Genomic DNA, 210,667 nt, shown 5'->3' on the forward strand with positions numbered 1-210,667 from the left:
AGGCAGCAGCGGACAACATGAGGGCCCTTAAGGGCATACAGTCTAACAAGAATCGTTTTTTCGGTTACGGTGGCTCCAAAAGAAGGACAAAGTCCACGCCCCAGAGCCACCGACCCAACTGGGGCGTCTCTCGGACACCAAACAAATCTGTTTTCAACAGACTCGGGAAAGCACACTATCCGAAGTCCCAAGGACACAAGCAATTCAACCCAGCATTCCCCAAGAATCTCTCAAAACAAACATAGGAGAGCAGCCATGGAAACAAGCAGTTATGCGCCCCCAACAGTACCATCACTCCAACACCCTGAAACTATTGGAGAGTTTGGGGCTGCATCCTCCCATCCCATTGTCCTTCCTTGCCAGGAGGACTCAAGAGCATGTGAGGAACTGGGAAGCAATAACGACAGATCCATGGGTCTTGGAGTCCGTTTCAGGATACCAGTTGGAGTTCACAGGGAAACCAACACAGCCCTTCATTCCACTTTCAAAAACAAATACTACAGAGACAGACCAGATCAATTTGGAAGTGCAGGGGTTACTGGCAAAAGGAGCCATTCAACTGGTGGAAGACAAGGGGAGCCCCGGCTTCTATTCGAGACTGTTCCTCGTACCCAAGAAAGGTGGACAATACAGACCTGTAATAAATCTCAAGCCACTGAACAGGTGGATTCGATACAACCATTTCAAGATGGAAGGGATCCACGTGGTAAGAGACCTCCTAGCCAAGGAGGATTACATGACTCGGATAGACCTGAAGGATGCTTATCTGGTGATCCCAATACATCAACAATACCACCGATTCCTGCGCTTCCGTTGGGAAGACCAGGATTACGAGTTTGTTTGCCTCCCCTTTGGACTGGCTTCAGCTCCTCGGGTGTTTACAAAGGTCATGAGAGTGGTAGTTACCTTCTTGCGCAACAGAGGTATCCGATGTGTAATTTACCTGGACGACCTCCTCTTAATGAACAAGAGCCCGTCAACCCTAAAGGAGCATACCACGATTACGCTAGACCTTCTGGAAGCACTAGGTTTTCTGGTGAACTACCCCAAGTCTCACCTGACACCCTCACAGGAGATGGAGTATCTGGGATTCCTAATAGACTCAACTCAAAAGGAATTGCGACTTCCAAAAGCGAAGTTAGACCAGATAAGGACAGAAGCCTCCCAGATTTTGACAAGCAAGGAAACTTCAGCAAGGCACTTAGCCCAACTAATTGGCAAGATGTCAGCAGCAATCCTAGCCATTTATCCAGCCCCCTTGCATTACAGAAGCCTGCAAGCCCTCAAACACAAGGCTCTGGCCAGATGTGGCTACGATGGGCACATCACACTCTCAGAAGAAGCGAAGGTGGACTTGAGATGGTGGACCAACAACTTAACTCAATGGAATGGACAAACTATGTCACAACTTCCACCACAGTGCACCATAGAAACAGATGCATCCTCAGTTGGTTGGGGAGCCTTCTGCCAGGGAGAAGCAACAGGGGGTTGCTGGAGTGTGGAAGAGAAGGGGCTCCATATCAACGAGCTAGAGCTCCTTGCGGTATCACTAGCCCTCAAGTCGTTCCTGAAGAGGGAGGGGGTGAGGTCAGTCATGATCAAGTCAGACAGTATGACAGTAGTAGCCCATATAAACAAGCTAGGTGGAACAAGATCTCCTCGACTAGTAGCCCTGACCAAGGAAATCTTTACGTGGTGCATGGAGAGGAACATGAGACTTGCAGCTCAACACCTCCCAGGGAAGGTGAACATCATAGCAGATTACCTGTCAAGACACCTCAGAGACAGGACAGACTGGATTCTGAATCCGAATATATTCCAAGGGATCAACAAGACCTGGGGGCCACTGGAGGTGGATCTCTTCGCCACACGTTTTTCAACCCAACTGCAAGCATTCTTCAGTTGGAGAGCAGATCCGGAGGCCACAGCGACAGACGCCTTTGCCCAGGAGTGGAAAACACTAGCAGCATTTGCACACCCTCCATGGTGCCTCATCTCAAGAGTGTTAATGAAGATCCAGATGGAGGAGGCTACAATCGTACTAATCACTCCTCACTGGCAATCTCAGCCATGGTTCCCGGTATTGCTGAACATGATAGTGGATGTCCCAATTCTCCTCCCAGAGACTCCAGACCTGCTTTGCCCATCACCGAATTGCGACTGCCCAGTGCGAGAGTGCCAACCACGCCTGGTCGCCTGGAAAGTATCAGGGAAAATCTCAGAGCAAGAAGGATTCCAGAAAACGCTTCCAGACTTATCATTTCCTCCTGGAGGGACAAGACCAACACTAACTATAATTCTGCCTGGCGAAAGTGGGACGCATGGTGTGCAAAGAGAGGTTTATCTTCCTTTACGGCAGATGTATCAGCTATTTTGAGCTTCCTAGCAGATGAGTTCGAAGCAGGTAGACAGTACCGTTCTCTAAATTGCTATCGTTCTGCACTATCATCAACACTACTGCCGGTTGAGGGAATCCCAGTGGGACAACACCCACTTGTCATACGGCTCCTCAAAGGAGTCTTTAACTTACGGCCACCAATGCCTAGATACACCCATACCTGGGACGTATCCAAGGTCCTAACGCTCTTGAAAGAGATGGGCCCAAATGAGAACCTCAACCTGAAGAGGCTGACCCAGAAGCTGGTCATGCTACTAGCACTAGTGTTAGGACAGAGATGTTCCGACTTGGCCAGACTCTCCTTATCAGGCCACTCATACACAAGTGATAGTGTGGTCCTGCCATGTCTGGGATTGGCTAAGCAGGCGAAGCCTAATAATGAGCAATGCCTACAACCAGTGGTGATCAAGTCCTTTAAAGACAAACTTCTGTGTCCAGTAGCTTGCATAAGAGCTTATGAATCCAGTACAAGCAAGCTAAGAACCGATGGAGTGTGGAAGCTATTTCTTGCAGTTATTCCCCCACACCAGCCACTCACATCGTCGTCGATTGCCCGTTGGATTAAGAAATCCCTAAAAGAGGCAGGCATTGATGAGTGTTTCACAGCTCACTCTACAAGGGCTGCTTCAGCCACAGCAGCAGCTATGTCAGGCGTCTCCACAAAGGAGATCATGAGTAGAGCAGGATGGTCAAGTGAACACACTTTCACCAAGTTTTACTACAGACCTAAGGCAGTGGCTGACTATGGTGGGACAATACTACAAACATGCAAAGAAACATGTTGACTGAACCGGAACCCCCGAAGTACAATCAATAAATGGCTAAGGCCGCCTTGGCGGCTGAAAGCTATTTGAGATTGTACGAGGGGGTGAAGGAGAAGTCAACATGTTTATCCCACCAACGCCCACCCATGAACAAACTATTGTACCTTGTCATATGTGTGATTTATCAAGTTCTGCATTATGTCATGTTAGTGTAACAATTCAAGTGAAATGATTTAACGTAATATCATCTCTGTCCATATGCATACTTCATACTTGTATAGTTACTCAGCATATTGGTGAGTACTGTAGTCAATCAACATATACATAGCTGTCTCAAGGACTGGCGGAGTGTTCGATTGTGGGTTTATGTGCATGCGCAAAAATTCAACAGCTGGTGGAGAGCATTGAAAGGGCAATGCAAAGAAACATGTTGACTTCTCCTTCACCCCCTCGTACAATCTCAAATAGCTTTCAGCCGCCAAGGCGGCCTTAGCCATTTATTGATTGAAGATAAAAGGAAAGACAAGGCGCACAGGGCGTACACTTGTTGGAACCCCAAAAGGCACATCCCACTGGTGAGTTTGTTGTTGTGGCGTAAAATAGTGACCGGGCGCTGCTTCGTTTGGGCTCTAGACTTGTGACTGTGGTCAGTGAGTGGGTGAGTGTGAAATTTCAAGTTTTGGAAAAAATTTTTAATCCAGTCACCGGTAAGTGTTTTCTTGTTTTAATGCTATATTTCATGTTAGATGGACTAATATTATTCTGTAAAGGTGATTTTTGTGGCGTAAGATATCTCTATGATGATTTTTAAAGGTGGCATTTTAGGCAGTGCATGTAATTTTCGGGGGGATCCTACTTAAACAGTACTACCGTTCTGCTTGATACAATGCAATATACTCTAGACATCCCCACACATGCACTTTGTATTGTCATTTATATCCAGGGATGGTAGAGCAGGCCAACGAGTGAGGGGGCCAACTTTGACAGTGAAATTTACACAACGGAATTTGAAGCAAGCAGCAGATATATGGTGTTAATCTTAGGGGTCTCGGTGGTTTGCCCCCAGAAAATTTTCATAGTTTAGAAGCCCAGAGAGCCTATTTTACTAAGTTGTTAACTATAATAATTATGTAGCTAGCTACCAACAATTATTAAAGGAAATATAAAAGTGATTGTTCTATTAGAGTGGCTTAGAGTAGCAAGTACTCTCAATCTTTTCTTGTAAGTGTTGTCCAGCTCACTGGCCCCCCATTTCCACTGCCTATGTTTATGTCCATAGCTAAGTTTTGTGCATGTATATCATGTAACTGTTAAAGTGTTTATGCAGATTATACTTCTGCATGCACTGTTGCATAGTTTTGGTGCAAAGATCCTATGGTTTCTACTCAAAATATTTGTCAACAAATTGTCAATGAAGATAAAGGAAGATTATGGCACATTATTAATACCCCAAGAAACCAGAATCAAATCAAGAAAGAAGTAGATCGTCAATTCAGAATATCTCACGATGCCTTTTCCAACACATGTCAACTGTGCTTCCAGCTGCAGTTTAAGGATAGGAAAGGAGAATCACAAGATTTTTAAAACATTTTCAAATTTATCCAACTGTATGCATTTATCTGATACCACACCCTCTATGGAGAACCTGGAAATGTTGCTAAAAGTGTCATCGAATCCAGTAATCTTGCATTATGATACCATGTTTAATATGGGAGATTTTTACCTCTCAACTCTAGTTTGCCAAAATTCCATATTCCAAGAAGATCCTATCACACCAGTGGCTTTTTTCATTCATTCAAAGAGACTCAAAGAAGATCACTTACTATTTGTGAAAAGTCTAAGGTGTTCATTACCACTCTGGGCTTCAAAGAGACTGCTGATAGTTACTGATAGGGAATTCGACTTTTCCATTGTGCTTGCATGAATACATTTTGCTGGAAACATTTATTTGAAGCTGACAATGAAGCTGTTAACACGATTTCCTTTCTTTGAAAGAAACCATTGATAAGATATTTGTTTTTCTACCACATCAGAGGATCTTTATCAGTCTGAGATGGATGAAGTTAAACCTTCATTGTTTTTGCTTGACTCCTTGGATTGATGGCTGGCGATCTACAACAAGCAGCAAAGGAGTATACGGCATACCAGTACTGCATCTTTTCTGACTGGTACCACAAAGCTTGTCTTGTAAAGCTTAATGTATCATTGCCTAAATGTCAAGAAGAATTTGTTTGTAGCCAATATACCATACCTACTATGTTAAAGTGGAGCCACAGTGATTTTACGAATGCTTGTACTTCAGACAACTTCTTGACCATCTTAATGCTGCACTGCCAACAACATCCATAATTTCTGTCACACTTAATTGGGAAATAGTGAGATAGAAAATTCTATAAAAGCTTCATAACATGGCCTGGGATGCCTATCCCATGCAGGCCATGTCATGGGTTATTGTGGAACTGAATTCCCCAGCAAGCCACCTCGAAAGGCACAATATACCATCACTGATTGAATTGATGCTACTGCACAGTGTAAGGGATCAGTTTTATGCATGCAAAGGCAAATTGAAAGTTGTGTCATGCCTTTTTACCAAATAAAGTCCATGGGTAATTCCGATCAGCATAGAATCAACCAGCCTCAAAGAAATCAATAACTTGCCATTGTCACTTATCATTTATGATCAGCGACATTGGCTTGGTGGTTGCACCATCAATACTGGAGGACATTTTGTCTCTATCATAATGTGGCATGGACGTCCCTACTATTATGATGGTCTGAAGTCAACAAAACAACAGCGATTTGTCAAATATTCCTCTAACATGGCTACAAAGTTGAAAACTTCAACTGGCTCATATGCTTATTACTTTTTGCAGAGGATAACTCTATGTTTTGCATGCCACACATATAACTACATGTATGATTTCTCTTAGCATTTGTTTTATTATACCATAGCTACTGAGCTGCATTTGTACAGTATTTTCAGTGTTTATCATGTCATCATTGTCTTATCAGTATAGTTAGCAGCAATCTTATATGTATATGTAATAGGATGGTTGGGTGTGGTATTTGGGATTAATAGTGCGAGCATTGTAAACAGGAAGGAGTAAAATAGTGCGAGGCGAAGCCGAGCACTATTTCCTTCCTTTTTACAATGCGAGAACTATTAATCCCAAATACCACACCCAGCCATTCTATTACAAATTAATCCAACAGTTTATTCATGTAATTACTGATAATAATGTTATATTATTATATACATTATGGATTAGATACATGTTATATTGATTGGTACATTCATTGAGCAACTAGTCTGAGTCAGATTCAATAATACATCTGCTCTTCTTTCTACTTGACTGGAAACCATCCTGATTAACCTGGGTACATGTAGTATTACTGCCAAAGTATACTGTGCATTGTGTGAAGTTGTAATGTGGTTCTGTAGGTCTAGAAGAGCAGCATGAAGACATTGCACTAAAAAGGGGAGTCTTTGACTGGGAGTTTGTGACACTTTGAAATGGATTAGAATTGCACTATACTGCACCTATAGCCTTGTGGTCCTCAAGATCTACAGTGGAATAATCCCTCAAGCTTTGTTCATTGCGATGTCCTGTTATTGCTACTATTTTGTCATTTGAAATACCAGCTTGTTGTAATTTGTGAACTGTGGTTTTTCGCATGCTATGATTTGTAAATTTCTTATTTGTACAATTTAATCCTGCTAGACTTGTAATTTTTTTCATGTATGTGTCAATTGTACGAACTCCAACTGGCTGCAAAGAATACCAAGTATCCTGTCGGGGTGAATCAAGCGGTCTTAAGTATAAGGGACCACAATCTTTCAAAATATCTGGTCTTTTAGATATCATTAGCTGAAGTAACATGGCAGGACACCGTTCCCCTCCTTGACTGAATAGCCTTTGTGGAAGCCTACAATCAGTTTTGGTGAGTCCTCCTGGCCGTGTTTTAGTGGGGCCTTTCACCCATTCTACTGACACTAGTTTTCCAGATATGTCACGCACAAATTTCAAGTCCTCCACCTTTAATGCTCCTGACATCCCCTTGTTCCAAAATGCTGAGTGAGTTGAAAAAAAATTGTTCAAACTTATAGGATCATGGCTTCCTAAACGCCCTTCTGCCAAAGCTGCTCTTCCTCTTCTGACGTTAATGCATCAGACTTGTTTTTCTTTTTTCCGTATCCACGTTCCCTCAATTCTATGGCTTTACCGTTCAGTACTCGCCTACTTGTTTCAAAGTTTTTGTCTTTCAAGATACTGTAGGTTTTGCCCTTATCACGGCGAAGAAAGCAGTCTAGTGATGACAACATCGTTCTTAAGCTGTCTGGTTCGTACTCTTTACCATCTTTTTTTCGTAGTTCTGCAAAGAATTGCTGTAATACAGTGTCTAGTTCCTGCTCAGGTATATCTTCCAACTTGTATGGAATTTTTCTTACAATTCACCACTTATCAAACCTGTTCAACCACGTAACTGTGGTTTTCATTGTGTTCTTGTTGCAATTCTTTTCCTGTAGTCGCTTTAATTCGCTAGTGCTTGAGTAACTGCAAAATTCGAATCAGTGGAAAGTACCTCCACTACTTCCGTTCCAGTCAGAAGCGGGGCATCATTCACATCTTCTACAGCCAACAAGTCCGGCAAGTTTGCAAGCCAGATATCAAATTCCTGTTCAGATATAGCGTCAACAACTTCTGCATCTCTTGACCGAGTAAATTCAAGCAAAGACGGCGATAAAAACTGAGACAGGCTTTGCTCCTCCATTCTAAGCCAAACCCAAACGGTAACTACGCTAAATTTCGGAACACAATAATTAGCCAATGAAATTCGTATTTCACTTTTTTGTTAAGGTCCCTCGACAAAAAAGTGAAATACTAATTTGATTGGCTATTTGCTCGCAGTATTTCAGAATAATACGTCGAGGTACTATTGAGAGTAACAAACTCAACTGTTGGATTATACTATATATGTGACTGGATCTACGAAAACCGTTCTTATCGCCCAAGACAGGAAGTTTGATTTTTTCACACAAACACAAAGCTTAATGAATGCACTATCAAGTTTCACTGCCACAGTCGACCAGAGTAAAGTGGTCTGCTTTTGCTGGCTACTTTTCTAGAGCACAGTGGCGAGCCGTACGAGTGGTCTGGGGTCTTGATGGAGCCCTGGCCGACCAGGAGATGGCTGTGTGTGGCTGTACAGCTCTGTGGTGTTGGACAATGACCTGTGCTGTAAATTTCCTTTCATTTTAGCCAGTTCTGAGCCCTGAATGGCCTATAACTTGGCCTAATTCATCCTAGCACGTCTCTTTTCAATTTTTGAACACCATCTTGCCCGCCTTCCAGGGCCCCACCTCCCACCCCTTCTGGAGCTCGCCTGATACAGACAACCTCGGTTTAAAAACTATCTAAAATGGCGGGAAACTTAGCTGTTGACTACTTCTTCAGTGGATGATTAGGAAGGTAAGAAATTGTTGTGAAACGTGTGAAAATTTGGTATGCGTAGCTACCACCATCGGCCAGCTACAACACACAGAATATTTAAAACCGACGTTTCTCGATACTTTTAAATGGGCGATAAGACCGGTTTTCCCAGAGACAGTCACATATAGTTCCTGCATGCTGGAAGTATATCAGCCACACTTGCCACTGAGCCATATTTAATTTAATCACCATCATGATTATGATGAACAAATGAAATACATATAATGTGACCAAATTTGACAAAACCAGGCTTCCACACACATCCAATTCTTTGACTTTGACCAACTGCAACATGACCTTCCAGCATGCATGCTACTGACCTGAAATTTTGACAAAATGCTTCCATAACATTACAAAAGTTCAGTTCAAATCTGAAGCTGATAGCATTCTCCTACAGGGGCAGATCCAGACTTGTGGAAAGGGGGGGTGGGGGGGTCAAAATGAACTGAGGCACTACATTGTCTCTGGTTTGGTAAGGTGAGACCAAAAAAGAAAAGTCACAGCCAGCTGACAATAGCTGCTCACCTCACCAGCTATGCATTTATAGCTGATACAGTACATACAAATCCTTAAATAGCTCACTACACACTGCTCTAACACTGTGACTGCTTTATTGAAGTGACTGCTCTATTAGTGGGCATTCCAGTATCCAGGATTTGTAAATAAAAAAATTCTCTGCATATAAAACTTCATAAAACGTACTGTCAGGTGGAAGGTACTTACTTTAAAGGGCATAGTTTCTTCACTCGGGTTGGCAATTTTCAGTTCCACAGCAATTTTCTGGTGGCTGTGTCATTAACTCAAAAGTATAAACCACTTCAAAGTCAGCGTAACGCCATAACTGAAACCACAGGTATTTTTACATCATTGTGACACCTCCACTTCAGTTGTTTACCTTTATAAGTTGTTAACTTGACATTTTTACTTACTTGACATGGTCTCTTGCCTATGAGTATACACCATTGTATTGAGAAGTGTGCAGTAGGTGAAGCACATTTGCTCACCACAAAGCATACAAAGATCACTGAGATCTGATAAGACCTCAAGTTACTCTCATTATATATTCAAACTTGCAGCTAGAAGCAACTGCAGTTTCAAGACAGTCCAGGTTGCTAGATGGCTTCTTAATTCAGTTGTGTCATTTTTCCCTTTAGAAATGTATGGAGAGCCCCGGAGAAAAAATGTACCTTTTTCAGTTTTTAAGCACTGTGCATGCCAAAGTAGCTAATTCCAACCCAACAAACTATATATTTCTGAGATCGGAAATCAATATCTATTGAGCATATAAAAAGTCCATTTTTCCAAAATTTAAAAATTGGGCTGGAATGCCTACTATTAGAGTATCTCGATCTTGATATACTAAAATATTTAGAGAGGGTCAAGAGCCTCCTTTGACACCCCCTCCCCCCACACCTTTCTATCCACCCCTGGATTCTCTTACACTGAGTTATTATTATTATTATTATTGTTATTTATCAATTTTAGTCAAATGACAAGGGTTACACAAAAGGCTGAGCCTGCAAACGTGCTCCCCAAAAGGACAAAACAGTACAAGATACAAGGACAATACACAAATACAAAAACAACAAATAAAACAGTACAATAGCAGATAAATACAAAGCAACATTTAGTTTAAAAAGAAAGCGCCGGAGGGCAACACGGAATAGTTTGGGGTCAGTTATCTGTATGATATTGAAAGGCACGTCGTTCCAAAGGAAAGGTGAGTTGATGAAAAAGGAAAACCAATAAGAATTGATGGTTCCAGATATAGAGGTGTCTATGGATGATGGATTTGAAGAGTTATCATCTCTCAGAATTGTAAAACTGGATGTGTACATGTGCGGAAGCCTGTATGGAAGGCATATTTATTATAATTGCAGAGCCTTACACTACATGACTGTGACAGCGAGATGTACACAAAATCAATAAGCAAACTGAAATCATACCTCGAATCATACACATAGCTAGATAATTGAAAATTCATGTACTCGATATCAACATTCGACTACATGCATATCTGGCCAACTTGGGTCAGCTGTGGCCCGCATGGGCATGGCAAGGAAAGCAAACACGCTAATTATAAAACTAAAAATTACAGCTAACATATATAGCTACTACCTTCATTGTCTTCAAATCTGATCATGATACGCTTATCTACGGTGGGGACTATTCTACGGAACGGAACGGAACGGAATGGAATGATGGACTAAACCACGGAACGGAACGCTTTCTCAAACTGAAGCTTGCAACTTACCATTGCTGAAACTTCCCTTATAAGTTAGCAGTGGCATCTCCAGTGGGTGGTTAAACATAAGATAAAAAGAATAACGGATCGATTGTGGGTTTTTGTTGGTTGTCATTAGTAACGAAGTATTATTGTGGGATGAGCTGTATCAGTGATGTTCATCCATACGGAAGGGAACTTTATGTGAGCTGTTTTTCTTATTTAGACTTTACAAAACAGTCTGGGCCGTCAAGTCATAAGTCAGTGTATAAATAAAGTAAGCAGGAAGATACTGGTAACAGGAAAGAGCCAGCTGAATTAAAACTTGAAGAACTGATTTTGTGCAGTGTGTGAGGAGTAAATATCTTGGCAGACCGCAAGGAGGGTATATTCTGCAAACATCACTGAAGTGTATGGATGGAGTTATTTATATATTAACAGCTGGTGCAGTGGACTAATGCCGTATTCAATAGTGAGCTGATTTTATCTGTTGCACAATTCAAGGATGTGTCTGACTGCTAGCCTTGAATCAGGCTAAATGTCAAAACTCAGCCAAATCTCTATTATAAGCCGCATGTGAAACCATGCCCGTAGTCACCAGGCAAACGTGATTTGGACCGGGATGTGTGTGTAATTTCAATGTATCTAGTCGACCTGAAATGGAACACTTACATTAATTACATACCACCTAAGAATCCTAGGATTTCTTAAGTGTAACATTTCATATGCTTCACTTCAAACAAAACAGGTTAAATTTGTTCGTCTATTTTCAAGTGATTCCCAGTCCAGCTGGTCCATGAAATTACAATGGGATCACATGTATTTGTTACAGTGCGGGCTGTCCTGTGTTGGATCTACTCTAGAGTTGAGATTTCAAGGTAGACTCACTGCCAATTTACTGACACTAGTACTGTTGTAGCATGTTTAAGTGGAGGACAAATGAAATAGTAATGCTAGATTATTTATGTATACAAATTTTTCATAATGAAATTGATATCCCATTTTGATTTGTACTTCCACTTTGCAACGTATTCAAGAGCAAGAAGCTACCACACTTAATCTCCAACCACTGTCATTAATTAACCAAGATCTCACTAGTCTGTAATTCACCTTACTGTAGTGATTTTATTGATTCATCTGTATGTTTTCTTCATTTTCCTTTGAAGTTGTACCAAGAGTTCATAATAAGGTGGGGAGTGTCTAACTTGAATGCATTCACCAAACACCCTGCTTAAAGTAACACCTCAGCCTTATTTCAGAACAAAGGCTTTACCTTCTTCAGCAACTCTAATCAACAGTTTTCTATCCCCCAGTAAAGGTGTTGATTTGATGAAAGGTGAACTTTACACAGGGTGTTTGTACAGGCCATACTGAGAGTTAGACACTCTCCCCATACAAATCAGTATTACGAACTCTTGGTTGTACAGTATAGGTAAACAAAGATAAGTTTCTCTCCCATCTTATTCTAGGATTTCTATTGACAAGGAAAATTCAATTATTTGTATACAGGCTCAAAATTGAGAAAATATAAAGAAAGTGAATTAATATTATACAGTCAGTTTGCTTTTGGATATTTAATGTCTCCAACCACAACAAAAATTCGATGAATCCATGCATCTCATCACTGGTCGTCTGAACATTCTGAAAGTGATACCTCACTCAATCAACCATATATTCTGTTTATTAGACTGAATAAAGTCATGATTACCTAAACAATCACTTAATTAATGTTTTATAATTATCCTATTCCATTTTCCTGGAGGTTCCACTGATAAAATGCAATTTCAGCAACGATAGCAGCTAGCCAAGCTGCAAGTTGATTCAGAAAGCACTCCATTCTGTAAAATAGACCCCATCCAGAATTCAACTCAGTACTCAGGCTGAGATATCTGACAATAGTCCACTACTCTGTTAATGAATCATTGATGTTCACACAATATAGCCTCCTTGAGGTATCTGAATGTTTGCTCCTCACACACTGCACAAAATTCCTTTAGATTCTGCTTAGACTGAGTTGATTCAGCTTGTCACCATACTTGTTTCCTTTGTAGTGTAGCTATACACATACTGATCTATGCCGATTAGAAAGGCTGGGCCTCAGACTGTACATTCTAAAGTCAAGTAAGTAAAAATAACTCACATACTAGTAAAAACAAGTCATGCATTAAGTTCCCTACTTGATATATCCGAAGATGAACACACTGAGTCAGCTATTCCCACAATTAGTACTTCGTTACTAATGACAACCAACAAGAACCCACAATCTATCCTTAAATTCGTTTTATCTTTCTTGGGGTACGTTTGATTACCTGCTGGAAGTGCCACTGATAACTTGTACAGCAATGGTAAGCTGCAAGCTTCAATCTGAGAAAGCATTCCGTTCCGCAGTTTAGTCCATCATTCCGTTCCGTTCCGTTCCGTTCCGTTCCGTTCCGTTCCGTAGAATAGTCCCCACCCTTATCTACAGCGGAATGCTGTGCCGACCTTGAAGACAGAAGCTGCCATTTCGACTCTTCTTTCTGATTAAACATCGCCAGTTCGTGTTTCTCTATCTATAAATAATGATGGGTAACTATAACTTGCCGTCCCCTCTATTTCTCCGTCCCCGTTACGGTTTTACCCCTATTGTGTCCCCGTCCCCGTCCCGGTTTTACCCCACCCCTCGACCGTCAGCTCTTTGTTCTTTTCGGGTTTTTTTGTCACGTGAATACCGGCAAATATAGCTAATTAACCTACTTAGTCACAATTAACACTTCGCCTAGGACTCCTGTCACCTGTGTCATCATAGCTCTGTGATCAAATCTAGTAGCTACAGTGCTTGTTATTTGCCTCACTTTATTCTGGTGGCTGATTTGGTGGACTCGACAGCTGATAATGTTTGGACGCTATCAGAAGAACCTTTCTGAAGTTTTGTCGCTAGGATTTCGTCCCCTGAGAGCGTATAATGCGACTAAGCAACTGCAGAGACTACACAGAAGTGCTGCACCGATTATGAGGCTATACAGCTCAGGTAAATTACAGTGGTGTGATGAAGTTTGTAAACCAAACTCGGTGACCAAGTATCTAACGTATCTGTTGTATGACATGAACCGACTGAGTTGCCAGTGGTTCATGTCGTACAACATTACTGCAAGGTTCCAGTCTGCGTTGCATGCATGTTGACAGGCCAAATTTTCGGGCAAATTTTTTAGTTTACTGAAAATAATGTACCTAGCTATATTAAGCCCCACTATAGTTTCATGTGGCCAGACCGCTTTTTTCTCTTTGTCATTGGGTAGGGAGAAAAAAGGGTCTGGAACACAGTTTGAATCCCACAATCATCTTTACACATATCAAAACTTGTGTAAGATATTCCGGATTTCCGAATGGGTTATGCCTGTTTCGTATAAAATAACACTGTTTTCTAAACAAGGCACCATAACTTCCGCGTACTTTGGTTGACAGACACGAAGTTTGGTTTATCAGATTCCTTGATGAAATGCAATTCAATTCATGTGTAAGTTCTTTGTGTAATAATGAAGGGGAAGCTAAAAAGGAGCCTTGTACCGCAAACTTTTTGTGTTCAGAATGCCCATAAAAACACATTTTAAACATATTTCTGTAAACTAACCTGTTTAACAATTTGTACGGTTGGAGTCTTATTAAGCATCCTTCATTGCGTAGAATGATACCAAATTTAGCGAATTTGGTTGAGGATACCAAATTTAGCGAATTTGGTTGAGGATACCAACTTGTAAATTGGGATTTTCCTGCTGAGATGATTAAATTTCCAATAGGCTATAGTACGTTCGCGTTGAGCTGAACCCTCAAAAACGATTAATAACTTACGATTGCTACATCGCATGGGGCTCCTGTATAGCTCGATACGTAGCGCTTCTCGATCCGCTAAAAATATATTAAAAGCGCATCATTCGAATGTAAGACACTCCCGTTATGGCACTGTAAAGTTTCGCCATACATTTTCAATGGGGAAGCCTCTAAAGCGCGGCCCTTTGATGGTCATGTTGACACATGTTTGTGGCGAAGCCAGACGTCACATACCCGCCCTCAACACGCATGATTTCACCATCCCTTATGTAAGAGGCTGTAATACACTTTTACAAGAAAAATAAAACAGATGTTGTGTGTGTAAAACAGAGTTGCATAAGTAGAAGAGCTGGGGCCACTGTTGCACTGTATTTAGAAGATAAGTGGCCTGCTTATATTCAGGTAAAAACTTCTTCAGCCTCAAAAGAGAAAAAAACCATATAACAGCTCAAAATCCGTTATGTAGCATTGGTGTTCCTACAAGTGAGCCAAACAACATGTATTTTACTTCACATTCACCACAGCTGACTATCGTCTTCTGTTCCCATTTAGTCAATTTGTCATTTTAATACTTTTCTCATCACTTCGCCACACATGTACACAGTTTTTCCAGCCAGCATTTTGTTTTTGAAGTTACATTCCCAAAAAACTCTAAAAGTTTCAACAAATGAAATAATACTGTTTGTATGAATTTGGGCTGATAGTACCTGTAGTGACTTCCAAACACTCCTGCACTGATTTAATATACAAGGGATGGTATGTTCAACTTCGGATAGCACAATAAAGCAATGATATTTTTTATTAAAGTGCACACACTTACACGTACTTCATCTGTATTTTTATGTACTTCACAGAGTTTAATCCCAGCTACCTGATGACTCCTGGGGAACAAAATCAAGTTATAACACCAACGCTGCAAATATCAAACAATCTTACATCAGATGAAGTAAGCCCAAAAGAAGACTTGGACCCGCTGCTGCTAGTGGACAATTCATTAATACCACCATCACCATCTTCACTATGACTGCTGATTTGGATGAGGAATTGCTCTAGAAGTTCTTCATTACCCAAGTCTCATCCAAATACACAACTGGTCTTCCTTCAGTTCTGTTGCACCTCATTCGTCTTTAATATTATGATACTGATGGACTATGCAGGGCTGCTCATAGCATACCCTGCATATAAGTGTAGTGAAATTAAAGCACAAACAGTTGCAATGCTAACCTCTTGTCATTAATCATCTTGTACTTAAATCCCATATCACTCAACACTCTTTAAAGCAATGTTCTACCCCCAGAGAAAACACCATCATTCTTAAGTTGGCCTAAGACGGAGTAAGTGACAAAGTTCCAGGTTTCAAAATTTAACTTACCAAAATCTTTGAGAGCGATAGATTTCCTCCCTTCCGTACAATGAATGGATCTTGTCTGATAGTATCTGGGTTAAAACTGTCTGTATCAACAAGGACTCGTGGACATTTGTACCTGACGATAAAGAATTGAGCGGGCTTGTGCAAAGTGCATTTTGTACCTTTTCTTGGCGTAAATAAATCGCCTTTCTTGCGGTGCTCCATTCTAATGGATGTCCTTGAAATCCCTGCGTGGCGTAATGTATGCCAAAACCCAGCAAAGAAGGCATGATACAATGCCGGTGGCCTTCGAGATTCTCTCCGTGATGTTGATAGAAATTTTACATTTCTTCGCTTCTTGCTTAAAGTACTCCCATAGTTTCATAAGTAGATACTTCGTTTGGCTGTTTAACGTCTTCCCAAAAGGGTTTCGCTCCGCACTCGCTGACGGTACACTGGACGACATATTCTCAACAATTAAGTGCGCGCCCGTAACATGGGCTTACGAATAAATGCGTCATAAACATTATGTTTAAAGCCTTTGATCTTGTATGGCTTCTTAATCAACAACTCAGGATTCAGCTCAACGCGAACGTACTATAATGTATGAAGCAGGTGTTATGTCATCATCAGCAGTAAATAACTGTCGCTATGGCAACATTTTCCCATTTGTATGGTCGGAATTGGATAGAAGGGCTTTCTTTTATTGTATGGTGTGATGTGTAGAGATTTTGTGAGTTAAGGTTGTAAATTAGTGTTTTTGTGTGTAGTGTAAAATACATGTATTTTGTATTTGACAAGGAATGATGAGATTTTATGATCAGCCTGTTTTACCAACTCAAGTCGAGGTTTCAAAAAGATATTAAACAGATATTAGATTTATTTAATGTATACTGAATTCTTAATTTTTAAAGATTTAACCCAGTGTTTTGAAAACTTTTAATGTTGACCACCTGAAAATGCTTGATTTGACAAATTCCATACATATGTTTTGATATGACATCACGAGGCTACGCAACCCATGAGCTTAAACTCCATTGTAACAAGAATGCCACAGCACAACAATAAACAAAGACTTAACTTACCTAAACAACTAACAATCGATTCAATCTATTATCACCTCAAAGGCAGCTTTAGATGCTAATAGGATTATAAATACATGCTTGTAATTGATTGACGCAAGCGGCTACTATTTGAAAATGTATCACATTTCTTTGGTTAACTAACACCCCCCAATTATCCGGGGAGTGCCTAGATGAGTGTGGGGTTCGAACTGTTCCAGATTCTTTTTTCTCCCTACCCAATGACAAAGAGAAAAAAAGCGGTCTGGCCACGCAAGACTAGCCCCACTACACTCCTAGACCGTATTTTCTTTTTGTGTGGGGGCAAAGAAAAAAGGTCTGGTGGATCTCCAATAGAATTTTTGTGCAGCCAGATCATTGATTAGTGGTGATGAATAGCAAACTCCTATTAACGAAATGACCATGGGAAATATGCACAACATTGCCCTTGGATGCAGAGCTTGCCAAGCAAATGTGCACGTTTTCACATTGTTGCTTTGTTAACAGGCCTTTGCTATTCATCACCACTAATCAACGATGTATATACTGTACTGTATAGTAGGGACCACAAAGGTGTGGGCCTGGCCCATGAAAAAAAAACCACCCTTACTTTTCCCTGACGACAATGAAGCAGTATTGGTTATTAATGGTTAAGTAAAACTAGCCCAAACAAGCCTTCAGATCAACCCGAAACACTTTCAACAAGTTGCTATGAAATTTCAAAGTAAAATTAATAAACAGAATTTTCTAACAACTGACTGAGTAACTGACTGATGCCTTCAGACAAGCATAACTTGATAACAGCTAAGACTACGGGCTTGATTTTTTCACTGTTTGACGTTGCTTCAGCTCAAGAGGTGCCTTTTGGCATACCTCAGTACGTACAACACATTCTTCATGGACTTACCAGTGTTCTCCTTTGTGTCCCACTCATCTTTGCTGACAGCGAAAGGTATTGATTTGGCAGTAGCATGTGATGGCTTCCCTTCACAACAGAAATCATCTGTATGTTTCAAAGTGGCTACTTTGATTGTAGAGGTGCTTTTCTAAAAGTTCTTGATTCGTAACGGCTTGAATATAGCTGACAACAAAGCGTAATGGATACTTCACTTTTCAGACAATACTTTTCTTTTGATGCGGTATGCGTGGGTTCACCAATCATAATAATTTTATTTTACAAACCGAACAAGTACACAAAAAAAATGGAAATTTTCAACTAGAGCAGGAACCATAGCACATTGATAAAAAGTACTGAAACAAGCTGGAGTAGTGCACAACATTAAATCACTGTAAAACAATAAGAAGTGTTAATCCCTACTGTGCTCAAGATCCCATAATGGTAGGGATATAACACTTCTTATTGTTTTACTGTGATGCAATATTGTACGCTACTCCAGCTTCTTTCAGTACCTTTTATGGTAGTGTCTAGTCACTGGACTGGAATACTGGAATGGACTACTGGACTGACATTATTTTGGTTTTAAGTTACTGTACATTTGGGTGACTTGTGACAACATTTCAGCACTGAGTGGTGAATATGATACAAAATGTAGCCAAATGGGTTCAGTTAAATGTACTGCTTGACAGTATCTACTCTAATATATGGCAGATATACTGGTATACCCAAAAGTGTTTCTCTCACTGTTAGGCACATGTGAGTATTATGATGCAACTTTTTATAACATAGTTACATAGATGGTGTGTGTGTGAATACACAAACTAGATCCCATTGCATGATTGGTCATATTTCATTACTGGAATGAAATGTCTGCATTCTGTTAATTGTATTAAGATGCCATTTAACTGTTAATAGGAGCAGAAGATTGCATGGTCATAGCACAACAGCATACAGTACATAAAAGTTTTAGTAGGTAAATTTATGTGCCCCCATTACACCATAGATAATACACGTAATAAAGGATTGGCAACGTGCATAGCAACTATTAGACAATCCTCGTTACAGTCGCGTGACTTATTATGTAACTTATGCACGTCCGTTGTCATAGATACGGCTACCCAACAGAATGAATGCTCCATCTTATCGTTCACAGTGCTGTTATTTTGCTATCCAGGAACTGCTCATGTAACCAGTATCGATCATAGTGAGCTATCAACCAGCGGATTTTGGGCGCAGCAGCATCTTGGTGAGTCGTGGAGTCTTACCGTTTCACATGAGAATCCTATCAAGGATTCGATGTGCTCCTGGTAGCCAACTACAGTAGGTCATAAAGTGGTCTGCATTTATCAAAACTGTAGGGGATCAGTGACAGCCAGTTATTAGCCAACATACTGTCATATAGAATGGCATATTTGACCCGCTGAGCGAAAACCCAACCTGTTTGCATTTTCCTTGAATTGTTTTGTTGTCTAGAGGGTAAAACCAATGGACTGTTAAAGTTTTGACCTTATCTGGTTAGTGCTTTCAGAATTATAGCAATAGACAACAAGAAGAGCAAAACAATCGATGTGTACAGTGCCTATTATGGAAAAAATATTGCAGGCACTCATTTAATTGATCATAAGTCTCGAGTGCAAGATGAGACTTGCTTCAGTCTATTCACCATGAATTGGGATATTTATCAGGGCATAGTTTTAGGACTAAATACACCCATGCTATCAAGCAAGAAGGCTATTCAAGCTTAGACCACAGCACAATGAAATACTTGAATTTCATTGGCTACTTACAGGTATCTAAATCCTGTAGATCCTTTATGTCTCAATAGATCCCTGTCTCTGGAGTGATACAAACAGAGCACCTGTAACATAGGCAATGCATGGGTGTTTAACTGCACTGGCCTGGTAATTGAGGTTCCAGGTTTGGTTCCTGGTTATGCAAATTTAGTGTTTCCTTGAGCAAGAAACTTTGTACACATTGCTCTAGCTGTATACAGTTGGTGACCTGGTGAGCTGTCACGGCAACATCAATGGGTACCTGGTGTTTACCGGGTAAGCAAATTCCCAATATACATACAATATCCATCTCGAGCTCTCCATTAAAAAAAAAAACATTGCCACTGGATACATAAGGTATTTGCTGCTGAAGCCCTAAACGAACCACTTGGCTATGCTGCCTCACTGTCCTTGCCTCAATTTAGTGGAACTTTGGGTTCTGGGACCAGTGGTGCACAGGCATCCCAGTGTTGGTGGCAATAGGTACTTGGCTGTGTGTATGTGTGTGTGGTGGAGGACAAGAGTTCAACACTCCACTATGTTTTTGTCGTGTTGTTCACATGTGTGTCGTATTGCATGGGTGAGACTAGGGTCACCAATGCCAGGGGTCAGTCACTCAGAAAATTCTCGAAATTCAGCTATCTGAGTGCTGTTGACAACTATTACTATGTGCTATGATCATGTAAAATGAACAACTAAATAGTGCAGTAAGTAAATTTCAATGGTGAGATTTCCTTTTATATCTGGGGCTAATTGTTTGTAGGAAACCATACCAAGGGGGCCATATTTACATGAAAGATCTCATGATGGCTGTTGTTTTAGGTATGTGGAAAGTATCTGAAAAAAGTAATTGTTTGACAAATTTCTGAACTTTGATCAAAACAATTTCACTGAGTGACAGACCTCTCAACCAATATCTCTAAATTGTGTAATGTTTAGGGATTTCAAGTGTTTGGTTAGAATTTCAATGATATAAATCTTTATTTAGGTTTTACTAGGATTTCACTTCTATAATTGCACAAAATGGAGTAGACGACAGCCTCAATTGAGATGAGATCAATTGATAGAACATCCATCAGTCAATTATATAGCTAGCTCCAAGCCATCCTGGAAGCCTCACTGATTTTGTTCAAAATATTTAATGTTGTACAGGTGTACAGTGGAATCTCAGTTAACCAAACCTGTATGCCAAAATTGAATGCTCCATAAGAGTAGCGAGTGTTCTATTAGAGAACAAAGTGAACTACCAGAGTCTAGTCCACATTAGTTTCCAGCACTTGAAGGGACTGTCTAATTTTGTGACAAAACACAAGGATATCACTTGATATCCAGTGGATGGTATTTGCTGTTAGCTGCTACATTTACAGATATGCTCATTATTCCCTGTCTAAGCTTGAAGTCATGGTACACTACTCTTTACCACCAACAGCTCCTTCATGTTGATAATATGCTCTGTTCCACTACACCTTTTATATCCTATTTTCACATACTTTGATGGCTAATACTACATCTGAATTTGAGCTCATGTATATTTGCATAACACCACCATAACATTCAGCTCTCTTGTGCTGAATAGTAACTTGATGCTTCTCTTCATGGTACCACGCCAAAACTCCAAAACCCAGCACAATGACACAGCTTTAAACCATAGTTTGGGTAAGTGGTACGCCTACACAAACAAAGCATGACACTCTAATAATGGTTACGATTAATTCTTTATACATTGTTCGGAAAAAAGCACTTTAGTGTCCTTGTTAAATGTGAAAAGCCATGAAGCAGTGGGCCTTATCTTGCGCTGGGTTAAAACTGACAGTGCGTTTCACTATTTTATCACATCAGATACTTACCTTAGTAGTTGTACGTTCCTTTGAAGCAAGCTCTACGTCTTTACTCAGTAGTACTCTGCTACGGTACAAGGAATGAAGCAGCCTAGTGCGTTTAGCAATGGGTGAGAGGGCGCGTTAACTGGATGACGAACCGTAACGAGGATTGTATGTGATATCACTACAGGTTTAATAGGCACGTTGCCAATCCTTTATTACATGTATTATCTATGATTACACACAGTTACATACATGTATCATGGACTTCAGTGACTAGTCGGGGCACATTCCCCTATACCCTCCTCTTGGATCCATCACTGACATGGTGGTCTTTTTGAAGTCCACCTGGACTATTTTTGGATTGCTAGACAGGGTAGCTGCATTGGAGCTATATGACATTAAAGAAATATGGACAGCCAAGAAAACCAGTGCACCACACTGTGAGTATATTAGGAAAAACAAAACATGATTTTCATGCATACATAGCTCCGTGCTCCCTTTTCGAATTGGAATCATTTTTACACTAAAAACGCCCTCCACCTTCAGCATCCCACAACATACCAAATTTGAGCAAGATTGCCTAACGCAATCGTGAAATATAAGCCTTCAAAACCTGGCTTAATTTTTTCGATTTTGTTTGTTTAGGGGACTCAGGAGGCTTAGATTCTTCTTTTCGCACACTTTACAAAAACCATTATATAATGCAAATGCATAGTTCAATTGTCTTCAGCTTTGGTTCACTTTAAGATCATAATATAGCGCAATCACATACCAAGTTTAGTGCAAATCTGATTAATAGTCATAGAGCTATGGATGATTATTTGCATTAAAAATGGTCGACTTGCTGTCACGCCTACAGCGTAAACCGCATATGGAAATAACTTAAAAATCAGTATGCGTATAGGTTAGCTATCATAGCTCGAAACTTTTGTGGTTTAAATGAAATTGCATTGACTGCTATAGAGGCAAAAACCAAACAACTGTAAATGACAGGGTCAAAATACTTTAATATTCTGTTCGACATCGCTTCATCCAAGATGTGCCTTTTGACATACCGCAGTACATACAATGCACGCATCATGGACTTACCTTTGTCCTCCTTTGTGTCCCATTTCTTTTGCTGACAGCCTAAGGTGTCGATTTGTGGTAGTATGATGCATGGCTTCCCATACAGTATGTTTATAAACGGAATCATCCATATTTTTTGTGGTGACTAGATTGATTGCAGAGGCACTTCTAATACCGTCCTTCATTTGTAACACTGTGTAACGGGCTGAACATAGCTGAAAGTGAAGCGCAATGGCCACTGCGCTTTTGAGGCAATAATTGATAGCTGGGTCTCCCATTCAGACAAAAACATTAACTCAGGTGCCATCCTTTCTTTTGATGCATTATGTGTGGGTTCACCAGCCATAACAGTGTTGCAAAAAATAAATAAGGAAAAATCAGGAATTTTAAGTTTGATTAGGGATCATAGAAAATAAATCTAGACTGGATTAGGGATTAAATGTTCACACAAGTATATCTGCCAGTGTAGGTGGCCTCCCTTATTTCCCAACTTTTTTTCTATGATCCCTAATCAAACTTAAATTCCTAATTTTTCCTTATACTTGCAATAAAAAGTAATGATGGTATTACAACATAGTTTGGTGGGAAATTCCCTACTTCGGCATTGAACAAAATGATTGTTATAACATGCCAATGTAGGGACTTTCCCACTGAGCTATGCTGTAATACCATCATTCATCTTTTGTTTCACTACTTTTTATTGCTTGGATCCCTACTTCATTTTTAAATTTTAATATTCTAGTAAAAACTGGGTTGTCCATGATTTTGTACTCGTATCCTGTACCTGGTACAACAATTAGTCTAGAGGTGCCTAGTCATGAGCTCAGGGCAGGGTTTTGTGGATTTTAAAGCTTCAGTTGTGTTCTTAAATCTTGGTATGTAAAATTAATAGAGTACAATGCAGCCATGGTTAAACTCTGTGCTAATGTAGAAGTGTAACAGTTCAATACTCTCTAATAAAACAGCCAGCTACACATATTGTGAAGTATTCTAATTAGACCATTTATCAGTATGCTGTTTGGCCTACATTTAAATATGAAATTTTATAATGACTTGCTTTAAGGTAAATCTTATAATTGGCCTACTTAGAGTATTTGTATACAGCTATTCCCCACAACCACAAAAGTTAGTTCTTTTGCAAGGACACTATTAAACTGATCGTGACCCACCCCTCTGAGACAGACAGCATTGGGTAATGTATTTTCGTCCTTTGTAAAGAGGTGTCCCTAATTAAGGGATGTATAAACTACTAGTATTGGACCTAGACAGATGTCCTTTACAAAATATTTGTCCACAATTAAGAGGTGTCCTTTAATAAGGGTTCACTTTACCATGAAACAGACAGACTACAATTTCTAGCAAGCTGGGCCAGCTATAGTATTCAGCATTAGTTTACTGCATGTCTTTCAGCATTAACAATATCACACAATTTAGTGATGCATCGATAAGAGATTTTGTCGATTATCCAATTAGCCAATATTGAAAATCATATAGTGGCTGATATCGATAACTGATCCGATGTTTATGTTTACCAAAATTTCACACATATTTTGTAAAATTGCCACTTTTAAACTTCATTTTTGTCTTATTTTTATGAAAATATACCATCAGGGTCAATAAAATTAATCAGCTAAATAATCTACTAATAATTACCGATACCGATATTGCTGAAATGTGGCTGATAAACCAATTTCCGATTATTTACTGATTAATCAGTGCATCACGAACATAATTATAGGGTGTTTTTTTGCAAAAATACAAAAGGTTCTGATCAAGTTACTCTAATAGAGCAGTCAGTCATCCTAATAGAACAGTCACATTTTTTAATCTTAAAACCTGGTAAGTAACTACCATTTATTTGCCTTAGAAAAGAATTTAAAGGTAAAATAAAAAGAGTTTAAAATTCTCTCTCATAGTATGGAATTTTTTCTAGGAACATGCCCTCATACACCCAGTAAAACATCCATGCCTGTAATATGCTCCAAACTTTCACATTGCCTCCTGCAGCATTTTTCTCCTTTGCCAGTTCCATTGCCCCTGATACTGTGCCAGCAGAAGCATGCCTTGCTAAATGAATGCCAGTAAGTTCTTAGCAAAGGTACTTAGAAAATGTCAGATTATTTCAGAGTATGTACTTTATTATTTCCTGGGGGAGCATGCCTCTAGATCCTCAAGATCTTAGCATGCTTTGCATACAATAGGAAGTTTGGAAACCAGTCATCATAACTTCTGGAGCTGCCCTTGGATATTACCAATACAGGCATTTATTGTGCAATGAACGAAGACAATTTTATCTACAAGGCTATATATATTACTATTTTATTATAGGGTTTTGGTTGTGCAACAATACATAATTAATTTATTGTAATTCTTATATTTCGTAATTCACTAAATTTTTGTAATTCTTTAATTATGTTGCTATGCATTGCTAAGGAAGTGCTTGTTAAACAAACCACTTTTAACAACACATTACGCACAGAAGTATCTTCTAAACTGTTTTATAGTTTGACTATTGTGTTTTTTCCACAAATTCTCTAGACAAAGCCTCAAAGCTGCTCTTCATTTTTGTTCATGTATGTAGGGGATTCGTCCCATTTCCAACTCGAAGGGATAGGCTATTCCTGGTGGTCTACGAGGCCTGCACAGTTGTTTTTCGGTTGTTAAACACCTGTAAAACCCAAAGGGAAGGTAATTCACAATGTCTGAGGAGAGTCACCACACCCGTATTTCAGACCGCTGTAAAGAAACCACCTCAGAGAAAAGTTTACCTGTGCGTAAGTTTAATACAGACTTCATTTAATTTTTACTTCTTACGTGAAAGCTGCTTTTCCATTTAACGATTTTGCTCACATGGGTGCGTATGGACAAAGATAGTAATAATATAGGTACTAGTGTTCTGTGATACAGTGCATTTTGTGTATCGCGTATCACCATCAATAAACTGTTCGATATGATACTGTATCACGATACTATAATGAAGTGGTCATGACTTGGCATATTAGCTAATAGTTGTAACAATATCCAATTTATCTGTATAAAGAACCAACACTGATTCTACATTCATTGTGTATACAATTTCTTTATTCAGTGAATCCTGCTAAACTACAGTAATAATAATTATACTGATCATGATGTGACAATTAGCTAGTGTGTTCCTGGTACGTATGATTTTTAGTATGGAGAACAGAGTTGCTGTTAAAAGTACATCTCTACCTGGATACCTGCCTCTATTACACCACCCAGACAATTAGCTACCACAATCATTTTATTTTAATAAATGCTCCCACAAAGGCTTGTCCGGATTTCTCCGCATTTTGGTGAGTTGTCAAGATGGCTAGTATATACAGCAGATGTTTACTGCTAGTTCCTTATACTTAAAGTGTAACAGCTACTGTTTTTAGAAGACTTGGGTAAGAATATTTTAGCCATAACACAATAACAGCAGCACTTATAAATGCGTGTTTGTATGGCTTCTCGTAACGTTGCATTTTATAGCACGGGTAGGCTTTCTGTTCGAGTATTTAGATCACTGTTGCAGTAATAGAACACTTACTACCTGTTCTACTAGAAAACTTCGATATATCGATACTTCCTAAGTACAGTATCGTATCGTGATACTTATTTGCTGTATCGATATATTGCCGTATCGATATGTATTGTAGATCCCTAATAGGTACACACACGCAAACACACACACACACACACACACACACACACACACACACACACACACACACACACACACACACACACACACACACACACACACATACACACACTTTTACGAAAACAATTTCAGTAAACCAGGCGTGTGCCCACAGCTGGCCCAGCTGTGGGCACATGCCTGGTTTAATAATTTCAGTTGGTAAACATAAACATACTTCAATACAACAGCCAGCACACCAAATACACTCTAATAGAACAGTCAGTAAAATCAAATCAATACTTTACTAGAGCAGTCAGCAGACACTAAAATGACAAAAGTTTGTATGAACATTCATGTATCACAATTTGAAACACAACTGCAGCACTGTTCAAGTCCATTTTTAAAGAAATTTTTAGTACTATGCCTCTGAATGTATGTACTATGTCTACTAGTACAGTCTTTGAGTGTACTATTGTCTACACTGCATCACGGCGACCATTTTTGGGGGTACCACGTTATGCAATATTATTACCCTCCCTTTGTGATAATTAAGTAATATAATGAGTAGTTAGGCCTGAGACAAATATACTCAAAATTTTGATGCTTTCAGGAATTTCCCAAATTTTTGCCTATTATGCTCTTCAGTGTTCCCATTATATTTGGATTATGCTCCTAGGTTAGCAACATTTCTAGCAATTATCTTGTAACATTTTAATCAGTGTATGCTCTATTAGAGTATTTCACTACAATGTGACTGTTCTATTAGAGAGTATCGATATAAGGAGCTATGTACAATGGATTTGATATGCTAGCAATATGCTGGTATCATAGCACTCCAGCCTATATCATGTTTTTTATTTGCTGGCATATTATTTGATGGCATATTTGACACAAACCTACTAGTAATATAACTCAAGTTACTTTACTTACAAATTTAATGTGTTCCCCTAAGTGACAAATTTATGGAATAGAATACTAAGTAATTTTATTACTACAAGTAACAAAGTTACTAATCCACGTAGCCACAACAAACTAATAAAGCAGTAGCAAAGCTCACTTTGAACTAATGAATGAAGTTTACTAACCAGAAAATACTTTTACTTTCTCTTGAATACAACTATATCCAAGATTTACACATTGTCCAACAACACGATCATGTCACGTGATAAGATGGTAGTCAGTTATGCATGTGACAGTTTAATGCTGTGCACACAAAGTAATATAATAACATAATAAAATTATTAGAGTTACTTTATTTTATGAGTAATATGTATCTGTAACCAAAACAGTTTTTGATAGTAATGTGTTACTTTTAAAAATCAACACTAATGGTGATATATCACATACAACAAAATGGTGTAATATGTGACCGTCTCAGCTAAAACCCGACTTGTTTGCACAAGCATGTGTATTGAGAAAATCAAAAAAAATTTTAAATTATAAAATTACACATGCTACAAGAAAAAACACAAGTTTTTATCAGGCCATTACTTGAAGAAGGAAGACTAAAATCGATTAAAATAATACACCATCGATCTTATTCGCCTGCTCATGAAGAGTTCGAAAATCTTTGTTTCATTTCTGTAGCCCCAACGCTATGCATGTTGCATGCATTTGTTTACAATGCTGTAAATGTGAGATCGTCGTCATTTCTTCAGCTAAACTGCCTTCATACCCATATGCATAAGTGACAACAGGGCTGACACTATGCCTTGAATGATTTACTAATCCATGGTGAATGTTTTAAGCCAAATTGCTACATTGTAAATGGAAGTTATGGCTGCAAATGTAAGCACCTGTAGTTTATTTTCAGTATAGTTGCAGTACTAATCAATTATCTTGTTCTGTCTAGCACTATAATTCCAAAACTACCTACCACGGAAGGCTGAAACTTTGGTGGTCCATTCTTTGGATACTGTAGATAATGCTGAGAAATTTTTTTTAAAATTCAGTAGTTGTGCGAACAAGTCGGGTTTTTGCTGAAATGGTCACATATATCATTTGACTTCATATCAATACAATATCGTGGCCTCAATGTATCATCTCTATGTGATATTATATCAATATATATTATATATCTATGCTGTTGTTTATACTTAGCTACCTGTATTATGTACCAATGCTATTTATTATTTAGGGATGGATACAGGGTATGTATCATTTGATGCAAGGAAATATCTGATGGAGCGATGTCCAGGAAATGAATTTGAAGGATCCGATAAACGTATCCATACTCACTGGAGTTTGGGTAAGGTGCACAATTTCTATGAAGAGTTTCACAATAAATGGGACAATTCTACTGCTACTGTACTGGAATTTGGTTCAGGTCCCTACATCCATACTTTGATCAGTGCAGCACCTTATGTCGGTCACATATACCACACTGATTACTTGGAGGAATGTCGCAGAGAGGCTCTGATGTGGAAGAACAAAGATCATGATGCTTATAACTGGACTCCCTATTTTAAGTATATTGTGAACACATTGGAGGGCATAAATGGTAACAATGTTGTGGCAGAAAGGGAAGAATTACTACGCAACAAGCTGAAAGATTCCTTATTTGTTGACATGAGGTCTAGTAATATGCTTCCAGGGTACTTGGGAAAATTTGACATAATCTATAGTGGGTTTTGTATTGAAAGTATTGCTCCTTCACTTCAAGAGTACAGAGCTATCATGGAAAGAGTTTATAACTTGCTCAACCCAAATGGCTTTTTGCTAATGCTAGCAAGTCAAGGATGCACATGGTATACAGTCAATGGAGTGGTCTACCCAACATATCCCATCCATATTAATGATGTTCTGTCTACTCTAAATGAATTAGGGTTTACACTGTGTTATTTGGAAAATGTCAAAAAAATTTATGAAGATGGTGTCACATATTATAATGACAAGAAGTACTATGGTTGCTTTGTTGCTCAAAAGGCTTAAAAGTATTACAAAAGAACTGTGATATATATATTTTTAATTGTGTGATTTTTTTTTGTGTGTGTGTGATATTTTCTTAGTTTATTGTGTGTGCAAAATCATATGAAATGACTGTTAGCTAGGTAAGGATTAAGTCTGCAACTTGTGTAATAGCTATACATGTAGGGTGTAAGGCATTTAATACAGGTCTCTATAAATATGTACTATTAAAAGCAAGACGGCAGTAAGTACAATTAATTTACTGTAATTGCATGGCTTCAGGTGTAACTATGTGCAAGAATAAATTGAATGTTTGAAGCACCAGCAGGACTGAATTTAAAACAAGACAAATGCTCTCAGAACTTCAAGAAGGACTATTCATAATTTTAAAACAACTTGACCAATGTTTTTGATAATTTTCACACATTAAGTTGAAGTATATAATTTGTACTGCATAGACAAAACAGAGTCCAGTGTTGCCCCATGCAGCGTCGCAATGAATCTCAGTAGCATCACTCAATTTAGTTGTCTTTTACACTGTCTGCCATTTATACCAAGTGACTGGAGTAGAGCTGAAATGGATAACAATTTTTACTATCCGGATATCCTGAACTAAATTCTGCTTGCTATACTCATAACTTAGATCAGAAGCAAGTATAGTATTTGTACACTGGTTGGGATTCTGGTATAATGAATCAGTGTAAAGGCTTTGTATCAAAGAAAATCATCATGAAATTGCTTTAAATTATTAGGGAAATATCCTGATAGCTTCAAATTACTATCCGGATATCTGTTTCAACCCTAGCCTACTTTGGAGTATACCACAGCAGTGAGCTCAAGCGAGGAGTTTGGTGACAATAATTCCCTAGGGATACCATATAATATTATGTCAAGTAAACCACAATCAACCTAGCCATATGATTATTCACAATGGAACTGCACTGTATGGATAATGTTCTGTTGGCTGTTGTTTTATGCTCTGTATGGTCAAATCATATATATATAATGATATTAATGGTAGTCATCATGATGTTATACTCCCCACAATGAATCTATTTATCCACAAATACACCCCGCTATTTTCCAAGTAAGTTAGGAACCACACCCTCAGTTATTCATAAGTTTAGAAACTTTGCTTTGCTCAATTTCTAAAACCATGAAGTACTTAATTTGGTTTAAGGTCCTAACCTATATTGCATGTGTGACAGACATTTCATTGTATACATGCTTATCAATAGATGCCATATATATGAGATAACAGCTAATAATGCAATGGGGATTAAGATACTACCAGTATAGCTCCAGGAATTTTGGTGACATGGAAGTTTCCAAAGCCTACATGCCTACTCGAGGAGTCAAATGCTCCCTCAGAAAATAGTTATGTATTCTGAGAAATTTTCACTAGCAAAATCTTTAAAGCTGACATTTTGAATGTATGTTAGGAATATAGGCTGCTTGTGTTTGCTTCTTCTGGCATAGTATCAGGAGCATAAAGAGTCAAGAGATGGAGCTATTACAGTTGCATACGTGTAATGAACCTCATTATCAAATTTATAATTACAACATATTGTATTATAGTCATGCATATGTCACATGCATGAGTATAATATGCTGTAATTTAGATGAAACACTTAAAATGTCAAGCAATTGTGCTGAGCTGTGTGAAGTTTGAAGCATATACAAACATTTTTTAAGACTATTTTTACTGCACTGTTGCAGTAACTTCCTAAAAATTACAAAAATATTACTGTTCTATTAGGTATAATATTGACTGCTCTATTAGAGTATGTCAAATGAACCTTTGCAAATCAATAATTTTAATTGTCTGAATATACTCAACCAGTTCCTGGAAACCTCCCGTTTAATATCATCTCACTTTTATACCTTTGCAATAATGATATAACTTGAAGAAGTATTAAAATACTACTAGTTTGTGGGTGGAATTATACTAGCAATCACTGTTTGTCCATTACCTATAACTACTCCACAAGGATCACCTGAGATCTACAGTACGCAAAAAATTTGGAATTCTCAACTAGAGTAGGGATCATAGCACATCAACAAAAAGTACTGAAACAAGCTGGAGTAGTGCGCAATATTAAAATCACAGTAAAACAGTACTGTGCTCAAGATACCATAATGGAAATGCACAGTAGGAATGTAACACTTCTTATTGTTTTATTGTGATATAATATTGTACACTACTCCAGCTTGTTTTATCGATGTGCTATTATGGTCCCTACTCCAATTTTTTTGTGTACTTGTTTGTTAACTTTTTTTGTAAAAAAATAAAATTGTGATGACTGGTGAACCCACGTATACCAGAAAGAAATGGTGCCAGCATGCCCCACTGAGCTCATCAGAAAAGTGAAGTATCCAATATGCTTTGTTGTCAGCTATGTTCAACCCATTACACAGCATTATGAATCAAGAACTGTTCAAAAAGCACCTCTGCAATCAAAAGTAGCCACTATGAAAAATATGGACAATATCCATTACGAAGGGAAGCCATCATGCACTACCACCAAATTGACACCTTTCGCTGTCAGCAAAGATGAATGGGACACAAAGGAGGACACTGGTAAGTCCATGAAGAATGTGTTCTACATACTGCAGTATGCCAAAAGGTACTTCTCAGGCCAAAGCAATGTCAAACTGAAAAAATCATGCCCATGGCCTTAGCCATTGTCAAGTTACACTTGTCTGAAGGCATCAGTCAGCCATTAACTATTATAGAAAATTCCCAACTGATTTATTTTAAATTTCATAGCAACTTGTTGAAAGCGTTTCGGGTCGATCTGAAGGCTTAACATTGTTTGGGCTTAGTTTTACCTGACTTCATTGTTGTAGGGAAAAGTGAGAAGGCTGGTTTTTGAGTGATGTTTTTTCATGGGCCATGCCCAAACCTTTGTGGTCCCTACTATGATTAAAACAATCCATGATCTTCATTATCATTCAATATTGTTAAATCAACAGGGTGATTAGAGGCCCAATGTACCAGGTTCTGTGCCATGATGTCCAAAGCTGTAGTCATCTTGAGATACTCAGAAACCATCCTTGAGCTGGCCTTGTCCATCCATAGTCACTCTACAGTAGGGAGTCCTCAGTCCTGACTGTAGCCATGCTTTTCCCCTGTCCCTAGTATCTGTTTTCACCATTTTTGTCCTGGTTTTATCCCTCTTGATCCCCTTCCCGGTTTTGCCCCACCCCTGAAGAAAGTCTTTCTCTTCCATTATAGTTGCTCCACCAATAGCATGTGAATACTGATAGTCCTTAATAGAAGTGATTTATGTCACAAACAAAAAGCTCATTATGAATGGGCCTATAGCCAGTAGATATTAAAAGTGGCCTGCGGATCAAAGTCATGGATTTTTTCAAACCCTTCTAGGTGTTTGTCTCACTTTAGTCAACGGTAGGTTTCTTTGGCTCATGGTAAGCACCTTGTACAGGCTCTGCCTCCAGTGTTCACCCTCCAGTGCCAAACTGGTAAAGCAGATAAAAACAAAACAATATAGCTCAATCTCGAGCTCAACCTCTATCCGGCTGTTTTGAAATCAGTGTAATCACGCCTTCCCTTTGCCACCCTGAGCCATCAGCTACTAATCATCCTGAGCTCGAAGCATCCCTTGACTGATGGTAAGGGGCAAGGATGACTAGGGGTGCGGGGTGATGGACTGAAAGTCATGGTTTATAAGTTAGCTACCTACTTGTATGTGATCAAACTATGACAAGGATCCTGTTCCAAGTGCGAGTCCAAGTGTGACTCTTGCCTTCACAGTTCTGCTCGCAGTCCTGGTGCAGAGGTAGCTTGGGATTAATGGCCCTCTCTTGATGTGGATTGAGAATTTTCTATCTGGACGATCTCAACAAGTGGTAGTAAATGGCAAAAAAAGTTCCATATCTAGTGTTTCTTCTGGAGTACCTCAAGGAACCATCCTGGCCCCACTTTTATTTTAATGCTTTATCAATGACATCACAAAGAACATCTCTTCATCCATAAGACAATGTTTTAATCTACCGATCCATCGACAGGAAAGAGGATTGTTTACTGCTCCAAAAAGACTTAGTTACTTTAGAAAACTGGGCATATAAGTGGAATATGTGTTTTAGCCCTCCTAAATGTGAATTTTTAAGAATCACAAACGTCATTCATTTCCAATATCTCATTCAAAGCATAGAGGTACATGAAGTACAGCAAGCCAAATATTTAGTTAAAGTGGACAGATCATATTCCAATCATATCGAACAAAGCAAACTCAGTACTTGGATTCCTGTGATGAAATTTTAACAACTGCCCAACTAGGGTGAAAAGTTCTCTTTACAAAAGCCTTGTAAGACCCATTCTAGAATATGCATGTACCATCTGGGCACCTCACTGTCAGAGGGATATACAACATATTGAAGCTATTCAAAGAAGAGCAGCTAGATTTACTATGAATCGCTATGGTAGATATGAGAACGTTACAAATATGTTACACCAACTAGACTGGCCCACTCTCTATGTAAGAAGAAACCATATGCAGCATAGCTTACCCCTAACATATTCAAACTTACACAGTACCCTCCGTGGTCACTCTTACAAGCTTTCTCAGCCAGTAACCAGAATTGACTCCTACAATTCTCATTTTTTTCCATCAACTATTACTATGTGGAACAGTTTACCATCATTGGTGGTTAAAGCTGAATCTTTTAATCAATTTAAGAACAACATTGTAAATTTGTACATATAATACTCAATCTGAGTTCTGTACTTAACACAATATAATAATAATAATAAAGAGGTAGTTACTGGTGCCTGGTGGTAGTCTCTCGCGAGGTCTCTCGGGTAGTCTGCTAGTACCCAGCCGCCCACGTGCTCGATCATGCGAGCTTGGCGTGATCAAGCGCGTGGGCGGTTAAGGTACTCTGGTGGGGTTGCTGCACGTGACGCTAAAAATGCGGAAGTATACAGGAAATATACGGAACTTTACAACAATTTTCAGAGATTTTAGATTTCAACAAGATTTCAAAGAGGGCGGCTGTACGAGATTTCCTCGGAGATTTCAAGGGCGGGAGTTACCATAGATAGTATACCACAGACGCGGACCACCCGCTGTAGGCTCAGAAAGCAGAGGAAATGGCTGGTTTGGAAAGATTCACAGTCACTTTCGTCATACCACCGTCTAAAGATTTTGAATGCTCGATCTGCCTGTCAGTGTTGCGCGAGCCTTATCTAACCACTTGTTGTGGTAGCCATTTTTGCCAACTCTGTGTCGACAATGTGAAGAAGAAAAATAATGAGTGTCCAGTGTGTAGAGAGAAGCCAGTTAATGCTGTTATTGACAAGTATTTCAGAAGACAGCTGAACCAGTTACAGGTGTATTGCCCACGAAGGAGTGTAAAAGGGTTTCAGGGAACTGGATGTGATTGGGTGGGAGAACTTGGAAGTGTAGAAGAACATTTAGCTGTTGATCAGCTAAAAGGAGAATGTCAATATGTGGAGGTGGAGTGTCGACTTTGTGGGCAACCAAATCTGAGAAGAATGCTAAGCAAACACATCAATAAGTCTTGTCCAAATCGTAGCATTTCATGTCAGTATTGTGGTTTTCAGTCTACACATGAAAATATTACCAAACAACACATTGATGTGTGTCCCAACTTTCCTTTAGTTTGCACAAATTTCTGTTCATCAACAATGCTCAAAGGTCATGAATTACCAAGCCACCTATCTACATGTCTAGAACAAGAAGTTGCTTGCTCATTTGGTGAAATGGGTTGCAAGGAAAAGATGCAACGGAAATTTCTACAGCAGCACCTTGAGTCAAATGTCATGCAGCACCAAATGTTAACATGCCAAGCTTTTCATGTGTAACAGCAACAACTGAGAGAAACTAAGCAAGAATTATCAGATACTAAACAAGAATTATCAAATATGAAGTCAAAAGCAGGTCAGGCTGAGTACTGGGTCAATGGCTTTCAGATGATGGCTGAAGAGGTAAAGAAAAATAGCTGGCCTCTATATCTTACTGTAATGAATAAACTTGTTACTAGTATGTCACAACCGGTAGCTCCTATCAGAGGCGGATCCAGAGTTTCGAAAGAGGGGGGGCACCTTTCTGAAAAACAGTTGAAGACCAAAAAAACTTGCTGAAAACCAGTTGAAGACCAAAAAAAAAAAGGTCACAACAATAATAGCTAGTTATCCTTACCAACTATATCACGTCTGTTATGTAAAATAAAATCCTATTTGTAGCTTCATAGGTAAGCTACACTGCCTCATGAACATTGTGACTGCTTTATTAGAGTAATTGACTGCTCTATTAGAGTATCTCGATCTTGTATGCAATTTCTTGAAGGGGGGGGGGGGGCATTTGCCCCAAATGCCCCATCCTGGATCCGCCACTGCCTATTATCGTTAACCTTCCAAATATCTTGAAAAGTAATGTTCGATCTTCTGGTCATTCAATGCCCTTTTATACTCATCCACAAGGATATAAAATGTGCTTGAGTTTATATCAAAGTGGTAGTTTCCATAGTCGCAGTCCAAGTATAACAGTTCATGTTTGCATTGTTGAAGGCGAATTTGATGATTCTCTTGATTGGCCTTTTGAGACTATAGTTACTGTTACTCTCCTTAACAATCATAAGGATGAATCACATGAGGAAAGAGTATATGGTTTTACTGCAAACAGATATTTTCATAGCCAAGCTACTGCTAGTACAGGTCAATGTAAGCCAGTAGCAGAATCTCTTCAAAGATGGTGGTCAAACAGTATTGGTATGCAACCACAGGCATCCCATAATATATTTGGTATGCAACCACATGCGTCTTTCAAAAAGTATGGTCGTAAGTGTGCACCTTCCATGCATATGATAGAAAACAAGCAGGCATCCGTTGGGCATAATCAATGTAACCCAGTTGAATCTACTGGATTCATGACATTTTGTTATAATCATCAAGACCACCACTTCATACAGTCTGAAGCAGATTTGTATTTTAAAGTCTCTTTTTGATAAACTGTTGGTATTTAGTGACTGCTACTATATGTCTGCTTTTTTCCCCACTTTTGTAGATCTTTGGCTTATACTTGAACAGATAAAGGTAAACATGCTTATTATAGGATGTGTGCTGTTTACAGGTACCTGCATACACTGGTCAGTAGCAGCCGACATTAGATACGATACCACCGTACGTACAATTTCTGGCATACACTGTACAATGGTTCTCATCAATCCTCTACTCATGCAGTTATTCCTGTAGGCTAGTATATACCCACCAAACAGATTGACCATAAATATAATGGATAGGTGTGTTCAAACTACATATTCCTTCAGAGCTACCCAAACCCATCAATTGAGTGTTACAAGTTGTTTTTTTTTATCAGTAAAATTCTCTACTGGCTGACTTACTAGCACACATGCCTTCAGACTTGGTAATGTCTAATAGTTTGAGGTTGCTTCAAGCCTTTTAGCATATTGGGCTTTTATCATGCAATTATATACAATGTCATCTGATACCATTTTGATGTGATGTATTAAGGGTTCTAGTATTATCTAGCTTCATTTTGGCAGATGTATAAGGGGCACAAGCATCCTACCAATCTAGTTTCCAGCTTAATCAAACAGTAACTATAAAAATTAGGGCTGAAACAAATACTAATACTCGACAAGTACTCGCTAAGGATTTGGTACTTGGATAGTAAAATTGGTACTCAAGTACTCATTAAGATCATGTGATCCAGCTCACATGATGTATTTGTCACCAGGGAGTGACACAATGAAGGCTGCGGAGTTTGGTTGGCATAATTTTTGTCAGGGACACTAACATCAGTACTTTAATACAGTGTGTGTATCATTGTTGTTACTTGAAAAGTTGTAAACTTGGTACAAAACATGTCAAATGGGTATGACTACATGCAACTAGTATTCGTGAGTACTCGATCGTTAACTCTAGAGAGTACTCAAATACTAAAAACCATGATCGTTTCAGCCCTAATAAAAATTAACAACCAAGATACAGTCATTAACATTCAAATAGTACAGATACAGTTTCATCACTATGCACTTGCAGAATGTTTTTGCATAACTAGATACAATCTTTAAATCAACAACTCCTTTTCTCCCTATACAGCTACTATATGCATGTGCTCCTCCGCTTGCAAGCACCTGGCATCTTTTAATGTTATGGAACAACTGTTGCTTGCATGTGTAAGGCGATGATCTCCCTTCAGGGAGTTAAGTAAAGGGAATTTCCAACAACGTATATAGCTATGCAATTGATACTTCCTAACAGTAGCAAATTTCATTTTCAAAAGTTGTACAGTATCCATTTAAAGTGTGAAGGGATTATTTTGACATTCATGCACAAAAAAAATGATTAAAATTAATGACATTTTGAATTTGTCACCTAGAAGGAATATGCAATTGTTGCCCCCTCTACAGCATATAGATAATGTATGGGACACTTAAAATGTCATATCTCATGACCTATTAATGCATGCAATCCTTTTAAAATTAGAGAAGTTACTTAGATATTGACAACTACAAAAAATGCAAAAATTCACACAGATTGCCAGGGGAAACAGTTATTATGTGTGATAATGCTAAGAGCTATAGTCTCACCATGCGTTACTAAATGAGTTGAAATTTCACACCAGTCATTTGTTTTAATTATTATTATTATAGCGCATATACTGTCGAGGCTATTCTGAAAATAAATATATAGATATGCATGCAGTATATAGCTGTATATTTTATTTTAGAAAATCCAAATTTGGAGATGCTCCAGAATAAATAGGTGGGTGATATGATCTTTAAGAACAGTGGAGAAACTGGCAAACAACCTTTACTACTATTACTGCAAAAGTGATTGGTTCCGCTGACAGTATCTGTGTCATTGATCACTACAACAGGGGCAGATGCAGACTTATGAAGGGGGGGGGGGAGGTGGTTTCAAAATGAACTGAGGCAGTACGTTGTCTGGTTTGGTAAAGTGAGACCAAAAAAAAAAAAGGTCACAACCAGCTGACAATAGCTGACCACCTCACCAACTATGCATATATCACTGATAAAGTACATAAAAAATCCTTACATAACTTGTTACACACTTGTGATTGCTTTATTAGAGTGACTGCTCTCAGTATCTCAATCTTGGGATACTAAAAATTTTTGGAGGGGTGGTCAAGAGCCCCCCTTGACCCCCTGTATCTGACCCCAGCTGTAGTATAGCTACAAGACAGGAAAACTTGGTCGGTCTTGTCTTACAAGTAAGCCACCTCCACATATTCTACATTTGTATTTGGTGATATTAAGACAATACCAATTGGATGACCCTGGAGTCCATAGTCCATCAATTTTTTCATCAAGACTTGGTCATTTGAAAAAAGCATCTTTGATCAATGAAGCTCAGATATGATGGACTTAATCCACACCAATGTTTCACTATCCCAATATATACTCATATCAAAACTAGTTTGCTCACGTGGGCCACATGTGTGGTCTCGTGCCAGCCAAGCTCGCATGCGCAAACCCCATGCATTAGCGCGAGCCCGGCTGGGCACGAACACGTGGCAGCCGTCAAAACCACAATTCAAAAAAGTACGAGAAAAAGTATGGCATCGAGTAAGCTGGCGTGGAAGGATTATACGATAGCATTCGTCTCGTCTCCATCTAAAGATTACGAATGTTCAATCTGCTTGTCAATTTTGCGCGATCCTTACCTAACCACGTGCTGTGGCAGCCATTTTTGTAAGGCTTGTGTTGAAGGAGTGAAACGGGGGGACAATCAATGTCCCCTTTGCAGAGAGCAACCGATTAACGCTTTTGTTGACAAGTACTTTAAAAGACAACTAAACCAGTTCAAGATCTATTGCCCACGAAGGAATGTAAAAGGTCATCGTGGAGGTGAAGTCGGGTGTAGATGGAAGGGACAACTTGGGGGACTAGAGCAACATTTAGCTATTGATCAGTTAGAAGGAGAATGTCAGTATGTGGAAGTGAAGTGTCAATTCTGCAGGCAGCCAGTTTTGAGGAGAAACCTAAACACACATGTTAGCAATACTTGTCCTAATCGCAAGATTTCTTGCGATTATTGTGATTTTCAGTCCACTTATGAAGAAGTTACAAAGAAACATGTCCATTCATGCCCCAACTATCCTCTATTGTGCCCTAATTCATGTTCATCAAATGTAATTCAGCGTCACAAAATGGCCGATCATCTTTCTAAGTGCCTTGAACAGGAAGTGGTTTGCTCCTTTAGTGAAATGGGTTGCAGTGAAAAGATACGACGTAAGCAATTGTCTGAACATCTTGAAACAAATGTGATGCATCATCAAATGTTGACTTGTAAAGCTTTCTATGCACAACAACAGAGCCTCTTAGAAACACAACTAAAGGTAGTAGAAATTCAGCAACAACATGCACTAGAAATCTCTGCTTTAAAAGATAAACTTTCAAAAGCTGAATTCTGGGTTGGTGGATTTGAGATGATGGCTGAAGAGGTAAAGCGCAACAACTGGCCATTATACTTGTCAATTATGAACAAGCTTATTATTGGCATGTCACAACCAATAGCACCAATCATTATCAGTGTACCGTATAGCCAGTATGGTTACACTCATTCCATGCCATTTTATACTCATTTAAATGGATATAAGATGCTTTTAAGTATAAGTAATGCCAACACTTACGGTTATTGTTCCCAAACAAGTGTTACAGTTAGTTTCTGTATTGTTAAAAGTGAACATGATGATATTCTTGACTGGCCTCGTAAGTGTAAAACTACAATAGCACTACTCAATCACCTGCAAGACAAAGGACATGAAGAAAAAGTATATAACATTAATGCACATAGGTACAATGAGCATGATTTCCCAACTAGTAATCCAGGTGATGATATTTATTATGAAGATCATCGTAATTGTAGTGATGAAAAAGGTTCACAGCCAACGTTTCCTGGACATGAAAAATGCAAGCCAGTTCGATCTTCTAGGAGCTTAACATTTACTTTAAGCGATCAGAATTATACCAGTGGACAAGATCTATACTTTAAAGTGACTTTTAAACTATAATAGATAACATCTAAACATCTGAATTTAGTGTTACAAATAACTAGTCATTCCCAGTATCAAGTTCAATACTTAAAGTATACTTTATGTGTATAAATATTTCCACGTTCATACAATAATAGTCCACATCTGGTTGTAAACTTGAAATTCCTATAGCGACTTTCTCAGCAGTGGGTTAGGCAATAGATATGGTAGTCTTTACTAGACGAATGCTAATGCCCTACCATACAAATGCATTTTCATAGTTATTAGCTAAATTTTGTCAACCCAGATACTGTAATAAGAGGGGACAGCTACTCAGGCAGCTTGTTTGAACACAATATCTAGACTGCCAAAACTCTTGGGCAAAAAAATTCTGTAGCAATTAACCACAGGAATAATACCCTAATAGTATGCAAACCACCACTCATGATCAGTCAGGAAGATGACTGAACAGTGGAAGGTGCATGCCTAGAGCACACAATATAGTACTGGTCTAATTAATAACTCTAGTATAACACACATTCAGCAACTGTTAAACAGTCACTAATATCAAGAGTAAAATTAATATATAGGCCTGAGTCAAATATGCTCACAATTTTTCCTTCCTAAACTGCTTTCAGGAACTTCCCAAAATTTTCACCTGTTATGCTCTCCATATGCACTATGCTTCTACTGTAGGTTAGCAACATTTCTTACAATTCTCTTGATCAGCGAATGCTCTATTACAGTATTTCACTACAAAGTGACTGTTCCATTAGGGAGTATCAATCTAAGGAGCAGTCTCCACTGACTGTTCCATCAGGGGAGTACCAATCTATTTTCATGTAGTTTTAGCTCTCCATAGGTATAAAATATCCACCCAATATGCTAGCATTTCTGTGTATAATAGAAAATTGCATCAAACTGGAGTACAACACCAATCATGTATTCTGTGTGTAGTGTAGCACAATGGTGTCTCAAGCTCATTGGGTTGTTGAGGATGGCCACACTACACACACCACCAGCATCTAGTAAAGGTTAGAATATAAATTTCATGCAAGATCAGCGTTCATGGAATTGAAGAAATACACACGTACAGCATGAAAATTTCAATGATGTATGTGTCAAACACAAAGTCTACAATGAGTTAGTGTATGCTGTGTTATTGCTTTAAACTACTTCATATTTTTCCTTCTGAGGATTGTACAATGATACAAAACAAGCCATCACTACAGCCAGTATCTGGATAAAAAATAATACGACAGTAAATTCTATTTCACTACAGGATAACTAGAACATATCAACTTACCAGGAGCACTGCTACAGTGATGGACACTCCAGCTACTACACCAATCTGATCAGATACTCTGTCCACAATCTCGTTAACACAACCCTTGAGGAATAGGATGTAGTGTGCTTAACAACATGCAGTCATGCATATACACACATACACACACATGTGCAAGCAAGACGTTCCGCCATATGCATGTACTTAGATTTTTTTTTTAAAGCTTAGATATTTATTTCATAATGGCAGTAGAGTTTGGCTGAGAACCTGAGCTGGCTGTTTGGGTTGTTGGAGGCTAAGTATTTTATTTTCCTAAACCTAGCAAGCCTGGCATTTGTATAAATGTGCCATCTACTGCTAACCTTTTGTACATTTCCTGGAACACCAATACTATTCTAAAGTTATCTGTTCGAAGTAGTTGACTCGTTCACATGCAATCCCCTTACTAACTTGCAGGTCAGACTCATAGCCAGGCAATACACTACAATATAGTGCCAGCTCAAACATTTATGATATTGATTGGATTGTGGGAAATGAGTCCAGATTGAGTCAATCCTTACATTATAACAAATGCAACACAAATACCATTGGTAATAGCACAAAAAGTATGGATGTCTAAGTAGCACCAAACAGGGGCTTCACAACCTATCAACAGTTTTAAATTAAGAGTAAAAGGTGAACTTGTGGTAGTCCATTGGTGGTGATTACTGTTGTAGCTTCACACCACAGGTTATAAGGGCAATGCATCATGCGAGTTCCCTTTGTTCATCAAATTCAGCTTTGTGTCTACACTAAATCTTTTCTTTCTGCTTCTATGATGTTGCCTTTCTCTGCATTGTTCAACCATGGTATGACAGCTATCACATAGCTACCACATTCTTTACTTCAATGTGACACTTTCCATGTTCTTTGCATTTTTTTTTTTGGAAACACAACACTTGTACCATGGTCTAATCGACTACCAACAATAATCAAATGAACTTTCTGTGTTGCATAAATACTCGAAAATGCAACACTGTCTCAATTACTGGCATTTAAAAATATATCTAATCAAAAACAACCAAGCTATAAAAAAAGGTGCAGCCCCCAAAAAGGCCATGGTGAAAAAAGATGTGAAATCCAAGGTGGCGGCCAAGAAATGGCTGTGATGGTAAATTAATGGCAAAATTTTTAATTACGACGATTCAGGTGAATTTGCGTTGTCTCCTGCCACCTTGGATTTCACATCCTTTTTCACCATGGCCTTTTTGGGGGCCGCACCTTTTTTTACAGCTTGGCTGTTTTTGATTAGATATCACTTCTTTTTGTATTTGTATATTGCAAAGCCGGCCTATAGCTGGCTTTGGGGCTTTTTTAACCCATTTGTTTTTTGTTTTTTTTTAATATTTACCACAGGAAGAAGAAAAGAACTTAAAGACGATTTTTAATACTTGAACTATTTTTGATTCTATTATATAGTAATTATACAAATTATATACATATATTTATTAAATGTCAATTATTCCCCACAGGATAATTTCTTTGCACCTGATCTCTCTACTGGGTGACTTGAAATGTAGCTGAACTACAGGATGGTTTCTTTGTAGCTGACCTCTCTACAAGGTGACTTGTTTCTAGTTCATCTCTCTATAAAGTGGTTTGCTTGTAACTGAACTCTCTGCAAGGTAATTTGATTGTAGCCGAGCTTTCTACAGGCTTCTTTCTAGCTAATCTCTATATAGGGTAACTTGTTTGTACCATGAACTTTCTACAGAGTGGGTTCTTTGGAGCTGAACTCTCTACAAGGTGACTTGTTTTAGCTTATCTCTCTACAAGATGACTTCCTCTAGCTGATCTCTCTACAATGTGACTTATATCTAGCTGAACTATCTACAGGATGATCTGTTTGTAACTGAAATCTCTACAGGGTGACTTGTTTCTAGCTGATCTCTCTATAGAGTAACATGTTTCTAGCTGAACTCTCTAAAGAGTGTGTTCTTTGTAGCTGAACTCTCTACAAGGTGACTTCTTCTAGCTGATCTCTCTATAGGGTGACCTGATCTCTCTGTATACCTAGCTGAACACTCTACAGGATGGTTTCTTTGTAGCTGGTCTCTACAAGGTGACTTCTGCTACTACAGGGTGACTTGTATCTATAACTGAACTATCTACAGGACGATCTGTTTGTAGCTGAATTCTCTACAGGATGACTTGTTTCTAGCTGATCTGTCTATAGGGTCACTTGTTTCTAGCTAAACTCTCTGTTCTTTGTAGCTGAACTCTCTACAAGGTGACTTCTTCTGGGTGACCTGATCTCTCTGCAGGGTGACTTTTATCTTGCTGAACTCTCTACAGGGTGATTTGTTTGTAACTGAACTCTCTACAGGTATATTTGTTTGTAAGTGAACTCTTTGCAAGGTGATTTGTTTGTAGCTGATTTCTTTACAGGGTAATTTGTTTGTATAGCTTAACTCTCTACAAGGTGATTTATTTGTAGCTGAACTCTCTACAGGGTGATGTGTTTTTAGCTGATCTCTCTACAGGGTGATTTGGTTGTAGCTGATCTCTCTACAGGTTGATTTGTTTGCAGCTGAAGTTTCTACAAGGTGTCTTGTTTGTAGCTGATCTCTCTACAGGATGGTTTCTTTGTCACTGAACTCTCTACAAGGTGACTTGCTTCTAGCTGATTTCTCTACTAGGTGACCTCCTCTAGCTGATCTCTCTACAGGTTGATTTGTTTGTAGCCGAACTCTCTACAGGGTGATTTGCTTGTAACTGAATTCCCTATATTGTGTCTAGTTTCTAGCTGATCTATCTACAGGGTGATTTGTTTGTAGCTGAACTCTCTACAGGGTGATTTGTTTTTAGCTGATCTCTCTACAGGTTGATTTGTTTGTAGCCGAACTCTCTACAGGGTGATTTGCTTGTAACTGAATTCCCTATATTGTGTCTAGTTTCTACCTCATCTATCTGCAGGGTGATTTGTTTGTAGCCTCTCTACAGGGTGATTTGTTTCTATCTGATCTCTCTACAGGATGGTTTCTTTGTCACTGAATTCTCTACAAGGTGACTTGTTTCTAGCTGATCTCTCTACAGGCTGATTTGTTTGTAGATGAACTATCTACAGGGTGATTTGTTTGCAGCTAAACTCTCTACAGGGTGGTTTGTTTGTAGCTGAACTCTCTACAGGGTGATTTGTTTCTAGCTGATCTCTCTACAAGGTGACTTCCTCTAGCTGATCTCTCTATAGGGTGACTTGTATCTAGCTGAACTATCTACAGGATAATCTGTTTGTTGCTGAAATCTCTACAGGGTGACTTGTTTCTAGCTGATCTCTCTATAGGGTAGCTTGTTTCTAGCTTAACTCTCTACAGGGTGATCTGTTCATAGCTGAACTCTCTACAGGTTTATTTGTTTGTAGCTGAAATCTCTTGTTTCAAACTGATCTCACTGCAGGGTAACTTGTTTGTAGCTGAACTCTCTACAGCATGGTTTCTTTGTAGCTGATCTCTCTACAGGTTGACTTGTTTCTAGCTGATTCCTGGATGACTTGTTTCTAGCTGATTCCTGGATGACTTGTTTCTAGCTGATCTCTCTACACAGTGACTTGTTTCTAGTAACTCTCTATAGGGTTATCTGTTCGTAATTGAACCCTCTACAGGATGGTTTCTTTGTAGCTGATCTCTCTACAGGGTGACTTGTTTCTAGCTGATCTCTCTACACGGTGACTTGTTTCTAGCTGAACTCTCCATAGAGTTATCTGTTTGTAATTGAACTCTCTACAGGATGGTTTCTTTGTAGCTGATCTCTCTACAGGGTGACTTGTTTCTAGCTGATCTCTTTACAGGGTGAACTTGTTTCTGGCTGAACTCTCTACAGATGATTTGTTTGCAGCTGAACTCTCTACAGAGTGAGTTACTTGTAGCTGTACATTGCTTAAAGTGACTTGTTTGTAGCTGATCTAGATGAACTCTCTACTGGGTAGCTTTTTTTGTAGCTGAATCCTTTACGCAGTGATTTGTTTGTAGCAGAATTCTCTACAGAGTGACTTGTTGTAGCTGAACTCTCTACAAGGTGACTTGTTTATAGCTGAATTCTCTTCAGTGTGACTTATAATGTTCTGAATCTCTACAGCAACATATTTGTAGCTGAATTCTCTACAGGGTGACTTGCTTGTAGCTGAATTGTCTATAAGATTAACTGTATGTAGCTGAACTCCCTACAGAATAACTTGCAATGTAATATAATTTTATAATGGAGTAAGTTATAAACATAGCTGAATGCTTTATTAGGGTGACTGTTCTATTAGAGTATCTCGATCTCGCATATGCTACATGTAGTTGGCTTTGGAATCATAACTCAGTGGTTTGTAATCCGATTCTTCTGAACTACTGCATGGACTTTCTATGATAATTATTCCAGCCACACACCGATTTTCAGCTCACTGCTCTAAGTGGTTTGCCTGGTAAGCGTGAAAACTATTAGTTTTTTATTCATAAAAATCGATCGCGTAGTTGTGACACAGGTTGGGTTTTGTGCTATATCTCGATGGCCTTTAACTGGATTCCTTTCAAACCACAAAAAGGCACTCCTACAATAGTTACTCCATCTACATAGCAATTTTCAGCTCATTCCTTCAAGCGGTTTACCCTGTGGGCGTGACAGACCTTCGACCTTATTTTACACAAATAATCGGTCATAACTCCGTGAATGTTCATCGGTGTTAGATAATTTTGTGAGTTATTTATTCGTAGGAACTTTTAATGTTGTTTTATGCTCACGTGAGATAATAAGTCAGTGATTGATCATACACGTGTAAGAAAGTTGTTAAATTCTAGAAACGAAAACGAACATCTGGCGCCCAACGTGGGGCTCGAAGGCACGAATCGAAGACAACTACCTTGATATTAGTCCGGAGACGACGACATACCGAACTGGCACACCGTCCGACGAAGCAGAAGATTGAAACAACGAGGAGAAAAACTGAGAGAAAAACAACAAACCCACTTTCATTCACTGAACAGCCTTCACAGCCGATTCTGATCTCAATTCTAACCGCAAACGAAAACGTCTGGTACCGTGGCAACATTCTTAACGGTACCCGTGAAGGCAAGCGCACGATTCGATTGAAAGTATTGTTGTTGTTGTTTTTTGTAGAATTCGAAGAAGACTCGAGAATTGTGTGACATGTCAGAGGACGAAGCATCTGCACGTGCGCTCGAGAGAACACGTGCTATTAGAGGTGGTCATCGCGGCGTCGTAACGAAACTTATCCGTGAAGCAGAAGAGATAATAACAGCCGCAACAGGGCCTTTAGACGCTCCAGGAAGAAACAGAGTTAATGCTATCAAGCAACAGTTGGAAGGAAAGCTCAAAACTTTAGAAGAATTGAACAAGGAAATTTTAGCTAGCTGTGATCCTACAGTCATTGTTACTGAGATTGAGGAATCAGATGCCATTGTAACCAAGGTGATTAGTTGTAAGCTTAAAATAGATGAACTCATAGCCGTAACTAGTAGTGCAAGTTTCACTTCATCTGATACAACTGTTGCTTCACCCGTTAACCCATTGACCCATTCAAAACCTCGATTGCCGAAGCTCACTTTGCCCAAGTTCAATGGAGATGTTACTAAATGGACTACCTTTTGGGACTCCTTTAAGTCAGCCATTGATGAAAACCCTCAACTTGCTCCTATTGACAAGTTTAATTATTTGAATAGTCTTTTAGAAGGTAACGCATTACGATGTGTAAAGGGCTTGCAATTGAGTGAAGATAATTATAACACGGCCTTAGACTTGCTTAAACAGAGATTTGGGAAGAAGCAACAAATCATTTGTGCCCACATGGAGGAACTTGTCAAATTGTCTGACTGTAATAATGATCGACCACATAGCTTGCGTTCATTGTATGACCATATAACAGTACACATCAGAGGTCTTGAGGCACTTGAAGTCAATTCTGATCAATATGGCAGTTTGTTGATCCCAATCATTATGTCTAAGCTACCAAGTGAAGTTAGGCTTAAAGTAGCTCGGGAAAACCAAGAAGATGTATGGCAAATCAAGGACTTGATGAAGGTTTTACAAATGGAGGTAGATGCCAGAGAGGCTAGCGAGACCACTAAGCTCAAGTCAGCATCACAGACTGCTGCCAAAAATCATTCACAAAACAGACACAATCATACTGCAGGTGCCTTTGTGTCTCAAAATCGTCCAATCAAATGTGTGTACTGTAATGCACTACATTACTCAGCTTCCTGTGATAAAGTCCGTGATGTGAAGGAGCGTAAGGACCATCTTATCAAGACAGGACGTTGCTTTAACTGTCTCAAGGCAAATCACAAGACTAGGGAATGTTTGAGTACCAAGACATGTAGGCTGTGTCATCAAAAACACCATCAGTCGATTTGTAACTCTTTGTCACAACAAGTAGAGCCCTTTGTCCCTTCTTCCTTACCACCTGTCTCCCTACCAACCGATGGTAGTGTTGCAACCTCTAATAATACCAGTAGCAATAAGAACGCTAAAACTGTTTTGCTACAGACCGCCAGAGCTGTTGCTTACAATCATGACACTGGATCTTCTTCCAGAGTTCGAATTCTTTTTGATAGTGGGAGCCAGCGGTCTTATGTTACAGAACAACTCTGTTCCAGGCTGAAATTGAGGCCAGTTAGTACTGAAAGACTACAAGTTAATACATTCGGTGGTGAACACTTTAAGGCTAAAAGTTGCAAGCTGTACAGAATTGATTTGTCTAAACCTGGAGTTCATGAATGCCACTCGATAACTGCCATAGGCTATCCTACCATTTGTTCCACCTTGCCTTTAGTAACAGCTGTGGGAGAGTATACACACTTATCAGATTTGGAGCTAGCAGATTTCTCTGGAGGACCAGATACCGCAGCAATAGATTTGTTGATTGGCTCCGATTTCTACTGGAAGTTTGTAACTGGAGAGGTACGTCGTGGAAGTGCTAGTCCCGTGGCCATACATAGCACACTTGGATGGCTTTTGTCTGGCTCGATCAACCCCACTCAAGTATCCGGTGATACCTGTACACATTTGATCTTGGCTACATCCAACGTAACTAGTATTCCTGAAGTTCAGGATCCAGTCCAAGACATGCTACGAAAGTTTTGGGACACTGAGTCAATCGGAATAGTGGACACAGAGCAAGAAATGACAAATGAATTTTCGAATCACATACAGTTTCATGAGAATTACTATGAAGTTTCGCTACCGTGGAAGGAAGGACATTGTGACCTCCCTAATCATTTTTCCTTGAGCCTTAATCGATTAAGACACCTTCAACACAAGCTACTAAGAAATCCGGACCTTCTCACAGAGTATAATCGTATCATAGAAGAACAACTCCAGAAGGGCATAATTGAGCAAGTCAATGCACCAATTCCAGGTCAGTTTGAGAAGTACACACTTAACAAGAGAGGTGAGTCGGTACATTACTTACCTCATCATGCTGTTATCCGCCGGGAGAGAGCCACTACTAAAATTCGAATTGTTTATGACGGTTCAGCCAAACTCAACGAGTCTGAGCCTTCTCTTAACGAGTGTCTTCAAACTGGTCCCAACTTAATTCCAAAATTATTTGATGTTCTTCTTCGATTTAGAGCCCATCCTATAGCCATTACTGCTGACATTGAGAAGGCCTTCCTTATGATAGGCGTAGCACCTAAGGATCGTGATGTACTTAGATTTCTGTGGTTTCAGGATCCCTATAAGCTGGATAGTCCCATACGTCAATTTCATTTCACTCGAGTAGTGTTTGGCTTAAGGCCATCCCCTGCATTGTTAGGTGCAGTTATTCTTCATCACCTCGACAAGTACAGTAGCATAGAGCCTCAGTTAATTGAAGGGATAAAGAAAGGGCTATATGTGGATGATCTTATTACTGGTTCTGATAGTGTGGCTTCGGCCTTTCAGATCTATACCAGAGCTAAACAAATTATGAGTGAAGGTGGACTTAACTTACGAAAATGGACAACAAATTCACCAGACCTTCTAAAACGAATAAGACAAGCTGAAGAGGCCCATGCTGGTAACCATGGTAGTACCCTGACATCAGTATCTGAAGAAGAGCAAACTTATGCTCAGTCCCACACAGGGTTAATGAACCCCACTGAATCTCAGTCACACAACAAGCTCTTGGGTGTCTTGCGGGATAGTAAATCAGATGAGCTTCTAGTCGACCTGTCAGAGTTGGTACGCTATGCCCATAGTCTTCCAATGACCAAACGATCAGTTCTTAGGGTGAGTGCCAAGATATTTGACCCTTTAGGGTTACTCAGTCCATTTGTTGTTAAGCTGAAACTGTTGTTTAGAAATTTGTGTTCTGAGAATGTCAATTGGGATGATCCAGTAGAAGGGGAGATTCTTAATAAGTGGAAGTCATTGATTCAGGAGTTCGAGTCTCTTGGTCAGATAAGAGTGCCAAGGTATTATTTTGACAGTTCCCGTGTACCAATCTTGTTTGAATTGCATGGTTTTAGTGACGCGTTGTCTCAAGCATATGGTGCTGTAGTTTATTTCAGAACAGTTTATGATGATGGGAGCGTATCATCAACTTTGGTCTCTTCTAAGACACGTGTTGCTCCAGTGAAGCACCAAACAATCCCCCGACTAGAATTGCTTGGAGCACTAATGCTTACTAAATTGGTCTTGACTGTGAAGAAGTCACTTGATTCCTTGCTTAGTTTAAACTGTTACTATTGGACCGACTCCACAGTGGTGCTATTTTGGATCAGAAACCACAAACCTTGGAAGCAATATGTCAGTCACCGGGTGAATGAGATTAGACGTCATTCACTTTCAGAAGAATGGAATCATTGCCCTGGGTCTGTCAATCCGGCAGATATGCCATCACGAGGATTAAAAGGTTCTGAGCTTTGTGATAGCCAGCATTGGTGGATTGGGCCTGAATTTTTGTGTAAGCCACAGTCCAAGTGGCCAAATACCACAAGTCTTAGCAGTGTTGAAGAAGCTAACCTGGAATTAATCAAGAAGGTGACTGTCATTTCACATTCCTTGGTCGTTTTGAGTACACAGTTTAGGCTACATGATGTGATTGACTGTGAAAGATTTAGTAGTCTGCTTAAGTTGCTAAACACTACTGCTTATGTATTTCGGTTTACAAGACTGTTACGTAATCAAATCCGCAGCAATGCTTCTTCAAGAGTTAGTGGTTGTTTGAGTCCTACTGCTGAGGAGATAACAGAGTCAGAATCTTATTGGATAAAATCTATACAAGGAGACTCTTTTTCAGCAGAAATCAAGCATCTTGCTACTGACCGCCCAAGTGAATGTGTTCCTCTTGTTAAACAATTTGCACTCTTTCTCGATGGTGGAATATTGAAGTGTAGAGGAAGATTGAATAATTCAACATTGCCTTTAAATGCCAAGAATCCAATTCTACTGCCCCACAATCATCCGTTTGTTACCTTGTTGATTCAGCAATACCATGAGAGGTCAAGGCACAGTGGGGTGAATGATACCTTGACACTGCTGAGGGAGAACTATTGGATTCTGAAGGGTGAGCGAATTGTGAAACAAGTTATTAGCAGATGTGTAACATGCTTAAAATGCGAAGGACTACCTTATCGTGTCACTACAACTCCTGACTTACAAGCAGAGAGGGTGTCTGACGACCCTCCTTTTACCCACATTGGTATTGACTTTGCGGGTCCGCTCTACATCAAAGATAAGTCCTCCAATCAAACCAAGGTGTATGTATGTTTATTCACTTGTTGCTCAACGAGAGCGGTCCACCTTGAACTTACAGAGCTACTTTCGGCTGAATCGTTTTTATTAGCTTTCAGACGCTTCGTTGGAAGAAGGGGATTACCATCAACCATATGGTCTGATAATGCAGAAACTTTCAAGACTGCTGCTAAGGAGATTCAGAAGTTGATTCGCTCCCCTGAAGTGATAAAGCACCTTGCATCCAGCCGTATAACCTGGAAATTTATAGTTGAAAGAGCACCGTGGTGGGGAGGTTTTTGGGAACGGATGGTCCGTTCAGTCAAACGTAGTTTGAAGAAGTGTATTGGTCGAGCCTCCCTCACCCATGACGAACTAAGTACTCTCTTGGTTGAAGTTGAATCAGTTGTCAACTCAAGACCCCTCACATATGTCTTTGATGATTCAGAGGGCATCAACTACTCACTGTCACCATCTCATTTGATATATGGGAGGAAGGTTGCCAACATTCTAAATATTGGTCACTTTGAGATTGTCAGTACTTCGGAAAGCTTGTCAAGACGTGCTAAACGCCATCAAACACTTCTTAGACACTTCACCAATCAATGGAGACGCCAATACTTGTTAAGTTTGCGAGAAGCTCATTCAACTGCTTCAAGATCATCAGCAGTGAAGTCAGTGGAAGTTGGTGATGTAGTCATACTACGTGATGAATTAACTAAGCGGGCGTTTTGGAGATTAGGCATTGTGACTGAACTTTTAACAGGAGTAGATGACACAACCAGGGCAGCAATTGTCAAGACAGTTAATTCTGACAGGACTCAATTTCTTCGTCGCAGTATCAAACATCTCATTCCAGTTGAGCTGAATACTAATCTTGATGCAGTCAATGATAGTTCGGTATCAACTACTGATGAGGAGCAACACGGTTCTACATCCAGTTCTACACAATCTCGAAGACGAGCAGCTGCTATCAGGGGAGAGAAACAAAGAAGACTTAACACTAGCAATTAGTTACCTTGTACACCTGTTATCATGTAGAGTTTTTTTATTGTAATTTTGAGTTGGCTCACTTCCGTGCACCAACCGCCGGGAGTGTTAGATAATTTTGTGAGTTATTTATTCGTAGGAACTTTTAATGTTGTTTTATGCTCACGTGAGATAATAAGTCAGTGATTGATCATACACGTGTAAGAAAGTTGTTAAATTCTAGAAACGAAAACGAACAATCGGATTCCTACCAAACTTGGTACTGAGATTCGCCTTAATGAGCCCTTTAAGTGTGCAAAATTTCAGCCCGATTGGAGCACGCATTCGTGTTTTATTGCGCGGATTTTGCAAAGTGTGCGAAAAGAAAAAAAAATGAAGAAAAAAACCCAAACTTCGGCCGCTCGTATCTCGGAAATGGCTGGAGCGATTTTCTTCAAATTTGGAATGTGGACTCCCCTACCTAGCCAGCACTTCTGTAGCAACTTTGGTTTCAATCGGATAAGGAATCACAGAGCTACAAAGGTGTGAAAATTGCGTTTACTTTCTTCCTGTAAATATACTCACGGTGTGGCGCGCCGGCTTCTTGGGCCGCACGATATATACTAGTATTTTAATTTAAAAATGAAGTAGGGATCTATGCAATAAAAAGTAGTGAAACAAGAGAGGAATGATAGTATTACAGCATAACTGGGTGGGAAAATCCCTACTTTGGCATTGTTAATGAGCAAAATTATAGCTAATGGCCAAAGTAGGAACTTCCATCGAGCTATGTTGTAAACCATCATTCATCTCTTGTTTCACTACTTTTTATTGCATAGATCCCTACTTCATTTTTAAATTAACAATTTTTAAAAAATACTAGTTTGTTTAGTTTTTTGTTGTAGCACAGCTAGTTACAGTGTAACTTGTGAGCTAGCTATTAAGTTATTGTACAGCTTATTAAAGTACATACTGTGCCAAAATTGGAAGCACATAGGCCCATAGTAGGGCGCATAGCTTACCTTTGATTGTAGTAGCAGTGGCACTCAGATCTATGACCTGCTTCAGTACGATGGTCCGCATTCTATTCACCCGGGCTGGAGGTTGTTTGAACGAACAGGCTCTTTCAGTTGTCTGGAGCTTAGTCTCGACTAACAGGATGAAGTAATACAATTTCCACTCGAATACTCAGTATCCAATCACTCGCTGATCTTGCTGTCCGGCTGTGTCAGTGTGCTCAGAGGAACAAACCGTCGAGCATCAGTCCGTCTATTAAGTAACAATCTCTTCGTCGATTGCAGTCCAGGCGATGGCAAAAGTCGAAGTGACAACTCAGCAGCCTTAATGTTTCACCATAGATTTCACGTGCAACACTTGAAATTATAAGCGCCCTGCTCTTTCAACAGCATAAGCACTTTCTGAAATAATTTTGTGGTGTCTACAGAAAAGTGTTGATACGGAAAATTAACGCCTTGGTATGGTTTCGATGCTTGAAGACAACCAACCTGATTGAAGATGAAAGGAAAGAGAAGGCACACAGGGCGTACTCGTCAGAACCCCAAAAGCCACATCTCACCGGTGAGTTTGTTGTTGTGGCGTAAAATGGTGACCATGCGTTCTTCGTTTGGGCTCTAGGCTTGCGACTGTGGTCAGTGAGTGAGTGAGACGAAATTTCAAGTTTTGGAGGTTTATTAAAAATTCTATATCTGGTCACCGGTAAGTGTTTTCTTGTTTTTCATGCTGTATTTCATGTTAGATGGACTAATATTTAGAGGTGTACCGATAAAAGAAAACTAAACTGATCTGATATGGATTAATCATTTTGAAACCGATACGATACTGATCCGATACACCGATATAACTAAGTGTAGCTATTTATATTTGAGGAACCACATATGCCATGTTCAACGGGTAGGTACTACGTACCTTTGCAAGTAGTCTTGCATGGCCAATCCACTTTTTCTCCCCTTGCAGCGTCTCGCACGATGTTTACACCAATTAGAAATTATAAGCGCCTCTAAAAAGTGTCTGAAGCTGACTGCATTTATAGGCCACTGCTGGCTGCACTGCCACAGTAAGCATACTAGTCTATTATGCCGCCTAGCCACTAGAGTAGTTTAGGAACATTGTGTAAATGCATCATGACATATGAAGAGCTGCTGGAACTTGCTTAGCTTGGCTTAGCTGGTAATTGTTCGCCTGCTGCACAATGAGCATGCTAGTCAATTAATTCACCTAGCTACTAAAGTTAGAAACATTGTGCAAACAAATACTCTGGGAAAATAGCAACTGACCTTTCAGACACTTTTTCAGAGGCGCTTATAATTTCTAATTGGTGCAAACATCGTGCGAGATGCCACGAGGGGGGAAAAGTGGATTGGCCATGCAAGACTGCTTGCAAAGGTACCTAGTACAAGTATAGAATACTGTGAAGTGTAAAAAGTTTCAAGAAGAGTTGAATTTCCATGGGTCCCCAGGTCCACTGTTATTACCTGCCCATGTTGGGTAGAGTTGAATTTCCGTGGGTCCCCGGGTCCACTGTTTTTACCTACCTATGTTAAACTTTATTTCAACTACTGAAGAAACTACTTAAGATTATTAGCTATGCTTGGTTACACATGATGGTGTGGCCTATATTCACAGCTCAGACTATAAGGTACCCACAAATATTTTAATACATGCCCCTGCCAAGATTACTCCGCATTTTAATGGCTTGTAGAGATGGCTGGTTGTTTTATGCTGTGCTCTTGGTTCATCTTTTTGCTGTTTCCCCAGGCCCACCACTATGAGTGTTTGTTGTATCTTTGTGACAGCAAACCAGTAATTAACTACGCACTTAGATGGCTTCGCATAGCTTACTGCTTTTACACCAGGAAGATAACTACTGTTTCCCACCCTTGTTAGCTAAATAATAGGGTTTATAATGTGGCTTGATCATTGGACAGTGTCCTCAAGATAGTTTAGTTGTATATCGGTGTATCGTATCAGTTTTTAGCAGCAATATCAGCTCCCACCGATATAGTAGAAATGTCTATATCAGCCACCGATACGATACGTATCGGTATATTGGTACACCTCTACTAAAATTATTCGTAAAGGTGACTTTCGTGGTGTAAGATGTCTCTAGGATGATTTTTAAAGGCGGCATACGTCATTTTCGGGGGAATCCCTACTTAAACAGTACTACCGTACTGTTTGATATTATTTATAGCTCACTACATTCATTAGTACTGTTCAAGAGTATTAATGGATTTGGTACACTCATCACAAACAACACATAAATGACTTACATCACTCCAAACTTTATATCTGCCACTCTCAATATCCTCAGGAAATATTGCAACAGGGTCGTCACACCCATTCACTGTAGCACAACAAGACACTGGTATCACTGGCTCGTCTACATCACTGGCATTGTTAGTGCTATTAATCCACTCAACTTGCAACCAATCTGTGTAGTTAGTGACCCCACAGCAATGGATCTACCAACAAACAGTGAGAGAGGATACAGACAGTAGGTTTAATCCTTACGTCTTTTTGAGCATCATTCCAATCAATAAGATAATCTTTTCGGGTTGGAGTCAAGTGTAAAGTCCTGTTGGCATTCTCACGGAACGTGTCCTCAATCTAACCCACAACAATCATTAGATGACTAGATGTCATTACACATACTAAGTTGACCAACCATCATACAGCACGATAGTACTGTACAGTAGGGACCACAAAGGAGTAGGCATGGCCCACAAAATAATATCACCCAAAAAAACAGCCTCAATTTCTCCTGATGACGATGAGGCAGTATTGGTTAGGTAAAACTCAGCCCAAACAAGCTTTCAAATCAACCCAAAACGCTTTCAACAAGTTGCTATGGAACTTTAAAAAAAAATTATTTAGCGGAATTTTCTACTGACTGACTGAGTAACTGATGCCTTCAGACAAGTGTAACTCGATAACGGCTAAGGCTACCGGCTTGATTTTTCACTGTTCGACATCGCTTCAGCCCGAGAGATGCCTTTTGGCATACCGCAGTACACACAATGCATTCTTCATGGACTTACCAGTGTCCTCCTTTGTGTCCCATTCATCTTTGCTGACAGTGAAGTGTCGATTTGGTGGTAGCATGTGATGGCTTCCCTTTGTAATGGAAATCATCCGTATTTTTCATAGTGGCTATTAGCAGAGGTGCTTTTCAAACAGTTCTTGATTTGTACTGCTGTGTAACAGGTTGAACATAGCCAACAACGAAGCACAATGGATACTTCACTTTTCAGCTGGACGATAATCGATATAACCGGGACGCGCAGCACCATTTCTTTCGGTATGCGGGGATTGCAGAGGTGCTTTTCAAACAGTTATTGATTCAAAATGCTCTGACAATGAAGCGTAATGGATACTTCACTTTTCAGACGATAATTAATATAGCTGGGGCACGCGGCGCCTTTTCAGATGTGGTATGCGTGTGCACATCAATAAAAAGTACTGGTCCCTACTCTAGTTGAAAATTCCAATTTTTTTGTGCACTTGTATTCATTACGAATAACACATGTGCGTACATGCACACACATAGACACACTCAACGTACATCATCTCTCCTGACATATGCTGCAATTCCACCAGCTAATGCCACTAGTACTATGATACCCATCACAATGGCATACTATAAAATGACAACAGAAATGTACACATAATTGCAACAAAATCCCTTGTAGTCCTTCTATATACAATGAGCAGTAGTACATGTATACCATTATGTAATCATTTTACATGGGGTTTACCCTTCATTGAAATTAAACATTTATAAGAAAATTCACATTAATTGTAGGCAATATTGATGTGTGTATTTGTTGCTTACTATCATCAAGATGACTCGGCAAACCTTCTTAGCACCACAGATGGCACCACCAAATCCAGTACCACCCAGGATGATGATAACACTACCAACCACAATCAGCACAATGGGATAGGCATCAATGTTAGTGTCATCGTCATCGGCAATACTCGTGTAGTCTCTGTCCGTCGCCTGTAATAAGAAACACGCCATATAAATCAGTGTACACTCATACTTATTTTTGCTTTAAAAATTTTAGGGAGTTTTGGTTATCATAGTGCAATTCTGTGTATAAAGTCACCATGAAAAATTGCAGAGAAAAGGTTAATTATGTACAGAGGTTACAATTAAAATTACATAACTTCATCCTAACCCAAACCTCACCCTAAACATAACCACCTGCCAATACACTGGGAAAGTTTTATAAACCCACAAACAGTAATGGAATTATACCACAGGGATGAATCATGATTCTCAATCTATTTTACTACTTCAAGCTGACCAAAACAATGATTTATTATGGCTATCAACCAGATATAAATGACTGAACATTTGCTAACAAACCACTCTAACCTAGACCAAAACACAAAGAGCTGATGATTTGGTAAGTTCCAATCTGATTCTCACTGGGTGTATACTTGTGAACTACACACACTACATGTCATGGTCTATATAGGACATGTGTAGGGTTTAATGTGTAGATTGGGTGAAAGACACATGTTATAAATTAGGCTCTTGATCAAAAAGAAATTTTCATGCTATTAATTAAATCCAGGCTTCTGGTGGTGACAAAAAGAATTTGTGGCAATACCACCTACCATGTTTGGTTGAGGAGCACAAACACAAACAACCTCCTGTCATCTAGGGGAATTTAAAAACCTTCACACCAGTACTTGTAAAGAGCACTCCTTTCTAGCCAGTTCCACACGTTTCAAGTTACCACACATGCCACAGAAAGTTAGGGTATTCTTTCAGTATCATATAAAGTGTGTAATTTTAAACCCCAAACAATACAATACATTTCCTCGAACAAGATGCCTTTACTCCACTGTAAAACTAAAACACAGCATGATCAAGGTATAGTAGCTTCAAAACACATAAACTAGGGTTTCCAACTCAAAATACGAAGGTGCTTCCTTTTGTTGTTTCTGGTGATTTTCACACAGACTGACCTTTAAGATAAAGCAAACAAGTGCTAATTTATTATTGGATTACTTGTAGCATTGGGTATCAGCATAAGTTTAACACACAAATACATACAAAAAGTGGTCACGTGACCAAAAATATCATAATAGTTAAATTGGGCAGCTTATTAGAAAATCACTGTATTTTAGGGTGACCAAAGTCACAATTAGTGTATTTTCTTGCCTTATAATGAAGATCTCTATATCTTGCAGTGCCATGGCACATTCTTTATATATAGCTGTAATGGGATTGTTGGCCACGTGACCACTTTTTAGATATTTACTGTTAAACTGCACTGGTATTGACAGTAATAGACAGTTTAATAAAGTATTAGCACTTGTTTGTTTTGTCTTAAGGTGAGCCTGTGTGAAAATCATCAGAAACAATGAAAAAGGTTGATGCATCATCTTATTTTGTAGTGGAAATCCTATACGAAGGGATTTTTGGTCACGTGACCACTTTTTGGATATTTACAGATGTTAACATTGTGCTGATAGCAACTGCTGCAAACATTCCAATAACAAATTAGCACTTGTTTGCTTTAGTTTAAGGTAAATCCATGTGAAAACCTCCAGAAACAACAAAATGAAGCACCTTCCTATTTTGAGTGGAAACCCTACATAAACTGACTCATTATTTGTTTGTTGTTGGGGATTTCATCATACATTGCAACAAGCGAGGAAATATCACATGGCGGTACATGTGACCATTAACAGACACAATGATGTAATGTATACACGCAACTTACGGCTGCCCAGATGCCGACTACTAGAGCCAAGATGCCAATAGCCTGCAACAAAGAAAGATACAAAGCAAACTAACTAACTAACTGCAGCCACTCTGTCACTACACACGCAGCGTGTAGACTTACCGTCACTATCACGTTTGTGATAAACAGAAAAACTCTGCTAAACTGCCGCAAGAAATTTAGAGCACCCATGATATCTGTCCACTCGTAGAAACTAAGAGAACAAAATCTTAACAACAACCGTCCTGAAATCAAAATAATATAATAGAACTCACATTAGAGCGACCTCGACAGCCACAGATTATATACAATAAAAGGACAACACAGGAAGTCGAAATTTATTATTTTTACTGTTTACTTGCGGTTTGGTCATGTGACATGCGTGGTCACGTGGTGTGCTATTAAATTAGCTTTCGTAAGTGTGGAGATTTTGCAGATTGTTGACAGAACAAGACCGGGAAGTTGAATAATCATTGTAGGTATTGTTTTAAGCATACTGTAAAGGTATAGGAGTGATTGTTTGTAAATTCTACTGAATATTGCATGAAAGCATTAGAGTCGATCTATTTGAATCAACTTGTTATAAAGCTATTGTGTTAGCTATCTAAACCCTGAACATAGGTAACATGCATCAACTCAAAAAAGCCACCTGTGTCTAGTCTTAGCTCACCAAAATCAATTTTTGTGCATCTTTTTGGCCAACTGCTTGCATATCTAGCAAAAGTGGAAGGCTGGTAGCAACAGGTACCACCTATCAATTATTGTTGTCAAGTTAAATGGCAAGGAACAAAGTGTATAGGTCCACAAGGTTATCAAGCACTCTAGTGGCATGAAGATAGTCTATTTTGGGTACAAGCCGCTATGGTTGGATGGTGTGAGCAGCTAGCTAGCCTTGAACTCATCATATATTGATAGGGAAAAGTATGCTAATAAAAAGCAGTTTTGTTTTCTATAGAATATAGTTGGTTGTGTGGTGTCAGTGACACTAGTCATAATATAATGGTAAATTATTGGTAGTTGTTGCCTCCCTTTTACCAGTGTCAATATAGTAGCATGATCAAGATCTGATTGTATAAGGGTCCCTCTGTGTACTGTCCAATGTCCACTTAATAGGTAGACTACCATAGGCATTATTTAGTTTGGTAACCATGCACTTACCATAATCAGTTGTAAATGGTGCTCCATTTGTATACGACTTGAAACTGAGGTGTCTGTAAAGTGTACTTGAGGTAACTGTCACCTGTAGCCATTATTAGATATTATACTATGCTTTATAACGAGGGTGAGGGTAAGGCTAGGAAGATCACTAAATTTGTTTTCCCTGACTATACTCTCAAAGTACAAGCAAGAGTTCATAATATATATATATATATATATATATATATACTGAGTATATGTATTATGAACTCTTGGTACAAGGTAGATTGTAAACATACAACTCACAGCCACTAACATACACTGCGGTTAAATCATTGCAAATGCTTTCTGACTCAGAAATCTATAACTAAAAGCTTGGACACAACTGTAGTATGAAAATACTAGTAGTTTACTTGATAACAAAGTAATTGTACATCAGGATTAAACAGAATGTGATGGATTGTTAAGAACACAAGATGCCACATGACGGGCATTAAATAGAAACTTCAAGCGAGCAGTTTCTAGCATGCTTATAAGTAGAAGCAAACTAACTATAGCACAATTATAGACAGTAGGAAATGCTGCACAATCTGCTAAAAATGATTTTCTACTTGGCACACATATGCATCCCAATTGGTTCCATTCCAGCTTTTATAGCTATCCTCAAATTTGCCATACAGGTTGTTTTATTTTGAGAACAAATGGAGAGCACTAGCTGACTCAATTTGCCAAGCCTGCCATTTGTTTTAGCTTTTAAGATGTGAGAAAATGGAAAATTGTGGTTCAATTGTTTTACACTGAAGGTGTGAGTATTAACTGTATGAGAGAAGGCTTACACCCTTAATTTGTGAGACTGATCAAACCCTCTGAAATATGATCAGTGTGTGTATGTTTTATTAGAGTACTAAACCAGTGCTATCGAACATGTCAATATTGGTAGCTTGACTAGCTTCTTTGAAAAATCAACTGTATTTGTGCAATATATGACTATAGTATGTTTACCAGAACTGTAAGAAACTTTTACTATAACATAAAAAGAAAACATTACAAATGTATGAAGCCAGTCACTGCATTTCTCCTTGTTTACAGAAGAACATTATATAATATATTTGTTTGTACATATACTGTTCATATAGATAAATGCTGTGAAGTCCTACTAGCTATATTATTATTTATTGTTTACATAGATTACTTCAGTGACAAGACATGAAGTTGTTAGCAATTCTAATAGTTCTCTTTGGTTACTGTTATGGAGAAACACTCCTCAGTAAGGGAACTAGTGACTTCTCAGACTGTCCTTGTTCAAATTCAGATTTGTGTAAGCCATTAGACATTGGCCCAAGGAAGGAGGTTGTCGGCTTTGTCACTGCCAAGGACAACTGGAAGAGTTACAACTACACGTATTTGACCACTCTTGCAATCTTCGGTGACCTTGATCCTGAACTGGTTTGCTTTGCTCATGAGAAGAAAATCCGAGTGGTATTAGCAGAGAGTTTTGAACTTAAACAATTGGAAAATTTTGACTACCGGGACCACTGGATAAGTGCAGCTATTGACAAAGTAAAGAGTTCTTATCTTGACGGCATCAACATTGATGTGGAAGAGGCCAGTAAAGGTGATACCCTCTTCATGGTGTTTTTAGATGAGATATCGACAGCATTTCATAGGGAAATCCCCGGGTGTTCTGTAAGCGCTGATGTTGCTTGGTCACCAAAGTGTATTGATGGCAGATGTTATGATCACCTCAGCATGGCTAACTACATGGACTTTCTAGTAGTAATGGCTTATGATGAACGTAGTCAGATTCATGGACCATGTGTAGCAAGTGCTAATTCAGCTTTGCCAACCACGGCCACTGGTATAAGAGAGTTCATCCAACTTGGTATACACCCATGGAAGCTTGTACTAGGACAGCCATGGTATGGTTATGATTACCCATGCACTCATCTTGACGCTGACGACACTTGTCACATACGTGAAGTCCCTTTCCGTGGCATTAACTGCAGTGACGCAGCTGGCACCCAGGTATCCTATTACAACATATTGAAATTAATGACATCTGAGAGTGCCGAAAGGAAATGGGACGATACACTAAAATCACCTTATTTCAATTACATGGATACCAACCATACATCCCATCAAGTGTGGTACGATGACCCAGAGAGTCTTGGCCTCAAGTCTTCATATGCTCACTTGCAAGGATTAAGGGGAATGGCATTCTGGAACATTGATCAACTAGACTATACTGGTGACTCTAAAGAGGATGATGTCAATGTACCAATATGGTCAACACTTGATCATTATTTTGATGATGATTATTGGTATTTGTAAATCCCTCTGTTTTGTTACTTTATTTTTGTTTTATGTACCACTGTATGTGTGGTGTAATTAACTAAGCTATTTACTGGACATAATATAAACCAAGACATAACAATGATAGATCAGCAATAGGTAATACAAATGCTACCAGTCTGGATCGTGCAACTTAATTTTCACTTGTGTACTACAGTCTAGCTAGCTTCCTGCTGGACAGTATCCTGGACCAGATTTGTCTTGTACACCGACTTGTATATGCACTCTTTACATACATACATTATTTACTGTAGAAGGTTTACTGGTTTCACATACAAAAATTATTGTCACTCATTTGGTGACTGACACATGCAAACACATGTTTTCACCATGTTTGGAATTGTATTGTATACATAATTATTTTGGTCATCACAAAACAGTGTGTGTGTAACATGTACAGATGCACTTTGGTGGTGGTTTCTGTACCACAATACCATGTAACATGCCATACACAGAAGGAATTATTTGAATGGTTTTGCTATTGAGTTGACTAGCAAGCACTAGCAGACATGTACTTCCAGTATTCAGTAGAACCCATGAAATACATACAGGATTTACAAATCGTTTGTACAAGCAGAAAAGATGTACATGTATTTAAAACTTGAGAATTTTGTGAATAACACATAAAGATAGAAAATAGCAGAAAATAAAGTACATAAGTAGCAGCAAATGAATTTTAATTTTAAAATTATTACTGCATCTCATCATCTGAACTACTGCTACTGCTACTGCTGCTCTTGCCTTCACGTTTTGCACGTTTCTTCTCCTTCTTCTTTTCCTTTTTAACCTTCTTGAGCTGTTTTTTCACTTCTTTCTTCTCTTCCTTTAACTTCTTTGCATCTTCCTTCAATTTCTTCTCTTCAGCTTTAAGATCCTGTACAGACACGTACACATAAAAAAAGAGTAGACATGACCCCAACCAGCATTCAAAATGTACAGTGTAAATGAGTGTATACTAAGGCTAAGGTATACAGTACTACGACAGACAGCAAGTACTCTGTGCTGTCTTCTCCAAATTTAATAGTAAAATTTGATCAAAATTGCCCTACAAGATATGTGAAACCAAAGTTCCAGCTTTTCCTTTAGTTTTGTTCTTTTCCCCAACTTGATGTAAAATTCAAACAAATTATTAGAAATCTGGCACACTTAGAAAGGGACCCTAAGGCAAATAACAGTACCAACTTTCATTTAAATGATTGACCACTTGCATAAATAGCCTGGTCTTTCTTTGGTGATGCCTACAGAGTAAACTGCTTGAAATGAGATGAAAATCTATCTAGCTACAGATAGTTAATAATCAATTAAGTGCATGCCTTCTGGTGGTTGAAAACAATGATGAGTAAAAACTGAAAGTATTGACTACGACATCTCCAACTCTGTGATGAGGCAGTGACAAACACTAAAATAAAATGATGAATCTTCAGGTATGCGTGATATCAAGCTTATTACAATCCTAGTACTGCTATATTAGGCTTGAGACCACACCCAACTATCCAGAGTACATGTGCACAAGCATAAATGATGGTTTAGTGTGTCAAGAACCAAATATTATCAAATACATGAACCCAGAGGCCAGATTATGAACTAGTCACAACATGTTGCAGAATTTGTTGGAAGAACATACTTAAACAAGACTAGCTGCAGTATGGCTGAATTAGGGATTAAATGTCCACTAGTATATCTGCAGGTGTAGGCAACCTCCCTTGTTTTTCTAATCAGACTGAAAATTTCAAATTTTTCCTTCTGTCTACTTGTTTGTTTACTTTAAAAGAAAGAATGATTCCAGACTAGAGCTGAAACAGATATCGGTATGATCCGGATATCCGGATAATAATTTACTATCCGGATAGTACTTTGAAGCCAAGCGGATACTAATAACTTAAAGCCATTTATCTGTCCAACTTTCTCATCACTAGGTGAATCAATTTTCATCATGGAGAGTTAGCTAAGCTAGATTATGTGAAGTTAACAGCAGCCTGGTAAGTTAATCAGTTTGCTCGCGACCACGCCCATCGCTAAATTACGAAGCGAGGCTGTGAATGTTGCTGAAGAAGTTGTAACAGAATAGTTATTGCCTTAAAAAGAGTTCTTTACGACTAGTTGTACCTGGAAAAAGTCTTGTAGCAACTGCTACATCTTGTATTCATGTTTTCTCCAGCTGCCAATCTTGTTACAGACAGTGCAAAGTAACACTGTAACATTACCACAAACCTTTTGCTAATGTTTGTTTGCTTCTAGTACTAGTAAAACAAGGATGTTTACAATAAACTAGAAAATGTTTCTATAGCAAGTGATGATGTCACTATCCGTAGGATATCCGGATAGGTTTTGTTCAGGATATCCGGATAGTAAAAGTTGCTATCCGTTTCAGCCCTATTCCAGACATGCTATTAAAATAAGTTTACGTCTGAACGTGTGCCCCAACAATCAATTATTACTGAAAGCGAAGTGCCATTACGCTTCATTTTCAGCTACAGTATGTTCAGCCCAGTACAGTGTTACAAACGTTATGAACCATACGCGTATTTTGCCTTGTAGTATGCATATGGGATACCCCCATACATGTATATATGGGATGGCCTCTATTTTACCTGGGCTTGATGGGCTGCCATCCCCAGCCGCTTATGATTTAAAGATGGCACATGCATACAGTATTAGCTAAGGTACAGTAGCTACTGACCCTGTTCAGGGGCGGCTCTAGAAACTGGTCAAGCATTTATTATGTTTTACATTGCTTTGCAGTGGTCAGATAGAGATGAGATACTCTAATAGAGCAGTCAACCACCCTAATAGAACAGTCACATTGTGAATCTTTTAAAAATTTATATAGCTATTTAATTTACCTGCACCAATGCAGTAAAAGTACTCTAAACTCTTACCTCATAGTGCCCAAATGCTGCATATGAAATAGGCTGCTTCTGCTGGCACAGTAGGAGCAGGCCAAGATTAAAGGAGTGCAGCAATGTGAAGTTTCAGACATAAAACAGACATGAGGGGTCTAGAGGGAAGGCCCCCAGGGCAGGTTTTGAATGATGCTAGTTAAATGAAATTGAATATGAAATACTGTGTACCCTGTAGTATAGTAACTGCCAAGGCACCATGAAAGTATTGTAAGGGTGATATGTTAGCCAGAAAATCTGAAACTTTCATGATCCTTTATATACAGTACTATCACACTGTACGTATGATATCTCGTCATACAGGTGTATATAGAATGGTTCCATAGCATACTTAGTTTTTAATTCTCACCGCAACAGCAGCCTCTGCAGGTCTCTTGGTACCTTCTTGACTCTTGTCAGCAGCATAAGGTGGAGGATATGAACCACTATCCTGGGTGGGGGACAACAACCCATAACTACAGTTACAATACCAATGGGTAAAACTACATGTACTGCCATAAAGTGTACCACTGTTTACCAGTCCATCAAGATGCAAGATTGTCTTAACATTCATACAGCAATTTATCAATTTGATGATCATTTAATTTAACCAGTTAGTCTAGTCACATGACCTACACACCAATATGTGTTGTCAAAGCAGACATGGTGTAATGTGATTATTGCCCATATCCCAATAACTGATGAACAAAGTCCCTGATTCAATAAGATAGCACAGATTCTTTAGCTTATGATATACAACAGTAATCAACAAGAGTACAGTATGTCTTGAAATGAAGCATTATACTGTACTCATATTTCAGTTATTCTTTTCCATGCCATACCTAACATCATAGCATGCTGTAGACATAGTACACTTTTAAACACCACTACTGCCTAACACATAATACCAAGCCACCACCAGGCACACACTTTATCATTAAGTACGATAGTACTTAATAAGTAGGGATTGGTAAGAAATCATATGGTTTCATTTTTTTTTTCACTTTAAAAAACAGCCTTGCAATAAGTTTTACCCGAAAAAACCACCTGGAATACATTAGTACTGCTATAATAATGCTGTACCTTGGTAAACGAAGCGAAAAGTCGAATGTTTCGATATACAGTGAGTTTAAAAAAATCAAAATTCACCTGGATTTTGTCTGCCTGCCTGCTGTAAGACCCGGTAGCGCTAGGTGTACGGCTTCAGAAATTTCAGACAGCCAAGGTAATGACGGTGGATTCATGAATCTGTTGTTCCAATTACGTTCTGTCCACTGCATGCTGTTTGCTTTCATCATTCATTCGCTTCTTTGCTCTCTGCAAAAGATAATTAATAGTTGCTCCGCTTAATAGTTGTGGTGCACATCACAACTCAAACACGTGATTTTAACGAAGTGTGAGTACATCATATGCATAAGACGAGGGTGAACGGGTGTAGTACCCAAGGAGTTGTCTCTAGCACTTATTAATGCTGGGTAGTCGTTTTATAGTCTTACCAGTTTAGCTTTTTCTTGCGAGGTAGCTAGCTAATAATGCCTTTGAGGGGCGGATCCACCTCAGACTTCTAAAAGCGAGGATTCCACTCTTAATGGTGGACTCTCCAGCGATGTTTTACTGTTAAATTATCAACATTTAGGCCATTAAAAATGCAGCTGAAGTACAGTTGCTGCAATAGCTTTAAAAGACAAAATGATGCGCTTATTGCGTACAAAGGTAAGATAGCTGCTTCAAGTGATATTTATGCTATGTGGAAAACAAAAGGTATAGCTAGCTAGCTAGTAAACAACTAGCTATTTTTAAAAATTGAAAAAATTCTACAAAAAGTAAGCAAAAATGTTACAGCTGAAATGAGAAACGATCCAGCAATAAAAAGTAAAGAAACAAGATACTTGAGACAAACTTTAATCCCTACGTTTGGCTAATTTAATGGTCTCATTTCAAGATGCTAGCCAAAAGTAGTAGGGTGTATTCACTCACTGGACTGGATTACTGGACTGGACTACTGGACTCACATAAAATTTGCTCAAACACATTTTTTCAACCACTAAAAGTGATTTCATACAGTAGTACACCACACCTGAAGCTAGGGCTCTCCTCTCCATGTCTTGTCTTGCATAAAAATGAGGCACATACAGCTAATTGTAGTCTATCTTTTTTTAAATTAGACGTTGCAGCGCAAATGCTGAAGGTCTGTAAGATACCTGGTCCTGCAGTCTGTTTAAAGATGTTATATTAAGTATGTTTGAAAAAGGTGCTATATAGTTTTGGAGGCCTATAACTTTGGTTTGAACCCGTTACATTCACTGTAATTTTTGCAAATATGTGTAACCTTACCTTCCTGTTTGAAAGTGTATGCATCGGGAAGCAATTCTTTAACACTGCATACTCGTCACTATTTACAAACATTATAACCAAAGAGCCAGCAAAGCTAGAGTGAACACACAGACTACAGGCAATTTCTATATCATGATGGTGTAAAACGTATATATGGTGGCTATTTTACAAAAGAAGGCTAAATAGATAAGATGGCAGTGTTAACAGTGCTTGAAACATTGCTAGCAGTAGGCAAATTACGATAAAGAACTGCACCAAGGTTTTAGTGTAGTTTTTGTGATCAATGTACAAGTTTTATGTCTCATGGTGAATGGTGTCAGTGTCTATAAGACACTTATTTTAGTTAAGTTTGGCAAAGGCAAGAAAACAAAAAAAACTTGAGTCCAGTAATCCAGTCCAGTAGTCCAGTCCAGTGAATGGATACACCCCCAAAAGTAGGCATTAAAGTGTGTCTCATTTTAGCAAGTAGTTGTCTAATGGGCGTTACTATTCAGTGGACTGGAACACTGGACTGGACTACTGGACTGACATATTTTTGGGTTTTGCACATTCTATGGTTGGATTTACAGAGCCTTGCTAGTAAACACCCTTAGGGCACCTGCATCCCACTTCTAAACACTGAAGATGAGCAGTGGAATATGCGAAAACCGTCTCTTAATAATTTTGCTACTGTTCATGCCACTATACAACACTTTCCCTACCCTGGTGTGTAGTAATTGAATGTGACAGCATTAGTTAACCAGCAATCAACTAGCCAGTAGACAGTATCCTTCGAGTTATATCCTTACAGCAAGCTTGAGGAGCAAGCAAGCTAGTCTTGCTGGCAGACTTTGGTTTCAGTGCAGGGCTTATCAATTATTAAAGATTATAAGTGCCCATCACTGAAAAATTTCTAATTGGTAAGCCCCTGCACTGAACTAGAGGCAAGCCTAGAGCTCGTCTTCAGTGTTTAGAAGTGGGCTGCAGGTTCCCTAAGGGTGTTTACTAGCAAGACTCCATAAATCCAACCATAGAATGTGCAAAACCCAAAAATATGTCACTCCAGTAGTCCAGTCCAGTGTTCCAGTCCAGTGTTCCAGTCCAGTAGTCCAGTCCAGTAGTCCAGTCCAGTAGTCCAGTCCACTGAATAGTAATGCCCGTTGTCTAATCTTGTTTCCTTACTTTTTATTGCTGGATCGTTTCTCATTTCAGGTGTAACATTTTTGAGCTTGTTTCCTTACTTTTTGTAGCATGTATATTATATCAATCCTTAAAATTTTTAATAGCCAGTTATATACAGGTGTAAGTGTGAGAACTCCAATAGTATAAGGTTAATATGATCACATAGTAGTAACCTGATACTACAGATCAGACCACCTACTGACAGGAAATTTGAAGGAAGGAAAAGTTGATGATCTACACTTCATCAGTTTTGTTACAAATCAAATGTTGACAAAAATAAGAAATCATAGATCTAACACGTACTTTTAAAGGATATTTGATGAATTAGAAGTTGACGAATTTAACTGATTCATCATTTTTCAAAATTTCCTGTCATACAGGTGTACATTACAACTCTACACTGTTACCATATTTACCTGTTGACCAGAGCTGGATGGTGGGTAAGGATTTTGATCAGTTGGTGGTGGGTAGGGGTTCTGGTCGGTAGGAGGTGGATAAGCCATCACTGATCACTGTAACATAACAATCATGTTAAGGTTTGATTACTGGTGTATTTCACAATGGTCTGGACAGGTGTTATTGTGTCCATATGTGTGTGGTACATCCTATCTACACATTAGAAAGTACACAGGGTAGGTCATTACAATTTAACCATATCAACAGCCAATATTGTAAAGGTAGAAATAATTGTAACAGAAAAGGTGCTAGCTTATTATTACTTAGTTACTAGGGCTGTGCGATAATGAAAAAACCTATAATTATTTCGATAAGTTTCAATGACAAAAACTATTTTAGCATATTATCTCGATGATGAAATATTGTCACAGAGTACTTCGACAAGTAGTTTTGCTGAATAATAAATGTTTAAGGCTAGTAATTTGTATCACTTGACCTTTTTCAGTATTACCACAGCTGATTGTGACCTTACTCACAAGAGTACCAACTGCCTGCTATTAATATTCAATAGTCTACAGAGATTTACTATCACCTTGAGATATTGATAATAGAAAATTTATTATCTTTATCAATGACATAGGTATCACAATGATTATGTTATCGTTATTATCTACCATAACTAATTGTGTCAAGTAAATTGGTGGAAGAAAGATTTAGCAAATTAAAAATAGCAATACCGTTCGACAAATTTACTGCTCCAAACCCTTGTCTATTGCAGCGTAGAATGAACATGTATATATTTTCCATGCGAAAGCAATTTAAAACCACATACTTGTTTTTGTGGCTACACAACCAAAACCATGTGTGTTTATTACATAATCCAATCACTCATGAATATTAAAATATTTTTATCTGCTGTGACTGGCCATAACCATGCTAATTTGCCATCAACAAGCAAAGAATCCAATCATAATAATTTCGTTATCAACAGACATTTCAAATTCTATAAGGATCTGATATAATTTATGTGTGTATCTGTTAAGCTTCTAGTTTCAGTTCTCATGGAGATTTGCCCAGCTAGGCAGTATTAATATAGTCTAGCTGGTAATATTGCAACACAAACATTACATCATGATACACATTAAGTATGTGTTAACCAGCAATACAAAGTGAACATCAAAGAATTATATCAACTTCTCATTGCGGGACTATGAAATCAAAGCATACATAGAACTGTAAAGTTAGGGGGCTACAGAGCCCAAGAAAGTGAGGTCAATATATCTATTTGACCTCACTTTCTATTTTTGCATAAACACATTAATAGATCATCTCCTGGATAGAGATATTACTGAATAGAGGATACTGCAGGGTAACTATTTATTGCATAGACCTAGCTTTATTATAATAGGACATGTAACATGGACAGGTCACCTATACCTAAAAATATACTAGTGGACATTTAATCTGTAATTCAATATAATAGGGATTAAATATCCACTAGTGTATCTTTGGGTGTAGGTGACCTCCCTCGTTTTATTTCTATCCCTAATAAACTTCAAATCCTTTGTTTGTTTACATTTTTCTTACTATTGGTGAACCCGCACATACTGCGGTAGAAGAATGGCACAAGGCTTATTGTTTTCATCTGAACGTGCACCAATTAATGAAATAGCGAAGGGGCCATTATGCTTTTGTTTTCATCTATGTTCGGCCCATTACACAGCATTACAAAGAACACAACAAGAAGGACTTCTGCAATTAATCCAGTTACAATGGAAAACTCAGACAATTCTTACTACAAACATATCGCCCAATGTTATCACGAATCAACACCTTGCGCTGTGAGCAAAGATAAATGGGACACGAAGAAGGACACAGGTAAGTCCATGAAGCATGCATCGTTCATACTGCAGAGACTGTGGTATGCCAAAAACCTGTTGGGCTGAAACGACATGAAAAAATCAAGCCTGTAGCTTTAATTGAAATATGCTTGTCTGAAGGCATCAGTCATCAGTCAGTCAGTCAGTAGAAAAATTCCACTAAATATTAGTTTTGTAGCAACTTCGATTTCAGATCATACTGAAGACATTTTTGGGCTTGGCTATACCTAACCAATACTACCAAGGTGCCATGAAGGTAATGCAAGGGTGATTTCTGACCAGTGTTTTTTGTGAGAGAAGGTGCAAACCTCTACCGTACTCACCTATGACAAATGGGCACTATAATAATAAACAGCGCAGTTATAAACAGTGTGCACAGCAGCATTTACATTTTTTTGTGCTACTCCTAAAAACTACACTGTAGGCACCCGTGCAGTTAACAATATAACATAATACACAGTACAGCCAGGCAACTAGCTGAGCCTTGCCTATCTATTCGTGTACACTAACTATTTGCTACTTGAGTAATGCTGGCATAACTAAATAATAAACTATACCAGCTGCCTCAGTGTAAAGGACAGTAGTACTGATGTGAACTATCATATCATACTAATTGTGGGTGGTTTGTACCTTACCATTGACACAATAATAATTATAGCCATGAACCACTGTCACTAAATTTAATTTTACTGGCTTTATTTCTACCTCACTAAAATAAGCTGTGGTATGGGGTTTACAGACATCCACACTGAGCACTTGTGGGAAATTGGGCATGATAAGCACTACACGCTCTGTACAATGCGCACTCTGGAGACATTCCTAGATACATTACTTGGAGGCTACAGACACAGTGTACTCATCAGTAGCCATAAGTACTGCAGCAATTTGACCAGACAGTTCATCATTATGATCACTGGCATTAGCATACCATAATAGTGCACTAAATAATTAGCAGCAATTCATAACTAAGATGTTCAGAGTGCCAATTAATCATGATTTTTAAAATCAAAAATAACCTACATGCAGCATCATATCATATCATTTTAAGTCAGTGATACTGTGTCAATAAGAAATCAATACAAAGTCTAACCATATCACGTATCGTGATATATCGGCATACGTGGCCTGTTCACTTAGGATTTTAATGGCTAACAATCAAAACTTATATTGGATTGTACGTAATGCCTCTCAAAGAAAAATAGTCACATATCTTTAAAACATCATACAGCAATGTTTAGACTCCACTTCGTATTGTGCAATATTAGCTGTGATACAGCAGAGGCAATATACAGTGTATCGACATGAGTTCATAAGACACTCTCCCTTACTACTTTATATTATGAACTCTTGGTATCGATAAGTCTACACACTGCATTCATGTAGTTGCAACTCTAACTAATAGTATTAAAACCTCAAGAGACGTAGTTCTCACAGATATTAGGGTACAGCACAGAGGACATATTATAATATGATCAGTGCAACATAACCACCAACACATGCCATCTATAATACAGAAAAGTTGACCAAACATGTGTTTCACATTAACAGTACACAACACTATTGGTCTGACAGCTATAAAACTTCATGCAGGATATTGGAAATAAAACAAACAGCAGAGAGTACGGTAGGAGTTGGAAGTAGCAGTTCTCCACAGAGTGACCTTACAACACACAGAGTGGCTAAGTTACAACTTCCATGATTTACAGCTGTAAAAATGCATCTAGATGAGGTGTCAAATTACCATTGTTGCCAAGATACCTCTATGTACAATATTAGGTCAAATACTGCCCTACATAGTAACTGACCTATTGGTATGACATAACAGTTTACCATAACTAAGCCAGTACAAAGACGTACATACAGTACATGACATCAGAATATGCAATGAGGTTTAGAGAAAACATTCACAGCCAATGAATTTAACATGTTCTATACCAACTAATAGTAGCAAGATGTTGTACTGTATGTCAAACCAACAGATGGTTTACCAATACTATACAGTACACAGAATTGAGAGCCAACAGTCACTTAATTACAGGCAGTATGCTTCATGATTTTATGAAATACACTACAGATATTACTTGTGCCATTTTCATATGGTTCCTGGTCACTAGATGGGTCACACTCATACACTGTAACATGGTTACAATACATGGTTTGTTAAGCATACAGTATAGTTGCTACCCTGTAGTGCAACAACACTACCAACATGCACTCAGATTTTCTTTTCGACAACATGAAGAACAAGAAAATGCATGCTCATACTATACACACACACAAAGCAAATAAAAGCAAAGCCTTCAGCTGATGTACTGTGTGCTACTCAGGTGCTAGGAGTTAGCACAGGAAAGTAACCTGCAAGAGGCTGTACCATGTAAAAGTATGGGCACCCAAAGTCCCACCTGGACGTTCACCAGCTGTGTGAGACATTGACAGTAGGCATTTGCTTCACACACACACATACACACACACACACACGAACGTACACATGCACACACCAGACACACACGCACACACCAGACTTGTACAAAAGGTGAAAACAATTCACCATTAAATCATGTGTAGCACTTCCTTGTTCAATAAAAACACTATCATCACCACCTACCATATGTAAAGACAACAAGGTCGTCTTAAAATGTGGGACAAATATTTCACTGTATGCATATGATTTGCAACCGTAAATCACAACAAAATTGTTTAGCTAGTTGGTGAAATTCTATGGAACAATTTACTCGATCCTCCTGATGTTTGGTGCAACTCCAATCATATTATTGCTGCTTATTTAAATGGAATCAATTATATTTCAGAAGACTCAAGTCTCGTGTCTAATACTCTGTCACTACAGAGCATTTCTGTACAAAAACAAATGCATGATACTAATGTTTCATCCATAAAAAGACAAGACTAAGCTCAGCCCCTGCGAATATTGTGTTAGTGTGAAATTGGTACATTACTGTAGGTCATCGAAGCATTCATCTGAAAATATGTACACAAAACGATTCACCAGGGTAGCCAACCTGTCTATGTGACTTTTTCCAGCTAAAAAATTTTCTTTTATACGACACAAAATTTAAACTTAACACAACAGCAAACAAATGGACGATTTATTTCGGACACAAAAAACTGTTTATAGAAACACACGCATGTAAGTAAGGATGTATATTTTCCGTCAGTAATATATTAATAATATTGACTGTGATACAGACATGTTGCGATCTAGCTATAGGGTATGGCACTCTATAAATAAGATGCCATTTTTTTGAGGACAATTAAACGTGCTTTAGGAAAAATTTTAAAATGCTATTGTGAAGGAATCGTACTGAAAGAGACTAAATGCACAAAAACAAACAGAATCATGTCAATCTACAGTATAGTCAGGCCAAAATTTTGGTAATTGTCATCGAAAATGACCACTGGACAATTCTAAAAATGCTCATAATGAGACCAACGTATTTATGATGCAACCAGACTTCCACTACCGTAGATATAGCTGCCAACACTGTGCGAAACCAAATGCGTGGCGTTAATGTTTCATCCGTATAAAGGCAAGAAAAAGGCTATTCAGTATCCTCTGGGTGTATATTGACACATTGTGTTTGTGCAGTCCAGTAATCTTCACCTAACGAGTGATAATTCAATATTGACTGACCAACAACATCACACTACACAGCAAATATACTCACAAACTAGCTGAGACTTGATATATATATATATATAGGACGACTGAGACGGTCCCCTTTAAAACAACCGAAGCTGACGTACACAGTACAAGTAAACGTTAGAGTACGGATGTAAGCGGATCTGGCATAAAAGGGAGTGTATCGCGGTGTTGTACGAGTTCGCATTTTTTCACAGCTGTGCTGCAGAGCTAAGTGTCGGGTGTTAAAGAGCCGCTGTTGTTTGATGAATCGTATCGTGAGCCCCGAAGATATGGCGTCTGTAAAAGATGGCTACGAAACTACCTCCCTTCCAACTGATAAGCGATTGCTGTCCTTCAAAGAAAGAAAAAGCTTCGGTAAGTCACGATATCTGGGTATTAAACACACGTACTTTATTAGATAATAAGTTTTCTTTGTGGATTGCTGTTGGCCTAAATTTAAAAATGCCAGGGTGTTACGGTGTTACTGCAAATGCTGAGAGTTTAATTCAAAGAAGCCAGTAGAATTTTATAGAAGCCATTGAGTTGTGGACTAGTTGTTGACTGTAAATATCCATAGGTCAGCAGATAGAGAGGTCTATTGACAATGGCTTCTAAGTGTTGAAATCATCGACTGAATGGGATATGTGTAGACCTTTTCTCATGATTTGTGCAACTGTGTTGTTAGGTAGAACTTTTGAGCTTGTATTAACGTAATCTGATTGAGGATGGGTTTTTCTTTGATGTAATCATTTGTGGGTTTGTGGTTTATTAGTGACCCTTTTTGCTGATGGTCGTTGGTGTGTTTTGCACACCGTGGACAAAAAATTTACATGTTGTGGTAAAATGATTTAGCAAAACAACTATTTTGACCTTACATCGATATCCCAATGCAAACGTGGCTACATCAAAAAGGTTACATACCGAGTCTTAAAAGTATTGAAACTCAGTAGAGAGTGAATAAGAGTTGTGTTCTGACACCTGCACTTAACAACAATGACAGACTCTTTGACAACCAGCTGTTAATAAGCATGTACTAATTTAAACCTGGAGGTGTTAACTGTACTCAAAACTATAGGATGCAGTGTTCTTATTGTGTGTGTCTGCAGCATAGCCAAGTGGTTGGATCGAGTGCTGGCTTGGAAATTGTGATTTTTTTTTTAAGCAGGAAATTTTACTTCAGTTGGTTAACTTGGGATAACAGCTACCTGGACCTTATAAGCTCCTGCTCCTGCAGTTACCCAGCTAATTTATTGGGGGTACCTGGAAAATAAAATGTTAGCTGACATATCCCCATAGTGAGTGAGCTAGGTTTGGAAGGGACTTTAGAAAGTGTTACTACCAACACCCTTGAGACACTGTACAGCCTCATGACTCACAAGTACCTGAAAAGCATGCATGTGGGTATAGGCATGATAGTGCATGCAACAGCCAAAGTTAGTGTTAGTGTTCTGTACTTGCTTATTGGAAATCAGCTATGTGCTGTCATTTTTAAAAGTGTAATTTCTCATGAAAAACATTTTAACATTAATTAGAATTTGTGCACTGCTAGCCATATTTCTTGGATTACTTATTTCCTGCAGTCCTAACAGTTTATTTCCTATAAAGTAGCAATACCAAGCATTTGGCTACATATTTTGGTCTATAATGTTTATTGTCATAAATTTAATAATTTAATTTCTCCTAATTATGTAAACATGTTGACTTTTTTTAAATTTTATTTTTATCTGGAAGGTAACCAATAGATGGGTCTGTCTCCTTGTAGTACAAGGTTGTCTGATGACCTCATCTAGGTTGTATTTAAATCATTAATATCACATTTGAAATAGTCATTCACATTATCCAGTTAATACACTTGTGTGTACATACCAACCAACAAAGTTTTATGATCAAACTTACACACTGATCTATTGATTCAGTGCTGTACATCAGTTTGACTAGTCAACTGTCATGTTTGCAATGGACCCATTGTTATTATCAGGTGTGCTAGCACTTGTAAACAATACCTGGTGTCTTGTATAGCAGGGGATGTTAATAGTATTGTTGGTTTAGTTTCAGAAAACTACACAAGTGTATATAGTTGAAGTACAGGAACCACAAATTTGAAACAGAATAGTTTAGTCTGTTGTTTGTTATCTGCAGATGCAGCTAACTTTTTATATGGTTGTACTAGTTTATTGTACACTGGGAAAGAACCATATGAAATCTCATCTGGCATGCTTACAACTGACCATGGACTGGCTGTAGCCGAGCTGTGTTGCCTGGTTTTGTATTATGTCCTGTACCATCCATGTGTAACTGTACATGTCTGCAACTGAATGAGCAATAGTGTTCAAGACTTCGTGTGAAAGTGTGCATTCGATACCTGAGCAACTCTTTTTAAAACCTGCTAGCACATGCCCACAGCTATATGTATTGTATGTATGTTTATCTTTTTAAGTGAGCAAAACATTCAGCTAATATGAAGGGCGTGTATTGAGCTCCTTCAATATAACTGGGTCTAAAATTAAATTACACTGTAATTTAATTTAGAATCTGTTACAAGTGACAAGCTTTGTTTGAGGTGGTGGTTTCTCCATGCTGGTTTGAAATACAGCTGTCTGAAGTCATTGAAAACATCTTTACCAATTGGCTCTGGTTGTTGAATGACTAATCAACTACATAAACAGGTGTATGTCCTCCAGGATACAAGTACCAGCTGCAAGTTCAAATTGTTGAGTGGTTGATCACTATACACTGACAATTACTCTAATAGAACATACACAACTTACCTAATAGAAAAGTCTCTGTCTGGAAAAGCCTAAGAGCTACTGTATTGCTTTTTAAAAAATTTTGTACATGACAGAATATGTTAGCCACCTACTCACCATGACACTGTACATTGTGAATTAATGCTTACCATGTCCTAATAATATGTATTGAACAATCATAAGCCCCCCCCCTCCCATTCTGTCTTTTGTCAACTTTCATTCATAATATTTCCTTTGTTGTCTGAAGTTGCTAAATCCAATAGAAACCTGTGGTCTCGCTGGTCGTTGATTACTACATTCATGAAACGAAAGTCGGCAAAGCCAGAAACAAAATGTCCTTACTGTTAGCTACAAGCATCATTTAGCATTCAGATTAGTCTAGGTGTTGATAGCTACACCATTTTCCAGTACAGTGTGTCACTGGCACAACTAACTAGAAGGATAAATCTTGATGCTAGCACTCATAGTTTGCTTCTTAACCCTTTATTACCGAAGTTTTTTTTACAAAACCGCAAGTGTGAAAACTTTTATGGCTTGTGTGAACTGTGTGCAGTACGAGTGGACCCCACCCATTAATTAACACATCAAGCTATATACCGTTTGATAGCCATCTCTCTCTTCTACCAACACAGCTAGAATACTTACAGATCACACACACAACTCACGCGCTATGAAGCGAAGATAGCGTATCTTCTCTGTATCGCCATGGCATTGAAAGATGGCGCCGCCATCTTACTAATCAACGCGATGACATCATACTATTTATTTTTAGAATCCAAATCACGTGGGGAATGGAGTAATTCCAACTAAAGCCTCGTAGTAGCAGGGAGAAGGCGAAAATGGAGTTTTAAACAGGTATTATTGTTTTGTATACGCTATTTTATATTGCCAAGTGCCATAACTTTCCCATGCTTCTTCCTATCGCCGAACGGTAAACTTCATTAGACGCGCCCGGTCCTTCTGAGCAGTTTGGTAGCAATTTCAGCTTCGTAGCCCCTAGGAAAAAGGAGTTATGGCTCCGTCTATAAAGGGCACTCGTTATGGCAATATATTAGCCATTCGATAATAAAGGGTTAATATTATAATAGCTTACTTTCTGGACAAGACAAGCGTCATTTAGCCCGGCATAGTCACTACTCACTAGCACTATTATCTAGTGCATAAACAAATGTACTGCATTCGTTCAATGGTTCAAAGGGTGCATTATTCGAATGACATAAACGAAGTTTGAATTTTGCTCATGCGCAACCTGGTTATATTAGCAAGCAGAAGACTGTAAGAATCCAACTGCTCATCACGCCATGAATAATTTTTGCCGTGGGCAGTTACACTTGAGACACTAGAAAGTAATGGAAGGTGGTTTTTTAGATCGTCTTCGGGTCTCTAAATAGTGTAGAAACCTTGTTGACCCATTCTAACTACTTATAATCAGAGGGATTAGGAGTCCAATGTCAAAGCCTAACTCACTATATGCCACTTACCCCTTACAAATGGTTGGTAAATGGAAATAGTTCTTGGCATAATATGCAAGAACTTGGCTCTCATTTCTACAGTACATGCTGCAATTTTATGTAAGAAGGAAGAAACAAGCAGCCAATAAAGTGCACATCTTCCTAATGCAGCCCATCCTCTGTTAGTACAAAGAGTATAGCACTCCCACCATGCCTTTGTTGTTCCTAAACCTGCGATAATAAAACACTTGCTAATTCTATCAAACCAGTTTGTATTAACCTGACTGTACTTATGTGAGAGTCACCATGCTGTGCCTCTCTGTTCAGGGTGAAGTGTATTTGCTGTTCCTGCTAAATACATGTGGAATATGCCATTTGTCAAACATACTGGGCTGTTCTGCCTATTGTAGTGGTGTGCGATATCAGGATTTTTATTTCGATATGATATCGATACGATATTGAAGTAAATATCGAAATTTCGATACGATTTTCAATAATTTTAATTGTGTGGGTGGTGTAATTGCGTGGGCGGCCGATATTTATAAATATGCTTGAAATACAATTTACACACAAACTATTGCACAAAACTAATAATAAGCCTAGAAAACTGGTAGACAAGTTTTTAAAGTGGCTAGATAGTACAGAACCAACCTTCATTTCTAGCGTGATTGCGCAATCACACACTAAATGCTGTAGATTTATCGAAATATTCTTCGATATTTCGATAATTATCGCAAAATATTACCATTTCGATAAATATCGAAATCTGCTAAAGCAGTATCGAAAATCGATACGATATCGACAAAATTACCGTGAAATCGATATTTTTTCGATATATCGCACATCACTAGCCTATTGTCTATTTACTCTAATAGAACAGTCTCTAATACAATAGTCAGTTAGTTTCAAGAGACTTTAAGCCATTCGTCAGATTTTTCTGTCAGTGGTATAAAACATGTGCTGAATGAAATTCCGGCTTGCTAGCACTTCTGTTGTCTGTCTCATAGTATGATGAGCTTGTCTTGAAATAGACACACCCATAAAGGGTCCCATTTCTAGATCTAGACAGGCCAAGATGACCTACAATGACTGCTAGTTGTATGGTTCAATCATGTGCATGCATGATGCACTAGGCAGGTTGAAAAATATATCAACTGACTATTTTATTAGACTATATACAGTGTATGACTGCTTTATTAGAGTATCTCAATCTTTATACAGCCACGTTAGCACAGTAATCATTTAAAGAGATCATGTTTTTAGTTTACCAAAACACTGACCCACCACATCCGTGAAACATATGTCAAAACTACATTTGTAGCTATTTTATTAGAGGCCAGTTGTTCATGTATTTTGTTGTTTTGTATACATAAAAAACTAGTCAAGTTCATTAATCCATAGTATTTACTTAGAGCTATAAGTGGTTTAATATAAAGTGAGGCATGATTCGGTTTACTTTGTATAGTGCGCTGAGAAATTCGGTCGTGAAAAAGATGTATAATTTAAAAAATAATTAATTATACTATATAATTAGGTGTATGTGTATAATTCTATGAGTGTTTATTTATTTGTCCGTACATTACTGTATGGTATAATATTATTGCATATTCATCTCATACAGAGAGCCGAAAGAAAGATGTGTTGACCATCCGAAAGAAACACCCAAATAAAATACCCGTAAGTTATATGATTGTTGATATAATAAGAAAGTCATTGTACCTAAAAATCAATGCCAATAGCAGTGGAGTAATTTGGTTGCTAAATAATTGGGTCTTAGTAATATCTTCTAACTAACATGAAAACAAGCAAAGCCCTTCCTGTTTGATCTACATATTTTATTCCTTACTCATTTGATGTGGCAAGCTTGTCAATCAGTACCTCTGGCGATATTCTAACACTTCCTTTGTAATAGCAACACCCACAATGTGACATAGCTAACTTGTAGCAGTGAAACTGTGTATGAAAATATCACTAAAGGTGTTGATGGGTTGATGAAAGACACTTTTATGATAATATTTTCATCTAGTGTGATCATTCATTTGAACACATTATTAGAGAACTTCAAGCCAGTATATATTGTTTATGATTTATGTAGGTGTTACCTCCACCAGAATATTGGTAGCTACATTTTTTGATGTTTACTCCCATTGTGGTTGATGTTTACTCCCATTGTGTTATTACATAATTATATAAATGCTTTTCAGGCAGGCTCACGCATGTATGCACACACACATACAGTACAAATACAGTTAATAGACCTGTCCACAACAAGTGAACTCCCATGATCAGAAAGCTATGAAGCATCTAGATCCATCTGTTTTAGATAACGTAACTCACACATCACTCTTGAGATTGCTCCAACCCCATGGAAGGTACACACTCACCCAGCCAGGGGATACTGAATGATACATTACTAGCCATTGAATTTAGACTAGGAGAAAACTCACCTAGCCAGGGGATGCTGAGTAACCTATCTTACAAACCATTGAAATTTAGGCCAGGTGAGGGAGGGTGGACTGGCCAAAGCAATTGCAGGGACCTGAGTCAGAGACTTGGTCCGCCTCGTGCAAAGCATGGTGTAGTGGCATGGTGTATCCATAACGTAAAGCCCTCTTGTTGGTTTGCAAGACTAATGCAAGAAAGTGCCTGGTCTCCAGAGTCAGCACAAGCACACACAAACTGACACAGCACTTAGTCATAAATTATGTAATATATAGTCCGTACAGGTGTACATAGTAATGTATCTTTATTTTTAAAATGTACTCTTAGAAGCAATAGTACATCAACTTTAATTTTGCTATGTTTTTGTGGCACAGATTGTAGTAGAGAGATCAACAAATGAAAAGAATTTACCGGAGTTAGACAAATCAAAATTCCTCGTACCAGAAGAATTATCAATGAGCCAATTAGTGAATATAATAAGGTCAGCTAACCACTGGTTGTCATGGTGATAATGGTGTACCAGATGGCTAATGAATCACTGATTGGGTTGTAGTTATTTCTAACATTTTTGAGGGCATATTATTGTAATGGTATATACTTGTGATAATTGTCTGTTTGGGACATGATACTTCATGAATATCTTAGTAGCTAGGGTAACCATCTGTAGCTATTGTAATATAGGATGCTAGGGTAATTGAATTTTTTTCCCCTGAAGAATGAGACTCCAATTGAGGGAATCGCAAGCGTTCTATTTAATCATCGGTAAGAAGACGATGGTTAGTAATTCATTGACATTGGGTGAGATCTACCATTCTGAGAAGGACACTGATGGATTCATCTACATGACATACGCATCTCAAGAAGTATTCGGATAGAAGTCAGCTCTTAAATTGCCTAGCAGAAAATGAGAATTTTAATGACCCCTTCACTTCTTTTCACCTCATATTATAGTTTGCTGTTTTCATTGTCAACTGAAGCCACAGGAGATATGTGTAGTTTATTGAACACTGTTGTATCCTTGTGTATAATATTGTACAGCTGTATGTGTTGTTGATACAGTATAAATTCTATCACAATAAGTTGATTGGTATATGACTTTAAATACGTCTTTCAAATTTTTACAACAAGTGGCTCTAGCTTTCTGATGGTGGGATTGCTTGTTGTGGAGAGGTTTAATTAGTTGATAACTTTGTTAGCTAATTCTCCATAATAGCAAGTTTAGATAGTGTAATTGAAATTTAGTTAGAGTATAATGAACGTTGTGAAATGTTGCATAAAAGCAAGACTTGCAGTAACTGTTCACGTACTTCAGCTTATAGTTTCTGGATATGATGGTGTGTATTTCAAAGAAATCACCAGCAGAATCAAATACTTCTCGAAAGAATACGAAGAGTATTTTTTTAAACATGACATGCTATGTTATACACAGCTGGCTAATAATAACACATTTATTGTGTTTTTATAGTTTCAATTGGTTATCCCACCATGGCCAGACTGCAATCTTAGTTGGTACGTTCATTCCTGAGAAAGAGGAAAGGAGAGTTCTTTGAAATGTAGGGTGGCCTGTCTTTGTAATTAAGTGAAACCTCTCCAATCTTACACCTCATGTTGGTTTTGAGCTATAGATTTCACTGTACTGGCCACCTGTATTCAACGCCAACGCTTATAAAAGGCCACAAAAATAAATTTTCATCTGAAAATGCAAGCTTATGTAGTTTCATTACACTGTAGCATACATAACACATTAACAATACTATTATCATACTGGAAAATGACATCACAAAAACTGAATTACTAATAAATAAGTGATAGCACACACACACACACAAAATTTGATTCCAATTTTTAGAAAATAGTTTGAAAATTAAAAATAGTATGTATTTAACCTGTGAGTCAGTTGATTGCTGCTGTGATTCCATGTTTAAAATACCTTTGTTTTAATTCCAAATAATATCATACCTAACGTATGAGGAGGTCCCATTAGTCTGGCATTAGTCTCCATACAAACAGCATAATAGCCTTCAGGCTCTTGGTCTACATTACAATTCCGTTGATACCATGCCATAAATAAACTCCGATCTGGAGCTCGAATGATAGTGTATCCTGCTTTAGCCATTAGTCTCAAGATTACAACATCATTGTACCAGCCATTAGTCAATAGCTCACTTAGTCCAGGAAGTGACAAAATGTCTGATTTATATGCAGCCCATGTGCTGTAATCTTGGTCTAACCAAAACCCCTTGTGTACGTTCAAAACCATTTGTTTCTGAAATGATGGTACAAAGTTGTACTTCCTTTTGTAGACTACGTTCGGATTGTATAAACCGAAACTGTATGGGAAGTAGACTTGTGAACCTCTCACAGCAAATTTGACACATCTCAGTAAAAACTGGTGATCAAAAACAGCGTGTGATTCTGTGACAACTGTTAAAATGTCACTTCGCTTCCATGATTTAACACCAGCAACAATTGCCTGTACCCGAGAATAGTTAGATGGTAGTTGTAAAAAGTGATAGTCCTTGTATTTCTGTTCAGAAGCTAGTCGTTGTAAAACATTTTTCATTTCTTCAGCACCATTGGGGATACCGTAATATGCCACAGTCAACTGCCAGCGATGAATCCGTGGCACAGTCATCAAAGTAAAGTTTGACACAAAACTGACCAATTCAGTTGGATCAAATTTAATCGGCAGTACTATGTTGACTAAAACATGTCTTTTATCCATAACCTCAATTTTAGTATACCTCAACTGTCCAAGAGGCTTAATGAGCCTTGCATGTGAGAAGACTGGGTCATCCTTTTTATGTTGATAGTAAACATCATAAATGGTACCAGCATAAGACACAGATCTAGTTCTAGCATAGATGTTATCTTCTTGAGGGTTAGCCACAAAGCTGGATGGTATAATGCTTGAATTAACTGCAGCATCAATTACTTCTGCTATCTCGTCTCTCCCGTCTGGTTCACCATGTACGGCCGGAGGTCCTGAAATTCCCTTTTCAAGTTGATACACTGGAAAAGTTGGACTGGAAAATACCGTCCATGGAACTACGACCCATTCAGGATCTCTGTATTTGTAGACTGAGAGTTTCTCAACTTCCTTAGCAGCTTTCTCAAACTGTGATTGACTAAGATGTACATCAAAGTTACTAATGATGTGCTTGTTGCCATTTGTCTCTGTTAGTTTTGTCAGCTGTTCTAGCAACTTTTCATTTTGAATTTTCAACTCCTTAACTCTTCGTATTTCATTTTCCAACATTGTGATTAATTGAAGGTTCTCTGTTCGGAAAGCTTGGTCCCTTGCATGCTTAATCTTTGAAACATTTCTGAGTTCTTCAAGCTTCTTCACTTGTGAACTGCACTTGTCACCAGGAAATAACTGGGTATCTTCAGAGTTCAAGTTTATCTCTTTTAATCTTGGCTCCTGCTGTTGCAGTACGTACTGGTCGTACCTATTGAACTCAATGTGAACCAGAAATGGCGTACATATCAATGAATTGGAGTAGCGGCAGGCAAATGTGTACATGAAAATGTACAGCAAGGCTAGGCTTCCAGCGAGGATTGATAGCAGTGCGAAGAGGAGTTTATTCTGCATCACAAAAATCGGCAGAACTGTAATGAACAAAAAAGACATACGACAAAATATCACAATGGCATTTCAACCACTGTTCCATGAATAAGCCTGAGAGGTCGCAAACGCATTCCTGCTATAACACGAAGTTATACATTGCTTCAAAAGGAAAACACGCGTAAGATGTACTGATAAAACGTTAACACTTTCTTACCACTCACATAACAGCATACAGAGGGACTAGGCTTATAGCAATTATTAAACATCTTCAACTCGGTTTAAAAAACAGGCGGACGAGAAATTCGACACAACAAAAACTGGATCGGTAGAATACTCCCCCATTCATCCCTCTTATACGGGTATTAATATACAACATTGGTGTAACTAACAATACCTGATATCTATGGTTTCAAAGTAGCCGTAACATTCCACCTTTTCCTTTACGCCAGTTGTCAATAAAAGTGGGTGGATCTTTCACGAGAATTAAAACCTACCGCTCGGTATATTAGTAATAACTCCGTATACTAATTCACAAATATTTTCAACATACAGTACGCAAACAATATGGCATTATAATGATTTAATGCAGTGTTCAGTCACCATGGTTCACCAGCAATGCACATCAGTATTCTCCTATAGTCCCCACTGGTATCACCCTGCAATGGGATATATGTATGTTCATATGTTGCTAGAAACAATTAACATTAAAGTGGTATAAATCACCTAACATGTGCCAGCTACTGGTGTTTATATGATGGAAGTGTTTATGGTCAGTGTGTAATACTTGTAATATGTTTGATGTACAACATGGTATTTCCACATTGGTTTCTTGGGTAGATGGAATGATTGCTACAGTGTAAATGCTGAGGGACACTATTCAAAGGATAACTTTTAAAAATCACAAAAGACACTTTGGGGGGGGGGGGGGGGCACATTTCATCTGAGAAGGTACTTTTTACATTTGCAACAAAACCATATCGAGTCATTTTACAAAAGTTCTGACAATGTACTGACCTTAATAAAGGAGCCGAGGGTCTTTCCATAAGTGCGTAAGAATTTAGTCTTAATCTGTAACATGTCCACTTCACAGCGTGTCACCATCACCCGGATCAGTGTGTGATCGTCAGTACCTAGCCCCTGGGGAGACAAATATCACATGATGTAAACCTCAAAATAGCAGACGCAAGATGCCATTGCTGAAATAAAAACCTTTATTCAAATATCAATGAATTAATAGCACATATAGTGCGTTGTCTAAATGTAGTTACAAATTCCTAGTTGAGACTAAAATACATGAGCTGGCAAACCATGACGTCTGGGAATAAAACTGAATAAAACTATCTTACAGCTTTACTACACATACTAGTAGTCTAGTACATAGCATGGGAATTACTATACTAGGGTAGGTAGAAGTTGTAGAAAAGCACAAGTTATGGAGCAAACCCTAGGAAGCTTCCTGATTCAAGACATAATACTTGTACTTAGTGGTGTAAACTAATAGCTTCATAAAAGTCCCATGATAGAACTTTTAAGTGGTCCCTTACATCAACAAACTGTCTAAGTTTAAATCCTACAAGCCTATAGTGTAGCTGATTGTACATGCATCACTTTAATCTCAAACTACTGTATGGTTACTGTATAGCAGCCTCCACACCCAATACCCATGACAATAGATATTTATGCATGACAGATTTAATGTGTTATATTCTGTATGCATAATTTGAAGTGTGTGTGTGTGTGTGTGTGTGTGTGTGTGTGTGTGTGTGTGTGTGTGTGTGTGTGTGTGTGTGTGTGTGTGTGTGTGTGTGTGTGTGTGTGTGTGTGTGTGTGTGTGCAAATGCGCAACTGTCCATGTCTCATATAGCAGTTGAAGGTCCAGGTGGGACTTCAGGTGCCCACACCTTCACCTGTGAGACATGATACAGTTTCCTGCGAGTTACTAGTCCTGCCCCAGGAGGGCATTCCTGCGCTGACTCATAGCACCTGAGTAGCACACAAATGCTCTAGTGCTGGCTACTGGGCAGCGTGACTGCGTAGTGGCAGCTGAAGGCTCTGCTTTTGCTTTCTACGTGTGTTTGCACATGAGCTCACATTCATACTGTACAAGTGCACGCACGCATACACACGCACGCACACACTCACACATACGCAAGCACACACCAGACATATCATATTTACTTGGTTAAATGCTGCACCTTCAATAGTAGCCACACTCAAGTGTAGCAACAACTGACTTTAAAAATAAGGGTTTCAACATTGTTTTTGAGCGTTGAGTGGTGATCAAATTCGAATAGTTGCCACATCGATTTTTAAACTAAGGTAATAAACACTACAGCATTTAAACCAAGTAAATACGGTACGTATGCAGCACTGCAAGTGTTTTGATAAACACATAAATATTATAGTGTGTGTAACTGCTTTTGAAATTCGTCTCTCTTACCACACCATTAATGGGTTCTATCTTGTACTGGTAGTCCAATGCTAGTGTACTGTATGCTGGTGTAGTAAGCACTATGTAGCCCATGTACAGTATTGATTTCATAATGGCCAGAAATATGAGCAGTATTGACTAGTGAGTATAGCCAAATTTAAACATAATAATACGCATGAACCTACTCTAACTATTACAAGACACATAGAATACCTTCATAGACTTGTACAGTCTCTCAGCAAAATATCCTGACTTGTCCCGAACACATTTTACTATGTGATGAAACAGTAAACAAGTGAAGTGCTAATTATACAATACCTATTGTAACCATCCCTGTCTTTAGATCTCCTGACATTTCTCTTTCAATTGACTTCTCAATGTCATATTTACAAATCTATGAAATATATAGATACTGTACACACCAAAAGTTTGAATAGACGATTATCATTACATGTAATTAACTGTAACAAGTTGATTGTTTCATATTACATCTCAATGGTAATCACATATTGCATAAAATGTATTTTTATGACCAAGCGTACTGAACACACACACACACACACACAAAGTTTTTATAATGTTTAGCTAACTAGAGATTATATTTTCTCAAGTGGGACTCCTGTCTTCATCCTCATTCTCATTGTACAACAGCAAAGACATTAGGGTGCCTGTGACATGGTACGAGATCTTGCACTCTTAGGAGTTCTCAGAATCTCTTAAGCGCAAAGACAGTAGTCTCACGTGCTGAAGCTGGAGAGTGCACAAGACTACGAATACATTAAAAGACACCTACTCTCAACGAGAATTGACAAATGATAACAACTATAGTTACATAAACGTTAGAGATAGTCCAAAGACCTTAGAATCACAAGAATGTAATTAGCACATTTCATATCACCCAACCTCCTCGGCATTTCATGGTATATCCCACGAACCACCAGTTCCTCAACTATTAAAACTGTTTTTCTTACAGCTGGCACATACACACACACACATGTACTTTGTGTGGGAGGATCAAAGCGATGCCGCGTAGTGTATTGTTCATACAGTACTAATTAGCTGCATAATTGTACTGTCTGAGTTATACAGAACAGTTATGCGCTTAATTGGGCAAATACAGTACAGAATCTACTGTAGTTACGAAAACAACACACTGTAAATCACTAAAACCAGCCAAAGTAATCCTACCAGTTACTGATTGTCTGATCACAAAGCTATTTAAACATGACTCCACTAAGACAGCACGATTGATCACGAGTGTGACATTGCAAATCACTAAAACTAGCCCACTATTAGTTCGTTCTACAACTAGAAATAGATTATATAAACACTTACTGATCACCGATCAGCGACACTTACTGATCACTGATCACCGAAAATTGCAGTGGTTTGAGTACTAGAGAAAATCGCTCCAAACCAGACAACCAGGAAGTACAATATAACACTTAAAGCACCGCCTATGCTTGTGTGTATGAAAAATACAGCACCCAAGGGTGTCTTGAGGCAAATACAGCACTTGGCTTTGCCTAGTGTTGTATTAGCCTCTCGACATGCCCCCTCAAGCTGTATTGTCTGTACACACACACAGCGGTGCTGTAACTATAACATACAGTACAGTATATGGTAAGGACATCAGTTTATGGGTGATGAACTAAGCTTGTCAGCACAGGCTGTGGTGGGGGCCTCAGCAGACCGAGACTATACCATCACTTGTCCTACCACAACACACACCACACCACAACACACACACACACACACACACACACTACATACACACACAACACACACACTACATACACATTCACAAACATACAGTACATGTATAATTTACCTTCGAGTATTCCTCAAACACAGCTCTCAATTGAGTAAAACTTCGTGAAGCCAATATTGTATTGAACCTGCAGTAGACCATAACATCAATGTATGGACACTATTAGTGAATGTGAATAAGAAATGGGTGAGATGATTTCATGAGACCCCCTCCAAATTCAAATAATTAAATGCTAATAATCATCTTCTCCCACGTTCATGTGGGTTATGTCATTTTAAGGAGACAAGATGTGCACACCGCACACTATGTTACTTTGTAGCATGCATTATAAATGATGTTTTCTACTTAGCAGCACTAATTCAGTTCTCCTGTCTGTAAAGTGTTGCTGATTTATATATATTTTAACACACTGTCCATGTGATACAAGTTCTGCAAATAAAATTAAATGGCTAATGGTGAAGCAGACCCTCAAATACTTGCAGCTCAAATACAGGTAGCTACTACGTACCTCATTACATGCAATGGGGTACGTGCTTAACATTGGTGATGACAGACACAGAGTCTGAGTTGAGTGGTTGTCCATTTTGTGGCAGAAGCACTACAGAGCAAGCAACATAACTAAGTCTTGCCAGTAGGCTCGTTCCAGGAAATACATACAGTAGAAGCCAAAACACTGATCCTGTGATATTCTGTATTTGTATCCTTTCTTTAACAAATCCACCGTCAGCTTAAAAGTAGCACATAGCTGAATGAAGCACACCATCTAAGCAATTTTAGTGGGTAACATAGATAAAACACTAGTATATATGTAATACAAAGGTACCACTATAACTCATGGTCTAAATCAATGGCACTGCTCTGTTTACTAAACCTTTTGTCATTAACTAGTTCAACCTGTTGTGTGAGCACCTCTAGATGACTCTGAAATAGTCAAGTGGTGAAAAAAATACAGTAATTTGCCATCTGCTTATTACGGCTTGGATTTCATGATAACTACTCAGGATCATGAAGAACCAGCCTTCTCCAGCCAAAAATTGTTATCCCACAATTTCCTTTCATGACATACATATTTACACCTGTACTTGAATTACACCACACCTCAAATAGTACCAAAGTGTGGTACATATTTGAATGCTTGCTTCTGTATTCAGGGTGTATATAGATAGTGCTGTACTTTTAGCATTCATCTCCAAGTAAGGCATTGCCTTGGTAAACTTAAACAACAAACACACCGTGTGAACTGGAGTGTGTAGGTGTGCTACACAGTATTCACAAGAAGCCTTGTAATTCGTAACTACAAATATTTACATCTTTTGACTTGGAAATATGAGTGGCTAAAATGATGCACACTTGTCAGTTGTAGGCACTGCACACTCAGCATTTAAACAGTACTGTAATTACTGTATATACAGTACAATGGTATGGGCAAATCCAAGGATGTAATAGCCACTCAACTTCTACAAAGGTACAACTTTAAAGGCTTTGTTTATAGATATGAGTTAGTGGCCAAGGATAAGGTATGCAAATACAGGTGTGACTGTGTGTCACCAATCATTACCATCACTGGATGCATATTATCATGTCTAGTAAGGCCACGTATACTGCGTGGACTATTTCTTTCTATGGTTCAAATGGCACTCCCTTCACCCCATGTCTCCATCAAAAGCTTTGCCCTTCAAAAATCTGTAGAAGGGATCATTCAAAAAATGATGGTCCCCTATTAAAATACCCACTAAGTAGTAGCCTTTACAAACTCTGTAGTAGGGTAGTATGCCCCACAGCAATAATTATGGTACATGTAACATGACCACGTTTCTTGTGAATTAGTGGTTGATATGTTTACACAGCGAATACTTACAAGTATTCAGTTGTTGACAAGTACTGATAAGTTAGCCTAAGGGTGTGCAAGTTTCGAGTTGTCTAGAGTAGCAGCACAAAAAAAAAATGTACTTTTTCACAAAACTATGAAACTTTCCACATAAATAGTACTCCTGGTGACATGCATTAATGGCCATTTTGCACAAAAAATTAATTCCTTGAGATTAATTAACTTGCTAAAACATGGTACCAAAGTAAAGGTCTTGTTGAAAAAAAATACTTGGACGATTTCATTCCAAAGTTATGATTACCAGCAGTTTACATACTCTTGATATTAGATATTAATTTCTCTGTAAATTCAAAGAATTGTGTAATAAAAGTGATCATAATTTCAGAATGAAATCACCTATTGACTTCAAGTTGTTTCTTTCAATAAGACCATTACTAATGGTAGCAAGATAACGTTTCAGGAAGACAAAGACAGAAATGATCAAATTTCTGTGCAAAAATGGCCACAATGCAAAGGTCAAATCTGTGATCATGGCATTATATCTTAAAATACAAGTCATGAAATGGAAAGAAATTGAACTAGTATTGTGGCGTCTGGAGCTGAGAAGCACTGCAAGGTGCTAGTGTGTGGTGCATCTTTCCACATAAAAATATTCCTATAATGTGTATAGGGTCACGACCAGGTGTTCCTACATGTAGCTAGCTGCATGTTCATTTTAGATATGTAAAATTTTGACTGATTTCCACCATTCCAAATTTCTCTTTGTCTTTGTACTGTACTAATGTATTCAGTTGACCTGGTCACTCATAAATTAATACATGTGTGCCAAGTATCTATGTGAGAATTAGTGCATTAATTCACAAACATTTTCCTTATAAAGTTTTATTTCATAATTCATTACATCCATTACCCCACCCAACTATCGTACAACTGTGCACTTGTACATACACAGGAGGCAGCCTATACACAGGGTGGGTTAAATGTGTGTGTACTACAAGCCCAACAGAACCAACTATGTGCTGTTAGTAGGGCTTCACTTTAGCAAACATAAAACACAAAATCTGCAAACACTGAAAAACTGATTATAATCTAGGAATCTTGTCAGATACCAGCAAACCTTAACACATATTCTATACAGTCTTGTGTGTGTTGCCTCAATACTACAAATATGTAAATATTATAAACATCAGAAATCCATAGCTTCGTTTGTAAAGATAGATAACTCCAAATGTTACTGATAGGTTAAAAAATGGCCTACAGTATTTCATAAGAAGACAAATGAAGTAACAACATTTAACAAAGGGAAGTGTACAAGTGAAGTCTAGAAATTTTGTACATGACAATTCACCTCTGTTCCAATTGTATGACACAAATGTAATTGAAATACCAAAGTTCTACCACACACTATGTGAACAATAAACTAGCAGGTTGTAAATACCATTACAACATCTGGTCATTAGCAGAAAACAATAGAAGCATGTGACATACTGTATGAACATTACTACCACAAAAACTATGTAATGGTAGCCATATTGCCATTTGCAGCCAAGAGCTGTTTGGTTACTCAAATCGTGCATTACATGTAAACATGCTTGTACGTCCGTCTGCAATGGTATAAGCAAAAAGTTTTTCCTACTGAAAATGAACAGTGCAGTGCGGTAGGGTGGATTTTTATTTTATTTTTTACTAACTAGATAGCTAAATTAGCTAACTAAAATGACTTAGAATGTAGTTTTCTTAGACTGCTCTAGCAAGGTACCAACTTTAAAAATGGTGGTGTGGGAAGGGATGAGAAACTAATAATTAAGTTTATGTGGCCTAACAGACTGAAGATTTAATTAGTACCAAAATTAAAATTTAGCAGTTTAAATTTACAATACCAATCAATTCATGGTAGCTGTGTCTACCAAACTAGTGTGGGCACACAGTACATAAACACACATCACTGTTACTAACAGATACGTGCATGTAAGAGTTCTGATGTTACCATTACAGTGTGTGTTTGGAAACTAAATTAGAAACATTTAGACTACAAAATGTCCCAATATCCACAATGACTAGTCATTAAACCACCACCAAAAATGCGATAATATTTCAACCACAAGATTGAGATTAGCACAGTCTATATAGTCAATACAAAATTGCTCACTTTGATTCATCAGTTCCCCACCTAGCCTCACCAGCCTTGTACAGTGCCTATAGGATCATAGAATGTGTGAATGTGGTATACAATTGGTAAAATTTCCACATACTTTCCTATTGGGTACTGTTATGCTTACTGTGACCACACACATACTACTGTGTCTACGTACATACAAACATACGCTGCACACTCACACACACTCTCACACACTCACACACACACACACACACACACACACACACACACACACACACACACACACACACACACACACACACACACACACACAGGCACTACTGGTAGGCATTTATCAAAGAGAAACTACACTAAACCAGCTCATCCAGGGGGTACACACAAATATTATGTAATCCCAGAGTTCTCTTAATTTCCTGCAAAACTGTTTGTAATTAACATGTACACAAATTGTGGCTTGGCAAATGCTTTCCTCTATACCTCCAACAATGAATGTATGTATGCAGTAAGTGTCATAGACCACAGACACTTAATACTAATAAATAAGAAGACTACATACTTGGAAACATATCAAGTTTTATCACTTGAACAGATTAGGTGTCTAGGTAATGGCTTTGTACTATACACCTAATGTAGTTAGATACATTCTGTATTGTCTTTTGCCATACAAAGTGTACACCAGATCACATACAGTACACACAAACATATTGTACTAATTGTACTGTATGGCCAGTGCATTCATTTGTGGAATAAAATGTCACCTGTGCATCAGCCTTGGCTTTCTCCTTATCCACAGGTCCATCGGGATCCCTGTAACCCTGTACAATACATGTAAAATAAAGTGGTATTATGGCAACAGTGAAACACAAGGTTAAGCAAGTGTTTTGTTAACATAAAATACACAAGCTTTAGTGTGCTAGAAGACACAAAGTCCTGATAACTATTTATGCCCATGTTTTTATCCCTGCCACTTATTACAGTAACACTGTATGCTAAATCCTACAGGAATCAGCGCTATCAAAAGTAGTTATTATACGATTGACTTACAATGTAAACTAGACTGCCATATAAAGTTCGGAGGCTATACACAAACAAATCATATCACAGAGCTCAAGTTAACACCCAACACTAAGGACATGCAATGGCTACAATGTACTTCCTTTACTGTATGTACAGTGAAAACAAACATTTGCTATGAACACAAGCTACAAAAGCATTTCAATAATTCCTCAACACAGCCTACAATCAATTGCTACATGCCCACATACATAAATGAACTACTGCACATGTCACAGCTATATGGAGTGCACTTTTTACAGTGATACATACATACTACAAATACTGTATTAATGTACAGTGCAACGGTCCATAACAAACAGGAAATGTTGTTTTATTTGTGTGAGACGCACCGATAGCATGGACACTAGTAGTCTTTTAAAGTGACCAGATGTTTCTGATATCACGTCCTTTTCTAAATCCCTCCCATAATCTGTAACAAGAAACAGAGCAATAGGGAAGTGTATTTGTGACTGGATCTGCAAAAACCCGACATAATGACACATTTTTCAAATTCCTTATTATTTAATATTTATAATCTACTTAGCCGAGTGGATGCTGTGGCCAAGTTTCAGCCTTGTATGCCAACAACTTTTGGAGTTACAGCCCTACAAAGTAGCAGCAACAGAAAGATCGATTTGTACAGCAAGTATTGGGAAAATAAACTACAGGTGCTTACAAAAACAACTAACGCAATGCAGTAAAGAATTGCAACTTGCACCACTGTGTTTGCCATGAATAGGGGAGTCCATTACATAGTGAGTTTTTTCTCCTACCACTTTTTTTCACTACATACTGATACGAAATCAATGCAGAAAAATCGATTGCGTACGACCATTTCAACATGACGTAAACAAACGCCCATAATTCACGTATCCTTTAGGCTACTGCTACGAAACAAAGATTTTCGAACTCCTCTTGAGTAGGTGAATAAGATGGTACCCATGTTTTTATCATAGCACCCTTTCTTCATAAAGAACAAAGCGTTTAAAAATTTTACGAATTTTTTTTCATTTACGTAAATATTTTACGCATTGCAATCAATAGCCTATACTGAAAATTTAGGCTTGCGCCATTATGTCGGGTTTTCGCAGATCCGGTCACATTTGTTTACACCACTGGTGTGCAACATGTACAATACTGTATATTCAGTTTAAAGCGTAGAACTTCTAGCCATATGGTGCACATATATTGTGTCTATAATGTTCACTACAAGTTCATCATTAAAATAATGTGCCTCAAGAAATTGTACACACACTGTACGTGTACGGTATAACATTGTATACAACAGCGGGAAAGTTTGGTGAATTCCTTAAATGAGTACCTAAAATTACTTCTATAATTTGTCCCCAACCGGTTGCCTAAAATGTACACTGAACATGTTTATTCAACATACCTTTCTTAAACTGTTCCTTCACAGCTGCAATCTCACTGGCATTACGGGTGCACAGAATTTCAATCAATATACTCTCAGTGGTACCTAGACCCTGTGAACATGTAACACAGGCAAATCATTACAAGTATCCAATGCAAATGAGTGTATAAATGTATCCTGTTATAAACTGTGTACAAACTGTACTAGAAATGTGTTCTCAATACACATTAGTAATAGACTGTACAAATCACTACTGCCAGTAAAGTTGTCCACTCAAACAAAGGTACATGTGTCAACAATAAACTACTACAAATTTCTTACAACTGATGTAATTACTTGTACAAAGTGTGTACCATCCAAATGTTATTACAGCATTATAACCAACCAGATTGTACACACGTGTTCACATACATGGTATAGGGGCTAAGTGTACACTGTAGTGGCAATTGTATAGTACAGTAAAACACATACACCATAGACAGAACAACATGTTAACACAGTAATAATGCTGGCCTTAGTGTGTGTTGGAAATTACAGGTGTATTGTAAATCAAAGGGAAAGCTACAGGATGTACAAAAAAGAATCCATCATGGTAAATAAAATGAACTCATGTAACTAGACCTGTTTCTACAAGTACACAAAAAAATTAGAATTTTCAACTAGAGTAGGACCATAAGAACATCGATAAAAAGTACTGAAATAAGTTAGCTGGAGTAGTGCATGATATAAAAGTGTTATATCCCAACGTACTGTGCTCTTCCTTATGGTATCTTGAGCACAGTAGGGATATAACACTTTTAATATCATGCAGTACTCCAGCTTATTTCAATACTTTTTATCAATGTGCTATGGTCCCTACTCTAGTTGAAAGTTCTCAATTTTTTGTGTACTATTCTGTTTACTTTTTTGTGAAATAAAATTATTATGATTGGTGAACCCAAGCAAACCACATCGAAAGAAATGGTGCCACGTGCCCCAGCCACCAATTATCGTCTTAAAAGTGAAGTATCCATTACGCTTCGTTGTCAGCTATGTTCAACCTCAAGAAAGCACCTCTGCAATCAAAAGTAGCCACTATGAAAAATATGGACGATTTCCATTACAAAGGGAAGCCATCACGTGCTACTGCCAAATTGATACCTTTCACTGTCAGCAAAGATGAATGGGACACAGAGGAGGACACTGGTAAGTCCATGCAGAATGCATTGTACGTACTGCAGTATGCTAAAAGGCACCTCTCAGGTCGAAACAACGTCGAACAGTGAAAAAATCAAGCCCGTAGCCTTAGCCATTATTGAGTTTCACTTGTCTAAAGGCATCAGTCAGGCAGTCAGTAGAAAATTCCGTTTAATAACTAGAAAAAAAAATCCGTAGAAACTTGTTGAAAGCGCTTCGGGTCAATCTGAAAGCTTAGCTTTATACCAATACTACCTTATCGTCATCAGGGAAAATTGAGGCTGGTTTTTGGGTGATGTTTTATCGTGGGCCGCACCCAAACCTTGTGGCCACTATCATACTGTATGATACCTTATTGATTAGACACTTATAAACACTTGCTCTGAGCAGTTGCTTATAATCTCTAATTGATATGGTAAGTACTATGCAGAAGAAAAGGTCTAACAATAAGAGACTAGGATATCTTTGGTTCCAGTATCAATCTGAAAGTTGCATACCCAAGTACAGTACTGTATCTACTGCATAAGTATCCTCTACTAGTCATAAAGAGAACCTACTTTATATGTTCTTCAGCACTTTGATCATCCCACCCAAAGTACTATAATGGCTATGTAATCTCATTGTTCAAAGATACTATGATCTTGTAGTAAGGCATGAAGTAATGGCCACAACAATACCAGTACTGTTATGATCACATACATGTAGTGCACTGCTATGGAAACCAGCTGTAAAATTGGCCAGGTAGAGACACCTGAACTCTGACAAGGTTAACACAGAGGTGTTTCGATTTACTTAAGGTGCTATAAACAGCTGATTTCATCTGCCACATTAAAGTCAAAGTGACCTGAGGGCTGACTAGTGCTACACACCAGACATATGATCAACACTTACACCTTAATTGTCCACTAATGGAGAACATAAGCACCTCAATTTAGAGACTGCTTCTCAGTATGTCTGTGCATAGTCATTGAATTATAATATAGCTAAGGTTTAACACTCACTAAATGTTAAATCACAACTAATTTACTCCAAATTAACAATGCACTTGTCTATTAGTGTTAAATGTTTGTTTCTGACCTTGAGAGATCTTAACCCAACAAGAGTGTTTGCTACAACTATTTACACAAGTATAAAGAATGTTTGATTAGGGATAATTATTATGACTGGTGAAACAGCACATACCGCATCAAAAGAAATTAGGGCACCAGAGTTATGTTTTCGTCTGAACCCAAGCCCCAGCTATCAATTACTGACTAGAAAGTGAATAGCCATTACAGTTTGCTTTCAGCTACATGTACAGTATATCAGCCTGTTACACAGCACTACAAACAAAGAACAGCAGGAGAAGCGCCTCTGCAATCAATCCAGTCACCATGAAAAGTACATCCATCACGCTTCACTTTTGGCTATGTTCAGCCCATTTCATAACGTTACAAACAAATAACAGTAGGAGAAGCACCTCTGCAGTCACCATGGAAAATACAGACAATTCCTGTAGGGAAGCCATTGTGCTAGCTACTGCAAATTGACACCTTGAATTGTCGACACAAAGGAAACTAAGGCAAGTCCATGATATCAGTACGGGCATTGTACATGCGGTATGCTAAAAGGCACGTCTCTGGATGAAGCGATGTCAAACAGTGAAAGAATGCCTTATTCGCTACGGAGTTACGCTTGTCTAAAGGCATTAGTCAGTCAGTCGGTCGGTCAGTCAGTCAGTAGAAAATTCCACTATATATTTTTCAAGTTTGTAGCAACTTTTTAGAAGCATTTCAGGTTGTACTGAAGGAACTTATGGGATTAGTTATACCTAACCAAATACTGCCAAGGCAGCATGAAGATATTGTGAGGCTGGCTGGTTTTAGGATAATATTTTTGGCCAGAAAAGCCATGATCCCTTATATACAGTACTACCGTACTATATATATATAATAGAAGTGAGCAAAACACTAAACATACAAACCCATAACAAGCATATTACGCACAACACACACGCACACAGGGTATGTACACACATACACACAAACGCACTCACCTTCATGGCATTTCTCAGTTCAAATGCTTCATATTCTGCTGGTGTCATCATCAATCCTAGAATAACCTTAGAGAAGTTTCCACTCAGCTCACTCTTCAAGTCTTGAATTAGATCCTACATCAACGTGGGCACAACATGTATATACGTAGCATAAACACACACACACACACACACACTTCAAAATCTTAATAAAAAGTACTGTACATGTAAGTACTCACTCTTCCATACAATGATTTGAATTTTAATTTCAATTGTTGCCGTTGACTATTAGACCTGTTACCAATTATTGACACAATGGTCTTTTCATCAGTCCCTGTGTGACGGCTCCACTAGTAACTATCAATTGAACGATGAAGTGATCACATACCAAATCCTTTCATGGCCTTCCTTAGTGCATGAGAGTCTGCCTCAGGATCAAAGTTCTGAAATGGCCCAACTGTGCCTTCAGTGGCAGGTGGCTATAACAAACAACCCAGAGAATAACAACACTGTACATGCACATATGTAAATAGAAAGGCGCATACATGTAATAAGCACACAAACACAGAACAAATATATGCTCACACAGTACAAGTACTACTGCTTCGCCCTTTGGCAATAATGACTGTTTAATTAGAGTATTCTGTGGAACATGCACTATAATTATGTAGTATTTATAAATCCTGAAATTCAATCCAAGAAATTACACTATCAAACAAATGTTTGAGAAACGTATCTGTACTGTACAAACATGAGCCTGTATGCACTATGTGGGTATAGGCATCCACGTTGATGAATAAAGATATTTGTTGTGTATCAAACAATCAAGAAATTTCTTACAATCACAGTGGCACACATCAAACCATAAAATGACACATAAAGCAATCTATTTGAAAGCCAATCAGTAGAGCAGTTAGATTTCACAGCATTGCACATGCGAGGAAGTTTGATGGGTCAAACTTTTGCAATAGAGGGCAAGCGGACTTGGTATTCACAGTTACATGTAAACTTTAGCTAAAAATCGCTCAGCTGCTTGCATAAGCAAGGCACTGCCAGCATGCGAGAGTTACTCACTGTACATGTACAGTACATCAAAACTTTCCATCCATACAATAAATGTAATACACTCTAATAGAGTAGTCAGATTTAATGGCATCAACTTGTTATATGAGTATTTGTTATCCCATACTAGCTTATGTACTCCTCTTTTTATAGTATGATGCACATATATAGTAGTGTTATCATGTATACAGCTGTACAGTGTAACTTCAGTTATCCGAAAACCTGGGGACCACCGAGTGTTACAGCAACTGAAAATCCACAATTCATACTTGTAGCTTTGTGCACCTTAACAATTTAGTTCATAACACTAGAGGGTTTCTTCAAGAATAGAAATTTTCCACGATACTATACATGGTAGTAGTTAACATTACAGTTTGCATGTGTGCAACGTGGGGGGGGGGGGTCTTTGACAACGCAGTGGAATTTCAGTTATTCAAACAACAGTTAACTTGACCTTTAGCACCGAAATGATTGTTCTATTAGAGTACATTAAAACTTTTTATTAGTGTATACTTTTTGTTTGTTTTTTTGGGAGTTATCGTGGATTGACAAATATTCGTGAAATTTTCCACTCAATGCATTTGTCACAATCACTTGGATAATTATAAGACGATAGTGTGTTGTAGTTGCCAGCAGTTCATTGGGTGGAACAGTATCTACTAGGATCACTGCTCTTATCTAATACTGCATGAGGGATATAAACTGTAATGGAAACAATGAGGCTTGGAAAATGGAGGATTGCTCTGGGCATGTGGCCATGTTTTTACCAATGACACAACCTTAGCCACAGCATAACTATCAAAGTTCTCTTGCTAACAACCCAACTGCAGCATCCCAGTGTACCTCAGTACAAATGTCTTGACTTCCATGACTTCATATCAGAGAAGGTTGGACGCGCTATAAGCGCTACTTAAATATATTGCTCTTAATTGCATTCTTTTCTTTAGTATTTCACGTGATCCTCAATAGTCGCAACACTAAACTGAAAAACGATGGGGTTCACTGGAGTTCGTTAGATATTCAGATCATCCTTCACGTAGACTTCAAAAGCTATGTACTTTGTTCTCTCAAAGTACTTGAGATTCATGGTGAAATTAATAAATTGTGATTTGATGCATACAGCTTCACCAGACTTGTCATGTACGTTTTCTATAATGAAACAACAACCCTTCACTGTGTTACACTGAGTACCCTCCTCAATAAAATAGATTTTGCGTAATTTATTTTATTGGCGCTTTAAATTCTGGCTTTGTTACCAGCCAAATCAGCAGGGTTCGCTGGGGTTTGCCACGCCATTAGATTTAGAAATACATAAACTTTCAAATGCACTATAGTTTAATAAAATTGTCTTGAAACAAAGATTTTCCAATGAAAATGTAAAGCTCACGTGAACGCGTCCAACCTCCTCTGACTTCATATAATTATATGACCAATATGCAAAGCTTCAAAGATTTCCCACTTAAAACGATAATTTGTGATAAAATTTTCACATCTAACCTTATACTGTTGCTGTTGTTGAATACTCATTTGTCCGACTTGTTGTGTAACAGCATGAATCCCACCCTGGGGGGGTGGGGGCCGTCCTGGTGGACCACTCTGAGGAGGAGGAATGATAGCTGGCTGTACTGGAGGAGGAATGGTAGCTGGTTGTACTGGAGGAGGAGGTTGACTAGGGGGCATTCCCTGTACAGGACAAGACTTTAATAAGTACACAATGTACACACTCACCACAATGACCATAAATATATACTTACACATCTGCACACACAGATCACACATGTACAGACAGACAGACAGACAGACGCACTACTTTAGCACTACACACATCATACAGTACCTGAGGAGGTTGATGATGACCAAATGCTGTAGCAGCCATCACTGCACCCTATAGAGAAAAAAAAGTTCCTTCCTAAACTACATGAACAGTATACATAATACATATCAGGTGTCAATTAAAATCATCTTGGTTACCAAGTAATTAAACTTCAACCATTGCTAATGACTACACTGTACTTCAGAACATTCAGATCAGGTAGTAGTACTCTTAGTGACTTACTCCAAATGACAATCCTGGTCCTGGTGGCTGACCTTGTGGAGGAAAACCTCCAAGGGGTGGTCCTCCAGGGGGTGGTGCTCCTTGAGGAGGGAATCCTCCAGGGGGTGGCCCACCCTGAGGGGGAAAACCCCCAGGAGGGGGTCCACCAGGATATGATCCAGGATAAGAGGCGGGTGGGGGACCACTGGGATAACCTCCCATTGGAGGACCACCTGTAGAACACATACCATCAAATACAGTACTACAATAGTAGGGATCCCAAACACACGTAAGAAAATGATTGTTTATGTGACAAACACACCTTACAAAAGAGTCTTAATGTATCTGATGCATTTAGTATTAATAATACAGTGTAACATTCAAGAACTAGTCAGTGCTTTCCTGGCAACAGTAAAAATCCTGGAGGCTAAACAGCGCATTGCCCAATCATCATTCTATACTATAACTATAGTAAAAGTTATTTATGGTATGTGCCTTATGGAGTTCTAATGAACATCTGCTCTCTGTGCCTTGTACTTTCCTTGCATATCCAATTTCCTTATCATCACAGAAACCATATAAAAGTGTTAAGTAGAGTAACATAGTGGGATATTATCTGAACACTACTGTAATAGTTTAAAATTATAGTGATCTGTTCAATTACTCTAATAGAACATACACTTCCTCTACAAAACATTCTAATAGAACAATTGCTACAAAAAATGACAGAGAGTTTAGTGAATCAAAGTCCTACTGTAACTACACAATATGGCCAGGAGCTCATCAAATCCTATGAACAACAAGTACACAGAAAAATTTGGAATTTTCAACTAGAGTAGGGACCATAGCACATCGATAAAAAGCACTGAAACAAGCTGGAGTAGTGCACGATATTAAATCACAGTAAAACAATAAGTGTTATATCCCTACTGTATCTTGAGCACAGTAGAGATATAACACTTCCTATTGTTTTACTGTGATTTAATATCGTGCACTGCTCCAGCTTGTTTTTTTTTATCGATGTGTTATGGTCCCTACTCTAGTTGAAAATTCCAAATTTTCTGTGTACTTGTTTGTTAACTTTTTTTTGTAAATAAATTATTATGACTGGTGAACCCACGCATACCGCATCTGAAATTGCACCACACGCCCCATTTATTGTCTGAAAAGTGAAGTATCCATTACGCTTTGTTGTCAGCTATGTTCAACCCGTTACACAGCATTTCGCATCAAGAACTGTTCGAAAAGCACCATGCATACTGAAAGAAATAAATGGTGCTGCATGCCCCAATTATACTAATTATCATCTGAAAAGTGAAGCATATACATTACACTTCGTTGTTGGCTATGTTCAACCCATTACACAGCAGTACGAATCAAAAACTGTTTGAAAAGTACTTCTGCAATCAAATAGCCACTATGACAAATACTCTGTTACGAAGGGAAGCCATCATGTGCTATCGCCAAATCAACACTTTTCGCTGTCAGCAAAGATGAATAGGACACAAAGGAGGACACTGTTAAGTCCATGAAGAATGCATTGTACGAACTGCGGTATGCCAAAAGGCACCTGTCGGGCTGAGGCAATGTTGAACAGTGAAAAAATCAAGCCCGTAGCTTTAGCCGTTATCAAGTTACACTTGTCTGAATGCATCAGTCAGTTAGTTACTCGGTCAGTCAGTAGAAAATTCCATTAAATAAATTATATTTAAAATTCCGTAGCAGATTGTTGAAAGCGTTCGGGTCGATCTGAAAACTTGTTTGGGCATAGTTTCACCTAACCAATACTGCCTCATCGTCGTCAGGGGAAATTGAGACTGTTTTTGGGTGATATTATTTTGTGGGCCACACCTACTCCTTTGTGGTCCTGACTATACAGTAACTATTGTACTGTATGATGGAGCGTGTAACTCCGAACACTATGATGGGGCGTGTAACTCCGAATACTATGATGGAGCATGTAACTCTGTACACGACCAACACTATGGGCGAAATTCAAACATGGTGTCCAATGTTACTATGTATATAGTTGGCTGTATCATTTTTATGTGCAACAGGGATACACTGAATGAGCTGTACTCCATTATGTTGTGTGAAGGTACACCCTGTAGCAAAGGAAGAACATTAAGTTGAAGGTAAGGATAGGAATAGTCAAGTGGAGTGATTTTGCATAATTATTGGCTATAGAAAGACTATTCTGCTACGCCTGTGCTCCTATTCTTCTGTCAAGCCACTGAACTTCATTTCCAAAGCTTTGCTTCATCGCAGTGGGAACGTGACGTACTTGAACATGCTCATCTGCATAATATCCTAATAAAGTTACTTATTATAGTACATAGCAGCCATGTTTGAATTTCACTGTCTACGGAGTTACATTCTCCCTTGTCCATGTATACTGTAACTCAACAGCTAATTATTAGAATGGTACCCTAATCCGAAACCTAGCTGTGCTGAATGTAGCCATCAAAAGGATGACAGCCAAAGTGACAACTGCTCCTGGGGATAAGAGTCCCACCTGAACCTCACCTATGAGTGACACGTTCACGGAGATAGTTGATAATTGCAAACGGCATCTAGGTGTTCAGTGTGAATGCAGAATGACCCACAAAACACACTATTTTTCTTAGCACTAGTTTCAGTTTTATGGTTAATAGAATTCAAACTTGAAATGACTGATCTAGTGGCACATTATTGACCAATAGATATCATAGGCTGATTAGAATCTACATATTAAAATCTCTGCATACCACTCAAAACATGCACACACGCACTCACACACACACATACCTGCACATACAGTACACACACTATAATGAATTTGACCTTCATACAACACCATTATTATTTTTAGATCACTGACCTGGAGGTGGAGGGTAGCCCCCTCCAGCAGGTGGGGGATATCCCCCAGTAGAATGAGGAGTATGGAATGCTGACACTGCTTGTGCTGCAGCATAGAATGATGGTGGTTGATGGACTGGCGGTGGAGTGGGGTCCCCAAATCCAATGTCCTATTGTAGACAACAAGATTTTCTAGTACAGTACACCATGTCAGTTATATAAACTAGAAATATTTTGCCATACAATTAAAAATGAAAAGTGGCTTTTTTCTCAAGAAAATTAACATTTCAGCCCACCAGGTAACAAACAGGTGCAATTTGGCTCCATTACCAGTTTGGGAATGGACCATAACAGATACTACACTTAATTGTATGGCTTATGTATGATGAAAATATTTATGTGCAATTGTATCATGAGTTATTAAATGTTTTTAAGGATTCAGCTCAATACAGGTGTACATACATGCTATAGATTAGGTCATCATGTACATTAGTCAGCAACAACAGTTTCAGTTACAATACACCTACATCATCAATGGCATGGCATAGCAGTGAAATTGGTAAATAGTTTTATTTTAATCATACTACTGTGCATGCATGCATTTTAATTGAGGGACCTACAGATGTAATTTTGGGAAAGAACAGAGTGCATTGAGGGTTTACTCCTTCTACTATATCTCAAGGATCACTCACTACACAACAAGACTTATTATTTGGGACAATATGTACCACTGTAGAATAGCAAATAATATACAGTATCACACAAACACAATACGTGTACAGGTGCTCACTGAAGTATTTCCTGGGGGATAACCTCCTCCAGGTTGCGGTGGATAGCCTGGGGCATTGGTAGGGGGATATCCTGGCATATTACCAGGGGGATAACCTGAGATGTTACCAGGGGGATACCCTGGACCAGGAGGTGGATACGCCATTTCTGATCTACAGGGTGTGTAAAACAAAAACAACACATTGTAAGTTACAGTACAGGTTTTCTTCCATACGCATACAAATCATTGCATAGAGTGAATGCTTGTTTTGATTAACTATTTTCTGGTTATCTTGTTTGAGTGCAATTTATGGAGCTCTTGATGTTGATGAATAAATTTGTAATCTAGTAAGGATCGATCATTACAATAAAGTGATGAAAATAGGGAGATCATTAGCCAAAGTATACATTCAACAAGAAAGAGTCATCATCTGATGTGTGAATTTAATCCCTACTTCAGCCATTAAAAACGGAATAGTAGGGATAAGTGTGCACCTCGGGTTTATGATCACCAGTTTCATCACTTTAATTGTCATGCTCCCTACTAGGTTACGAGATTTCTACCAATTTGTTTGCATACTTTTTTCTCTATAGGTCATGAAAGAAGTAACCTAGCTACTGAGTGCAAAATCACCAAACTTTGGCAAGACTGGTACCTGAAAATATGGTAGATCAATTTTTGGGCATAAAGAGCATAATGTGTGGTTGATGTTATAATGTAATTTGGAGTAATGTACAGACCTCAGAAACATGTACATAACTGACCATATAAACAGCTTTGTGTATTCTGAGTGTTGAATGTAAAATTACAACATTCCATTTTACCAAGTCAGTACCAATGCTGCATCCACACAAGCATTGAACACTGACAATTGACCAACTTCTTAAGTGCCTGTAATACTAAAAGTATACAATAGAAACCAAGAGTGTCAAATGGTGTGTTAGCCCGTGATTAATGATTGCATAAAAATAACACAGATATTTCAGTCACATCAATTGTTTTACAGTATCAGCATAATTATAATTGGGGCACATGGCAACCAGTAATAATTTATTGAGCTGATAGTGGTATTGTGGCCTGAAGGGATTCCCTATATAGGTGTTGGTAGTACAGTACCAAGAAAAAGGCGTGTTATTTATTTTATACAGTACAGTAGTTTGTAGCAAACAGAAGTAATCTGTAATATTACCAGCTTTTTTTTTTTTCTGAGAGCAAGTAATATATACATTGATCAAAGTTACGAGAAGTAATAAAGCAATGAGATCCCAACCAAACTCTTGTCTATCACTGTAGCTAGCTAACATTACTCCTGTGAGCCAGACATTTAAAAGAGTGATTTTGGCGGTGTCAGCAATATTAACAGATGGTTTTTTTTCCACAACCACATGCACACAGAAAAAAAATCAGATGACTTACAAGACTAGTTTTACTTTCTTTTTAAAAAGTGGTAGCGTCACTATAAAATAACGGTGAAAGTACCAACTTACAGTATGTATGCATATACATATATATATACTGATTGGCGATAGCACAAACACTGAATGGAAAAGGCAATTGCATGACAGACAAGTCACTAACACAACATTCAACTTGACTGCTAATGCTATTCATTTCATCATACACTTCCAAAGCCATAAAATGATGTGGCTCAGTTTCTGTGTCAGAACTGTAACTTTCAGCCTTGTTGATGAATACACGTGGCTACATCACACACCTAATACACTTCACCGCACAGGACAGACTCGGGCAGACTACACTATTCAAAATGAAACATTGAGAAACGAGAAGTTCTGAGATGAGAAACCGAGGTTGGAAGAAATCTAGAAACTTTCTAAATTGACGTGTTTACTAAATTAGCCTATGTCCTCACTTTAAATATCCTACTTTGTTCGAAAACCTGGGGAAAGCAAGCCATACTCACGATCACTCGCCAGTTTCCACTGGTTAGTATGATCGAGTACACCCAACAGGGAGTTTACATAAATGGGAGCTGTGGATCTTAGTGTTATACCGTACATGACTACAAACATACAGGTCACCTTCTTTGGTCTCTTGACCTTGCTTCTGACTCACTCTTACTCTCGCCCGAACCTCGCGGAGAACGCCTTGACGCTGAGGTAAACGAATTCACAGTACACCAGTAAACTTTCGGAATTTTAAAATAAACGACACGTGATCAATATATGACGCAACCATGCCTAGTTGCCCGCCACGCCCGCCGTCATGACTGATAACTTAGTATGTAGATGTAGGTTAATATGTATACAGTCACATATTTCACAACTGCCGGAATATTATTTTACTATAAAGAGCCCAGAAGATCAATATGGTTCATACGACCACCTTGGGTTAACTGTCGAGCTCAGTTTATTACAATTGAAATTGGGTCTTTACAGTCACTTGCTCAGTAACGCTTGACATAACAAAGAGAACTTCCAGATCACTGCAGCAGCATGTTTGAACAGGCTGCTTGTATTGCAATCTCCATGCAGCTGCTCATACGTTTTAATTCCAGAGCTTCCAATTGGATCTGAAATATAACTGTTTGGGTTTTGCAATTTAATTAATGTAGCTATGCTTTGCCAGGGCTCCTGTGCTGACCACACTGTGGCTATCAGTGCATGTCATGGTATCATCACTGTTATTAATGGACAAGGTATAGCCTCCAATTCAATTCGGAAACCCAGCTAATGTTTATCATATCAAAGAACACCTTTGCACATTCTGTAATTCGAGATGTGACCATGAATAATGTATGCATTGGGGAGTCACTTAGCAATCATTTGCACATGCAGTCTTATTTAAGGTACAAAGCTACAGTATATTGCATGAACTCTTTCAGTGTGATTTAATAATGTTGGAACCCATACGTTGTAATTGTATGTCCGTTTGTTCTTGTATTGTGATAATGTATCTCAATGTAATTATATATATAGTCAAGTATGACTGAATTGACAGTTTTTAAAACAGTATATAGTATACTTGTATAGATCACAAGCTGCTCTTCACTGAACTACATGTGTTTAATCATCTTTGCAAATTCTAACTTGTGTTTCTTGCACCGACTTAAAGTTCCATCACAATGTGGCCCCAGCTGCCAGGCCTTGCATGTATATCAACAACTGTATACAGCTATATTAATTCTGACACATTAGTAATTTTGTAGTTGTTAATGATTCTTCAACTATATAAATATAGCAAATTTGGCTTAGTTCAGTAGTACTCAATCTGCTTTTCTTGACTCAATTTATACGAGGCTCACATGTCATAACAAGTGTAGGAATTAACAAGTTAATAGGTGTGTATGACCGATCTATTAGGATGTTTGACTGCTCACATGGCTGACAAAAGTGTTAAAAATAGTGATAAGTAAAGAGGTAGCATACACTATTGTAATATACCTTCAAGTACAAATTTATTCCCTATATCTTACAGACATGTTGGTTCACTACTACTATATATGGCCAGATAAAGTGTAGGAATTAAATTTGTGCTTCAGGTGATGATCCCCCTTGTTAAAGTACTTTATCATTCCACATAGCTGCATACTAAGCCTGAGTCAAATATGCTCTAAAATTTGCCCAAAATGCTTTCATGAATTTCCCAAAACTTTCACCTATGCTCTTTAGTGCTCTTGTTATGCTAACAGCATTTCTTGCAATAACCTTGGATCATTTTATTCAGTGAATGCTTCATTAGAGTATTTCACTACACAGTGCATGACTGTTCTATTAGAGAGTATCGGTTTTTCACTGACTGCTTTAGAGAGCATCAATCTATCTTCAAGGAATCAAGCTCCATATAGTTTGAAATATCCACCTAATATGAGAGCATTATGCTGGCATAGCACTCCATCCTATTATGCTAGCATATTTGACGCAGGCCTACACAATGTTTTCAACTATGTTATACCTGTTACACTGTCTTATACACAGAGAACAATTGCAATAATTATGTAAAGCTATGACCTAAAAAGAATTTGCTTACTCCTGACTATCAGAGGCCTAGGTGTGGCATGATAACTATGGACAATTCTCAACACCAAGAACATGAAGCCATTGTTGTACTACCATGAATCAACACCTTGCACTAAAAACTTTTAAAAATGGAAAATCGAAAAGAAGGGACTTAGTGGAGGACAGGTATCGTATGGTCATGATGAATGCATTGTATACAGTATAATTCCAAATAGCATCTGCATGTCAGGCTTGATTATATACCTGCCAAGGTACCATGAAGATACTTATGGTGAGGCTGGTTTCTGGTCAAATGTTTTGTGAAAAGGTATAAACCATTATGATCCCTACAACATGCAGGTATGCCCTACTATACAGTACTACCATACTGTAAAATAATGTAACAATTAATTACAAATAGCTGTAGACTGCCATCGTTTTGGAAAAATCTGTACAACTATATATATAATTATTATATCTAGTGGGGAATGTCCCATCAGAACTGGAATTGGGTTGCCTTTAATTTGGTAGACAGTACGACTGAACCATAGATTGAACTAATCTAGATAGCCTTTTAAAACTATACAGTACATACATGAGCTAGGGGTGATCAGAGAAATACAATATACAACATGCAGCACTGTGAGTTGAAGTGTGTTAAATGTTCATATAGTAATATCAGTATCCTGGAGTAGACATGCAGATATTCAGTTAATTATAATTAACAGTTTAACAACTACGTTATGAATCACCCATGATAATCATGCATGCCATAATGGCATAAAATCTGTCCCAAGCACAAACTGAAAGTGTAATGTGTACACTTTAAACCCACCAACTGCAAACAATTTCCTACTAGGAAACATTTCCTGCAAGGTCTCTTTCAAGTTGTACACTGCAACTGTTTTATTCCATTCATATCTTTCAACAATGTGTCTTGAATAAATATTCAAGGTCAACAGTCTTGGAGAATTTACAAAGAGACCAGTGATGCCATCCACAGTGATCGAGTGTACTGACAAGAAAACATGTACTAATCCACCATGGGCTGACACAGTTTCCATAAAGATGTCAGGTATATTGGAATCATCTGCAGAGATGCGCAACTGTTGTAGACTCGTAGTAAATACTGATGAAATCAGTAAATGTTCCATGGAGCTACATGACAAAATACAAAGCCCCTTGCAACCACTCAGAATGTCCTGCACAAGATTAGAGTCATTTCCATGAAGCTTACAATACTTGAGCACCGGAAAATGTGATAACAAAAAGGACCATCCCACTTCAACTTTTGGGCACACATCACAGATATCATCATTATAGAACGACTCGAACTGTAGTGCTTCCAAACTGGAACATTTCTGATACAAACCAATCAGTTGACTCTCATATGCATCACGACCGTTACTGTCAATTACTGGCTGGAAAACACACACCTCTATCACTAGATATGTTAACTTCATATCACTCAATATCTTCCACAATTCCAAATGATCTTCTATATCACTGATTTGAATATACTTAAAGTTCAGTCCACATAAATCACGGCAGTGAGATCCTAGTGCATGAAGACCTTTAAGACTTTTCAAACACCTATAATTCCCTTGTAAGTTTAGACGTTGAAGATTGGGACATGCAATGGCTAGTTGTTCCAAGTGACCAGAATGGACCACCTCAGAATATGCAAAATTAAATTCAATAACACAACTAAGAGAATTAACTACATTGCTAATCAAGACATTGTTTGCATGATTAAAAGCAAAATACGCAGTATGTGATTCAAGTTCGGCTTTGTATACCATTGCAAATAGAATCTGTTACCACTAGTCTGGTGCCTTATGGTTTTGATCGTGACACAGTGGACCAAAGAACCAAATTTTGCACAGTGACTCCTTTAGATATACCAAATAATTTCAGAAGGGGTGCCACTTCCAAATCACCCTGCACCCCTTGGTACGGTACCCAACTTTATCAAACCGCGAAAATTAAACCCGCTATATATACCTATTCAATTTCTCATACATAAAAATATTGCTAAATGTTTTATGTCATGGAGTAGTCCACAGTAGTCAGTTAAGTAGCTTACCTACACAGTTATGATTTCAACTGAAACATAGAGAGAGTAACAATTACTTTAACTACCAGCGAAAATTAAAAATCGCTAAAATTAAAATATTGACAGTTATATATAAAAGTGGCTGTTCTCTTTTCTACAAGACATCTCATGCACATTTTCCACTGCAATGGCAAAGAGCTGTGCAGGGGAGGCCTGCTTCTTGACATTTGCACTTTCTAGAGCACAGAGGCTCAGCCTTACAGCCACACTTAATAAGATCTCTGCTAGCTTTAGCCACTTCTGGAAGTAATGTCCAAACTGGTACCCAAGAAACTTCATCTACCTTTTTCCACCCAAATCCTTCTGGAGATGGTATTGTTCTGTGGGACTGCACAGGGGCGGATACAGGGGTGGGGTCAAAGGGGGCTCTTAACCCCCTTCAAAAATTTTTAGTATACCAAGATCGAGATACTCTAATAGAGCAGCCACTCTAATAAAGCAGTCACAGTACTAGAACAGTGTGTAGTGAGCTATTTAAGGATTTTTATGTACTTTATCAGCTATAAATGCATGGTTGGTGAGGTGGGCAGCTATTGCTAGCTGGCTGTGACCTTTTTTATTTTCATTATTATTTTTTTTTGGTCTCACCTTATCAAACCAGATAGTGCTCAGTTCATTTTTGACCCCCCCTTTCCATAAGTCTGGATCCGCCCCTGGGACTGCAGGCATGTTGTCCAGATACTTTCCTGATACAAAGCTCTTTTAGCATGTTGTAGAAGAGCACACTATACGAAAAGGCAAAAATGAGAAAAAATTTAAATATGCATTATATTCTTACCTGCGTTGGAGGAATCGCTTCCATTGTCTTACTTCTTTTGCAAAAAAGCTCTTTTCTTAGCTCATTCACAGAACTTAGTGATGTAGTTTTATCATATAAAACACACACATATCTCTCCAGGATTTCCATTTCAAAAGACTCCAGCTCTAGCAGCTGAAATGGATGATCTGTAGCAAACATGAATGCTTTAAAAGCATCTGGATAAGCTTTACAGGATTCCCAGGCTGATTTCTTTCCTTTTCCAAGGAATTGTGAGGTGGTATCACACCCTGTAAAAGCATGGAAGTAAGGCAAAGCTTGGCATGTTTGCACACCAAAATTTTGGCAAATAGAATTGATGTCATAATATCTGAAATGATTGCCAGCTCCAAACCCCATCCATATATTAAAATCAGAGAAAGCACTGTGGAGTTGACAGTAAATGCTTACTAGCAACACAACAACATCTGTATCTACTGTACTGACTAAGATGTTGCGAGCCCCTTTTTGAGAGCATCATTGACATGTACACATATTTTTGTGTCGGCTTCTTCCTGATGGCAACACTGCATAGGCTGGTCAGTTCCCTTGCAAATTACTGTGTTACCTACAAGCAGAGTTGGGGTAGTTACTTCAGAAAAGTAACTAGTTACTAGTTACACGTTACTGTTATCCCATGTAACTTAGTTACAGTTACAGTTACTTTTCAAAAGGTAACTAAGTACTCTAGTTACTAGTTACTTTCATAGTACAAATTATGACTTGTTTTTAGCTTTTGTAACATGAATTTTGCTCAGATGTGCATCATTAAGGGATTCATTACATAAGTACACTTAAAATAATAATTCTGTGGCTATTTCAGGTCAATTCTAAATATTGCTACATCTGTTACTCAAGCTGAATCAGTACACAGAATCTGTCTACTTAATGTGTCTGTAGCATATATGACACAAAAATTGAAGTGCTCTTGCTTTTAAAGCATAATTAATTATAGCTACAATGTAACTATTGTAACTAGTTACTATTGTAACTTAGTTACTTTTTAGATAATTACTCCTAGTTACAAGTTACAAAGCAAGTAACTAGTTATATTACTAGTTACTTTAAAAGTAATCAGTTACGTAACTTAGTTACAAAAGTAACTAGTTACCCCCAACTCTGCCTACAAGAAAGGTTACGTGACTAATGTGTGTAGCTAACACCTACTATACTAACCTGAAGTAATGTAGACTTGCTTGCCACTGGGGTAGTCATGCATAGACACCTTCTGTGTCAAAAATCAAATAACTCGCACTTGTTTGCAGTATCTCTGAGAAAATCTGAGAAGTTGGTAGGGAGCTTTGCCTGGGCTTGAACCTTTCGCCTTATGCCTTTACCTCTTTTCTCTCTAGTTGAGTCTTTTAGACTGCCAGCTACATATCGGTCCCATATGATATCAATTCTGTCACAATTAGAAAGCTGCTGGTTTGTCCAAGGTAAGAATACTTCATCTCCGTACTTCTCAAATGTGCTGGCTTGCTTGGTTGACAGGGAATGGACTATGGCAGGGCCATCAAAAATCTTTGCATGAAAAATCATTGGAGCCTCCATAGTAGATTCACCCAAGCAACTAAGTAAGTCTGACTTTTTATTTGGTAGACGGAGCTTTCCATGTTCTGAAATGGAAGGAGGCCATGGGTGATTCTCATGTGAAAAGAAGTCGTCTAAATTACCATCACGAAACTTGCTTGCAATACAAAGGTGGCTAAACAGATCACAATCACTTCTCAAACTAGCCATCTTTTGTGAGTTTTTAGTGGTAACTTTAGAAGACTGTCTCTTCAACAACGGTAAAGAATTTCTCTTTATGGGCTGATGGATTGAAACAGACCTGGTATTGATGACATCACTGACATATTTCTGATATTGAGTGTTTCCAACTGACTGAATTGTCTGCACTGTTGTAACTACACTATCAGCAGCACAGTTACGAGAATCCAAAGCTAACAGTTCAGGACAATCATCTATAAAAGGATTACCCATGCTCGTGATAGTTTCATACAGGCTATTTGAATGCATTTTAAAGAGATCTTGTACAGACAGACTTTGCTCATGATGTTTCCCTTGTGCATTTTCCTGAGCCATAAACTGACCTTCAAATTCAGTCAAAAGTCTAGCTTGCTCTGGTCCAGCTACCATCCACCTTCTAAAAGCCTTAGGGTTTTCTGTTAATCCAACTGCTCCACCACTTCCCTTTACCAGCTCATTATTCTGCTCATGAGCTTGGTCTATTGGAATACAAGAGAATTTGTTATGGGTTTTTCTAAGTACCCAACAACTTAGAAAGTCATCCTTGACATCACTTGAAAGTGACTTTATGTCTCTAAGGTGAATAGGAACCCAGCGAGCATAATTGATATGATCTAGAGCAAAAAACCATGGTGTTAGAGCTTCCAAGGACTCTATATACACCTCAAAACCATTTACACGATGAGAACGAACAAATATCAAGACGAGGATCTCAAATTCAAGGATCATATCCCAATACTGAAATGTTGGGTGCTTTCTTATCATTGTCTGACGCCATTCTTCAAATAAAACCTGTTCATCGGTGGTTTTAGATCTCATTGTGCTCTTCCTTGCATCTTGTTGAAGCTTACTCAAAACCAGTGCTGTGATTTGATGACTGCATCTAGTCCTAGTAAGGTGTGACATCTTTAAGAAGGAATCTGCTACTCCAGCTGTTGCTACTCCAGCTTCACACAAGGCAGTTGTCCAACCAGACTGATCAAGAAAATCACCAACAGTACTCCACAGGGCCATTTCTATGTGAAGTCCTCCAAGCATAACTACAAAGCACTGTTCTCCAAGAGACTGTGGCCAAGACCACTGAACATATTTAGCTAGAGCAAACAGTGGCTGATCAAAAGCCATAACCGGAGTCTGACCTGGGTTGAGGTAATTGGTGATTTTTCTCAGGTATTCCATGCCATGTTTGACCATGGCAATAGTTGCAGATTTCTCAGGAAACAATGGTAAAAGTGCTATCACTGAAATAGGATCTACAGGATCTGACTGAGTTGCTGCATGAAATGCAGCCCAGGAAACACTATCACCATCTTCAAACTTATTCTTTGCTAGCAATTGTACAGCATTTTCAATCCATTTCATTTCTTCTGCTTTAGCTTCTTCCAAGTGGCCATTAAAATCAGAACATTTGGCCAGAGGCAAAACTAATTCCTTCACTTTACAGGTGACAGCTGGTACATTAGTGTAACTTCCTGGCAAAGAATAATCGGTTACACTTTTGTCAGGTACTATCACAATTGGATCTCTACAAATCCCAGAGTTATGAACAATTGGAACTGAAAAACACTTATTCCAGTTCCATGAAAGGAACCTTGAGCTGTGGTGGATGTTAAGTTGTGATCAATGTTATCCAGTGTTCCAACAGTAAATAGATTCTTGCGCAGTTGAGATGGACACACTACATCATCATCTTCAAATCTTGTGCACAATGCACTGGCTAAGGAATTCTCCACCTCAATGACACGTTTATAACTCACACTGATGCCTAATTTGTGGAGATGGTTTAGAAGTATCTTGCTTCTTGTTTGAGTATGAATGTTCAAACCTATATAAAGAGGTAGCGGAGTTTCTCTGTCTTTGAAGTGGCGAGTGTTTTCAGTAGAGGATCTTCTGCCTCTAAACTTGGAATTAAAACACACCAATTGAGATAATGTGAGAGAAGCCTGTGATTCTTGATCATGTTAATCCTGCACATGAGGCCCATTAAGCAGCATGGACATAAAACTATGGAGAATAGTAAGCACTGAGCTTTCTTGGCATTTAGGTGGAAAATTACCTGAAAATTGAAATGAATCCCATTCAAAAATTTCTTGTCTCATAATTTTAACCAGTTTAGTCATTAAAAATGCCTCAGCTTCAAAATCTCTAGCAGTTGTTGCTTCTTTAAGAACTTTCGTTAGCCCTTCATTAAAAACAAGCAAACAGTTTTCCCCGTCAGATTGCTCCTGGCATGTTTCAGAAAAATGATCTAGTAATTGCCTTTTTAACCTGGTTTTATTAATCATTTTACCAATTCCTAGATTTTGTAGGCGTTCCTCATAGATACAATGTAATTGGGACAGCTTCAGAATATGTTCATCATTCTCAATTTTATTTTCAATATAACACACAAGCTCAGCAAAGGCTCTAGCCAATAGCTGCTTTTCTTCACATTTAACATTAGAGTGTTGCAGGCGTATAAAACTTCTATAGCAATTTTTATAAGCTGAAAGGCAATTGTAGTGGTACTTGGCTTCAATCGCTATTAGATCACCAGCTGATAGCTTTGCTATTAATGAAGTATCGTGTAAATCTTGTGCCATTTTCCGAAGATCATGGTCCAGTTCCATAGTTGTACATTGATGTAGTTTATCACCAGACTTCAGAGAACAAAATAAGCAGCATTCTTTACTGGCTGGTAAATGGCGCTTTGACCTTCTCTGGTCATCATTAGATGCACATTCGGTAAGCTTTCTTTTCTGCCGAGTCTCAACTCTTGTGAGTTTTGATGATGAAAACTTTAAATGGCATGATTTGTGCCACTTAGCTCTTTTTTTGATACATCAATCCAGCAAGATTTTCACCTTCATACTTAATATCAACTGGCAATGCATCAAACTTGCAAAACTTCTCAACAACTTCAAGGAAGTTAGAATATACTTCAATTCCATTGCCTACATGGCTATCTACAGGGCACCTCAAATCGCCATCTCTTTTTTGCATATAATGCACAAGTTCCAATCTATGCTTTCCATAAAGCAGTGTGGTACTGTTATGTGCAATTCTAGAAATAAGCACAGCTATAGAAGTACAACACAAAAGTATAGGGTGGTCATTAATTAGAGCAATTATCACAACTTTGATTAGTCAATTACAAAATAGCATTTAAATGTGTTTTTAGACTTTAAATAACCGTCAAGGTACCTGGAATCCTTTATTTAAACTTCTTGAGCTTCAGTGACCACCAAATTTAAAAACGCGCTGAGTAGCAAGCAGCTGCCAATAGTCTTGTTAACATGTTTACAACATGATAAACAGGTGTAAGTGAACAAATCATCTAATTAAGCTGATTATGACTAGGGTTTCCAACTCAAAATAAGAAGGTGCTTCCTTTTGTTGTTTCTAGTGATTTTCAGACAGACTGACCTTTAAGATAAAGCAAACAAGTGCAAATTAATTATTGGATTGCTTGTAGCGTTGGGTATCAGCATAAGTTTAACACACAAAAACATACAAAAAGTGGTCACGTGACCAAAAATATCATAATAGTTAAAGTGGGCAGCTTATTAGAAAATCATTGTATTGTAGGGTGACCGAAGTCACAATTAGTGTATTTTCTTGCCTTATAATGAAGACTTCTACATCTTGTAGTGTCATAGCACATACTTTATAGCTGTAATGGGATTGTTGGCCACATGACCACTTTTTGGGTATTTACAGTTAAAACTGCAATGATATTGAAAGTAATAGACAGTTTAATAATATATTAGCACTTGTTTGTTTTATCTTAAGGTAAACCTGTGTGAAAATTATCAGAAACAACGAAAAAGCTGAGGCATAATCTTATTTTGCAGTGAAATCCTATATGAAGGGATTTTTGGTCACGTGACCACTTTTTTGATATGTACACATGTTAAAATTGTGCTGATAGCAACTACTGCAAATATTCCAGTAACAAATTAGCACTTGTTTGCTTTAACTTAAAGGTAAATCTGTGCGAAAATCTCCAGAAACAACAAAATGAAGCACCTTCCTATTTTGAGTGGAAACCCTATTATGACACTTGCTCTCCTTTTTGGCCTTTTATTACGGGGTGCAAGGTAGTTAGGAGATGGCACCCCTTCTAAAATGGTTATATGCATGCTAAGGAATATGTGTACCAAGTTTGGTGCTTTGGTCCGCCGCGTCACGATTTTACCAAAATTTTGACATAAGGCACCGGACTACACCAAGTTCTCTCCATCAAGGCCCAAGATTCCAAAGCTACTAGCTTTCACAAATGGCAAGATTACAATTCCAGTTGAAACTCTGGTAGAGAAGGGAATAAGTTCAATGGTACTAAAAAATTGTAATATAATTTAAAGTATGAAGTATAACCTATTAGTGGAGTAAAGTTCTGTTGTATCAGTGACTCTAAAAAATCTATTTCTGAATCATACTCAAACATTTCAGTTACCACATTTAAAGTATACGGAATAAATCTATTTTTCATCCACTCTTGCACCCATGGAGTACATAATGGATGGCATTCTCTTGGTACATGTACTGTGAGTTCCTTTAACCCACCAATCTGCAGTAGGAGTTTGATATCAGCCACTAAACGAACTTCTAATTTCTCTAAATGTTTCATGTGCAATACAGCAATTCTAAGTTCCTCACAATCCACGGTAGTTATAGTGGTAAACTAAGATGTTTAATCCTGTCACAATGATTCAGCATACCGCCCAATAGTATTGATGGGGTAATGTGATTAGGAAAGATTAACCGTTTTATATAACCTCCGCAAACCATCAACACGTTCATTACAGAACGCTCCTCTCGATAGTCATAAAATGGCCACGCGAACTCACTCCATAATGATGGAGACTCGCTCACAAGTAGTCTCGTGCCCAGACCCCACCCAGAATAAGGTCTGGTGACTTACGCTATGTTTTTGGGCCCGCCGCCATATTGTTTACACATTTGTATCCATAGCTGTAGTCGGCCATTTTCCTAGTTCCAGCCTATCAAATCGCGTTGTACCTGAATCAAGGCGTCCGATTGGTCAGAAAAGAAAAATGGCGTAGGGCCCAAAACTCCTGCGAATGTCACCAGACCCTATTCAACGCAATGGGTGGGGTCTGGGCACGAGACTAGCTCACAAGTCGTAGTCTTTGTGAAACATATCGCATCTTTATCTTATCCCGTGTAGTAGGTAAAAATGATAGTATGCAGACTAACAACTCCACGGGAAGATCCAAAATATTCATTGTCTCTTTGGCCTGTTATTGATTCTTGTACTTCTCCATGTTACTTTCATTATTTTCCATGGCAATAGAAAGACTAGCCACAATTTCGATTGTGGGTCGTGAATATCTATGCTTTTTCGCAGAGGAGCAGCCAGCGCCAGACTAGCTTTTGCAGTACATGCATGCACGTGCGAAGAAAACACGGTTGCAAAAGAATCGAGAAGACTCCAAGGGTGGATATCCAGGGATTGGCAAGGGTAGTAGGTAGCTCCAAGAAGAGGGCGCCGCCAGGCTAATAAAACTGGGAAGCTACTGAGCTAAAAGTATTTTGAGGTTTTGATGTAAAGTAGATATTTAAAAAATCATGTTCTACACACGCATGGGGTCAAGGGCAATTTGCCAGTATATGATGACAAATGACCAAGTGCAATAAGTTCCTAACAGACTACATCAGTGTAGCTAGTGGGCCCATGAGTTGTATGGTACTGCAGGTTCAAATTTTCGTCAGGCATACTCCGGGTGTGGAGCTAAGGATTTAGCTAATATTGACAGTCTATCATCATGCAGTGTGGTGACTGTTCTATTAAAGTGTTTGTCGAACTGCTGCCCCGCTATTAGAGTATCTCGATCTTGTCAGTGTACAAGTATATATATATATCCTTTTTGGGGGAGGGACTGATAGATGGTGATTACAAACAGGTATACATTATACAGTTGCTTTAGATATTGTTACTAAATAGTTTGTGGTGCCGGAACTTCTCAGTAGATACTTCTTAATAACAATTTGCCGATAGCTAAATTGTTCAGTCCATCATTCTTTTATGGTGTCAGGGAAAATACTTCTCTAGTACTTTATAGTGGAGCTCATACTAGCTGGAATAATAAGGTGTAGTTGCCTGGTTGAATATTGTGTTGGTAGACTGTAATTCCATGGCTGGCGTATATATGATGGTGTACAATTTGTGCAGTTAATTCAATTATCTTCTCTCTTGTTGAGTTGGGCCAACTCAAGGTATAATATTGAATCAACTGCACAAATTGTATTTGATACTGTCCCTGCACATAGGGTAGGTAACAATGCTAGTAATTAATAAACACAAGTGACTAACCGGTGCATGATCTTGTAAAGTGGTTGGAGCAATGGCTAACTAAATGAAACCGACATAGACCATACACATAATATTATCAAGCAAGTTTCCTGTGAAATCTGAAGTCCAGTATTGGGATGGGAACATCTCCACATTTCAACTTTTTTGCTGATGACTGCATGTGTAGTGTACAGAATGTTTAATACAGAACAAGACTCATTGCCGGCACCTTCAAAGAGACCTATATACCATCATTAACTGGAAGCAATGCTAGCCTGGAATTATGCAACTACAACACCCTTAATATTTGGGAATGAATCCATGCAGTGGATTTATCTTGACATCATGCACTGTGACAATCATAGGTTACAGTGAATAAAATTTAAAGCCTAGCTTGTTCGGTTTTACTATTGTAAGCCCACTATATTAGAATATGCAGCCAGTGTCTGGTGAGTTGGCCATCCTATAAGTTAGTTATAGTCTGAAAACACCAGCACGATGTTCAATTTGCTTACTAAATATCCATAATATTGATCCCAGACACTGGCTGCATATTCTAATATAGCGGGCTTACGATAGTGAGGTAAGCATTTATCTTGACATCACTGTGACATTTACTTATAGGCAGTGAATAAAGTTTGAAGCCTATAGCTTGTTCAGTTTGCACAATATAACGTGACCACTGCATGGATTCACGCCCAAATATTGGTGTTGCAGTTGCATAATTCCAAGCTAGCACTGCTTCCAGTTAATGATGGTATATATATAGGTCTCTTTGAAGGTACAGTGAGTCTTGTCCTGTATTAAACATTCTGTACACTACACAGTCATCAGCAAAAAAGTTGAACCAGGGAGGAGATGTTCCCATCCCTATACTGGACTTCAGACTTCACAGGAAGTTTGCTTGATATGTATGTGTATAGTCTATGTCGGTTTCGTTTAGTTAGCCATTGCTCCAACCACTTTACAAGATCATGTACCGGTTAGTCACTTGTGTTTATTAAATACTAGTATTGTTACCTGCCCTATGTGCAGGGACAGTATCAAATTCTAAAATCTGAGTACCATCAAACTCTAAGAGATGTTTATTGTATGACCATATGCAATAAACATCTCTTAGAGTTTGATGGTACTCAGATTTTAGATGTTGCCTTCAATTCCAACAGCATGATGTCATCATAAACACCTTTAGAGGTGAACAACTAATCATCATTGCACCATTAGCCAACAATGTACAATAGTAGGGATTACCGCTTGATAGTACCAAATTAATGATATTTGTAGCATAACCAGTTTAAAGACAAAGAGCTATAAAAGTGCTGATCAATAGCTGATCACCATAGCACCAATAGTAGTAGGGAATAACCCTTGAGACTCGAGCACCGCTTAATGCTTGATAGTAGTATCAGCTTGACCAGGAGCCCATAAGCTTTGGCACATATGGGCTTTTGGTTTGACGTGTATGCCTGCAAAGAAAAGAAACATTGCATAAGTAAGACAATCCATTATGCTCATAAACAGAGCAATAATACTTCACATTCGATACACTTTTACCATGATACATTTCTTACCAATCTACTAACAGAAGAAAGTACTTGCTACAGCATTGGAACTCCCAACTTCAGCAACTGGGAATGACTTAACAGTCATGATAACTGAAAAGTTACAGGAATTAGGTCATGATCCTGCAAGTGTCCAAGTTGTGGCCACTAACTCTGAGGAAGGAGTTACATACAGGATGTTGACGGAGTATTCCTACATGTTCCAACCTGATGTGAAATGCTGACTATCGTGAGGCATCTGTTCCATCTTTGATGACAGGATCATCACGCACATCACCGGCACCCAGTGATGAATTCAGCACAGAGAAGAGAACTTGGAGAAGGTTCTCAGGCTTATGCAACAGGCATTACAAGAGGCAAAAGCAAAGCTTCAAGAGTCCCAGAATGAAGTTGCAAGTTTACAGACTAGCTTTTTACATGCATGCACGTCTGAAGAAAACACGGTTGCAAAAGAATCGAGAAGACTCCAAGGGTGGACATCCAGGGATTGGCAAGGGTAGTAGGTAGCGCGTGGCACAGGAAAAGGCACAATGAAATTATCAGTACATAAAAATTCTACAATAGGTTTATTGCTCTGTAAAATTATTGCTGAATTGAACAGACTATGGCTGAAGAATTATGCTATAAATTATTATTCCTGTTATTATAGTTTGTTCAGTTTGGCATTAATTTTACAGAACAACTAAACCTATTGTAGAATTGCATGTATTATTTTACTGTAACTTTACCTGTGAGCTCCAAGAAGAGGGCACCGCCAGACTAATAAAGCTGCATGGGAAGCTAGCTAAAAGTATTTTGAGGTTTTGATGTAAAGTAGCTTTCAGCATATTAAAAAAAAAATTATGTTCTACACACGCATGGGGTCAAGGGCAATTTGCCAGTAAATGATGACAAATGACCAAGTGCATTAAATTCCTAACAGACTACATATAGCTAAGTGTAGCTAGTGTACCCATGAGTTGGTACTGCAAGTGCAAATTTTTGCCAGGCACACTCAGGGTGTGGAGCTAAGGATTTAGCTAATACTGACAGTCTATCATCAGTGTGGTGACTGTTCTATTAAAGTGTTTGCCGAACTGCTGCCCCGCTACTAGAGTATCTCGATCTTGTCAGTGTGCATGCAAGTATATATATATCTTTTTTGGGGGAGGGACTGATAGATGGTGATTACAAACAGCGTTTCGGAGGTCTTCCCGTCATTCAGTGCTGGTTCTCTGTCGTGCCGTAACAATACAGAGCATAGCCAATAGAACATTATCCATACAGTGTAGCGCTATACACCTTTGAGAATAATCGTATAGCTAGGTTGCTTGTGGTTCACTCAACAAATACGATATCTCTAGGGCATTATCATCACCAAGCTCCTAGCTTGAGTTCATGCTGTGGTATACTCCAGTCACTTTAATGGCAGACAGTGTAAAAGACAACTGAATTGAGTGATGCTACTGAGATTCATTGCGACGCTGCATGGGGCAACACTGGACTCTGTTTTGTCTATGCAGTCCCAATTATATACTTCGACTTACTGTGTAAAAATTATCAAAAACATTGGTCAAGTTGTTTTAGTTTGCTGGGACAAAATTATGAATAGTCTATAATTCTTGAAGTTCTGAGAGCTTGTGCTTTATTAAGCTTGTTTTGAATTCAGTCCTGCTGGTGCTTCAAACATGCAATTTGTTCTTGCGCATAGTTACACCTGAAGCCATGCAATTACAGTAAATTAATTGTACTTACTGCTGTCTTGATTTTAATAGTACATATTTATAGAGACCTGTATTAAATACCTTACACCCTGCATGTATAGCTATAGTTATACAAGTTGCAGACTTAGCTAATCCTTACCTAGCTAACAGTCATTTCATATGATTTTGCACACACAATAAACTAAGAAAATATCTCAAACACACACAAAAAAAATCACACAATTAAAAAGAATCACACAATTAAATTACAGATAAAAACTAAAAAGTTCTTTTGTAATACTTTAAGCCTTTTGAGCAACATAGCAACCATAGTACTTCTTGTCATTATAATATGTGATGCCATCTTCATAATATTTTTTGACATTTTCTACATAACACAGTGTAAACCCTAATTCATTTAGAGTAGACAGAACATCATTAATATGGAAGGGATATGTTGGGTAGACCACTCCATTGACTGTATACCATGTGCATCCTTCACTTGTTAGCATTAGCAAAAAGCCATTTGGGTTGAGCATGTTATAAACTCTTTTCATGATAGCTCTGTACTCTTGAAGTGAAGGAGCAATACCTTCAATACAAAACCCACTATAGATTATGTCAAATTTTCCCGAGTACCCTAGAAGCATATTACTAGACCTCATGTCAACAAACAAGGAATCTTTCAGCTTGTTGCGTAGTAATTCTTCCCTTTCTGCCACAGCATTACTACCATTTATGCCCTCCAATGTGTTCACAATATACTTAAAATAGGGAGTCCAGTTATAAGCATCATGATCTTTGTTCTTCCACATCAGAGCCTCTCTGCGACATTTCTCCAAGTAATCAGTGTGGTATATTTGACCGACATAAGGTGCTGCACTGATCAAAGTATGGATGTAGGGACCTGAGCCAAATTCCAGTAGAGTAGCAGTAGAATTGTCCCATTTGTTGTGGAACTCTTCATAGAAATTGTGCACCTTAACCAAACTCCAGTGAGTATGGATACGTTTATCGGATCTTTCAAATTCATTTCCTGGACATCGCTCCATCAGATATTTCCTTGCATCAAATGATACATACTCTGTATCCAACCCTAAATAATAAATAGCATTGGTGCATAATACAGGTGGCTATGTATAATAATATATTGATAATAGAGGTGATACATTGAGGCCACAATACTGCATTGATACGAAGTCAAATGATATATGTGACTGTCTCAGCAAAAACCCGACTTGTTCGCAAATTTTTTTTCTCAGCATTATCTGCAGTATCCAAGGAATGGATCACCAAAGTTTCAGCCTTCTGTGGTGAGTAGTTTTAGAATTATAGTGCTAGAAAGTAGGAAGAGCAAGATAATTACTATTATAAATAAACTACAGGTGCTTACATTTGCAGCCATAACTTCCGGTTGGATTAGTCTACAATGTTGCAATTTGGCTTAAAAACGTTCACCATGGATTAGTAAATCATTCAAGGTATAGTGTTAGCCCTGTTGTCACTTACACATGTGGGTATGAAGGCAGTTTAGCTGAAGAAATGACGACAGTCTCGCTTACATCTACATCATCGTAAACAAATGCACACGGCATGCATACCATTGGGGCTACAGAAATGAAACAAAGATTTTCGAACTCTCCATGAGCAGGCGAATAAGATGGTGCATTGTTAATCGATTTGAGTTTTCTTTCTTCAAGTAATGGCTTGATAAAAACTTGCGTATTTTTTCTTTTTAGCATGTGTAATTTTACAAAAAAATAAATTTAAATTTTGATTTTCTCAATATGCATGCTTGTGCGAACCAGTCGGGTTTTAGGTGAGACGTTCACATATTACACCTGTGTTTATACTCCACTTTGTTGTGTGTAATATATCACCATTAGTGGTGATTTTTAAAAGTAACTCATTACTATCAAAAACTGTTTAGTTACAAATACATATTACTCATAAAATAAAGTAACTATAATATTATGTTATTATATTACTTTGTGTGTGCAGCCTTAAGCTGTCACATGCATAACTGACTACCATCTTATCACATGACATGATCGTGTTGTTGGACAATGTGTAAATCTTGGATATAATTGTATTCAAGAGAAAGTAACAGTATTTTCTGGTCAGTAAACTTCATTCATTAGTTCAAAGTGAGCTTTGCTACTGCTTCATTAGTTTGTTGTGGCTAAGTGGATTAGTAACTTTGTTAATCGTAGTAATAAAATTACTTAATATTCTAGTCCGTAAATTCATCACTTAGGTAATGCATTAAATTCGTAGGTAAAGTAACTTGAGTTATATTACTAGTACGTTTACGTCAAATATGCCAGCAAATAAAAAGCATGATATAGGCTGGAGTGCTATGCCAGCATAATGCTAGCTGCAAGCTAGCATATCAAATACATTGTACGTGATTGATACTCTCTAATAGAATAGTCACTTTGTAGTGAAATACTCTAATAGAGCATACACTGATTTAAAATGTTCCAAGATAATTGCTAGAAATGTTGCTAACCTAGGGGCATAATCCAAACATAATGGGAACATTGAAGAGCATAATAGGTGAAAATTTTGGGAAATTCCTGAAAGCATTTTGGGCAAAATTTTGAGCATATTTGACTCAGGCCTAACTACTAGTTTATTTCATTATATTACTTAGTTACCACAAAGGACAAGGGTAATAATATTGTGTAACATGGTATCCCAACAATGGTCGCCATATCGTGATGCAGTGCAGACAATAGAACATACACTCAAAAACTACATTGTTGCAACTCTAGTAGTCATAGTACACACCACTCTGTACATACATTCAGAGGCATAGCACCAGTACTAAAAAAGTAGTGAGATTTCTTTAAACTGGATAAATTGACTCGAATGGTGCTGCAGTTGTGTTTCAAATTGTGATACATGAATGTTCATACAAACGTTTGTCATTTTAGTGTCTGCTGACTGCTCTAGTAAAGTATTAACTGTGCCAAAAACAGCCCAGCTGTAAAAAAGGCGAGGCCAAGAATGCACAAGTACATGTTCATGGAGTAACCAAGACATGATATCAAAATCTGGCCAAGAAAACATTTACAGTATAGGCACTTTTGTGCATTCGTTTTCTATATGCTTCACATTATCACATCCAGCTAGCTGTACATGTGTGCTTGCAATATAAACAATACTACTGAGATGATTAAAGATATTACATTGCATTGTTACCAAAATTAATTTAACTAAAAATTTACAATTAGTTTCTACTTGGCCATCTTTTTGCACTGCATATAGAAAATGAATGCACAAAAGTGCCTATACTGTAAATGCTTTCTTGGCCAGATTTTAATATCATGTCTTTTGGTTACTCCATGAACATGTACTTGTGCATTCTTGGCCTCGCCTTTTTTTACAGCTGGGCTGTTTTTGGCATAGGATATCACTACTTTTTGTTGACTAGAGAACATACAGTTAGGTATTATATTACATAGGAGACACTGCCTCACTAAGAAAGAAAGTATGCCATGCACTAAGAAAGTATTATACTAGGTTACAAGCACAGGTGCGTATTAGGAAAATAGAGAAATAATTGGAGGTCAAACGTTTGACAAGAAATGCTCAAGTCACAGGTCAAAGATGATAAATGCTGCAAGTCAAAGGTCAAGGTGAAAATTTCGCTGGTCAAGACTTTGACCGCGGTCGCAGATCTATCTACAGCGTGAGCCGACGTGACACCCCCTTGCCAGAGCCTCGTAGCTGGCTTGTTCTAGCTGCATGGGTCAGACTGCGAACAAGTTGAGCTGAACCCTGAGAAAACAGCTAAAAATGAAAGAGGATATTTTCTCAACGTTTCAACCAACCAAGATGGTTGGTGATGACAACAAAGATGTCAAGAGCAAACAAGTGGATCCACCAACAGTTCAGAAAAAAGGTTAATAGGCTATATACTTTTATGGCTTCATATAATGTATGGTGAAAACTTTGGCTATAAATAATGTGTGAGGAATTTGAATGATTAGCGGGTAAGTCAATACTACAAATGAGTTAATATTTTTGAGGACTCAGCTCAATGCGTACATACCAGTAGGCCATAATTACTATGCATCGATTGATTGATGTGATAATAATATAAGCAGATCTGAGACAACCATGGACCCTACTATATAGTAACTGGGCAGATATATAGAGTTATGTATACTCTGATATAATTGTTGAGCGTTGTAGTTTGCCAATGGTCAAAGCTAAATTAACCATTTTAGATAGCTTTTTGTGATGTTGAAGGTGTCAGGCAAACTCCAGTTAGGGGCAGGCAATAAAAGATTATTTTTCAAAGCAGGAGAGGAACATGCTTAGGCCCGCAAGGTACAGGTTTAATTTACTTACCCCAGTAGATGCACCATATTATAATGCACATATCAATGTATTGCCCCACTACCCCCCCCTTCGGGCATATATAGGGCTATAGTGGGCATAACCGAATGTTAAATGCCCCATGGTAGGACAAACCTATTGTGTCAAATCCCCACCATTGGCTCCAGTTGCAACATGGGGGATTTTACATAACGTAGAAAAAATACTTGGTTGTTTAATGAATGATTGTCAAATGCCCCATAGTGAAGCAGCAGTTTCATGTCAATTCGCCTTGTAAAGCCCCACTTACAGGCTTTACATCCAAGGGGGGTGGTGGGGTAACACATTGGTAGGTGCACAATGAGTTTACATCATAAACCTTGTGTTAAACTTTAGTCTGTCTTGCTTTTTTCATGCTTATAGCAGCTAATGTGCTTATTCTCAAACAATCAGGACTGGAAAAACTCTTAATTGTCTTCTACTTTTATCTATCAACTATCCAATCACTGCTAGTTTATAAAATTTCCTTTGCTGTTGTGTAACTTGTTTTACCATTATGCTATAACCATTAGTCCCTCCTAGTTTATATGTCTCCTAGCAATAAAAATTGTTATGTCAACAATGTAGGTGAGAACCACAAAACAAGTCAGTAATATATTCCAAAATTGGTCATCAGCTGCTGCAGTATGCTGAATACATCTTGGGAATGGCTATGTGGGATGCTTACTTTAACAATAATCATAATAGTGGAATTAAGTGTTTGTTGACATGTTAGTCTGACTATATGATTACATGTTTTTAGTTAGCTGTGCCTTACCATACTGTATCCCTTTCTGTATATGCAGGGTGGATTCTGATGTTGTGACTGTTGGTGGGTGAGTTTATGGTCAATGGACAAATCACACAAATGGTGAAGAAAAATTAATATGTGGTACCAAGACCCCACTACTATATTATGAACTCTTGATGGTACTTCATAGCCAAACGCTAGTGTATCTGGCTTCTTGTGCTATTGTAGTCATTTTTTAAATTTTATGGGATCATCATAATGTAAATGTTTACTATTACAGTATATTCATGCTATCATTAAAGAGTTTCTATAATTGTGGGTTAAGTGTTGAAAGGTGATGCGCTGATGCTGGCTTTTTAAGTGAACACTGAAGTTTCACAGGCACTGAAGGGCTGGGGCGGGATTAAAGACGTGCACAGGTAATGTAGCAGTAAGTTACTTCAACTATATCACTACAGCAGGTATGAAACAGCTGGCTATAGCTATGTACGGCCCTGCATGGGCCGGAGTCACGCTATAACGAGTCAGTGGAGGCAGACCGTGGCAAATTTAAAACAAATCAGTGACTGGACTCACAATTAAACCAAGAGTTGACAGCACAATGAAATCAGCCAGCTCGCTATGGCTAACCACTTCCACACTGTTTGGGTTTGGGAATTGAACATCTCGACATCATGGCGGCAAGTTTGTATCTTCAAAGAACACAAAAGCGATCTCATAAACTAACGAACAACTCTTAGCGAAATTAAATGTACAGATACATTGTGTAAAAAGCCCCTGATAGCCGCAGCCTTTTTACAATACGACTTCATGGTTGAAAGAAAATCGCTCCAATGGGATGCGATGACGAAGAAAATGAAAAAAAGAACGATGCACATTTGAATAAATAATTTAATTAATGCATTGTAAATGGGTGGGCAATGGAACAAACTACTCCAACAATTCGCCAGACTTTTCGTGTGGTAGTTACTCATTATAAAAAGGTTACATAAATGGGTGGGCAATGGAACAAACTACTCCAACAATTTGCCAGACTTTTCGTGTGGTAGTTACTCATTATACAAAGGTTACATGCCCCTGGTTTCGAGGCATAATCTTTTAGTAAGGCTGAGATTTCGCCATGCGGATTTTAAAAGATTGCATAATTGATCCCTCATGTAAATGACTCACAGCAGTGGTCGTGTGTTTATTATTGTGGGCACGCGCTGTGTGCTTCTTGGCCTCGCGACTCACTACTGTGAGTCTTGATATTAAATTTGATTTTACTGACTGTTCTATTAGAGTGTATTTGGTGTTTGCTGGCTGTTGTATTGAAGTATGTTTATATTTACCAACTGTTCTATAAATAGGTTGAGCAAAATTATGGAAATTTTTCTGACACAATGGGTTGTGTGTCCTGTAGGTGGTTCAGGTTTCAGGCTTGTGTTTCATAGTGCTTACCTGATAAAGGAGATACTCTCTGGGTGAGTCCTTTTGCATTCAGTACAGCAAGGTGAGTGTGCTTAAGCTCCAAAGTAAGGTATTTCCTTATCATACAGTACGATAGTACTGTATAGTAGGGACCACAAAGGAGTAGGCGTGGCCCACAAAATAACATCACCCAAAAATCAGCCTCAATTTTCCCTGATGACGATGAGGCAGTGTTGGTTAGGTAAAACTAAGCCCAAACAAGCTTTCAGATCAACCCGAAACGCTGTCAACAAGTTGCTATGGAATTTTAAAAATAATTTATTTATTGGAATTTCTAGTGACTGACTGACTGACTGGTGCCTTCAGACAAGTGTAACTTGATAACAGCTAAGGCTACGGGCTTGATTTTTTCACTGTTTGACGTCACTTCGGCCCGAGAGGTGCCTTTTGGCATACCGCAGTACGTACAATGCATTCTTCATGGACTTACCAGTGCCCTCCTTTGTGTCCCATTCATCTTTGCTGACAGCGAAAAGTATTAATGTGGCGGTAGCACATGATGGCTTCCCTTCGTAACGGAAATCGTCCGTATTTTTCATAGTGGCTATTTTAATTGCAGAAGTGCTTTTTGAACAGTTCTTGATTCGTACTGCTGTGTAAGGGGTTGGATGTAGCCGACAACGAAGCGTAATGGATACAGATGATAATTGATATAATTGGGGCATGCAGCACCATTTTTTTCTTCGGTTTGCAGGGATTGCAGAGGTGCTTTTTTGAACAGTTCTTGATTCGAAATGCTGTGCAACGGGTTGAACATGTCTACAATGTTTGTTATCAACATTCCAAAAATAGGTGATTACATCATCTAACTACGCAATAGTGCGCGAGAGACCGGTTATCCCTGTTCCCATTCACTTAAGGGTGTGGCCGCTACAGGATAAGCGCAGGAGGTACTAAAACACTCGACTGAAGTTACAGAGCGCTTAGAATGTGATGCTATGGGCATTTATATATCGAAACCGCCATATACAGGGGGTACCACACAAGCTCTTGCTGTAGGTAGATCTGCAACCGTGGTCAAACTCAAAGTTAATGGTCAAGGTCACAAAATCACTAGTGGGTCAAGGGTCAAGACGAAACAAAGAGTTCAAAACTCACAATTGAAAATTATCATTCCATGTCAAATCAACAAGGAATCAATGTCACATTTCAAATTCTGATGAAACTTGGTGTGTTTGTGGTACCTATGGTGTGCAAAATTTTAGCCCATATACCACATATCAGGAGCCCATAAGTGCCGCACTTATGGACTCCTGATCACATAGTTTCTGATTTATCCCACAAATATTTTGAATGTTTCATGAAAAATTGGTCTGTCTTAAGTAGTAGTTGTAACATGGGCACGAGTGATTTGCCTGAAATATACGCACGAGCACGAGGGCGCAGCCTGAGTGCTCGTGCATATATTTCAGACAAATCACAAGTGCCCATGTTACAACTAATATATTCCACTTGGGTGACTCACCTGCAAGTGTGGGAAACTACAGGAATGCTTCGCGAGTATATTTATATGGGAGCATGTGAATTTCGATTGTGGATAATGTTGTAAGAGCAACGACAAGGCACTGCTGAGAGGCTGAACGTAAGTGTATCGACACGAACGTGCAGATCGCTTCGATAGTGGGTACGCAATTAAACACAGGAAGCCCAAATGCAAGCTGAACAGCTCATAATGAAGCTTTAAGTGCATTAAAAAGTACTTACTATACTAGCCATGAATAAACTAAAGCAGTGAATATGTTTACAGTGCTATAATGGCCTAGTCTGAAATTATGCACATTTGATGCACTAAAGTACCTACTTTACTATCCATGAATAAACTAAAGTAGTGAATATGTTTACACTAATGGCCAAATCAATAAGTGCCACTTCATAATACCCAGTGTCTGGACATTACCATGTGACTAGAATGCAATCACAACAGCAATATAAACTAACCTGTGACCTTCTTCATTCAGTAAAACAACAAACTATTTTCTTCTCAAAATCCACAATGTATCTATGCTTTGGCTCACTTTACAAAACTAAACGATCCTAGGAAGTGTCACTATATTAAAGCAGAGATCACACAGTTTCATCAAAGAAATCGGATGATTTCTGAAAATGCTTGGAATGCATTAACGAGAAATGGAGGTAGTATATACAAGTTATGTACCACTCTGCATGGGCAGTTCAAAGGCACCGCCAGTGCCATAATTTGTATAAGGCACTGCTGCAGACCACAGCGAGTGCATTATAACTTATAACACACTGGTTGCGGTTTTGCAGACCGCAACAAGTGCATTATAAGTTATAATGCACTCGTTGTGATATAGTCCTAGCATATTTGATATAGTCCATACCAAATCACAAATCCAAGCAATTTTGCCCACATACATAATTAAAACTCTTTGAAAACTAGTCTTAAAAACATATTTCTAAACAATACAACCTCACAGTAATACAAAATACATATCAAAACTTGTGTAAGATATTCCGGATTTCCGAATGGGTTACGCCCGTTTCATATAAAATAACACCGTCCTCTAAACAAGGCTCCATAACTTCCGCATACTTTGGTTGACAGACACGAAGTTTGGTTTATCAGATTCCTTGATGAAAGGCGATTTGATTCATGTGTACGTTCTTTGTGTAGTAACGAAGGGGAAGCTAAAAAGGAGCCTTATACCGCGAAATTTACGTGTTCAGAATGCCCGTAAAAACACGTGTTTTTAAGCATATTTCTATAAACTAACCTGTTTAACAATTTGTACGGTCGGAATCTTATTAAGCATTCTTCGCTGTGTAGAATGATACCAAATTTAGCGAATTTGGCTGAGGATAACAACTTGTAAATTGGGATTTTCCCGGCGAGATAATTAAATTTTCCAACAGGTTAATGTATGGAGCACATATTATGTCATCATCAGCAGTAAATAACTGTTGCTATGGCGACATTTCCCATTTGTACGGTCGGAATTGGATAGAAAAATTCAAGGGCTTTCTTTTATTGTATGGTGTGCTGTAGAAATTTTGTGAGTTAAAGGTTGTAAATTAGTGTTTTTGTGTGTGGTGTAAAATACATGTATTTTGTATTGGACAACAAATGACAAGGAATGATGAGATTTTATGATCAGCCTGTTTTACCAAGTTGAGGTTTCAAAAAACATATTAAACAGATATTAAATTTATTTAATGCATAATTCTTAATTTTTAAAGGTTTAACCCAGTGTTTGAAAACTTTTAATGTTGACCACCTGAAAATGCTTGATTTGACAAATCCCATACATATGTTTTGATATGACTAGTCTTTATCATGAACTATTGTCCTCAGAACCCAGTAATAACCTCACAAATCACACTACAGCAATCACGCGTGAACTAGTTTTAAATCACAAATCAGGTTTCAAATCACGTACAGGTTCGCGAAGGTGTCGCACCCCTCGTACCAGACCCTCTTTTCTCTGTCCCCACACACTGAAGAAAAAGCGGTTTGGGAGTGTAGCGATCCCGGAGTGTAGTGGGACTTAATATAGGTACATAGCTTTGTTTATCACCGTCAGAAAACTAAAATTTGCTCGAAAATTTGGCCTGTCAACATGCACGCAACGCATCTGACACAGAACCTTGCGTTGGCTCATGTCATACAAAAGACTAAACTTATACGCTAGCTATTGTTTGAGTTTGGTTTACAAACTTCATCACAGCACTGTAATTTACCTGAGCTATATAGCCTCACAATCGGTGCCGTACTTGTGTGTAGTCTCTGCAGTTGCCTAGTCGCATTATACGCACTCAGGGGACGAAATCCTAGTGATAAAACTTCAGAAAAGTTCTTCTGATAGCGTCCAAACATTATGAGCTGTCAAGTCCACCAAATCAGCCACCAGAATAAAGTGAGGCAAATGACAATCTGATGCTAGGTACTGTACTAGATTTGATCACAGAGAGCTATGATGACACATGTGACACGAGTCCTAGGCGAAGTGTTAAATTACTAAGCAGGTTAGTTAGCTATATTTTGTCGGTATTCACGTGACAAAAAACCTAAGAAACAAAAAAAAGGAACAAAGAGCAAGGGGGTGACACACAGTAGGTTACGGTGGCCCTGGAGGTCGCGCCAAGTGACAAATCCGAAATCTCAAGTCTGATATCCGATTTCTCAGTGCGGATATCCAATGTCCAATATGCAAATTAGCTTATCGATCAAATCATTACTTAACTCTTGATATCGATATGCAAGCTAGACCGCTTATCACTATGGCTGAGACAGTGGGTGGTATTCAATGCACCCTTCACAAAACTGTGACCGACCCAAGAGTTGACAGTGAGTCTATGATTAATTACGGTGTGTTTTGCATGTCACTGAGTCGGGGGTGTCAGTAGCTCAGTATACTTGTGGTATAAGTCGGCTGGCACTGTATGGCCGCACTTCTCGTGCCGGCGAGCGTTCTCGCCAGTGGTACTTTAATAGCTAGCTGGTACTTATCCTCCGACGAGTAAAGGGTCGTATTTCTAAAAAATTTTCCTGTGTAGCTAAGTGCTTTCCCTGGTATACATACTCGATACTTGCAATTTGATGATACGTGAAGCAAAGCAACACATTCATTTTATTTAAAAACTTTACAGTGTTGCTGGAGCAGCACTGATGGTCCACTGGTATCCTGTACCAGTGGCCAGAATTACTCTTAATAAGTAATTACTTAATTAGCTACCCTACTAAGAATTACATTGATTATAGCTATACAGTGTGTTACAAGAAAGTCAAGAGTTCTCGGGTGCTTGCTGCAATTAACACAAGGACACAATAAGGAGTATAAGTACATCATATTTGATATCTGAGTTAAAGAAAATCCATCCCTCCTGGAGGAAGACTGAGTGTGGCCCCGACTAGACATTGGGTGACCTGCAGTTTGAATTCTGGGGTTGGAGGAATTTTTTTCCTTACTTTGGCCCCTTTTCTGTTACACCTTATTCAGTCAGTAAGTCAAGTCACTAGGTCTAAGTCCTTGTAGGTTAGGTAATCCTAAAGCTGCAGCACATGTTGCTGTCAGACCTTCAGTGCTGGTCACTGTAAAGTGCTAATAATAAATACTTTAGGTTTAAGGAAGAAAATCCATCCCTCCTGGAGGAAGACTGAGTGTCCCCGACTAGACATTGGGTGACCTGCAGTTTGAATTCTGGGGTTGGAGGGATTTTTTCCTTCCTTTGGCCCCTTTTCTGTTACACCTTATCCAGTCAGTAAGTCAAGTCACTAGGTCTAAGTCCTTGTAGGTTAGGTAATCCTAAGGCTGTAGCACATGTTGCTGTCAGACCTTCAGTGCTGGTCACTGTAAAGCGCTAATAATAAATACTTTAGGTTTAAGGAAGAAAATCCATCCCTCCTGGAGGAAGACTGAGTGTCCCCGACTAGACATTGGGTGACCTGGATTCCACATTTTAAAGTATAGCCCCTAGGAGGGAGGGAAAAGGGGAATGATAGCTAGGCCTGGTTCAGTTGGGGACAGGTGGATTGGCAGCTACATCAGTAGCACTCAAACATCAGCTACGTCGGTAGCAGTCACATCAGCTACGTCAGTAGCAGTCACATCAGCTACGTCGGTAGCAGTCACATCAGCTACGTCGGTAGCAGTCACATCAGCTACGTCGGTAGCACTCACATCAGCTACGTCGGTAGCACTCACATCAGCTACGTCGGTAGCACTCACATCAGCTACGTCGGTAGCACTCACATCAGCTACGTCGGTAGCACTCACATCAGCTACGTCGGTAGCACTCAAACATCAGCTACTTTAGTAGCACTCACATCAGCTACTTTAGTAGCACTCACATCAGCTACATCCGTAGCACTCAAACATCAGCTACGTCGGTAGCACTCAAACACCAGCTACATCGGTAGCACTCAAACATCAGCTACGTCAGTAGCACTCACATCAGCTACGTCAGTAGCACTCACATCAGCTACGTTGGTAGCACTCAAACATCAGCTACTTCAGTAGCACTCACATCAGTAGCACTCAAACATCAGCTACGTCGGTAGCACTCAAACACCAGCTATGTCGGTAGCACTCAAACATCAGCTACGTCAGTAGCACTCAAACATCAGCTATGTTGGTAGCACTCAAACACCAGCTACGTCGGTGGCACTCAAACATCAGCTACGTCAGTAGCAGTCAAACATGAGCTACGTCGGTAGTACCCAAACCTGAGTTACATCAGCAGTACTCAATATGTCAGTAACACCCAGACATGAACTACATTACTAGTAGCCAGACACGTATAGCACCCAGAGATGAGCTATGTTGGTAGCACTCTAATGAGGTAAGTTGGTACTGAAACATGAGCTACATCTCACAGTATGAGCTATGTCAGTAGCACCTAAACATGTGCTATGTCAGTAGCACTCAAACTGAACTACTATACATCAGTAGCACTCAGACATAAGCTACATTGGTAATATCCAGACATAAGCTATGTTGGTAGCACCCATACATGAGCTACATCGGTAGCACTCAAATGTGGTAAGTTAAAAGCATTTACACATGAGCTATGTCGGTAGCACTCAAACATGAGTCACAACTGTAGAAAAATACATTGGTAACAGTCACATATGAACTACATCGGTAGCACTCAAACATGAGGTACGTCGGTAATAACCTGAGTGACATCGGTAGCACTCAATATGTCAGCAACACCCAGACATAAGCTGTCAGTAGCACCCAGACATGAGCTACATCAGTAGCTGTAGCCAGACATGAGCTATGTTGGTAGCACTCAAGTTGGTACTCAAACATGAGCTACATCTCACAACATGAGCCATGTCGGTAGCACTCACACAGCATAAGCTACGCCGGTAGCACTCAAACATGAGCTACATTGGTAGCACTCACACATAAGCTATGTCAGCAACACTGAAACATGAGTTAAGACGGTATAGCACTCAAACGAGCTATGTCAGCAGTTCTCAAACATGATCATGAGCTACATTGGTAGTACCCAAATCTGAGTTACATCGGTAGCACTCAATATGTTGGTAACACCCAAAATGAGCTGTCAGTTGCACTCAGACATGAGCTACATCACTAGTAGCCAGACATGAGCGGCTATAGCACCCAGAAATGAGCTATGTTGCTAGCACCCAAATGAGGTAAGTTGGTACTCAAACATGAGTCTACATCTCACAATACGAGCTATGTTGGTAGCACGTAAACACGAACTACTATACGTCGGTAGCACTCAGGCATGAGCTACATTGGTAGTGCCCAGACATGAGCTACATCGGTAGCACCCATAATTAAGGTGGTAAGTTAAAAGCTTTCACACATGAGCTATGTCGGTAGCACTCAAACATGAGTTACAACAGTAGAACTCCACCATAAACATATTGGTAGCACTCAAGCATGAACTACATCAGTAGCACTCAAAACATGAGCTACATTGCAAACACTCAAGAGTGAGTAGCACTCAAACATGACCTACATCAGTAGCACTCAAAAGAGGTACGCTGGTAGAATTCAAACACGAGCTATGTCAGTAGCAAGCAAACATGAGCTACAAACATCAGTAGCACTCAGTATCAGACATGAGCTATCTCGGTAGCACATAAACATGAGCAGTCAGTAGCACTCAAACATTAGCTATATCAATAGCACTCAGTCAGGAGCTATGTCAGTAGCACTCAAAAGAGGTAATTATACAAGTCGGTAACACGGGCTACTACACTCAGACATGAGCTATGTTGGTAGCACTCAAACTCAAACATGAGCTACATCAGCAGTACTCAAACATGAGCTACATCAGTAGCATGCAAACATGAGCTACGAACATCAGTAGCACTCAATTTCAGACATGAGCTATGTTTGGTAGCACTCAAACATGAGCTATATTAGTAGCACTCATACATGAGCTACTTGGTACATAGCACTCAAAGAGGTAAGCTGGTAACATGAGCTACATCAGTAGCACTCAGACATGAGCTGTGTTGGTAGCACTCAAACATGATCTACGTCCATGTAACACTCAAACATGGGCTATGTCAGTAACACTCAAACATGAGCTATATCATTAGCATTATGTGGACATGATCATGAGCCATGTTGGTAGTACTCAAACATGCTTACATGAGCTACATCGCTGATGCTCAAACATAAACTACATTGGTAACACTCAGACATGAGCTATATTGATAGTACCCAGACAGGAGCTCCCAGACATGAGCTATGTAAGTTTGTAGCACTCAAATGAGGTAAGCTGGTAGCACTCAAACACGAGCTGCACCAGACATGAACTACATTAGTTGCAGCCATACATGAGCTATGTCAGTAGCACTCAGATGAGGTAAGTTGGCAGCTCTCAAACATGAGTGATGTCAGTAGCAATCACACATGAGCTACGCCAGTAACACTCAAACATGAGCTATGTCGATAGCACTCAACCATGAGCTGCATCAGTAAACGTGGGCTACATCCATAGTACTCAAACATGAGCTACATTGGTAGCTCTCAAACATGAATGATGCAACATCAATTCTAGTAAAATTAATGTGATAACTATGTTGGTATCACAGTACAATCATGCATACATCAGCTACCTGACTATCAATCACAGTGAACGTGACCTCTTGTCATCACACAATTACACGACAGCTATACTGCATGCATCAGCTGTAGTTGCTACGTCAACAACACTGTACAGTCATTATATTGCTAGCTTCTGACTACATCAGTGGTAAAAAAATAAATAAAAATAAAAAAATGGGACAGCCATAGTACTGCTATACATTATTACCATGCACTGTAGCAACAGCCACACATCAGCTATATTGTTACATAGGAACATGTCACAGCGGAGGTGGTAGAAAATTCAGCAGGGCAGCTACATATCAGCTATATCATCACCTGACTGCATCATGATCAGGACAGCTACACCAGTAGCACTGTACAGTCTATACTGTTAGCATCAGACTATATCAATTACAATGGAGGTAGCAGAAACATCACCAGCGTAGCCACACACCCTCACTACATCAATTGCAGCTTCAGTGGACATGACAGCTACATCAGTAGCACTGTGCAGTCACATATATCAGGTATATTGTTACATCTGACTGCATCAATTGTAGTAGATGTGACATCTGGCTTTGTCATGATCCTACATCCACACATCAGATAGATTGCTACGAATAATGTACAGCAGAAGTGTCAGGAATTTCAACTGCATACTGAAAACACCTGACGCATTAGTTGCAGACGTAACAGCCATGCCAGGATAGATAATCCTGACCACATCACGATTGCGGCTACACATTAGTTGCGTTATTTGTACCTGCACCATTGACAGATCTTACAGATAGTAACAGCACAGGGCAGCTATGAGCTTTCTCACCTGACTGCATCACTATCACTCAGTATCAGTCACAGTAGGTGAGACAACTATGTCAGTAATGCAGTACAGTGGCCATAGCAATCACATGAGGTTGGGCTTTGGTCTCTGCAAAATCGTACATACTTAGCATGTCCAACCATGTGCTCTAAAGACTCCTCTTCACCCACACTGATCATAAAGGCCTAGTTCCTGCTTCAGCTATAACGATAGCACCTGGCAGTGTCATTTGCAGTATATTTGACAGTTATACAGTGGTATAGCACAGTTCACTACAGATATGTATCAGCTATACATGACAACATCGATGGCAGTAAACAAAATGGCTACTCAGTTGCCTATACAGTAGCATATCAGTTACTGCACTTAACTGAATGACAGGACAGCTACATTTGTAGCATGGTACAGTGACACATCAGCTGATCACTACCACTAAATGGCAGGACTTGCAGCAGCTGTGGCCACAGTTTAAGCACGCTTCAGCTACACCGAGAGCATATGACTATACCTGCTAAGTGACCAGCACAGTGTAGTCAGTCATCAACTTGAGCGTTAGCACCAGACTATATTATTTGCTGTAGCTAGATGTGGCAGCGATGTTCAGTAGCACATGTACAGTACACACATATCAGCTAAATCAATAACCAATAATCAAGATGACCAGCTGCGACTAGTACAGCTCACTTGCTGGGAACACCTTGACTAGAACTCCTAGCAATCAAAAAAGAAAAACAAAAAAAAAAACAGACTAGAATATTCTATATCCAGCTAGTCAGGATGTGACAGATAAGCAGCACACTATAACAGCTATGGTGACCACTGAACAAAGCAACCGAGTGAGTCTAGATCTAGTAGCACTACTTCAGGCAACAAGACAAAGTTGTACTAAGGTAGTTGATCATTACCACATGCCAGCGGTATCATGCACTAGTTTATTGAAATCACACCAGGCATGTTTAACACATATACCTACACTATAAATAGAGATGTGAGATTGCCCTAAGCAGTATCAGATTAGTGACACGTAGACACATCAGACTGGGCTGTGCCTCAATTCTCCGGATACGGGGAACATGTCAATTATGATTGTGTCAAGAGTGCACAAATAGGTGAGCCAATATTACTCACTATGACTGCACTGCGAGCTGGGGACAGAGCGCAACTGCACATCAGCTAGGTCATCACATGACTACAGTGCAAAAATCCAACAGGCCATGCAGCCACTAAAACGCACTTGCATACACACGTACATTATAGATTAATAACAAGCTATAGCTACGGCTACTGATACTGCCAACTTTGCACCACGCTGGTGACACACCTATAGCAAGCAGTCTTAGCATAAGTCATAACTATGACCATAAAACTTCAATCAAACAAAGGCTGTAGCGTCACACAGCTAAGTATCGATGAAGCTGGGGTAGTCCGCTGACAGCGGATTGCTCGCCAGACCAGGGCATGGCACTGATACAACATCACTCACTTAACGTTTTGAAATATATTCCTTTCTATACCGGCCAGTATCAACAACCAATAGCAATTTGCAGTTCCTAAACTGCACTGCTGGCACGGTTTACATAGAGGTGGCCAGGTAGCCATGAATAGGCAGACACATGTGCTAACCCTATGGCGCTAACGCTTAACAGTGCCTATCAAAGGCGACAAGACCTCATCTGGGCGATAGGAAAACCAAGCTCGAACAAGATGATCATTTTTGACAAGGTTTAAACTACTCCAACTAGCCACTTAGAACCCCCTGCTACCCCATTATGGGCTTTCTTTGGGCTATGGAACTCTTGTCCAGATAGGCTCGAGTTAGCTGCAGGGGCCAAAAATCCTACATCGAGCCATACAGATTACAACAAAGGCTCGAAAACGCAATAGCAGCTACGTGCTTGTCACCGACCTGCGTTGAGAGGGGATCACGTGCAACTGATCACGTGATTAAACAACCTGACCACCTGCCAAAAAAAAAATAGTTAATAGTGATACTACCAGCATCTACTAAATGTAATTCGATGAATACTTAATACCACCAACAACCACAATACGTGATTCGATAAATATGTGCTAAATAACGTTACAAAGAAGTGTTATGTTTCATTGTGGGATTGAGATGCTACAGACGACCCATTTTCCACAGGCCTGCCACAGCTCTTGAACGCTTCACAAGACTCATTAACAGTTTACAATACACACGTTATGGGCCTGCTAACATACAATTATATTACTTAAAGGGACAGTACTCTAAGCCGTACAAGTGCTAATTTCACATTTCACAACCCGTAAAATATGTTCATGACGTGATAATTTGTTGCGTTTTATTACATCACGCCACGAAATGGTGAACTTGTAGTGGGATAATTGTAAACAAAGCGATGGTAGTGGTATAAATTTGTACTGTTTTACTCGTAAGGTATAGCACAGTTCACATCGTTGTTTGGTAGTGAATAGAACTGCCCATAAAGCCGCCTCGCCCCATGTGGATTACAAACAGCCGCTTCAGCCAGGCTCTAGCAGCTGGTACAGGCTTGTAATGTTATCATGATAGTTGCACTGACAAGAACTTGTAGTAAACAAGCCTGTTGAGAGAGAGAGAGAAAAAAAAGAAAGCCTGTTGAGTTAATTAACGGTCTACAATGGGCTGGCGCTGCTGTTCTCGTGGCTACATTTCCAAGCATTCCGTGCCGTTGCATTACCTTTGAGCATTCACGCCGTTTACAATCTTCTACTTGGCGTAAATAACCTGTTTAGACATGTAGTTTCACAGCAAAATGATTCCAAGTCATTGTAGCAGGCTGTATGGAATTGAGAATTGTCGTTCATTTCCAAACCACAATTGCTCAGTAATTACGTAAAACAGCATCAAATGCTTGTCGCACTTGTATGGTTTTGGTACTTGTATGGCTTGGCGTACTGCCCCTTTAATATACGAGATTCATGATATTGGATAGTTACACAAGACGGACATTTGTGTTCATGAGATTCATGATATTGGATAGTTACACAAGACGGACATTTGTGTTCATGAGAGAAAAGGACTGTTACAGGCTTGTAACCTATTTTATTAAATGTGTAAGTGTTTACAACTGGCTTGTGGCACATTTAGGTGATCCATACAGGCCTATACTCATATTAGAATAACAGCTTCAGCAGGCCTGTAATCATCTTACTGCCTGTATCAGGCAGTTCACAGGCCAAAAAGGCCTGCAACAATATAAAGCTTTTGTAAGGGATCCGTCAAAACTGTAATAGTATACATTCTGTAACTTCTGTTAGGGATAAAGTACAAGGTGAACTTAAGAGGTACGGTTTGTTCGAGGTACGCTTCCCTAGCAGTGCATAGCAACGTAGTTAAAGAATTAAGAAATATTTCATCAATCACGAAGTACAAATTACAAAACTCAATTATTGTGTGTAGTATTGCAACAAAGTAAAAATAAGTAGCTTCCAGCTAGCTGCACTGCACCTGGTTTTTAGAAACACAACATCAACTTGTTAAAAGTATGACAAACGCATGTTTTATCTCTACAGATTGAAGTGATTAGTGGTTAATGCATGGCAAGTTATGTTCATGTCACCTGATAATATGCAAGTAGGCTAGACCCACAATATATCACACTCAGTATCTGGGCAAATCATTCTGCAATGTTTGAAGAATGCAGCATTTAATTAGTGTGCTATACCAATCCAAAAATGTATCTAGCCCAATGTGCTGATTTGTGGATTATCAAGTTGATACTGTATTTTTGCTGGGTTGGGACACGGAGGTTGGATACGTTTTAAATGCTACTTTAATTATGTTGCTCTTAATTCTTTTGTTAGATATTTAACGTGACCCTCAATAGTCGCAATACAAAACTGGGTTTTGCCACGTCATTAATTATAAACTTTTAAATGCACTATAGACAGTACACAGTTTTAATTTAATTGTAGATTCCCATGAAAAATTTTCAGTTCACTGAATGCGTCCAACCTCCTCTGGGATTGTGATTACTGCATTCCACTTGTGTTATATGTATACCATAAGCTGTACATCATTTACAAGCATACTACCATATATGACCGTGTAGAAGCCATGCTCAAATACACGCAGGGGCTCAAATATACACCGGGTGCAGCTACGAGATTGTCATAATAAATGCCGGGGCTCATTTAAACGCTGGGGTACTATGACATGCACTGAAATAAATGCAAACTCTTGATATTTCTCTTGGTATACGTGTCCAACTATTCCTTCTCTTCTGGTGATGCCTACAGCATATTCATCATGGCCATTGTCATCTTCCTGCCCGACTTCCAACCTTTCACCCAGCAGAGGAGTCCAAATAGCTTTTAAATTATATACAATACGTAGTGGCCTCAAACCACGCTGTCAATTTCATAGGTACTAGTACTGGTTACTGCTATTCTTGTTCAATGAGTGGCTCCACGTGACTGTAAGAAATAAATTCCCGGGTTCAAATTACTGCCGATCCCGTTTAAACGCCAGGTCAAAAATGATCTATAGGAAATAAACCCCAGGGCTTCTATTCGGTAATACACAGTCTATTTGGTCCTGTGGCCTGGGGTGCCCAACTGTCCTTGTCTCACTTCCACATATCCATACAATTTTCACAGGCTATCCATGAACAATTACATTTGTGTGTCTTTTTAACCAAGGCTGGAAAATAATGAATAATAACCATCCGCCCACATCTTTTTTTCAAAAATCTGAGCAAGAAATTGGTAATCAATTTTGCCTGGCCTAAACTGGTCCCAACATAATTTTAAATAAAACTCATGAACTCTCTAACGAATAGGAGAATATGATAACAGCAGTGAATGACAACAGTGTCCTGGACATCTGGGAAAAAGGTATTTCAATCACAGCATTTTGTACTCATTATGATTTTCAGAGGAACCAAATGGGTGAAGGAGAGTGTGGTGGAAGAAGTTAAGGTAAGTGTGTTCATGCACTTTCACACACTATGCAAAGTGTGTTTGAATTATGTTTGTACATGTGTGTTTGTGTGTGGGTGGGTGCATGCATGAGCTCGAGTGTCACCAAGAGTACATAGTATCAGGGGACGCTTTCCTTTCTTTAATTCCACGGGAGCAAGCATAGGAGGCTTATTGTATATCATAATACCTTCTTCAACGATTGTTGGGCTTGAATACAAGTTTATACGGTGTCTCTAGAGTGCAACGCATCGATTCCACCGACAACTTACTGGACGCGTGATCCTCTATAAAGTCAAGAGCGATTTACGTGCTGGGAATAGCGGGGAAGAGTGGGGCAGACTGGCTAAATATACTAAACGTGAAGCACACTTTCAAATGGTGCTTATTTAAACTTCGCTGAAGGCTTGGTCATACTTTTAATACAAATGTATGCGCCCACGTGCCCATGTCCACCCTCCTATGATTTTGACTGATGTGCCACTTGTCAGTAGCCATTTATACGGTGAAATATTAAGTGTTCCTTACTTTGTGATGAGCTAGGTAACTTGTAACCCTTTGTCGTGTTAACTGTTCTTGCAAGGTGCTCATGTGTATATGAAAAAGATGTAAGCACAAAATAAAATCAGTATATTACATTATTGTTCTAAAGCAGACAGGTGCCCCTCAGTAACAGCAAGGTCGACAGCTGGAGGCACACAGGGATGTGCTTGAATCTAGAACACAATCCCGATACACATTATTGAAGAGTACAGCAAGGATAACCCCAAACTACAGTGAAGCCATAACCACAGAATATGGGGAACTCCACTTCTCACTGAGCAAAATGGGCAAGATAATGGTATCTGCCTTCCTCATACCTACAGATGTGGAAAATACAAGTGGACTAATACAATTCACTGTGTAGTTAGCTGTGCCACAACAAAAAACTAAACAAACTAGTATTTTAAAGAAATGTTAATTTAAAAATGAAGTAGGGATCTACGCAATAAAAGTAGTGAAGCAGGAGATGAGTGATGGTGTTACAGCATAGCTTAGTGGGAAAGTCCCTACTTTGGCACATTTAGCTATTATTACTTTGTTCAGTGCCAAAGTGGGGACTTCCCACTGAGCTATGCTGTAACCCCATCATTCATCTCTTGTTTCACTACTTTTTATTGTGTAGATCCCTACTTCATTATTAAGTTACTAGTAGTATGCCGCCTGCAGTCAGACAGTGAAGCAACTATTCTATCTCATCATGCTTGCAATCATTGTGTGGTAGAGATATACACAACACAAAGCAGAAAGATTGATGACAACACACTTTGTTCACTTTGCATTTAAGTAGCTACATGGTGTTGTGTCATATCTGCATGATCACATCATTCACACTGTAAACAATCAGGATCACTATTGACTGCTGTGAATTACTATTTGATGAGCTGTTTTGTACTATATATGGTGTGGTATAATGATAGCTAGCAATAAGGCTATTGTACTGCTGTACAATCAGTAAAGTTGTACCAAGAGTACAAAATGACAGAGGTTATTATAATGTACTCTTTTTGTACATTTAAATTTGTTCTGAGCACATGTTTATTGAATCCTTCATAGGCTTGTGCACAAGTGTTCCACCTAGTAGCAAGACTCACGGCAGTATTCGCACAGCCAAGGAAAGTAGGACGAGTGATTACCACATGTCATTTACATGGCCTTGCAATACAAAACAATCCTTGGTATATTGTTATATAAGCATATTAGTAAGTAAACATATTTTAGTAATGCCCCATGACATTATTTTCAAAACATCATATTCTCCTCTCGTACTCGTTAACACAAGAGGCCCCATGAGGCCAACATTGTGATGCTTACTGTAATTTACTTTTTTTCATTGTAAAATAATTTTCATATGCATAACTTATACGAAAATTTCTTACACGAAATTTTTTAAAACATAATATCAAACTACTCTAATAGAGCAGTCATTCACATAAATCATACGAAAATATTTTTACATGAAAATTTTTATCACAAAAATATTTTGCATGAAAATAAAGCAAATTACGGTATATCTTAGACTGTGTTAGCCTTGGGATTTACTAACACTATGTAGTTCTTTGGCTAGCTCAATACAAATATTGGAGCTCCACCTCTCTTGCGAGAACCACCATAAGCAATTTTCTCAAAGTTTGATTCAGTCACTTTGTGTGCTTCATGGGACAATCTTTGATATGTAATTAAACATAGAGTAGTTTTCTTCAATTCTGACCTGCCGTTTCTCTTGGAAGTGGTAAATTAATTTCACATATAATGTTACCCACACCAATAACTGTAGTCTTTTGTGCCCTATCTTAAATTTAAGACACCTCTAGTTTCCTATATAATCAAATGGTATGGTAGTACCGTTTAAGTAGGGATCCCCTCAAAAAATTTCGTGCTCCACCCAAAATTCTGCCTTCAAAAATAATCCTAGAGACATTTTACATGACGAAAATCACCTTTATTGAATAGTACTAGTCCATATAATACATAATGCAGCATTAAATATAACAAAACACTTATAGGTGGCTGGAAATAGAATTTTTTTTAAATTTCCAAAACTTGAATTTTAGTCCCACTGACTGCCTCACTGACCATAGTTACAAGGCTAGAGCCAAATGAAGCAGTGCATGGTCACCATTATTTTTATGCCACAATAACAAACTCACCAGTGGGATGTGCCTTTTGGGGTTCTGACAAGTGTAGGCCTTCTGCACCTCGTCTTTTCTTTTATCTTCAATCAGACTGCTTGTCTTCTTCTTTGTTCAACAAAACCATTTCAAGGCATTAATTTTCCGTATCAACACTTTCTTTCAGCAGCATATTATTTCAGAGCTGGATTTCAGAAGTGCTTCATACTATAAGAGGCAAGATAAGAGGTACACTTGCTAGTGCAACTTAACAATTGGGATCCAGTTTACAATAGGTTTTCGACCATACCCACCAAATAAAGATCTAGGTTGACTAATAGCGAAAGAGTACAGAGACCCATAGTAAGGTATATTATCTATGGGAGATCCCACCTCTTAACAATCTAGCTATTTACTTAACAAGATCACCTCACTCCTTATTGGTCTAGCTAGCTACACACCCCTTGGCTGACCGGGAGCGTGGCTGACTCAAGATATACTCTAATACAACAGTCACTTTAATATAACAGTCATGATAAACCATAGAACAGTTACAAGTTACATTGTTCTGATAGACTTAGCTATTTTTATAAGAAAAAGAAGCAAGCACTGATAAAGTTAGTATATTACATTATTGGTCTAAAGGAGACAGGTGCCCCTCAGCAACAGCAAGGTTGATAGCTGGAGGGACTTGGATCTAGAATGTGATCCCCTGATACACATTTTAATGAAGAGTGCAACAAGGATAAACCCAGACTACAGCAAAACCTGCCCATAACCACAGAATATGGGTACTCCACTTCTCACTGAGCAGATGGGCAAGATGTTTGTAAATGATAGTATCTGCCTTTCCCATGCCTACAGATGTGGAAAATACAAGTGGACTAATACAAGTTACATTGTAGCTAGTTGTGCCACAACAAAAATACTAAACAAACTAGTATTTTAGAAATTGTTAATTTAAAAATGAAGTAGGGATCTATGCATTAAAATTAGTGAAACAAGAGACGAATGATGGTGTTACAGCATAACTCAGTTGGAAAGTCTGTACTTTGGCACATTAGCCATTATTATTTTGTTCAATCCCAAGTAGGGACTTCCCACTGAGCTATGCTGTAGCACCATCATTCATCTCTTGTTTCACTACTTTTTATTGTATAGATTCCTACTTCATTTTTAAATTAGCAATTTTTAAAATACTAGTACAGTAATGTTTACTCAAGTAGCGTTTATTTGTAGTCAATGCTAGTTGCTATAGTTTGGTGAACTAAGTACTATTCGATATAAACAGTTATTTGCAGTCAACTCTAGGTGAATCAATGTGGTGAGCTTGGTGAACTTGCTATTCTGTGCTATTCCTGGAAGTGTGAAAGTATTTGTTATCTAAGGGTCTGATAGTAACGCAGCACATGAAACACTTACTTTGTTTGTGTGTTTCAAGGGACAATCCAATTTAATTGGTTACAACATATTAAGAAGTTGGGGCACATTCTCAACTGCCATTTGTCTGGGAAATATAAAAGTACTGGTATGGGCTTGCTTTCAGCCTTTACTCAATCAGTTGACAGTTTAGTGATGCCAGAAGCCATACCCTTAATAATCATTGAGGCTGCAACACTACCGGTACCTGCCTACTTGTACAAAACTACAATCTTTGGCTTTGGAATGCATACCACTTCATATCCCAATCTATGATGCAATACTCACAATAACAGGTTGTTGTGATAACCAATTATATAAACTAATAGCTTTAATTTTTTGTCTTGATGTTTCTCAGTGAAAAAAATGTGTGATGCCCTAAAGCAATAAAAGCTTTCGTGGTGTAAAAAAGGGTGTTGCCAAGAAAAATAGGATCAATCGAACAAGCTTATTCAACATCACTGGTAAGAACAAGGACTGGTATCAAGTTGTGGCCAAATGAATGCAGCATTACCTATTTTCTTTGTAGTTAGCTAAAGGTATAATAAAACTAGAACAAATACACATGCAACTGTTATTAAAATAATTATAATTTGGAAACTTTTGTTTTGTAGTGTGTGATTTTAAATAGCAGCCAAATGACATATGCGTGTATTTGCTCTAATTTTATTATAGTTATAGCTAGCTGCAAAAGAGGATGGATAATACTTGGCTGCAACTTGATATGAGTCCTTGTTCTTAACAGTCATGTTGAATAAGCTTGTTCAATTAATCCTACTTTGCTTGGCAACACCCCTTTTTTACAGCCTTTGTTTTTGGTAAATAAATATGTATTTTCCTAGTGCTCAAACAGGCCATAAATCTAGGAGTTTGCAAGGAGAGGGACTAAGCACATAATTGTTATACAGCCCTATGTAATACCCAATAATAAGACTACTATTTAGTTTTATAAATGTTTCTTGATCAATACATAGTTGTCAGTCAATTTCAAATCAACATTAACTACATACAATTTAGTGAACATCTACATATTGAAATATATATGGGATTTGTCAAATCAGGTAGCTATTACAGTAGCTATCAAGGGGATCGTGCATTGGGCTACAGTAACTGATCGTGCATGTCTTGCACATTAGCAATAAAATTGCTTCCCAAGGCCACATAAACTTAATTATTAGTTTCTCATCCTTGCCCGTATGGTCATTAATTTTTTCTTACCTCATCAAGGATTTTTTATACCATTTGGTGGCTGAGTGTAGGCAGCTATCCAGCACCTTCTAAATGTAGTACCTTGCTAGAGCAGTCTAAGAAAACTGCATTCTCTGAGCCATTTTAGCTAGCTAATTCAGCTGTCTAGTCAGTAAAAAATAAAATAAAAATCCACCCTCCCGCACTGTTATTTTGAGTATAGGAATATGAGAAACTAATAATTAAGTTTATCCCAATTGAGTCCCAATCTCAATTAACTAAACTTTCAATATGATCCAGGAATTTGACACAAGTGAATACTATCTGCTGGTCCAACATGGTCCAGTAGTACTTAGCATGCGGGAAGTAAAATTTTAATTAGTTGGTAAATTATACTCGGGTACTGATGAAACCCGGAATGGAAAGGAATGGAATCAATAGGGGTGCGCGCCAAGTTTAAAATCGTTTTAAACAGATTGTGCACTGTTTCCAACTGTCACACAATAACTAGGATTGTGCTAGAATTAGTTTGTTTCTGTTTATAAGCATACTAGTAATCGTTCGATCGAAAGTTCTATTAAATACCCGCCACGTGGCAAGTTGTGTGTAAATAAAATCCATCCAATTTAGTTTAATCCTGATGTAGAAGTACTTCCTTACCATTCTAAAGGTAGTATTTTCATGTTGTAGCGGTATTCAAGCCTTTTTAGTACAAGTGTCGCTGGTTATCTGAAGCGGCTATAGCTAATTCTACCATTATTGGTGGCGATAGTTAGCAAACTGGAGTATGTTATATTAACAGTGCTTACAAAAAAAAATAGTTTAGCAGCTTAGCTAAATGATCGTTGCTCAGCTTAGACAATAGTACAACACATTCTTGCAGTGGGCATTAAATAGAACCATTGAGCAAATGACTTCTAGCATGTCTAGAGCAGAAACAAACTAATTCTAGTTATTGTGTGAAAGTTGGAAACAGTGCACAATCTTTCTAAAACGATTTTGAGTTGGCGCACGCCCCTATTGATTCCGTTCCATTCCGGGTTTCATCAGTACCCATTATACTCTTGATGTTAACAAAGAGTAGAAAGATAATTAGAATGTAAAGTCAGCCTCCAGATGCAATTTCAGATATTCATTTCTCTGGAGGAACCTCTTGCCCCCAGACTCACTAGCTTTGTCACGTGCATATGCATGCATGCTGTTTGTGCATGCAGTAGTGCAGACCCAAATATAGGGGGAAGGGGTTCAGATGAACTGCCCTCTTTTTAAGTCCACAATTCAATAGCGCACAACACTGATTGAGGTACTCTCAAAGAACAGCCAAACACTCTAATATAACAGTCAGTTATTCTAAACACAATAATACAACAGTTCAACCCAAATTACAGTATTTTGGCATAATTTTGCATGCCCAGAGACCTGTTGTATGTTTTGCATGCAAAGTGTGTTTCAGATACCTGCACTACACCAAGGTACACTTTTCTCTGAACAGAACCCTGGCCCCACTATAAATCCTGTGCACGTATGAAAACAGATTTAATTATCACAACAAGTACAATGCAAAGAACAATTAGGAATTTTATGTTTGATTAGAGATCAAAGAAATAAAAAGTAGTGAAACAAGTGATAATTTAAGGGTAGCAGCAAATAATCACCTCTCTGACTCAGCAGTGTTTCACTGTTGATTTTAAAGGTTGTGAACTCTTACAAGTTGTTATTACTCTTAAAAGAGGAACTTAGCACAAACAAAGGTATTGGGTAATGGTTTGCCTTTCTTTCAAGTAATTTTGCAGGTAATGCTCTGCTTTGTGAACCAGTATATGTATTTCTTGAGTAATAAACTGATCTTGCATATTAAAACACAATCTGGCTATTCCTAAAAGGAAGGAAGTGGGGAGAGGGGGGAGAAAGTGTTTGTCCCAAATGCCTCATTCTGGACTTGTCAGCTCCAAAATTTTCAATTGATAGTTGAATGTCACACTGTATATGTATAGTAATGTGCTGAGTATTCATGCAGCAGTTGGATAGATGTCATCTAATTTAACTTATTCATTTTTGCTCAATTCATAGCAATGAAGCAACCCTACTTTGACGGCTTTGAATATTTTAAGGTTAATAATATCTGATTAATTATTTCAATTACACCAGTGATTATTTGCAGCCTGATGAAATTGATGATGATGAGTCTCAAGATCATGAGACTACTGCACTAAAGTCTGTATTACTATATGAAGCTTGTTAATTGTGTGTACTGCTAATTTTTTCTGCTGTAGCTCTGCTGGAAAAGGAAAGGACAAAGTGCAGCACGACCACTAAACTTTTGGTGAATGAAAGCTTCAATTATTACAGTAATTCATCAACTTTTAGTTACATATTTACTTTAGTTATACATGCCATGCATGTAGCTATGTGTACATGCTTTTGATATTATATACAGGTGTGTTTGTAGTCATCAGCAGGACATATACCAACCCTGTATGCTACAGCCACATAAACTACATAATGCTGAAAATTACATCACAGATGGGCAGCATTATATGTAACCAGGTAGCTTATGCAATACAAAATGCAATAATCTCAGACTACATGCATGCTTTAGCTACCAATGGTATAAAAAGATACAGCAGTTAGAAAAAAAAAAACAGTGATATGGTGGGATTAATACTTCAAATAATCTGCATACAATTAACTGCCAATAAAATATGTCAATACTTATGTAAAATGAACCTAATATTTCCTTACAGATTCAAAATAATGTCATCAATGTACATAGTTAAGCATTCTAGGTAAATTCTATAGTACGAATTCAAGTTTTTATTCAGGAAATGCACACCCAGTTATATTTCTGCAGTGGTATGTAGATATGCAACTGTTTTTAAGTATGTTCATGTTCCTCTTTAAGGGAGTTAATAGAAGTCTTTTACCAGTTTATAAGGTGCAACTATTTGCTAAGTTCCTTCGCTCCTAAAAAGTTATGTTAATTCTAAAGATTGCCCCTTACAAGTTTCCTAGCCATGTGTATGGTAGCACTAGTGCATACTAGCACACAGGATGAAGGGTGAACTCTTTGTTGGTTTTCTTGTTTACAATTTGTAACCATAACACTGATGAGACTGAAATATATACAATACACCACAATACAAAGCCATGCAGTATACCTACAGAATGTATGTACAAAATAATGGATTTAACTATAAACTATACAACTGCAGCAGAAAAATTGCAACTGGAAAGGATTCCATGATCATGAGCTCCATAGAAAGGTGAGACAAGTGTTAATGTCCTAATGATATGTCATCTAGATGACATTGTAGCCCTTCTGTACTAATAGTCCGGTTGTTGAAGACAACAAATGACCACACCCAGAAATAAATGGTACCAAGACAAATTTGGTATCATTAGATGCAGAATTTTTTTGGAGAATAACATCCAAAATCCTCTGAAATCCCCTTTGGGGAAAAGAAGCTATGAGCGTTTAAAGTTTCAGGGTGATAGTTGCATCCTTTCAGTAAATAAGTTAACATTTGTCAAGATAGCGTGTTTCCTTCATGGAAATGTAACTAATAACAGTCATGTGTACTAAATTAGTACTATACACCTAGTAATAATTGATGTGTTGCTATTAGGATATGATGCATGTTTGACTGTTTAGGAAACATCCTTTTCTACTGTAGAACAAGTAAAATGCATATTACACTTTTGTAACTATATTTAGGCATGTAGAGATACTTGCAGGTGCTTTTTGTGTTGCAACTACAGTAGGACATAATGCATTTTAAATTGTTTGGGGGCATCCTTTCCAACCCAGGAAAAAGGGAAGAAGCTTTTATTCAAAAGTAGGTTTATATAGGCATTAATGGCACTTGTAAGAATTCTTTAAGGAAGTGAGATGATACACTTTTAGTATAAAAGAATACAATATGCAGCAATATTCTGCAGCAATGTAATAAGAGAAGGGATTCATGGGTTTCTGAGGTTCAACTCGTCTTCATGGCTGCATTGACTTAGTTGCAGCTGAGGCTGTGTACCATTCTAATTGCTTCTCACGGTTCATGCTAAATAAAGAATTAGACCAACCTTCTGTAGGTTGTGATATGGCAGACCGCAAGATCAAAGAATGTCAGAGTGGTTCAAAATGCTTTGTCAGTGGCTTGAGTCAGAAGCTGATGCAGAGTCATATACACTCGCAGAATTGCACGGTAAGATGGTTGAAATTGCTGGAGAATCTGAAGTCTACACTGCCAAAAGACAAACAGAAGTTACAGGAACATTACTAGGATTTCATTTTTTGCTGAGATAGAAGGCCATGGTAATGTTGTGTGCTTTAGAAATATGGCAAAATAATTATACAGCGTATACCTACTACCCCCTGGATCTGCCCCTGGTATTACAGTTTGCATCATCAGGCTGTTTAGGTTAAGACATTCTAGACTGATACAAATGCTGGCTGGTGTATGCTAAATTTAGCATATCTCTTCTAAGATACTATACAATACTTAAAATCAGATGTGGTCTTTCTGACCCCAGTATAATGCTAAATACAAGTGTAAAGAAAACTAGAAAATAATTTTAATAAAAGGCAATGAAACAAAGGTCATCAACATACTAGTGGACATCTTAAATTGCTACTTTGATTTCAGTCATATACAGATGAGGTATAAACATAGGCGATTCTAAGGGAGGGGTCATGGCCCCTCTGCTGAAAATAACTTTCTAAAAATCTTGGGGAAAAATTGCAGTATAGATTGACATTGATATTTTTAGCATTTTTCATGTTTTTAGCATAAATTGTAGGCTTTTTCAAGCCTTTAAACTGCAAAAATCCTGGGGGTTGCATCCCCAGACCCCCCTGAAATTCTACTTTATGCTACAGCCAAACAACAATAGTTATGCTGTTCCCCCCTGTAGATCAGGTCTAGAATCACCACTGGGTATAAATGTCCACTAGTATATATAGTTATAATTGTAGATGACCTCCCTTGTTTCATTGCTCTTTATTTCTATGATACGTACTTTCTCTTACACTTGCTTGGCACTGTATAACCAGACACATAATTAAAATCAATTATATAGGCAAACTCTAACTACAATAAATTTACTGGAAAGCAATGTAGCTATCCCACTTTGTTTTCTGTTTTGTTTCACCTGCTGAACAGCATACAAACAAAGAGCTAACAAGAAGCACCTCTCTGGCCACTACAGAAATTGTGACTAAACACATGCCCCGACTATCAACTTTACTGAGAGATGAAGCATCTGTTTCACTTTTTCAGGTAGCTATGTTCTGCCCATTGTACAGAACTACAAATGAAGAACAATACTGGGAACGCCTCTAAAATCAATCCAGACTTTCTGCTATCTAGATGGCCCCAGCTCCTACCCAGACATATCTGCTATCCAAATTTACTGTGATGGTATTTCTCATCTCTTACAGGAACAGGACCCTCATAAAGCTTCTGGTCCTGATGGCATTTCAGATAGATTTCTAAAAGATACTTCTGTCAACATTGCACCAGCCCTTGCATTGATATTTAATGCTTCCCTCACCCAAGGTAAACTTCCACATGAATGGAAAATGCTTTTGTTACACGAGTATTTAAGAAGGACTCTCATGTGGATCCCTCTAACTACTGTCCCATTTCATTGACATACATTTGTTGCAAAATATTTGAACATATACATAATTTCTTCATCGATAACTGATCATCTAAACTCTTCTAATAAGGAACACTTTACAGCATGGCTTTCGATAACATCGTTCCTGTAAAACTCAACTTTTTATAGGCCTTAAATGCTTAAATGATCTCACATCTAATCTTGATGCTAATATTCAAACAAGTCTCCTCTTACAAGATTTCTCAAAAGCGGTATTTCATAAACATTTACTATCCAAATTATTCCACTATGGTGTCAATGGTCAAATATTTAATTGGACTAAAGATTTTCTGCTTTATAGGAAACAGCAGGAAATGCACATACGCAGCTTATCTTGTAGTGTGCTATCCAATGTTCCTCAAGGCTCTGTCCTGGGCCCTCTCTTGCTCATAATATACATTAATGACCTACCTACCTCCATATCCTCCAAGATTTATTTGGATGCTGATGATGTAATAATTTACAGAGCTATCCTTTCAAGTGAAGATGCTACAATATTTCAAGAAGACTTATAGTCAACTGGGCTACAACCTGGCTTATACCTCTCAGCCTGAACAAATGCAAACACCTATAGCTAGTTATAACTATTAGAAAGCCACTGGACATATTATATCACTACGTACAAGATTAGGGACTACCCCATTTGCAATGTTACTTCAGTAAAATATACAATAAACCAAAATCTTTCTTGGTCTAAACATATTGATATTATCGCTTGTAAAGCAAATTCTATTTGAGCTTTTTACAAAGAAACCTTTGCCAATGTTCATTTTGTGCAAATCTTTAGCTTATTTTACATATGTTAGACTGATCATGGAGTATACCTCTGTTGTTTGGTCACCATTCACAAAATCTAATAAGACAAGATTGAAATGGTACAACGTAAGACCACTAGATTTGTTTATAATGATTATTACAGATATTCTAGTGTAACCATGCAACATGCTTGACCACATAAAATGGGAATCCCTTGAACACAGAAGAACGAAGTCCACCATTATCATTTTCTACAAAATCATCAATAATATTGTTTCAGCTGACTTTTCCAATCATCTTCATATAGAAGCTCTACTAGGACAAGAGGGCATCAAATGAGATTTGACTATTCCTGCTAAAAGAAACAACTACTATCTATTCAACTATGAAACTCTCTGCCAGAATAAACAGTTAATTCTCCTAACTTACATTCATTTATTAACTTATTTAGTGTACGTTAACTTGATATGTATTACACTCGTATCTGAGTCTTGCATAACAAAAAATTATAACTTAAACTAAAAATCTGAAGCCATCAAATGTTACTGTGAAGCAATACCTACACCATGGTGAGCTTGAGAAAGACAAAGGCAAGTCCCTGATGCATGCACTGTAGCTGCTGTCATTGATGAAAATGCATGTCTTGGACCAAAGCAACATCAAAAGTGAAGAAGTAAAGCCTGCATGTAGCATTATGCTTAGTCGAGTTATGCTTGCAATTGAAGGGTTTCGGCTCGGGCATTTTTATACACAAACATTCATGCCAAGCTGTTATGAAGGAAAGTGAGGTTGAAACTTTTTGGGCAAGAAAGCCCAAACTTCCATGATCCCTACTACACATGGTGTACGTACTACCATACTGTATGACAGTGCAGTTATATTAACAGGAGCACAAGGGCTGTGTTGTTAATTACACGTACTCCAGCTGCACATGCGATATAATGAATGATACAGACCAGACCAGGGATGGAGAACAGTATATACTCAGGAGTGGGGGCAAGTCATGTGGGGTGCTGTAAGTTATAAAGATTTTACCTTAGTGCATGTGTGCTAGCATGTGAAGCATGCCACTTAATACTAGGGGGTCTGGGGGCATACCTCACAGACAAATTTTGAAGTTTGAATGGTTCAAGATTGAATCTAGCATTTTTCAGTGGTACATGTGTGTAGCTATACTTGAATAGGATACTCCTATAAATGAATATCATTAAGATACTGTACAATTAGATACATACATCAATAAAATTAATGAAGGCATTTCAGATTGACTCATGCTCTTGATTTATACACAGATATCAGGGGTGGATTTAGGGGGGGAGGGGGGGGGGGGGGGGGGGGCTAAGGGGGCTATAGCCCCCCCTTTCTCTAATGACCCAGTACTTGGCCATCATAACTCTATGTCCACCAAAAGCAGACTTAATTCAGAACTATATAATACTAGCAACACAACACTGTAAAAAATTAGTAGTGAATTGCTCTGCCACAATAATCACTACTTTTTGCAGTGAACGTCACTACTTGGTGGTCAATGTAGTGACGTTCACTACAAACTTAGTAGTGAATGTCACTACACAAAAATTGTCAGTATTGTGGCAGCTATTAGTAGTGACGTTCACTACAGTTAGTATAGTGACGTTCACTACAGTTAGTAGTGACGTTCACTAGTTTGTTTTTACTGCGAAATGATACCTATAAAACTATACCTATTGGTTAATACTGTTCCAGAAGAAGGTGGGCTCTATTTTGCAAGAGTTATCCGAGAAATACTTTCAATTGTGGGTTGCATCTCCATAGTTACAAAATATTTGATTGTGGGTTTTGTTATATTTAGATAATGGACACTGTTTTCCACTATGGATAAGAGGTAATCTTTTAATCAAAGGATTTGGTTGACCCTTTTCAAAAGTGAGTTATATGGTTGGTTTAGAGTCATAATATTAGTCTAGTAGCTTTTATCAGTACCAGCTCAAGCCATCTTGCAAAAGTATTCAAAAGTATTTAGTATATACTGATGTTAAAACTGCACCAGGTGTGATGACCCCAGTATGTTGTATATATAATAGCTAGATTCATTTGGCAGATCTAGGCTAGCTAGCTGTCATAACAACTCCAAAAACAGAAAGCTCATAACTGCATGCTCAATAGACGTACCAAACAAAAAGCCAGAGAATACAGTGAACCACAAAATATTAGTAGCCAATGGTCCACCATGATCACTTATACAGTAAAGTGCCAATGCCGCAGCTATGCTCTTAGGCCCTTAAAAGCTGAGTAGCCCTAAGCAAGGGAGGGTATATTGACTGTGGTGTTAAAATATTGTTCTAATCTCAACACCACCTTTTAGCTAACCACTACACCAGCTTTTATCCCACAGATTTAAATAGAAAAGGAGCTGATTCATTAGTGCTGATCCACCTACTGGCTAGCTACAATATGCAAATGAAATTTATCATGGTGCTCATCCTTGAAATTAAAGTACTGAAAAACTCCTAAAAATGTTCTCAGATTGAATATAAGAGCCTAATTTTCAAAAATTTCCTGGGGGGGGGAGGGGGGGGAGGCATGCCCCCAGACCCCCTTGCTTCACACACTAATACCTTTCTTCTATTACAGACATAACATGAATCTTATCAGTAAATCTCTGCATTATAATACCCATTAGAATCTAAAGAATTATCTTGCTAACTACCTATGTTCTTCTCCAACTTAGCCCCCCCTTTCAAAAATCCTAGATCCGCCCCTGGATATAATTATGTGCAGATTGAATTAATTGCATAGTAGAACTAACTTAGTCTATCATATGCATAATACAAATGATGATGATAAACGTCTTATTGATTTATATTAAGACAATAATATAGCTAGTATACAGACGGGGTCCAGGGGCGGATTTAGGGGAGGCGCTAAGGGAGCTGTAGCCCCCTCCCTTCCTTTCTAAGTAAATACTTAGCCAATAAAACCCTAAACTTTCTATGTGTATCAAAAGTAGACTTAATTCAGGAACTATGCATCTCTAACAACACAAATAATGTCTATGTAATACCTATTGTTCAACCCTGTTCCAGGAGAGTACAGCTTCCTTTTCCTCAAGAGTTCTTCAAGAAAAGGTTTCGATTGTGGGTTGCATCTTTAGTTACAAAAGTTGTAATTGTGGGTTTTGTTTTATTCAGATGATTAGCAGTGTTTTCTACTATGGCTATAGCCTATAAGAGGTGATTAGTGTTAAGCTATACATGTTTCTTCCACACATTATCCCACAAAGGCTTCCCCAATTGTCTAGCTTTGTTTGATCATGGGAGTATTTAGAAACAGCATCCTTCATGCAGACTGCAAAATCATCACAGTCAAACTTGTGTAGTTTGTAGTCATAGTCACCCAATGTTGATGAATCCCAGATGGTCTTTAGAAGATGATGCTCAACTTGACAAGTGTTACATAAAGAGAGTCTGCCTTAAATCTGTAGATGTTGAGGCTGGGGTAAGGATTTTCCACAATTCTTCCAACTTTACTGATGATATCTATACTCCAGTCTCCAACCTTCCAGTGGGATCCAACAACATTATTTTTATCAGTAAGATAGACAGTTAAGGCTGTTGAAGAGGAGCTGATGCATTGTGGTATTTAAAGCTAGCTATATCTAGCTAAATGCTTGGTAGCTACAAATGAAAAGATTATCATGCATGCATCATGGTAGCTACATATTGCAATCAGTCTTGATATAATGGAAAAAGTAAAAGCGTTTTGATAAACTGAAATTCCATTATTTTCCACTGAAAATAGTCTCAGATTCACCTTTAGAGGGCCTAATTTTCAAAAAATTTCCTGGGGGATGCCCCCAGACTCCCTAGGCACACATGTTCACACACTAATGCCATTGTAGTCATTATTCCAAATAGCTAATTTAATGGATACTACATGAATCTTACCACTAGGGGCTTGTGAGAAGGATTGGTATCTTCTAATGCACTTGTCAATTTCAAGCCCCACCCCGGGGGGGGGATACAGGGGCCGGATTTGACAAATCGTGATGTCAAATTCCCCACAACTGGGGCAAAATCGGTTGTCAAATCCCCACCCCCATAGTAGGGGATTTGACAACACCTCAAGGATGACTAAGCGCAAATTTCATGCATGCGACTAGTAATAAACCTGCCCTGTAGCTAGTAAAATTATAGCAAGTGCGATTTTATTGTTTAGAAATACAACTACCGAAAATAGGTCAGTGAATTGGACAACTGCATGTCAATTGCCCCAGGGGTGGGGACAAGAAGCAATGTCAAATCTCCACCTGGGGTGTGGGGACTCCCGGGGGGTGGGGCATGAAATTGACAAGTGCATAATGTCTGGCTAGTTACGTACCTATGTCTCTGTCCAGCCATAGGTATCTATGGTCCAGCTTGGCTCCCCCCCTTTCAAAAAATCCTAGATCCGCCCCTGGGGTCCTAGACTCAGGGTTACCATACACTGACAGCCAGTGTCCCTAGCCCCCGACTGCCCCTCCACTTTCACTGTACTGGGGGAAGTTCCCCATCCCCCTAATTCTCCGCCCCCTGGACCAGATCCTCGCAAGTAGATACGTGATTCGTGGTTTGCTACGCGACATGTAGCTACATGCAGTAACAATAATTTTCACTGAGCGTGCGCTTTGCGACCGCAAGCTGGGAAAATACGTAATCCATAAACTCATGATCACGGGTATTACACCGCTATTGTCACATGACTTTGCGGCACATGATATTCACTAGACTAAATGTTGACCCACTTATAGCATTGATCAGTGATCACAATCTATACGTGCAGTAATCGCGAGTTGAATTCTGCATTAATCGTGTGCTAAAATGTCTCGTCTTGTTTGTGTTACTTTGAGCCAGGCTTGCCTTCTCTTGATCAATTTCGCTGTGTCGGTAAGGAGACTGAGGTGCATGCTCATATACGCAATGAGTAGCTATACTTGTCAGTACTAAGAATTAGATACTGTGTGTACTTTCATTCTAGTGCTTAGGCGTCGTTGCAATCTCCATTGGAATATGGGCAACAGTAAGTGACTATATACTTCTTGTGTTTATATCTTCCTGCCCGGCCCGCAGCTCGTAAAAGGTTTAAACTCATGTAAGTTCCTTTTTTTGCAAGCTGCAAGTTTATATTATAATAGTAGCGATTTCCAACCTACCAATTTTTCACACATATTTTTGCTACTTAAATTATACACCTTCAATAACGTTTCACAAGCTGCCGTTCCAGTAAATGGTAGCCAATGCTTCGTACTTTGTATTGCACTTTACTGGATTAAAATCCATGCGGTATTTATTGAAATACAGCAAATCAAAGTTTGAGAAATAAAAATCCCCATAGGAAGCCCATACAAATAATTGCGTGCGTAATTCTAATTGGAAGAATGTGGCACCTGTGATAGCCGAAGTTTCCGAGTGTTTCCGCGTGAATCTGCTGCTGATGAGGACGAAGAAAGTGGTTCTGGGCAAACCGTATATGCTGATTTCGATTTTTCCATGTGTTTTTTGATTGGAGGACGATTGATGTTGGATTACGATGGAAATATGGCCCTTTTAAAGGTAAATCGCCATCTAACACTGCTCAGAATTCAGCATTACAATCACCCTGGGCTTCAAGGCACCCCCCTGCATCGATGCAAGTATAGTTTGAAGGTGAGCAGTTTGTTGTCTTGCGCGGAATTGCAAAATAAGGTTCAAGGTTGAGCATAATCTTTTCAAAAGTGGAGACTGGCATGTCATACCAACCTTACATGGCTTCACACTTACCTGTTGTTATATTCTGGTGTGTTTACTGCTGTTTTGATCCAGTTTATAGCAGCTTCAGTGATTGTAATTTTGATCAGAAACTATTTATAATTTCTCTTTGTAGTACAGTGATGTCATTGTGTTATATAATAATTATCATCCTTAGTGCTTACAATGTGACAAATAAAGCTGAGCAGTGTCCAAACAAATCTATATTAAAAATAATGTTGCTCTTACATTGTGTTATCTGATTGTCATGTTTCCGAAGTACGTGTTAATTGCGACTTGTGATGCCAGTACTTGCCATTTATAAAATATTACCGATTTTTCTAGTTAGTTATCCTTGAAAATGCATTAAGTACCTGTGTATATATATTTAGTATTACATAATACACAGTTTTATTTATGCATCACTTGCTTTATTCGTGTAATATTCTGAGTGGTCAGTCTACAAAGAAGTGGTCACTTTTGAGAGGTTTTACTTACTTCATATGCTGTTCTTCATAAAATAGATATGTGGTGAAAATTTCATGTCGTTATTAGTTTCCTATCTAGATTTATGACACTTTGTATATTGTGTTTGGTGCCATGCAATATACATAAAAAGCATTGAAATGCTGTACACAAAAATCACCACACTGTCCACTTCTTTTCCTTATATCTTTTGATAGGAACCACTGATTGAGGTGGGGTTTGCACTAAAATGACCCTGACAAAATGCACAATATTGTACATACCAATGAATGTATGGAATGTTAATTATTTAATTTAGTTGGAAATCTCTAATAATAGTTAAACAATTAACCAAGTAACTATTGAGTCAGGCAGTGGCATGGCACTGACGTGTTGCCACCACACTATACCACACCACACTATATATTTTGTTGGTACCTCACTGCACCATCTGTAAACTTCTTTTGTGCATGCACTGGCGTTGTAAAGCAAAAATTTATTCACCGTACAGCAGATAATGCCTATTGATTAGCTAATTGGCTCGTATTGACAAATCTCATTAATTACAGCAAGTTGCTATCAGATATCTTCTGCATAACTTTAGCACTAATATTTAATCACATATATATAAAGCTTTAAGATTTAAAGCTATAGCTATAGGAACTCTATTCTGTTGCTTAGCTAACCTGCCCGTTAATGCGATACTATACCTGTCCAATGTGGATGTACACTGCTATATAACATAGCTGCATGATGTACATGCATGCCTGCAATGCATATATCTATTTATACTGTTTACACATAGACAGCATGCCACTAGAATATGAGTAATTCCATGTCAGTCATCACACAAGTGTGACTGACCCACTTCAGTTTTCATAGATTGATAAATTACTACAGTCCAGCTATGAGTATGAGACATGTATATTATATTGCATATAACTACTGTTCACTTCTCAAAACTCACTGATTATGGCTGCAAATAACATGAAATGAGCCAGTATACTATGTAGTAAGGCAAGTATGTATGCTGAAGCAGACCTGATGTGATAGCAGCTCAGTATGGTTGACAAAGGACCACACCAGATGCAGTATACAATATATCTATATGTATTCCTTTTGTGCATGGATAATTTATATCATTAATAATTATAAATCCTTATGCATGAAACAGGCTACTTAATCAATTGTGTTAATTGCTGTCAATAAATTTGTTTGTTTTTAGACCACGGATCATGATTACTTAAGTATTTCTGGAAGTGACAAGAATTATGACAGTGTTGCAGTCTTGTTGGCTATTGTTGGATTCTTCATACTCATAGTAGGAGTAATGGGATTTGTTGGTATTTTTTCCGGTAAAAGTAAATGTGGACGGATTTTAGTAATGGTGGTAAGATCAATATTTGTGACCCAGTCTGAGAAAACCAGTCTTATCGTCTATTTAAAAGTATTGGGAAATGCTGGTTTTAAGTATTTATTGTGTTGTAGCTCGCCAATGGTTGAAGCTATAGTTCTCCTTACCATAAACTTCCGAAATTTTGTCACGATTTTTAAAAATAATAACTCAGTGATGGAAAATGATATTACCATAAAATTTGAAACTATGGCACAAAATTGGGTATTTATTTTGAGAACCTATTTGCAAAGTGTTTGCAAATTCTGCATGAGAAATGTTGATATTTGAGCTTGAAAATCTCTGATTTTCATGAAAAATGTATCAAGTGAGTCACAGTTAAAAACATTCTATAATATATATACATTTACAAGATTTAATGTGCTCACCTATGGTAAAGTAAAAAAAGTTACAGAGCATTTTTTGATTGCTACTTTTAAATCATTTATACGAACAATTATGTGACAAACCCAAAAAGCATATGTACTACCATATACTTGTAGGGATTAAAATTCTTTTGTGTGGAGCAGAATCCATACTGCAATGTAGAAAACATTACAGAACGATTTTAGCATAGCTTATTTGCTTGTATATATATTACTCAATCTCCGCAGGCATGCAGAAATTCTTGATTCAAAATTTTATGAAATTAATTTACAATATGAGTTAATTTTTGTTTAATAATTCATATAAAGTTTATGAGGTGGTTAGGATAAGTTTGCTATTGTAAAGTTGAAAAAATTTTTTTTCAATATTTTGGAAGTTTATACAGTAAGGAGAACTGTATGTGTACCAATTTTCACACGTTTTACAGCAATTCCTTACCTTCCACAGCATCCACTGTGCAATTAGCCAACAACTATGAGTTTCCCGCCATTTTAGATAGTTTTTAAACCAAGCCGGTTGACTGTATCAGGTGAGCTGCAAAATGGGTGGGAGGCGTGGGGAGGCCTGGAAGGTGGGCAAGCTGGTGTTCAAAAATTGAAAAGGAAGGTGTAGGGATGAATTAGGCCAAGTTTTGGGCCACTGAGGTCTCAAAATTGGCTAAAATGAAAGGAAATTCACAGCAGAGATACTACTTCAACACCACAGAGCTGTACAGCCACATGCAGTCATCCCCAGGCTGACCAGAGCTCCATTAAGGCCTCACACCGCATGTACAGATCACCACTGGGCTTGGGAAAAGCAGCCAGCAAAACCAGACCACTCATGTCTAGCTGATTTTGATTGTGGAATTAGATAGCTAGGTTATTCATGTAACTTTGTGTCCTGAGTGAAAACCCGAATCTGCTGACATGGGCAATAAGACCGGTTTTCTCAGACTGGGTCACATTTATTGACATACATACTCCTGTAACACCTGTAGATTATATTGATGTGTGTGTATCAGTAAAAGTGTATTAACTTGTATCTACCATTAAATAACAGTACCTCCTGCATTGTTAAATTATCCATTTATAGTATGCTGTGGTTATGGCTATCATAATAGTGATAGCAGTTTCTGGTGCAGCTGCTGCTTATGTGGAGAAAGATCATGTAAGGGGCTGTTACTGCATGCATAATAGTATTTGAGTGTGGTGCAAGTTTGTGTAAATAATTATGTGCATGTATTATGTACACATGCCAGTATGTCTGTGCATATGCTAGTGTGTATGCATGTACCTACATTTATACAAGGTGGCTATGTATATTGAATGAATGATATATGCACTAATATGTTTTCATCAATTATGAATAGCTTGAGGACACTTTCCGGAAAGAAGCTCACAGGACCTTGAATAAAACATACTATAGCAGTAAAAGCCGTCATAGTTATCTTCATGCTTGGAATGATGCTCAGAAAACTGTAAGTAATGACAATGTACGTATTTCTGTGCATTTGCAACTGGGTCTGGGAAACTGGTCTTGTCGCTTATGACAACAGATTTGACTTTTCACTAAAATCTACATGAATATAAACTATCAAATTTATAATCAAAATTGGCTAGGCTTGAGTGGTGTGCTTTTGCTGTCTGCTTTTCCCATGCAAGCCCAGTGGTGAGCATATACGTATGAGTGGTCTGAGGCCTTAATAGAGCTCTGGCCAACTTGGGGATGGCTGCATGTGGCATGGTGATAAATAAAGACCTGTGTTGTAAACATCCTTTTATTTCAGCTGGTTTTGAGACCTGTTTGATCCATAAATTTAAATCATCCCTACGGATTCCTCTTTCATTTTGTAACAACTTCTTGCTCCCTCCCACTGCCCCTATTGGAGCTTACCTTATACATGCAGTCAACCTGGAGTTAAAAACTATCTAAATAGTAGGAAACTTAGCTGTTGGTTACTTGTATACACGCAGTGAATGCTCTGGAAGGTGAAATACACAAAGCTTTAACCATTGGCAAGCTACAACACACTAATTAATACTTCAAACTGCATGGCATTTCTTGATACTTTAAATAAGCAATAGTAGGCTATAGCATATTTTTTAAGGGTAGTGTCAGGGATCAACCCTATTGCAATAAAACTTACTCAACACATCACACACGTGCAGTACTGCACACGTGCAACTAGCATACATGAGAGGCAGATCCAGTTATTTGAAAAGGGGGTCCCACTCTGGCTGAAACTTGACAAACTACAGTGTATAGTCTATAGCTATGCTGTAGCTAGCTAGCTATATGTGATAATAAAATCACTGCATGCTCAACAATGTTTGAACATTGTATCTACCATTTGCAGAAAGATTTGAAGCCTAACCAAAGCAATTCCAATAGCTGAAAATTGATACAATGATTATTTTAGAGGCGCTTAATATGCTTGAAGGTGCTGGAGAATAATAGAACCAGTTTCAGGGTGGTTTTGCATCTATAGTGCAGGTGATTGTGTACTTTTTAAGCACTAAAAATTAATCCATTTACTCTATTTCACCAAAACTTAAATGCTTCAGCAAAAAGTGGTCAAGGCTTTTCCAAAAGGGGAATTCCATGAAACTCTTGAAACTTCTCCACATTTATCTTTGTGTATACATTATATTTCTTGCATTTTGGTGATTTGGAGGAGTCCCCATTTAATTTCTGTAGTATTTGGGCATTTCTATCATGCTATTATTACAAGCTTAGATGTGAAAAATTACTACATAACAGAGTGATTAAAGAGTAACTATCTCCATTATTTGTTACAATTACAATAATTATTCTCTAAAGGCCACTGCCTCCTTGGTCCGTATTTACAGTGTCTATGCACAGGAATGTGTGTGTGTGTGTGTGTGTGTGTGTGTGTGGGGGGGGGGGGGGGGGGGGGTAGTTGCAACCCTCTATGAAATTTAGATTTTGAAATTTACATGCCAAACACACAATTTACTTTGGCAGTGTAGGAGTAGTGAGTAACGGCATGCAGTACAGTATATGTACAATCATACATACAGCAATTTCTAGTAACAAAACAACTTCAGGGAAGGATGTAGAAAGGGGACATGAACTCTCTTAGAAAAAATTTAAAACAAGATACTCTATTATGGCAATCAAGTATGACTCTATAATATATACCAGTCAAATGCATACTCATGATAGAATAGCCAGGTCCCAGAGATTACACAAACGTGACTCATCACTTATTTATGGCAGTCTGTTGAATTTTAAACAGCCATTACAATGTTCAGGACTTTCAGCACTGAGATAGGGGTCCATGCATGTTAAGTCTCAAAATTAAGGCTGTGCAATGATAATATTTATTGAGAGAAATGGCCAGTGCTATTTTTTGTTGTCCTGTGATATGTATATTGCTTCAGTGTAGTACTAACTATAATGATATGCCTCATGTCTACATGTGCAGTATCATGATCAAATGTGTGTGCAAGACTATCAACGGTGGTCTTTTATTAGGTGCATTGTTGTGGTGCTGACTCCTTCCGTGACTGGTTACCTGTGAATTGGTCAGGTGATGGAATGAATCTCATCCCTAAATCTTGTTGTGCTACTGTTGGTGGGTGTCCCAATGACTCTATTCCATATCCATTACCTGCAGAGGTGGTTGTGTGGAGGAAGGTAATATTTGATGTGTGATGACATCTTGATTTCCTCCTTTCATCCATTATAGAATATTGCATACAAGTATGTATATGAATTATTGCCACTCAGTAATTGTAATTGTCGGGAAGGGCTACGAAGGAAAGACTTTGATCTGTGTGCCCATATACACTCAGATATATAATGTGTTCAATTTTTACATCAAATATGTTGTTTTAGGGTTGTGTTGATGTCATTATTGATAAAGTATCTGACCAGATCGTAGCAGTGGCTGCAATATCTATTGCTATTGGAGTCATAATGGTAACTACAACTGAATATTTATTGTATATTATAGACTGTGTAATGTTTGCTAGCTGAAATTAAAAGGTATTCTAAGGTTTGTGATACTAAAACTTGGTAGTACAATAGTATGGATCCAGGGTTTCGAAAGAAGGGGGTAGGTATTTATGAATAGGGGACTCTGGAGAGCTATGCCCTCCCCCCAAAAGCTATATATAGGTATTTGTACAGAATAGCTTTTAGAACAATGTGAAAAGAACCTCAGAAACCAATCCAGTCACTGCGGAAATTACAGATGATTTTCGTAACTGCTGCCAGCTGCAGTGAAACCACCGTGCATCACCGCAAATCAACACCTATGCAGTAGTGGACAAAGGAATGGGACATAAAAAAGAAGACAAAGGTAATTTTATGATGCATGCATTATAGTTGCTGCGATTGGTAAAATGGCATGTCTCAGACTGAAACAACATCAAGGAATTAAGAAACCAAGCCCATAGCATTAACCATATAGTGGAGTTATGCTTGGCTGGAGGCATCAGCTACCGGTAGTTGGTCTGTTAGAAGAAAATTCAATTAAATAGGAAATTACATATAGAAGTATGGTTATGCCTTACCATGTACTACACTGTCAAGCTGTTATGAACGAAAAGTAAGGCTGGATTTTTTGGGCTATATTTTGGGCAAGAAACCCAAACTTCCATGATCCCTTCTATATATACAGTACTATATAGTTAGTACATATATTATGCATATATAGTTACATATTATTGTCTCCACAGGTGCTTGCAGTGATGCTGGCATGTATTGTGTCAATATTCAACAAGCCATCCAATGGCTATGAACTAGTGTAGCATTAACTTCTCTACTAATTGTAGTAGGTTACAGTATTTATTGTATTTGTGCAATGCCAATACTTCATGAATATTATATGCATATACAACAGAATGGCAACTGATTTTTTGCATATATACATGTCACCATCAGTGACTACATGCATGGAGACCACAGTAATGCTATAACATGCAGGCATCAACTGCATAGTTAATTTAATATACACTAAAAGAATTCTTACTGTATACACACTGAAAATGCTGTATCAATACAATTTTATTTGTGCTAGTAGCCACAAACATTAAATAATATTATGTACCTATGCATGGCACGTGTAGAAATTGTATATGATTTACTGCTTTGAAATTGCACAAACGATATACCATGCATACACTGATGACCACTATCATGCTATCCATGCGACACTGTAACCCTAACACAATACCACAGCTGTATAATTTGAATAGGAACCATGCATTTAAAATATACATTATATGCATGCATTCATTTTACATCTAGGAATATTTATTTGCACACTATATATCTATTAGACATAGCTATAGGTAATACTGAAATAGCTGATTGAATATTGTCTACATCCCGTAAAGATTGAAATTCTCATCATTGGCGCATGCATACACTGATCATTTATACAAACGTGCATACTGTAGCTAGGGACTGAGCTGAGATATATAGTACAGGCAATAGCTAATAAAAACCCCAATCAAGAGTTGACTAAGTTAAACTCGACATATTCCGGCAGCAGGGCCATTCTTCAATGTGAAAATGTCTTAACGGGACATGCACCTTAAGGCATGGATATCTTGCCTATTGTTAGGCTTGTCAATGATCTCATGCAGTGTATATGCACATTCCAAACCTTGATATGTATCCCATGATGTGCTTCCAGCTAGTCTAGTTGTTGAAGTAAAGTAATGCAGTAATGGGAACTTCATTATGATAGAGCTGGCCACTGCATGTATAGTGTCATCCAGACTCCACAACACACACTTAGCTATAGTGAAGTCACGAACATAGACCTGGTCACCATAATGTGGCGGATTTATACAAGTGAACTTGAGGTTCTTGAGTTTTTTCACAACCGTCACACAAACCAGACTGAGCCGGCTAAGTCATTCAGTTAAACTACTCAAGCCCCCTGCCTGTCATGTCAACTCAACTATTTTGGTACTAGGGTATCATACTGTAGAAATTCTTCATTGATCAGCTGTATAGCTATATTAAGTGTTATCCCACTAAGGACCTGTGAGAAGGCTAGGCCTGTAAACACAGGGAGTCAGAAACATGTATCTAAAACTGTGAAGAATGCAGAAAAAATCCCAGACCCAGTAGTGACTTGATCCTCCGCAACATGCAATCTAGGCATGTGCCAAGGGAACCACAACAGCTGGGATAGCTAGCTTTCCCAGCTATCCCAGATAATTATTTCTAAACCCTGAATCACGGGAAATACCCAGTAGTGACTTGATCCTCCGCAACATGCAATCTAGGCATGTGCCAAGGGAACCACAACAGCTGGGATAGCTAGCTTTCCCAGCTATCCCAGATAATTATTTTCTAAACCCTGAATCACGGGAAATACTCTAATTGAGCGTTCAGCAGGTTGCACATAAATTAATTTCTTATGCGCAGGCGTTTCCAACATTACTGCATCGACTGCATCACATGACAAAAACGGACAAAAGGCTATTTATTGACACTATTCTTGTGGCAGTGACAGTATTAAGTTGTTGAGACCAGGTGTGTGTTTGTCAAGGAGTTTGTCGTTGTGAATAGACGTGTGTTAAGCTTAAACGCGTCTAAACCCCGCGAAAATGGAAATGAAAACTTGTTTTATCACTTGCTGCCAGATTTTCTTACTCACTGTTAACTTTATCATTTCGGTAAGGATCTCTCATATGTGGTTTTGTGTTATTTCACATTGCGAAGATTTTAGGGAGATGTTTATAATTTTTCGTCTCTTATCTAGTGTTTAGGCGTAGTGGCGCTCGTCATTGGAATATGGGCAGCGGTGAGTGGTTATTGTGTGTCTTTCTGCGGGTTGTGTGTTGTTTTGCTGGTTCGACCTGTTATTCTATTGGTCACATGTTCGTTCACGAGTGTCGTGATCAGAAATGACCTATGTCATCACTGCTACTATAAATAGAAATGACGTAATGTTCATACAAGGGCATTGGTATGTGACTTCATAAATGGTTTTTGGTGTTTACATAATAAAAAATATATTTTTTGTATGTCGTCTCCCTTCTCAATTTTAGAGTACAAATCGTGACTACTTGGATATTTCTGGTGATGACAAGAACTATGATAGTGTTGCAGTGTTATTGGCCATTGTCGGGTGTTTCATACTCATTGTCGGAGCTATTGGGTTCATTGGGGTCCTCTGTGGTCCAAGGATGTTTGGTCGTATTTTGCTGATGGTGGTAAGTGGTGGTATCTGTGCTATGTAGTCTGTGAATGTAGTCATTTGTAACTCTTTGAATGGCTTCTATGCTGGTTTGATTAACACTGACTTTAAAGTGTGTGTCGTCTAATTCCTACAGTTGTACATGTCTGTCATTGTTCTCAATGGTGTTGCTGTGGTAACTATTCCTATTTAAGGTGCCTGCAGGTTGTTTAGTAAATGTTGAGCAGCTGTGTGCATGTCATGATCAGTAGGAAAATAAGGTTTAAAATGAGGGGACTTAGGGGGGTAGTGTAGTGTATTTCTAAAATATTGTAAACAGTATTGAGCAAATATTCAAGGCATTTACTGTCATGTGATAACCTGGAAAGATGGTTGGCTGTCAAATGAAGGTGTTTATAATTGTTGAATGTAGTGATGACCTTAAGGTTACGGGATAGTGAGCGACTGTCAAACAAAAATTTTATTATGTAATTAAGGCGGGCTTGGTGTTGTTGTGTTTTGTATCAGCTGGTACAGGCTTAAATTGTTGGGAGAATAATAGCGTGCTGACTGGACAGTTACAAGGTACAAGAAAACACACGTAACAGTACAAGATAACATAGATACAACACACTTAGCAACTGGCGCACCTGTAAGCGCATGCGTAGTTTTGCTGACTAATGGCGATATTTTCCTGAACCAAAAATCAGGACTGTCAAACTAGTTGTTAACATTTTGTATAAACAGACTACTAGTCTGGCTTCTTGTCTAGGTCCTGACGGAGCCATTTGTTAGAAATAATGTTTCTAGTGCTTGTGATATCAATTTAAAAATTAATTTTGTGACCACAGTGTCTTGCTTTAGGCCATATTGTAGTCATATTTCAGCAACTATACACATTATTCACAAATCCTCTTGTCAGTCTCTCACAAGTGATGTTCTTCAAACCTTAGAATTGTTAGTAAGTTCTCTTGGTTCTTCATTGGTCTGATTTTTGGTTCACAGTTTTCACTGTTTGGCATGGGGACAACTCATGTTTCCATAACAACATTTGAATTCCATGTCGATTTATGAGAAGTTAAGAATGCATAAATATTTGATAACAATGCATTAAGAAAAATCAAACCCCTAATCATGAAAAATGATCGATAGTGTACATGTGGGGTTTACAGTATCCCGTAACCTTAAGATGAAAGTGAAAAATTACAGTAACCTTTGTTCTGATTCACTTGTGATTCTTGGTACTCTGCAGTGCTTTGTATTTACACATTTGTAGGTTCAGAAAATTTAGTAAATTTGTCTTGTGGGTTATGTATGTTTGTTTATATTGGGGGTGACTCCAGTACTTGAATGGTAGTAACTGCCCAGCTCCAGCAACTGTATAAATAGGTGTTGATGTGACCTTTTACTGTAGGAGCCATAAAATGCCAACATGAGTTCTTAACTGTCTAGATAGTTGTCTCCCATAATAGGGCATGTATTATAATAATACTTTGCTGCGTGTGTTGTTGACCGTTTTGCTTTTTATTTCAAAAGCTTTGTAAATAGAATAAAATTTTATATGGATTGATAAGGAACAAGTCATAGATGTTTGACCTCTAAAACATGATTGTAATGGTTACTATAGCATGTTTATTTCATATTTTTATAGTATGCTGTTATTGTGAGTATTATAATTCTGGTGGTGATATCTGGTGCAATTGCTGGCTATGTACAAAAAGATGATGTAAGTCTGTTTGTAAGGTAGTAGCTTGTATAGTTTGTGTATGGTCTTACACAGAAGTGCTGTTTTATTGTTGTTTTTTTACCTGGTAAATGGATTATGTGTGTATGCGCATATATGTGTTAAGTGGTTATAGAGCACCAGTCTTGTAATCATTAAGTTTCAGATTTAATACTTTGTGATGCCCAGTTGTTAGTGCTGATTGTTTCTTGTTTCCTTATAAATAAGAAACTTTACCTTGTACTGCTCCAATCTACCAAATTGTGTAATAGGGACCTGGTGTCAACTGGAAAGCAAATGCTAGGGCTGAGCGATTGTCACATTTTGCTACTTTCACGATTGTAGGATGTAACATATCACGATTATGATAACTATCATGATGTTTTAACTCACATAGCATCGTGTATGCACAACTTTGTATGAATCATTTATTTTAGCAATACACGGTAGTACAACTGTTCAACACGCAATATCATGATTATTTATAATACATATCAACATCATGATGTTCAGAGACTATCACGATTAATCCCACAGTCGATGTAATCTCCCAGCCCTAGCAAATTCCCAACTTCCCTTGGGTTTTTATGAATCTTTGGGTTCCACTGCCTCTCTCTGCCTCACTCCATTGCTGGTCTCAAGTCCCAAGTCTCTCTGTGAGACTTAGGAGTTGAGACCAGTGACAGAGTACCTACCTCTGCTGATTACTAACCCTACCCCAGGAGGTTTTGCCTCGAGTACCTGAGTGTTGCACAGGCACTCCATTGTGGGTGACAATAGCTCACATGGCTGCCTGAGAAGGCTGTGCATGTATGTGTGCGCACGCGCGCACTATGCAACAGTAGAGCTGGTATAAATCCCACTGTGTAAGAATATTTTGATAGGTGTGTTGCTACTGTTCACATGAAATCACTTACTGTTTGTATGTACTTGTAGCTTAAAGACACATTTCGTAGTGATGCTCTAAGGACATTGAATCGGACTGATGTTAGTTATAACACAAAGAATCTTGTTACCTGGAATGATGCCCAGAAAGAGGTAAGTATGTTGTGGCCATGGTATGTATGTGTGTAGTCTGTCTAAACTAAAATTGTATGTAGCTATTCTTGATAATATTAACTGCAAATTTATCCTAGTATGTCTTTGTATTCTCTCTCTATATATGAAATATGTGCAAGACATACCAAATCAACCACATTTGCAATTCGAGTTAGCGTGGCTCTACCTTATACTGATAAGTTAACATGGCTCCATGCATGCAAGTTTGTGTGGCTCACAACAGGAGCTGCCTCCCATAAGACTAGACTATCAATCAGTGGGTATGGCTCCATGTATGGCTCAGGCAGCAACAGACATGGATTCGTGTTCATAAGTGGGTGAGGCGCCATGTATGCCTACAGACAGAAACACATGATCCTGAAAAGTGTGGCTCACAAAAGAAACTGAGCAGCAGCAGCTGGATGACCCTACCTATGAAAACAACCCGATGTATGTAGTGGCTGAATCCACAAGGCAAATATTTCAGCACAAAAGGATTATATAGCATGCACACTTCATCCTTCTGTCAGCTTACAACACGTGCAACCTCACATACAACAGTTACGCTTGTGCCTTCATTCACAGGCGAATCTATCCCCAATTAGTACATGCCTGTAGGCCTCGTAGAAGTGAACCAAATAGTTGGGTACTGCATTGGTTGAGATGTACACCGCCAATTTACCAGTGAGAGCATTTCAAATTCAAATCTCACCTACCGTAATTGTTAGATTATTAGTTTCACCAATATTTATTGTTATACAACTGGTACATATTTATACGTATATAAGATTTTTGTAATGTCCTGAACTTATTCAGACTTCATGTTAAAACTTTTTCTAAGCGGAACAATTACACTGTATTATTATGTGTAGGTACATTGTTGTGGTGCTGACTCCTTCCATGACTGGCTACCTGTGAATTGGTCTGGTAATGGAACAAATTTCATTCCTGAGTCTTGTTGTGCTACTGCTGGTGGTTGTAAAACTGGAAAATCCATTCCTTATCCATTCATTGGAAATGCAACAAAAGTGTGGTCAGAGGTAATTCATAATAATATTATATGTGACATTGCTGTACATGTGTTACTTGTAACTGAACAGCACCAATTTCATATAGAGTGTAATTGGTACTGTCAGTTAAGTTGTCTTGGGATAAAAATTGTGGTTTTCCATATTGACTTGTTGTATTAGTTGTATCCTACGGAAATGATGAACAGTCTGTGATGAGGTATGTGATTCAAATAAAAACTAACCTTGAATTCTGGGCCTTGCTACAATAGACAGTACCCTGTACAAGGAGAATTCAAGTAGGGATCATAGAAATGAAAAGTAAAGAAGCTAGCTAAACTCGTGTTGGTTTGGGTGACTGGTCGCGCACTGCAGGTAATAGCCTACCGTATGCTTGGGAGAGCATAACAAATCAACGATGAATTTGCAATGCTTAAGCTATCAGGTCTCTATAAATATTTTATAAAGATCTGCTAGCAAGTCTCTTAACAACTTCATTATCTACATCTAATCATGTTATGCACACCATTATCTAATGTACCCTATACATGTACAGTACCGATTCAACTTGTATGTATTTACTCCAGGGTTGTGTTAATGCCATTATTGATAAAGTATCTGACCAGATCGGAGCAGTGGCTGGTATTTCTGTTGCCATTGGAGTCATCATGGTAAGATAGCCTCAATAATGAGGTGATCCTATTTAGTAAAAAAAAAAAGATGTCATAATACACTTTGTTATATGACATAGCAATAAAACAATTAAGACCATGCTAAGTGAGTGGTCAACTTTAGGCAGGTACATGTGTTGAAGTGAGCTAATGTGATAGACTATAAGATAAGGCAAACCATGTATATAGAACATAATAAAAAATATTCTTAAAGCTGTACTTAGCCCTGTTGTTGTGGTATCAATGTATATCCTTATCTCATACACTATCACAACACTGCTTAAAGATTTAAAGGGAGCTAACTGCTAACTTGGCATAACCTCTATCCTACCGTAAATATGTCATAAAAATTTCTGTCATTGGCTGAATTGGTGAAAATTAAACTGATGGATTGTTTTTATGAAACGATAGCAATCCACTGGCCACTGATTGATGGTGACTACACCTACAAAATATATGGTTGTCGTGATGGTTAAATTCATTGCATGACTTCACATTGATGTTAAATCCAGGATCTAGAATAACTGTTTAGTGCTTCCAAGTAACTAGCAGATCAGATGTTTCATTTCTTTGCCATGATAGATTATTAGTGTTGTCATAAACAAAATGATTACTTTAGTCAAGATGAACATAGATTTTTATTTTTCGAATTTGCGGTATTAAAAGCTTACAAATACACTGTACCTAAGTCATGGCACCTGATGGTATTGGTAATGTGGTGTATAATTGTAGGGCACTCAGCATCTTATGATGTTGTTTTTGTCTTCTTGCAGATTCTTGCTGTGGCGACGTCTTGTTTGGTATCGATACTTCACAGGAGATCTGACCGTTATGAGCTGGTGTAGAGTCATCACAAACATCCAAGATGTGCTTTTAACTTGTACCATATATATTGCTTAACTTGTACTATATTTTACACACACACTGTACCATTAGAAATCATGCAACCAGAAAGGCATTGTTCCACGTGTAATGTACACAGTAATTGAGTTTGCTGTTCAATGTTGGCACGCATTTCTTATTGGAAGTACTTCGTGACTATCGTCACGTGATTATCTTTTGAGTGTTAAATGGCTTCCTAAGCATTTCAACTGTTCAGCGTTTGGCTGCTCAGCAGTACACTGTCCCCTCAAGTTGACGTTGTTGTTCTGCTCTCATTCGACGAATGCTTCGTCATGCTCTCGCATGTCTGTCCACACATACACCGCATCCCATCACATGACGCGATCGCAAGCTATAAAAGGTTATTAACCACTACAAACTGGTCATAAAATCTCTGTAGGTTGATGGGTTTATCGTCTAGTGAGAGTGGAGGCATGGAAAAGAAGCTCTTGTGTGTTAATATCAGTAAGATTGGATTGATTATCATTAACATAATTGTTTTGGTGAGTTTTAATGGCTTCACTGCCCGGCAACTTTTACGATAGTATGCTACGCTTTAAACTTTATTTTTTCTTTAGTGTTTTGGAATAGTATCGTTGGGAATCGGCATATGGGCTGCGGTAAGTGAATTATTTGTTGAGTATTAATCAGTGTGATTGTTTGTGTGTGGTCACGCATTGCGCGGGTCAAGCGAACTCTTGTAAACTTTGGGGTGTGGCTAGGTCACACCAATATGGAATAATCACTTAGCAAACAGTCTCTGTAAATACAATGGAGCTTGCAAGAATCTTGCATTTCATTCTCCCTGGGATGGTCCCAAATATTTTCCATACAAATGATACAACGTGACCTGTATTAAGTGGTCACTTACAGTTGCTAGCCAAGAATTCACTGGACATTTGTATATGTAACACTAACTCTTAGGGTTCACTGTCTTACAGTTAGTGGATTATTCAACTAATAATCTGGCATCATGATGGACAATTGTCACCATCTCAATAAACTTGTAACTGGTACACTGAACACATAAATGTTTTGATGTAAGGTTCCTTTCTAGCTTTGCCTTCATTGCTACACAAATAACCTACACATCACTCAAATAGCTTTTCATCAAGGAATCTGATGAGCCAAATCTCATGTCTGTTAACCAAAGTATGCAGAAGTTATGACGCCTTGCTTAGACAATGGTGTTGCATTTATAAGAAACAGGCAAAGCCTATGCAGAAATCCAGAATATTCTACAACAATTTTGATATGATTATAATTCATAATCATAATTCTGGTCCAAAGGTGACCATTGCACACCAGTTCCATTGCATATACTATTGTATCTGAATTCCATTTATGTGACCTACGTATTGAGTGAAAAACCTGACTAACTAATTTGCTTTTTCTCAAATTTCATTTACGGCTTCTTAGAGGGAAACCAATGGGCTGTTCAAGTTATAACTTTATCAGCTGAATACTGGCCATAGAAAGCAGGAACAGCAAAACAATCAATTTACATAGTGACTATGCTGAAATTAATATACAGGCACTTATTTTATTGTCATGAGTGCAACACTGTTGTGTTTACCATGAACTGGAGATTCCATCAAGATGAAGTTTTTGGCCTACACCTATATATACCCAAGCAGAAAGGTTAGAAATGGCACCAATAAAATGTAAACAATTGTACAGAAATGACTGAAACAAACATTTTCTTATTCTCCATTATGAATACAGTGGTACGTATAATTAGTCAATTTTTAGTCTTGTTTCACTGTATTCCACGGTACCACCCAAGCGCAACATTTTGAGCAACAATTGCACGTGATTAAAAAACTTGCTCGAAAAGAGGACATGGCAGCCATTTTGTTTGTAAGTCTTTATCCCTTGACTGGAAAGATGAAGACTCGCAAAGGAAATGGCTGCCACACCCCTTTTTTGAGTGAGTTTTAAATGTGTGCAATTAGTGCTCGTGACGTTTTGTTTGGGCAGTACCGTACATGTGATTAAAATATTCATAAAATTGTAATATGCATATTTCACCCAATGTATTTCAATGTGTAAACAGAATTATACAAACTGGTTCACGTATAATTTCTGTCAAGAATCATGTCAATAGGACTTAAGGTCTTAAAGTGTATTTTTGAATGATCTTGTAAAACTTCAGTGACATAGCCACACCAGGCCTAGGGCAGTCTAAACCGGTTACTGGAATTCAATTTTTATGTCAGTGTAAAGTACAGTTAGCCCTGGTAAAGCCTTGGTAGCCATGGTATTTGCTATGCAACAGAAAAATAATTATTGTTTTTTTTGACATCAAGAGATCTATAGTACAATCTCTAATCAATACATGTGGAGCACGTGTAGGATCTGGAAAGCAATCTTACTAGAATATTTGGTATCAAATTGATAGGTAGAGTAGAGTGAGCACATTGGAAGACTATCATGTCAAATGCAACTAAGCTAAATCACATAATGATTTTATAAAGTAGAGTAGATATCTAGTTTTTACAAACACCTTCTTCATAACTAACCTCAAGTAGTCTTGAAGCTTGACGGAAGTGCACAAACTTGCAGATCTGTCATGGCCACTCTTCAGGGCAACGTAATGCTGGTGCAACAATCTAACTACACATTTCGAATGCTATGACATTTATTCTTTTCTACAGTTCTCAACAATAAAGTCAAATGATTATAGTAGTACCATTTAAGTAAGGACCACCCCAAAAATTTTCCCTAAATTCCGCCTTTGAAAATCATCCTAGAGACATCTTGCGCAACGAAAATCACCTGTACTAGCTAGTCCATATAATATACAAATACACAAAAAAAATTGGAATTTTCAACTAGAGTAGGGACCATAACACTTGATAAAAAGTACTGAAACAAGCTGGAGCAGTGCACAATATTACTGAAATCACAGTAAAACAATAAGAAGTGGTATATCCCTACTGTGCATTTCCATTGTGTATCTTGAACACAGTAGGGATGTAACACTTCTTATTGTTTTACTGTGATTTTGCCTGCCTGCCTGCCTGCCTGCCTGCCTGCCTGCCTGCCTGCCTGCCTGCCTGCCTGCCTGCCTGCCTGCCTGCCTGCCTGCCTGCCTGCCTGCCTGCCTGCCTGCCTGCCTGCCTGCCTGCCTGCCTGCCTGCCTGCCTGCCTGCCTGCCTGCCTGCCTGCCTGCCTGCCTGCCTGCCTGCCTGCCTTACCACAGTCACAAGGCTAGAGGCCAAATGAAGCAGTGCACAGCCACCATTTTATACCACAATAACAAACTCCTAGGGACACGTCGATTTCACAGGCAATTTTTTTGGTATAATGGGTGGGTAAAAGCAGTGAGCAAAATGCTGGCATAATATAGCATAATAGGTGCAATTTTTGTGAAGTGGATACAAAAATTGCACAAAAGGTCAAGATACTCTAATAGAACAGTCAGACGCGATAAAATATAAACAATGCATAGCTAATTGTTAAGGGAAGAACGAGTGGTGATCGAGATACCCTAATAGAACAGCCACACATGTTAAGCAATATTAGCTAACTTCTTACTATACATGTTAATGGGGCGCGCTACTAATTTCTGTGGCTTTCCATGCAAAATTTTGGTTTTCATTGATCTGTGTTTGCCTTTTGTATCAAATGTGTTTGTAGTACTTAAAAATCATCATCTCCAGTTAGAAGTACTGACTTTAAGGCTCAGTTTAGTATTTTAGACCCAAAGAATGGGAATTCTACAAATTGTGGATCTAGTCTCACAGTTTTAGTTCTATGCTTCTTAAACTTTCTCATCTGCTACCTAAGTATATTTTAACAAAAGTATGGAAATAAATTTTTTAAGTACTTGATCAAATGAGCTACTGAACTCTCTAAGTTTTCTATGAAAAACAGTAATCTTCTCTTTTGAAGCCATAGTAGTCATATCTAAAAATCGATTTCTAAAGATAATACTATTACAAGCCAATACGAGGAATTTTGCAATTAGCTGTAAGAGGAGAATCAATTTTAGTGTTAAGATCACAGCGTTTTGTAACCACACCATAATACACACATACTTCAGAGAATTCCACTCAGATTTGCATTAAACAGAAGTTCAATGTCTCAACTAAAACATGTTTTATTCATCAGGTGGAGAACAGTATCTATGTTGATTTAAAGCTTCATATAAAACACGTAATTTTATTCACGGAAGCCATAGGCCATAGTTGCTTTCCCCTTTAAGAGTAAGTGCAGATCGAGATACTCTAATAGAGCAGTTACTTTAAGGTGAAATTGTAGCTTTACACTTGGAAATGGTAAGACTAATGCTGAGCAAAATTTGTAAGCTTGAGCAAAATATGGAGCATAATAAGTGAAAAATAAAAGAATTGCTGGAAAGAAAATAGGTGGAAAAAAGCAAAATAGACTCATCCCTTAAACTCACCAGTGGGATGTTCCTTTTAGGGTTCTGATGAGTATAGGCCCTCTGCACCTTGTCTTTTCTTTTATCTTCAATCAGGCTGCTTGTCTTCTTCATCATGTCGAGCTTATTATGCTTTTGAAATTGCCTATTATGCTTTTGAGCAATGCTCCAAAATTTCCTCCATTGTGCTCCAATCATGCCCAATTGTGTTCCATTATGCTCCAATATGCTCATATAAAATTGTGTCATGACTGCTCTATTAGAGCATCTAAAGCATCAGTGAATACTCTATTACGATGTTTCAATATGCAGTGGCTGTTCTATTAGAGTATATCGATCTTTAGCTAATCTTTTCTTCACAATGCAGCTGTAAATCTGATTTTTGCACTATACCGTTCTGCATCATGCATAATAGACAGAGTTTCAGCTTCTCTGATGACCAATGCAAAAAAATTGTGCCTATTATGCTGGCATTATGCTCAGTGCTTTTGGCTACCTAAATTTGGGGCATAATCGGTGCAGGCCTAGTTAAGTTTTGTATCAACACTTTGTTTCAGCAGCATATTTATTAGATGCCTCAGAAATTGGATTTCAGAAGCGCTTCAGTCCTGGTGCTGGTGCTACAAGGTATCCCAGGCAAAATGATCCTGCAAGAACTTTAAGCAAGATCTTGCAAGAGAATCCGGTCATTTCTTGCAGGATTTTGCAGGAACCCTGCAAAATCCTGCAAGAGGTTTCCAGGATCTTGCAAGACTCTTGCAGGAGATTCCTCTTGCAAGAGAATCCGGTCATTTCTTGCAGGAACTTGCAGGACTCCTGCGGGATCTTGCAGGATCATTTTTGCTGGGATACTAACTAGATATCTACAACTTTGTGATTGAGATCCCATTTGCAATAGGTTCGCAACCACACCCATCAAATAAAGATCTAGATTGACTAATAGCGATAGAGTACAGACAATCTAGCTTTTTACTTAACAGTAAACAAGATTACCTCACCCTTATTGGTTTAGCTAGCTGCATACCCCCTTGGCTGACTCTAATGCAACAGTCACAAGTTACACTGTAGCTAGCTGTGCTACAGCAAAAAATTAGTATTGTTAATTTAAAAATGAAGTAGGGATCTATGCAATAAAATGTAGTGAAACAAGAGATGAATGATGGTATATATTACAGCATAGCTTGGTGGGAAAGTCCCTACTTTGGCACATTTAGCTATAACAATTATTTTGTTCAATGCCAAAGTAGCGACTTTCCCACTGAACTATACTGTAATACTATCGTTCATCTCTTGTTTCACTACTTTTTATTACATAGAGGATAGATCCCTACTTCATTTTTAAATTAACATTTTAAAAAAATACTAGATCCCACACTCGTGTCACCATGTATATTATAATCATATATACACACCTGCCATTGTACCATGTTTGGGAATTCATCACCATTGTGACTACTACTACTACTAGTCTGCTATATGTATTTATTTAGAGTACTGATCGTGACTACCTGGACATTTCTGGAAAGGATGACAGATACAACAGTGTTGGAGTCTTGTTGGCCATTGTTGGTTCCTTCATACTCATAGTGGGAAGTACAGGAATCTTTGGGATATGCTGTGCTTCAAAATTGCTTGGCCGAATATTGCTAGTAGCAGTAAGAAAATATTTATGCAATTTGTTTGTTTGGTGTTGTAATCACTTCCTATACTTTAGCTAAGTAATAAATATGATCTTTGCCAAAATAGCTCAATATAAGCTATAAAAAAGGTGTACCTTTTTTCACAGCTTAGCTGTTTTAGCTTTTACATCTAAAAAAATCCTGTTTTGTTTTCTCTTCTACATAAGTACAATAAATAAAATGGAACAACCATTTGTTGTATTTTAGTGTTCAAATTTTAAAGTAAACTTCAATTACACGAAAACAGCCAAGCTGTGATAAAGGCTGGCTTTGTGGGTTGCTGCTGCTTATTCTTATCTACAGACACAATGATGATTATTGAAGACTGCATGACAAAAGTTATAATTGTATTGTTTATTTGACATTTTGGTAATATTATTGTAATAGAGTGCACTTTTTGTGAGGAATTTGATAAATCCATGAAATTATAAACTTTTACTATTGGATGGATTTTAGCTAGAATTTCACTTATACAGTAGAAATTAAGTGAGGTAAACAGTTGTGATAGCAGTGGTTAAGGGTTTGGGTGTTCAGTATGGAGGTCTCTGGTTTGAACACTGGTAAGTTTTTTTTTTTACATTTTCATATACTTTTTTATCCTGCAGTGGCTTTTCTATTAGAGCATCTTGACCCCGTGATTTACAGTTGTTTGGTTTTTGCTTTGTAACTCTGTAGCTGTTACTTCTTCGTTTTTTGTTTTTCTTGATCTGTACCAAATTTCAAGGTAATTGAATTATGCATTATACATTTGATATCAAGTTTTGCAAAATGTGCAAACAGAATAATCTAAACTCCTGTAGACCCCTTAAGAAGAAGAAAAAAATTGAAATTTTAGCCATCCATATCCTACAAATGGCTGGGTAAATATAATCAAATTTGCTATGTGGTCTACACTACCTTGCAGACAGCTATAATGTAAAAATGGCATGCTTTGCTCTGATTTATTTGCAACCGCGATGTTTAAGTTATAATATGTGACTGAATTTTGGAAAATCACCCATATGGGCATGCATAAAATAATTAGAATTTTCAGGTTTAGTAGGTTGCTAATAAGAGCAGGAAACAGTTCTAAAAATATTTCAAGAATTTTCTTGTAATTTAAGGTATTGAAAATGGCTTAAAACCATCAACAAGTAGATTTGTACTATGAAGTTTGTAATCTGATCATTAAATATTTTAGGTGTCAAATGCGCCCACATGGGTGATTTTCCAAAATTTGGTCACATAGCGATATTTGATTTATTATTTTCCCTGTGTGCCGGCAACAAATGGTTGTTCTTGATGACATGCTATATACCCGTGTTTCATTTTTTCACTATAATTCCATAGATGTTACTTTGATCTCTACCAAACACAAAAGGTTTGAGTTAACCAGAAATCATAATGGACTGGAAATGGACTCACAAACAGACTAGCTCATACAAGACTTTTAAAAATGGATTTTCCAGTATAGCATCCCTAAAACATTACTAAGCACAACAATCATCTTGCATCAGCCTTTGAACATGATTGTGAAGCATGCTTGAGTCAATATCAAACCTCTAAGGGAACTTGTCTGTGTTAGTGCTGTAAACAAGTTAAAACGTCCTACAAAATAGACAAATTAACTTTTGTAGCAACCAGCCTTTGCCAGCCAATGAATTGCAACATGGTATGATCTTGAAACTAGTTGAAGCCTGCCCCATCACCACCCATCATCTGAGATGCAGCTGTGAAACTACTTGCAGCAATATTAACCTGAACAGTATCAGCATCTGTTCAACAAGTCTTAAGGCTTGCATCTTAGTGAAACAAGAAATATGAATGATGGCATTACAACATAGCTTAGTGGAAAAATCCCTACTTTGGCACTGAACAAAGTATTTGTGACCCACTGGGCAAAAACCGGCCATTTTTGCAAAATTTTATTTTGCTATAAAATAAAATGGGTAAAAATATGCATGCTATCTAAAATAATTTACCCACATTTTAATAGCTTTGGTATGTACTGAAAGAAAGCTCAAATCTATACACCATCAGAATTGCCTGTTCATGAGGAGTAAAAATGTTTTGGGTTCGTACAGCGTACAACACGTGAGTTATGGGCATTTATATGATCATGATGCGGTAGAAATAAAGTTTACTGTCATCATTTCATTGTTGGATAGCATTCTTCTTTGTCCACACGGAGACATACAGGGAAAACACTATACCTTGATGGATTTATCATAGTGAACAGACGGAGCCAAACCCCGTCTTCATAGCTTGTTTCAGTCGTGAGTTATGATTGATCAAATAAGCACCTGTAATTTATTTACCGTATTGTTGCTGTACAAATCAAATTTATTCCTGTTCCAACTGTCTAGCACTATACTATTCATCACAAAAGTCTGAAACGTTGGCAGTCCACTTATTTGTTGCTATAGATAAAAAAGAAGTAATAAAATGGAATACAAAGAATATGTGAAAACAACCAGTTTCGGCGGGTTAAAATTAATTTGTGACTAAATTTCAGGAAAACGTTCCAAATCGCACATTAGTAGTTTCAAGACATACGGTTTTAAAGAATTCAAGTCAACATAACTTGCCTACGATAACTAGTATGTGTGTGAAATTCACTAAAGAAATGCATCAGTCTGTTACCTTTCAGACCACCTCCAGTACTTGTAGCTGCTGGTAGAGTTTCCCACTAGAAAATATGAACAGTTGGATGAGCGAAGTAGTATTACGAGTGTTCACAAAAGGGAGGAGAGTGGGGGGTGGGCATGAGATAGATTTCAAAATGGAGGCAGACCATGATTGAAGTCCAGACATGAGATTACGGGACTGTGCTGGCTTCTTAGTGGCTGATATGCAGCAAAATCAACGTTTTTTGGGGTGGTGTGGAGCCATCCACCAGTAAACCACTGATTCTTGCCAAGTCAGGCCCTTCACAAGGCCTGAAACTGCCATCCGAGCTCTCCACACCACCCCAAAAAACGTCTGTTAAAAACAGCCTCGAGTAGTTTGAGTAGTACTGAGGGTCAAATCTGGTAGTGTATATGATAGTGCAGCTATCCACTGGTGGTGTTAGTTTGATTTTTCCTGATGTGTGATATTGGAACAGTTTTGTAAAATCTGGTCACATTTGTGATAGCATGCCAATATACGGATTTTACCACAGAGCTATTCTGTAATACTATCATCTTGTTTCACTATTTTTGTCATACACTGAAACCTCGGTTATCCGAACCCCTGGGACCAGGGGTGCTGAAAAGTCCACTGTGTATAAATAACCTTAAAATAACATAAAGAACATTTTTTTTTAATTTTTAGTATTATCAACTACCCTAATAGAGCAGTCATTTCCGTAGTTCAGTTAACTGAGAATCCAGATAAGTGGGGTCCGGTTTCACTGTATATACAATAGATAAACATAGTACATGTATAATGTATGATATTTGTCAACATTTGTGTTGTATTAGTAATGCAGCATAGAAGGCATTCTTGTCACTTTGAATTATTTAATTTATAGTATGCTATTGTCATGTCCATTATACTTGTGATGGTGCTTGGTGGAGCAATTGCTGGTTATGCACAGCGAGACGACGTAAGTAGTATAGCAGATTATATAAATCATGTGTAAAATTTCTGGGGCTACATATAAATGATAAAGGTATATAGACCCCTGGATGCTGGGAGTGTAGATTATTAAATACTACATTATCATTGTATAGCTTAAAGATACTCTCCGTGATGATGCCTACAGAACTTTGAATAGGACAGAACATAACAAGGAATATCTTCGTGCTTGGAATGATGCCCAGAAGGATGTAAGTTATTTGTATAGATGTTAACTTGTTAAAGAGTATGTCTGAAAGTTACACAGCTCCAAGTAGTGCTGAGTTAAACCATATCTGTTTTTGATACCATCTAATTTCTTAACACTGCAATACCGTAGATTTTTTTTTTTAAAACAGTCTTTAAAAGCTTCACTATTTTTTATGAAAAGCATACATATGAAAGGATATGGACTGGTGTAGAATAATGCACTGCAATGAGCTTGCCAGCACAATTCTGTCTTGAGTAAAATGTTTAGAAACTGTATATTTGTATCTGGATCTAATAGTAGAGGTCTAAAATGGTATCTAACTAATTAAAACATACCAATATTGCAGTTATACCACAATATCAAGTAACAACCGTCTATGAAATATCAAAACCACTCAGCACTACTTCCAAATATCATGCACTGGTACCTAGTAGCTACAGTAGCCTACCCCTTTGATGCAAGATTTGCCATGCTGTGTATGTTTATGTACTTTAGTTAGCTTTAACTTGAAGTTCATTGGAAACCAAGTGATAATTATCAGTATTATTTACTTGTACAATGTAATTGTAGTACCCAACCTTATACTTTTTATCATTCAAGTAAGGTGACAGATTACTAAACATTTATTGGTGAAGTGATTACACACACATTCACAGGTGTCAACTACTTGTAATTGCTTGGTGCCAATAACACTGTGCTATACCTGCACTAATGTTACATGCTACTAGTTTGTATACAGAATTTATCCAACACACAGATTTACTTTTGAGTCCAGCTTATCCTTTAAGTACAGTTGTCTTCTTTGTGTTGTTCCGTGGTCTGCTCAATGGCTAATACGTGGTGGGTAGAAATACGCATCCATGCATTGCACAAACGATTATTTTACTGATCATTCGTCATTTAATAACTATCATATAATATAGTATGTACAAGTTGAGCTGGATCCTTAAAAAAAAAACAGTTAAAAAGTAATCTTTTTCTCAAGAGAGCATTTCAGCCAACCAGATGGTAAGCAAAGGTGTCAACAACAGATATGCACAGTTTGGCTCCACTACAAGTTTGGGAAAGGGCAGTAATGAACACTGTACTTTTGTAGCTTCCTCATAGGAAATGTGTGGTGAAAATTTTGATTGATGTGTCAGACATTTGAACAAAAGATCTAATTTTTAGTGAGTCAAGCAGTGCTACAAATGAACCAAATTTCAAGATTATGTGTAATTGCATCTGTAAGATATTAAATGTTTTTGAGGATCCAGCTCTACACATACCATACTAGTTGAAACTTAGCAACTACACTGAGCCTAGCCTAACCTGTGCACCCAAACCCACAATTAAACACTCAGTGTTGCTCAATATAATGAATCAAAGCATATCGTATCTTCGAACTGGTTGGACATCAAAGCCATGAGTAAATAATAGTTAAACTTCAAGTGGCACCTTTAAATGCCCACACTAAAGATTTATTTGTATACATAACTTTGGGCAAGGCGGTTTATCAATGGTAAACTTCTGATGACAAGGGTCATATATAATATATAAGTGGAATACTGGCTGGAGTGATTTGTCACCCAGCATGGTGTGGGCTATTTATAGCCTGAGGGACTGGTTGTATAGGCCTACTATAAATATAATGTGGTGACCTGATACACAGAAGCATACACAATTACTACATAACCTCTTGCCAACCTGCACAATGTGGAATGATAAATTTTCATGTTCCATGTGTTCACAAGTCATTGTCTTTATAGGTACACTGCTGTGGTGTTGACTCGTATCAGGATTGGCTGCCTATACAATGGCGTAATGACACTATTGGTGTAATACCCTTATCTTGTTGTGCTAAAGTTAATGGGTGCTCAGGTGATTATATTGTTCCAGATGAAGAGATAGTGTGGACACAGGTAAGTGCTATTGTCATTAATCAAACACATCATAATGTAATATGCATAAGTTCAGATTTATGTATAAGAGTTTTGGCACTGTAATCAAGCACACGTATACACTTGATAGAAGCATACATATTGCCTGTTAGATGCACATTTGATACTTACATTAATCACCATTTATTAAGCACATCATTGTAATCTATATTTCCATGCTGCATGTATAGCAATTTCATTGTGCGTTACGCACACTATATGTGACTGGATCTGCGAAAACCGTTCTTATCGCCCAAGACAGGAAGTTTGATTTTTATACACTAACACAAAGCTTAATGAATGCACTATCAAATTTCACTGTCACAGTTGACCAGAGTAAAGTGGTATGCTTTTGCTGGCTGCTTTTTTAAAGCACAGTGGCGAGTCGTACAAGTAGTCTGGAGTCTTGATGGAGCCCTGGCCAGCTAGGAGATGGCTGTGTGTGGCTGTACAGCTCCGTGGTATTGGACAATGACCTGTGCTGTACATTTCCTTTCATTTTAGCCAGTTCTGAGCCCTGAATGGCCCACAACTTGGCCTAATTCATCTCAACACGTTCCTTTTCAATTTTTGAACACCATCTTGCCCGCCTTTCAGGGCCCCCACCTCCCACCCTTCTGGAGCTCGCCTAATACAGACAACCTCGGTTTAAAAACTATCTAAAATGGTGGGAAACTTGGCAGTTGGCTACTTCTTCAGTGGATGATCTGGAAGGTAAGAAATTGCTGTGAAACGTGTGAAAATTTGGTATGCGTAGCTACCACCACTGGCCAGCTACAACACTCTGAATATTTAAAACCAACGTTTCTCGATACTTTTAAATGGGCAATAAGACCGGTTTTCTCAGAGACAGTCACATATGTACAAATACTCCATAAGATGCTTGTCTAGCAATAATAGGCCAAATGAAGCAGCATACTACCACCATTTTATGCCACAACAAACTCACCAGTGGCATGTGCCTTTGCCTTTTGGGGTGTGAGCTCTCTGCACCTTTCCTTTCTTTTCATCTTCAATCAAGCTGGTCTTCATCCTTTTTCATGCAATGAAACCTTATTGAGGTGTTAATTTTCCTTATTAACACTTTCTTTGAGCAGCATATTTAGATGCCACAAACTTATTAAAGCACTTACACTATGTAGATACCTGTAACTTCATGATAGGTTCAAGACCACATCTATTAACATGATTCAGGATGATTAATAATGATCAAACACCGAGACCACACCTCTTAAATCAATTACAATGGCACACTCCATTTAAAATACTAGTTTCTTACTGCACATGCATCAAAAAAAGATTGTAGCTATACGCAATTTTGTTTCTGAATATGTGCCCCAAATATTGAAAAGTAAACTGACCGCTACGCTTTACTTTCAGCTATGATTACACATTAGGAACAGCACGAGAAGCATATCTGCAATCAGGGGATCATGGAGGCTTTCACTTTCTCACAAAAAATTATTGACTAGAAACCAGCCTCACAATACTTCATGGCACCTTGGCAGTATTGGCTAGCCCCAATAGTGTCTTCAGTATGACCAGAAACGCTTTCAATAAGTTGCTATATTTTTTTATTTAGAGGAATTTTCTGACTGACTGACAATATGCGTGCAGTAAATGACCAAAATATTTCACTGTACTGTATGATATTCAGCTATGCATGCATGAGATGCACCCTTGTCATAGATTATATATATTTAAACCCCAGTGCGTGGGAGTATTAAAGCGCCGCGCTGGGTTATAACTACCATACAGCTAGACAGAGCAGCGCTGCTACTGTGCGATATATTAGTTATCACCCAGTGATAACTAACTTATCACTCTGTTGCAGAGCCACTCAGTCTCTTTCGTGACATCATAATAACCGCGAATGGCATTGTTTACCAATGGAACAAAGAGCCAAATAAGGAAATATTGATACAAAACACACCAATACAGCACTTAAAACTACCTAAATCTTACAAGAAAACTGTTAATCCTTTACACAATAACACTACAAATTACCAATACGATAATTTGACAAATGTCAAGAATAGTATGTGATGATTTTCGCTCCAGCAATCGCTCCCAACGGTCACTATGGTGAAGAACTAACTTCCTCTAGCTTCATCGTTCTATCGTGGACTATGGTAGCCACTTGTTGGTCTTTATTTTTCTCTTGCACACCATGCGACACCACCATACCAATTTCTGATGAAGGCAAATCGTACCTGGAACTGCTGCTTCATAACACCGCCCTTCACTATAGTTTGTAGGCAGTATGTAAGGTCTCTCTTGTAGCTATGAAGTAGAATCTCCACACAATTCGGACAAAATCTTGAGCACAGTGACAGGAACTCAAACCGGAACTTAATTTACTATCCGTAAACTTCTGCGCACTCCCGCGCACTGGGATATAAAACAGTTATATCCCGTATACTCGGATGATATCATTGTTATTACACTCGTACCGGGATATAACTATAACATATATATATATATATATATACTCTCTTATTTATTATAAAGTACCACACTTAATGATAGTGTATTTACTCCAGGGTTGTGTTGATGCCATTATTGATAAAGTATCTGACCAGATTGGAGCAGTGGCCGCCATTTCTATCACTGTTTTAGTCATGATGGTAAGAACAGTGTTTGTGTGCTTACAAAACTATTAAAAATAATGTATAAATTGACTAGAGTATTTTGTCAATGCATACACTTTATCCTGAATCAAAGTAAATTAACAAAATGTATAAAAACAATGCAAATGTTTGCTTATGTCAGGTAAGGATGGTTGGATAATTAAGACATTACTAACTGCTGATCACTCTGCAGTTTAATAACTGTGTATATATATATATATATTTGCTCATTGTAATATTATTTATTATTTCATACATAATTAAAATGTTGATTTGAAGTAAAATTAATCTGCCAAACATCTGTTAGTGCTTGGTAAACTGATTTATGGTTTATACTGATTTATCAATCAATACTGTTGATGACACATTGTTGAAGCAAGTCACCCAACTTGACTGCATGCCACACTACCATGTGTCTTGAGATGTATTTAAAAATATGTAGCAGGCCAGGTTGTGCGTGAGTAATTAAAATTTTGAAATTGTGTATATAGCCAGTGACGAAATAGATTATAACTATATTGCCTCGTGTGTTTGTGTTTCATCTTAAAATAGTTTAATTTTACTCTTTTTCACTTTTCTATATACATTATGTTGCTCACAGATAATTGCTGTGGTGATGGCATTGATAGTAGTGGTGTTCAACCAGAAAGCTGGGAAGTATGAAGTGGTCTAGAACTAACTAACAACTAAACGTATTTTTCATGATTATAAACTTTGTAGTGACTATCACTTATATACTAGCAAGCTTTTGTCATTTTTTTGGAATACTTTGAGGTGCATATTTTACAACTTGTATTTAACCATATACCCACAATGTACCATTGCTATTACATAATTGGGCTGATATTATGTTTAGAACAAGTTGCTGTAGTTAGTTAATTAACACCATAAGTATATATATATATATATATATACAAATAGGAAGCTTACTGCGTACATCTTTATCATTGGGTATGCATTACAGTGGTACCCTTCCCTTCCCTGACATGCTCATAGTGTTTGTCATTAAGCATTGATCACACATGTAAGGTTGTGTATAATTAGCAAAGCAAATATAGAATAGATGTACATTCATGCTTGGTGTCAAACATGTGTGGGTGTACTACTACTACTACTACAGAAGATACACTTTCATAATAAGTCAGGTGATAGATGTTTGTTACTGCACGTATAGTTGAAGTCAGACATGGGGCCAAGTACATGAGTACTTATACTTAAGTACACTTAAGTACAAGTTTGAAAATACTTGTGCTTTACTTAAATACTTTCTTAATTTCCCCAGTGTACTTGTACTTATACTCAAGTACTTTGCTAAGTACTTGTATGTACTTGAGTACTTAAGTACTTGTCAGTACTGCAAACATTGTGCGTAGTTTGTACACAGTGGGTACGTAACAAAATTGCATGAAGGTGCAGTGTACAATTCTTCTAGTGCCTTCCCTAACTTTACTATGTGTCATGTAGCCATGATTAATGTCATAGCATTCTGGCAAACAAAAACAATGTTGCTGCTTAAGTTAGTGCATTATAAGAGTTTAAGAGAGTGAATGGTAGACAAAAACCTGAAAGTACCAACCCCACTAGGTATACACTTACATACTACAATACACTGAAAACAGTATATATTTTGCTACAGCAAAATGTACTTATACTTTACTTGAGTACTTCCAGCATGTACTTGTACTTTACTTAAGTACTCTCTTGATTGTCGCTGGAGTACTTGTACTTGGAAAATTCAAAAGTACTTGTACTTTACTTAAGTACTTTCAAATGTACTTGGCCCCATGTCTGGACTTGAAGTTGTTCAACTGGAACACCTTCATCAGACAGAGGTTGATCACGGCATATCCTCACTTCAATATTTCCAGTTTGCTTTTTAGGAAATTGACAAAAGAACTAAGGTGCCCCAACTTGGTAGCAGCAGCTGTTCTCAGATGAGCAGCCTTTTCCATTCCACAAAGGGTCATCAGGATAAAACTTCGTATTTACATGTCTCCCAGTAGCAACTGATTCACAGTAATAGTGGCTGCCAACATATGCAGGAGGATTATGTCCAGGATATTTAGCACAGGGGCAAGTGTAACCACCTATTGAGTAGTCATGGTCATCGCTTACACCGACTGCATAGGTACAGATGTGCCTACGAGGACTGCCAGATGTTATAGATATTCCATCAACGTATACACCATAAAGTGTCCTTGATGTAGTTATTGAAGTAGTATATATAAGTGTTTGTATACCTTGTGCAAGTGCATATGGATAGAAATTATCCATGCTTCCCTTCTAATAACTCTTCACTTTTCCACATATATATATCCTACTATAGCTAGCGGAGAGAGTTGAGAAATGAACTGGATGACATCCTGCAGCCTGACTTCCTGTACAGTAGGACTTGTAGTAAACATTGTTGTTCCATCCTTTACGACAGACATCCCCTCTCTTAGTATCAAGATCAACAATCTTCATCCAACCACCTTTCACACCACAACAGTCTATTTCCATGTCACAGTAGGCAAAGACGAGGCCAGTAAAAGTAGTCTTGATAACATAGTAACCAGACTTTCCATGGCTCTCTGGATTATTATCATAAATGTCAGCACAAGAGGATCCAGGTGAGCTGACATCAAATCCATATCTGCTGCAATTGGTAGCAGCAATAGCATGAATCAAAAAAGCCACTACTATAAAAGTATAATATAAAGCCATCATCTTTTTTCCAAGTACTGCAGTTACAAAGTACGTAGCTAGTGCTGCTAAACATTGTATTTATACTAGTAATTATGCTTTGCTGGCTAGTGCTGATTCAACAACATCTCGTCCAGGGAAAATATGGGTGTATCCATTCACTGGACTGGATTGCTGGATTGGACTACTGGACTCAATTTTTTTTGTTTTCTTACCTTTTATTGCCAGACTTAACTAAAAAAGTGTCTTAGAAACTGACAACATTCACCACGAGACATAAAACTTAAGTACATTAATAACAAATCTGTTCACTAAAAACTTAGAGCAGTTTGTTATTGAAAATAATTAGCCTACTGCTAGCAATGTTTCAAGTACTGTGCACTGTTGACACTGTTAATGCATGTCCGTCTTCTCTAGCCTTCTTTTGTAAAATAGCACACAATAATATACGTTTTACACCATTCAGTTACATTATGTAACAGAAATCACCTATAGCCTGCACATTCACCCTAGCTTTTGCTCTTTGGTTTATAATGTTTGCAAATAGCAATGAGTGTTACATTTTAAAAATAATTGCTTCCCAATGTACACAGTTTCAAACAGGTAGGTAAGGCCCTACAGGGTAAATTGTTTGTAGTTGAACTCTCTACAGGGTGACTTGTTTCTGCACATATTTGCAAAAAATACAATGACAGTAACAAAAATTCAAACCAAAGTTAATCATTAAATAGACCACACCTCTTTCAAACATACTTAATATAAAATCCTTAAACAGGCTGTAGGACCAGGTATCTTATAGACCTACAGCACTTGTGCTGAGTCTTAATAAATAAATTTTAAGAAATAGACTACAATTAGCTACATGTGCCTCTTTTTTTTAAGTATGCAAGACAAGACATGGAGAGCCCTAGCTCTATGTGTGATATGCTACTCTATGTAATCACTTTTAGTGGTTAAAAGGTGTTTGTGGTCGGAAAAATGTGTTTGAGCAAATTTTATGTGAGTCCAATAATCCAGTCCAGAAGTCCAGTCCAGTGAATGGATACACCCAGAAAATACTGTGCAATTATGTAACTGCCACAGTGGAATTTTTTGAAATTTATGTGGTTGATGATCTCGCATGTTGTGGTTACAAACAAACATGACCGAAGACAATATCACATAGTTCATAGTTGTTTAAAGTTTGCCATTTGACTAGTTTACTTAAAAGTATGAAGTGTTAATTATCCCACTAAAGGCTTATGAGTCATTACATCTTTTAGCAGATCTAGACAAAATAACCCTTGTTAATGAGACCTGTTTGGAGTCAACTAAGAAGGATGAGATTTCAGCTGATATTACAATCCTGGTACCATTGAGACCAGCCCAGCAATGGTATAGAAGTACTACAGTAACTCTCTGCACTTTCTCACAGGTTGCTAGAGCAATACGCGTTTGATTGGTATCTATGCCTACTTTGTATACAGTGCTACATTATCTATATTGAGGCCATAAGGTACACTTTAACTATGTAACTACATATTATACACTGGTTGGTGTGGACTGTTAAAGAGAAGTACATAGTTGCTACATATATGTTGAATTATCTTTCTAACTATGCTCAGCAAGTTCAAATTCAAAGACTTGTCTATCAATGCCTGTTTACATTAATTTTAGTGTTGCCTATTCTAGCAATGAGAGAAGCATTTGCCAAGCAGGTATGTAGATATCTGTAATGGTGCTAGCAGGCTAGAGACACCTCTTTTTCATTAATTTTAAAAGTGTCAAGTAAGCATCATATCTGAACAGGAGTTCTCCATCAGTTAATCATTAATAAATGGTAGCATACTTGGCATTTTCAATACTGGGATTACTTTCACTTTCAATATGTGGGTATCCATAATGATGCTAGCAGCAGCCTAGAGACACATACTTCATTACTTTTATTTTGAAAGTACCATTATTTATCAGTTACCACAATAATCAATCATGAATAAACAATAACTTACTTAATAATTTCAATATAAAATTATATCAACTGGTATTACATGCATATGGTAGTCAAGAATTTTCAATTAAAAGGTACGATAATGCACCACAGTCAATTGGCTGCCAGTACTCGAACTTTTCAAACACACCTTAAGTAGCTAAAGTCTTTGAGCAGGCTGTAGGACCAGGTGTCCTACAGACCTTCAGCACTTGTGCTGTAAAGCATTAATAAAAAAAATAAATAAATAAAAGTACGTTGATTCAACTTCTCAGCCATGGAAAATCTTGTGCAATTATCAATGTTATGCAGATAGTGGGTAACATCATGACTGAAGATAATGTTTTTTGTAATTGCTAACAGTTTTTTGCTTGGCTGGTATAGCTATAATAGAAGTGCTGTTCCACTAGGGACCTATATGGGATATGTGGAGTGGGGTAAGATTTTAATCCAAGAATTACCCTGGTAACCAGCTCAGCATGGTATAGAAGCACAAAATTTTTAACAGCCTGACACTGCATTTACAGCAGAGTTTATTATTAGCCCTTCCCTATAATGATAGCACATCCAGTAAAAATTGAACATTTAATTAGTTGTGCCTGATTAGTGTCTATATGTGCCTTGCTTGCTACTGACTCAGACGAGACATCAATGAGGCCACAAAATGATGAAAAGAATATATTGAGGTAATAAAGCAAACCTCGGCCATGTTTGGTATATACCTACTTGCTATGGACACTACATTGAGGTGTTATCAGCATTGTGTTATCTAGTACATGGTTGCTACACTTTGTTATACTGTAATTGTCTTGGTGAGTTTTAATGGCTTCATTGAACACGAGGTGCACTGACTCTAAATCCTTATACTTTATTCTTAAGTGATGCTCTTTTTCTAGAATAACATCAGAATATAGACTAATTCAGTTATATTTGTAATGTGTCACTACCAGGTTGTTTGTGTGTGATCACATGAGCTTGTATGCTCAGCAATCATAAATTCAAACACACCTGATACCTATTTCAATTAATAATTAGTACCTACTAGTATAGCAATGGAAAAAGTATTTGCTAAGTAAGCACGTAGGCCCCTCAGAATCAGCTGTTGCTGTATTATATGGCTTCATTAATTCTTTTGCTATTGAAAGTGCCAAGCATGCATCTAGGCAAATCAATAATTAGCTAACCATAAATAAAATAATGAGGAGCTTACTTGGCACTTTCAATATCATAATTAGATCAACTGGGGTTACATAGCTAGGTAGATCAGTTACACATGTTTTAGTCACATATCGTTTTACTGTATCACTGATCAGGATTATCAGCATCTGATCTGGGTGTGCCAGATGACAGGCAAAGAGATGCGTTGATTATATCTTTCACTGAACAACAACACTGCAGCACAAGATAGCATTACTAACTACTGTCAGAGATGGATTCAGGAAATGGCAAGGGAGGAGTGCATGTGAGAAAAGACAATTTGAGGTGTAGAAAGTAGGAACAGGTTACTCAATACATGGGATGAGTTTAGTAAAAATAAAATGACATTTAAAATACATATTCTTTTAAAGTAGTCACTGAAATAACACTGATAGTTCCTTCTTCATACAACAGTTTGGCAGTCAACATACAATTCCATTGTGACAAAGAGTTATACCATGCTCAATATCTCATAATACACTTATCCAATGATAGTTTATGCAGATCCTCTAGATTCTATGTTCTGATCTTGACTATTTCATCAATGACAAAAATAATGAAATAAAATTTCATAAATGACTGGTATCACAACATGGTATGCGGTACTACACATATTATCACTCATATTAACATTATAAGTGTATGCAGCTAATGAACATAGTAAAGTTTACAATATTTTCCCAGAAAAGAAACATAGCAGCTATGTGCATAATAACTGGATTTAAGTTTCACATATGCACACAACATATTAAAACCACTGAAAGTGGAATGTTGAAGTTGTAATGTGTAGCCACAACAAATAGATAACTTGTTTGTTGTGAAAAGCTGATGTAAGTTTTGATGGCATTCAATTGTTGCATGTCTAAATTGCATTGTGCTAACAGCCAGTGACTGAAACAGAATAGGGTGGGCAGTGTTGGGAGTAACGCGTTACATAAGTAAGGTAGTGGCGGGCGTTTCCGGACAAAGCTTGCACACGCATCAGAAATTTGTTCATTCCTCCTCGAAATAAAAACGGATTTTAAAATGCTTAGTGCCGAATTGTAGCTATTGAACTAGGCTATCGGTGGTATAAATTATGGGTGATGAAGTATAGAGTACTAGGAGAAAGAGCATGTTGATTGTGTGTGCCAGTTAACACGTCGCAGGTAATGGGCTTGGATTCCAGTTGTACTATATCTAAATCATATATCCGTTCACTGAATAGTGTGACTGATCATTTGTGCTGCCTATGGTTGCTTAGAATTATGAACGGTGCCCTCAATCTCCTGTTAACATGCGTAGTAAAAGTTTTTTACACAAAAATATTCTACACGCGCAAGTGAATTGTGATGTATTTTATTTTATTTTTTTTTTTTAAATTTTAACTGCTTTTTAATGCAGGCAAGGCCTGCATTAATGGTCTGTGGGCAACTGGTGCCCACAGCCAGAAAAAGTATACGTACAACTTACATTTACAATTGAATGTATAAAATTACAATGAAATTAAGTTAGCTGGCTAAGGTTATTACATACATTTACATTTGGTATATAGTTGAACTATCCTATAATTTTAAAACTTACATGTGTATTTAATAATAAACTTACTTATATAGCTAAGTACTTATTTTAAGAGAGAGCGAGAAAAAAAAATTAATTACTGCTGAAGTTTGGTGGGCGAGGAGACTTGGAGCAGGTACTACAAGGGCAAACAAAGTGCATACTTTGAGGATTGTCAGAGTTAAAATTGTTTGTAAAATGCTGCCAAAAGATCTTGAGTAACTGTGATTTAATGGTGGAAAAAGGTTGATTTAAGTCAAGTACTGGTAGACTGTTGTAGGTTCTTGGTAATCTGTTAAAGTAGAAGTTACTTTGTTTGTTGGATGATGTAAAACTGTATCTCGGCAATCCTTAAAGCTATCGAAACAAAACTTTAGTATTTTATAGTACACAAATAGGGTACTTAGGTACTTAAACCATAGCCTGATTGGTTTCTATTCCATCCTTCAGTAGCAGATTAAAAACTAAGTGTCCGGAATACCCAGCTGTCCGGAAACCCCCTTACTTACCTTAACGTGTTACGTAGTATTATTACTTTTGTGGTATTAACTATATAAGTAATACTACTAAATACGTGATAAAAACAGGTAATGTAACTCAAGTTACTTTACTTACAAAAGTAATGCGTTATCTAAGTAATATAGTTGCTGTAAGTTGTGTAACAAGTCTAATATTACATAATATTATTGCTACAAGTAACGAAGTTACTAATCTCGTTAGTTATTCTCTGAGTAACGCCTAGCCACAACCGGCGAAGTAACAAGAAGGCTACTGAATGAAGCTTATTCACCAGCTTCTTACTTTTAACCAAGATTTGCACATTGTCCAACAACGTAATCGTGTCACGTGATAAAGTGGTAGTTTCACACGTGACAGCTTAAGGCTGTGGACACAAAGTAATATAATATGTAATATTATTATAGTTACTTTATTTTATGAGTAATATATCAAGACACACGGTAGTGTGTCGTGCGGCCCAAGAAGCCGGCGTGCCACCCGTGAGTATATTAACAGAAAGAAAGAAAACGCAATTTTCACACCTATGTAACTCTGTGATCCCTTATCCGATTGAAACCAAATTTGCTGGCGACGTGCCGGCCAGCAAGGGGAGTCCACACACGAAATTTGAAGAAAATCGCTCCAGCCATTTCCGAAATACGAGCGAACAAAATTTCGTTTTAATTTCTTCGTTTTTTTTCTTCTACTTCTTCATTTCGCACACTTCGCAAAATCCGCCATAAAACACGAATGCGTGCTCGGATCGGGCTGAAATTTGGCACACTTAAAGAGCGCATTAAGGCGGATCTGTGTACTAACTTTGGTAGGAATCCGATGAACATTCACGGAGTTATGATCGATTATTTGCGTAAAATAAGGTCGAAGGTCTGTCACGCCTACAGGGTAAACTCCTTTGAGGAATCAGTTGAAAATTGCTATGTAGATGGAGCAACTATCGTAGGAGTGCCTTTTTGTAGTTTGAAAGGAATCGGGATAAAGACCACGGAGATATGACACAAAACCCGACCTGTGTCAAAATCACGCGATCGATTTTTATGAATAAAAAAACTATTAGTTTTCGTGTCTATCAGGCAAACCGCTTAGAGAAATCAGCTGAAAATCAGTATGTAGCTGGAATACTCATCATAGAAAGTTCTTGCAGTAGTACAGAAGAATCGGATTACAAACCACTGAGTTATGATTCGAAAGGCAACTACGTGTAGCAAATGCGAGGTCGAGATACTCTAATAGAACAGTCACCCTAGTAAAGCATTCAGCTGCATTTATAATTTACTCAATTATATTACATTGCAAGTTATTCTGTAGGGAATTCAGCTACAAACAAGTCACCCTGTAGTCAGATCAGCCAGAAGAAGGTACCTAATAGAGAGTTCAGCTACAAAGAAACCATCATGTAGAGAGTTCAGCTCAAACAAATTGCCCTGTAGAGAGATCAGCTAGAAGAAGTTACCTTGTAGAGAGTTCAGTTACAAAGAAACAATCATGCAAAGTGTTCAGCTGCAAACAAATCACCCAGTAGAAAGTTCCGCTATGAACAGATCACACTGTAGAGAGTTCAGTTAGAAACAAGTCATCTTGTAGAGAGATTAGCTAGAAGAAGTCACCTTGTAGAGAGTTCAGCTACAAAGAAACCACCATGTAAGAGAGTTCAGCTGCAAACAAATCACCTGTAGAGAGTTCATCTAGGAACAAGTCACCCTGTACAGAGATCAGCTAGAAACAAGTCACCCTGTAGAGAATTCAGCTACAAACAGATCACCCTGTAGAAAGATCAGCTAGAAGAAGTTACCTTGTAGAGAGTTCAGCTACAAACAAATCACCCTGTAGAGAGTTCAGCTAGAAACAAGTCACCCTGTAGAGAGATCAGCTAGAAACAAGTCACCCTGTAGAGAGTTCAGCTAGAAGAAGTTACATTGTAGATAGTTCAGCTACAAAGAAACTACCATGTATAGAGTTCAGCTGCAAACAAATCGCCCTGTAGAAAATTCAGCTACAAACAAACCACCCTGTAGAGAGTTCAGCTACAAACAAGTCATCCGGTAGAGAGATCAGCTAGAAGGATAACCTTGTAGAGAGGTCGGCTATAAAGAAATCACCCTGCTTCATCTTTTCTTCTTCCTGTGGTAAAGAAAAAATGATAGGTTAAAAAAAGCCCTAAAGCCGGCCATAGGCCAGCTTTGGGGTATACAAATACAAAAAGAAGTGAAATCTAATCAAAAACAGCCAAGCTGTAAAAAAAGGAGTGCTGCCCTTGAAAAGGCTATGGTGAAAAAAGATGTGAAATCCAAGGTGGCAGCCAAGAAATGGCTGTGATGGTAGGTTAATGGTAAAAATTTTAATAACGATAATTCAGGTGAATTTTGTGCCAATTGACCAAGCAGCACCAAATTCACCTGAATTGTTGTTATTAAAATTTTTACCATTAACCTACCATCACAGCCATTTCTTGGCCACCACCTTGGATTTCACATCTTTTTTCCACCATAGCCTTTTCAAGGGCCGCACTCCTTTTTTTACAGCTTGGCTGTTTTTGATTAGATAACTGTAACTAAATAGTTCAGTTGCAAGTAATATGTAACATGTAACTAGTTACTTTTACAAAGTAACTTGCCCAACACTGAGGGTGGATAGCAGCTGTGTGCTACTGCATATTACAAGTGTGTAAACTGCATATTATTCTTTCGGTTAGTTTAGTATAACTACATTACAAGTTGTATCCCTAACAGATAATTGCTGTCATAATGGCATTCATAGTAGTGGGCCTAGTAGTGGCATTAACAAGCAAGTTGGAAGATATACTAATGTCTATAACCAACAACTGGACTAAACAAAATAACAAGGCATAGTCATGCTTTTTCAGTAATACAATAATTTATGTAGCATACACCTGCTACTGGCTGCTAGCATTGTTTTGAAACACAAAATATTCAACTAGATTTCCATTATGCAAGAACACAATAATGCACCTTTTCATAGTGTAGTCATATAAGTGTATGGGGTACGCCTCCTACAAAGCTCCCTGCCCTTCCCAGATAGAGATATTTATTGTAGTTTTGAGCAAACATTACGCATGTCAATTTATCAATACTACATGACAGGCTAATACCCATATAGGTACAACTACTTACTGTAGAATCAAAAGCTGATACAGTATAAGATATATTGTCAAGCATATATTATATGTGATTATAACTAACTAGCTACACTATATACTACAACAACAAAAAAACAGGGGTAAAATGCTACATAAAGTCAATTGCAGTTGCTTGTTACCGCACATATAGCTTAAGTTGTTCAACTGCAACACCTTCATCAGACAGAGGTTGATCACGGCATATCCTCACTTCAATATCTCCAGTTTGCTTTGTAGGAAATTGACGAAAGAACCAAGGTGCCCCAACTTGGTAGCAGCAGCTGTTCTCAGATGAGCAGCCTTTTCCATCCCACAAAGGATCATCAGGATAAAACTTCGTATTTACATGTGACCCAGTAGCACCTGATTCACAGTAATAATGGCTGCCAACATATGCAGGAGGATTATGTCCAGGATATTTAGCACAGGGGCAAGTGTAACCACCTATTGAGTAGTCATGGTCATCACTTACACCGACTGCATAAGTCCAGATGTGCTTACGAGGACTGCCAGATGTTATAGATATTCCATCAACGTATACACCATCAAGTGTCCTTGATGTAGTTATTGAAGGTGTATATATTAGTTTTTGTATACCTTGTGCAAGTGCATATGGATAAAAACTATCCATGCTTCCCTTCTGATAACCCTTCACTTTTCCACATATCCTACTGTAGCTAGTGGAGAGAGTTGAGAAATGAGCTGGATGACAACCTGCAGCCTGGTTTCCTGTACAGTAGGACTTGTAGTTGACATTGTTGTTCCATCCTTTAGGACAGGTATCCCCTCTCTTGGTATCAAGATCAGCAATCCTCATCCAACCACCCTTCACACCACCACACTCTATTTCCATGTCACAGTAGGCAAAGAAGAGGCCAGTAAAAGTAGTCTTGATAACATAGTAACCAGACTTTCCATGGCTCTCTGGATTATTATCATAAATGTCAGCACAAGAGGATCCAGGTGAGCTGACATCAAATCCATATCTGCTGCAATTGGTAGCAGCAATAGCATGAATCAAAAAAGCCACTACTATAAAAGTATAATATAAAGCCATCATCTTTTTCCAAGTACTGCAGCTACAAAGTACGTAGCTAGTGCTGCTAAACATTGTATTTATACTAGTAATTATGCTTTGCTGGCTAGTGCCGATTCAACAACATCTCTGCCAGGGAAAGTACTGATCTCTATTTCATTAATTATTTTATTTCAAAAGTGCCAAGTAAGCATCTGAACAGGAGTTCTCCATCAGTTAATCATGAATAAATGGTAGCGTACTTGGCACTTTCAATACTGCATTATATACATAGGTTAGCAATAGATCTTTATATAAGTACATGTGGTTAAAAGGTACACAATAGATAATGTACCACAAATATCTAAAGATGTAAGTACATATAGCTAGAAACTGAAATCTATAAAGAGTGATAAACCATGGATAAAGCAACTGTTATTACTCTGGCTATATCCCTCCTATGCTCACAAGGGCTGCCAGATGTTATAGATATTCCATCAACACACGGGCTAAAAATAGGGGCTAGTTGTGGCCAAAAAGCTAGTTGTAAGTGACTTTTGGCTAATTGTAAATGGTGATTGGGCTAGTTATAAAAGTCAGGCTAAAATATCAAGCTGCACCACAGAAAAGTATAACCTCAAAAGTTACATATAGTATTAAGTGCACATGTATGTAGCTTAAATCTCTTACAGGGATTTGGCTAAAAGTACCTGAAGATCCTGTCTTGAGATGGCTATTTTTCAAAAAAATTCTCCACTTCACTATTTGATTAGAGATTGCCTCTACAATTCAGCCTATAGTCATAGTTACTTTTATTACAGTCCATGACTAAAATTGCCCTAAAATCTAGCTAATAATTGTACAATAGTTTATTCTAAAAAACTACTTTCAAACCCTGTAACTATGCTGCCTCTATACGTAGTTCTTTTAATCCTTTCAATTCACCATTTCCTTAGATTTCAGTCATTTCTCTCAAATCGCTTCCAGATTCAATCTCATCATAGCTACATTTCAAAAATTTCCTGGGGCAGTATATATGCCGCAGCCCCCCTAGTCCCCCTTTGGCCTCCACCATCCACTGACATTTCACTACACAAGTTAGAACTCTTTTCACTACTTTAGCTATTTAGACAATCACAATGATAATTAGAGTACAATATGTATATACATCAAACATAAATGCAAATTTTGTTTACATGTGTAATGAATCCCCCCCCCCCCCCCCCCCCCCACTCTCAGGTTTGGCTAGTTGTAAAAAATAGTTTTTTTAGCCACTGCATCAACATATACACCATCAAATGTTCTTGATGTAGTTATTGGAGGTGTATTTTATATTCCCGGTGCAATTGCATATGGATAGAAGTCATCCTTCTGATAACTCTTCACTTTCCCGCATATCCTACTGTAGCTGATGGAGAGAATGAAGAAATGAGCAAACCTGCAGCCAAGAGGATCCAGGTACATAAGCTGATATCAAATCCATACCTCAATATATAGCTACAACAGCGTGCCCCAAAATAGTCACTCCTATTGTAATGAAGTCATTATCTTGTTACTCAAGTACTGCAGCCACACTGCTAATCATTTCACTAGTTCTTTATGTTTCACCAGCATTATTGGCTGCCAGTTTGTGTAGTGCTGATTCAACTTCTCAGCCATGGAAAATCTTGCACAATTATCAATGTTATGCAGATAGTGGGTGACATCATGACTGAAGATAATGTTTTTTGTTATTGCTAACAGTTTGTTGCTTGGCTGGTATAGTTAATAGAAGTGCTGTCCCACTAGGGACCTATATGGGATATGTGGAGTGGGGTAAGATTTTAATCCAAGAATTACCCTGGTAACCAGCTCAGCATGGTATAGAAGCACAAAACTTTTAACAGCCTGACACTGCATTTACAGCAGAGTTTATTATTAGCCCTTCCCTATAATGATAGCACATCCAGTAAAAATTGAACATTTAATTAGTTGTGCCTGATTAGTGTCTATATGTGCCTTGCTTGCTACTGACTCAGACGAGACATCAATGAGGCCACAAAATGATGAAAAGAATATATTGAGGTAATAAAGCAAACCTCGGCCATGTTTGGTATATACCTACTTGCTATGGACACTACATTGAGGTGTTATCAGCATTGTGTTATCTAGTACATGGTTGCTACACTTTGTTATACTGTAATTGTCTTGGTGAGTTTTAATGGCTTCATTGAACACGAGGTGCACTGACTCTAAATTCTTATACTTTATTCTTAAGTGATGCTCTTTTTCTAGAATAACATCAGAATATAGACTAATTCAGTTATATTTGTAATGTGTCACTACCAGGTTGTTTGTGTGTGATCACATGAGCTTGTATGCTCAGCAATCATAAATTCAAACACACCTGATACCTATTTCAATTAATAATTAGTACCTACTAGTATAGCAATGGAAAAAGTATTTGCTAAGTAAGCACGTAGGCCCCTCAGAATCAGCTGTTGCTGTATTATATGGCTTCATTAATTCTTTTGCTATTGAAAGTGCCAAGCATGCATCTAGGCAAATTAATAATTAGCTAACCATAAATAAAATAATGAGGAGCTTACTTGGCACTTTCAATATCATAATTAGATCAACTGGGGTTACATAGCTAGGTAGATCAGTTACACATGTTTTAGTCACATATCGTTTTACTGTATCACTGATCAGGATTACCAGCATCTGATCTGGGTGTGCCAGATGACAGGCAAAGAGATGCGTTGATTATATCTTTCACTGAACAACAACACTGCAGCACAAGATAGCATTACTAACTACTGTCAGAGATGGATTCAGGAAATGGCAAGGGAGGAGTGCATGTGAGAAAAGACAATTTGAGGTGTAGAAAGTAGGAACAGGTTACTCAATACATGGGATGAGTTTAGCAAAAATAAAATGACATTTAAAATACATATTCTTTTAAAGTAGTCACTGAAATAACACTGATAGTTCCTTCTTCATGCAATAGTTTGGCAGTCAACGTACAATTCCATTGTGACAAAGAGTTATACCATGCTCAATATATCATAATACACTTATCCAATGATAGTTTATGCAGATCCTATGTTCTGATCTTGAGTATTTCATTAATGACAAAAAAAATTTCATAAATGACTGGTATCACAACATGGAATTTTTTGAAATTTATGTGGTTGATGATCTTGCATGTTGTGGTTATTTCACAAATTCTTTTTTTACACCACTCAGATGAAACATGACAGTAAAATATCTCATTGTGTACATTTAACACTATAGCTGGAGAACTTTATTAGCCAATGATTATATTGGAACCTCAATTATCTGAACTCCTGATCATGAGGACCACCTATAGCGTTCAGTTAACTAAAAATTCCAAGCTGTTATAAAAAATGTATTTGACACTATCAAAATGTTATGAAAACATTGACTACCCTAATAGAAATATAATTTCCAAAGCTTGAATAACTGTAATCTCTCTTATCTGGGCAGTCTGGTACATACTACCCAGAAATGTCCATAACTAAGAAATGCATGCAAGTATGCTAGTAATGTTGTTGTTGCTAATTTGCTATCAGTTAGTGCTATGGAGTTCAGTGGGTAGAGGAGGAAGTCATTACAGAGTATTCATGCATGGTCACTCCCCTGGGCTGTAAATGCATTATCACCGAGCAACCAAGTTATTATTAATAGAATAAACAAGCCATGTAACAAACGGCTCCCTTCTTGTGCTTTCATCTATAGTGATATCATTTTTAAAATACACGAGCCTTGTATCTTCCTTTAAATTATAAACTGAAAGTGAAATGATGTGAAGCATGCAGGAACTCCTGCAGTAGCTAAACTAAGACAACTGTATACCTATATGTTTATCACATGTACAGGTGTAAATAATGTGTAGGCTATACTGTAACATCATTTTAATAACTAACCGACAACAAAAGACATGATTGCAGCTTTCCCTATATGCAAGACTTGCCATATTGTGCATGTTGTGCACTAACCCCCTATCATGTGCAGGACCATCTCCACATTTGTGTAATGGGAACCAAGCATTAAATTTTAGCACCGCACCATTCACTATGATGCAGCTATGTAGCATGCATATTAATGTAAATTTTTAAAGAACATGAGGTGCCTTATGCCTTCTCGCAAGTACATTGAAATGATGTGAACATACAAAACAGCAGAGCTGTGCATAGCTAACTACATACAGGGGCGTAGCCAGGATTTTTTGAAGGGGGGTTCCAGCACCAGCATTGAGTTACTAGAAGCAGGGGTCTGGGGGCTGCGCCCCCAGCCGCTGAGAGACTTTCAATATTTTAATAAATCAAAACTCAGCAAATTACTATATTTTATGCAAAAAGCACATTAATTGTGATGCATTATTAGCCTAGCCTGGCCTAACCACGTGCAGCTGTATCTGCAATTAGCCACAAAATTCTTGCACAGAAATATGCCTATGTGCTACAACTTACTAGAATCTGGCCTTCTAGATTCTGCATGGATTCTTTTCGAAAAAAACTTTAGAATGCCACCTGAGGTAGCACTTTTACGCTTCATTTATTTCGTAGGTGTGCACATGTAAACACGTGTACACGTGTAAACATGTGTATTCTTATAAATTCATTCGCAATAGCGAGTAGAGGTACTTGAATTCCTCTGCCTGAAGACCTGTAGCTACCCATTTCAGTGGCTTTGTGTAAGTTAATTCAGTTCTAGTTAACCAGTATCACGATTTAAAAAACTTAACTCTGAAAAGGGGGTTCGTCCGAACCCTTTGAACCCCCCCTGGCTACGCCCCTGACATATACTATTATGCATACTTCCAACTTCCACACAGATACCATGGTGTGTTAGTAGTACCTGTCATGTAGGCAATACATGTTATCAGGCTCTACATGGCATTTAACGTGACAACAAAAAGAAGTGAATTTGTAAATTTTAATTTATTGCCATGCATTATAGCTAGTTACTCTATTTTTGTGTGTAGCTATCTATATAGCACTAAAGCAAAGTTAGCCTGTATAATGTACTACACCCTTTACTACCCTACAACATGTACCTATTGTCACCACCTTCCTTAGTTTACCAGTACAAAGGCACTTAATTAAGAGGGAACAAACAATATTGGTAGGAAGTGAGAGATTAAAGATATGGCACAAAAGATTACACATGTAGCCAGTAAGAAAAAATATAATTAGCATGTATGCATAATATTCCTGTAACAAAAAGGTTGTCAAAGCAAAAAAAACCTGCAACAAAAAGGTTAAACTGCAAGAAAGCACTGTCACTGGGATTTGATCTGGTAACTGACCTCACAGTTTCTAACTCCATGCTTTACCAGTTGAACCAATTGTGGCTTAGAGTTCTTCTATACTTGTCTATAAAGCCAATTTAAGCTTAAGTTGAATGGAATAGGTGTTAACTTGTGGTTTGCATGCAGTTTACAGAAAGAATTCAAGCAAATTTTTGTCTACACTCTTGCACTAATCACGCTGTAAATGACAAACAACGGCAGTTAGAAGCTTCATTTAACAAATCTTAGATGATGAGCACTTTGTTTGACACAGCAACAGCTTCAACAAATGCATCAGTTAGCAAGATAATCATCTGATATCGAAGGAATGTAGACAGATAGACAGATGGACGGCTTTTCAGCTTTATATATACATATAGATACATTTGTAAGTTGTCATATAGGTATCTGTATCCCTGTTATGGGATACTATGCACTATATATCACAACACAGTTTATAATTAAAGATTTAAAATGGAGCTAATAGTTATAATCTTTCCGCTATGTAATTGGCATTGTACAGCTTGTTTTATATTGCACAGGAAGTATGAGTTGGTGTAGCATGTGCTTTTAACTTATACCATAATACAATACACATAATAGCTAGGCATGCACAGTGTTAGTATTAATTGTAACAGGTAAAGAAGGCCCAGAGAGCCTGCAAAGCCTGATTTTTACAAAAATAGCTACCTATTATTATAAAGCAAAACCTATAGCTATATAATTATACAACAAAGTAGACCAGCTACGGTCAAGTAAATTTTTGAAATCATTTAATGAGGGTGCATTAACTACATGATAAGGTAGGTCATTCCAGTCATTGCTCTTATGGTAAAAAATGAACATCTCACTCTAGTTGAAATATGTGGTTTAAATAATTTGAATTACGTATTAATAGCTACTCATTCTGTTATACTGTTCTGTGAATGCTATACCACTAGAGGGCCTAATGCCTGACTTATAGAGTACACTGCTACACATCTTGAGATCTTCTCTCTGTGCATTCCTTTTTGCAAGTGTGGTTATCTACTGTTGCATCACGTGATTATCTTGTAAAGTTAAATGGCTTCCGAAAGCAACAGTATACCGTCCCCGTATAGACACAATCCAAAACTACGTAATTGTCATAGCAACAGCTTTCCGCCATTTTGAATGGGGCCAGTATCAATTATTACGATTGCGCTACATTGAAATCCGATGATGAATAAAGCTCGAACTGGGGGGTATTGTCGAACAATTGGCCGTGGAAGTCTTCGAGGTTGTAAATTGGTTAGGGGCAGGTGGTTATCAGGGTTGAACAAGGCGCGAAGCATCGACAGCCCAAATTGCCTTGTTGGCCCACACAGGAAGCACTGCGAACCAAATAGATAGTATTTTAGTATCCATTACTGCGGTAAATTATTTGTGATAGTAACCGTAGTAGCGGCTGACCATCCAGGCGCTCCTTGTACAGGTAAACAAGGGAATTAGTGTCGTCAGCGCTTCGCGCCTTGTTCATCACCTGATAATCACCTGCCTTTAGCCAGAACAAATAATTTGCAGCATTAAAAGCTTTCATGGACTATTGTTTGACAATATCACTTAGTTCGAGCTTTCTTCATCGCTGAATTTCATGCAGTGCAGTTAGTGATTATTGAAATTGGCCCCATTCAAAATGGCGTCCGAAAAGTGGGCGTAGTTTTGGATAGTGTCTATTAACGTTGTTGCACTCGTACGTGAATTTATATCGTATAGCATTATAAACGCTTCATCATGTTCTTCCCAGTCATGTGTCCACAAATAAACCTCATCCCATCACATGACGTAAACTATAAGGGCAATTATTGTTTATTATTAGTACTTTACAATGATTAGGCCACTCCAATTGGTAATTATGTTTCTGGTCCTTTGAAAATCAGTTTTAGGTGCGGGCGGGCGGAATTCAGCAACAAAGCAACAATGAAGTGACTGCTCAATTAGAGTATTTTTGTGATTTACTGACTGTTCTATTAGAGTATATCGATCCGCACTATGTACTCTGCCCAATTTTCTTGCAGGTTTTCACTGATAAATACAAATTAACACTTAGATAGTTAGATTTAGCATACTTGTTGCAGCCCAACATTTGTTTCTGAAATCCAGGTTTTTCAAAAAGCTGATGCGGGCATTTTACCCATGTATTTCTGAAATTTCACATTCTCCAAAAAAGGATGCGGGCGGTGGACCAGAAACATAATTACCAATTGGAGTGGCCTTAGGTAATTATGGACTATATTTGAGAACACTTAAACTGAAAGTGGACAGTGACACAAAGTGGAAAGTGACCTCGGAAGTGACAAACTGAAGAATACGTAGCTAAACTAGTAAGAGGA

At 38.1% G+C, this 210,667-nt stretch overlaps 13 protein-coding genes and 4 long non-coding RNA genes across 24 annotated transcripts; 9 read left to right on the forward strand and 8 right to left on the reverse strand.

Annotated features, from left to right (window-relative positions):
• The first annotated feature begins 13,574 nt into the window (after positions 1 to 13,574).
• LOC136252926 (nicotinamide N-methyltransferase-like) lies at positions 13,575 to 29,351 on the forward strand. Its single transcript, XM_066045511.1, has 2 exons — positions 13,575 to 13,888; positions 28,439 to 29,351. Exons 1-2 carry the CDS (start codon positions 13,753 to 13,755, stop codon positions 29,230 to 29,232), a joined length of 930 nt encoding a protein of 309 aa, XP_065901583.1. The 5' UTR covers positions 13,575 to 13,752; the 3' UTR covers positions 29,233 to 29,351.
• Positions 14,951 to 16,586, reverse strand: LOC136254418 (uncharacterized). Of its 3 annotated transcripts, none has more exons than XR_010700472.1 (7): positions 16,216 to 16,586; positions 16,058 to 16,169; positions 15,910 to 16,009; positions 15,622 to 15,860; positions 15,506 to 15,566; positions 15,393 to 15,451; positions 14,951 to 15,336 (listed from the first exon to the last, which is right to left on the reverse strand). It is a non-coding gene; the product is annotated as an uncharacterized lncRNA (long non-coding RNA). The 3 variants fall into 3 exon arrangements; XR_010700471.1 differs by having other exon boundaries at positions 15,512 to 15,566; positions 16,216 to 16,585; XR_010700470.1 differs by having other exon boundaries at positions 15,393 to 15,566.
• A 4,854-nt stretch (positions 29,352 to 34,205) lies between the features above and the next one.
• On the forward strand, positions 34,206 to 35,578 carry LOC136252927 (TNF receptor-associated factor 6-like). Its single transcript, XM_066045512.1, has one exon. The coding sequence runs from the start codon at positions 34,325 to 34,327 to the stop codon at positions 35,057 to 35,059; it is 735 nt and encodes a 244-aa protein (XP_065901584.1). The 5' UTR covers positions 34,206 to 34,324; the 3' UTR covers positions 35,060 to 35,578.
• A 3,185-nt stretch (positions 35,579 to 38,763) lies between these two features.
• Positions 38,764 to 40,283, forward strand: LOC136253028 (TNF receptor-associated factor 6-like). Its single transcript, XM_066045612.1, has one exon. It carries the CDS (start codon positions 38,799 to 38,801, stop codon positions 40,254 to 40,256), a length of 1,458 nt encoding a protein of 485 aa, XP_065901684.1. The 5' UTR covers positions 38,764 to 38,798; the 3' UTR covers positions 40,257 to 40,283.
• Positions 40,284 to 41,264: 981 nt separating this feature from the next.
• On the reverse strand, positions 41,265 to 59,257 carry LOC136254423 (tetraspanin-6-like). 2 transcript variants are annotated; one of them, XM_066047118.1, is made up of 9 exons: positions 59,201 to 59,257; positions 59,049 to 59,139; positions 58,926 to 58,967; positions 57,017 to 57,184; positions 56,747 to 56,821; positions 55,696 to 55,791; positions 55,455 to 55,646; positions 41,524 to 41,607; positions 41,265 to 41,456 (listed from the first exon to the last, which is right to left on the reverse strand). In XM_066047118.1, exons 2-9 carry the CDS (start codon positions 59,115 to 59,117, stop codon positions 41,385 to 41,387), a joined length of 798 nt encoding a protein of 265 aa, XP_065903190.1. In that variant the 5' UTR covers positions 59,118 to 59,139; positions 59,201 to 59,257; the 3' UTR covers positions 41,265 to 41,384. The 2 variants fall into 2 exon arrangements, with proteins under 2 accessions (XP_065903190.1, XP_065903189.1); XM_066047117.1 differs by lacking the exon at positions 59,201 to 59,257 and having other exon boundaries at positions 59,049 to 59,194.
• A 17-nt stretch (positions 59,258 to 59,274) lies between these two features.
• Positions 59,275 to 62,510, forward strand: LOC136254422 (di-N-acetylchitobiase-like). Of its 2 annotated transcripts, none has more exons than XM_066047115.1 (2): positions 59,275 to 59,404; positions 61,250 to 62,510. In XM_066047115.1, the coding sequence occupies exon 2, from the start codon at positions 61,269 to 61,271 to the stop codon at positions 62,391 to 62,393; it is 1,125 nt and encodes a 374-aa protein (XP_065903187.1). In that variant the 5' UTR covers positions 59,275 to 59,404; positions 61,250 to 61,268; the 3' UTR covers positions 62,394 to 62,510. The 2 variants fall into 2 exon arrangements, with proteins under 2 accessions (XP_065903187.1, XP_065903188.1); XM_066047116.1 differs by having other exon boundaries at positions 59,283 to 59,400.
• Positions 62,511 to 62,962: 452 nt separating this feature from the next.
• LOC136254425 (protein FAM133-like) lies at positions 62,963 to 74,906 on the reverse strand. The gene is made up of 4 exons (XM_066047120.1): positions 74,748 to 74,906; positions 69,205 to 69,300; positions 65,664 to 65,744; positions 62,963 to 63,288 (listed from the first exon to the last, which is right to left on the reverse strand). The coding sequence occupies exons 2-4, from the start codon at positions 69,289 to 69,291 to the stop codon at positions 63,106 to 63,108; spliced, it is 351 nt and encodes a 116-aa protein (XP_065903192.1). The 5' UTR covers positions 69,292 to 69,300; positions 74,748 to 74,906; the 3' UTR covers positions 62,963 to 63,105.
• Positions 74,862 to 82,423, forward strand: LOC136254424 (microtubule-associated proteins 1A/1B light chain 3B-like). Its single transcript, XM_066047119.1, has 4 exons — positions 74,862 to 75,079; positions 80,524 to 80,579; positions 81,719 to 81,825; positions 82,060 to 82,423. Exons 1-4 carry the CDS (start codon positions 74,968 to 74,970, stop codon positions 82,217 to 82,219), a joined length of 435 nt encoding a protein of 144 aa, XP_065903191.1. The 5' UTR covers positions 74,862 to 74,967; the 3' UTR covers positions 82,220 to 82,423.
• Positions 82,424 to 83,046: 623 nt separating this feature from the next.
• On the reverse strand, positions 83,047 to 85,444 carry LOC136254420 (chondroitin sulfate N-acetylgalactosaminyltransferase 1-like). 3 transcript variants are annotated; one of them, XM_066047112.1, is made up of 2 exons: positions 85,310 to 85,444; positions 83,047 to 84,956 (listed from the first exon to the last, which is right to left on the reverse strand). In XM_066047112.1, the coding sequence occupies exon 2, from the start codon at positions 84,937 to 84,939 to the stop codon at positions 83,266 to 83,268; it is 1,674 nt and encodes a 557-aa protein (XP_065903184.1). In that variant the 5' UTR covers positions 84,940 to 84,956; positions 85,310 to 85,444; the 3' UTR covers positions 83,047 to 83,265. The 3 variants fall into 3 exon arrangements, with proteins under 3 accessions (XP_065903184.1, XP_065903182.1, XP_065903183.1); XM_066047110.1 differs by lacking the exon at positions 85,310 to 85,444 and adding an exon at positions 85,130 to 85,302; XM_066047111.1 differs by lacking the exon at positions 85,310 to 85,444 and adding an exon at positions 85,137 to 85,267.
• LOC136254421 (annexin A4-like) lies at positions 85,432 to 107,557 on the reverse strand. Its single transcript, XM_066047114.1, has 18 exons — positions 107,426 to 107,557; positions 105,408 to 105,558; positions 104,640 to 104,787; positions 101,801 to 102,012; positions 101,582 to 101,629; positions 101,242 to 101,427; positions 99,071 to 99,161; positions 98,922 to 99,016; positions 98,704 to 98,817; positions 95,514 to 95,604; positions 94,471 to 94,550; positions 93,823 to 93,879; positions 93,095 to 93,141; positions 89,178 to 89,244; positions 87,665 to 87,740; positions 87,560 to 87,618; positions 85,930 to 86,052; positions 85,432 to 85,571 (listed from the first exon to the last, which is right to left on the reverse strand). Exons 2-18 carry the CDS (start codon positions 105,549 to 105,551, stop codon positions 85,512 to 85,514), a joined length of 1,698 nt encoding a protein of 565 aa, XP_065903186.1. The 5' UTR covers positions 105,552 to 105,558; positions 107,426 to 107,557; the 3' UTR covers positions 85,432 to 85,511.
• Positions 107,558 to 123,737: 16,180 nt separating this feature from the next.
• LOC136253192 (nicotinamide N-methyltransferase-like) lies at positions 123,738 to 159,229 on the reverse strand. 2 transcript variants are annotated; one of them, XR_010699999.1, is made up of 2 exons: positions 159,145 to 159,229; positions 123,738 to 124,638 (listed from the first exon to the last, which is right to left on the reverse strand). XR_010699999.1 is itself a non-coding variant. In XM_066045820.1 (2 exons), exons 1-2 carry the CDS (start codon positions 133,964 to 133,966, stop codon positions 123,845 to 123,847), a joined length of 930 nt encoding a protein of 309 aa, XP_065901892.1. In that variant the 5' UTR covers positions 133,967 to 134,111; the 3' UTR covers positions 123,738 to 123,844. The 2 variants fall into 2 exon arrangements, 1 of the variants encoding a protein (XP_065901892.1); XM_066045820.1 differs by lacking the exon at positions 159,145 to 159,229 and adding an exon at positions 133,831 to 134,111.
• LOC136253193 (uncharacterized) lies at positions 134,343 to 152,143 on the forward strand. The gene is made up of 4 exons (XR_010700000.1): positions 134,343 to 134,437; positions 151,761 to 151,801; positions 151,852 to 151,904; positions 151,964 to 152,143. It is a non-coding gene; the product is annotated as an uncharacterized lncRNA (long non-coding RNA).
• Positions 159,230 to 160,718: 1,489 nt separating the features above from the next.
• LOC136254430 (tetraspanin-6-like) lies at positions 160,719 to 168,954 on the forward strand. The gene is made up of 8 exons (XM_066047123.1): positions 160,719 to 161,005; positions 161,097 to 161,138; positions 163,536 to 163,700; positions 165,165 to 165,239; positions 165,442 to 165,549; positions 167,571 to 167,732; positions 167,934 to 168,017; positions 168,779 to 168,954. Exons 1-8 carry the CDS (start codon positions 160,940 to 160,942, stop codon positions 168,848 to 168,850), a joined length of 774 nt encoding a protein of 257 aa, XP_065903195.1. The 5' UTR covers positions 160,719 to 160,939; the 3' UTR covers positions 168,851 to 168,954.
• A 1,556-nt stretch (positions 168,955 to 170,510) lies between these two features.
• LOC136254432 (tetraspanin-6-like) lies at positions 170,511 to 176,703 on the forward strand. Its single transcript, XM_066047125.1, has 8 exons — positions 170,511 to 170,734; positions 170,821 to 170,862; positions 171,110 to 171,274; positions 172,889 to 172,963; positions 173,897 to 173,998; positions 174,871 to 175,038; positions 175,593 to 175,676; positions 176,450 to 176,703. Exons 1-8 carry the CDS (start codon positions 170,666 to 170,668, stop codon positions 176,519 to 176,521), a joined length of 777 nt encoding a protein of 258 aa, XP_065903197.1. The 5' UTR covers positions 170,511 to 170,665; the 3' UTR covers positions 176,522 to 176,703.
• Positions 174,728 to 177,177, reverse strand: LOC136254433 (uncharacterized). Its single transcript, XR_010700478.1, has 2 exons — positions 175,251 to 177,177; positions 174,728 to 175,195 (listed from the first exon to the last, which is right to left on the reverse strand). It is a non-coding gene; the product is annotated as an uncharacterized lncRNA (long non-coding RNA).
• On the forward strand, positions 176,902 to 191,827 carry LOC136254431 (tetraspanin-6-like). Its single transcript, XM_066047124.1, has 8 exons — positions 176,902 to 177,061; positions 177,137 to 177,178; positions 182,439 to 182,603; positions 186,121 to 186,195; positions 186,323 to 186,418; positions 188,166 to 188,318; positions 190,880 to 190,963; positions 191,568 to 191,827. Exons 1-8 carry the CDS (start codon positions 176,963 to 176,965, stop codon positions 191,637 to 191,639), a joined length of 786 nt encoding a protein of 261 aa, XP_065903196.1. The 5' UTR covers positions 176,902 to 176,962; the 3' UTR covers positions 191,640 to 191,827.
• A 5,309-nt stretch (positions 191,828 to 197,136) lies between these two features.
• Positions 197,137 to 199,314, reverse strand: LOC136253159 (uncharacterized). The gene is made up of 2 exons (XR_010699980.1): positions 198,969 to 199,314; positions 197,137 to 197,347 (listed from the first exon to the last, which is right to left on the reverse strand). It is a non-coding gene; the product is annotated as an uncharacterized lncRNA (long non-coding RNA).
• Positions 199,315 to 210,667: the final 11,353 nt, after the last annotated feature.

The sequence above is a fragment of the Dysidea avara genome, chromosome 4 (genome assembly GCF_963678975.1).
Source record: "Dysidea avara chromosome 4, odDysAvar1.4, whole genome shotgun sequence".
In the NCBI taxonomy this organism is placed as follows: Eukaryota; Metazoa; Porifera; class Demospongiae; order Dictyoceratida; family Dysideidae; genus Dysidea; species Dysidea avara.

Excerpts from the sequence above, each read along its gene's own strand:
- LOC136252927 (XM_066045512.1), top strand. The coding sequence starts at position 34,325 with ATGGCTGGTTTGGAAAGATTCACAGTCACTTTCGTCATACCACCGTCT.
- LOC136254424 (XM_066047119.1), top strand. The coding sequence starts at position 74,968 with ATGAATCGTATCGTGAGCCCCGAAGATATGGCGTCTGTAAAAGATGGC. Across the intron at positions 75,080-80,523 it reads CAAAGAAAGAAAAAGCTTCG|AGAGCCGAAAGAAAGATGTG; the intron begins GTAAGTCACGAT and ends CATCTCATACAG. Across the intron at positions 80,580-81,718 it reads AACACCCAAATAAAATACCC|ATTGTAGTAGAGAGATCAAC; the intron begins GTAAGTTATATG and ends TTTGTGGCACAG.
- LOC136253192 (XM_066045820.1), bottom strand. The coding sequence starts at position 133,966 with ATGTTTGGACGCTATCAGAAGAACTTTTCTGAAGTTTTATCACTAGGA. Across the intron at positions 124,639-133,830 it reads TGTGAGGCTATATAGCTCAG|GGTTGGATACAGAGTATGTA; the intron begins GTAAATTACAGT and ends TTTATTATTTAG.
- LOC136254421 (XM_066047114.1), bottom strand. The coding sequence starts at position 105,551 with ATGGCGTATCCACCTCCTGGTCCAGGGTATCCCCCTGGTAACATCTCA. Across the intron at positions 101,630-101,800 it reads GACCAGGATTGTCATTTGGA|GGTGCAGTGATGGCTGCTAC; the intron begins GTAAGTCACTAA and ends TTTTCTCTATAG. Across the intron at positions 94,551-95,513 it reads GAAGGAACAGTTTAAGAAAG|ATTATGGGAGGGATTTAGAA; the intron begins GTATGTTGAATA and ends TTCTTGTTACAG.
- LOC136254431 (XM_066047124.1), top strand. The coding sequence starts at position 176,963 with ATGGGTTTATCGTCTAGTGAGAGTGGAGGCATGGAAAAGAAGCTCTTG. Across the intron at positions 186,419-188,165 it reads GGAATGATGCCCAGAAGGAT|GTACACTGCTGTGGTGTTGA; the intron begins GTAAGTTATTTG and ends TTGTCTTTATAG. Across the intron at positions 188,319-190,879 it reads AAGAGATAGTGTGGACACAG|GGTTGTGTTGATGCCATTAT; the intron begins GTAAGTGCTATT and ends TATTTACTCCAG.
- LOC136254432 (XM_066047125.1), top strand. The coding sequence starts at position 170,666 with ATGGAAATGAAAACTTGTTTTATCACTTGCTGCCAGATTTTCTTACTC. Across the intron at positions 170,735-170,820 it reads CTGTTAACTTTATCATTTCG|TGTTTAGGCGTAGTGGCGCT; the intron begins GTAAGGATCTCT and ends TCTCTTATCTAG. Across the intron at positions 170,863-171,109 it reads TCATTGGAATATGGGCAGCG|AGTACAAATCGTGACTACTT; the intron begins GTGAGTGGTTAT and ends TCTCAATTTTAG.
- LOC136252926 (XM_066045511.1), top strand. The coding sequence starts at position 13,753 with ATGTTTGGACGCTATCAGAAGAACCTTTCTGAAGTTTTGTCGCTAGGA. Across the intron at positions 13,889-28,438 it reads TATGAGGCTATACAGCTCAG|GGATGGATACAGGGTATGTA; the intron begins GTAAATTACAGT and ends TTTATTATTTAG.
- LOC136254422 (XM_066047115.1), top strand. The coding sequence starts at position 61,269 with ATGAAGTTGTTAGCAATTCTAATAGTTCTCTTTGGTTACTGTTATGGA.
- LOC136254425 (XM_066047120.1), bottom strand. The coding sequence starts at position 69,291 with ATGGCTTATCCACCTCCTACCGACCAGAACCCCTACCCACCACCAACT. Across the intron at positions 65,745-69,204 it reads CATCCAGCTCTGGTCAACAG|GATAGTGGTTCATATCCTCC; the intron begins GTAAATATGGTA and ends TCCCCCACCCAG. Across the intron at positions 63,289-65,663 it reads CTGCAGAGGCTGCTGTTGCG|GATCTTAAAGCTGAAGAGAA; the intron begins GTGAGAATTAAA and ends GTGTCTGTACAG.
- LOC136254430 (XM_066047123.1), top strand. The coding sequence starts at position 160,940 with ATGTCTCGTCTTGTTTGTGTTACTTTGAGCCAGGCTTGCCTTCTCTTG. Across the intron at positions 161,139-163,535 it reads CCATTGGAATATGGGCAACA|ACCACGGATCATGATTACTT; the intron begins GTAAGTGACTAT and ends GTTTGTTTTTAG. Across the intron at positions 165,240-165,441 it reads CTTATGTGGAGAAAGATCAT|CTTGAGGACACTTTCCGGAA; the intron begins GTAAGGGGCTGT and ends AATTATGAATAG.
- LOC136254420 (XM_066047110.1), bottom strand. The coding sequence starts at position 85,181 with ATGTTTAATAATTGCTATAAGCCTAGTCCCTCTGTATGCTGTTATGTG. Across the intron at positions 84,957-85,129 it reads TGTATGCTGTTATGTGAGTG|TTCTGCCGATTTTTGTGATG; the intron begins GTAAGAAAGTGT and ends TGTTCATTACAG.
- LOC136253028 (XM_066045612.1), top strand. The coding sequence starts at position 38,799 with ATGGCATCGAGTAAGCTGGCGTGGAAGGATTATACGATAGCATTCGTC.
- LOC136254423 (XM_066047118.1), bottom strand. The coding sequence starts at position 59,117 with ATGGGTGCTCTAAATTTCTTGCGGCAGTTTAGCAGAGTTTTTCTGTTT. Across the intron at positions 55,792-56,746 it reads CATATGTCAGGAGAGATGAT|ATTGAGGACACGTTCCGTGA; the intron begins GTACGTTGAGTG and ends GTTGTGGGTTAG. Across the intron at positions 41,608-55,454 it reads GATATAAAGTTTGGAGTGAT|GGTTGTGTTAACGAGATTGT; the intron begins GTAAGTCATTTA and ends CTATTCCTCAAG.